The sequence below is a fragment of the Colossoma macropomum genome, unplaced genomic scaffold (genome assembly GCF_904425465.1).
Source record: "Colossoma macropomum unplaced genomic scaffold, Colossoma_macropomum, whole genome shotgun sequence".
NCBI lineage: Eukaryota > Metazoa > Chordata > Actinopteri > Characiformes > Serrasalmidae > Colossoma > Colossoma macropomum.
In genome coordinates this window covers 11,918,011-12,127,219 of record NW_023494802.1, presented here as the reverse complement: position 1 = coordinate 12,127,219, position 209,209 = coordinate 11,918,011, and the positions used below count along the sequence as shown (strand labels likewise).

At 38.3% G+C, this 209,209-nt stretch overlaps 2 protein-coding genes across 18 annotated transcripts; both read left to right on the top strand.

Moving 5' to 3' along the window:
* The first annotated feature begins 12,634 nt into the window (after positions 1-12,634).
* slc2a1a (solute carrier family 2 member 1a) lies at positions 12,635-40,643 on the top strand. 2 transcript variants are annotated; one of them, XM_036591813.1, is made up of 10 exons: positions 12,635-12,820; positions 32,051-32,146; positions 35,760-35,920; positions 36,012-36,252; positions 36,596-36,758; positions 36,894-37,081; positions 37,649-37,753; positions 38,043-38,144; positions 38,354-38,557; positions 38,659-40,643. In XM_036591813.1, the coding sequence occupies exons 1-10, from the start codon at positions 12,734-12,736 to the stop codon at positions 38,857-38,859; spliced, it is 1,548 nt and encodes a 515-aa protein (XP_036447706.1). In that variant the 5' UTR covers positions 12,635-12,733; the 3' UTR covers positions 38,860-40,643. The 2 variants fall into 2 exon arrangements, with proteins under 2 accessions (XP_036447706.1, XP_036447707.1); XM_036591814.1 differs by lacking the exon at positions 12,635-12,820 and adding an exon at positions 26,080-26,386 and having other exon boundaries at positions 38,659-38,859.
* Positions 40,644-52,237: 11,594 nt separating this feature from the next.
* LOC118822091 (RAP1 GTPase activating protein) lies at positions 52,238-181,250 on the top strand. Of its 16 annotated transcripts, XR_005008412.1 has the most exons (29): positions 52,238-52,311; positions 52,394-52,460; positions 96,382-96,417; positions 126,385-126,432; positions 127,625-127,715; positions 144,003-144,038; positions 148,693-148,740; positions 149,275-149,313; positions 149,700-149,885; positions 151,369-151,472; positions 152,907-152,985; positions 153,213-153,266; positions 153,552-153,635; positions 155,771-155,871; positions 156,464-156,593; positions 159,910-160,065; positions 160,770-160,841; positions 161,001-161,087; positions 162,342-162,482; positions 164,750-164,899; positions 168,399-168,476; positions 172,018-172,127; positions 174,188-174,283; positions 174,868-174,986; positions 175,188-175,323; positions 176,420-176,531; positions 177,498-177,601; positions 178,363-178,410; positions 178,811-181,250. XR_005008412.1 is itself a non-coding variant. In XM_036590928.1 (27 exons), the coding sequence occupies exons 1-26, from the start codon at positions 76,347-76,349 to the stop codon at positions 178,369-178,371; spliced, it is 2,355 nt and encodes a 784-aa protein (XP_036446821.1). In that variant the 5' UTR covers positions 76,169-76,346; the 3' UTR covers positions 178,372-178,410; positions 178,811-181,250. The 16 variants fall into 16 exon arrangements, 1 of the variants encoding a protein (XP_036446821.1); XR_005008413.1 differs by lacking the exon at positions 126,385-126,432; XR_005008400.1 differs by lacking the exons at positions 52,238-52,311; positions 52,394-52,460 and adding an exon at positions 76,170-76,390.
* Positions 181,251-209,209: the final 27,959 nt, after the last annotated feature.

Sequence of the window (209,209 nt, the reverse complement as noted above, 5' to 3'; positions counted from 1 at the left end):
AAAGACATTGATTTTCTAAATAAAAATATGTTAACACATTCTCTAGGGAAGAAGCTTCAATATGACATTTTCTACAAATTTTAGTGCACAATTTCTGTTTATTTGCTGAGTTATAAGATAATGCTATATAAATATATATATATATAAATGAAAAAATAAAGATAAAAAAAATGAACTGCATCCTTCACAAAAATCAACAATATAATAGTAATTGTGCATTAAAATGTGCAAATGTATGTTGGTTGTAGAAGACTTATTTTCATTCAGAAAATCAACAAAACCTTTACATATTTTTGTATAAACGTAACACACTAACATGCCACTAGCATGTCTGTCACTGCTGTGCTGAGAACAGTCACCAAGGTCCACTATTCTTTTTCGTAAGTCCCATGACGTGTTGCAATAAATGTGTTTTTTTGCTTCCTATTATTTATATGCATTTCCTCAGCCTTAGTGATAAACACACCCAATTCACATTCTGTTTGTTGTGACGGAAATATATGATTGTGAAAGCAGACAACTGTGGAAGGTAACTGCAGTCAGCTTAAAATAACTGCGATCGGGTGATTGTGTAATAATTGCGAAAGGCCTAGATGGACATGGTAGATAAACTGTAGCAACAGATGAGCTACAGTCAGTAACTGTAAACCTACAAAGTGCACCTATACGGTAGGAGTTTCTGATAAAATGATAAATGAATATGAGTAGTTCATGTGGTGTTACTGTGTGCACCTCTTGTAGAATATTATGGTAATCAAATAGGATATTATTATCATCAAATCAATCAAGTAATCAAACTATCAATGCAGTTCATCCAGCAATGCTGTACTATGCATTTCTGCACCCAAAATTCACAGCACAATAAGCAAAATATATATGTGTAAACAAAAATATAAATGGATGAATGAATGAATGCTCTCAGGTGCAGTTTCCAGCCAGGTTGCTGAAAGCTGAGTTATGTCTTCAGTCTGACACCTTAGCAAAGCAGTGCCTGCATGTGTGCACTAGCCTCCATCTTACTGAGGGCTCTGTGTCTCATTACTGGGGGTTAGCAGTCTACACCGGCTGACCCAGGCCGCCCTTCCTTTATGAGCCCTCAACGAACGTTAGAAAGCAATCATGCCTCAATGGTGGGCACTTAAAGGGGCATGATTCGTCTGGAAGTGCCTCTCCTCTCAGCCAGACTCAGATATGGCTGATTTGTTTGCCGCCGCAGCGTGGGGTAATAAAGGCTTTCGGAAATGAAGCGGGATGGTGCTGCGCTGAAGGCCGTTAAGCGATGGAGGGCGTAATGGCCTGGGACACACAGGTGCATAGGCAGCACTGAGCTAATTAGACAGGTCAGAGAACAGCGAGGGAAATGAAGGAGGTGATTGTGCTATTTTCTGCTCTGATAATAACTTCCTTATGCTCCCTTACGCTTCATTTAAATGCACCGGTAGAGAAAAAGAGAATCACTAGTTTCAGAACCAATAGTCTAAACCAGCAGCATAAACGCAATGGTTTATTTCAGAGGAGTAGAGAAAAGTAATAAATGGAAAGACTGAAAGAACGGCATCCTACACAAAGCAGATATGGTAACACAGTGTTTTTACATGCTTATACCAGAAGCCAGTGTGTAAGCAATACAGCACCTGCTCACTGGCATCTACTATAAATGCATCAGAGGTCAATGAGTTTTCTGTTCTTTTCCTAAAAACAGGGAAATGTGTCAAAATTATTGACTGTAGTAACTGCCCATATGATACAGATGTGACAGATTTAGATTAGTTGGACAATGCTGGAGCATTCCCTTAATCCTTTTTAATACAACTCCTTGTAAATAAATAAAGAAAGAAAGAAAAGGAAGAAAGAAAGAAAGAAAGAAAGAAAGTAAGAAAGAAAGAAAGAAAGAAAGAAAGTAAGAAAGAAAGAAAGAAAGAAAGAAAGAAAGAAAGAAAGAAAGCAATACAGTGAACACTTCTGATCAATGAACAATGCATCTCAATTAGCACAACATCATCCATAGACTTTGCTTTTAGACAGGCTTCAATTGGCCTCTAGCTTTCTTAAAGTGAACACATGTTGGAAATCATAACACAATCTCATTCCATACTGTGATGTATGTCAGCGTGAAACATGGTAGCTGAGTATTTTCACTCAATGATAGGTGTGGTTGGTGGGAGGTGGAAGTGAAACATCATATTAATGGTTAATATAATTTTTCCCTGCCGGCTGGTGCACAGTGACATCATCAAGAATCAAAAAACGTTTTAGAGACAGGCAAATGTCATTACATTTTGATAGGAGATTAAGGGAAAACATGAATTTATTGGTTTATTTAGTATAATTAATTAGGCTTAATATGACCGGTATGTGAACTAACAAGGTATAAAAGGTCTGTTTTGATTTAAACTGTATTGACCTCACCTCAAACACAGCAGCACTTTGAAGGAGCTAGAGGGTTTAATAAATGGAACCAGTAAATCTGTGCATACTTCACAGGAACTCTGGTCATTAAGGATGCACAATCACAATTGATCAAGATCAGAACTGACAGCCAATTTGTTATTTTTAATTTTGGCCAATCTGTGTTATAACAGGAGCCAATTCAGCACCTGCCCACTGGCTTCCACTAAAGGTGCATTTCAAGTCAATGGGCTTTCTGTTCTATTAATAAGTGCAGAGAAATGTGTTGAAAGCCAGTCTGAATGCTGTTGCTACAACTACACTAAAATAATTATACATGACTCATTGTGCTAAGTAACCAGTGGCCTCTTGCTTTTGATGTTGCACTTCATATGATTAATGTTATTTAAATAGGAAACAATTTTTTTCACTTATGAATTAAAATGCCTGTGTGGCTCATTGAAGCTACATTAAGTAATATTCAGGGATTTGGAGATGTCTTTGGTGGGAATGCGTAACTGCATACAAGTTGCTGAAGGACAGTTTGTAATGTGAGCTGTGCTTCCGACCCCTTCCCTGAGCGGGTGAATCTGATGATTGTGAGTGGGTTGAAAGAGAATTAAAAGAGAACTGAGTCAAAACCTGATGATCTTGGTGTCTTCAAAAGATGTAAGTGAATCATCTACTATTGTCATCATATCTTCATCAGTATAATGATGACTTTGCATTTGAGACCCGAACATCGAGCTAGACCTTGATGTATGATGTGTTCCAAAAAACTCCCACCAAAATCAACCTGACACCTCATTAAATTATTATTTCAGGCTTTACAGGGTGACTCCATGGAGATCATATTTTAGTGTGGCTTTGGCTAATAGAAAGTACTGGAAATGTGCTAGTGTGTTTCATGGGTTCATTTACCCCACACAGAGTGAGCTTCAAGTAAAAAAAAAAAGACTAGTTAAATTGGAAAATTTGGCTGTAAAAAAAACAAGATTTATGATCAGTGCATCCCTACTGATCCTACTGGACTTTAATTGCTTGAAGATGGTCAGTGATGTCCAGTATATGAAGCACAGTCAGTAAAGAAATAGAAAACGCATAACAAACACATTAATCAGCCATTTTCACTACATTTTGCTTTTGTTCAGCCATTAGCCATTAAGCCTAGATGGTTCTCGACTTGGACGTACAGTTCTAGGGAAGAAAAAAACATTTAAATGGAATAAAGTCTTCACTTAACATTATGTGGAGGTTCTATAAACTTTTCTTCACCTTTCTTTCAGAGTGGCTCTTTAAAGAATCATCCATTGACATGTTCTTTAGAAAATATAACAGCATTGCTCCAAAGAACCCTTTTCGGCACTGTTATTCTTAAGAGTGTACCTTCTGTCCCCTGATCAGAAACAGCAGTCTCCCTGGGCACTTTTAACAGCACCCCACCTCAGCTTCCTGCAGCCTAATTTACAACTTCCTGTTGTCAGCACTCCTGTTGATACTAATCTCCTGCCTGTTACAATACCAGAAGGGCTCTTAGAATCAGCCCTGCTTCCACGGAATAATAGGTACCTCAGGCTAAACACCTGAAGTGACAAACGTTGCATGCTTAAACAAACACATGCTTGTTGTAACACTCTCAGTTTAATGGATGTTAATTGTTGGAGCGCTGTGATGGCTGAGGGAAAGTAATGCTTCCACATAAATTCTGTAATGTTCTTGATTGGAAGAAAGTACCTCCTAAAAAATAAAGGTTCCTAAATTGTTCTTGGCTTGTACATATGGTTCTAGGAAAAAGTGGTACAGAAACTTTAGGTTATGTAGAGATTCTTTGAACTGAACACACTCATATAGCTCATTAACAAAAATGATTCCTTAAAGAGACGTTCATTTAAAGGTTCTTTAGGGCAGTGGGTCTCAAACCAGGAAAAATATGGACTATCTGGGGGTCTGCAGAACAGTCAGGGTGTCTGCAGAATGGTTTGAGGGTCTGCAGACCCCTGGACTCTTCTGCAGACCCCCAGATAGTCCACATGTTTTACCTCTATCACTATATAAGTTGGGTTGGAGCAAAAATGTGGACCGTCGGGGTTCCTGATGACTTTTTTGAGAACTACTGCTTTAGAGAAGAAAAAGTGGTTCTTCTGTGACATCACTCCAAAAAAAAGACACAATTTTGTATTTCTTTTACTTTTATTTGGCCATAACTGTGTTGATGTGTTATTTGAATCAAATAAATTTAATGCATCTTTTTTACTGTTATTACTGATGCAGCCAAATGCTCTCTAGACCAACTCATTCCAAACCACTGATGGAAGCCTGTTTGTTTTCAGGAATCCATTAGAGAAGTTCAGACTGCAGACTGTTAGTCTTCCTCAAAGTTGTGATAAAGTTGGACCCCCCTGGGAGAAAAGGAGGGGGCAGACAGGAGGAGCAGAGAGGATGAAAGAGGGAAGCCAAAGTGACAAAAGGGTGGGCATTTTCGCTGTCCACCCTAAGCTGCCCGTTTACGAGCACCTCTCTCAATGACAGCTTATTCCAGTGGGTGGGACTGAGTGGATTAGTGTGAGGGGCCTATGGCTGAGGATCCATCACCCTTTATGAGGCCGTTGTCACTAGCAGAAAAGGAGCTCGCTCCCACCCAGCTCTGTTTCTTTTCAGCCATAAACGCCTTGGTGTCACTGTAATTGCCCCCATATAAAAGAGTGGCCATCCCCTTCCCCACCCAGCTGCCCCGCTCCGGACAGTAAATCAGTCACACTGTGAGCAGTGTGACCAGGCCTCCGCCTGTCCACCTCCACACACACCACACTCACACATATACCATAAATATACCATGATATTTAGTTTTTGGACTTTAGGTTATGAACCTAAAGTCTTAGGTAACCATAAAAATGATTTAAAACTACTTATCAGAGCCCAGTTTCCCATAAACATCTTAGTGTTAAGTTCATTTTAAGTGGTAGAGAGAGTGTTCAGTGTGATGCTCGCTCTAAAATTCAAGAAATACCTTTCTACTAAGATGCTTTCTACCAAACTGGTTCAAAGTCAGAGCTAAAAAAAACACATTTTAACTGACTTCAGGCCAAAATCATTTTGCTTTGAATGATGTTATACCTTAATTATGTTTATTTGATTGATTATTAAATCACTGAACATTCAATTTTGTCACTACTAATCATAAAAATCATAACACTACCAAAACTTTACCAAATGTTTCTGTCATGATTGTTTCGGTAGTGACAATTTTAGCTAATGTTGAGCAGAACTCAAAAACACTAGCCAGTACATTATTAGCAAACAAAGCTTTGAACAGCTGTACACACAAAATATACATTATATTCACTTAAGCACAAAAAATGTACATAATTGTGTATTTAAAAATATGTTTTGTGTGACAATTCCTAAAGTGACACATTTATTTTCAGACTTTGAGACACATTTACTTCAAAACAATGGGATCTGCTCACCATGTGCCCATGAGGGACAGGAATGCAGTCTCACTTCCTGCCCTAAAATGCAGAGGTTATGAAAAAATTACGTTAAATCTAAATCTTTCAACTTCACTCAACTTCAAAAATCTTAAAAAATTAAAACACAAAAATGGAAGTATTATTTTCACAAGTTGAAATTTAGAGGAGAAGGTTTGGGACAGCCATCCACCAATAAAAAGTACCCTATAAATGATGATTTAGTACATATTTGGCTTAAGACTATCTCAAAGAATGCCTTGGGTTTAAATAGATCATAACATAATCCTTCTAAGTATCTAAGGCTTGAACACCTTTTTGCTGTGGGACTACAGTTTGAACTAATTTGTTTTTGAGAAACTTATTGATAACTTAGTTAGAAGAATAGAGAAAGAAAACAACACCTGATTTAACTTAACTCCTTAAATGGCCAGGACCTGCCAGCGGGAAAAACTATAGGTGCTGTTGGATTGGAAATTGTAAATACCAAGTTTGAGGAGAGGTTCGGTTAACACATTGGTGCTCATAAAACAATGATGCGCTCCTTATTAATTTGTATTTATTCTAATGTCAGTGCCTTTTCTCAGGTGCTTACTGCTTAGGTAAAAAGCTTTACATCTAATTTTATTTGATGGCCTAAGACTTTTCCACATGCAGTTTTTCTGTGCTCTACAAGTACAGAGGATATTCAGGAAATATACACAGAAAGGCGCATTGTGATGTAATTTTTCACATATCGTCACTTTTCCCACCCCAACTTGAAACACAGCTTTTACTTCACATAGCAAAACACCAGTAAAATGCTGCATTCCATTTATACATCTGCTTTACAGACCTTTTAAGCAGTAGTGCTGAATGAAGAGGAAACAGTCATGAACTACTTTTATAAACATCTCACAACCAGTAGGCATTTCTTAAAGCACATACAGAACCAAAACATAACAGCATAAACCTACCAAAGTGTGAAACACTTCCACAATCTTCAGAGACCAAGATCAATACAATGTGCAGTTATGATACACATAATGCATTATGTATGAGAAGGTCTGAAATATTAATGATAATAATGTTCAGCCTTGAGCTGCGAAATTACAGGAGGATTTCCCAGAGGTGTTTATTAGATTTACAGCCTGATCAGCTCTGAAATCGTTTCCTGTGTCACATCTGAACAATGTACAATACTGAACACAAATTAGGCATTTAACTGAAATCGAGCTGTAAAGTCAAGGTTTAATATGATAAATGAAATGTCAGTGTTATAATGTCAGAAACTGATTACTCAAAACAGACAGTTTAAAAAAATCATAAACAAGAATCTACATGGTGCTATAACACCTTCAAAGGGCAAAAATGCTTGTTTATTTGAACTGAGGAAGTAAGACAGCTTATTAACCAATTTGGCCACTTAAGGCTTGTACTTTAATATCTGCATACAACTAACAAAAAACTAGGAAACTGTTAATTGCAATTATTTATATGGCAGTTAATCATTAGCTAAAATGTCATGATCCTGACAGACCTATTCCAGGACTATTACAAGTCCAGCTGGTTCAAACGTCTTCCTTGAGGCCATGTTACAGACTGAAGATGCCTGATAAAATTCTAATAATACATTTTTCAAATTGTGACTCCACAAATTCAGGAGGCATGAAGTACTATGCTGTAACTACACTGTATTAGAGTACATTTCTCCCCTCTTTCTATTAGGCCTGTGTTTTTGCTTTGTGCATTACAACTCTGACTCATTAATGAGTCACTGGCTGAACTGAATGTATATGGATTAATCTACCTAATCTTCAAGGTCAGAGATTAAAAATAAAAAATGCTAGCCAGTATGTGACTAGCAAACACAGCTTTAAACAGCTGGACACACATAGAATCATAATGTTTTTCATTAAAACACAAAATTTTGCTTTTTTGACAATTAAAATTGTCAATTGGCCATTCTTAATGTTACACACTGATTACACACACAGAGTCTCAAACTTCAGGAAACATTTACTTCAAAACAATGGGATCTAACTGCTCACCATGTGGCCATAAGGGACAGGGATGTATTCTCACTTTCTGCGATAAAATGCAGGGGTGTGGCCAGTGTCCAAAATACCACGTGGCATTTGGGGGGGAGTACCATGTTGGCTGGCTACTTCAGTGTTGGCTGGTGGCCCACTCTCTTGCCGGCTCTGGTGCTAGCTTCAAAGGCAACAAAATGTTTGGTTTAACAATTCTTCTGCTGTTTTCTAGTTTGATCTTAACCACATTAACTGAGATCTTACACATCTCCTCTTTTGTCTTCAATTCAAGAAATGAGTAATAATTATCAACAGTTTCATGGAAAATTGGGCAAGTTTTCTGACTTACAAATATGCTACCGCAAATTGTAATTTTTTTCAGTGGTATCCCGACCATAGTTACACTTGCTAGGCTACAAAGAACCAACTGGGGGAGACATTTTGCTACAGCACCGGACTGAGGCAGAGCAGCGCTGCATCGCTAGTTACTTAAGAATACTAAAGACAGTCTGTGTCTCTGAGGTCGACTGAATGAAAGAATGAAGGATTTCCAGCGTGATGGGTCAGTCCTTAGTGATTTCCTGAGTGTCCATTGGTCAGTTTCACACAATATGTAGAAAGTCTCACAAATCCACCAGTTATACACAGTAAGAAGAAGATGATGTGTATCTCAACCCCTCCTCACTCCCTCATAACTCTGGATGTGAGTCATGTATGATCTCACGATAAGATGGAATTGAATGAATTTGAAGTGTATCATCAGAAAGATGGAGATACTTATACAGAAACATTGAATTTGATGTGTGGGTGAGTTGATGGACCCCAGAGGGTTAAAGATAAACTTGATTTGTGAATCAATGAGCCATTACATCAGACTTTGATTCACTGAAACAAATAGTTTAAAAGTATCATTTAAAAAAAATCTACTTTTCTTCTCTAACTAAGGGACTCCTTAACTAGTTCACTTCTCTGAACAGCTTTTCAGAAGCCTGACTTGTGAATGAATCAATTATATGAACTGGTTCTTCTCAGTAAACAGATTCATAAGTAGGCCTGTCACAATTATTACATAATCACCGCTTTGCAATTATTTGAGCTGACTGCAGTTACTTGTCAGAGCTGTTATCTTTCACAATTGTATGTTGACATCACAACAAACAGAACGTGAACTGTGTGCATTTTCATCAGTTGGGTTGAGGCAACGCATGTAAATGACAGAACGCCAAAAACACAAAACAAGACAGTTCTAACTTCTGACTGCTGCTAAAATAGGTTTAGAGGGCAGCAGTGCGTCATCTTCATCATCAGCTATGAAGGATCAACAGTTAAGAAACAAAATTATCCATTGATCAACCTCATATTTGTGCTTTCATAATTGCATGTGGTGAACAAAAAACACAAATTGTTCATTGCAATTATATGGCAGTTAATCATCAACTAAAATGTCATTATCTTGGCAGACTGAAGTCAAACTGAATCAAGCTTTTTGTTTACAGCCATGTTACAGGCAGGCAACTTCTGAAAAAATCTATTAATACTAATTCTAACAAAATCCAAGAAGCATAAATTGTAACATATTAAAAACATCCTCTTTGAATCAGTTTACACTGCCCCTCAGTGGACAGCATCCAGCTCCCTCTTCTATCTGACTGCATTAATGAGTAGAGCATCAGGCTTACTCACTGAACTGAATGTCATTAAAGGCCTATCGGGACGAGGTGAGGTGGAAGATGAACTAGGTTGTGAATCAGTGAATCATTAAATCACAATTAACTAAACAACATTTAAAAAGAATCATCTGTGTAGACTGACTCTTAAGTAAAATCTCACTGAAACTTCTCATTACTCGTCAACATGACTGGCAGACGTTTTGGTGTGAGGTTGCTTCTGTGCAACAGACAGCTATAAACAGAATACTTCACTGCTGCCATCTTCAGGTCTCTGTTGGTACACTTGCAAACCTTGATGCGTCTTAAAAGCTACGTTCTTGTTACATACGATGTATTTTAGCTTATAATATAAACTTAGATCAAATCATACATGCGGGTTTCTTATTTACTTTATCAGAAGTGGTTTAGTTAATGCTGAGTCTGTTAGAGATGTATATTTTATTGCTATTGTATGCCTATTTCTCATTTCAGCTTTTGTTTCTTATTTTGTCTCTGATTTTGATTTATAGTTGTTGATAAATTTCATTTTAATATATGTATTTTTCAATTCCTGTTTAACTTGCTTGGCTACGTTGTAAATGAGGGTCACTTAATAAAGGTTGATTGATTGATTTATCTAGACTGGTAAATTAATGGTTCTGGTCAAAAATTAACCATGTACAGATTTCAGAATTGTGGACAGATGCTAATATCTGATATTTTCTACATACATGACACACTGTTACCTATGAAAATGGACGAAAGCAACACATAAAAGCTACTACTTTAGTTTTTAGCTTTGTGATGTACTTTTGTCCATTTTAATAGACAACAGTAAGTCATACAGTCTTAGAAACCACATAAGCAAGTCTGTTTGAGATTAAATGTGTGCTGATTTAGGCAGGCAGTGACAAAGTACATGCACTTCATTACTGTACTTAAGTACTTGTACTTGTGTTTTTTTTTAAATATTTCTCTTTGTTGAGACTTTTATTTTTCACTCTATTACATTTCACAGTAAAATATTCTGCTTTGAGCTCCACTACTTTCTGAACAATATTGTGAAATGAAAAATCGATTTCCCATAATACACTAAAGATTACGAAACAAATCAAGCCAATAATAGCAATCTTTTTATGAAGTCCGCCAAATAACCCCCTAATATTCCCCTAAACCCCCTAAATATGTCCACATATACAGTTGCTTAGAACTCTAACTAGGCCCTGGCACTTCTGACACGCTTTTAGAGTGAAAGCAAATGCCACAACATTGTGCGAGATATTTCTATATCACATACCTGATATCACAGGAGTCTGGATGGTGAGTAAAATTGTACCAATTTCCTAAACCAAAGACACAAGAGAAGAAACGTTTAGTAATGTTTAATGAAGATGTTTTATAATACTTTTCTTCTGATACTAAAAACTGCACTTTGAAATAGCATTGAAAGAAGTAGCAAGAAAAAACATAGTAGCAGAAAAAAAATGTTAAAATATGACACACGTGCACTGCTGAGAGTCACCATGTAAAGCATGAAATAGTCATTTAAAATCAGAGGTGTCAGAATGGGGGGTTTTCAGACCATGTCATACATCTTTACATATTAACGGCACACGTACAGACTCCAAAAGAAGGTCTCGCCCGATATGTAGGTCACGCAAAATCAGCATTATGCTAATGAAGATGTGATGACAAGACAATAAAGGAAGGCACGTCCTTCACCAAGTTTCGACTGGGTTCTCTTTTAATACTCTTTCAACAATCATTAGATTTATCCGCTCTCGAGTGTCCAAAGCACAACCAACATTACAAAATGTTCTTCTGTTGTGTGCAATTACACATTTCCACCAGAGAGGTCTCCAAATCCCCAAAACGTACATAGTGCAGCTTTAAGTACATTTAACCCTCATATTATCTTTAGGGTCAATTTGAGCCCATTCAGTGTTTAACGTCTCTGAATAAATGATTGCTATCATTTCTATTTTCTTCATATTTAATGACTTTTCCTAATTTAATGGTGACAACTGGGTAAACATAACATTACCATGTTTAGATATTTTTTTGAATGTCCTGTAGACTTTTTGCATACTTCTGTGTTGTTTGGGGTCAGTTTGAGCCCCACGCTGTTTCAGCTGTATAAAACAAAAATATCAACATTTAACAGACATTTGTTTGGATTGTAGATGCTAAATTGCCCCTAGGTGTGATAGTGCATGTGAATGTATACTTCTGTGTGTCTGCCCTGTGATGGACTGGCGACCTGTCCAGGGTGTTTCCTGCCTTCCGCCCAATGAATGCTGTGATAGGCTCCAGCACCCCCCTCAGGACACAGAAGGATAAGTGGCTTAGATAGTGTGTGTGTGTGTGTGTGTGTGTGTGTTGTTTTGGATGATATTGAGGTCACCATAACATGTAAATTTTAAAATCTTCAAAACACTTCCCTCTGCTTTAGGGCCTTAACCTAACATAAGCACATCTGTAGCAGTGTGAGAACCACTGATAGTTCTCGCCACATGAGGCAGGGGAAAACAATTCCCACCAGGACTTTGATCTTTCCTGGAGGTTTAAAGTGCTGGGGTCAAATCAACCCCAAGGTTAAAAGATGTTAGTAAATTTGAAGATAACAGGAGGGTTCAAAGCAAGTACTTTTGTACTTGTCACTCAAGTAAAAGTACAGATGGAGCACTTATAATTTTACTTGCGTTATATTTTACTAAAAGTATATCTACTTTCACTCATATACTGGATTTGTGTACATTGTTCACCACTGCTGCTAAACGGGGTGGCTAAAGGCCTGAGCTACTTTAGTCTCAAAGCTCTACTTCAAAACTAAAAAAGCAAACTTCAGACAACAAACACGTCTCGGTTGATCAACTGCAGTTGGGGTAATGGGAAAATTATGTAATATGAATTTTGGCTGAGCCATCGATTTAAGTATTAGAGTAATATCTCAGTAACCAGTGGCAGTAACAGATGATGAGAGTTGTGTGGTTGTTTACATGTGATATGAATGGGAGATGATGGTGTGTTTGTGTGTCATGAAAGGGACAGAGGGTGATGATAGTGTGCATGTTATGAATAGGAGTGTGGTGATGGGGTGTGTCTCTGAACAGACAGCTGCTCCTACTCAGCCTTATCCTTTCCACCCATCTCTTCCTCTCTCTTTCTCTCTCTCTTGCTTTCTCTCCCCTCATCTCTTCTCTTTCCTCCCCACAGCATGAGCACCACGGACCGAGCCAAAAATGACCCCTCTTCCCACCCCAGCGAGACAACCAGCCTTGTTAAAGGGCACTGTGACCAAGAGGTAAGAGTTTGTGTCTTATTTACTGTCTTGAATAACATAGACAGCTGTTACCATATATGAAGGCTGTTTATTAACTTTATAAGAGGTTTAATTACATGCTAAGTACACAGGACAAATATGGATAAAATGGTATAATGTGATTCTATTGCTGCATATTGTAATTGCAGCATGACTTGCATTTTATTAAACCCTTAAAATCCTAAGCTTATTAAATTCCAAAGCTATTTTTTTCTGGTTAATTTATTCTTATGTTACAGAAGTGTGTAATAACAGTTTGGAGCTCCCAGTGGGTTCTTTTCATTTAAGGGGTTAAAACACATTGTTTAAAGACAAAATTACTTTTGTCCAAAACAATATTAGTTTATGAAACCACACACAGGATCTCTGGCTGTGATTTGGTTGAGGTCTGCTGTCATCACAAAGCCCTGTATCTCCAAAAAAGGTCAGTTTTCCAAGAGAAGAAAAAAATACTTACATTTAATTTAAGTTAATGGAACAATGTTTTATTATTTTAGACAGTTTCTATTGGTCATATTTCAAGAAATGTCCACTCACGGTAAGTGCCAGATAGTATTATTTAAAAAAAATGACCGAAATGAAACAAAAACAAACGAACAAAAGTGCTACATTGTGCAGCCCTTCACGTTTAGTTCAGTGTTACAATATGAAGCCTACTGCCGAGGGACAAAATCAGACATAAAGTGCAGGTCTCTCTGCTGAACGAGCCCTCTGGGGCACAGCTATCTGGACTGGATTCAAGGCATAATCTGATTACTATATGACACTGCAAGTGCATGCAACTCTTTAATCTCATTTAGATACATTTGTTTTTCCCGGTCTGTCCAGCCCAGTCTGGCTCACTCCTGCCACTGTGTCAGCCTTTTGATGTTTAGTCACGACAGCATCAGCATCAGACTACACTATTGAAAAAAAAGGTGGAAAAAGAACTGTTTGGAGTGAAGTCATAGAGGAGGCACTTTCGGTTTCACAAAGAACCTTTCAAAAGATGGTTCTTTAAAGAACTATTTTTGTAAATGAGCAGTGCGAATTTTTAAAGTTTAAAGAATCTCTACATAATGAAAATGTTCTATACCAATTAAAAGTAAGAACTACTCTCACTCTACTCTCTGCCCTAAAGAACCAGGTTTGTAAAAGAGATGTGTAACTGTTAGGAGACTTTTAATAATATAAACGTTCTTCATAGGGATGTACCAAATTGGGTATTTGTGGGCCATATTTTCATATACATAAACACAACCCCTGCTGTAAAGAGAGTGCTATAACTAAACTTTGAGGACATATTTCTTTAAGGTCACAAATGCAGTAAAATTAAAATGCAGTAAATGCAGTCACTTTAGCCCAGCAGTCCAGTGTCACCTAAAGATTCTGCTCTTCCAGCATAAAAATAATGCGGCATCAAATATCGGATTGGAATACCAGTCAAACGTAAGCATCTTTCCTATGTATGCAGATACGTTTTTTAAGCAAATATTGGACAACACCAATATGATACTGAGATCATTGTGTAAGCCTAGTTCTTTACCCTTGTATGGGTTCTTAAGAGTGTAGGTCTAGCAATGCTCTTTAGTTTGACCATTGCTTCTTTTGGCTACAAGCAGTTTGGTCTCACATGATCCAGACCTCTCAGTGCAGTGTCTCAGAGAGATATGAAGTGGGCCACTGGTGTTGTGGAAACAGGCTAATTGGAAACCCTTTGCTGTGTAATCCTGTCAAAGACACAAAAGGGCCATTCTGTGTGTGTCATTGCTGCTGGACTGTGCAGCACTGGACCATTCAGAACAAATGCTATGCTGAAGTTGTGTTTGGCCAGCTGCTACGCAGAATGCAATTAGACGCTTATCATAAGCGTCCACCTTTGACAAAATGTTGTTTTTGATTAAGAAAAATGATGCTTCCCTTGTGTCAGCAGTGTCTCCGTCTCGCCATCAGGTGATTAGTAATGAATATGTCACACATAAGCACAAAAAATCATGCGTGACAGCAAATTTCAAGCACAGATGCTGCAAGCAGCGACTTCTGATTTGTGACCCAGTTCTGCAGTTATGCAACTCGAGGCACGAGGAGGCTGGAGTGTGTTCTTTACTGTTTATGTTTGTAAGTGGCTCATTGAGTGTAAATTGATGAGAACGGATGGCCTCCACTAAGGATCAGAGAGGGACTGGAGTTACAGAGGCTCTTGAGACAGTACGCTGACTCTTTCTCTCCGGAGACACTAGCAAAGGCTTCTCACTGACCGCAGGCAGAAACAAGTCAATGGCCAGTGATAGAGAAGTGCTGAGCAGAGTGGATAATGGAACAGTCTGGTAGCGATTGTTGTCATTTGTTGATCTTGCTATATCATTTTAAGGGATTGGGCGAGAAGAGGCAGTGCTGAGTGGACACAGCATGATCCTCTACTAATGTCTTAGATAGAGGGGTTTACAACTCCCAGTGATCTACTGTGAATTCTGCGTTTTCTCCGGTCTGGTCCTGCCTAATTATCAGAGTTTAATCAGATATATTAGAGCAATCAAAACATAAATCTTGGTAATGAGGATTACTAGGACCAAAGATGACCACAACATTTCTCAGGGGGCGCATCAATTCATGATTTATTTGTAATGAGAGAGAGGGAGAGAGAGAGTGAGAAAGAGAGAGAGAAAGAGAGAGAGAGAGAGAGAGAGAGGGAGAGAGAAGGAAGGAGAGAGAAGGGGGGAAAGCGAGAGAGGGGGGTGGGAGACAGAGAGAGAGAGAGAAAAGAAAGGGGGAGAGAGAGACAGAGAGAGGGAGAGAGAGAGAGAGAAAGAGCGAGCAAGAGAGAGAGAGAGAAAAAGAGAGACGGGGAGAGAGAGAAGGGAGGGACAGAGAGAGACAGAGAAAGTTAACATTAATAAGGTCATATTTCCTTTACTGTTTAAATCTATTCTTCATAATTTACACCTTTTCAAAATGTTTGCGGTCCTTTACACTGAGTGAACATTTCCTGATATACAGTCATGTTCAAAAGTTTGGGCGCCCCTGGTCAAATTAGGTTTTGTTGAAAATATGTTGACATCCTCTACAGAGCACACACTTAAATCTGACATTTCTCTGCAAATTCTAGTGCACAACGTCTTTTTATTTGCTAGTTTAACATATTGGAAACAAAATAAAACAAAAAATATTAATTGTGCCACAACAGGGCATATTTTATGTTTTATTTTTTTTCCCAATGTGTTACATTCAGCAAACAAATAGTAACTGTGCATTAAAATGTGCAGAAGTGTGTTCTCTGTAGAGGATGTGTAACTTACTTTGACTTAGAAAGTCAATGAAACATGTAATTTGACAAGGGGCCCCCAAACTTTTGCATATGACTGTGTATAAGCAGTATAAGCAGCTGCAAGACACCAGGTTGTCCTGAGTACGCATTTTTAAAAATGTATTTAATATTAATTCTCAAAAGGCATAACAAGAGATTTTCTAACACAATTTCATTATCAAACTTAATTCTGTGTTAATTATTGGTCCATTCTTACATACAAAAGAATATGTTTGGGAGCGAGAGGAAACAGACCCTTGAAGGGGAATTCCAGTAATTTTCCAAATGGTTCACTTGCAGAGAAACTTATAGACTCAGATTTCTTCATAGTGGTGGTGATAGGAACCAGGGGTCCCAATGTGTACCAAGGAAATATAGGCGTTATTTACTAGTTTTAGACCAAAACTTTATCACAAAACTACTGTAAAACAGTGTCTCAGAAATCAGTCAGTGTATTCATAACCATCTCATGTAACAACTTTCTGGCAGGGAGCTTTTAGTGGCGGTAAACTCTTCAGACGTCTGTTTCCTATTATCACCACTGTAACCATTCCGACTTCGTAAGTTTCTCTAGGACAAAGCATTTCACAGCAAACCACTTTTGTTGACACTTAATCATGCAGACATTTTGAAAAATCTGTGGAGTTCCCCTTTAATAGCAATAAAAACCCCTACTCTCTCATGTGACCTCACATGTGACCACACAGTCTCTCCTTTTGTTAGGTCTTATAAATTGTGGTCTATATGAAATGGCCATGACATCTTTTGCATGGACGAACAGGATTTACAGTCGGTGGTATTAACTTCTGCAAACAAGTGATTACAGCATGTTTAACACGTGCTCAGTGAACCACATGGGCAGGCCAAAGGTCAATTGTTTGTCTCTGGGAAACAGACTAATTAGCTCTTGCCTGCTCAAGATTTAATATTGTGATAAAAACCTGGAGGCTTTGGCAACGGATAAATCACTGCACCTCTACCGCTTCCACACGAATGCAGGTGAAAGAGAAATAACTGGTAGTTTAGCCTGCAACTGTCTGTACTGCATCTCTCTTGCATGGCACCATATGTATGTTATTTTGTTATGTAGCTCTGTTTGGTGTGGCCTGTGACTCTGTGTGTGCAGCTAATCCACAATTCATTAACTTTTCAATACTTCATAGGCTTTCATCATGATAGTTGGGTTTTACATGTGAGAGTTAAATAAAACAAGAGAAAAACTACACTTTACTAATTATTAATGTATTTTCCTACCCCTCGTATTCTGCCCTGCTGCAATCAATATCCACATGTGGATAACACTGGCTTTCCTTCTCACTTGCCAAGCATCCGTATTCAGTCTATGAAAAAGACTAAATTGGAGCCTGCCTGCAAAAACATAAAAACATCTGTAAAAATGTTCCATTGTGTACAATATAAATAGTCAGCTTGTATTGTCCCTGCTAGAACAACCAGCATAGACCAGCATGGTTGGTCACAACCAGCATGTCACTGTTGTCGAAACAAAACCTTTTATCTCAAAATGGTAATTTTACACAAGACTGAAAAAACATTCTTTACTTTTAATCTAAGCCAATGGAAACAGACTTTTTTCCAAGTCATTTTGGGCCATTTCTTTTGGTCCACTCATCATGAAATTTACACACAATGTAAAGAGCAACAGGCATTTTCAAATTATGCCAAAAACTGAAAAACAACAAAAATGGAGGTACAAGGTTTTGTTCCGACAGCAGCGATAAGTTGTGTTTTGGATGCGGGTTAGATTAGATTAAGTGATCCTTATTAGTCCCACAACGGGAAATTTCACCTTCACATTTTGACCCATCTGTGCAATGAAACACCGCATACATGCTAGTGAACACACACACTAGCACACTTGCTCGGAGCAGTGGGCAGCCCTATCCGCAGTGCCTGGGAAGCAGTTGGGGGTTAGGTGCCTTGCTCAAGGACATTTCAGTCATGTACTGTTGGCTTAGCGGATCCAACCAGCAACTCTCCAATCACAACACTGGTTTCCTAACCTCTAGCCTGTAACTGCTATGCTGGTCAGCAGCCATGGAAGTTGAAATGCTGATCACCACCCAACACAGCAATATGCTGTGTTGTGGATGCTGATATACTGGTCAACCAACATGACCATGCTGGGGTGACCAGCTATACCAGAACCAGACCAGCACTAGACTAGCATACACAAGCTTACACCAGGATAAACCAGCACAGACCAGTTTAAAACCTCATGAAAAGCTTGCTGATCTGTGCTGCTTTTTTTCAGCAAGGATGAGTTCTATATAGAACCATGTCATGCTTTAAAGTTTCTTTGCATGGTAAAATGGTTCTTCAAACAAATGATGAATGTGTTGTATATGGTTCTATATAGAACCTTTTTAAAGATGGTTCTATACAGCACCAAAACGATTCTGCTATTGTCAGAATGTCAAGCTTGTAAGCATTCTCAAAAAGGTTAGAATATACAGCACATTCTCCATCAATCTGAAAAATAATTTCACCATGCAAAGAACCATTTAAGCATGAAATTGACAGTCAGTCTTCGCTCTGGGGCGTGACCTATTTATAAATGGATGCCTTAAGTACACTCTTAAAAAAATGATGGCTCTTCAAGGGTTAGTAATGGCAGTGGTTCTACATAGAACCACAAGTTCTATACCTGAAATTATACCTAACCCTGCTGTTGTGCTGAGCTTCTACTCGCTCCCTAAATCTCATCATAAGCCAGTGTGGTAGCAAAGTACTTAAATTTAAGTCAAATAAAACAGAAGTTTCTTTTACTGCTTTCATCCCTTTATTTTCATAAAGAAATGAAGAACATCGTCTGTAGAGGATGCACCCACTTGAGGTCAGGTCACCAAGTTTACATGCAATGAAGCACAGAACAACACCAACATGAGGCGCAGTGGGTACATACACTACACCAAAGGTATTTGCTAAAAATGATGCCTCTGTAGCTGAAATGTTGGCTCTGTTGACTTCACTTGAATGTGTTGTGAGTTCTCACTCATTCTAATTTGTCCACTAGGGGGCAACGTGACATAGTCATCCTCTGCACTGACGAGGACTGACACTGCTCAACATGGACATGTGTTGGGTCCTATTTCTATTTTTACTGAAATAATCTTTGCCCGTTTTTTAGCTGACCTCGTTGTCCACATGTAGACTTTTGCAGTCTTCCTTACCTGAGTTCTGTCTACATGCCAGCTCCCCAGCACAATACTGCCACGTGTGAACACAGCGTCCCTCAGGCCATGAGGATCAGGCCTGGTAGCTGTGTGTCCTGTTTGCTCTGCTTTGTGCTGCATCCTCTGTCCTCAGCAGGGTTCATAATAACAGCATTATTCTTCTAAATAAGGGCTCCTGCTGGGTGTGTGGACAGGAGAGAACCCACTCATTTACAATAGGGGAAGAGGGAAGGTGCTCCTCCCTTACTGCGTACTTCCACCAGTGGACAGTTTACTTGGTCTGAAGTCCTTTTATTTTCTTTGTTCCACTATCACACATTAAAAGGCTTTTTGACTAACGTTTCCATGGCGAGAGACAGAACTTATGTCACAACTCTCCTCTTATACGTCAGCTCGATACCCGATAAGCTCATGGCGGTGTCTCCTTATTTTTCCTTTAAAGTTCTTCTCAGTTGTAGGCCTACGTTGAAGAGGGAGAACCCGTTTGGAAAATAAATATAAAGGCATGTGTTACTTTATATGTAAGATATTCTTTAAATATATTCTTTTATTTCAAAATGTGTTTCAAACACTAAAGAACACTTTTAAAATTTGTGGTTTCTTTAGTTTTTTAGCAAAGAAAATGGTTCTATATAGAACCATGAATACTCAAAGAACCCTATGCATGAATAAAAGGTTCTTTGCATCCTAAATGGTTCTTCAGATTGATGGATAATGTGCTGTAGATGGTTCTATATAGAACCTTTTTGAAAAACGTTCTATATAGCACCAAGAAGGCTTCTTTTATTGTTATGATGTCAGGCCTGTAACAATAGAAGAACCCTTTTTGGGACCCTTTTCAAAAAGGCCCTATAAAGAACCATGTAAAACACTCTCCATCAATCTGAAGATCATTTTACCATGCAAAAAACCCTTTAGTCTGGCAAAAGGTTTTTTCTTTACGTAAGAACTCTTGACAAAACATCTTTTGCAGTGTATACAGTAAGAAAAACTGTATTTTATAAATACAGCTACTTATATTTACTTATATTTACTTTTCTGTTTAGGAAGACCGCTGACTGCAGCTGTTCTTTCACTATTTTATCCTCATTTTCACTTCAGTAACTTAGTCATTGAAGCCACTGATCTCAACCCTACTTTATTGTGTAATTAAGTGCAACACACTTTTCTCAAACATTATTGATGTCACGGCTTTGTGGTGTTATCATGTTGGACAGAATGTCTTGTGATGTAGGTCACGCACATTGATTGACAGCATTTCTAATCTTTTAATCTCTCAGGTTCCTCTGAGTGAAAAGTCAATAAGCAACAGATAGCCTACGGACCAGCAAAGGAAAAAACTTTTTACACGCGTTGGAGCCCCGGCAGAGTGATGAAATGTTTGAAATATTGTCAGCTGCTGAGGAAAAGTCTCCATAAATATCCCAGTAGTAATTTCAATCAGTGGAAAATCGCCACATTGCATCAGTTTGCAGTTTGAGCACAGTGCTGCCACTATGGATTTTAAATGGTGAATATATGAATGTGCAACATTCTTGGCCATCTAGACTGAATCTTACGTCATTGGACAATGGCTCACCATGCTGGCCCAGTACCTGGACAGAGCAGCAGTGTTCTGCTGTCCATGACAGCACTCTTGCCTACTGCACAGGCTCCTTCTGTGCTTTTGTTGCCTCTGTGCTCCAGCCTAATACTTTGTGATGGGCTCATTGTCTGTTTCACCCAGTTTGAGATGGACACTGGGGCTAAGTCTTGTTAATTGGACTGAATGAATGAGGGGGTACAGTATCGCCCATGAAGAAAGCACGAGGCCGGTCTCCGCATAGCTGAAGCAGGCCTCTCTGCCCACCAGTGCCCCGATTTCATTGAGGCTGCTGGCATGAAATTTTTTAGTAATCTGTGAGAATATGGTCTTTGATTGCCTGCCATGAGCCTAAGCGACAATGTCAGGGTAGATAATGGAGACGGAGGAGATGGGAGTGTTGAGGGATGATGATGTGGTTTTGTCAGATTGGTCACATTCTGCTGGTCCCATCCACTCCCCCACCAAGGCCCTGATGACTCTGTTTGAACTTTGCAAACCTGATGACCCAAAACCAAGGCTTTAGTAGTCTAGAACAACTTGAGCTCCAGTAAAGTCTACAGAGAAAGGTTTCTTTCATGAATTAGCAAAACTGAAAATTTTGATTTGCTTCAGTACAATAATTGTATCATATTTAGATCAATACATGGTCATTTTTTGTAAGACTGTCTACTAGAATTTGAAATCAAGGCTTTTTCTTAAAACTTACTGCATCAGTTTCCTGGACATTTAAGGTGGAACAGGAACAATTGAATAAGAAGCTGGCAAAAGAAAAGCTGTCTTCAGCCTCGTAAAAAGTCGAACACAGAGAGACATATTAAAAGAAACTGTTCTACTTTTGTTAAGTTTCCTGCTGGAGATGTGAGAAAAGTGGCTATAGCTGAGCTAAAGGTTAAAGCAGAGCAAAGTAAGTCTGTGTTTTCATTTTCAGCCTATGCTAGGACATCAGCACATACTGAGACATACTTACAGCCAAGATGGTAAAATTGACATGAAATGTTGTGGCTCCCAATGTGATTTGATTTTTGTTGAAAGGACAAAATGGCTCTTTTTAACCTTTGGCTTGCTGACCCCTGCCGTAGAAGAACCACTTCCCTAAAGCACTTTTAAGAAATATTTTTTTTAAGTAAACAAACTTTTTAAAAGACCTTCATATAATGTAAGCCCCTGTACTGATTAACAGTTTTTCCTAGAATTGGAAAGAAAATAGTGAAGAAAATGGTCAAGTCAGTGACTTCATTAGAACCTTTTTAGGCTTTTCAGATTTAAGATTTACTATAAATTATTCTGTAACTACTCTAAATATTCCTTTTCATGATTTAAGAAGTTAATTACTTATTGGTGTATTTTTAAAATGATTAGCTCTCGAAAGGTGTTATATAAGTGGTTTGAGGGATGCTAATTACCCTAAGCTCATATGTTGCATCCCATTACACCCCATTCAGCACACCTTCTCAATAGAGCTGATCTGAGACTGGGCTTTCAGTCATGCAAAGATGAGTCAGTGTGGGTGTGCAGGCAAGCACGTTCCAGTAGACGGTGGCTCAGGTCACATGACCAGGCAGACTAGCATGTCATATCCTTACAAATGCTCATCCTTCACCGGTGAAAGTCATGCCAGCCATGAGCTGTGTACTAATACGTGTGGTGCATTAGTAATGTGCATGTTTTTGTTTTTACAAAGACTGACTGTTTTGATTTGATGATGCTCCAGTGGACTTTATCATTGAAAACAATAAGGCATCCAGCAGCAACTCTGTTTGTGGTGCTAACTTGTAGTCTGACCTTTTCATTTCATGCCTGCTCAGTGTCGTTGACCCAGCGTCAGTGGTGTTACTATTGATAAGTTTAAAAATAGCGGATGCTTTCAGAAAGAGATGTTGCCGTAGATTAGAATGTTTATCTGCTCCACTATGAAGTGTTGCAACAATAGTAGATCTGGAAAACTGTAACTACATTATGTGACTAAAACAGCTTTTCTGATTTGAAGGTTTGTTACTTGGAGCTTTGCTGTCTAGAGTTGTTGAAAGGTTGTTACGTTCTCTTGAGATTACTTAGAGTTGGAGTTGAGACTAGCTCCTGTTTTCAGCTTTATCTTCTTCCTAGATCCTTCTCCACAATGATCTGAGATGGAAACTATCCACTAAGAGCTGTAGGCTAGTTAAACAGTGGCAAAAACCTGGGGCTTGGTTCTGTAGTTCATCAACTAACGGAGTTTTGTTTTAGTCAAAGATATATAACAGTGTGCAATATAATGATGCTAAACAATCCAAAAATATAAAGATTAATTAATAGTTTTGAATAAAAAATATAAAATTAGAAGTATAATAGCCATCATTATGTCACATATTCATTACATACTATGTATTTATTTGGTTCTAGCAAAAATATGTAATGTTTGCAGAGCTTTAACAACACAACAGTGAATGGCTCTGTTGATGATACCCCTTAGCGTTGCCATCACTTATTGTTCTCTAGGACTTTTGTGCCCTTGGCAAGACAATATACTTCATGAACATTTGAAATACTGCACCATGCCAGCTAAGCAATCATTGTAGGCTATGATCACACAACTCCTTGTTTTTTGACCTTGGCTGGGCTCTTCATATGATTTTAAAAATATTTTCATAAAAATCAACAAATGTGTTGAGTCCACGCATTGTTTATCCTAAGTTATTCATATTTTAGGAGATGTTTTTGAGAACATTAGATAGGAGATAATCCACTTGCATTAGGAAGGGGAAAGTCAAAGGAAAATGAGTAAAAATCTACTAATTAAGACATTAAGATGCACAAAAAACAGGACAGCAACTGTGCAAAACCTGGTAGACCACCAAAACTGTCTCCATCAGATAAACAAGTCTTAAAGTGTCCATCTTTGTAAGAGAGGAGAAATTCAAGCTCTACTCCTGATTCAGATCTGACAAATTAACTACCTTGCTGTCCTTAAAAGAGCTGAGCTGCTACTTGCTACTTCTTAAATTCTAACCCCAGTCTTACCATAACTAAAATCAAAATACAGCAGATCTGTAACTCTGTTGAACTGTTTGGCTCTGTGGACTTTAGCTGAAGATGTTTTGAGTTCTCATTATTGAGTTCTTAATGTGTCCATCCCTGCACTGTAAGAAAAAAACTCAACACTATGGGTCTGAAAGGATGTGCAGCTGACAAGAAGCTGTCACTGAGAAAAAGAAACAGACAAAAAGAAGAAAATTTGCAAATCAAACAAAGAAGCTGCTGCTCTTCTCAGATCAATGGACTGTCCACCCTAGAGTCCAGACCTCAACATCACTGAATGTGTTTGGAATTTCTAGGTTTGTAAGAAATAGAAAATGCTACCAATTTCTAAGACTGAACTTTGGAGGTGTGGAAAAAGATTTCTTTGAAATTTCTTTTGCAAATTTCTTTGAAAAACTCTTGGAAAGAATTAAAGCAGATATGTAAATGGTGGAGGCACTAAATACTGAAAAAGCTTAAATTATATTTAGTTGTTGAGGCTTCTGTGTACCTTTCTGTTTTCTGATTTTTTTTTTCCTGATGCCGAAAATGAATGGCTTTTTTGACATTTTGATTGGACATTAAATGGTATATTACAAATATAACAACAACAACACAAGACAAGAATGATTGAGAGCAATTTTCTGCTTCAGACTACATTTTATTGGTTTCAATATCAAAAGAAATAGATTAAATAAGTAAATTAGTATTTGAGTAGTTTTTGAAAATGCATGAGTTCTTTGAATCTTTGAACAATACCAACATGTTGACAACCACCTAACCCACCCAGTCTTTGATTTATAATAGTTTGTTATTGTTTATAATTACTTTCAAAGAACATCGATTTAATCGTAAGGAACCAAAGTCAACAAAATGGTTTTCCTTTCTTTTGTTTGATGAAGGCATGTACGTCTTTTCCTGGTCCAAACAAAAGATCCGTTTATTCCTTTATTTTTGCTTACAGTTTTGCCGGATTCTCCCCTGCTGCAGTGAACAAAGGCTGGGACAGAGTACTGGGATAATGTGACAATGACATCTTCTCACTGACCCACTTATCTTATTAGCAAATAATTACCTACTAATAAAGCTGTTTACATGAAACTGCAAGTATGCGGAAGGAGGTCCACATCAAACGTCCATCCGGGTGGCATTTTACATTTCTGTTAGAACATTGGTAGAACATTGGTTTCCAGGCTGACTAATTTCTATCATACGTATCGGATATGACACATTTTAGATAAATCATCGCAAACACATAGAATCTGAGTTAGAGTTTGTCTCATATGTTGTCTTAAGAGTTACAGTATGTCGTTATTTATTGCAGTTTCTTACATTTGCATTTAACCCCTTAATTCCAGGCTTACCCACATCCCAGTTATTACTGTTATTAGACTGAAAGCGGACTATTCAGTAAATACTATTAATTATTCTGTAACCACCATGAAACTCATGCAAAAGTCATGCAGTGATGATAGTTAGGAATGGGCCTGTCCACAAATCTTTGGAGGTGAAAGGGTTAATCTTTCTCAGGCTAGCTCAGTCTTTACTACTGCACTGATTAAGAATCCTTAGCGTGCTTTGTTTACCTGCTTTCAGGTTAATGCCATTATCATTTGCCCAGGCTGAACCTATTCCTGACAAAGTGAATCATTCTAACCAGCTTTTATTGACTGTCGCCTACACATTAATCAAGTTATATGGATCCACTATATGGATCAGGTCTGTATCAAACATTATAGATTTATTTATAGAGCACTTTTCAAAGTGCTTTACATACAAACAGGTGATAAAGCTTAACATTAATAGAAGAAACTATGAGTATTCATTTAAAGTCATATAAAACAATAACATCAATTTAACAGGATAAATAAAAGAGATACATAGAATTTATATTAAAGACTAAGATACAGAGATACATTTTAAATGTAAAGCGAAATTACAATCAAAGCAGTAAAACTGTAATAAGTCACCTCCAGCTCCAAAGAGTTACCTCATTCTTACTCTTCTTGGGTTTTTAAAGCATTTAAAGCAAATAAACAAACACAGTAATCTGCGTATGCATCGCGTGCAGTAGGGCTCATTGGCAGCAACACAACGTCACCTCCACGTTATCGCCGTATAGTACGTGCAGCTCTATCACAAGCGTGCCGCTTTCCACGTCCAGCCAATCAGAGCGCCACTGGGGATGTTATAATAACCGGCTTACAGCGCCGTGCGAGACTGTCAACACACTGGACACTGGTCACTCAGAGGATACATGAAGACCCACTCCAGCTTCACAGGAGGAAGATGAGCTGTGGATAAAGATTACTTCATTCATTCACCGTGAACTTACTTTTCTTAAGACTCTAGCGGCGGCTGTGATGCCCTTTTAGGTGATTTCATCTTAACGAAGGACTAAGAAGGCATTTTAATCGATTCTACGAGCAGAAAGAAAGGATCCTCTTCACCTCTTTACCTCCAACCTGCACACCATGGAGTCTAACAGACAGGTAATAACAGAGTAATAGCGCTGTGAGGAGTCTGCAGGTAATTTCCACGAGGCTTCTGCTGTGCTTTATACCGTCCATTCAGTGCTGCATGACACTTATGGTGGTAGATAGTAGATATTAGATACTGGATCCTTTAATAATAGGTATAAAACACACTGAAATAGACTTATATGCTTATTTTCTATTATGTTTGATTCATCAGATCATTTATAAGATCATCACTTTAGTTATTAGTCTACATTTGTACGCAAAATCATTAAAATGTTCTAAGTGAAAATGAAATCACTTTAGTGCACAGTTTCAATTTTTTTCAAGCAAATTGAAAAAAATGTAACAAAATATAAAATGTGCCATATTTATTTTTTTAATAAACATTAACTATGCATTAAAATGTGCAGAAGTGTGTTCTCCAGAGAGGCAATGTTAACTTACCTTCCCTTTTGAATAATATCTAATCTATACAATATTTATCAGCAGAAGAAAGGGAACCTAAGAAGTATCTTGATTTCGAGCTGTTTATATTATGTTTTACATAAACAACAGAAATGTGTCCTCTGATGAGGATAGCATATGAAAATCAAACTCTCCTATACGAACCCATTGATATTAAACAAATACTGATAAGCGGACTGAATCACCCAGCTGATACTATTGCCTATCATACATCAGTGTTCCTTTTAAACTGATCAGATTTAGAGCGTTTACTGGATCCAGACTGATCTGGGTAAATGTAAAGGGATTCAGACATTTATCAACATCTTTTATTATGTCACTAATCTTTCAATACTGTACCATTGATTTTAATGTTTTGAATTAATTCAGTACCTTAATATTTAATATAACTCTTTTGTTTACATCTTTATATAATCAAAAGCTTTAGAGTTGATCACACGTGACCGAAATCTTACACCACACCTTTGTACCAGAATCACTGAGCAGTGAACAATCTGGTTGTGTTCTGTAACAAAATAGCCTGTTTAATCAAGCAACTGCATAACCACTCCCCAATGGAGTGATTCAGCCACAGAGAAGCAAGCATAGAAAGAAAGGATCAAATCACAAATTGACAATAGCAGTAAAGCTGTGACTCTAACTGTAAAAAGTGTCATTACTTCAAAATGAAGGCACCAAAAAGGGTCTTTAGGGTGATAAAAGAACCGCTTTGGTCACCTAAAGAACTTTTCAATTAATGATTCATTAAAGAACCATTTTTTAAGAAAGATATGCAAGTCTGATTAATGTTTTTCATAGTTTAAAGAACCTCCACACCGTGCAAAGATTATGTACCAGTTAACCCCTTAAATGGCACAAGCAGGCCAAAAGTTTTATAACATACTTCTACCTTACATACAAGTCAGAAAACATGTAGGAACATTTATTTTTAAGAGTGTGACTTAACAGTTTTATGCTCACCAAATCTTTGCTAGCCTCTTAGCATCTGTGAGCTAATTATTATTACACATGATATTCAGTAACTACATGGAAAACAAGGCAAATCAATTGAGTTATTATTAAATTAGAAAAGGGCGTTCTATATAGTACTGAAAAATGGTTCTCAAACTTCTAACAACAGTCTAACCCTTTTTAGTGTTATATAGAATTATATAGCACCATTTACAACCAGTTTCCAGCATAAAGAATAACCATTTATGCATTCAAGTGGTGCTTTGAGTGTTCTCGGTTCTATAAGGTACCATTACCTTAATCGTTTTTTAAAGAGTGCTGGAGTCAAGAAATGTCCACTGTCCACTTGCATAAAACAAACAAGTATTTATTTAAAGTTACTGCAACTGCCAAAATTAAAAGTGCTGAAACTGAAACGTTAGTTTAAATTCAGGTTACAGTTCTGGATTTTTTGAGTTTCCACTTAAACATTTAATAAAGAGATTTTATGCAGCTCGAATAATATAAAGGGAAAATTTAAGGCCAGAATTCACTTCGGATATTTTCTAAGTAACCACAAGCCCTTGAGTGGTAAAGAGTTAAACAGGGAGCACTCGGAAGTGGGACATACTCTTCGTTTCCAGGCCTACGTGCAATTTTAAAGTGCTTCTTGCTTCCCATAGCCCTGAAATGCAATGTTTTTGGTCACTGTGTCCTTAAGAGATTTAGGAGAGGCTGCTGCTCTAGAGTGTTTAGGAAAGGGGTAAAGAAAAGTGCTGCTATGGATCATTTCAAGGCCACATACGTCTGTCAGAGAGGCAGGAGGGCCTTGGAGTCACAGAAGGTCTCTTGAGAATATCCAGCTATTCCAAAGATCCCAGCTCTCCGTATGACCTGTCCTGAAGAGTAGGGGCAGGACCATCAAATCTAGAAGGGTAGTTACAAGATTTACTGATTGAATTTAATTCGATTCAGTTGTACAGCAGACACTGTCTGCACCCATACAGTATTGTGGTGATGCACTCATTTGAGAAAAACCCATTGTGATCAAGTTGGCCATTGAAACAGGGTGAAAGGTGTGTTTGAAGGCAGTGAGGATATACTTGCATAATGATTCATTTATTATTTTCTGGCACTGAGCGTGATTGATTAAGTGTTGACAGGTCTCAACATGATTGCCATGGACAATAGCAAAGCCATAGTTAGCATGACGTAGCAGCTGCTATCTGTCAGACTCCGTGTCCTCGAGCAGCCTGGCTAAAGAAAGGCGTGTCTGCAAATAAGTAACAGCCCTACAATGGACAGAAACCGATTACAACCCTATTAAAAGGCTCATGATGTAACTTGCTCTAAGCTGGAGGATGCCAATGCCGTTTGCATCCTGGGAAGGGTTTATGTGCTATGTCTATATCTCTCTGTGGCTCCTGCCCATGCGTGCTTGGCCTCTTAATGAAAGGCTTCATCAATCAGGTTTATTGCAGAATGCCATTTGGAATGATTGCTTGAACAACGACCTTCTGGCCTTTGTGTAATTTAATTAAGGTGCTGTGAAATGTATTTTTAGGAACACCGTTTTTGAATGTTTACCTGTGTGTAAAGATCTAACAAAGATGATGGAGAGAATGCTGGTAGGATCTTGATTAAACATTAGACTACATTTAGGCGGCAAAGTGTGATGAACAACAATAGAAGTGGAATTGATTTAATTTCAGTTCTTCCAACTCAGGGTGTCAATATGTGATAACAGTGTCATGCTACCGGTTATTGCTGACATATGTCGTAGTGTTAGCATTTCATGTTAACATTTGACATCAAACATTATGACATCTGTCTTGACAGTTATGGTAACATAACACTGTTATATTACTAAACAAAATCTGTCATGATAACTTGTAACAGCTTATGACATCTGACTCACCAGTTAAAGTACTACAGTATATGCCAAAACCTGACAATAGTAAAACAAAATGTAAAAATATGCATATGGCATAAGCATATTATACACAACAGCTGTCATGGCAATAGTTGCTCATGATAACATGACATTGTTATATCTTTTAATATAAAATATCTTTAAAAGTATAACATTTGTCATAACATGTTTATGACACTTGTTTATGACGCTGCCATAAAGAAGCTGTCATGAAATCTGTCAAAAAAGATATGCCAATCTGTTTTATTAGCTCTACTTACTATATAGATGCACTTTGTAGTTCTACAATTACAGACTGTAGTCCATCTGTTTCTCTGCACACTTTATTAGCACCCTATACCCTGTTCTTCAATGGTCAGGACCCCCACAGGACCACCACAGAGCAGGTATGATTTGGGTGGTGGATCATTCTTAGCACTGCAGTAACACTGATGTGGCAGTGGTCTGTTAGTGTGTGTTGTGCTGGTATGAGTGGTCCACCAACCAAAACTACCTAGCCAACAGCTGATAAACTGATAAAATGACCAGCACAAACTGTGCAGCAATAGATGAGCTACTGTCTCTGACTTTTACACCAGCAAGGTAGGTGTGTCTAAAAAACGTGGACTGTGTCTGACCTCCCCATACCAGCACAACACACACTAACACGCCACCACCACGTCAGTGTCACTGCAGTGCTGAGAATGATCCACCACCCAAATCGTACCTGTTCTGTGGTGGTCCTCTGGGAGTCCTGACCATTGAAGAACAGGCTTAAAGGGGGCTAAGAAAATATGCAGAGAAACAGAACTACAAAGTGTTCCTATTAATAAGTGGAGCTGATAAAATGGGTAATGGCTGCTTGGTGTTGCTAACAACATTTTTAGTTCTTGGTTTCTTTAGAAAAGTTGGGTAATATTTTCATTAAAAATGATCAAAAATCCATTATGATGTTTTGGCAATCAAACCAGAATCTTTATATAGAGAATCCCCACCCAAGATTCCACCCCTACACAGCATGTCCAGGCCAGCGCATGTCCGTTAGGCCCTCCTCACCAAAACATGTACCTGTGAAGAAGCGCTGCATGCATTACGTAAAGGCTTAGTGTTGTGTGTGCGGACTGAGGTAAGAATAAGCAGTGCACGTGTGAGTTCAGCTACTCTCAGATCCCAATAATTAGATTACACTGAGAGAACGACAGGGCTTCCCCATTAACAGAAGCAGCCTTCCTCAAGCATCACTGAGGAATAATACGTAACCTTGTCTTACAGTAACAATGAACTCAGTGCCCTTTGTTTATCTTGTATTATCATAGCAGATGTTGGAACATTTTGAACACTAATGTAGTTGGCAGTTTTACTTCTACCGTCCACGCGCAACCTACTACACTCACATACACTGTGGATGCTGATTTGTTCAGTTCACTTTGATGGTTTATCCAAAAAGATGCCCTTACATAGGCATTCAAACAAGTGCCTATATATAGGCTTAGTCTCACAACTACATCACTTACTTATGAGTTTCATATACTGGCTAAGTAAGTTATAGAAGTTCATGAATTATAAGTTTACATGATCAATAACCCAATTATAAACCTGCAATTTGTGAAATTAGTTGAGTAGGAGTTGTGTAAGAGTCAGGGTGCATTTTATATTTAATGTTTTATTTTTTCCAATATGTTAAACTCCAAAAGCCAAAAAAAAATAAATAATAATTAGTACACTAAAATTTGTCATACTTAAGTGTGTTCTCTGTAGAGGATGTGTTAACTTATTTTCATGTAGAAAATCAAGAAAACGGCATTTTAGCAGGGGTGTTCAAACTTTTGACCATAACCTTATGATTGTATGTACAGCACATACAAATACATTAAGGCAGCATAACTCAAATGAGTGGAAAAATCATTTGATCTATAAATCTCTTGAATAACTGCTGCTCAAAGTGAACAACTCCATAGTCTAATTAAAGTGTTTCTATTTTATGAAAAGCTACAAAGAGTCAATATCTAGACAAACTGACTGTCTGAAAGTATATACATTTTTACAAATGACAAAAGAGACAACAAAAATAAATTCCGCAAACAATTTCTCTTTCTGAATTTATTTTTGGTTCATTGCTGTTTTCACACTCTTGCTAATCCACGGATTATGCATCATTGTTTTCAATGAAAATTGAGCCAGTAGATTAAACTGCACTTAATCCAGTACATATGTGTTCTGACACGTGTGTGTTCATGTGTACGGATGCAAAACAGGTACAATAATGAAGAAAGTCATATAAAATGATAGATTTGTATCACCAGTCTAGTCATGTTATTTGTCATAAAAACAGACTGAAGTGATTCCTTTTCTGTTTTGTGTCTACACAGCATGTGACGGTGCAGCTGATGGTGGCTGTTGGCGCAGCGGTCATCGGCTCCTTACAGTTCGGCTACAACACGGGTGTTATCAATGCACCTCAGAAAGTGAGTGCAGCACCTCAGACGTTACAGATTGGATTCATCCTACTGAGCTTAGAACTGTAGTTAAAATTTCTTTCAAAGACTTAGAGGTAGAAAGAGTCAAGATTATTAGTCCACATTTAGGTCTTGTCTTTGAAAGATTCTCTCTTTTTTCCATGCTACTTCAATGCCATTATGTGTGATCTCTATATACTTTATAACCCCATAATATCCCTGTAGTGTTTGCAAGACAAGCTTAATGTGCCCTTCCTGTTTTTCCTGTTAAGATTAATTTGTGAAGAGCACAACCTAATAATAGACAAACACTACCCCCACTAGAGGTCCTTATCAGGTTATGTTCAAAGTCTATTTTCCACCCCATATATGGAAATCCAGCTCCAATGCAGGACATAACAGAGTCTGATATTGTATAGACCGATTTATAACTTCCTGTTAAAATTATAGACTATCAGCTGGAATATGACTGAGACGGTAGTGTAGAAACAAATCACAGTGGCGTATTTGCTATTTAACAACATGTTTTACTTTAAACTGCAAGAGCCCACAACTAAACTCCTTACTCTCATAACTACATTCTATGGCACCCAAAAGTATTTGGATACTCATTCCATAATTAAAGATGTTAGTTTATTGTGTTAGGAAACAATATGTCAAGTGCCATTTATGCTAAACAGACCCTTCCAAGACTAATTTCTTTTTTGGCAAAGTATTCTTTCAAAAGGCAACTAGTGTATTTAAGATCATTATCGTTTAAGCAATTCTTCTGCAGAAATGCACTTCTGAGTTCATGATCCCACCAGTGAAGACAAGCTCACCATCACCACTGTAGGAAAGACAGCCTCCAATATTTGTTTTTTCCATTTATGTGCTTTACAGTAGTCTTAATGCAGTTTGGTTGGAAACCTCCTCCAAGATTTCTTCACTCAAACTGTCTACTGTCAGTCTGATGTTGTGCTAAAAATGTTTTTTTTTCTGAAACAAATATTTTATTAAACATTTTATGAAGTAATCAACATAACCTCAAACAAAGTTTACCAATGGTTAAAGGTGCAGTGTGTAAGATTTAGGGGGATCTATCAGTAGAAATGGAATATAGTATACAAAACCATATTTTCATTAGTGTATCATCTCCTGTAACTATGAGTACTTGTGCTTTTGTTGCCTTAGAATGAGCCCTTCATATTTACTTAGATCCTCTTCCAACAGAGGCGACAATGTTGTGCCTCCATGTTTTTACAGTAGCCCAGGATGGACAAACTGGCTCTAGAGAGCGCCTTCTGAGTTTTTATGCTGAAGTGGCAGTGAATCAGTGGTTGACGCCGGTGCTGACTAACCTTTTTTGTGTTGTGAGAAGTTTAAGAACCCAAATTTTGACAAATCGAGGATCATACTTCTTGTTTAGCACAAGAAAAAGCAAGGGAGGGTGAATTCTCATCATCAATAAATTGATTCTACTACATGCTTGGAAAGGGAGGGAGCTTCATTTGGTTGCAATCTTACACACCACACCTTTAAATTGTCCAAATATGTTTTGGAGCTACTGTAACTTAATTGTTTCATAGTAGTCACCAAATAATTCAATTCAAATCGTGTTGGTTGTGCCAGCTCACATTCATTTTAATCCTACACTAAAGTGACTTTTCAGTGGGGAATAACTGTTGAAAGTATAAATTAATTCAAGACTAAACAATGACCTGGCCTCTATAATTTAAAGAGTTAATTATTTTATTTTCACACAAATGACACTTTAAAGTCCACAGCCTGTATTACTTCACTGAATCTGAAAGGTGTGTATATTAGGCTCTTAAGGAGCAGAGATTTGGCTTCAGAGGTGCAAAGAGATAAAGAGTTGAGGTGATGGCGTAAATCAAGGAGCTACCGAAGAGACGTGCACAGATCCACGTTGTGAACATGTGCAGATTAAGATTAGGGTTGTTTTAGGGTGTCTAAGCACTCCCTGGTACAGGAACAGCTTGTTTAGGATAGGTGCTGGCAAGAGTGCTGTAGCTCAAGGCCTCTGATGCTACATTATCAGTACTGCAACTCTAGACAAACTCCCTAATGCCCTCTTGTGACCTGTGAACTATCTTTGAAGGTCGCAGTCAGGAAAGCTATAAGATACAGCTATACTAAATTATCTTACTGTGTTGATAAAGCTTTAGTGAGTAGATTGTTAAGGAAATTACAACCTTCAGGCCATATGGTGGCAGCATATTAGCTCTGTTTCGATTCTATGCAGTGGTACCATTGTGTAGTCTGATGTCACTTTTATTGTCTTATCCTTTTTGAATGAAAAAAATTGAATGAAAGTAGTCAATTTCTAATCTGACACTGATAAACACATATTAATGTCATATATATATATATATATATATATATATATACACATATATATATATATATATGTGTATATATATATATATATATATATATATATATATATATATATATATATATATATATTATCAACACTACAATAATACATTCCCTATAATGTGAAGTCTTGCTCCCTCTGCTGGTTCAACACAGTAATCTCAGCGCATGGTTGAAGTTTTGATGATATTGAAGGAGATATCAGGCTGTGCACCTGGAGTTTTGTCATGCAGATTTTGCTCTAGTCCTAATCTAACACAAATGATCCAGTTGCTCAAGGCCCTCAGAAGCATATGAATGACAATATGTTTCATTCTGCAGGACTGCTGGTCCAGTACAGATATAGATATAATTTCTTGGCTATAAAACAGCTAGAAAAATGTGAAATGCCTCTCTTACTGTGAGGTACTTACAGCATCCATAGTATTCCTCATGTGCTGACTTTACTAAAATATGGGGAAATGTGTGGAATTTAAACACGTTAAAGGCACACTCCATCCAAAAGGAAAAAAATTACCATCGCTATATATCTTCAGTTATATTTTCCTGTTGAAAAGCCAAGGAAGGAAGGCAGATAACTTATGTTCCTGCCAGGAAGCCAAATATCTTATAGTAACCATGTAACTGTAGTAGTAAGCCTTCAAATCATTATTACAATGGAGAGAATGGACTAGTCAAATGACAAAAAAATAATTAGTCAGATGACAGGGACAATAAGCTAAATGCTACAGTTAGCAAGGTAGCTGACTATTACGTTTTCTTACATCATTTTGGTGTCTCTTCTCTTTCCTTTGGTTTCATTTTTTGCTGAATAAAGATAGAATCAATGTTTCCTTTGTGATTGTGTTGGCGACTAAGGTAAGAGTTACACTATCTAGTCTGGTTGTATTTATTAGCCTATGAATCGGTGGCTTACTTAGCAGTCAGGACTGGTTGGCACCACAGGGATTACTAAAGTTTGCGTAGTGCCTGCTGAGAACTGTTGATAAAACATGAAAGATGAAACTCTCCTGTCAAATCCATGAGGCTGAGGGTAATAATGCTGTGCTACAGATTTTTACACAACACAGCAAATAACTTACTAAACTCTAGTTTTAACCCAGAATGTCCCTTTGTGTGAAAACTAACCAGCAAGTTAAGAAGTATTATACTTTAATAATACTTGTATATATTATTATCATTAGCTGATACACGATTGGTCTTCTCTTTTAAATGTTTTACAATTTATGTTTTTTTCTTATAGACCATTGAAGAGTTCATCAATAAGACATGGTATGAACGTTATAATGAAAAAATACATGAAAACACCCTCACCACACTCTGGGCTATATCGGTCTCCATCTTCTCTGTTGGAGGCATTTTCAGCTCCTTCTCTGTAGGGCTCTTTGTCAATCGCCTGGGCAGGTAATATTTCAGAGACTTCCTACAGGCCTAATGGATTCAATGTACATTCTGGTTTTCTGATGCTCAACGTTCAACTTTCTTCTCTCTGCAGGAGGAACTCAATGCTTATTGCTAATGTCCTTGCCTTCATAGCAGCTGCTTTAATGGGCTTCTCAAAGCTGGCCGCATCATGGGAGATGTTGATCATTGGTCGGCTGATTGTGGGCGTTTATTCAGGCCTGTCCACAGGCTTTGTGCCTATGTATGTTGGTGAAATTGCACCAACGTCTCTGCGCGGGGCACTGGGCACTCTGCATCAACTGGGCATTGTCATAGGCATCCTGATGGCACAGGTAATGAGGAGGGCTTATCATGAAACACTTCAGTGTTAGGAAATATTATTTGTGGTCATAACAAAACATTGTATCTCCAAATAAGTAATTTTGAAGGAAAAGCCACAAAAAAAAAAAATAAAATAATGAATGAATAAATAAACAGATAAAATTAAGATTTTAGAAGTAGTTTTGGATCATTTCTATTGATCCACTGGTCACATGTAAAGGCCAGCTGGTGTTTTCAAATGATATAAAAATACAAAACAAAAACAACAAAAACAACAACAAAAAACAATTGGAGTTACAAGATTTTAACATCAGAGCGATGATATTGGTTTATTGTATCTGCCTTGTCTTGCAGATCTTTGGCATTGACTCCATCATGGGCAACGCTACAATGTGGCCTTTCCTGCTTGGCTTCACCTTCATCCCAGCTTTGATTCAGTGTGCCATGCTGCCTTTCTGTCCTGAGAGCCCACGTTTCCTGCTCATTAATCAGAATGAAGAGAACAAAGCCAAGAGTGGTGAGAGGCCCTAAAGTAGCTACACATAAACATTCCAACATCATAGTATCAGCAACTCTGTTCTTAAAGATGTGCTCTGTGAGGTTTTACCCATGAACCTGCATGTTGTGTGTAACTGTGGAATTGTTCTTGTAGTTCTGAAGAAGCTGCGGGGCACAGATGATGTGGGAGCAGATATCCAGGAGATGAAGGAAGAAAGCCGGCAGATGATGAGAGAGAAGAAGGTGACCATCTGCGAGCTCTTCCGCTCTCCAATCTACCGTCAGCCCCTCATCATCGCCATCATGCTGCAGCTGTCCCAGCAGTTCTCCGGCATCAATGCTGTGAGTTTGCATGTCTGTCTGTAAGTTTGGTTTTGTGGGTGGCCTTAGAAAGGAGATGACTCTTATGGAATAATAAAGATCGTCCAAAATTCATATACACTGTAAAAAATAATGTCTTGATAAGTGAAATCATATTAAATCTAGTCAATCTACAGTATCTAATATTTCTCATTTTGAGATGTTGTAAGAGCTTTATAAGATTACTTAACTTATATCTAGACATTTTTACCTGTTTCAAATCCTCTGTCTTATTCTGTTGGCAGATATTTATACTTGTTTCAAGCATTATTTCTTGACACCAGCAAAATTACCTGCATTGTGTACTGAAATTATCTGCCAATACAATTAGACAGTCCCTCGAGACAAAATGACTTAAAGCAAATAAAAGAAATCTAGAAATAAGTTGAATAATCTTAATATATTCTTAGACCGATCTTATAATGAGAAATATTAGGTATATTGAATAAATCCAAGATGCTTTCTCTTGCCAAGATATTTTGCAGCATAACTTGCATGACCTTTGTAGTGTTCAGGAGCTCCTTTAATCCTCTTTTTACTGTGTTGCAGGTTTTCTACTATTCTACAAGTATATTCACAAAAGCAGGGGTGGCATATCCTGTGTATGCTACCATTGGTGCTGGGGTTGTGAACACAGTGTTTACTATAGTATCGGTAAGCTACATTACTTTATTTTTGCTGATGTTAACAGCAGCTGATAACTTCCAGTTCGGACATTTGCATAGAAAGTCCATATGTTGCTAAGAACTTTTGCTAAGAACTTTTCCTAAAGTGATTGCAGATGTTTAGTGGGCATCACTGATCACAACATGACATATTTTATGTAGTTTTTCTAAGTAGGTTTTTTAAGAGCATTTGGCTATGAAATTTTTTCCTTTCGTGTAATGTGCAACAACTTTACCCCTCTCTGGCTTAGCTCATGCAATATCTCACTCTTCTGCAGCTCTTTGTGGTTGAACGAGCAGGACGAAGATCTCTGCACCTTACTGGGCTGATGGGAATGGCTGTGTCTGCTGTGGTCATGACCATTGCCATGGCACTGACTGTGAGTGCATACAGAATTTTTTCCATCATTGCTTGTTATTCTGATTTTAAAATAAATCTTTAAAGTGTATAATAGAGAGGAAAATCCAAGTAAACAATCAAAATGTACATGAAATATATTAAAATGCGTATTGTTGTGATTTTTTTGCATAATGACTTGCATTGTTTAAATGTTTTACCTCTACTCCATGTTCATGCAATCCTTTCTAGGACAAATACCCAGACCTTTCATATGTCAGTATTGTGGCCATCTTCGTCTTTGTGGCGTTCTTTGAGATTGGGCCAGGTCCCATCCCGTGGTTCATCGTGGCTGAGCTCTTCAGTCAAGGTCCACGACCCTCTGCTTTCGCTGTGGCCGGTTTCTCCAACTGGACTGCTAACTTCATAGTAGGAATGTGCTTCCAGTATGTAGAGGTATGGAGACCAAGGCACTGTGTGCTTTTTATTTCACAGTTTTACATCAGTTGTTTTCAACGTTACAATCCTGTTTTTTCTCTTGTGTTTCTTCCTCTCAGCAACTGACAGGCCCATACGTCTTCATCATCTTCACTGTGTTGCTGCTCATTTTCTTCATCTTCACCTACTTCAAAGTGCCCGAGACCAAGGGCCGGACATTTGATGAGATCTCAGCAGGCTTCCGGCAGAACCCGAGCTCTGGAGCGGAGAAATACGCCCCAGATGAGCTCAATGCACTGGGTGCAGATTCTCAGCTCTGAGTCCAGCACGTTACTCTCACTCTGCTTGTATAGACTGACCCAGTGGGTGTCCATAAAGTCTCAGAGAAGATACTGTAGAATTTAGGGCAACGATAGATGCATTTCTCTCCAGCAGGGAGAGTCCATCAGCTGAGTCGGCAAGATAGGAAGCCTGTGACTGACTTCAAATTCAAGTTTTTATACCTACATACTTATTTGTGAAGTATTCTTTTAATTGTTTATCTTTTTAGAGAGGTATTTTAGCTCCTCTACTGGCCTCTTGTGTAGGGGTGCACAATCGGTTGGGCTGCATTGATGTGCTGGGGATACCCACCAGCCTATGTGCGTCATATCTGTGCTTTCATTTACCCTGCAGAATCGGAGCTTTGGGTAAAGTGCAAAAAACAATGTTACTGTCTTTGTTGCCTCTTGCTTTTTAGTGTTTTAAAGAACATTTGCTAATAAAAAGTAGCCAAAATATTTGACTGTTCAGAAGTCTGAATTGACTGTAAAGTGCACCCCTACTCTTCTTATGATCTTGGTTTTACAACTTTAATTAGCACTTCCCTGTTGAAAATAAGCATATCATGTAGGCTGTAGTCACACTGCTAGATCACACTCTCCTTTATTTATCTTTCCACTGAAATAAGGTCTGAAAGTCTCAGTTTTATTTATACTTTTATAAATAATAGTACTACTGTATATAAATAGCGCTGTGGATAATATAAATCTTTCTATTCAACCAACAGAACTGGCACACTTATTTATTTCTCTGAAGTGCAGCTCCAACCTCTAGAACACTGAGCTTGAATTTGTCATGCACCCAATCTTCAGGTTATTATGAATCCCATTATGTTTATTGATTTTAGCTTATGCATAGCTCATTGGAGGTGTATTGGATTTATTTTCTAAACAGGGTTTTACACTGATGCTTGAAAAAACAAAGCTTATGACAAGGTTAAATGACAGGTTATAAAAGCTACTAGTCTACAAAGGCTTTTTAAAGCCGTCCATATTTGCTGCAAGACCACTGGCATAATAAATGCAAACAAACGCTTATTTTGACTCATGATTAGGAAGAGTCAGAGACTGAGGAAGCTGTTTCCTGTTTTCCTTAACTGGACCAAGCTTATTTTGCCCCCTTTATATGATTTCACTGTGGTCTCAATCATTGTTTGTTGTATTCCAGATTTGTGTATTCAGAACCATGAACCCACCTAATTTATGTCATTTTTCATATCAATAGTTTCTTTCAAAGTTGCAGTGACAATCTTGTTAATTTATTGCACATCAATAGGCATTACCAGTGTGCGCAATATGTTTCCATACATGTTGAGCTCAACCATGTGTTTGATATGTTTGGTGTGAATGTGCATATGCTGGGTGTGAGTGTGTGTGAGAGTCAATGTGTATGCATGTATGTACATTTGACACCCTTGTTTTCACATTTGTAGCACAATTTATCTCAGAGACATTTATGTAACGACTGCTTTAACATAGTGAATGTTGAAGAAACTGCCCAGCCATGTGGTCAGAGTGTTAAAATGTACAAAACATCAAACATCTAGTACCGATAGAACACAATGCTTAGAGATAATGTTGTTATTACTGTGTTATTATTATCAAGTGGTTCCATCCAAAAAAGGCTATTACTATCTGTACATTATTTTAAAGGAACAGCAGCAGAGGTATTAAAGGTTAAGCAATGTGCCAAGATACACCCTTCTCCTGACAGCTCGTTATTTTTGTAACTGATCCTTTGGTAATCGAAAGCAAAGTTAATAAAACACAATGTACAAACAGGGGACAACTGAGTTGTGTTGTTTTGCTTTGGTTATGATCCTTTAGGTACTGCACATAAAATCAAGCTTTAGGCTTTATGCTGTTATAAGCCAAGAGGAACAGTATTTGCAGTCATTTTAATTTAAAAAAGAAACAAACACAACAGCCATATCTCTCACCAAAAGGAGGCAGCATTGCTCTCATCTATACCTGTGTCTAATCACAGCATATTTACATCAACACAGTGTACAGCCTCCCTACATTCACAGAAAGTGATTTTTTGTAAGTTACCCTGGATTGTTTTGTAAGTCACTCTGGATAGGAGTGTCTGCTAACTGACTAAATGAACAAAAATGGCCAAAAAGATGATATTAAGAAAAACATACAAATAAAAATACTAAAAATAATAAATGATAGTAAAACAAAACTGCCATACACAACAGGCCTACAACAACTGCGGATGACAAGAATTAAGAACCTAATCATCACAATGGGATGCTGTTACACGCTGTTAAATACAATATCACGTAGTTCATCTCTGACTTTCTCCAGCTCTTGTGGGGACTCTTGTTCCCCAGGGTAGACATGCCTGGCAGAAGGCAGTGAGTGCAGACTTATATATGCTGTTGTAACATGCTGTAATATGTTGCAAGACCGTATGTTGTTACATGTTTTTGTTTGAAATGTACCCATCTATGGAAAGAACATTCTTACTGAGGACAACAAAGTTTCTATCTATCTATCTATCTATCTATCTATCTATCTATCTATCTATCTATCTATCTATCTATCTATCTGTCTTTCTATCCTATCCATCTATCTATCTATCTATCTATCTATCTATCTATCTATCTATCTATCTATCTATCTATCTATCTATCTATCTGTCTGTCTGTCTGTCTATCTCTGTCTTTCTTTCTAACCCATCTGTCTAGCTATCTACCTATCTCCTCTGAGCTGCAATCAACAGAGAAACAGTAGTCATAATAAAATGCTAACAGTAAATTAAAACAGAAAAATTCCAGAAATCTCTTTCATTTTTTCTCTTCTCTGCCCCTCAGTTTAGCCCCATCAAACATCACTGACAGGACAAAGGGCCCAGAGTGAGAGTAATGATATACCCCTAACTAGTGCTTGTATGCTTTACTAGACGTCTGTGAACTTCATGTCTATTATAAAGGAGCACCAGTCTGAATCACACCAGCTGACGGTAAATTACTTTCTGGAGGACTGATCCCTCTGTAGCAGGAGTTCATCCAGATGAAAAGCCCCGGTGCTCTTGATCCCTGCTAGGCCTTGAAAGATCAAAGCCGGATTTGAAGTGGACAGACTAAAAAGAAGAAGAACGCAATGTCACTGTCCATGCCCCTTTTGTCCTTTCCTTTTTCATGTGACTAAATACAAGGAAGGAATACATTTAGAAGCTTGTCCTTTTTTCCAGAACATTCTTTACTCAGTTGCCTGCCTAATGTGGAAGTGCAGAAAGAGAGTTCTGTCCAGCGCCACTTCTGAGGGCCAGTTGGTTGCTACTGCCATCGTCCCAACATGACAGTCAGAGCCAGCTGTGTAATGACTATCATTATCAGAATGTCATCTGGTGTCTTGCGCTTTTGACAGAGAGTGACAAATTGCAAGTGATTAGAGAGGGCTGACGGGTTTTCACTTCAGCTGTCTGCACATTTATTCACATTGCACATAACCAGAATCTGAATGAATGCATGGAATATTGTTTGTTTTTCTTTTTAATTCCCTAGGAGATGGGGCAATGAATGCATGAGCGGACCATATGGTAGTTTTCATTGATATTCAGTGATATTTTCCTGATTGTATCAAAAAGTAATTTCGGTAGATGCTGTGCTCAGCATGCAAACAGCAACTGCTGAATCTGGGGTATTTGCATAGCATGTATAAGCTAAGCTGAAAAGAAAAAAGCTCAAACCCATTAGTTTACATGAGCGATCATGCAGAGATCCCTCCCAAAAAAGATTATTAATTGCTTTCTCTTGCATTCATACACCATCTTTCTTTTAATCGCACATGCTTTCATACTTGACAGTTGAGACTCCCAATACTTCATTTGCTTCATCAGCATAATAGTTGCATTGCATAAAATGTATATATTTTCCTAATTCTTTTAAGCAAAATATTGGCAAATAAAAAAAGCCTCTCATTATGTATGTGCCCTGGGCCAGAGCTGGCCATGAAATGAGTGGTGTTGTGTGTATAATGAGCCAAGCAGAGAGGTGTGGTGAGGCTTATCTTCCCAGGCCTCTAATTAAATTTGCTCCCTCTTTACTCACTTGTACTGAGAGTGGTTCATCTGGAGACAACTTGACCTAGATCACTGAGAGATGGCTCTCCCCATCCACTGGACTGCCCTTCACCACTCCATCCAGCACTTTCCCTGAGGCGTGAACTCCAGAGAGATCATCGCTCTTGAAGAGGGCTTCATCAGCATTATATCTCTGTAATTAAAGACTGTTGGAAGATAGACAGAAGAAGATGGGACTTAGAGCATTAAACATTCTGGAAAGATGATGTACAAAGCATCATAAAGTCATTTAACACTTAACGACCACTTTATTGGAAACATCACTTTGTTGGTACACTTTATAGGTGTACATCTTTTTCCATGCATTTTCCTGTGCAAAAGACAGAACACAGCATCAGGTTTAAAAAAAAAAAAATACACAAAATTACACACTGCTCCTCACAATCCAATCACAAATCACAAACATATTCAGTAAAGTTGAGGCCTGGGCTCTGGGGTGGAAAACATCAGCAGCCTCTTTGATTTCCACATTTTCTCCATTTTATCTATTTCCCGCACTGTTTTTTTTGACAGCAACACATCCTTTCAGACCCATAGCACTGAATAATCTTCTCACCGTGGAAGGATAGACAGAAAATCCTGTGGCATGCCTTTCTCCTATCTCTTGAAGATGAAAGCTTTTAGTACTGTTTATCTGACTTTCCCTTTCCTTATACAAGTTGATTATTTTATATATAATATCCTCAGAAATATCTCCTGATATATGATTAATTTGTACTTAGCGGTCACTTTGGAAATTACTGCACAGTACTGCACAGGTACAAGGCACTGTATATATATACCTAATAAACTGGCAACTCAGTGTAAGAATCAAGCAGTTATATCTGTTCAGTGTCACTCAAAAACAATGTGTATTAATGTTCTTTTTCCATATTAGCTCCTAATTAACACAACACTATATCATTTTATCACCTTCATTTTTGTTTTACACTCCTGTAAAAGGGATACAGCAAGGACAAGGTAATTAATAAAATAAAGTGGCGTTTGTGTGGCATTAGATTTGACAATATGTCTGTTAGCTACAGAAAAAAATCAACCTTTTCATAAGTAGTGAATTTTTTCAATGAGAAATGAGGTAATAAAACACTTTTAGTGTCACACTGACACTATTCATTAGCATTTTGACAGTCTTGGTTTGAGCAATTATAAAGGGTGATTTCACTTTGGTGACACTGACATATTCATTGCTGGGTTTAAATAGTCTAGATTATATAGTTAATTGTGAAACATTTTAAGTGAGTTAAGAATATTTGTGGTTAAAATATTATTATTGCGTTAAACAGTACTAAAGTGCTGTGGTGAGTTTTCTCAGTCGTTTTTCTGAGCGCTGTATTAGAGTGGCCGGGTCAGGGTCAATTCTTATGCACATTCAGCATGCAAGACAGTGACCAGGGACCTTCCTGCTTTGTTTATGAAAAAAGTGGTTGGTCACCTTTGTAAACGAATGATTCAAATATGGAGCTACTAGCTTATTTGGGTGCTGATTTGCTTTTGATGGGTCTCTTCTATATTCGGAAACTCAATTCAGAATCTACTGAGACATACTTGTGTGTCAGTGTGTTTGTGTGTGTGTGTGTGTGTGTGTGTGTGTGCATGCGTGCGCATGTGTGTTTAAATATTTTATGCTGTTTTAATATTCATGGCACAGAGAAGGAACAGACTGTCCTCCCTGCTCTGAATTCCAGCAGAAGAAATTCATGGTAATTCACACGGCTTTGTTTGAACAATCATGTCTTGCACAGATGTTCACGTCATTGAGTGCATGAATTGATGATGACTTCCCTGACTAATTGAATCACTTGAGGAGTGAGTTATTGTTCTTGAGGTAGCCCTGTAATAACCCAGGCAACATCCCAGTGTAATAGTGTAGTAAATTCAGCCTGGCAAAATGTTCTTAACATATAAATGTATGCACTTTAAATATCAGCATAAAAAAGTCATAATTGATATGTTGAGCAATGCCAATGCAGAAGACTACAGAAGAACTGCATGTGGCCTTTATAATAACCTGAACTTAGCTTAGACTTTGAAATCTTCTATTAACCACACATATATAAAATGATTTCAAGACTGATACTGCATTTTAAAAAAAGCACAATAATGCTCATGGTTTTATAGGAGCACCAACAAGCGAATATGGCTATTGCAAAAATGAAAACTTCCGCCCCTGTTTTCCTCCATCAACAATTCATGGTGCAAATGCTGTTTTCATAAAATATACATTGAAACGGGCTGGCCTCTCTTGGATTGCTTCATCTTCAGTGGCTCCCACTCGGAGATGAATGTGGTTTGAAGTCATGGGGCATAAGAGGATCTGACTCAAAGACATGAAAGAAGGAGGAGGGAGACTCATACTGTCTTTAGTTTCCCTATTCATGCTCTAGGGTCCCTGTACAATCTGCTGCGCCTGGTACACTGTTAGCATACTGGGAGAGGGCTCCGTGGCAGCCGGCCTGCCACTACTTGCCTGTCCCTGTTATTATTCGCTGATAATAACAGGATGGCCTGACAAAACAAGGTGACTTTCTGCTCGCTAGATGGCAACAATTATAAGAACAATCTATATCTGCCCCTCCTGTCTGTGCCACTTCCTTAGACAAATTGCCTTGTGTTTATTACCAACTACTTCCTTGTGCTCTGCAGCCCTTCGGAAGAAAAAAAAGGAGACCCATAAAGGAACTGTGTAGAGCCAGAGATAATATATGCACCCGAGAGCACCACAAAGGCCTGAGAGGTATGATTCACTCTCCTCTGTGAGAGCAGAGCTGGGGGATTGAATTGAAATAAATGAGGGGTGCATGTGTGTGTGCAGTGGGATGCTTGCTGGTGAGAACCAATCCTGGGGGGCCAGCCTTTGATGTGTATTCCGGACTCTGTGTCAGTCTGGACTGCTGTGGAGGGATTAACATTGGGTTAAAGGCATGGAAGGATCAATGGCTTTCATCATCTTACAAAAGCAGCCATTATGTCTGCATCTGGAGGAAGAGAAGGAGTCAGATTCTTTTGATGACTCTTATAATAGCTGTGAAATGATAAGACCAGCGACTCAGAAATATTGCAGAAAATTGCTTTCAGTAGCAATTTACGAGCTTATTTTTGTCAGAAGAAAACAAACATGTAAATTTAGCCTTTTAATAACTTAATATGTATTTTTTTGCAGGTAAAGTCTGTTTAATGAACAGTAGGGCTGCATGATATGATGGAAATACCACATTAATCCATAATGCTGTATAATATTGCAACTGTGACATCCCATAAAATATCATAAAAACACACTTGGTCAGGTTCAATCTCTGGCGATGCCCCAGCTGGGAGTTCAATTGGCAGAACTGGTCTCACTCTTTTTGGGTGGGTAGGAAGGCCCTCTTTCTTCCCCTCATCAACGCTGGTGCAATGACTGGCCTCAGCAGGCCTAGGCTCATCTACTTTTTTCACAGGCCCACCAAAAATGGCTCAGATTTACTTCAGTATTAAAAGTCTTATGAATAAATAACCAAAAAATGGGTATGCATTTAAAATTCACTAGCTAAATATATGACATATTAGAAATTCCATTTTTGACATTGATGATGAGACTAGTTTCTCATCATGCTGGTATGAAAATTATAGTTTATCGAATGCTACATTAGCATTGATGCTGTCAGCATTTTAGAGAAAACTATAAGGAGGACAGCAATGTGAATTTAAGGATAGGAAGCGTATGAACATGGCATGGTTTAGGCATGAAAGTACTTGTGCGCAATATAGTATTAGATCAGGGGTCGGCAACATGCAGCTCTTTTACTGCCCTTTTGTGGCTCCACAGCATAATTCATTTTTTAGTAAAATAATCCTTTGCTGATTGTACTAACACAGTTTTAACAGTAAACGGTCTCAAATGCTGTCAAACACTAAAAAGTCACAAAGCTGAAGTCGACCTCTCCTTCACCAGCTTCTCATTCAAATTTTACTGTTCCATCTTAAATGGTGCAGCAGTTATATTCATTTAAGATGGAACAGGACAATTCGAGTAAGAAACTGGTGAGGTGAGTAAAAATTGTCGAGAGACATTTTACAAGAAATTACTCCACTTTTGCGGGAGCGTTACCTGTTGGAGATGCGACAAAAGCGGCAATAGCTGAGCTAAAGGTAAAAGCAGAGCAAAGTAAGTCTGCATATTCATTTATATTACTTTTTATATATACTTCATTTATATATACTTCATTTATATTACTTTTTATAGTATATACTTTTTAGTCTATACTAGGACATTAGCTAGCACATATTAAGACATATTTTCAGCCAAGATGGTAAAACGTTACTGCAATAAAATGGACATAAAATGTTGTGGCTCCCAAGGTGGTCTGATTTTTATCTGTTTCTTGTATAATGCAAATGCCTTGATTCATCTGGAACACCTGTGAACCAGAAATGATCACACTGGCATATTTCAGCATTGCAAAGGGCAATATGGTGCTATCAACTGAGAAGCGGTATACAACACTGAGCGCCTTTTACTTTTTAGTCAAGAATGTACTCCACTACTTAGTTTTATTCATGGAAGCTATGGACATTTGCAGGGGAATTTTGCATGGTAATATGCATAATTAATGAGCTTAAAAAGACAATACAGCAATGTCTGCCTTAGATAGATCATATTACACATGTGGTTTTGCAACAGGAGAGAAAAGAGCATACCGTGGCATTTTAAGGGCTGGTGAGAAAGCACAGCTGACGGACATTATAGGCAATTAGCAGCTGCTCTGTCTGGCTACAGAGCCATATCCTTAGCCAGTATTCTGACCTCAACCATGGATGCCTGGAGCCAGAAAAGCCTACTACTGACATGCTTTGTTTCACAGTAATACTTTTATGCAAAAACATCCTACATTATTTATGCACAATTAGATTTCCCAATTTCTTCTGCATGCCTGTTTTATTGGATACTTCTGTATCATGAATAATTTAAAATGGTTTTCATGCAATGGTTTAAGGCTACCTGGCCAATTTTCCATGGGGAGAAACAATTAGTGGTGGTCTAATGTGTTTTTTGGCTGACTAGTGTTTTTAGGGTGACCAAGTTTAAATTAATGGGACTCTCTTGGGAGGTTTATATACAAACTCCCACCTTTATACTTTTGCCTCTGGTAAACTGTAATTGCAGTAAGACTTGGCTATACTGATTTAATATACTTTAACCACAGGTATTCCTGCATAATTAGAATTAATAAGTGTTCTATCAGAGTCCCCTGGGCCTGGTACGCTGTGCCCCCCTGTCCTGGGGCTAAATCATGCCTGCTCTTATAAGCTTTCACTATGTAATTGATGCTTAGTGCACTCTCGGTCTACATGATGGACAGAATAAGCTTAATGGACTGCTAGATCGCCCTCTCGCTCACATTGGCTTCTCTGCAGATTGTGCAGAACTGCTTCACTGTGTCCTCAGAGGCTTACAGCAGTGCCCAGTCAATCAAAGCCACGGCACCAGGGAGTGACTGTTGTTCTTTTTTATACAATATGCTTGGCTTAGGGAGATGAAGAAATGCTGTGTAAAAGTTTAGGCTACAGAAAAGCATTTTGCACATTGGAAGAGTGGCTTGAAAAGAGTTTGGGCTGACAGGAGGCGTACGCGCTCCGAAAACTGAAAGCGACCTACAGTGGCTGCTGGGTTGGCTTTAGTGTGACAACGGGACATTATCTGTGATGAACTGTGCCATGCTCACGTTTGATGGCCTGATGGCTTTTGACAGTGCTGGGTATTGGACTGTTGGTAAAATAGAATACATCCACGAACAGAATAGAGAGTGACTCTAAGGCAAGATGAAATACATGGTTTTGCAAATACATCCGGACAGAATTGATCAGCCGCCGGAAATATCAGCCAAGAGTGAAAATAGGGGGCAGCTGTCAGAATAAGGAGAGGAGACAATGTTTACAAAGGACTCGCAGGGGACAAAATATGTAGAAATCTGCAACAACTGTAAATTATAATGTTTATGCAAATTATGAAAAACCACACTCTCAGAAAAAAAAGGTACGAAACTGTCACTGGGGCAGTACTCCTCTTGTCACTGGGGTGGTACCCTCAATGGTACATCTCAGTACCCTTAGTCAGGGAACATAATTGTTCCATAATCCATTGAAATGATATTTTCTAAGTTGTATTGACTCCACACACCCTGTCTTATCTCCAGGCTTTTTATTTTATTGTTCTGTTTTAAAACATTAGGTTATGAAAAGGTACAAATACATACTTTTCCACTGGGAAAAAATAATTTAAGCCATACAATTGGATCTCAAAACCACTGTTGTACCTTTGCAATTTACATTGTTTTGATGAACGAAAAATGTACCTGCACAGTACCTTTATTTCTAACAGTGTATGAGCTGTTACTGAGCTCCCTGTTGCAGGAGAGCTATACTTCTCATTTGCTCTAGAAGATCTAAAGCTTTTTTATAGGATCTTGTGAGAGTCAAGGCTTTGTTACAGATCTGATGACCGTAAATGTTTCATGATTTTTCTCCAGAATGAGAGGCTCTGTCAGTCACCAGAATAGCTCTTTTTATCTATGAAAGAAAGGAGCTTTTAAAATCATTCCACAATGAAAAATGCATATAAGATCAACTCTGCTTTTTCATAATCAAGGAGTTGGCAGAGAACACAATAAACAGAGCTTTTGGAAAAGCCTTCTTCTCCAAAGTATTTTGCCTTACTGAACAAGGTTTGAAATTCATGGGAATTGCGGAATTGTTTTTTTGGCTTGTTTTCACAGATACGCGTGTTCCTCCAACAAAATGTCAAGATAACTAAAGGCTTTGTGGGTCCATTTGGGTCTTTTACTTAGATCTGTAGGAATTACAGCCTCTGAAAGCACCTTTAGCATTCTAAATGTCAGAGGAGGTGGGTGGGAAGGATTTAAATGAAGTGTACTGAAGATTTCAAAGTGGAAAGAGCAATTAGAGCTGCATGCACATGCATACAAATTAAAACAGGATGGCTTTTGGGAGAACAAAACAAAACAAGGTCAAAGGAGTCTCAAAATCCAAGTCCCAGAATGATTTGTAATTAAAACTATTATACAACACCTAGCATACAATACCATAAGGTCTGATTATAGTTTGAAATGTGCTTTGACATTTCTGAGTGGAACTTGGCTTGAATGAATTTCTGACTCCTCACTTTGTACGACTGCAAGATGCAATCCAGCCTAAAGAGGAATGTCCTGAGGATGCATCGTATGTCCATTTTAGGTGGCAGGAAGGTCATTTTGGACAACTGAAGTGAAGAAATAGAGGTTAGTAAAGATGTTCTGCTCTTAATGCAATCTGGCACAGATATAATTGACATTCCCTGTCCATTACTTTTTCAAATATGAGACTGAATATCATTTTCCCATCATTATGTTTTGTATCTGCTAGAGAAAATAAGCAGCTAATAGGTTGTGAAATGGGAAGCTTCCATTGGGCTGTAATTACAGAGCCATTATAACACAACAAACATTCTAATTGCAAATCCAGCAGGTTTGTTATGTTGGAAATTCATTTAAAAAGCAAAACGTATAAAAAACACCCAGAGATTGCCACAATAGAACAAATCAACTGTACATCTGTACACTCACTTGCATTCAAATAGTCCTTTCCTGTATCTTTTCTGTTTTCACCAAAACTCTTAAACAGTAGGTCTTATGTTAGTATCTCTAATATCATCGGATATTATATGTCATATTACAGCATTAAAAGCAATGTTTATAATCCAATATTTCATTAGACATTACACAGATCACCAGATCAGTCTGTAAGTTAGAAGGAGCAGCATGCTGTAGACTCAAAAAATGAATGGATCTAAACGGATTTTGTGTTAAAATAACAGCTTGAATAAAAGTTTGGTGACTCTTTTTTTGAAGACCACCTTCACAAGGACTACATGACATACACATTTGCAAACATATTTGCAATATGACATGAGATGTTCTATGAACAAAATTACATTGCACTGACATTTGGCTTTTATACTAAGTGAGAAACATATGTTCCATTTGTTACACTGTTATAAAGCATTGTTCTCAAGTAACAGAAGAAAATGCCTAGTTCTATAAAAGATGCCAGGCACTGACATTACATTGACAAGGACGCTTATATCAGTGTAATGTCACTTCATAAAACATGCCATCTTGTGAGCATTAACATAAAATGCTCATAAATTCTCAAGTAACTTCTTATGCATGTGTTATTAAATGAAAATTCCACCAAATGCTAAAAAATTCTAACTAATTAAATCGGTGAGATGTATACAAAGTCATTCAGAGAGGTCTGATGTGAAGTAGTGCATTGTAGAGAAACATATAGAGTCAGAATTGTTCAAAGTGGTGGTGATAGGAACCAGACGTCTAAAGTATTTAATGCTTCCAAAAGCTCCCTCACAGAAAGTTACTACATGAAATTAGGATGTAACACTATTTTCCCATCATAAATGTTTCATATAAAGACTCAGAAGACATGTGTGGGTTCACTGGTCATTTTGAGTGGTAAATTTTAATACTTTATTTTTAGATCTTAGACATTGTAGACATCATGACCCTTGGTTCCTATCTCAACCACTGTAAAGAAATCTGACTTGGTAAGTTTATCTACAATGCACCATTTCACATCAAACCACTCTGAATTGCTTTACATTTCAACAATTGAAGTACACATAAAATTTTAGAGAAATCGGTGGAATTCCCCTTTAAGCGTTACCCAAAGTCCATCCTTACTGCACTCTTAAAAAGGATGGGTTCTTTAGTAAGGGGTTCAAGGTTTCTTTAGTAAAGACAATGGTTCTATTTAGAACCATGAACACTCAAAGAACAATTTGCATGCTTAAATGGTTCTTTGCATGGTGAAATGGTTCTTTGGAGATTGATGGAGAATGTGTTGTATATGGTTCTGTGTGTTTGAAAATGGTTCTATATAGCACCAAAAAGGGAGGTCAGCGGTTGCAAAACCTTTTTGGTGCTATATAGAACCATTTTCAAATTATTGACAGCACATTCTCCATTAGTCTGAAGAACCATTTCACCAAGCAAAGAACCATTAAAGCATGAAATGGGTGATTTAATTGAAATGTGTGGCATAATCACATCAAGTTTAAGCAACATTTACTTGTTTATTTACGCCTTTCTTTTGGTTTCAAAGCAGATATAAAGTGTTTTCTTCCTCAGTTGCTCATTTTTATCAAAACTTTCCTACTCACAGTGGTAGCTCGCATCGGCGCCAGTGAGTCACGTGCGCCTCCTCCTCCGTTGCTGGCAGAGTGCAGTTAGACGTTAAAGAGGAGAGAGAGAGAGTGAGCGAGGAGAACAGCTCGGTGCACAGGGAGGCTGTGAGCAGATACACATTAGGTTGGCTTCACTCCTTTTGTGTTTTTAAATCGTTTTAGTCTCGTTTCTTTACCTTGTGAACTTGTACATCTGTCCTGGCCAGAGCGCAGACGTTGGTGTCCCTCAGCTTCGCGGAATATCGCCGTCGAGTCGTCGGTGACAACAACAAAGTAAGTGGCAGTGATGCTAAAACTGCTTAGCAGCTGTTTCTTCACTGTTTTGTTCTGCGTCTTGGCTTTTGTGCTGCACAAAAAAACCGTTTTTTATTCGTTTTTACTAAAGTGGCCGTTGAGGATGGAGTGACGGTTGGTCTGAGGTCCGAGTGGCTACTTGTCGCGCGCGCGCGGCTTTTCGCGCCTCGTTTGATGTGAGTGCGCGTGATCCAGTTTAAATCCAAACGGTTTTAAGCTCGTCGTTTAACTGAATTAAACTGATTTAGCTCAGTTACACAGCAGCTTTCGGGCATTTCTACAGGGCAGCACCCGATAACAAACAGAGCAGAACCGTCACTGACTGATTAATTCACTCTTAAAGTTGTTAACAGTACTAAAACGAACACGGTAGGTGTCAGTTAAACACTGTATGTGTTGATTGAGTGTCAGTTGAACACTGTATGTACTAATTCAGCGCTAAAATTATCAGGTCAGGATTTTCTGTATGCTGTAAACTGATGCACACCGAGTGTTTCACATTAAGAAGACACTTAAAGTCATATGCAAAGCGTTTGTTTCTGGTTTCATCGTGACTGCACAGGTTAGCAGCCTTGAAGGAAGCTAACAGAGCCTTCACAGAGAGTGCCTTTAGGATCACAGTGGGAGAATTACTGTAGCTGTCAATCATGTGTGGCTCTCAAAGCCCCCAGTTTAAAGTGTATGTGACAGTTTGCCTCATGAGTGACTTGAATTTTAGTTCAGTCTCTTGCTATTCAGGAGGCTTACGATATCATTTGATGGGCGCCTCCCTGAGCCCTCCTGTTTCTGAGGTGTGAGCGTGTGGTGAGCCCTTTGTGAGCCTGTCTGCTTGAAGCACTGATTGATATTCCCCTCATCTCAGCCACTGCACAAACATCAGAGCAGGTTCTTGCTTCTGTCAGCAGCGCTCAATGGAAAAAAAAAGGAGCCCACACACTCATTCATCTGCCCTTTCCATTCCCAAACCCATCTCAGCAGAAAGAGGGAGAGAAAATTAGAGGGGCGGTGTATTTTTTTCCCCCTGCTGCAGGAATGATCCTTTCTGTGGAGCCAGCAGGCTACAGCAGGATGTACAGTGTGCAGGAATATCTGTATTTTCTGCTCTCGGTTCTGCCCTTACACGTGGTAGACAGTCTCTTTTCATCTGCTTCTTAAACAAAGAGCACCTTTAAGAGGGTCATGAGCTATTTCAATAATGAATACTGTGTTTCTGCCATGGCATGGCTGAACATATTGAAATACATTGTGTCTTGGAATATCTCTTTGCTCTCTGAAACATGTGAAGCATTGTGTGCCAAACATGTAACCACTACAGTGAGCTCACGTAGAATAAAGCGTGCTTTTAGAATGAGTAACGACCTCTGTCCTGAAAGGAGGTAGAGTACGCTCTGGGATATAGGAAAACAGGCCTTAGTGCTTTGAAGGATATTTTAATGTGACAGCCAGGTCAACAGAGGTCTTTAGGAATGTGTTTTTTCCCATGAACAGAAATGTTTTCAGACAAGGGCAGACTCAGTGTGTTTTCGCATGCCTGGCTGAGGCTGGGGTTGCCTGTCCAAAGTGAATGCATTCAGGGTGAGTGGCTTGCCCTGTGCAAAGCTGAGGTTCTGGCTGTAGCCTGAGGGATGGCTGGTTTTTACTGACCTAAAGCTTGCCCCCATCCTCCACGGCTCCACCTGAGCTCCAGGCGCTTGCGCACAGCCCAGATGGTGCTAATATTCTGCTGTAAATAACCACACCTTGTGCTTCTTATGAAGGATACTAAGGGCACCTCTCCAAGTTGTGGTTTATTATATTCAATCATTTGGGGCAGTAGGGTTTTATTGCTGTTTGGAAAGTGCAGGTTTATTTGGCAGTTTGCCATTGCGATATGGATTGAGGGAAGAAGGGTTTAGGATTTTTTTAATACAAGAACATTCTGTTGATTTGTTACAGGCCCTTCTAGTTAAACCATCAGGCCTGTGAGTCCAGAGAGTCGTTTGCACATATTTGCTTGATCTTGTGCATAACATTCTGCACTGCATTAAATTCAATGCAGTGCATATAAAAGGTCTAGCATTGTTTTAACTGCATAAACTATAGTGCGAAGATAAATTGCAGCATGCATTGCATATACAGCATTATCTCTCTTAGGGATAGCAGCCACGCTTGTTCTGCAGTGGAAGAACCGGCTTGAAGAGAAGGCACAAACAGGAAAAAGAGCAGAAAGACCCTTCCTCGGGCTCTTTATGTTTCTCTTAATCCCTCTGCTGTGACACTTAAAGAAGCATAGCTGAGTTCTTCCTGGCTTTCTCTACGCTTGCAGGTCCCAACAGCAGCATTTTGTATTGTGGTATTAAACATTATAAGTTTCATTTGAAAATCTGAGCATCTTTTTATTTGATTTTTTCTTCTTAACTGAGTCAGAAAAGAAAGCACAACTTTATGGTATAATACAACTCAGTGCCTTGTACTATATAAAAATTTGTTGCACTGGTATAAATGTTATGGGCTTCATATAGGCAATGTCAATTGATGTGTCTTTACATTTTCTGCTGTGTGCATGTGCTTGTATATGTGTACACACACACTTTACAGCATTACAGCAGTCAACTGGGTCTTGATCCAGCCATTGCTTTCATTTTCCCCTCCAGTGCTTGCTTGTTGTGCTTTAGGAAAATGGAAGCAGTGGGGGGTCTTGTTGTGTCCTCAGGTTCACAGCCGGTGGACACCCCACTGAGCCTCAAGGTAAATGATAACAGTGTCCATGCTGACTCTTTCAGCTGCAGTCAGGCTTTCCAATATGGATTAAAGAGACCCGCCAGCATTAGGCCGCATTGAACTGAGGTTTATGTTTGTGCTGTGGCTTATTTTCCTCTTTTGCCTATTGTGCAGTGGTTCAGAAGGGTAATGCAGTATGGATCAGGGATATAAGTGCAAAATTTTTTCACTCGTCTTTGATGATTAGTTGATTCAGTTATCCTCCTGACAGGGGGTTGTTCAGTAAATAGTCCTCTAAGATATGCACTGCACACCAAGCACCGAACAGTCTCTTGAGTTATTTCAAATTAGTTACTCATAATGGACGAGCAAAAGAATAAAAGCAAAGCGTGCTTGTCGTTTATGGTTTAATCATGACACCGAAGTTGCACTGTGAAAAAAAAAATACTGTAAAAATGGCGAATGTCTGGCAGCTGGGGTTTCCAGCAGATTACTGTTAAATTACATTAATCTACTGCACATATTACTACATTAAAACACATACAAATGTGATAAATATCAGGTTTCATAGCATATATTGCTGTTATATTTAGATATGCATTACTGTGTTGTTAAGGTAATTTTACAATAAATAAAGTGAAATTTTCAAAGATTTTAATAAATGGAAAAACTCAAAGGCAGCTGTGATGTACAGTACACTAGTTAATTTAATGAACTGTTCAATTATTCCAAAGTTGTATAATTACAGTCACATTAAAGTACACTATAAAGCTACTGCCAAAAGTAGTTTATTACTGCTACAGGTACTGCTTTAGGTTTTAGCAACTAAAAATATCTCCCAGACAAAAAATAGAGCACCATGTTCTGGTCCGCAGTGTGACGCACTGTTATTACTGCAAGGCCATTAAGTACACCACAAAAATCTAACCCTATAATAGACATTGTTTTTGCTACAAAGAAAAAATATATATAATTAAATAATGTAAATATAATTGTATATTATAAATGAAAACAACAGCATGATCCAGTTGAAATGTTACATTTGTCTGGCAAGTTACTATTACAGCTAAATTTAAAAAGAGGTATGATTTATATGTATGAAACACTTGTGTTTACAACACAGACACTAGAAAGAGTCGTTTGCACGCAGTCATGAAATTATAACAGAACAGTAAATTGCAGTTATGTAGTTAGAGAATGCCTATGTTTTTATTTTGATTTAAATTGTTTATTCAAAATACAGCAAAACATAAACAGCAAAATATAGGGACTTGTAGTAGACCTTGAAATATTACATGAAAACTTCTATTAAAAGAAAATGTCCCCAGGAAGTAGGCCGTTTAAACCTACCTATTTGCTCGAACTAGACACCTGGCATCTGTTCTCTGCAGGTTCATTCATCCTTGGGATCGATTTCTGAGCTGCTGAGCTAAGTGTTTATATTGGTTGAACTACAGCTGAAATGCAGTTGGTGTATTTGGTGATATGACTGGTGTGGTAGAATTGAGGTGTAACCGCTGTCCCATAGATTATTGTTGGGGGGAGGGGGATGGGAATGTACATTACATTGCAATGCATGCTGGTGATTGTAGTGCAGGGCATTGTGAAACGGGCTAATATTGATAGAAAATTACAACAGTTGTGCGGGCCGGATAGGATTGTGTCTTGTGTTTGACATAAGGGGTTCTTACAGTAACTCAGTTGCACTGTTTTATAAGACCAGTATTTTTCACAAGGACATGCTATTTTTCAGTGATTTGTTTTGAAATAAATAAGCTTTTTCTTCTGAATCATGTCAATGTGTAGAATTTAATAGAACACAAACACAAAAAAATATCTGAAATGCATTGAATCTTGACCTTAGAAGCAAAAATTGTATAAAACTTTAAAGCCTCAGGAACCTAAAACCATGTTCTCTTTCTAAGTAGGTTAATCTTACTCTTGTGGTCCCACATTATACATGAACAGTATATGTCCTCTGGCCAGTAAATGGCTGAAGCATTTTGACAACATTCTCCTCTCTCGATGTAAACTAGGCAGTCTTAGTATTGGGTAGTGTGTACATAAGCAGTATCCTCACAAGGCTAATGTGGGTTGTCACGCCCACATATTGTTAACAGCAGTAAAGTGAACAAGAACATTATCTTCTTTAAGATATCACCATATAGAAGCGGGATAATGTTTTTAGTGAGCTGTGGACACAATGGCGATAGTCTAGCTTAAACACAGCCTGCATATGTAAAGCCTCTTTCTCTCATTTGTCTCTGCTTTGCTTGCACTGTTGTCTTTAGTTTTGCTTGAGTGGACCAGCAGGCTGGGTGTGTTCGACTGAGGGATGTGAATAAACACATGATCACATGATCATCAGAATAGTAGGACCTCAGATAGGTGTGATACGCAATTTTTATGTCACATTTTATTATGTTTCCATCTTGCTTATGTTTCTAAAATTCAATTTTAGTATAATACAGACATGTGTTCCCTGAGACTTTTTTATATTGTTACACTCCTAAGAGACCCACCCAAAAAGGTTGGACTGCAGAGTAAAACACCTAACTGTGATAGTTCAAGATGTCTCATTATTGTATGAAATAGGTCATGGTACTAGAATTACCAGTATTGCCAGCACAACAGCTTTAACACTACATGCACTGTGAAACTGTTAACACTGACTCGTAAAAAAGCAATGGTGCCGTCTTGGAAACAGAGTTATCTCTCTGTGGAAGTGTGTTAACAAGATACATGACATGAAGTCTGGGCTAATTTCTAAGCATATTGCCCTAATTTTGACTCTTGACCTTTTTTCTGATCTTTTTTCTGAGGCTGTTTTCAGGCTAATTCTTCTAATTCTTTAAAGCCTGTGTAGTTCATAATGCAAACTGTCCAAGCTTTTACAAACAAAAGACGTAGGTTTGATTAAACTTCTTGATTCTCCACATTAAACTTACCTCTTTTAGTGAAGTTGATCTTTGCATATTATCAGCCAAAGTCACTTCCATTGCACAGCGCAGAGAGTTCTGTATGGTGCACAGCTTAAAACAGCACTTCTTGGTATCAGCCTTTGTCCTGGTATCAAAAGTAACTAACCTTATCACAGTGAGAAAGTTTGCAAACAAAAGTGAACTTTTTCCATTACCTTTATGTTCACCAGAAACATTGGCAAGGGGAGACAAATGCTTTGAAAACAGAGATTACCTTGAACATACATCTCGGTATAAGGGACATTGTAGGATTTTGCTGACACATGATCAATAGCCCTCTCATTCATTTTAAAACAGTAGCATCTTAAGTATTGTTTATACTGTAAAAAAAGGATTTTGTGTTTTACCAAAAAATAAGTGACCTGCCTGCCTTAATTATTTTATTTTATTTTTGTATTTTAAACAAATATTATCGTAATCATATTGTTATTAATATTTTTTGTAGTGTAATAAGTCACAGTGTGGTTGTTAAAAAAGAACCATCACTGCAATTGTTCAATGTTTTGCTGCTCAGAACAGCCATAATTCTTCAAAGCTGTTTGTGGATATGAGCTCACCTTAGGACAGGTGGATGAATAGGGCTTGGTGAGGTGGGAGCCCTCAGTAGCCTGGCTATCCATTAGCAGGGGATACGATAAAGCCTGACCATATCCTTGAGTGGCTGTTTCGCGCTTAATCCTGGCTGCCATAGCTGGAGGGCTGCTACTAATTGGCTCCTGTATGTCTCCAGTGAGCCCTGAGCTGTCAGCTGGGACCTGGAGAGACCTTTTTAAATTAAAGAGCTGTGAATACTGGGACTCGTAGTTCTATTTATTATTCAAAAGGTTCTGATAGAGCAGGGAATCCTGGCACCTCTGCCTGCCTCCTGCATGCTTAGTTGTCACCTACATGCCTCATGCAGTAGGTTTCACACTGGTGCTAGTTGTTTTGAAGTATTATGTCTTAATATGTCTCTCCAGGTAGATCAATAACGATAAACCCCAGTTTTAGACATATATTCTTTTAAATCTCTTTTTTTAACATAATTTGATACTGACAGTTACCCTTTACTTTGGGTGAACATTTTGTAATGTGGTAAAATAGGAATGTTCCAAAATTTTATAAAATCTTGTTACATTTATGTATGAGTGTAATAATGCTAAGATTATTTTTCCTTTTTTTGTAAAGTAAAATTTTGGAGATACAAGATTTGGGAATAGTCTGGTCAAAATAGTCTGATGCGAAGGCAATAATTAATTTTACTCCCAAGCTCACACATATTAAATTACCATAATGGTTTTTGATTTTTGAAAAATATAAAACTAACTGTAGTCCTGTCCGAATTATTACATACTTGCCTGATCCCATTTGTTTAAATAATAGCAGATCGCAATTATTTTGCACAGCTATTACCTTTTTAGAGTCATATATTTATATTGCATGTAACATCTTTAGAGGGCAGCAGTGAGTATGTTTGGTTTTTGAGCTTTAGCTGTTTCTGTCGTCAGGTGGGAGACAGTCTGGGACGACTGGGAATCAACACAGCTACTCAGCCAATTTGGTCACTGCATGCTGGTACTTAGTTACATGCAATGAGAAATAAAAGACAATTATATTTTTAATGGCAGTTATTTGTTTGGCAAATAATCATCTGCTAAATTTTCAGATCTGACATGCCTAAATAATTGTAACATTTTGAGTGATGATATCGCTGTTGTTGGAAGAAAACCTCATATCTCCAAAATGATAACTTTACAGGAGAAGGAAAAAACCTACTTTGCTTTTAATGTAAGTCAACTGAACCAGACTTTTTGGGGTCGTTTCTTTTGGTCCATTCATCATGAAATTTACATACAGTGTAAAGGGTAACAGGCATTTTCAAATGATGTCAAAAACTGAAAAACAACAAAAATGGAGATACGAGGTTTTCTTCCGAGAGCAGCGATATACTTCTTTACTATAAATCTAACAGGTCATTGTTAACATAGCTGCCCTGATTTTGAGGGCACCCGAGGCCATGCTTCATGCTCTGTAGTTGAAGGAAGAGAGGGAGAGTTTTTTTCTCCCACTGGCCTGGCTACTCTTTGTACAGTGCTTACACTTGGGAAGTTGCCACTGAACCATTTTTTTACACACAAATTTCAGATCCAAATAAATTTGAGAAAAATCTGAATTACACCGTCAAAGTACTGGCTCTGCTTATATCACCAAGTGGTGCATTTTTCTGTTTTTCGTTGCTGATTCCTAGGTGTGCTGCCATTGTGGAGAGATGTTTAAAGATGACTGCTGTTGTAACATGTTGTTTACAGAAGCTGAGCTTAGCTTAGTTGGCTCCAACTGCATGTTTGAGGTCATGAATTAGTGATTAGAGCAGAAATGTGTGACAGTCGTGCTGCTGTGAGACAGCTAGAGAATAATAGAGGCATAGGCTCCTTCTTGATATAGTAAAATTAAAATAACCAAAATGACATCCAATGATTTATGTCCTCTGTAAATAAAGGAATTACAATATTCACACATAATCTTATATAAGGTTGTCAGAAACTTCCTCCCTTAATGTGTTGGTTTGAGTTTTAAATGGTCTCCCAACCAGATAACAGAGAGAATAGAATAGTTTTAGTTGTCGTTTTATCGAGTGGTCGAGTATCAGCAGAATCTTTTCAGTTGTCTTTTTCAAAACATTGGCATAGCTTCATCTGAAACCTACTGGAATGGAAAATGTGCTGTCAGAGGATAATATTGCAGCAAAACTAGTTTATGATGACATGGAGAAATGCTATAAGAACTTCCAAAATATCAGTTATTTTGTTGGATATGGTGAGCTAGTTTGTATGTGGCCAGTGTTAGTAGGACATGGGAAATTAGAGCCTGCAAGCCAAGTGAAGCATGAACCTCAAGGACAAACACAACCACTTTTTTCTCCTCTAAGGACAATTAGATATTGAGTGAGAGCGCTTGCTGTTTTTGATAAAGAATGGATTTTATGGAAGTGCACACTGTGTGCTGCTTCTGATATTTTCGCACATAATGGATTTTTCAAGCTTAGATTGGAATAACAGAGGCCTTTGCTTTTGTCAGTAATCTTGTTCTTGTGATTCTGCACCAGAGTTATGGTCACACTTAAGGCCTTAGGCTTATTTCAGAGATGCAGTGGTTACGTTTATGGCAATTTCAAACGCATCGGTTCTCTAATATTTAGTGTCATGTCTCATTTCCAGCCACATTCACTAAAGAGATGACTATTGCAATCGGAACTCATATGCTTAGAGAAAATATCTAATAACTGCTATTTTTCTGAGTGCTGTGATTGTGATTTGAAAAGAAAAAACAACATTTAATTTTCCTTTCTAGACTTAACCATGTTAGTGTAGATTCAGTGATGATATAAAATAATAGATACCAGTTGTGCATTCGACATCTAACAAATTGAAATAAACCACATTGTAATTCACTCGCTTCAGTGTAAAACTGACACTGGCATTGGTATATGCAACTAAAGCAGTGTAATCGGTAAACCCTCTCTGCAGTTTTTATTGCCCAAGCATTCATTGGGATTAGGCCTGGCTATTCTCGGCAACTTCACAATATGATGTGCATCATGAGACAGGCGTTGTGATATGACACAACACAACGACAATATACAACAGATGTACAACAGGCATTTTTGGTCAACATTTACCTCAAAATGTTGTTCTAATTATGTAGTAATAATGAGTGAATAAATAAATAAATAAATAAATAAATAAGGTCAGGGAGAATTAAAAAAAGGCGTTTTTTTTCTAATAATGCTTATCTAAAATTTCAAGGAAAGTTATAAAAAGGAGATGGGGAGCTGGCCCGAGCACAGAGAGACAGAGGAATGAACTTTCTACATATTTGTTCTAAGAAGCAGCAGCTGATTCAGCAGACTTCAGTATATCTTAAATAATTGGATTATTGCTAAAATATTCACCAGTGTTGTCACTAACAAAACACACAAAACTGATATGTGCTATTGCATTATTAAGTCTTTCCTTGCATGCCTCCGCAGTCTGCCCTAGCTTTTTAATCATTTATTAGGTCTGCCATGCTATATTGCTGCAGAAATGTTCTGCCAAATCCACTTAGTAAGTTAGCTGCATAAATGAGATCTTTCTCGTTATATTAGAGTATCTGGTATTTTTAGATAATTTCATCGGATTTACTTGACGTGAAATGCATTGATATTCATGTCACCTATGTCGGCAGCATTCTGTTTCCGCTTTGATTCTTAAGTTTTGTTCGTGTCCATGGTGCATAGGCTGTACATTGCATTTTAATTTACATGTTTTTATTTCATTCTATATTATTTATTGATTTATTTTCTATTTCTCCTACATGATAGCTGAGCTTGGGCCAGAAGTCATGCAAGTTAACATTACCTTGACTGAGCTGTGCCTTTCATGAAGTGCCATGCCAAGTCAAGCCATGCCAAGTCAAGCCACGGGCACAGCAGTATTGTTCCTCACCTCAAGTCTGGTCTCTGTCTGTCACATCTTGTCTTAGAGAACTGACTGCCACCTCTGTTTCAGTGGGAGATTCTTTGGAGTATACTGCAGTGGGAGTGCAGTCGTATTTGTTTTTTAGATGGCTGGCAGTAGGAGAAATGAAATTGACCTATTCATGCTTTGCTTATACATGTGTTCCATGGTAGTTACTGTGAAGTTCCAAAGGCTTTACAGAGAAAAATGTCAAAATATCAGCAATATATTATTTAGTGTAATGTTGGGTTTCCAGATTAAAATAAAATGTTCTGTTTCAGCTAATCAAAACTCGACTGGTTGGGAACTATGACAACGAATTTGCTATCATGTTGGCATCAGCTCATTTACACATTTGTTTACAGACCTCAAATGTCCTAACAGTGTAATGTTTCAAATATGTAGGGTGAATTCAGCCTCTTTAATTTCTCTCTTTTGTTTAGGCTGACTATTCTGGTTTAGGTGCCATTTTGGTAAAATTGATCAAATGTTAGCTTTAGGTTTATATGCGTCATTATTGTCCAAATAGTCCATTAATATGAAGTCTGTAGACCTAAAAAGAATGATCTGCACTTGTTTGGTATCAATGCCTGTGGACTTCCCATGTCACACAGACTAGAGGAATCAATAAGGTAGACTGCCATTGGTATAGTAATCTTGGTAGCAATATACATACATGATTAAGCCTGTTATGAAATATCCTGGCTTAAATGCATTGATAGCTGTTACATGCCACAGTGGTCATGGCATGTAGGCTCTTTAAAGTGTGATAAGTGGTGTAAATATGCTACAATGGCTTCAAAAGATGTCACCAGCATTGTCACTAACTAAAACATGCTGCTTATCAAATGTGGAACATTTTACACCAGACACATGCTGCAGCTTCCACAGCAATCCTTTTTCTCTTTTTTCCAACAAGATTACATCTCCATCAAATAATGTGACGCCTTAGAGGAAATAAAGTTAAATCAAATTAAATATGAGAATATTGTCCTTTGTGGTTCTCTGCTTTGCAGGGGATTGTTTTGTTTGGTATTAAAGAATGTTCAAATGAGGGTCAAAGATAAAGATGCTTCAGGCTCCTTAACCCATTACATGGCCAGGGCCCACTTACACACTTCTATAACCTGAGAATAGCTCAGCTAGTTTGCATTGAAGTCCCTGTAGTTACTGTATAATAAGCCTTAGTATGTATGCCTGGGATTTAAAGGGGTTAAAGGCAGTTTTAAGACCTTGTTTTAAACTGGGATCTTGTTTTCTCTAAGCATTATATCGTACTACTGATTCTGCAGAATGAACAGTGTAGAACAGCACCATATATGAAGTAAAAGTGTCTGTTTCACATCTGAATTGCTCACTGAGAAATACTGAAATCTCTAGAAGCATAACTATAGGACAACATGAGCAATATTTCCAAGAAAAAAAGAAAGCAGGAGAGAGAGAGAGAGAGAGAGAGAGAGAGAGAGCAAAGATGTTTTTCTTGTTCCTCTCAGCTAATTGCCCATATCCATTACCCAGATATTGTACACTATGCAAATAACACAGCTGCAGTGGAAAACAAGCTAAACCAGGGAATATAAAGAAGAACTTACCGAACCTATAACACTATGCACTATGCATTGTCAGCAGCTTCATGGTATGGTAGGTGTCACGATACAAAATTCACAACATGATACAATACCATGACAAAACACACCAGTACAGCACAAGTTGTTGACAAAATACACCAGTACAACAGATATTATACTGTATACGCATGTGTGTACAACAGTATCTGTGGCTATAAAAGTGTCAGTGCACAACAAGATGCTAATGTACTACATATTACACACAGCACATTAACATCATTCACTTTTTAACAGGGCTACACAAAGCAGCTCTGTGTGCATGTAACCAAAATGCTAATGGCTAAGTGCTAATCAAACAAGAATCATGCTTTAACATCTGTTAAGAAGGAATATTCATTCTATTCATGTGCATAACAGCAGACAATGAACTTATAAATAAATTCACTACATGCTCTGCATTTTCTTAACGTGCGATGGACAAAAGGGAATCTGGTGAATCTGGACCGGAGCTTTTTTCTCCAACACAACTTTTTATACAAATAATAATAAATAAAAGCAAACCTTAACTATTAGAGCACACGTTTGCCATGCACTCGATACTGTAAAATGTCACGCTGTCATATTTGAATGTAGTATCTGTTTTACTCATGCGTTAAAGTATGTATACGTGAAATTATTGATACACACACTGAAATGCGCTTATCCCTGATATATTGCTGGATTGATATTTTGTACACAGCCCAACTAGCAACTAACATGGTTTTGCGGTCGTAGACAAGTCTTGGAAATAGTGACTTTATAGAGAAAACATTCTAACATTAATGTATGTAATAATGTATGTTAATGTATTTATTTTTATTCAAAGTAATTTTGGGCCATTTCCATTGGTTCATTTATCATGAAATGTCCATACAATGTAAAGGGTAGCAGATGTTTTTAAATGGTGTTGAAAAAATAAAGCTGAAAACAAAGAGGTACGAGGTTTCAATATGACAGTATGTTAGTTACTAGGAGAAAAAACAGTACCTAAATTAACAGGTTGGATAAGTATGGTCCAATGCTTTAGAAACAGTAGATAAAAATACAATAATAAATAATACAATAATACAATAAATACGGAATAACAGAAATCTGTCCTAACAGTGAGCAGGAAGTTGAAAACAGCTATAGAATTTGATTGCGTTATCATTATTGCATTTTGGAGTAGTTCCCAGGCAAAGTAATCACAACTGGCAATAGAGCTGTAGCTGGATGGATTGGATGGTGTTGGAAAGTGACAGCCTCAATGAGGACAGAAGAGAAACAACATGTCTGCAGCTGACTGATAGCTTCCAGTCAAAGCCCTGTCCAGCGAGCAAAAGCCTGCTGTTGCTGAACAATTAATTAGGATGACATATAAAAGAGTGCCAAAGCCAACTGGCAGCTACAGTCCGGGCCTAAAGGCAGCAGAGTATGATGTGTCGTCTTCAATTTCCCTTGTTCCATATCTCCTGGCCAAACTCTCTCATTCTGCCTCCTTCTTCCTTCTCTCTGGCTCATTTCTTCAGATCAGTCCCTCCCTATTCCTTTAATTTCCTCCTGCTTGGTCATGATTGTGCAGTTTAAGAGTGAATGAGATTTCGTGATCTATTTGAGAAAGGAGAAAAGTGGCGATATTGAATTGCTTTCTCAAATACTTGATAGATGTCAGTGTCAACAATGATTCATTTCTTACAGTATTTTTTCCAATCCAATAGCTTTTGGGCTTGGGCTTTCTCTTAGTTTATGGGAAAAAAGAAAGGAAAAAAGGCAGTTTCATTATCTGTCTAATATTGGAATTGTAGCCAACAATTACAAGCAATACTTTCACAGTGGCTAAAACCACAGATCCACACATGGTAGACTAGAATTTGATTTCCTGCCCAGGTTGGTTTTGCCACTGTTTGGTGTGAGACTTCTAGCCTTATTTTCATCTGCCATGTCACTCTAGATAAGAATGTCTACTAAATGGTAGAAAATGTTTACATAAAATAACATAAATGTTTACAATAATTGACCTGTCTGTTTTACTTATATCATGCAAAATGATTGAGTCATAAGTTTTTATCTGTTATACTGTTTAGTGCACTTCCTGTATGGTCCATTATGTGATTTTACTGTAAAATGAGAAACAAAACATAAAGTGTTGGTCACTGGTATCAGTATGGCAGCGTGTTAATTATCGGTTATCTTTATTGGCCCACATTCTGTATTAGTGCATCCCAATAAATGAGTGTTTTTATTTCATTTTGGCATTGTTGTATTTATGTGAAACTGAATTTTGGCTGGTATTAACTTGCATCAGTCTTTCAGCTTGACTGCTTCCAAACTCTCAAATGTTTGTTTCTCAGTAGTCTGTTTGTGTGGCAGTAGAAACCCTGCACATGTTTTACATGTCAGTGCTGACTCCCCAGGGTAAAGCTCAAGCTCAAAAGTCCCATTCTAATGAATGTGTTAGAAGGAGCACAGGGATTTGCTGGAAACATCTTTAAACTAGGTAGACAGCCTGCATATGCTAACGTGGGTTTTTGCAGGAGAGATCAGTGAGAGGAAAAACGAAGAGGTGGCACTTTGATTGTGCTGTCAAGATGGGAAATCGGAGACAGACTGCTTTCCTGCAGAACACATTGCATATGAAAACATTCTATTCTATAATTTACATTTTTAGATAAGCCATGTATTAGTTTTTAACCTGAAATATTTTTCATTCTGCTACTGCTCAAGGGTGTCAGGGTCATATTTATACAGTGAGTTTTAGAAATATTGTATCTCAGTAGCTAGCTTATAAGCACCAAATAAATACTAAGTCTGTAGTTATTGCCAACTCTAAAACTGATGGCCTGCCGTGTGCTATTAATGTGTATCATTATGCATTCCAGGCCAGGCTCTAACTTGGGCATCATGCTTGCAGAGACATTGCTTCATGTGCGTTGGCTTCTTAGATGTATGCTCAACTCTGCATTCGTGTCTCGAAGCGTCCTGTCAATCTGTGTGATAGCTCAACTCTGGCAGCAGGAGTCTGAGATAAAGACATAAAATTGGTTCTAAAAGAGCTCCACTGTGCTGAATAATGGGTTGCGTCTGTGAATGTGCCCGAGTGTAGCGTTGCTGGAGTCTCTGATAAGGAGTCAAGAAGATAACAGGCGCTCTGATGGCTCGATCTCCCTCTCATCTGGATAGCCTGCGAGATACTACGGTACCCAGCTTGCTAAAGGGCACAGCTGAGCTTAATAGGAGGAGTTGATGATCCAGTAAGATACAGAGGAAATAAAAAGATATAACACATGCCACACAGTATATTTGGAAGTCCTTCATTGCAGCTGTTGCGAGGTGGTAGGAGTTAAATTACACTGGCGAAATTCCATTGAACATAATGAGAAATGCGGAGCACCTCTCAGCTTTTGCCAAAAGACCAATATCTAGATTGTGATACTAATTTCAAATTACATTTATAACATATACATGTGAAAAGTCATACTGTTAGTTAGGGGTGGGAATCTTTTGGCACCTCACGATTCGATTCGATTACGATTCAGAGGGCTGCGATGCGATTATAAAACGATTATCGATGCATCTCGATGCATCTTTTTTCTCTATACAGGATCTCTATCTTCCTACTGTCTGAGGACTTGGTAGTTTTAAAGCAATGTATTTGTAATGATCCATAATGTAAATGCACATTTTCTTTAGTGATCTTATAACTTCGGTTTTGGTCTCGTTGTAGAGAGTTGCGTTTTCGAGACTGGACGCTGAATCTCGGCTCCAAAGTGTGCAGCATAGCGCGAAAGCCCTGGTTCTCAACGACTGAGAACAGACAGCAGACAGCAGGTCACACAGCACCGAGGTCTGGCCTCGCTAGCAGCGAACGAAAAAAACAGAGATTAAGACGAACATTTGCATTTGGAGGACTTATTCGCATTTATAAGCAGCGCGGTTGGTTAAATCTGCAACGAGAGTTAAAAAAAGCTGCGAAAATGAACTCGCTTCTCTTTCGAATTTTCCCGTTCTACCTTAAATGGTGCAGCAGTTACATTCGGCGCCTAAGGCAGAATTTAAGGTGAAACAGGAAAATTAGAACGAGAAGCTGGTGAATGAGAAGCGACCTCAGCTTCGTAAAACAGCCGGATGCTGAGACATTTTACAAGAAACTCTTCTAGTTTTGAAGAAAGGTTTTCTGGCGGAGATGGGAGGAAAGCGGCTATAGCTGAAGCTTAAAGTAGAGCAAAGTAAATCTGCGCTCTCGTTTATATTTTTAGCCCATACTACGACATTAACACATACTGGACATTAAATGTTGCGGCTCCCAAGGTGGTTTGACTTTGTTGAAAGGACAAAACGGCTCTTATTAACATTTGTATTGTGACTCCTGATCTAACCTGGCTTTAATGCAGAGGGTCCTGGTCGGATTTCTCACTCATCCACTTGTGTTTTTGTTATGTGCCGCCACAGACTGTCCGGGCGCTGCACTTACCCACTTCCAAATTCCGCCTTTTGCGTAAATTAAATATTTAGAAAATCGATTTTTGACATTTGTGAATCGATTCAGAATCGTTCACGTCCGCATCGCGATGCATCTAAGAATCGTGTTTTTCCCGCACCCCTACTGTTAGTATAGAGTGAGTGGAGTGTTTATGTTGTGTGATCAGGCTAATGTTGCCTGGGATCAAATTCGCTGCCATTACCAGCTAGAATGCCTTCTTTTGAATGTCTACAACAGCATCCAACAGCATTTAAAAACGGAAAACATAAATTTATTAGGTTGCATGTGCTTCTTGCAAAAATTCTAAAGCTTATGCAACTTCGGTACAGTTGCTATGAAAGGAGAGGCTCTGTGCTGTATCATGTCCTGTTTCTGCTTAAGGTTCTGAAAACAATTTATTTTTACAAGTAAAACCTTGTTAATAATATATATATATTATTATTTATATATAATATATATATTTTTTATATTTTTTTTTCACACATATATATGTGTGTGTGTGTGTGTGTGTGTGTTTGTGTGTGTGTGTGTGTGTGTGTGTGTGTGAAAATGTATATGTACATATATACATATCTATATTATTAACAAGGTTTTACTTGTTACTTATGAAAGTATAGGCTCCAGCACCCCCACGACCCAGAAGGATAAGCGGTTTAGATGATGTGTGTGTATATATATATGAAAGTTATTATTAAGTTATTATTGTCACTTATGCTATTGTCACTGGTATGCTATTCAAATATAATTAAATAATCACATACTTATGTGCATAATAAGTTACACAACTCATTAATTACATTTACATTTATTTTGTATTGTGGTTCAAGTTCACGCTTTTAAAATTTTTTGCATTTGTTTTGATTCCAAGAAATGAAAAAAACATAATATAAAGGATGTTTTATTTTGCGTAAAGAAAAGCTTTCACAGGTGGGAACTGACTAAGGTTAACCTATTAAACTGGCCTGAGTGTGAGTCCACCCTTCAGTTCCTCACTTTCGTTAGTGTATAAATAATTAAATATTAATTTCAAAGTAGTTATTAAATAGTTGTCTGTAGTTATGTCTTAAAATTAAAAAATGAATAGTAGGCCTACAGCAGGGATGTCCATTTGTATCCGCAGAGAGGTGGAGTGGCTGCAGGTTTTCAGGCCACAGAAGCAGGAGCACACCTGATTCCACTCGTTTAATCAGCCGGTACCAGTCTTCGACTACCAATCATGTGTGCTTCTGCTTTGTTGAAATGGAAACGTGCAGCCATACTGGTCCTTTGCAGGTAAGATTTGACACCCCTGGCCTACAGGTTTATAATGTTAGTGAATTGAGAGCTTGCTTTATGTTTTCTATAGACTGAATTCAGTATGTACACAAGATAGGGCAAAGAGCTTACTCCTCCCTCACCTGTTCAGTGGCAGTTCCAGCCTGTACTCATACTGACCACAGGAGGTCAGTCAGAATGAATTTGTAAAATCCAGCTGTGACATTTTCTGCAGACTTTATGAAAGATTGAATGCTTGTGTCTCACTGATCATCCAGGCATGAAAGCAGTACCGACTGTACACTTTACCCGTATGACACATCTTGCTGACTTATGCCATTAAATGTGTAATTATCTTAATTATACGGTCCGACCTTTCATTACTGTCATTGGGTAGTTTTTGCTAGATATTTGTCTCTCTCTCGCTCGCTCTCTCTCCCCTGTGGTGGATAGGAACAGAGATTCAGGCAGTATTAATGTCAACTTCATGCTGTCAGGGAAGGTAACGCACAGTAAAGAAGATGCATGGCATAACACAGCAATCTCTCTCTCTCTATTTCTCTCTCTCTCGCTCTCTGTTTTTTTCCTCCCTCTTCCCCCCTCTCTTTTCTTGAGTGCAGTCTCATTAGTGGAAGTGTTAGAGTTCTCCCAGGACAGACTGGCAGGCCTGCTGTGTGGCGTGATCTAAGAGAGCTTTAAAGATGGAGAGATGCATGCAAGTTCTGGGGAAGCACATGCATAAAGATGGTCAGCTGTCTGTATTTTCATGTTTTTCAAGAAAACTGTTTATTCCACTCAAAAAAGGCAGATTTAAACACCAGGGTCAATGTCAATGCAGAGTTTTTTTTATCACCATCAGGTCAGCTTTGTGCTTTGCTTGGACACATTCCAGCATTTGATGGTTTTATTCATATTCTGCATAATCTGAATATTATGTGCTATATTGCTCAAATCATGATTACATTAATAGTCCCTGCAGTTTCACTCTTTCCCAGAGGGGGCCAGTATTGCCCGGAGTGATTATTGCATTAGTGATCTAACTGCAACTACAGTATATTGATTTGGGAGAATTAGTCCATCAGAATTGAAAATTGTTTTTTAAACCCATTAAACCCTAATGGTCTGTTTGTGGGACATTAAATTCCTCAAGCTCTTTACTACAAAACTTACATATTAGTTTCATAGTAGTTACAGGATGATTCATTTGTTAGTGAATAATAAGCCTTGGATTCAAGGGGTCAGGTGCTTGATTGTAATTGAATGAAAAGAAAATGGGAATAGCTTAATTGCCTCTTACTCACATCACAGTGTTTGTAGAGTTTGACCTATGCTTTCTTCACAGTATGGTATTGATTGTGTGGGAAGGAGGCTGGTCACTCAGAGCTGCGCTGTGGTCACAGGAGGGCATCCATCAGAGCAGGGCCTGAACCCTAAGCATGCCGGCAGTGGGGATATCACAGAGCTGAGGCTCCATTAGAACTGCAATAGATCTTTTCAGTCTGGCGCTGCAATCGATGGCTGTGAGAGACGTGGGCCCAGCGCGCATGACCATAAACCACTTGGCAAGTCAGTGCATTGATTCAGCTTAGACAAAAATTATTCATTACAGTAATATTGAAGGTTTGCTCAAACGTTAGAGACCCTGTTACTAGTAGGAAACCTAATTTGATGTGCTTGCCTTTCTATACTGTACTGTAATGAATATCGAACACAGAAATCCTTGGTGACATACTGCATGTCATTTAGACCATGAGTGTGGAGAAAAATGCTCAGTGAATTACAGGATCATAATGTATTAATGTAATGTAATTTGTGTATGAAATGTAGATGAAACGTTATGGTTCATAACTAATTTGACCATGTCAGTTTGTGCTTGTATATGATGAATGAAAACCTTTGTGCTGCGAACTATAAATTGATTCAAACTGAAGTGCTTTAAATTGGACTTGCCAGCTTGTTTTATGCCTAAGACATACTGATATTGAAACAGAGAGATAAAGAAACTTATTGAATTGCATTGTAATTGACTGATCCATGTACTGCCCACAAATGCGGTCCTTCATTTCAACTGTTGAACGGTGGCAAAATTCAGTGCACTTTCTTTAGAGCTACATAGTATCAAGTTTCCAGTTTAAAGTGCTATGCAATCAAGCTGGAGTATGTTGCTGTAGCTGTTCAGAACTTGGCAGGCTGAAAACAGCAATAACGAATTTGCCACCATCCTAACATTAGCTTGCTTACGCACTGAAAACTATGGCCAATCTGTCCTAACAGTGTGATCTTTTCCACACATAAATAAATTGATAATGAAGCATTTGAGATTAACAAAACACTCAATTTTGGGATTTTTACAAAAACTGAATTGGTGGTACAATGTCTTATTATTTTGAATGGGGTTTTTGCAAAGCTTGTTCAACTCTGCTGCAACAGATGCTAAGACAAAATGTTTTTGTGGGTGGAACACGGATAGATAAAATATATGTAAATCAGATAGAAAAAAAATTCTATGAACTTTGTGTGAACAGCCTTATGATTCTTCCCTTTGCGGTACTGTTCAGCCCCTTTAACTGGACCCCTATGAAAGGCCTCAGTGTTTATGGACCACAGGCACTCTCTCGCCTGCAGTGCTGTAGCCTATAAGGCAACTTTAAACACCTCCCATTCACACTGTATACTCTACATTAACACTAAATCCTAGTTGAACACCATAAAACTAAAGCTTCCCTTCAAAAAACTAGAGACAGTCCAGCATGAGTCACCATATGATCTGGCCCAGCTCTCTGCTCATTGATGCGATGGATGCAGATGCTCTGCTTTAGGATGGCTGCTGTTTTCTACAGCAGAGTGATGAAAATGGAACACTCAGTGCAGATAAGAACCAGCTTATTTCCTTCATATTTTCAGCACAATTACCCTTTGAACATTACCTCGCTCTGCTTATTTGAACCCCCTCTCCCTTTCTAAATATAGTCCAACTGACCCCAGCTCTCTTCAATCAAGCCTCTTTCATATGCTGCGCTTGGTCATAGGCAAGGTGTTCATGATGGTACGGTGTAAATATTTTTATGTAATTAACCCTTCTCTCCGAAGGGCAGGGGAGAGCCAAGCAGAGCCTTTATGTGCACTTGGATCGAAAGCACATAAACAGCTGCTTCACTGCCTGCATTCACACTTTTGCCCAGCGAAAGGCTTTGATAAACAGCTAAACATTTTGGTGGGTGTTTATTACAGCATCAGGGCTTTAGTTGTGAGTATAAACGATGGGTTTTAAATGTGACACTGCGCCAGCTGCGCCCTGTTAGTCTTCGTGTCTGGCCTTTGAAAACACAGTTTGCTCAAAAGGCCTTGTTGGACAGCAGTGTTTACTGGAGTGTAGATAGGACCTGCTCCATATGTTTGTTTAAGATTTAGCTAGATATATAGCACCCAATTTGTCTCTCAAACAAAAATCATTCTCTTACAGGCTTTTTTGTTTTTGTCAAGCTTTGAACTGATGAATAGTGGTGGAGTGAGACTAAACAAAGCTTCTTAAACAGAGCCTCTCGTTTCATCAGCGCCTGCTCCTCACAGTTTCAAGCCTGCTGGTAATTTATTGCTTAAGAGCAAATTTTCTTGTGACTGAAAGAAGCCACCTAAGTCAATGAGCATTGACTCTCAGCAACACCAGCAAATTGCCAGTCGCCTACATCACGCTTTCTTTTCTTGGTGTGAACATCCAGTTTTAACGGAGAGGTAAGCCAGCCACTTAGAATCAGAGATAATGCACTTTCATTTGTGCTAGCTGTCGTTATCTGCGTGTTACCTCCAGGGCGCTTCACAATCAAAGGATGCACATCTGTACAATGCTGAACATTCGCTCTCCCAAAAATCTTGAGCTCAGATGATTGTGCCCATGAGTCAGCTGTTTTGCAGATCCTGTGTGCATGTAGCCTCAGCCTTTGTTTGGGTGGAGGTAGCATGGTGTCAATAGTGTGAGTGAAGTGGGTTGGGCCGGAGAAGGCAGAAAGGAAAGCCTATCACCAAAAGATCTGACCGCTAGTGTTCTTGTGGAAGTCTGTCTGCCTGTTATCTCCCCTTGATAAAAGAACAAAAGGCCAGACAGTGAGAGGCAGGAAGGAAGGCCTATGTCTTAGAGTTTTTCTGGTGAGTATGAGTGAGTAATATGAAGATGTGTTATTATTATCAATATGCTTTTCTCAGTGTATCATGACCATTAGTACTTCTAGAACACTGAACAACTGCATGAAATAGACAAATGTAGACCAATTTTAAAGAGCCTGTAAACAGTAACAACCAGTGTTAACTGGTCAAACTGGATAGTAGCTGTAGCTAATTGGATGTCAGCCCGTTATGCTGATATTCTGTTAATCTATTTTTAACCTTTTTGATTGCAAACCTCAAAAACTAAATGTCATGCTACATATTGTGTATCATGTACACTGCTTTGAAAAAAGAGATTATATTATTATTATGTTATTCATTATTCATTGTCAGAGAAAAAAGCAGAAGACATTTAACAGAAAATTATGCAGAAGCCTTAACAACTAAATATAAAGTCAAAATTTTATTTTCAGTATTAAGTGTGTCTACCCCTTGCCTTTATTACAGCTTCCTTTTTTTAGGAAAACTTGCTTTCAGTTTTTCAAGGAACTCGTCAGGGGTATTTTTCCACACCTCCAAACTTCAAAACTACAAACGGTCCAAGTAATTCCAGTCACTTTGAATGTTGTTGATGTCTGGATTTTGGGGTGGCCAGTCCATTGTTCTGAGAACACCTGCAGCTTTTTTGATTCATTTTCTTAATTTCCTTATTTTTTTGTCTGTTTCATTTTCTCAAGGGCTTCTTGACATCGACACATCCTTTCAGACTGAAAGTATTGTCTTCTCACAATCGAAGGATGGACAGAATCACCTGTGGATTTTTTTCAGATCTGAAGATCTCACGTCTCTCAAAGTTGAATGTGCTGTTAATCTGATGGTAACAGTTTTGGTGACGTAACATGTCTTGCACGGTTGTTATGAGTCCATATAGTCGTTTTTTTGAACAACGGTTTTAGAAACTCCCTTTTTCCCCACTTAGTTTCATTTGACTTTCCTCCACTCTTTGCTAGTGGATTAATTTATAATTAAACTTCTCAGATATATCTCATCTAAAATGAATTACTTAATGATTATCTTGACTGTAAATAATTTTTTTAAAATGTACAGAACTCTATATTTATACTATATAATGCAAATAAAATTGCAAATATTTCTGCCATCCATCCTTGTGAGGGTGTTGGGTTGGCATTGTGAGAGAATCACATTTAGACAGAGAGATAAAGAGTGATAGAGAAAAAAAATCAGACTTTGTCACAACATTGAAAACCTGAAGGTTGTGCCAAACTCCTTGTTGTCAGTAATCCACTCTGTGCTGCTACTCAGACGTTACAGCTGGGCACTAACACCACATATCCCGTAGGTGCGCTACACTTAATATGGTTTTTCCTTTCTTTCTGTAGCTAAAATAAGACCCCCATTACAACTTAGTGCACAGAATCGCTTCCCCTTTCCTGTGTCCCTGGCTGATTTATCGTAAGTGCTCAGCAGTGAAGGAGAGTAACCACCTCTAGTGGTCTCGCAACTGTCGCCAGTGATTTGTGAAGTTTGGTTCACGGAGTAGTAAGTGTTCGAAATGAAGCAGTACTTTCTCACTATAATTGTCTCTCCCTTTGGTTTGGCCAGCTGTTTTTTAGCACAGACTACATTTAAAGTGATCTGCGAGTAAAGCTTTTTCACTCTTCCTTTCAGTTTAGCTTTGCTTTTGTGCCTCTATCTCCTCTGTCTTCACCTGATCCGGGTCAGGTTCTCCAAGGCTCCCCTGAATTTTTAGGGTGTTCCACAGGCAGTTCTCTTGCCTCTTGGCGTTGCTCATGATCACAATAGCCACCTGCATTATGGATTTCTCATTCAGTCAATTTCATAAAGATTTCAAAGGACACTGGGTGCTGTTTCTTTTTGGCTTGTTTACAGAGTATCTGAAAGAGAGGAAGCGTGTTAAGTGGGCACCTATTGGTTACCGGGGCGACTGGAAGTGGTCAGCCCACCCCATTATTTGCCAGTGGAGAGAGGAAGAGAGAGAGGGGAAAAAAGGAGAGAGAAAGAGACAGAGCCAGAGAAACGTAGAGAGACAGAGAAAAATAGAGAGGGAGAAAGAGAGAGAGAGAGAGAAGCAGAGAGGGAGGGAGAGAGTCAGGGGAGTGGAAGAGAAAGGACACACACATACACTCTCTCAGAGGCTTGGCCACTCTCTGTCAGCCCAGTGAGACGTAGGAAGTGCCTCTCTCTCTCAGTTCTTCTCTCTATCTCTCTGTCTGTCTAATGCTGAGTTCTACCCGTTCCACAAGATGCCACAGAGAAAAAGGAGTTTCACTTTTGGAGCATATGGAGGGTAAGAGAAAATAGCATTTGCCAATTTTGTTTTTCGCATTCACACTTTGTATGCTATGAAGTATGGTTACGGCTGTCACTGTACAGTAGTTATGGGCTTACTGAGAGGAATACCATGTTGACAGAGATGACTGTTGCCTGTGAGAGCGTGACACTAATACCAGTCTTATGACGTCATCAGCGTCAAACAAGTATGACAGGATACTGAACCCTTTTAGCATGTGCTGTTTAACACTGGCTGTGTTGATCAGTCCATTATGTAAGAAAGAACCTTATTAAAACCCATCAACGCTGAGAGGATAATTGAGTTTGGATTAAATTAGCCTATGCAGCTCTCTGCAGCAGATGTTCTTGTCCAGACAGAAAGCCCATGTCTGCTGATTGGTCGGGAAGCATAACACAATCAGAAGCTGCTTACTTTATCAATCAATCCATCTGGATTTGATTACGTCCACCTTGGGTTACTCATTACCCCTCCAGAAGGAGGTGCAGTAAATCGTGAATGTGATAAAGTGTACAGGTGGATAGAATATTGGCTTGACACATCTGCCGACAGCAATGTTGCCTCAGGCTCCAGAAGACCCTGAGGGGGGAAATTCTTCTGTCTGTTTGTCTGTGGAGGAGTACCCTCTTGAGTCAACAGGTGCAAGGCTACCAGCTCTGAATGCAGTCTTTTCAAGGACATGTGTTGGCTGTTCCTGTCACTGTGGGAGCTTAGTCAGCCCTTCAGCTGATCACAGAAGTACTGAGTAAAGTTTAGGAGCTGGCCAAAGAAATACTGTAGAGATTAAATCTGTGAAAGGGCAAAGTTGTTGTTTAGACATTTGGTTCACTGACTAGGCATTTGCATGTGAGGGGAAAATCACTGCATCGATTCTGTTGTTGATTTTTCGCAGTTAAGTGTTTCTGGCGGATCTTTGACATTTTCTCTGTGCTTGTGATTACGAGTCCTAATGGGTGACATCTAAATGTCATCTCTGAAAATCGGTTGCTGTTGTAGGTGAAGAGGAAATACAATTGGTGGCGGGCAGTTGGTGCTGATATGACCTTATGTGGTACACAACATCTTGACTTCTAAAGAGTTGCTACACTTCACTTGATGAAATGTTGGTGAGTCAGGTTTTGTCCATGGAGGATCCGTGAGATGTATTAGAGCAGACAGTTTGGTGTTAAGGCACTTCAGCAGCAGAAGTGAAGCTGTTCCTGTGTAGTGGCAGAGCTTAGCATAGCTGGTCAGCTTTCATTTCTGTCTGGATCTGTGCACGCAGCAATGGAAATGTGTTTAAGACTTTGTTTTGTTGTTTTGTTGCAATCCTGAGGGCAAAATTTGATTTTCGATATTTTATGTGCTAACAACGTCTTAACTCTGCAAAGCTTTACATACTACACAGATTGAATTTGCTCAGTTAAATAAAAGTTCTCAAATTGAACTTTTTATAGAAAAAAAAGCCCTCTAACAAAATATTTGTAAGCGACTTCAGAAAAAAAAGTCATTTGAGTATGGGTGTGTACACCCCTCCCCCCCCCTCTCCCTCCCACTTTACTCTGATAGGATGCACTCAGATTTCTAGTTTTAACCATTGACAGCAGTTCAGATTTTGTGATACTTTATCGACATTGATACAGCCTTAGTACATCGGGGTCAGTTCACCTGACTTCATACTGAAAGAGCCTCTCATATTCTAAATTAAGCTTAGTGCTGCTTTGTAAGCCAGCCCTCTGTGCAAATTGTACCAGGTCTCATGAACTGATGAATCATGAAATATACAGTGCACTTAGGCTCTGTCCCAGATCTTGAAACTCTCTCTCTCTTGCTGCTTTGTAGTAGGGCAGCACAGAGTATCTTTTGTTAAGCATTATCACAATATTAGCTTTTGCAATACTGATATCACAGAAGGCTGAAGAACACAAATTAGCCATCAATCTAATGTTTTTACTGTGCACTGACCAATCACAATTCCAAGTCTCTGTTTCTTGATGAATCGAGGTTATCATGTAAACCAGCAAAGCTAAATTATCTTTGTCAAAATGCCATCATTTAAAGACATAACTATTACTGATTCACAAATGTGTTTGTAATATATTGCAAGGCACCACACAATCACAATATGCAGCGATATATTTGCAGTAGTAGTATTTTGTTCATATTGTGTGGCCTTGCTTTGTAGCATGGCATCGAGGCTGGGTTTGGAGGGCCTGGACACTACGTGACTGGTTGCCCCATACCGAGTCTTTGTCTGCTGTCACTGCCACACTGCGCACCGTAAAAAGCTTGGCTCTATGTGGACCTTATTCAGGAACAGCCATGTGGAAAAAGACCCATGTTGTTGTGAATTGAGAGCAGCCAGCCACTTACTCATAGACATCAGCAGATTCTTTATTTATTTGCACATTTCAGATGTGTCTGTTTAGGCACATTTTTTAGGAGATACATAAGTACTAAATAACAAAGAATGGTGGGCCAATTAGGTCATGCTTATGGAGATGCAGGTCACTCTAATAGGAAATTCTCATTGGTTGTTTGTTGAATATCTTTGCTCCTCTGGATTGTTTACATGAAGCACCTTACACAGGAGCATGACTGTGCATAATAAGAACAATCCGGATTTTTGGACATGTTTATTTTACTTTATTTGTAACAAACAAAGTTTAACCTAAAATGAAGCAGTGCATCTGTAGACTCCGCATCTGTAGAATTTAATCTTCTTCCTGATGTTGAATATCTTTTTGTGCAGCTAAATGTACATTCTGAAAATTTGAGGACTGCACTTAATGGACTTAAAATGGACAGTCCTAAAACAAACTACACAGTCTTGTTTCCAATGTTTTCTAAAGACAAGAACTGAGATGCCATAATGTAGCGGATGACAGATCATTGAGATGGCGCCAAATCCAAACCCAGCATCGGAGCAAAACTAGCAGAAAATGCTGGATCAGATGATCAGAAGAAAAAAATGAATGAATCCGGTCAGATTTGTTAATAAATTTAGAACAAAATATCACAGACTTGCTTGTGCACTTTAAAACTGGTTTGTCAGTTAAACTTGAAAATACGAAACAAGCAATTTAACTGACAAAACAAAAATTTTTGTTTAGATGAACAAAATCAGTATCTTAGATCAATTTAGACATTAAAACACTTTAAACCAACTTCTGCTCTTTTACAGTGTAGCACAGAGAAACAGCATGTGGAGATTCTATGTTGTAGCACAGATTAAAACCCATGTGTCATAACAAGGCCCGTGGGCCAGATGAGGCCCGCGACACAATCCTATCCGGCCCGCAAAAGTATTTTAATTTTCTGTTGATGCTAGCTTGCTGCACAGTGCACTGCACTACAGTCCCCAAAATGTACTGCAACATAATGTGCGCTCCGACTTTCCTACCTCAACAGCAATCTATGGGACAGTGGTTACACCTCAGTTCTACACAATTCTACACAGTTCCACACCAGTCCTATCACCAAACACACTAACTGCAGTTCAGCCAATATAAACACTGAACGTTAGCTCAGCAGCTCAGAAATTGAGCCCAAGTACTAATGAGCTTGCAGCAAAGAATCGAAACCAGGTGTCTAATTTAAGCAAGTAGGTAGCTTTAGAAGACAGAACACCTGGCGAAATTTTAATTTTGAATATTTCAAGTATTCATGTAAAATTTCAAGGTCTACTACCAGTGCCTATATTTTACTGCTGAACGTATTTTGAATAAACAATGGTCAGTTCGGTTATAGCAAAATGCTAATTAAAAATGAAACTAAATAAAATAGGTGTTCTCTGGCCCACGAATTTGTTGAGATTTTTTAATATGGCCCTTTTAGAGGCTGAGTTTGACCCCCCTGGATTAAAATATTGTAGCATGGGGATAAAAAGTCCATAATAATACTTCAATAATGCTTCTTTTCTCATAGACAATTGTAAATGAACAATGTCATTTGAGCAAGGGTATCCCAACTTTCACACATGACAGTGGTTTGGTACAGTGTTTGGTGTGTATCATTGAAAGAGAAAAAGCTCGTTGCAGCAGGATCTCATGAATACATGTAAGTATGTTTGCAGTCTCAGCCTACTCAGACTGCACCTGCCATATCTGGGTGGAGATATGTACACGTGCATTTCTCCTGGCGTCTGTGATAATATTACTAGATATCTTTTTTTAGTTTAACTGCATTTTTAAAAAGCCCTGGTTCTGTATTTATTTATTTCTCCCTGTACAGAATTAGATTTTTGAGCAGTCTAAGCAAGGTGCTTTTAAATGGCCATCTTATGTGAGATGCTTCAATTATAAATATTTAATTTTTTAATTTCTAGTTTTTAAAGAAAAAAAAACAGCAGATCTCCACTGCAATTAACCAATACATCATTGTTGTTACTGAAAATGACAAAGTGATATTGTGTCATCTGTAACAGACCCACCACAACAAATTTGTACTTACAGACTGCTCTATATATCTTGTTGTCATGCAGGAGACACAGAGTGTTGACTATTTCTGATAACTAGCTGTAAAAAAAGCATGACTCAGGGTTATACAGGGTTCTTGTACAAACATAACTCAGTCTGACGACTGCATTTCAGCTATTTGAAAAATGAAATCAGACTCATCACTCAGCGTTATCTGGGCAGTGCCGGCAGAGACACATGGTATTCTTCTTGCCTTCTGTGTGACCTGACAGGTGCCAGAGTGTCTCAGGGTCCCTCGCATTGTTGCACAACTTGACGCTATGAGGTGTTAGAGGTCAGTGATGGGGTCAAACATTAGTTCAGGCTGTTTGGCCCATATGGTAGTGAGACATAAAGGCTGGTGTTGTCTTTACACTTCAATATTCATTCAAACTCTTGGCTGGTACCGCCTTATGTGTGCACTATTTGTGTTAATACAGTGCAGCATACTGTGCCCACTGTATTAAGGCATCAGTATGTGCATTCACTCTCCTCCTTCATATTCAGTGGCTGCATTCAGTGCATGTTGACAATGTGAACTCTCAGGTCACGCTGCATATTACAGCCCAAACATGGAATGAAAGGCTGTGTGCTTGACAGTGAGTTATATACACCACACTGCACTCTGGCTGTGCCTGCGCAAATCCTTAAACTGTTTTTATTACTGTGTTTACCTGTATCTCACACAAGGGAAATGTTATCTATATACCATTATTTATTCTCTGAAAAAACATCTTCCTTTACATGAGGAACCGCTGGCCTGTGCTGTGATCTTTATTACTTTAGATGCTAGACAAATAGCATTCATTATTAAATAAAGAAGTGGAACTCAGAGATGAGCACAATGTCTGAGTAGCTGCTTTCATTTTTTTATGTATTGCGTCAATGTGTCCTCATGTGTAGTTCTGAATTATGAAAAATTGATGGAGCGTATTTACGTAACATTCTCATTATGGCACACTCTGTACTGACGGTAAATACAGGCCATTCTCTAGGTAAATAATTCTCTCCAGACAGCAGACATGAACCCAGAAATGTGTAAACAGTTGTCTTGTGTTCTTTCTTTATTTTGAGCCACACCTTTATTTTTAGTTTATTTATGAGCACTCATTCATAGTTTTTACACCAGAAATCATGTTTTACAAAGATTAGAAAACCTGTTTGCTGGAATAGCATGTGAAGAATGTGTCACCTGTGTACGACACCATCTGATCCTATCTTGTGTAAGACACATCTGATAGGCACCTCACATTCTCAAGGTTTCAGATGGTCTATTATAACTACAGTACATTGTGAACAGAGAGAGATAGCTCTACTATATGTGCTACACATTTGGCTAAAGAGTGTTCACTGCAAGATCGTTGGTAGTTTATGCGTTTACTACATTTTTCCACAGCCCTGAGATTTTTAGACAATGTTGTGGCCACAGACGTGAGTAAATTAATGTATAAAATTCACCGACTACACTCTTAAAAGATGGTTCTTCAAGGGTTCTTTAGCAAAGACAGTGGGCCTCATTCAACAACGATTCATAAGAAGAATTTTCTTCTTAAAACTCACTTATGCAGTTTTCACAAAGATTCTGACACTCACTATTTTTTTTTTTATTTGGGATTTGTTTTTAGGTAAGAACAGCATCTATACACACTCAAGAGCACAAAGGCGCGAGCAGTTCTGCAGTTTGGGAACGCATCATGAATCTGACATAGACCTTTTCTTAGGACCTTTCTCAAGAACCAATTTAAGAAAAAACTTAATAAGGCCCAGTGATTCTATATAGAACCATAAATACTCAGAGAACCCTTTGTGTGATTAAAGTGTTCTTTGCATCATGTAAATGGTTCTTTAGACTGATGGAGAATGTGCTATAGATGATCCTATACAGAAGAAGTGTTCTTCTATTGTTACGATGTCTTGTAACAAGATAAGATCTCTTCTTGCTGCTATACGGAACATTCTCCATCAGTCTGAAGAACCATTTCACAATGCAAAGAACCATTTAAGCATTTTTACTAAAGAACTCTTGAAGAACTATCTTTTTAAAAGTGTAGGCATAAAATGCAATATCATTTGATTGGATTTCACATTTATGCAATGTTACAGCCTTTATTAAAATACTTAGCTAATCTATTTCATATACATTATACTAGAAAACAATACTACAATAGAACAATGAGAAATATGAATATTTTTAGAAGCAATGTTTTGCTCTTAAAAAGTAGGTTACACGTGACCAGTCTGAAGAGGCATACTCATTCGTGGAGTTGGGGAAACACAAAAAGTAGGAAACATGGAAAAGCACATTAAATTTACTCTCACATGTGATAGTTAGATGATGCTTATCAGTGAATTCCATCATCTTAATCAAAAAATTGGTTTCCTCTGTCAGGAAGCTAAAAAGATGGAAAGTCTGTGACCTCAGTACTTCAGAATATACCCCAAAATCAAGGCAAAAAGAAAAATATTGTTTTACCTCCATCATTTCTACTCTCCAGTCTTCCACACTTGTGTATCATTTTGATTGACTGAATCATTAAAAAGTACAATAATGTGCAGTCAAAAACAGTAGTATAAAGGTATTTTAATAATGGTTTTATCTTTGGTATTAGTCTCTTTTGTTAAGGGTGCCGGTAATTCTGGTTCCAGCTAATTTCACCTGTGTACTGTATGCGTGACATGTACCATAATCTCTTCATCTTCAAATCCCAAATGGACAAAATCCAGATCCCTCTTTGATATATTCCCCTGAGTGGTGATGAAGCTCACTATTTAATTAATTTAATTAATGTCAGTGCAGAAGCCCAAGTAGGGCACTCCTTTCCTAATGAATCCATTATGTAGACAGAGAGAGCTCAAGTCTGCTGGCCTGCAGAAACCAGGTTAAGGGTTCTCTAAAGGCTATACATCACTGCATCTTGCCTCTCCCAGACCAAGGCCAGCTCTGAGCACTAATGGCCATTTAATCTGTAGTCTCCACTAATGACAGAGATTTGGAGCAGAGTAAGTTGTAGGTCATGGTAGACTTTACCATTTATATAACTAAAGCTTAAGGGAAAGAACTGATTTAAAAAGCAACATTTGGAAACAAAACAAAGTTGCAAGGAAAAGTGCTTGTTTATATGGAAGTTTTTGGAATGAAGGCAGAGGTCTTACCCAGTTTCCTCTCTCTGAAAGAGCCATTCTTAACACTACCATGTAAAAATCCATAACATGCTTGTAAGAGGGCATCTCTAAATTATTGATCGAATGACTTTCATATGCGCAGAGGCCACAGTGCTCAGAGATAAATGATCTGGGGTAGGCATATGCCAGTACAAATAATAATTACCTAGCCTTTTATCACTTTTATGATATGTTTATGATATTATGACAATATTCCTTAAAAAAGACAATTTTAAAAATCTGTTTTTTAATGTCATAAAGATACAATTTGAATGTAATTTTTAACAGCGAACAAATTAAGAGAACAAATTAAGTTACTGGGACATGCTCCAATATAATATACAGCATGGAACATATGACCAGTACTTATACTGTACCAACATAAAAATGGCATGTACTGCACTGTGTCATATAATCATATGTATTCTGTACCAGTCATTGTATAACAGTGTTTAATGTGGATACCTTTACTTTATTAGTAGCTTCAGTTTATCAAAAAAATACTTGTGATGATAATGGTAATTTCTGCTGGCGGAAATATGAGATTTTCTATTATATTAGCATCAAGCAAACACCAGTGGAGTTTTTTCCCAAATTGTGTTCAATACTACACATAGACTTTGAGCAAACAAAGCGTGTTACAGACATTTAGGTTGATTTGTATATTTCAACCTAACTTTGAATATTACTGGATTCGCCTGTTAGCCCATTAGCAGTCTGCCAAACTGCTTGTTGAACAAAACTGTTTTCATAAGTAAGGTTAAGTTTGGGATGCTATATGCTTTCTACTTTTACACAGTTTATGATTGTAAATATACATATATTTGTAAGACTGCACATTTATTTCATGCTGGGCGAGATGTTAGTTTTCACCATTTGAGGGAGAAAAAGCTCTTTGACTGCAATTGCCATGATGGTGTGTCATAATCATTTTATCATGCATGTTTGATATTGCAGTGTACCAAATGACCAAATACTGGCAGATGTCTAGTCTGGGTATGTTTTTAATGGTGCAACTGCTTCTTGCTTCTTCACCAGAGAGACTGTAATTATTGATGCAGGTGTTGAAACAACATTGCAGTGCTCAAGCCATCTTCAGTATTTCAGAAGCATGATGCCGTTTGTAATGCCTTTCAAACAACTTGTCACTTTGAACATCAAATATTGCTTTCTCTGAGCCCATTTACACAAAGCCACTTGAGTGTCTTGGGCTGATGGGATAGCTAGCCGATTCTGAAAAAGCCAACTGTAAATGCAATCAACGTGCATTGAGGACAAATTGCGATCTCATCACTCAGACCACTTCAGGAGATGGTTTGAGATGCACTGGAGATGTAACTGAGCCAAGTGTAAATGTATCTTTTTCTTTAACCCACATACGTAATCTTTACTCCTCCCCAATGGAACTACAGTGCATGAAAGCTGCATAGAACAGCTCTCGATGCTTTTTACATCTTAGCATTGCACAAAAAAATGAAGCCTGTTCCTCCCTTTAGGTTTTAAAAAACATGCATAACGGCATAAAACAGAATCTTTGGCACTGCTTCATTTCAGGAGATTTGGAAAGAGAATTCTTTGGATTAGCATGTATCATTGGAAAAGCAGCCCTGGTGCAATTCTGATTTATTTGTGTATGATTTTCATGAAGTCTAAATAGGAAAAAATACAAAAACCACATTGAATCTGATTTGTACAAATTTGATCTGAACCACATTTGAACCACATATGATTCAGATTTCATGTGAAATCTGAATCATATGAATGCTGAGATCAGATTTGATGTGTTTTTTTCTGCTACTCATGACATGAAATGTAAATACTAGGCAGCACACGTACATCATTACTGTATCAACCAGCAGAGATATGCCATAAAACATGTAGCCCACTTGGAACACACAGATCTGATCTGATCACTTGCAAATAGCCTTGCAAACAGACTGTCCTAAATATTAGATTTGAAAGATAAATCTGAATTGTGAGCTTTGCAAAAATTTTGTTTTTTCTAAGAAAAGCCAGTCAAGAATCAAAACACTCAAAAAACAAAACAAGGAGACAAGATCATATACTAAAATACTGTAGAATGAGGAGCTGAGGAATATCTAAAAGTACTGCAAAAGATACAAGCTAGACATCATCAAGCTGCACAGAAAATCTGGATATGTATACAGATGTTCAGATGTTCATAATGCCACAAAGAAGCAGAGCATAACAACCGTACTGGTTGGTTAGTCAGCTGATGATGATGATGCTATCGTAGATTTTTTGGCATTACTGAAAAAAACTAAACACCAAAAAGTATTGACTTCTTTTGCATTAAACGGAGCAGCTCTGATATAAGAAAAACATTGTTTTTAAGAATTGTGTGGTTTCATGTTCATATGTCAGTCTTGAAAGAGACTACTAAGCATGTAGATCACCTGTTTACTTTTTACGCTTGCACTGGCTTACCTGGTAAATTTGAACACAAAAAGGCCCCCATGATTAAAATAGCAGACACATGTAAAATGTTTCCAAACCTAACCTTTATTATTATAACGGATATTATTATAATAAAAAAACTCTTTGTATGAAGAAAAACTGGATCTAATTAATATAAACCAAAAAAATCACCTACATTTTCTGGGAAGCTCCATCCCAAACAAAACATTATGTTTTCTTTAGGACTTTGAGTTTCATATTGAAAAAACAGTTGACAAATGACAATCAAGGAGATTAGATAAGAGAGATAAGATAACACTTTATTAATCCACAAAAGGGAAATTAGAGTGTTCCAGAAGCAAACAAGACAAACAGCAGTGGCCTTACTGTTAAGATGTGGACAATGCTATGGATCTGCGCAAACAAAAGGCCTATCAGACATAAAAAATGTAGGGCTGTCATTGTAAATAGTCATTAGTATAGCACTGTTTAATAAAACTGTTTGAGTTCGTTTGTTTTTTGTTTTACTTTGTTTTTACCATATGAAATTATATGACCGTATATACTTATTATTTGCTCCTCAAAATCACTGTCGGTAACAAAAGGTTCATATTGGTCACTTAGGTTAATAGGAGGATCCAGTGTGGAGCCGAGGAGGAACATACTGGTCTCGGCCAGCCAGAGACCTTGACCCAGTGTTCTAAAGCTTGAACCAACACGACGAAGACTGAGCACACTGTGTGTCCTCAGAGCAGTTTGAGTGGTGCTTTAGAGTAATAAACCCAGCTGGTCTTATGTAAGGGGGGTGTACAGGAGAGTGACCCCTCCCATGCCTAATCACTCCCTCTCATGAGTCATCTGATGAACACTAAGGCCTTTGTCCAGCCCAATAAACACACTCACACACCAGGAGAAAAGCGTGCACTGTTACAGTAAACTCAGAGACAGAAGAATTCATGTCATTTTAAGAATGCAAACCAAGAATTCAAGAAGATGGAATGGTGGAGTTTAATTTACTGTATCGTTTCATCATAATGTGGATATAATTGAAGTCTGTGTAGCCAATTAACCTGTGTAGAATAAATTAAGTACACGAGTGAAGATGGAGACCTTTTTTAATGCAAACACTGCTGAGGGGTGGCCTGTTTGAGAAATGAGCACATTAGCAATTTGTTTAAAACCTTTTGCATATGCAAATATTTAATATAATTTATTTTAAAATAGTTCATATGACAAATTGTGTTTATTCACACAAATTGCACTTAATTGATTTCTTTTCTTGGTCACATTCCTTTTAGCCTGCCCTTTTAAAAAGGTCAGGTGTCATGACTTGGCCTAGGCCCATAGCTAGCATGGTTTGGAACATTAAATTCCTGCAGGAGTTTTGGGCGGAACCCTTGTTTTGCTTGTCTCACCACACCCAGGCTCCATTTCACTGGATGTTCTTGGGAATGTGAGAAGGGACAGAAATGTTAAAAAAAACGGGAAATAATGTTTGTAATGTCTTTGAGGTCTGCTAATATCCTGACATTAAGCACCACAGAACAGAATGCTGACAGCATTTAATCATAGGGGTGGTCAGTATAACATATTATGATGTGATATAATGATATATTATCATTGTGACCATAAATAATGTCGCAGTATTTCTGAACAACCGCATGTATTGGCATTTACAAAAGGCCAATTATAGACAGTCTGTAAGCAACAGCAGTTGATATATTGTAACTGCGCTGGGTGTCATTACCTTGTTTTGTTAATGTATGTGAATGTTGAATAAAAATGCTATTATTATAGCATTTATTTTATATTTTTAAGTTTTTTGTAGCCTTTTATAGCACTAAATATGGCACAAAATATAGTGTTTTGCTGGTGCATTTTGTTCAAACTATATTATGATACATATTGTAAACATGTCTTGAACAACCACGGTGTCAAATATCCCCCCTTATTTCATTGATATACTGTCATATTAATAGTGCATGCTGTACAAAAACATACAAGAGCTTATATAGTGAGATGGTATTACTGAAACCTTCAAGTATGCCTTGATCTTCTCAGCCTGAATTGTTTTTCGCATTCAGGTTAGAATATTGAACGACGTCTTGAATGCTTCAGTGTCTTGGAATATTGTCCTGCACTCTGTTCTATTGAATATGTTTATGTGTTTGAACAGCAGTGGCCTTACTGTTGAGCTGTGGACATGCTATGGATGTGCTCCAACAGAAGGCCTTTCAGACATAAACACTATAGGGCTGTGATCGTTCTCCATAATCTGTACAAAGGAAGGCAATATCCTGTCACCAAATAATTTGTGTGGATACTTTATTCACAAGGCTAATGTGTGAACAGCTAATAAAACACAGATTTTCCTCCTGCTGTGAGTTTGTATTCACTGTGCCAAACCTGCAATTGTGAAAATTATGACAGTGAACAGCCGTGCACACATTGCCAGCCTTGCTGAAGCTGCTGGGAACTGATATCCCCCAACATAAACTAACATGGAAAGTTAGCGTAAGGACAAGAATGGTTTTAAAGCACATTTGCTCATAGTGTGCTAGCCTGATCTGGCATTGTAGATCTAGAGCCAACGAGACATGAGTTTTCAAATTTGATAAAATTTTCAGGTCTGCGATCAAGACTAGTTTAGATTTTCGATATTGGTCTTGACTCTACGGTGCTTTAAATACATACTGCCCATATGGTTTTGGCTCAGATAAATAAACTTTCTCAAATAGAACTTTTTCAGAATACCACGCTAGATCTCAAGAAAATAAGCCCCAAAAACATCCAGTCATTTGAGTTTAAGTATGTCTGTAGTGTTAGCCCCTCCCCTTTCCTTTGCACTTTCCTGATAGCTTGAATGCAGATCGCTCATTTTGAACACTGAATGTGAATGTTTCCACAGAAGACAGCAAATGAGAGACTAGAGCTGGGCGATATGGCCAAAAATGTTATCACGATAAACAAATTTCATATCAGTCAATACAGATACATATCACAATAAATGTCAAATCATTATGCATAAGTATGAAGGCTGATTTTTGCTCCTGAGTGGTTAATTGCTGGTTTAAACTATCCTTTATGGCCAGACCTTGACAAACATTTGCCAAACAGAGGAACAATTCACAAATCTGTCATGGTATAGTGGGAGAAAGTTTCTGGTTGGCTGTTTTTACCAGCTGGAAAAGCACAGCCACAATTTTTGTAATAGTCATAATTTCAGAAAGAAAACAGATGATCTTTTTAGCTGTCTGGTGACGAGTGCTAGGCTATCCGGTTACAAGTGCTAAACTGTTTAGTTTCTCAACAATGTCAGTTTAGTACAAGCAGCAAACATTAGCTGGCTCGGTAGATCAGTGATGGATCACACCACCTTACTGCCATCACTCCTACGACATCCATGTCAGAGCATATCACAGTATTCAAACACCAGCTAGCAGACGTCTTGATTTCTATAGTAGTTTTAGGGGTGGACCACAATATATCTGACGCTCGCTGTGTAAAAGCATTAACAGACAGTCCTACTTTTAGGTATGTTTAAACTGAAATCTGTGCTTTTTTGTCTTGTTTGATCTACAGTATCATCAATTCTCCGTGTTGTGGAGTGACAGAGCACTGCTTCATGTTAGTCAGCTGCTAAAAACAGCTAGCCTGGAAAGATATCGTTCTCTTGCCCTCTAATGCCACACAGCATACTCAGTTTACTTTCGTTTAAATCAGGGCTGTAACTTCATGAACCCACTTCTTTCTTTCACTTTCGTTGCTTGGGAATGCACTAATACTAAAACATGACTGAGCGCTGTAACGCACAGTGCAGTAGTTGGGAGGAGCGGACATGATTTAACACTGCTGAAGCTTGTTAGCATGTTAGAATAGAAGTGAATTCGCTCTAAGCCAGTGTAGTTACGCCACTGATCTCGTCACTCACACTTAGTCACAGGAGAACAGACCGCTCCACTCAGACAGGGAATATCTCCATGTTTCAGACGTTGACAAAGTATATTTCGCAAATCATTTCACTCCTTGACCCCCACCTCTCCAATCATGTCGAAAAACTCGGAAGTGCGCCCTCTCATGGCAGAGTAGCGCAGCTTTTCTTGCAGTAGAAAACGCCACCAGGGCTGTCGCTAGAATGTGGAAGTGTGAGAATGGTCTATTATATCGAACATTTCTTATATTTCTATTGAGGAAAGTTGTATCGTGATAATTATCATTATAATTTTATCGCCCAGCCTTATGAGAGCCCGTTGAAAATATTACATTTTGATGCGCTTGAAAGGTTCATTTTTTTCAGTTTTTCAATACTGTATTGAAATCATTTCACCCTTAAGAGTCAAGTACAGTTAGTTTCTGCTGCTCTATTCTCTAATATTCCTTTGTTTCTGTAAAAGCAATCAGGGGCCTGCTTCAGTGGTGCGTAAATGCCATAAATGGTCAGTGACTGTTTTTGTAGCTGAACTGCTAAGCTGTAAAATGCTGAGGAGCCTGGCCTTGCCCCTGTCTGTGAGACAAATAAAAAAAATCAAGACAAAAACAAGCAACGTGTCTTCATGAGGCAGAACAGTGAATGAAAATAGAATTTGCACTCTATTCTTTGTAAGGCTCTCTCCGTACTGAAGAGATGGGTTACTGAGAGGGCCCTTTTGTCTGTGACTGGCCACATTGTTTGGCAGAAATAGTAAGGCCTAAAGGTTGACAGACACCAATAGACAGCACGTTATCAGCTGTTTATGCACTCCTCAAGGGCCTCTGTGTTTTCAGATGCTGTATTCACAGAATGCCTTTGTATTTACAGTAGTAGCCTCTTTCCTATTGTGCTCTGGCCCCTGAAGGGTGTCCATTAATTTAATGGCAACCGACATGAGCAGACTTGAAAAGAGAACGTGTTATAAATACCCAGATGGAAAGCTGTGATCTTGGAGCTTTGGTGAAAGGTGAGATACTCTGCTCGAGTTTAAGTGGCACTAAAGACTTTAGTGTTGTGTGTCAGCAGTGTCAGATGTGAAACATGTTACTAGAGGAGGATTAACACCTGTTTCCTCTATGCTGAAAAGACTGAAGAACTGAGTTTACTTGATTCAAATGTGTACATGTCTACATTAAAACTGGATCACATCAGCACTATTTTGTCTTTCACTTTACATACTTCTGCTAATTATTGTGATGGTGTAATGTTTTATTCACATGGAAATGATTTACACATTTGAATCAATTCAATTCAGTGTATGACTTTTTTTAAGTGTATTGCCCATGTAGTCCATGTGCTGTTGGTACAGAATGATGAATTTTAGGATGGCCTCCAGTACATCACCTATGGTGTATTGTTCCTGTTATGGTTGCTGTTATGTCAAAATCTAATAACAAGGGAAGGGAACAAACAGTGTTTTTTATCACTATTTCTCATTGTCATTACCATTAAAATCATGTGTGACGTCTTCAAATTTGGCATTCAATTATATGCCTATTTAATCTTTTTTTTTATCTATTTTTTTTGTCAGCCAAAAGTACAATTTTTGCATATTTTAGACTGAGGATTTTTGGTGACCGAAATTTCCCTATTATGAACATTTCACGTCAAATGGACTGATAGAAATGATCCAAAATACTCTGAATAAAATCGTACATTAACTTGCATTATATTTTGTATGATTGGCACCCAAAGTAATAATACACACATACACTGACACATGTAGACAATGAAGTCCCCAGTGTTGAACTAGCTCTTACAGTGTTTATTTGCATCCAGCTACACCTAAATGAACACTGTAGGTGTCACTCAGGACTTTGTGAGTACACATGAATAACCCAAAAGCCAAAGAAAATCAAATAACCTGCACAATTCTGATTATGAGTTGCAGTTATATGTGCGTGACACATAGAAATCCCCTCTCTATTTCTGGCTCGGAAACAGGGATACCAGAGCTGTTGTCAGATGCTGGTGTGTGATTCCAGAGAATATGTAGCCTAATCCGGGACAGATATGTTCCTGGAAACATGAGTAAGGAGACTGGATTCCCAAAGCAGCACACTCGCCAGGGGACAGGGGCTGTGCACTTAAAGTAAAATACACTGGAAATATGAGAGCAGACTTTAAGAGAAAATGTTCAGAAGTAAAGTGTAGAGCAGCTCTGTCTCTCTGCCCAGAAGCCTACTGAATTACAGGTTTTACAAATCAGAATTAGGTGTACAAATCTGGATGAAAATTTTAGACAGCATTAGTTGCCCCAGGACATCCACTTTTGCCAAGTATAACATCTTAATTAAATTCAGTATCATTATAAATCACTCTCATACAACATTGTGCATCCTTCCAAATCTGGGTGGACAGTACAGAAAAAAATATAACATCATCATACTTGAAGTCTATTCTTGATACGTCATGATATTTTGTCTTTTCTAAATGCGATCAGCAAAACAGTAGAGCCACATTTTAAAAAGAGTTAAGAAAAAGTCTTTTCAGCCAGTCAACCCATTATACTATTGTTACTGTGCTGTTTGCAGTTGTATTTGGTCTTTTTATGATACATGCAGTTATTCAGTGTCTTAGAAGTACTGATGATATCCATGCTGTACTCAGAAATGCATATTTGAATGTAATTTATCGCAATAATGTAGTTTCATCAAAGTTTTTTTTTATTTGAGGAATCTGACAAATGCATCAAGACAAGTAGAGAAAGACAGGACAATAAATAATAGGCGAAACAAAGGACAGCATCCAATAACTCAATCCAGTAGCAACCTCAGGTTTTATAATTACATTCAACCTACAACACAGCACTCACACCCGCATACCAAGACTTCCCATACATTACAACAATAAAAACGACGTTATCGTTGAAGGGAGAAAAAAAAAAAACAATCAGCTGGCATAACCTGGAGTGAATCAAAATGCAAAAGAAAAAAGTTCCATTTAGAATAGAATGCAGGAGTATTACCTTTTATTGTGGATCTAATCTTTTTCAATTTAAGAAAAGGCATAACATCACTGAGCCATAATGAAATTGAAGCTCGACTAATTTTTTTTTTATGTTGTTAACAGATTTTTCTAGTTTGACCCTTTAAACCATATGTCTTACCCATCTGAAGCTGTATGTTACCTGAGTCAGCAATCATTGTGATGAGTCTCTTGTTAAATCACAGTTATTTCCAGCTTCTATAATGCTGTGAATGTTTATCTGAAGTCTGAAGTATTATTCACAAGAATCATACACTTCTGATACCAGCAATATCAGTAAAATCAGTATCATCAGCACTGGAGGACAATGCTCGAGGGAGAACTATAGATAAACAGCAAACTAACAAAACAACAACATCAGCAGTAAAGTGGAAAGCTCCATAGATGCAACATAGCAGTATGAGAGAGAGACTTCAGTTGCACAGGAGTTGGAATGTGCAGCCGCTGTGTCTCTCACTGGACAGTGGTGAAGAAAATTGTTCTCACATGATGAAAACAATGTTATTGAGTTATTGAAAGAATGTGATTATTCATAATTAATTGTTTTAATCATTTGACAACCCTACAATAATTACAACATACCATCATGTTGCCCACTACTACTTCAAACATATTAAATTCTCTATATCCTCATATTCATCTCCAATTTAAGTAAGCACACTTATTAATAGAAAAAGAACTGATGTCTGTAAATCTTCTCTTAGATGCTACTGAGAAGGTGATTGTTAGGGAGTTATTGTCTGCTTTTTGTGTCAGATTTATCTTAAATCATACTCCTACTTGTAACTACAGAATGTGAAGGAAAGCCCTTTTTGGCACTTATGGTTCCACTATATGAAATTAATCTTTTTTTCATTCATTTTGTCCCTGAACAGATGGCTTAAACCTCCAGTCACAGAGCCCCACCCTGCACTGTTTTGTGTTTTCTCTGCTCTAACACACCTTATTCAGCTCAAGATGTGGTTGATAATTAAATGCTATGACTCAGAAATGTTCGAGCAAGAAAAACAAATGCATACAGCGCAGGACTCGAGTTGGGAAACTGGCTTAAACTAACATTAACCACCACCTGTTGTGTACGCTTCCATTTAGGTCCTTCCTCTTATATATAAGAGGCATGAATACTATAAGTCTGGAATAACTGGATAAGTTAATGAACAGTTACCTTGAACTTCTCAAGGTAATCGGACTTCTGTGTATCTCTAAATACCTCACCATTCTTGAACAGTTCATCTTTTCCAGTATTCGTGCGTTGTAGTTTGAACAGTAACAACAGGCAACATAAAAAATGAGTTAAATGACATTTGACAACAGTTCTGGTGCTGCCAGTTCTCCTGTGCTGTGACTGTTGAGTCGCTTAGGGCATTTTCATCTTTACATTTACAAGCGAGGGTTGCGTCACAGCTCCATCTACTGGCTTAAGTGAAGGATTATGGCAGAAGCAGCATCTCCCACAAGTGCTTGGCAAGCTGGATCACGGCATACGGTAGAAAGCGATCTGTTTGCAGCGTTAACATCTGTTCGGTCTGTGCATGCTTTGCCTTACGTGATGTGCTTATGCTATTGAGACGTTTATGTAACACATGCGTTCACGTAGGATTTGCTCAGCTTATGAAATGGGATGTTTTAAATCCATTCAAAATATGTATTCATGAAATATACGAATGCATACATATTACAGACATGAATATATAACGGTGGGACATAAAAATGCAAATTTTAAGCACTGCTGTTTCTCCATGGTTTACTCCCACTAGGTATTTTTTATTAGATCAGTGTGTTTTTTCTTTTAGTGCTCTGCTGTTTAAAGAGCATCAGCTCAATGCTTTGTGTATGCCTCTTTGCTCTCTTCTTTTAAAAGGGCCATACTTTTTCCATGAGGTCTATTTATTTCAGCGGGTTGATGTACCAAAAAAAGGTCATAATTCATTTTTACATAAGCATGTCCCATAGAAACAGGTGAATATATATAAATAACTTTGGTTTTGATCGGCTGCTTCATTCAAAAAACAGTCAAGTTGAAACACTCACTTAAACTTAAATGTGAATGGGTAGATATATGTGAATGCATTGGTTTTCATGACACCACATTGCAAAACAGTGGATTTAATATGGGCTAATTTTGCACCATAGTTTCCATATATGGAGTGCATGGACTGGGGATTAAATGATAGGTTTGAAATCGTAACAGTGTTTACATACTGGACAAAATTCCTTTTTCCATTATATGGACCCATTAAAGTTGATAAGATGAAGGATCAGTTATCATCTTTGTTTGTCTCTCAGTGATTCCTATCAGCCTTCAACTGTGCTACCAGCAACATCACAGCCCATAAAGATCTATAATGCTGTATTGGTGTAAATAAGGATAGATTTCTATATGGAGCGTATTTATTATGAGCCTGGCCACTTCAAAGAAAGAGCAAGAAATTTGTGGGTGGACAAGTCTATCAGACAGGAGAGGCTGGTGTAGATTGCCGTGCACGTCTCTAAGGGGACACTAAGTGAATTCTGACTTCTTTTTTGGCCGTTCAGGTGGGTGCCATGGAAACCTGCTCCCCGCTCAGGGACTGAGGGAGCAGGTAGTTGATGAGTCGTGGTCGGCACTGGCAGGCTGAACCCCGCTGGGTCTACACAACATGGTTTATACACATTGCTTACTTCATATGCTTTACAGAACACCTGTAACTCCAGCACTAAGTCATTTATCCAGGTTTTGAGTTGCCAGATACTTTCCTGACCTTGCATTTGTCCTTAAAGTCCATCATTTGTTAAAATGTTTTCGCAGGTGTTGCAGAACTGAGTATAAGAGGACTCTGCTCAGTCCTTATAGCATTTAGAGTTGGATTTTACTCATAGTTTAAAATTGAAATGCATTATTTTATCCACAAATTGAAAAGACTTGCCATGAAATCTGTGTTTGAATGGATTAGGTAAATTTTATTTGGCCAAATGGAAAGAACAGTGAATGTGAAAAGTGCTGTTCATAACAAGAAGTTCTTCTTGTCTTTCAGAGTTGACAAGACATTCTCCAAAGCTAGAAGCTTATGGTGAGTATTGTTTTCTGTATGGCTACTTTGTTTGCAGTTAATTAGCTTTCACACATTGGGTTTAAATATAATTGAGTATCTATGGATTAGTCCAGGATTTCTCGACTTGTGGGCCGTAAAGCACCCTCTAGTGGTCCGCGCCTGTACTCAGGGGAAGGCAGTAGTTCGCAGTGGGCCGGCAGAGACGTGTAGATAAAAACACTGCAGTCGCAGGCTAATTAAACGTCATCAGTTTGAGACAACACAGCCGCGGGGAGCAGTGCAGACAGTTAGCCAGAGATAGAGAGGTTCCTTAGGGTACTTTCTCCTACCTAGCTCGGTGCGGACCTATCTAAACTTTTTTCTTTAGTTTGCTCCATTTTGATGTGTGTGAACACTCCACCCATATTCGGGTCTACATCGAACAGCTGAACTGATATGGCAAAACCTGCAGGTCTCAGTCCGCTTCCAACCAAACCCTGTTCAGTTCAGTGCTGGTGGGAACGTGTTTTATGATCAAACGAGGGAATTCGTCAATAGAGCTGGCTTTCCTCTTCTTCTCGCAGCACATCAGTGCTGTATACTGTCTGTCTTTTTTAACTTCTGACTCTTTGCAGACTCTCATTGCTCTTCTGTTGTTCCTGAAGCTGATAAAAACAACAGCCTTAAAATATTAGTGAAGATCTGTGTTTGATTTTTGGGCCGTGCACCAGCGACCAGAGTAGTTAAACTCAAACTGACTACTTTGAAAACTAATCACAAAGAAGCAGATATCAAGTAAGGTTTATTATTATTATTGATTGTGATGACGCTGATCCAAAAGCCCAGTGAGTGGAGTGTGGTTTATTTCAAATGAGGCGCTAAAACCCACAAAACTAAAGAGACATCTCCAGACCAAACAGTTACTCCTGTGGGAAAGACACAAGAGTATTTTCAGTGAAATCGCGATGGACTGCAGCACCAAATTCACAGTCTACATCTACCTTTTTTCATTTTCCCCCACTTTGCCATCTCTGCAAACATGCATTTTAACATGTGATGTTTGTTAACATAACTGCAAATTTTCAAGGAAGCCTTCAAGAGTTGTTTTAACGTTTAAATGTATTAATGTTCAGTTGTTTGTGCATAAGGTCATTAGCAATATCTAACAAAAAATGGAAAGTACTAAAGTTGGCAAGGGGACTGTGCCTGAAGCCTCTCCTATCTAATGTCCTGTAAATTTCCATCTCTTTGTTCTGTTTCCTTATAGCAAAGTTTTGCACCCTACTACCACCACATCTCCTCCTTGTTTCTCAGTCCTATGTCTCAGTCCTACCTCTGTTCATCAAGGGGGGTCCGGCCTTCTACCCTAGAGCAGAAGCCACCCAGAACTTCTGCACAAGTTCTCAGAGTTTTCTCTCCTCCTAAAATCATACAATTGTCCTCATTCTGTGAACATTTGTTGAAGCCGTTGTCCAAGCTCGATAGTGTATAACTGTCAAAACATTTGATTGAACATAACAAAATATATTTGGAATCACTTCATATTAAGGAGCATATGTTCGGAGTTTATTTAGATTAAGTTCTTTGTTCATTAAAGCCCAAATTAGACAGTTCTTAATGGTTTATTCACTCTGCATTAAGCTTTTTTCATTATGACCTGTATTGGTACATAATTGGTACATAAAATAATCATTTTAAAATTAATTGTAATTAAACAAAATTCAAATCATATTACTGTAGAATTTGAAACACGTGATTCCTATTGGTCGTAAATAGCATCGAGTGGCTTCTGGAACAAGCTTTAGAGCTAATAAGAGTGTAATGAGACACTAATACTTTAAGATGTGCTCTGTATTCTAAAATAGAGTTTTAGTCATCACTAGTTTTCAAAAAGTCAACTTTCATCCTATATTTTTTCATCCTATATTCTAAAGATTTTCAATCTTTTTTTGCTTTTTTGCATTCAAAATATCATAAATAGATGTAGATTTTTGGTGCAAATTGGCTTACTTAGAATCCCCTATTGATGCTGCCTGGAATCTATTTTGTTATATTTTTGTTATATTTTATATTTTATCATAATTTCATTTGTCACTTATCTGACAAAATGGACATTTGGTACATTTAAAATTATGGACAAATGTTTTTTTTTAGGGAAAGATGCTTTGTCTGACCATTTCATCTCTATTCCATACTACTGATCATGACTAGCAGAGTTCAGCCTAAAACTACTTTTCAGATCATTTCATTTCTGTCCCACACTTCTGGTCATGACTAGTGGACTCAGTCTAAATCCCTTCTCCCCTTTTCCTCTCACATTTGGTTACTTCCCAAATTTATTCCCTACTAGTATGAAAGCAGAGGCACTGATGTTTGTTTACTGAGCTAGTTGGCATGGACTGGTGTGTGCTCTAGCCTGGCAGTAGCTCTGGGAAAGGCAGACAAGAAGTCAGAAAACGGTCCCAAGCCGGGAGGACACGCCGCAGCCCTGCTGTCCGGTTGCCACAGTAACCGCCGACAGATCTGCAGCATTGGCAGGGCAGAGCGGCTGAGGTGCAGAAGCGACACTCCCTCCTCTACGCGCGCATACCGAGAGAAAGTGTGTGCCTGTGATAACAGGAAGTGTGTGAAGGCCTTGCTCTAGAGCCCAGCAGCAGATGGACAGCAGGCTCGTCCAGCCCTGAAGGTCAGCCGGTCGGAGCCTCTCTCTCTCTCAGGTTTCCCCTGCACTGACCGCTGGCGTCCCTCAGCTGCCTCCTGCTGCTGCAGCAGCACTCTGTGCCCGGCATCCAGGGAGAGGGGAGCCTACTGAGCGTCTGCTCTGCAGAGGAGACAAGAAGTGCTATCTAGCATATTTATTTTACGGCTGTAGATGTTGTCGTTTATCTGTATTTTGCGTTAAGAGCTGGCAGCATTTTTCTACAACTGTGCATGCAGGACAGTGTTGATAGAGCAGTGGCATGATTAGAATGTGTCTCACTTTTTATTGCAAGAAATTTCTGACTATTCACTAATGAAATTAAGAATGTGGTCTGAAATGATCTATGCTAGAATTGAAGGCATTTCTTGGGACAGTTAAGGACAAACAAGATGGCATGCAGATTTCATTCTGAAGGGTGTTAATTTTAACTCCTGACTCAGACCATATGGAGCATGAAGCGTTAGCGAGCTGTCATTAGCTTGTCAAAGTGAAGTAGCATCCCAGTAGTACATGATCAAGCACCAATCTGTACCCAAGGCCTTCTTGCATCTCTTTGTGTGCGTGACGTACCAGTGGACTTTGATAACAGTGCTAACTGTGGAAAACTGAAAAAGTTTTAAGAACCAAAAAATCTAAAGACAACAAGAGACAACAGAGGACCCAACATGCCTTGCTCTCCGTTCAGAATTGGGAAGCCCAAGAAGTTCTGGTGAGTTTTGCATGCTGCAGCTTTGTGTTAGTATTAATAGACTTGAAATTGGAAGGAAAGTAATGTGTTCCTCAATGAAGGGCATCTATTTCTGTGTTTGTTTGCTGGTCATAACGTGTGGATTCTGCTCACAGAGAGTACATGCATCAACTTGATGTGAAATCGATGCAGCTGGGTGTCCTTAATGAGGGCACACTGTTTAATATCTCAAAGCAATAGGAATGTAGAACAGATATGTATACTTCTAACTCCTGTAATAAGGGTACTCTGGTGGACTAGCAGGTAGGACGTAGAGATCTGTAATATTTGTGTAGCTGTCAATCTCTTTCTTTCTGTAGGTGCACATTATTGTCTTCTTAGCTCTCTGCACATCCTGCATTCTATGTTCTCTGCATTCTTCCAAAGATAAGGGTGATCACTAGGGGCGCGGGAAAAAATTGATTCTTAGATGCATCGCGATGCAGACGTGAACGATTCTGAATCGATTCACAAATGTCAAAAATCGATTTTCTAAATATTTCATTTATAACGTAATGTTGGCGGAACACAAAAGGCGGAACTTGGAAGTGGGTAAGTGCAGCGCCCGGACAGTCTGTGACGTGCACATAACAAAAACACACATGGACGAGTGAGAAATTCGACCGGCTCCCTCTGCATTAAAGCCAGGTTAGATCAGGAGTCACAACCCAAATGATAAGAAGAGCCATTTTGTCCTTTCAACAAAAATCAAACCACCTTGGGAGCCACAACATTTAATGTCCAGTATGTGATAATGTACTAGTATAGGCTAAACAATATAAACGAAAACGCGGACTTACTCTACTCTGCTTTAAGCTTTAGCTTTAGCCACTTTCCTCCCCTTTCCACCAGAAAACTTTTCCTCAAAACTAGAGCAGTTTCTTGTAAAATGTCTCTCAACATTCGGCTGTCTTACGAGGCTAAAGTCGCTTCTTATTCTCCAGCTTCTTGTTTGAATTTTCCCGTTCCACCTTAAATTCTGACTGAGGCGCCGAATGTAAATGCGGCACCATTTAAGGTGGAACGAGAAAATTCGGAAGAGAAGCGACTTCATCTTCGCAACTTTTTACTGTGTGACAGTCTCTCGTTGCAGATTTAACTTGCCAGGAAACCAACTACGCTGCTTATAAATGCAAATAACGCATCGTTGCTAGGTGACCTGCAGTCTGCACGGCAATTCTCAGTCGTTGCGAAACAGGGCTTTCGCGCACCAGTCCCATCTCAAAGATATTTTACTGACACAGCGACCCCCCCCCACCCCACACAGTGAGAAGATAGAAATGATGTATAGAAAAAAAAAAAATCATTTTAATCGAATCGTGAGGTGCCTAGAGATTCCCACCCCTAGTGATCACATCACAATGACCACTTTGACCCCTGCCCCACTACATCAACATTAGCATCCATCTTATGAAGCATTTGCAGAGAGGCTGGATTTCAGATTTTCATGTTCTCTGCATTTAAAATTAGTAACGGAATTTGAATACAAGCTATTTTATCATCCACAGGTGTGAGGAATTAAGTTAAAGCCAGTTCGACTTGAATAATTATCACTTAATCTGTGCCCTCTAAATCACTGCCTACGTTTTGAACATGTTTTGACGCTTGAACAATATTTGTTTCAGCCGGGAGGCCACATTCGTGCAGTCCTAAATTGCTTCTCATTGTCAAGTTTGAATCCAAAAACAGTTCCATGACAATAGTGAGGATGAATTAATGGGGGCAGTAATTACACTTCGCAAGAACAGAATTAGACAGGATAATAAATGCAGTTGTTCAAACACAGAGGAATAAGTGCAGCTTTTTTTGATGGTAGAAACCTAATACATTGCTCCGTACTGTGAATTTCATTTATTTTTCATTGTGAATTCACAGTATGGGTTTATGTTAAATGACTTTCTGTAGTGAATATCATTTGGCAAACATTTTGACAGTTAGAGTCATAATGAATTTCCAGTTCAGTCTCTTGGCCTTTTTTTCCTAAGTTCAAACATCTCTATATTTAGCCTCTTCTCAGTGTGGTATCAGACAGAAAGTGAGAGTAAGGGTTTAATTAATGGAGTCTGGAGGGCGCTGCCGGACAGAGACAGTATGTCACGGACAGTCATTAGCATGAGACTTGTCACTCTCTAGGTTAAAGCTTGACAGCAGACGAGTCTGGCGGTAATCCAGTGCTCTCTCTCCACTATAAGCATTTGTACTCATGTTATAGCCGTGTGTATTGTTGTGTTATTCCACGAAGAGTGGATCCCTTAGTATATCAGTCTGATGTCATAGCTAGCGCTAAGACCGGAAGCATGCAGATTACAGGCTGCTGGTTTTGCACTCTGTTTTAACCTCGTCTCTCAGAAGTTCCTGAAGAACAGATGATGACAGCCTTAGAAGCAAGAGATTCTACATCCTGCTTTTTTGTCCTACACCTTTTCCATCAACTTGGCGGTCTTCAGCAGTGGGGACTCTCATTAATCTTTGAACTAACCTGTGACCATGAAAAGACAGCCATGACATTCGGAAGTGATATTTGCAAGCAATCAAGTGTCTCTCCTGTTGCTTTATTGCTTCCCCAACATCAAAGAGACATTCCCTGCTTTGATACGGCGGCTATGAACGCCACCAAATACACTTGGCAAGGGCTGCGCGGAGTGATACTGGTTGTTCATTACCACTTAAAAAGAAATTGGCTCATGACAAAATGCAGGTGATACTTTGAAGTGCAGCGTTGTTTCTTTTATTTATTTATTAAGCCTTTATTCCTACAAGGGAATCAACTGAGACTTATGCTGGTTTACACCTCAAAAAGAACATAATTACATATCATGAATGCAGTATACAGGCATAAGACAGTTGGAATATAACACAACAGAGGTGGTCTTTTATAAATGGGCTTTTTAATAATAAGATGTTGTTTGAAGACCAGATAGCAACACCAAACGCAACAGTACTGCCTCACTCTGAGTAGCAATATGAACGCTTTCATATTGTCAGGTTGATAATGTTTGGAATTTACATTAATCCTTTGAAGGACCTTCTTTAAAAAGGCAGTTTGTGTCACAAACTAAACAGAAATATATGAATTTCTGGTTTTGTTAGATCGCTTTCTTTGCATATCAAATAAATGCAACAGTAGTTTTGACAAATTATGTTAGGAGGGTAGATTAAATGGCAGAAATAGCCATGAATAGCCACGCAATGAAGGTTCTTTACATTTTAAAAACACTCTTCACTTATTTCAGACCTTGTTTAGAAAAAACAGTTCTTTGAGCAGTTCTTTCTATCTGTTGACAGATTCTTTAGGAACCCAATAGTGGTTCCCCTGTGGCATCACTCCAAAGTATCTTTATTGGTTCCATTTTGCACTTTTGGCCATATGGCAGTGTTTAGAGCTCAGTTGTACAGTACAGTAGTGTTAGAAGGGGCTGATGATGATGTTACTTAATGTTTTCATGAAAAGAAGGGACTCTTACTCTAGCACACCAACAAATAACAGCACAACAGCTAAGGACAGGCCGAAGTCCCAAAACTAGACTGTGATGAATGAGAAAACCTCTAAATAAGACAGAGTGAGCCATTAAGGAGCAAACCTGCTCTCCCAGATGGCCATTTGAGGAGTCAGTGGAGTCTGACAGGACTGGCTGAGGTGAAAGGTGCTTACTAGTGTATACACAAAGACATTTTTCAAGCTAAAATGACAACATGCACTCTTGGTCATGCCATGGTTAGGCTCAAAGAGGTTAACTTTGGTTTGTTAGGGAGTTGGAGAACATGCTTTCCATAGAGCAGATGTCACAAATATGTTATTGAGTTTCAGGAAGAGCTGGAGACGAAGACGTTTGTCGCGAATCAGTTAGTGAGCTTTGGATGGAGCTGGAAATGTCTGAGATTGTGTGCCCTCTAGTGGTGATGGAGTTTGTTATTTGCCAAGAAGAGGACACTTAAGAACCAGTAATGTAAAAATACTTTAGAAAAACTTGTTCCTAAAGCTCTTAAAACTTTTAAGCATAAGTCTTCTTCTTTCTTCTTCTACAGCATCAGTCACCACTTCAGAGATACTACACAGGATATCAGCTACTCATGATTGTATTGGCATGTTGCAGTTGGTAGCAGAGCAATGCAGGAAGAGAGTTTATAACATCCTATTAAAGATTTTGTAATAGCATATTAAATGACTTTGCACTAATACACTAAAGACAACTGGTTTTATTTTGAGCAATACATTGTCAGCTATGTAAATATTTGTGACAGTACTTACGGCAGTATTTCCTTGTTGTGATGTGAGAGCTCATCAGCAACTCAAACCTTTCAGCCGTTTAAACCTGCGATCAACATATTCAGTGTGCTTTTAACAAAACTAAGTGTTAACAAATAATAAAAAATACTACAAAATGAACTGCATAGTTCTAAATGGTCGTGTTTGTGAGAGGACGATAGGACGACTACAACAATGTACTGAAAGCAAACTTCCAATAAGATGCACAACTGTTTTGTCTACACTTTCACATCTCAGTGCCTTTAGTCAGGGAACATAATTGTACCATAATCCACTGAAATTATGTTTTCTAAGTTGCACTGACTCCATACACCCCGTGTTGTCTCCAGGCTTTATATTTTATTGTTCTTTTTGCAAATATGTACTTTTCACCTTGCAAAAACGTATTTAAGGTACACAATCGGACCTTAAAACCACCTGTTGTACCTTTGAGGGTGCATTTACATTGTTTGTACCTTGATGAATGAAAAATGTACATGCACAGTGCCTTTATTTCTAACAGTGTTTGTTCTTCAAGAGAAAGTGTGACATACAGAGGAGAAGGATGTGACAAACTAGTGTGTAAAATTATAGAGTTGGCTTTTTGGAGCTACTAAGTTACGCTAAGCCAAACGTTTAGTTGCCCACCATTGTATATTACAGCAGTTGATCAACCTCTTTTTTGTTCATACAATCATTTACATTTATGGCAGATGCTTTTATCCAGAGCAACGTACAATTTGATCTTTTTTTTTTTACACAGGTAGGCAAAAGTAATGTTGGGAGTCTTGCCCAAGGACTCTTATTGGTATAGTGTAGGGTGCCTGCCCAGGCAGGGGATTGAACTCCAGTCTACAGCATAGAGGGCAGTGGTGCTACCCACTACACTACACCAACTGCAAAACTAATGGACATTATAGTTGTTAGCCCCTTGGTTTAAATTAAAAAAGGGTTCTACAGCCGTTTACTTGTCTTGGTGCACTAACACAGAATTCAGAATTCAGTGTGTGAATTTTAGGCTTGCTTGTTTATTGTTAGCTAGCTAGATTAATCGCTGACTAATGATAGTAGGTTATTGCCTAAAAGAATTTGGCAAAATTTGCATCCCTAATTGTAATCATATTGCCATATATTAACATTACTGTACTATTTATCTATATCTGTGAAAATCTCACTGATAAAGCACTGATAATTGTGGTCAGTAGAATGGTCAGTAGTCAAAGAATTGCTGATTTTTGAGGATTTTATTGGGTTCCTAATTTTATGCTAGCTGTTAGAGAGACTTAATCAGTCACTCTAACGCCTAGCATAAAAGTAGGAACCCAATAAAATGTGTGAAGAAATCTGTAAATCTGATTTCGCAGCTAACAACAGTGACAATTCATTGGGACAAAATCATTGTATCAGTTATATTAATATCAATTATAATGGGCCAAATATGATGTTGAACTAAACCTGTGGCACTATAGAATTTTGGCCATATTAAATTATATTCACCGATACTATCAGCTCTCAGAATTTTTAGCTTCTCTCCTTACCGGTGACAAAATGTTGATGTCAGTCAGGCCCGGGTGTGTGTGCGGGTGCTTGTGAGAGCATGTGTATGTGTAGCTGTGTTCAGTTGGAAGAGTTTAACGGAGGGAGCAGAGAGCTGTCATAGTTAATCAGCCCAGACTGACTGTGTGTGTCTCCTGCATGCCACTGTCTGACTAAATATAGCACTAAAGTGACAAGCTAGTGCCTAACGCTCGGAAACTGCACTTCCAAACATGAACCCATCTACATCACACACAGCCATAAGCGCATGCGGGACAACATGACGCTAAAGCAACAAGTCAAGCCTTACAGGAAATAATTGTTAAAACACCATGGAAAGATTGTTTCGTTTTTTAGATCTGTGACACCATTTTAAATTGGGCAAAAAATGACATTAAACACTTTTCATCCCTTTATTTCCATGGGGGTGTGAAAGTGCTCTTTTTTCAGAGGGATTAGACTGTCTGCGTAATTCAGCTTCATCTGCCTGGTCATGATTATTATCTGCTTCAGTGAGTGGAGTCAGTAATAGAGCTCTGCAGTGTAGAGTACTGCTCTAATAAGTCATCACTACACACAAACACAGACCCACACACACTAGAGATCCGCTAACTGACCTGACCTGACAAAATATTGGGTTTTGGGATGGGTTTTTTTTACTAATGAGTTTCTAATGATACTTTATGTAGTAGATTTTGTGCACTCTCAAGCCTTCTGTCTTGGGCTCTCTGTCTTTCTGTCTGCTTCTCTCTCATAATGTTAGCTGCATTCGGAATAGCTCTGGAGTTGGTGAACATGTCCCTGAATGACACAGTGGGTGAAGAGAAGGATATATTGGGTTGGTAAAAAGGTCACTGCGGATCTTCCCCCTTTCTTATTGAAGGGGCACTGATTTTTCTACATTTCTGAATAATTCAATTGTTGATGCTTAAACGAAGCCAATCAGAGTGGTTTGATGTAAAATGGTCCACTGTAGAGAAACTTATCTAGATATAGCCATTTTGTTCACTATCCAAAACAACCAGTGAACCTACACAACTGAGTTTAATATATAATGTTGATAATGATAAAATAGTAGTAAATCTGAAAAAGTAAGTTTTCGTTTGCGACTATTTTGCCATTCAACACACTACATGTACCTCTCCACCATGAATGTATTTCACTGTTATGTTTTAGGCCAAATGCTTATCTCAAAACTATGGTAAAACATCTAAAACACCGTCTCAGTCATCTGGCAGTGTGTTCTTGACAGTTTCATGTAATAACTTCCTGTGATGTAACTTTAAGAGGCATTAAACAGTACGCTTCAAATGTCTTGTTCCTATCACCACTACTGTGAACAATTCCTACACGGTATGTTTTTCTAGAACAGAGCATTTCACATCAAACCCCTCTGAATCTGTAGGTTTACATCTTAACCATAAAACCCCAAAGTGCGTTAGGCATTTCTGCAAGCAGAGTGGAACTTTAGAGCAGTGTTGCTAACAGTTGATCAGAGCAGGGTGGATGCTGATCTCTGCCATGCAATTCCAAAATACCAGTTTATCCCAGCATCTGTCGATCAACTCAAGCGCTTAGTAACAAAGCACAGCACTGTAAAACTGTGTCTGCGATAATCCATCTCTGTTAGCGCATGCAAGCAGGTTTGGGTCGGGTCCAGGTTTCAAATTTAGCAGTTGGGCATGGTCAGGACAGGTTTTAAAATGTGGGTTCGGGCTTTAATTTCATGCCCATGCAGATTTCTCACACACACACTCATACATACACACAGCCACACATGCACAAACTCATACACATGCCGATACATGCATATCCACATTCACATACATCTCCGCCATCCACACTCATGCAGTGATTTCCCAAGATAGTCACACAGTAACAAGTGGGCCATCTCCAGGAGGAGCAGTGTGTAATGAGAGCGAGCGGGTGTGTTACAAACCAGATGTTACTTTATTCAGGAGGAGTGTCTGCATTTGGTATTGCATAATGAAAACTAATGGGAGCTGGTGCACATAGCAGTGTGAGGAAAAGAGCGGTAAGGCTGATTCAGTCATGGTGTCAAAATATTTAACAGAAGGTTTGTAAAGTCATAAAAACATCACTTTAATTAGTAGAAAATATCATAGGGAGTCTGTTTGAGGTAGTTTATTCAGGCATCATTTTGAAGATTTTAAAGATTTTAGGATTACAGCAACTGACATGATGAAGCATCTTTCTGGAGGCCCACTAATGGCCTGGTGGAGTGGAAATCAACTCAGATATTTTTAAATTAATGCTCCCCATAACTGTGTTATCAGGTAAACTAGGACACTTTTGGCTCTGTGTATGTGAAATGTTGTGACTCTAGTGAGCTGCTAGCGAGCAGTGAGAGGTGAAAGGGGAAGGTGAAGGGTGAGAGAAGTGAAAACAGTTCACAGCTCTCCACAAAGACAGCCATGCCAAGATAAACTACAGCTTTCTTGACAAAACGTGTGCAACTGCTACAATGAAAACACTTTTAATGTGTATCATACATTTATATTTCCTTCAAAATACAGTGTTATGTGAAAGCTTAAGGCACCTGAGAAAAATAGAATGAAAAAGCTGTTTATACAGGCAGTAAGTGTTTCTTTGCTCAGAAAATGTATATTAAAATACATACAAATAATATTAATACAATAACTGGTGTTTTTACATATATCAATGTGTTTGTTTAACTATTTTCTTCTCTTCATGGCAGCCTGGTATTATTTGTAGTCATCTAATACCTAGTTTGGAATACTTCATTATGTTAAATCACATGTGCTGATGATTGAATTTAACAAATCCATGTAATGGCAGGTGGCGCCCTGAAGAAATCTGGAACCAAACTTTTGTTATTCCAACCAGCAAGATAACTAGATAACAAAATAACAAATACTTTTTTCAAAATAAGAAATTCTTGTTCATTTTTACTGAATTAATTTAATTTACAATTATTTGCAATTCCAATGATATTTGCAATTCCAGTGCTCTTTTCCAGTGATATATAGTGTTTTTACAAGCAAAACACACCTACTACCAAGATAAATGGTTTTAAATAATGTGCTTAGATGCCTAGGACTTTTGCAGAGTACTGTATTTTCCATCAACCTTATTGAAGTAGAAATATTTGCATAATTTATCTAAGGGACCACCTCTGAAGCAGGCGGAAATTGCATTTTATTGCTACTTTAAAAAGGGCTTAAGCTATTACAGGTACTGTGATTTCATGAGGTCTGCTAGCCGTTTATTCCTGAAAAGATTGAAAAATCCATTAAAGCAGCTTTACTGCAGTTGCTCTCTTTCCAGGGTTTTGTGTTGTTTTATTGTGCATTGTCATGAGTGGGCAAAGCTCAAGGTGGTTTTTAGTGTTGAAGCGGAATGCAGAGTGCAGAAAGTGCAGACAGTTCTCAAGTGCTCATGGCAGAGGACACAGTGCTTTAAATGATACTCTCTGAGTCTAATGTACAGCATCCATCATCTCTGCCCCCAAGCTTAGCTATGCCATTCAGTTAGCAATAGATGAGAGAGAGATGCTTTGTGTATATGTCTGTGTGTGTATGTTTGTGTGTGTGTGTGTGTGCGCATATGAGCTTAATGCATGTTCTATAGGACAGGCCTCCAATCTCAGTGGGCATGTGCACGTGCCGAGACAGCTGTAAGTGGGAATTGTTGCAATATGTGGCAAACAAGTGATATGCAGTGACGACAGCCTGGGGAAACACAGCAAGTGACCCAGTGCCAGACACCCTCCAAACATGACAAAGCAATCAATCAGCCTTAACTATCCTTTTGCACAGAGCCACAGCATTTGATAATGGTCAATATCAAGCTCATCTGAGATTGCCCATTTGGGTTTATTCTATCAGAACACCTTCAGGCCCAAAAGTAGCATGGGGTTTTGCATCCCCACGAACATGGGGAGATTACGCTGTCTCCCAGCTTTATTGATCGTGTAATGCATCCTGGGTGGGGAAGTGGTAAAGGCTTATGATCATGGTGTTCGAAACATACACTCATGCAAAATAAAGGTAAATAAATGGTTGTCGACTTGGATGTATGGTGCTAGGAATAACCTTTAAGTGGTCGGTAACCATTACATTATATAGAGCAGGGGTGTCAAACTCAACCAGTAAAAGGGCCATAATAAAAAATCTCATCAAATCTGTGGGCCAGAGAATTTTTTTATTTATTCAGTTTTAAATTAATGTTGTGCTGTAACCTGAACTGGCCATTGTTTATTTAAAATATGCAAAAACTTCAACAGTAAAAGACAGACACTTGTATTAGTACCTTGAAATATTAAAACATTTAGATGTCCCAGGTGCTCAATCTTTTAACCTTTTCAACTCCTTGGGACCACCGGTGGTTCCAAAATGCACTTCGTCAGATTCTTCATAACTTTCATATTTCATCAGCTACATTCAAAAGGTGGGTGTCATATGAGAGCTGTAACTGTCTTCTTTTCAGTCAAATAGATGGGTGATGTAATTTTAAACCCTTATAATAAAAGAAGCTGAACTCACAATTTTTTTTTTCTACTGAAAGTCGACTCATTTTCCACAAATCTGGGCTATAAACTGGATCCCAGATGGCATCTCTTCAGTGATCTACTCTGTTAAAAGAGCGTCTAAGATTTTTGGCTTTCAGCAGTGAATTGTAAGCATATAGCGATATGTGTATGATCATAAAACAAATTTTCTGTTAATTTGAGGGGAACTTTTACAAAAAGTTAAATAAATAAAATAAAAAATTACATTTATTTTATGCAGTTACTGAATAATTTGCCTTACGATTTGGTCATGTTAATTCAGATTGAAAAACCAAAATATACCTATGTGCTTAGAACTAGACGTCCTTTCTTTGCTGCAAGTTCAATAAGACTTGGGCTCAATTTCCGAGCTGCTGAGCTAATGATAAGTGTTTATATTGGTTGACCTGCAGCTGAAATGCATTTTGGTGATATGACTGGTGTTGAATTGAGCAGAATTGTGTAGAATTGAGGTGTAACCACTGTTTTATAGACTGCTGTTGGGGTAGGAGAGTCGGAGCACATTACGTTGCAGTGCTTGCTGGGGACTGTAGTGCAGCACATTGCAAAACGGGCTAATATTAATAGAAAACTACAAAACCGGATAGGATTGTGTGGCGGGCCTGATCTGGCCCGCGGGCCTTGTGTTGGACGCATGGGATGTAGAGGTTCTTCAGACGTTAGAAAGGTTCGTCAGATTTACATCTCATTTACAAAAACGGTTCTTCATTTTACTGTGACTTGACTTAAGTAGGACTGCAGCTTATGATGCATAATGTTTCATTTTTGAATATACTGCTGAATATTATCTTGAATATTTGAATATTCTAAAAGAATAAGAAAAGTTCTAGACATGTTTCTATTAACAACTGAATGTAAAAAACATTACTGTTGCTTTTATTTTTGTTGTTATTACGGTCACACCATATTTGGATGATCCCCTATAGATGATCTAGAGATACTTATATTATTGACAAAATTTCTGTTGATACTCAGTTGATTATCAACAATATGAAGGTTAGGGTTAGGATTAGGAGCAGGTGTAGGTTTTGCCTTGAGGTTAAGGTTAGAGTTAGGTTTAGAGTTAGGGCTAGATTTAATAGAACTTTGCACACGCAACCTCAAGTTCAGTTGCATTTAACAGAAATTTAGTTGAATGTTAGTTAAAGACTGACTGAACATCTACAAAACATCTACAGTGGACCATCCAAATAAAGTGTTAGCATTATTACTGTCATCAGTTATTATTACAGACGTAATTATTATTATTCTGGTTGTTTTGCACGTGCAAAACAACCAGAATAATAATAATGCAAATATATTTAATGCAAATATATTTATGCAAAATAGATATTACAAGGTAATGAAAAATGACTGAAAAATAATTATTTTCTTAGCGAACTGCATTAAAATGCTAAGCAGGGGATCCTGCTCACTCTGGCAACATTGAACAGGTAGCTGGCTCTGTTTGAACAGCAGTGAGTGGTGTTATCTTTTATCAAAAAAAAAAAAATTGTTGCAGAGCCAAAGATGACAGTGATCATCATTCTAAAGCACACACATTACAGCATCTTTGAAATGCCGTCTATCCTGGCCACAAAAGGAACTGAAGGAATTAGACTTAAGCTTGTGTAATTTCGCAGCTCATAGGCAACTCAGTTCGACTGGGGACTTGTAATACACCATCCCTGTCCATCTGTGTCTGCCTTCTCTCGCTCTCTCTTCACTCTGGGGTGGGTCATTTGGGTTCTCACTTTCTCGGAGAGTGGGCGGTCAGCTCAGAGCGCGAGATAGATGAGCTCCAGCTCCAGCCGTGCTGTAAGTGTTGGTTTGGACTGGATCTCACTGGAGGCTTCTCTGCTGGAGATCAGCTCTTGCCCTTGCTCATTAGGCCACAGCTGATAATGAGTAGCACTTTGCTTTGAATGGACAAACAAGCAGGAATGTCTTGGGTGTTCACTTCTTTGGTCCTTGCTGTAGGAGCAAGTCTTATCTTTTTATGTTATGTCCACCCCATGTAAGTTGATCTTAATTATGCCTGCGTACTTGATTTTTTAACATTAAAATTAGTACTGTGCAATATAATGCTTGGAGACATCGATTGTATAGGCTTTTTGATACTGATATCACAGAAAGCTGCAGTTTTGTTCATATTGCACAGCCCTAATTTGAACATATAACTACTTCTTTAAGTATTCTTCGCCTTAGCTGTTCGCAGAGTGATGTGGCACAGTGATGTCTCCTCACAGTGATCGACCTTCAGTAGATCGATATGTTCTTGCTGCTCAGTTGAGTAAAAATTGACAGGTAGATTGCTTGCACCTGAATATTTGGCAAGTGAAGAATCACATACACGCAGTACTGTGTTTTCCCCTTAGGACCTGCATGTTCTGAGGTTACTGCCCAGTCACATACCATCAGCCGACACATTACAGTTCCTTATTACGGTCTGACCAGTGTATTGTCTGGTTCATTAAAACTGACCAGTATGAAGGTTCTGTAGATTTATCAATATCAATGAAAAGCCTGTCAATAAAGCACTGATAACTGTTGTTTTATATGGTAATGAATAGATTATTTCATTCTGTTCTTGCTAAAATCTGACAATTTTAATAGGTTTATGTGTCATATATATCAGCCTTTAGAGAGACTGCTAATGAATTTGTAATTACATCAGTCAGTATGCTATTTGAGTCTGGATAAAGGGACATGTTCACCACTGGTGACTTCACATCCAGTAGTGCATTCGCAAGCCAAAAATAAGGCACTAAATTATCGTGTGTAATTATCAGCTGTAGTTATAAATCCAGTCAGATGATAATAAATAATAATAAGAAGAATTAATGATAATAAAATCTTCCTGTTGTTTCGTTTCACTGTGTACTTGCATATAGTTGGAATGACAATAAAGCCTGACTTGACCTTTAGTCAGCTAATAATATATCAACCACATTTATATCATGCACCTTAAATTGTTATTAGGATTTTTAGGTCCTTAAAGGAAGGATATGACTTTTCTACCTGCTTTTCTGTTTGCTTTTCTTTTTTTTCTACATACCATAGATGCAGTCAAACAACAAAGTTTTGATTGGTGTCCAAAATTTGCCTCTTTAGTTGCTCGCAAACATTAGACGTCGGTAGTCACCCATATCTTTTCTGTAAATATGTCAACAAAACTTCTCTCAACCTGCTCAAACCGTATCTTGCTCTTCATTAAGGTTGTGAGGACTTGTTGGCATATTTAAGACTACAGCAGCGTTAAAAATGAACAAAACTTCACCAGCTGAATGCATTAGGCAGCCGTTTTAGAGACAGATGTTGTGCCAAATTCCACTTCACATTTTCGCATACGGACATATGGACTCTAGAATGTGTTTGCATTTCTGTTGTTCTGTTTTTAAACATATATCTTTAGTTTGAGAATTCAAGATGTGCAGTCATTTATAAAAAGAAAGAACAGAAATTGTAAATGTAATGTTTAGATTCCTATGTGATGTGTATGCACACAAAAAGGAGTAAAAATGTAATTGCTGTAGCTCCCTCCAGTTAAATCACGAACACAAGGCGTTCCTTGAGTTACAAGCATTTAATTTGCACATCCAGCATTTAATTTGCACAAATTATAAAACTTAATATACAGCAACACAACATCTTCCTAAAACTGTGCTTTGCTTGTCATCGTAATGCATAGAGCGCACCAACATAAAGAGTCCAACCTATATCCATGATACAGGATTGTTGGTTCCGCTATAGACTATACAGGTTCCTTTTAGACATACGTTATATCATACGTAATTATATTTATGTCAACCAACAATACTAGATTATGAACTTAAACTGCACATCTGACCTTGACAGTAGTTACAAAGAATTTGTTGTTTAAAATGGCTGCTCACTGCATTCAGCTACATGGTGAAGCTGTGTTTATTTTTATAGTTCACAGTCACACTCTCATATTGTGCCCTAAACCACTTTGATGTGATGTCTATGTGATGTTAATGAAGACCTGGATGCAGTTTGAGTGGGTTGAGAGAAGTTTTGGGGACATATCACAAAATATTTGGGTGACTATTGACTTCTAGTGTTTGTCAATAGCATTAGCCTCATAGCTTCAGCAACTAAAGAAACAAAATGTGAATAACAAGCATTCCGTGGCAGATCGACTACATCTAGGGGTAGTGCAACATTGTGTAAATTAGATATTTTGCTGAACCATTGTTTTAAAATCTGTATCAGTGCCAGTGACAGAATTTTCCTATCAGTTGGACCCAAGTTCCCATGCTCTTTACAAGGTGGAAGATGACCCACCACGCTGCAGAGTGGGATACCAGTGCTCTATCGCTATTAATATATGCTGTCAGACTTGTGTATGAATAAAGTTGATGGAGTTTGTCACTTCTTTGCAGACACTTGTGTAGCTCACCCCCACAGGAGAGGAGGTCAGAGGGATCGTTTTTCGCCGGGATCCAGTTGGCTCAATGTTTTAAGCATGACTCAGAGTGGGGCAGAGAGGGTTAGTGCTGGACTGACTAATGCCCTGTTTAGGGCTACATGACACGAACCTTGGGAGGAGGTGATAGAGGATGATGGCGAGAGAGAGAGACAACGAGAGAAGGCAAGGGAGGAAAGAGATAGAGAGATAAGTTGGGGCTGAATCAGGTGGAATTTCTCAGACCACGAGGGGGCTGTTAAGGTTATATATCTAAGGACAAGCACAGGCAGTGCTGCTCTGCTGCTGAGTGGTTTAACAGAAAGAAGAGAGAACGTAATCACCGAACTACTTTCAGATTAGCTGTCTCTCCTGCTATGCTGGTGCTGTGCTTAACTTTGACTTGTCACATTATTATTCATGTATTCTGAGCCTGTTGGACTTATAATTTGAATCCAGTAATACACCTGGATCTGTGCTGAAGCCCTCAGCGTGGGGGATGGGATCTCGGCAAGGCTACAAACTGCTGCATTGTGAGAGGAAAAAAATCATTCTGAAGATGGCCTTTCCATTCAAAGCCCATCTAGCGAAAAGAGGTAAAAGCCTGTTGGAACAGAGGTCTTTGGATTAGACTGAAGACATGCATGATATGTATTTATGGCCCATACAATATTCACAGGTAAAAGGGATAGTAGTTATCATTATCAGCTTGATATTGGAATGTCAGCCAAAAATTATAGCTGATAATTATAATTGCAGGAACATTTTAGCTCACGTACACACTGATGCTGGTACCATCAAGTTTTGATGCTCACGGTAAAAACAAGAAATGAGGCTTTACAAGTTTTGACACTGCTCATAGTTGGTAAACAGGCGTAGGTCAAATCCAAAAATAACAAAATACAGAAAAGGACAAACATAACAAAGATGTGATCAGGCACCCAACATCCAAAAAAGGAAAAAGGCAAAATGCAAAGTCAGAATGTACAAAAATACGGTCAAGTTCACAATACGACAAAATAACACGCAGGAACTGCACAGTAGCTCTCCAAAGAGAAGAAGTGCCTCGCAAAGATTCTAGTCTAAAGTTCGGGCTTATAAACTAAACTAGGACTAGTCACATGACAAACAGAGCAGGTGAAGCAGATCAGTGTTCAAGTGATTGAGATTGGTGATTGGTGGATTGCGGAGGTTCTATGGTCACTTAATCTCTGGGAAAAGGAGTCTGCGGGTGAGTCGGAGCCAGAGGGATGCGTGACAACAGTTAACAAAAAAAAACGTTCATAATTTTTTTTCCCTCTTTTTTTCTGGCAGCAGTATGTCCATATTTGAAGTTATTATATCAAAACAATACTTATGTTAAAATAATTCCTGATTTTCTCGAGATAAGTTGTTACTCTTTGAGAAAGTGTAATTATTTCAAGCCATTATTTTGGGAAAAATTACAAATATTTTGACATAATAATTTAATCTTTTTAGGATAAACATAAGCCAAAACCTGACGTAACGCCACCAAGGGGAAACAAGGTGATTTTTTTTTACTTGCTAGAAACTGGCTTTCATTTTGTTGAACGGGCGTTAGCAGCCATGTTAGCACCAAAAATTACACAAACTTTTCACAAGCCTTTAATAGCATGCGTAATCAAGCCAGTATTTATTGTCAGCAAATTGGAGTGGTTCATTAAAATAATCTCCTCTTAGTATTTTAAGAGGGAAATATAAATATTATAAGTGCATAAATGCATGCATTTGCAGTGGTGCAGAAGAGTTAATTAGCAGTGACCGCCCTTTCATCTTATTATGGGTGCCAAAGAACTGTTATGCCTGTGTCATAAATCATGACAGTCACTTTGTGATGCCAAAATAAGATGTGTAGCGGTGAAAAACCTGGGTAGATCCTCTCTTATGCTCGCTGCACTTAATTTATAAATTATAGTCTGAAGCTGTTTAAAATTGCAAAAAAGTAAGATCCATCGTTAGTTATGAGTACTGGCCACATCAAATTGTTTTTAATCAGTTTTCATTATTGGTCCAGAAATTCCATGTTGGTGCATTTCTTTCTATAACAACAGAACATTTTACAGTTACAGCTTACATTTCTATTTGGCTGCTTGAGTTTAGGTCTGGGCCATTTGATTTTTGGGCTGTATGCTTGTTCTCTAAAGATGTTAGTAACTGTCTGTTCAGTAAGACAAAAAAACAGCTCCTCTGAGGCTGTGCTCCTGACTTAGCTAGTAGACTTTGGGCCTTGTGTACTTTTCTCATTTTGGCAAATGACAGAGTCGCTGAACTGGTCTCAGGCCCTACAGCCTCCTTCACAACAAATTTCGTTGGCATCAAGAGTGTAATACATCAGACACTTTCAAACTGTGTCTTCGATCCTTCTGGCTAGTGAGAAAGATGACACTCAAATGGCACATTTTCTCCGGCTTCAGTGCCTGTTCTGTCCAGTTGGAATGGTCAAGTTTATCATTTGATACAGATTTGAAGTACTTTATATAAGTTATGACGGATGACCTTAGTGAGAGATCACTGCAGTCTGCTGAAGTTGTGTAACACTTGTTTTAGCACCTGTCAAAGGAATACTTGGGGTAAATATTCAGATCAAATCTTACTGACTGGGCACTTTTTCCAAGAAACTTTACAGACACTTTACTGAACTTTCCGAACTTGCTGAGTTCTCTGAAGTATATTTGGACAGCCATAAGGCAGAATTTCTAAGAAAGTTTTTTTTTTTTTTCTGTCTTTTTATGCAAAATGAGAACAGCTTGTGTTTGGGAATTAGAAGTTAAACTACTGTACTCGAAATCTCCCTGACATCTTCATCAATTGTTCTGTAAGACTAAAGCATTTCTCAGTTGTTTGTGGCTCCTACTTTTTTAAGACAGTATGACTCTTTCATCCGCATGTCTCTTTATCCGATTGCATAAACTTTTCTTACAACCGTAGCTTTGGGCAGTAATTTCTGAATGAGAGTGAAGATGAATGTGGGACATTCGTCACCAGCTTTAAAGACACTGGGATTAGTCTAGTGCTTACTACAATACATGCCTGTCACTTGGTCTGGAGATTGCCTAGTAATCCTGTGTTATCTCAGTGAATGTGCCGTTTGCAGCTCTACCTAACTCCCGTACGTTTGTTCATTGCTCTGGCTTTGTTTTGCCTTGAAAAGGCCAACAGTGGTTGGTTACATGAGTTTTTTCCACTCTCATGGCTTGATGTGTGCTTGAGGGGCAGAACACGATTTGCAAGCCAAAAAACCTCTTTGTGTAGTTTATTGACCCAGGCCTTCCATTTGTCTGAGCTCAAGAAAGAGAATGAGTAAATGCATTGTATTTAAGTTACATGAAGACATTGATAGCCTCTAGTTCACACACGTGTAAACTTGTTGTGCCCTCATGCTGTTGTACACACATTGAGTTTCGAGTTGAACAATATTGAGCCAATGTGCTCGCTTGGAAAGAGAATGACTGCACTGCTTCCAATATACTAGATCAGAGGGATGGTATTGGCAGCGATACTAACCTTATTAAAACAGAGTGGATATTGCTCAGGCAATATCCAAGTCACATTCTGTACTATTTCTTAGTCATGGTTAATATAAAATTCTAACAGAGCAGTTATAACAACACAAAGGGTCTAAAGATTTCAATACAGTGTTGAAAACTAAAAAATAAATGGAAAAAAGAAGACTGAAAACAGTTTATTATAGTTTATGGTAGTGTAACTAAATTGCCAGTATTCCCCTTTCAGTGGTCTCTCACTTGCAGCAGTTTAGTGGAATTAGCAGTCAGTGATCAAAACTAGGCGTCTGGTTGCATGCTACCAGAGTATAGTGGGAAATTATTGCTCTTTAAATTCTATGCATTGCAATTTTTGGGGCTTATTTTGTAATTTAAAATTTGTATCTTAACTTTAGAATTGGAAATTATATCGAACCTCAATAAATGTGCATTGTTACACCCCTTTACAATATAATTTAAACGTTTGCACAATCCTGAGATGAATGTTGATGCATAGCCAGCTTTTCATATATATTTGAAGAGCATTTTTATTCCTACGGAGCCCCGCTTGTGACATCCAGTATAAATGAAGATAATGCATGGCCACGACTTAGTAAGTCATGGCCACGGCTTAGAAAGGCGTGGAAACGAGATCCTACTGCGTGGCCACAACTTAGTAAGGCATGATCTCGTTTCCACGCCTTACTAGGTGGTGGCCACGACTTAATTATCTCATTCCCACACCTTACTAAGTCGTGGCCACGCATTAGGATATCGTTCTCACGCGTTAATAAGGCACGGCCATGCATTATTTTTATTTTTATTATAAATACATGTTTATTTCCATTATAACAGTGATATTAATCATAACATAGCACTGATATTTCTTCCACTCCCAACAACGCATTTTATAAAAATGGGCTATGATGCATTCTTTTATGTTTCTGTTCTTTGCTACTGTGAAACATGATTATCTTAGCAGAGCACTGGTATCACATCAGCGCTTGATTCTGGAAGCTGTTGGATCGGGCATTCCTAGTGTTCATGCTTTGTAGGGATGTACTGAATATAACACTTATTTCTATGGGGTTACAAATACAGTAAAATGAATAAAATGCAGAGATTTCAACACAGCAGCCCAGAATCGCCTGAACATTCTGCTTCTCCAGAGTACAGAAAATATGTCGTCAAATATCAGTTTGAAGTATCTGGTAAATCTAAACATCCGTCTGATATTTTTAGCAAAAATGTATTGATGTGGATGTGGTTCAGATAGCGTCTAATGCTTTCTCATTTTTTCAGCAAGCTAGAACCTACAGGGAGAACATTTATGGGTGTGGTTTCTCCCTGCTGTATTGGGTCTAATCCACTCCGATGTGCTAGTACAGCCATATGAGTGAACAGCGAAGAGAGATGCACTTGGACCAAGAAGAGAAGGCATTTAGAGATTTGTAGCTTATTTTAAAAAGGCGGGGGCTTAGTTTTCATGAGTGATTTTGGTTGCCTAAGCAACCGTCCCTGATAGGGAGACGTGTTTAATTAAGGCGGCGCATAATGAATGCAAAATACGGCTCCATCAAACGACTCGGATGGGCAGCCCTCAGTCTCTCGGCGGCATTTGGAGAGGAGGAGGGGCGGACTGTCAGAGAGAGAGAGTTGGGTGGGGGGGGGGCTGGCTGGAGGAGGGGCTGGGAGGGGGGTAAGTAGTGACTGGAGGATGAGCGCAGAGCAGCTAGCAGGTGTGTGGCAGAGTTGAGAGCTGTAGTGATGAGAGAAGAGAGCTGAGCGTCGCTCATCAGTGCCAGAGCCTTGCACTGCTTTCGCTGGGGGAAGACACGACTACGGCTGCTGCCGCTGTTGCTTCTGCTGCACGGTGAGTAACTTCACCCTGTCTGCTTTCGTATGCTTTTGCAGCTGGATGGAATATGATGATGTTCAGCTTACACTCAGAAAAGTAAATGGATTGATCGTTGTATGAACTTCATTTAAATATGCAAATATTTCTGCTCGGACAAAAAGACTAGAATCAGCATGGACTTTGTTACATCAACAGAAAATGCAATTGCTGATTCATACATTTAATGTGGACATTCAGTTTGCACGTCAAACAACCCCCCATAGTTCATTTTTTCTGTGTAGCTGTATGATCTTTACAGCTGTATACTATAAGTAGCACATGGACTGGTGCTTGTGGCTGGTGGTATGAACAGATTGTCAGAAATACTGTTGTTATTCTGGTTGTTTATGTGTTACTGACAGATTCAGAGGGCTTTTACTCAGCATGGACACAAACAAGTCTTATCTGGCGCCTGATATGTAACCAGATAGCCGGTACTCTCCTAACACTGTGTTGTGCTCAGTGACCCAGCACAATTCAGTTCAGTTCTCTGTTATTTTTTTATAGACTCCCCACTGATGCTGCTTGCACACATACACATGCACTTCTCTATATAGAAGAAGCTGGAAGATTTTCCAAAGCAGCAATACTGCTCGTCTCCAGTGGGACAAAGTAGGGCTGGTTTGTGAGCAATAACAAGCTTCCTGTTCATGCCTCATTGGCTGTAATTAAGTGCTTGGGTGATATCTCGTAGTTTCCTATAAACTTCAGCTTAGAGAAGTATATTTTTTAGAACGTTCTCAGTGGTCTGAGCTGATAAGTTCCTCATTTTGAAATGTAGCAGCACAAGCGAGCTGCTGTTTATAATGCTTCCTCCCATGACTTATTTTTAAATCCTATTCTGCATTTCTGTCTGCATCAAGTGCACCGGCAGACAGCTTTGCCACGTGTGACACTGAGGGAGATGCAGGTTGTTTGGCTGCAGCTAAATAGAAAGGCACTTTGGAAGGAGAAGCTCAGGAGCTATTGGTGCACAGTGTTCCAAATATGACTCACTCTGTCTCCCCTTATTTCTCCCTCTGCCGTGAAGAGCTTTTAATGTCTCATTTACTCTCGACTCAACTTTCTTCTGTACAAGGAGCTTTTCAAACTCAGAGAGAGAGAGATAGAGAGAGAGAGAGAGAGAGAGAGAGAGCGCTTATTTGGCTATACAGACAGAGCAGCACCAAGAATGCTCTCTTGCACTCTCCAAGCCAGGTAAATAGCTCATTAGGATGCCCTCTGAAGCCATTTAACTGAAAATTGATCACAGATGAAGAGGACAGCCATTTGGCTTCAACAGGCTGCTGTCACTCTCACTTTCGGACAGCGTCTGCATATGTAGCACTTTAGCAATCATAGCGGCGTCCCAGGAGCGAATAAGTGTTAAGGTAATTTAGTCAAGCCATAATTATTAGGTGTAGTTTTTAAAACTGAGGGCTGTGTAAAGTAGATTACATACAGAGTTTCCCCTAGACTTTTTTATTTCCAGGCTGGGTGGTAACTACCAGAGTTGATATGCATACATTGTGTTATCAAATGCATGCTGGGCCAGAGTACAATGATCACTTCATCAATTTTGAAAAGTGCAGTGAATACACTGTACATGTTAAAACATTAAGTTTTACATTTTATATACATTTATTCTCAAAAAGTACAGTTGTTTGATTAAGATTGTGTTTATAGTCAGTCAGTTTATATCGGAAGAATTCCCATGAGACTGGATGCTGTACAGTTCATACTGGACCAAAAATACTTTGTACATATTTCTATATAAAACTATGAGAAATGTGTTAATTGTTCCTTAAGCCAAAGCCAATACAGGTTAGATTGTGAAGCCTATAAAAACAAATTGATTTGATTGTGATTATTAGTGTGATTATTAATGCTTCAGGAAGTTTATTTGTTATGTCCTCAAATATCTAGAGGGGGGAGCTCTCATTAGTTGGTCTAGACGCTCTTCATTAGCACTTTTATTGCCGATTGTGTGAGTTGAATTGGTGTCTTTCGTCGGCTGTGACTACACTAGTGTAAGTAGCAACGTTTTAGCACTATAATTGGCACTTTGTACGCTGCAGTTTTTCAGAGTTAGACTATTGCCTAACTTCTGATACATAGAATTGCTCTCTTTTGCACAGGTGCATAAATCTCTTAAATGGCCAGGGACCACCAGCAGGCCCAGAGTTTTATTACACACTTCTATAGCTCAGCCAGTTTGCATTGAAGTCCTCGTGGTTACCAAATAACAGGCCTTAATATGTAATAAGCCTGGCATTTTAAAGGGTTACGTACTTTTTTGTAATGTGTTGCTGTGCAAAGGCGACACAGACAATGAGAGGCGACTGTGAGCTGATGGAAGGCGACCATCAGTTGAACACAGTTGGCACTAGTTGGAGCTGGTTGCTGCTAGGACTAGGAGTAGGTCTAGGGCTGCTAACTATTCTAGTCTAGGGCGCCTTGGAATTGAATTTAGTGCGTCTTTACATTTAAAAGTAGATAATTTAATGGATAGTAGAGGATTTTATCTTGGCCATGAAATGAGCACATAAAAACAAAAGCTGTGAAGCATTAACCTAAACATTAGCCTACCAGTTACATCCTGTCATCCAAGCTGGGTAGAGTAGGGCCTCTCAGTCTATTTTATTGTAGGGGAAAACACCGAAGTATTAATTAATCAAAACAAAGCAGATGTTAAAAATCAAAAAAGAAAATCATCATCATCATCATCATCATCAAGAAAACATTTTAATCTAGAGCAAGTGCTTAAAATATTCTCAAAAGCAAAAAAGGTCATTGTGAAATTTCTCAGTCAGATCACAGGCTTGATGGAAAGCTGCATCATTTTTCTACCATCGGGGGCACATTTTCCCCATTAGCTGGGAGTAATGTAATGTAAATGTAATTTATATTTGAAGCAAATGTAGTAATGTGCTTCTGTTCACTCTAACAGCATTATTAGGCCTGTTAATCGGAATGAAGTTTATATTGATCTGTACATGTCAAATGTGGTCAGAAGGAGTCATTCTGTTGAACTTCTACTGCCTGTTTAAGAATTACAGTGTTTCAGTAAGACTTTTCTTTTGAAATTACTGTCAGTTTGCTGAAATACTTTAAGCATGTTTGTTGCATGATGCTGAAATGTCAGCCAAGAGGGAATTTCCTAACACTTGAGCACTAACATATGCACACCCTCTGTTAATGAGGTGTAGCAGAGGGGAGGGACATCTTCAGTTACTTTACTGGCTGTATAAACCATACAATATAAAATACCTTTGAGTGTGTTTATAACACTGAGGTGTAGGTCTAGAGGGCCCATGTCAGAATGCACCTTTAACACTCCAGTTCATTGGGTTCATATATGGAAACTTTTGTGATGTCACTAAAACCACTGAGTTTACATATATTCACCTTTTCAGCCTATAGCAGTTTAGCCCATCTGTTCACATTAAAATATTAAGGAGTACATTAGCCTGGACTCTTTAGTGAGGCACAATATGGGGCAGATGATTTACATGTATTTGTCTTAAAGGCACAGTAAACAAAAAAACAGCCTGTTTAAAGAGAGGTTGGAAAGCAAGTGAACCTCAAAGAAACAGAACATACAAGACAAGTGTAGAATATAGGTGCTGGAATGTGTCCTCAGTGTAGATCATTATGTCGATCATCTAAAGAGTTACTCTCTGTGAAGGAGCATATAATAAAGCATCCTGTGTTTAGTGCCTTCAAAAAGCCTCATTTGTATGCGTGATGTACGACTGCAGTTGAAAAATAATGAGTTTTCATAGTAGATCAATCTGATAATAGTGAATACTGGAAAGGAATTATTGAGAACAGTAAAGCATAACAAAAGTCAGGCTTTAACCTACAGGGAGAAGAGCAGCTGATGTCAGTGTTCAGTAATTACATTGCCTTCGGACTGTGTGATACAGTGACACCTTTCTTGCTCCTATGGCAGGGTGTTATGTGGCTGTAGGGAAGCAGCCACTAAGGATAGGTTTTAAATGCACTGTACTCTCTCAGGAGTCTAATGGGAATTTCTACCACATTTGAGAGCAAGGAGGAACAGGAAGGAAACACTAATGTGTCTCTACTGTAGTGAAGGCAGCATCCCAAGAGTGCGTTTGACATATATTAGATATGGTACAATGACTCACAGGTTAAGTGCCCTTGTGATGGAAAACAAGTTTTCTTCTTTCTCCTTTTTTGAAATAAAAGAGTGTATATAAGATTCACAACATATCATTCGCATTCATAATGTCGCAAAACCAAAGCATTTGCAAACATCCGCCTGTTCAACCTACAGTTGAGTTTAGCCTCACCCATGTTGACGATGTTGTTCGTAATATTCATACTCACCAGCATGGCTTCTGTAGCAGTCCTGTGGTGCAGTTTATCCAGTCACCTGCGTTCACAGAAACACAAGGAAAGACAGATCCTTGAAACAGAGACAGCAGGCTTAGATGTATCAGCTCAGAAAATGAATCCAGTTCTGAGGACAAATAAAATAAACCCAGAGCTCACCGTGAAAGGTCTCCCAGAGTGCTTGTCCATTCCCTGACAGCAAGAGTGTGAAATGCTCATTAAGAATAGCCTTTATTGTTGTTTAATTTCATTTTAATTCATTTATTTCCAGTGGATATTTTTTGAAGATAATTTATTTAAAGAATTTTTCTAGTAAAAATATTTTCTGCTTATTTATTTATTTATTTATTTTTTTTATTTATTTATTTAACAAATAATATCCGATGGCCACACAACTTTAAAATGCTATTCACTTATGCTAGTCTGTTATAAGTAAGCAAGAAATTTGATAGAACTGGACCCTTCCAAGTTTTAGCCTGGATTTTTGAATGAGCCACAATATAAGGTAGCTAATTACAGCAGAAGTCGTTTACATGTGTTGGTAAACACAATAACAAAACAAGTTGTTTAATTGTAGGGTATAAAGAAAGGTTGGAAAACATCATGTAAATATTAAATACAGATGTTTTGGTACATGAACTCACACAATTTTTGATGGGGGGAGTAAATACAAGAAAAATGTAGGATAAGTCTTCTTTAAATGCTTCGTATTTACTGTTTTAATCTGTTTTTGGGTTCAGTTGTAAATAAAACCTCAGTGTACCTCTGTGTTGCTGTTATCATTACTCATGTAGGAGAAGATCAATGGTTAGTAAATGAGGATGGTCCATTTGGCAGCCACTGTTCTATGATTAAGACACTCAGCATTTACTGAGGAAAACTCCCAGACCTGGTGTTGTGCTCGCCAAGTATACAGACAGTCTGGAGAGCTTTTATTTTACAGTTTGTTTTGGCTCCTGAATAGGTTCACCCGAGGTCTGTGCTTCACACCGAATGTGTTCTAGCTTTTTCTTTCTCACAGATATATAGTTATGCAAGTCCACCACCACTGTGGATTGTCAGACCAATAGATACTCTAATAACCTTCTCCATGAAAAGTTTATTTAAAGTCTCTGGCCACAGAGGACCAGAGTCATTATTATTTTACAGAAACTCTCCTCCCCAGATTAGGAGGATAGTTGAAGGTTAATGAAACCTGCATGTACTCAGCTTGGCATTTTCACTGCAATTTATGATAATTCATTCATGAGGGTAAAAGCCAAAGGGGCATATCTGGAGAATAATCGCATTTCACTTTAAAGTGGCTGTCTGCTCCGTGATGAATGGTGTTTGCAGGAAGAAGCATGACACAGAAGATCTCATGAAGCAGATGCAGAAAGAGGAGTGCAGCCCGTAGCAAGGTCTTGTTCCTCAGAGATGGCTCCTTAATGAGCGTAGATGCAGTGCAATGGACTTGAGCATTCTCTGTGAAGTTTCTACAGGAGTGTGTGCAGCAGCATTCCTGATGTTCTTAAACAGAGCATTATCACTCCTAGCAGGATTTGGATTTTGTCTCATGAGCCTTATTCCTGAAAATACTACACAGGGATCATATTTATTTAAAAGGCCCATTTAATGGAAAACCTTTTTTTAATCTTTTTTTAAATAAATTTGATGTACTCTGTCTATTATGAACTATTCGAAAACATTTAAAACTACCATTCACTCTCTAATCTCACTATAGAAATTAAACTGGAAAAACAGCCAGTTTTGAATTCTTAATGGTTGTGATGTCACGCATATGTACATACGACTGTTCATTCGACTACACTATTTTTGCCCAATAATAGCAATAATAATACTGAATTGTCAATAATGTTAATAATAATGTTGTTACTGAAGCAGAAAATGTATTGTTGCTTAGCCTTCCGAAGGATCCGAATGGAAGTTCATGTTTTTCGATGATTTCGATGATTTTTCGATGGTTGAGTTCAAACTTGAGAGTTTAAACCTAAACTGCTTTTTGAACAGTACTGGACAACCAATCAGAACAGAGGTCATTTGCATGTATTAGTCTTTGAGGTACAATAATTTGAAATCATTGTTTCTAATGAAGGTACGCACACCAATGGCGGCGTTCTGCGACATTGCTCAGCAACTCCAGGTACTGTTCAGTTTCTTAATGCATCACAGTGTGCAGCTCAGCATTTTGCCATTACTGCATTTAAAGCCATATCAAGACCACAGAAAGCCATAGTAGATGACATAGCTTAGAATTACACCGTGAAAGGCAGCGTATTTAGATAAAGAGACAAATGCTAATAGTCTCTTACCTCAGCTAATGTTACTATCCTAGTTTTTTTCAGCTCATATCTTTCAGTTTAAAGTTGAAAGTTTTATTTCATTACATTTATATGAGTAGACTGTATAAATGAACTCAAACTTAACATTTATTGGCACTCCCACTGTTCAGTAGTAGAGCGGTGCTTTGTACTGTGTCTGCTACATGATGCTGTGTGGCATGGCGTGACGCATCTTGTAGCCTTATGAGAGGTCTTGTAAATATGAGTGACTGTTTTTGTACATGAAACATTAAAAGTGGGCTTAAGTACAATAAAAATGTAGGCTGTTTTAGGTGAAATTTGAAAGGATGCACTTCAGTGAATTTTATGTATCCTTACTACATTTATATTACATTTATTTTTTTATACAGATAGAAAAGTGACTATATCCATACTGCATGATATGCCACAGCTTGGTCACTCTGGGACAGTTTCAGTGCATTCCCTTCCTGTTTTTTTGGTGAAAGCTTGTGTCTGAGCCTGGCTTATGGCTTCTCGGCTTCAGCTATACATCTTTCAGATTATTGCAAAGCATCTGTGGTATAGAGCCTCAGCTGTTTTATCAGGGAGACGTGAAGGTCATACTTCAACTCACTCACATTGCTCTGAATCATGTTTAGCTTGCAATGTAATACAATCTGTTTTTCCTCAGTCACAGAATAATGGTAAATCTAATTATAGCGTGCTGTCAAAAAGTCAGAAAAGGCAGGAATGGAATTGAATTACTCATTCCCCCCCTCTGTAGACATATATTGCTCATCTCACCCCATGCCTGAGGACCCATGCAAGGCTCTGCACAGACCCAGGAAACCTGCTAATCAAAGTACAAAGACTGCTGGGAGGTGCTTCCTACACAGCTGTGCGGAGTGGTACAAATGTCAGCCTCCAGGCTGCCGCATTGATAATACCTCCTCTCCTGTGACCTCACGGCCTCTTTGTGCGTGTTAGTGTGTGAGTGTATGTCAGAAATGATGCAGCACTGACTTCTGTATGTGAATCTGTCTCGGCTTGCAGGAAACAGGATGGAGGAGAGCGTATCTCTAGCACTCTAGAGGCCTCACTGTTCCAGGCTCCGCTGCCCTACACTGCCCCTGCGTTCCTCAAGGTACGCTCCTCTCTCACACACATGCACAGCTGCCTCTAACCCTGTGCCTTCTCCTGTCTCTGCTTTTCCTCCCTTCACCTTCGCTATTTTGTGCTCCAATCTATTGCTTACTAGTAGGGGTGTAAAGCTCTGACCTTATAATGATTCAAACTGATTATGATCCCTACAAAACGATTCAGTGCATTATGAGATCTTTTTTTAAAAATTCAAATCTCAATTCCAAAAAGTCGGGATAGTATGTGATAAGCAGTGATTTGACTTGTATTTAAATATTTAATGTTTTGCCTTATCAACTCATCAACTTATCAACTAAATATACACTGAATGTAAAATTGATGCCTGCAAGGTGTTCCAAAGCATTGGGACAAAGGCAAAGTAAGACTGGGAACGTTGTGAATTGTTAAAAAACACAGATGATGCAGTCATCCCTGGGTATAAAAGGAACATCCAGGAAAGGCCTACTCAATTATGATCAAGGATCGGTTAAGGTGCGGCAAATGCGTTAGCGAATAATCCAACAGTTTAAGAACAAGGTTCTTCAACAAGTGATTGCAAGGATTTTAGGTATTTAACCCGCCCTCATAATCACCATTAAAAGATGCGAGAAATCCAGATAAATCTCTGTGTATAAAGGGCAAGGCCGAAAACCACTACTGAATGGCCCCGTCCTTTGGTCACTCAGACGACGCTGCATTAAAACCGGCATGCTTCTGTGATGGATATCCCCACATGGGTTTGGGAATAAAGAAACTGTTGTCAGTAAACACTGTTTATCGCTGCATCCACAGACCCACAAGTTAAGACTGTGCTATGCACAGTGGAATCCATATGTCACCGTCCAGAAATGCCGTTGACTTCACTCGAGCAACTGAAATAGACTGACGCATAGTGGAAACATGTATTATGGTCTGATGAGTCCACTTTTGTTCACAGATGGAAATAACAAATCTAAAAGAGCCATCCAGATTGTTACCAGCATAAAGTTCAAAGGCCAGTATTAGCAGGCAACTTACCTATTTGTGAAGGCACCAGTAACACCATTAACATTTTGGAACAACATATACTGCCTTCCAGATGACATTCAGGGACATCCATGCATATTATTGCAGCAGGCCACATTCTATTGGTGTTATAACAGCATGGCTGAGAGGTGCTAGATTGACCTGCCTATAAACAGTCTCACATATGATGCATGATGAAGAATAAAATGAAGATATTATAAATATTGGAATGTATTGCAGGCATCAGATTTGGAATAAGCATATATTTAGAAAAAGTAAAAAACAACAACAACAAAAAAAAAGTTAATGAGGTAAAACCTATATAGAAATATATATTATATATAAAATATTGTGTTTTTGTACTTTTTTAAAGGCCAAGCAGAATGTACTAATCACTGTTTTCTGTCCCAACAAGTTTGGAATTGAGGTTTGTACACTAAATACACAAATGTCACTGGAAGAGCTGTTGATACACTGATGGAATAAAGACAATAATACAACAAGCTTTTTTGGATTTTTATGTTTGAAAATAATCAAAGGCTAAAAGGAACATACTCTTAAATATTATTAGCTCTTATAATCAATTCTTACATTTCAAAATGGATGCGGTTGGATTTCCACCTTCAGTTTTTTGCATGCCTACTTACTAAATTACTAAGAATCATCCAGCTAATTCTGGCAGCAAGCATACTGTGACAGTTTTACCCTTGGATTGAATATTATTGGACAGCTTTTGTTTGTGCGGTGGATATTAATATGGGACAACTGACACGGCATACAATTAACAGAGAGCGGTTTAATTAAAAGCTGGATGATTTTAATTAATAAATGTCTGATCCAGTATTATTGTTTCTCAGTCACAATATTTATTCCAGAAAATAAACAAAAGCTTATCAAAATAATGGACATTATAAAGCTTACTTTTTTCCACTGAGTGCCGGCCAACTGCTTAGAGCTCTAGGGATCCAGCTCTCAAATGAAACACAATTTGGCTGCTCACAGCTCTAACCGCATCCAAACACATGGCCTTTGGAGATATGCAGTAATTATTTCACTTCATACTGTGCAGTGTATACGTGTCAGAAGCTTGTTTAAACATGAAGTAAAGGAAACAGAGGCAAAAGGAGTTTTGCACTGTCATATGTCTATACATATACTTTGTATTAGGGATGCAGCAATACCATACTTTTCTTTTCGATATCGATACCTGATGTATCTACAGATACCAGGCATTGATTCTATATACCTCTATCTAGCCTAACTAAATAGGTATATATAAATTTTATAAAACATACTAAGCTTGAATGGTTTCAGAGCTATGAAATGTTGCTGTGCTCTTTGGCATGCTTTATCTTTAAAAACTTCTAATTATAATATAATTTGATGTGTTGAAGTCCTTGCTGATTGAATTGCTTACATTACAGATTTTTGCAGTTTTGAGTGTTTTTACTTCTGATGGCCTCAAGTGTAAAATAATCCCACAATGCCAGTGTGTTGCATGCTTCAGTTAAGCTCCATCTACTGGTGTGCATGCAAAAAGCATATATGTCTGTCATAGGGATGCAGCAGTACAGTGGGCCTACGGTTTGGTATGTATCACAGTTTCTGGACCTTGGTAAAGAGCACGTTTTCAATATCTTTATATTTAAGAAAAAAAAAAATAAACACATCACTCTTTAAACAATGAATTCTTAATTTTCCATTGAGAAAAATGGCAACAAAAAGGCCTGGTTTCTGTCTCTACTGTATGAAATGAAGGGGAGAAAAACATTAAAAGTGCTACTTTGCTTTGACAACCCGTAGGTGTGTTGCCTTCTCTATTTTAAATAGATAAAGAGAGCTAGATAGGGTGTCTGTGTCAATTCGTATTCAGTTTCTCTTTGTGATATTTCAGAGAGTTTGGGAATTAGTTTGCTGCTAAAATATATGTGGAAGGAGACATTGTAAAGGCCACGGCACGCCGGATGTGCCATGTCATGTAGTGCGACACCACATAGCAGAAACTACAAATTTCAAATTTTCGGAAACTGCTCGGTGTGACGCAGCACGTCCAGTGTGTGGTGGCCTTAACTTCTCTCTGTCTTGCTATTGTCATGTTATTGTCACCAAACAGTCTGACGACATACCATGTACTGTTGCATCCCTAGTGTGTCAGAAATTGCAGTTCAATTCCAATATCAGAGCCAAAATTTTCACCGACATACAAATAGAGTGATCATGTCCTCAGTTATCAGCATCAGTGCTTTAGAAAACATTTTTACAAAGTATTAGATTAAAGGGCCTATATTCTACATTTTTCTTATATTTCATTTTATTTTCCCTCTTGCAGGATTTGTGTGGTTTTGTGTATCAAAAACAGTCATTATTAATTTTTACATGACCATTTTTTAAGTTCTGTTTAACCCCTATGATTAAACAGGCTGTTTTTGTTACTGTGCCTTTAAGACGGAAATATGAAAATGAAAATGTTCTGCTTGGATGCCTGATTGTCTGCCACATTCAAAAGGTGTTCCACACTCTTTCTGCACTCCTTCTAACTAAAGCATGAAAATGCTAGGCTAAACTGCTGCAGGTTGAGTGGGTGAAAATTTGTTGGTTTTTGTGACATCAGGAAAGCAATGAATTTAAACAGGTTGTTTTTGCAGCTTAGTTTCCATGGATTTTATGGACTGAGTGGTGAGTGGTATGTTTTGAAACAGTGTTTACATACTACACCAAACTCTTTTATCTGGAAAAAGAAAGTAAATTTTGATTTTCCATGATATGGGCCTCTTTACACAATTGTTTCTTTTAGTTTACTTACTTCATTTGAATTAAATAAATCCAGTGTATCACTTTTTTCCCCCAGTATATATGTACGTGTCTCTTTATTTCCAAATAATGTTGGGTGTTAAAGGTAACTGAAGGATTTATGTGGCCCTGCATTGTGACTGTGTGCAGTGTGTATCCATATGTAGTCTGAGAGAGAAGACTCCTGTGCTGGAGGAGTTCAGTGAGCGCTAAGATTAAAGGGATAGAATACGGGTGATGTCAGAGAGCTTTAATAGGGTTCATGAAACAACAGAGCTTATACCGGTAATCTGACTCTGGGAGAGAGCGAGATGGAAGGAGGGAGGGAGAGGGAGGAAGGTGTCAAGTCTTTTATGTAACAAGCAATTTGCATTAGCTCTAAATCTTCCATCTTCTTCCATAGACAGTAAAGCTTTCTGTCACTGTTCATACAAAACAGTGCCTTTATGTTTGTTCTCTTTTGTTGCTTATTCTGTTTTGTATCACTCTAAAGTTGCAGAAGAGAAGTCCGCCAAGCCTCTGATTGTAATTTAAGTCAGTCAGTTAAATGTGATTCGCATAAGGACAGCTGCCATTAAGCTTTCTCGCCAAAGAGGATTTGAGAGTCCTGCTCGCTTTCTAATTCTGGCCCGGATGTGAGATGTAAGTGTGCTTTCCTCCCTCTGTGGTACAGGCTGCATGGCTGAGATGCCTGTCTGGGAGCTGCTGCTGTTGTTCTAAAGCTGAAGGGAATATCTCGCTTATTCTTTTAGTTCCGCTCTGGAAGGATAGCAGGAATTGCATGGGCTGCAAAGGACAGCAGCATTACCCTAGAGCAATAGCCTGGTGTCCAGACAGAGTGTAGCTGGGGTTCCCTGACTCTACAGTTATAGGCGGTCTGCTGTAGGGCCCAACCGATATAAAAAATTAGTGACCAATACAGATGCTAATTTTAAAGAGCTAAAAACTCAGATAGACAGTAATATCAGTGATATAATTTAATATGGTCACTTAAACAGAGTCCAGTAGTTTTAGCCAAATTGTATTTCAATGACTGATATAATTGTCAGTTCTCAGTGCTCACATCACTTAAACTAAAATAAACAGCAAAAAGTAACATCAAAAAGTAACAGGTACACTATGCACGATATGGGGATTTGGAGGCGTCTCTTGTGGAAATGCGTAAATGCATGCAACACGCAGAAGAACATTTCATAACGCGTGTTGTGCTTCGGACCCCTTCCCCAAGTGGATGAATCTGATGATTGCATGTGTGTTAAAAGAATATTCAAAGAGAACTCAATCAGCTCAGACAAAACAGAATTATATAGAATTATCTACTATTGTCATCGTATCTTCATAAGTATAATACATATTTTGCATTCGAGACCTAAATATAGAGCCAGATCTTTTTTTTTGTTAATACATAAAGATGTATGACATTTTTATGAAAAATGTTCTCAGCTTTTTAAATTTGAGTAAAGTCCGACCTTTGACTTTTGATTAATTATTTCAGGCATTACAGCGTGACTCTCAGCAGCGCACAGATGTTTTAACATGTGTTTTTCCCATTCTTTCTCAGTAATTCTCTAGTTCTTCTAATTTTACAAGAAAAATCACAAATAGGGCAGCTTTAAAAATAATGAGTGGTTTGTGTACTGCAGTGAGTTACACCACTGCCCTCTGCAAAGCAGACTGGGGTTTGATTTCCCCACTTGGGCAAGCGCACTACACTATACCAGTAAGAGTCCTTGGGCAAGACTCCTAATGCTGCATTCACTCAGAGTAAGAGTGTTTGCCAAATCTATAAATATAGCATGGGGATGGATTCTTGGCGGTTTTACATGTTTTTGTTATAGTAACAATGATTGTGAATTGTACCAGTTCAGCCTGTGCTAGGACTGGGTGAAATGGCAAACATAAGAAAAAGGAATTAAAAAATATTAGCAAAAACTAAGAATACAGTGATTTTTAGTCAACATTTCACATAATGCTCTAAATCCAATTAAACAGGTCTGAATATGCTGTCTTTGTAACTCTGTAATGAAACATACAGTTGGTCAGTTTTCATTAACTATTGATGATAACAACAGAATGCTCAGAAAAGCATGTAGATGTAGTGGAATTTGGTTCTTGATAGTGATAAATATCGTTATATTGCCTGCCTGTATTTTGATGAAAGAATTGAGCAGATGGTGACTGTTAGCTTAGTGGTTACTATAAAACTGAAGTATCAGTATGAAACGACTACTGCTAATAGTGAAATGTTTTTGTCGGTTTGATATGGTATAAAACAAGCCACTAATTACTTTTCTTGGCAAAATATATAGAAGCCTATGCTGCTTCTATGTGGGACTTATCAGATATTATCTATTCACTTGATAGAAAAGTTGGACTGTAGCCTGCTGCCAGCAGCGCATGAGGAGTAATATTGTCTCACATTAATAAATAAGCAGCAAACACAGCCTGTAAACACTTTAATTAAGGGAAAGAGCACTTGGACCCTGGTTCTAGGGCACAGTGCCCATAGGCTTGTGTGTGGTTAAGAGTGAAACGAACTTTAGCAAACTGTAGTTTGAACCCTGACTCAGCTCTCAGGCCCTCACACTCCACCACACACTTTAGCTGTGATGAGGAAAGAGCAGCTTCGAAGCATAGCCCTCCGTTATCACTGTCTGCTAATGTTGATTTAATTAGTGCCGAGCCGGGGATGGCCATGGACGAGAGAGATAGAGAGAGAGGGAGGGTGAGTGGGTGACTGGCAGTTAGAGAGGGCACTGATGAGCTTATTGGAGTGTATAGGGATGAGAGAAGCATAATCTCTAGCGTGAAATCAGGTCAATCCTTAATTAATGATTCTCTGCATGTGATTCCTCAGTCCCAGGCCTTCGTCTCTTTCTCTTTATACATGAGAGGGTTGCTCCTTTTCACCCTCTCTCAATCATACACACACACACACACACACACACACTCATTTTGACTTCTGTTCCCTTTTATATCAGCAACTGACAGAATCAGTATCAAAACACTGCAAACCTTCCAAATATCAAAATGCTAACATCAGTGAGATTTGATATTTGAAAGAGATAGAAGGCATATCAATTTTTCTCTGTGTTTTCATTAAGCTTTTCAACATCTATAGTTAGGCTGTCACGATTACTTGATTAAACCTTGATTTACCTTCTCAATGAGTCATCATTAATTAGTCAGCAGTTTGCGTGTTGACAGTATATCTTTTCAATTCTAATTGGTCTCTTTTACAGACCTCTTTTTATGTTGCTCCTATGACGTATTTTGGAATCTTTTACATTCTTTTTGTGAGTACAGATCACACCCCAAACTGAGCTTGTTGCAGTCATTGGAGACTCTGAAAGGCTTGAGCTGGAGTTTTGGGCAGCTAGAGTTCTGGGAGGAGATGAGATGGTGGTGGGGTTTGAAATTTCGTCAAGGGAAACTGAAGGAGGAGAGCAGGATTTATAGGGCATAAGATAGAGAGAAGGAGTTGTGGGAGTGGTTCGGGTAAGTCCATTTTTTATTGTAGGAATGCAGTTTTTGGCAAATTCTATCACCTGGTAAAAAAACGTCATTAGTTGCAGATTAATTGTTAATTATTAACAAGGAGGCAACCCTTCAAAATATCAGTTATAAGACAGAAACTTTCAGATCTAAAAGCTGACTGACTGAGCTATGTTCACAGTCATTGTAAAATACTGATGCATGAATTGAATTCTTTATTAGGGCACAAAGATATGGACCAAATGAACCTCTGGTGAGTGTTGGACATAAGCATGTATATGAAATAAATGGCCCAAAACCATATTAAACATGCCCTGTGTAAGAACCCGGTGAAAAAAGTTGACACAATGACTAGAATATACAATGATGGGATACTGAAAGTTCTGTATACGCAAGTATACAGTAAGCAGACAGTAAGTTAGTGTTTTTTAACCAGTTGCATTGGTTGAACAGTTTTTTTGTCAGTTAATCATTTACATCCATAGTTTGGCTTTTTTAAATAGCCTAATTACTCAATTCATTGTCAAAGTAATCTGTAGCTTACATGAATACTAATGTATTCAATGGTGACAGCCCAATTCTACACTCTGATTTTCCTTTTAAATAACCTTCCTTCATGCGTAGTGTAAATGGACGGCTCTGACATTGCAGTCAGGCGAGATATTTCACGGCACAGAGTCATGAATATGGAGTAGGGTATAAGTTTGGCTGCCAGAGAAACTGCAGAATGAGTGCTTCATCATTTTGCTGGAAAGTTTGAAAGTTTCTGTGACTAGCTAAATAGATTTACTGCGTTAGACCCAGATACCCAGCCCTGAGGATACTTCATTTATCAAGGAACTCGGCAGTTTTAAGCTTTGTTATAACAAAGTGCTTCCAAGCTTCAAATGCATCATGTTGATGTTGGTATGCATTTAGTATGCTTTAAAATGCTGCTCAGAACACAGGGGGATGTAAAACTTTGGAAGACTTTAGGAAGTTGTGATAGCACATTACGAAATGTTTGCACAGTTCTCCTGGCTTTGAGCGCTACTATTTATCACAGCAGTCTCTCGGGATGATCTCTTTTTTCTTTCTCTAGCTGAGCACCACCAGCCAGGTTCATTATCACTAATAGCGTTCTCAGCTGTCTTGTTCATTGATTTGTACTACTGATACTCAAAGCTGAGTTGTGTCTGGGCTACTAAGCATGGCAGCAATCAGATAATAGCATCTGCAGATGGCACCAGGATACTAGGGTTCATTATTAACAATAAAGAGTTTAATTACAGGCAGGAGATGCAATGTTAGAAAAGGAGACACAGTGGACATGATTTTTAGGAAAGATTTAAGGAAAACACAGCGTAATAACATAGCAGTTAGCATCATAGAGGCAGAGGTGGAGATCTTTCTTGAAGAATGGTACGGAGATATTGGCCAGACCCCTGTCACTATGTGACTTGATGACACACAACATCTCTCAGCAACTGTCTTCCCTCTCTGTGGACCAGTGGTGTCCAGTTTCTTTCCTGCTTTAACATACCTGCTAAACCTGATAACTGCTTAGTATCATTGAGCAGGGAAATACTATACTATTCTGGATTAAGGCCCAGCTGGGACTAGACACTCTGGCTTAAGACTGTCTGGACAGTCCTGAAAGATCCTGTGCTGTAGTCTACAGTACTCCTGGAACATCGGTTTTATTCCTGAAGGTCCAAAATCACCAAACTGTGCTAAACTCTAGCCCTCCAGGACCAGAATGGATGAGCCCTGATCTACAAGATCTTTACAGACTCTGGTCATACTGCCGGCCCACTGGTTAATAAGCTCACACCAGGACAGCACTGAGCGCTGACACATCTTTAGAAGATGAGCTTAGATGACTCATGGCTTAGAGGGCAGGTATAGACTCAGGTTACTGCACACAGTTTTGCTTCTTTTCCTCAAAGCAGTTAAATATGAATTAGCAAGGAAATGGAGATGTTTCAGTGCGCAGTTATCGCAGTTATCATGCACTCTCAGAAAAACAGGTATGAAACTGTCTCTGGGGCAGTACCCCTCTTGTCACTGGGGTGGTACCCTCAAAGGTACATCTCAGTACCTATAGTCAGAGAACATAATTGTACAATAATCCATTGAAATTACATTTTCTAAGTTGTACTGTCTCGTTTCCAGGCTTTTTATTTTACTGTTTTGTTTTAAAACATTAGGTTATGAAAATGTACAAATATGTACTTTTCACCTGGGAAAAACTTATTTAAGGCACACGTTTGGACCTTAAAACCACTCTCTTTGACATGCAAATCTGCTAGTTCATTCATTGACCTTAGTGTGCAGCCATCATTTAAATTACTATGTATAAACATTGACTTTTTGTACAGAAATGCACAAATGTCAGAGACCCCCATTCATTTGTTTAATTCCCAGTTGAAATGGCCATTAAGTACAAGTTATTCATTTTTCAGGAGATATTTCTGAGGAGATTAGATAAAACATAATCCACTTGCATGAGGAAAGGGAAAGTCAAAGTTTCCAAAACTGGAATTTAACAACTTATTGAAAGTTATAGAAAAAAATGGGACTGCTAACAACTGTTCAAGACCTGGTAGACCACCAAAACTGTCACCATCAAACAAACCATACTTAAAGCTTTTGAATAGGCTTAAAATTATTTGCTCCATGAGAAGCAGAAATTGCAACCAAGATCTGAGACTGAACTTTGAAAATATGAAAAAAAAACCCTGCAGATTTCTTTGAAAAGCTGAAAGCAAGTCTCCTGAAAAGTATGGATGCTGTAAAAAACTGAAAACTTCTGCCTTCTGCATAATTCCCTGTTAAATATATGTTTTCTATTTTTTTCCTGATGCTGAAAAATGTAATAACTTGTACTTAGCAATGGCAATTTTGACTGGAAATTAATCGAATAAAGTATAGTGTGGGACTTCTGCTCAGTACTGTGTGCACATACATTTTTAGTCGACCTGCGTACTCTCATTTATTGCGTGTGCAACTTTATTCACCATAATCAATAAAGGAAGGAGTTTGCTATTTACTGCAATGATCGATTTTGGGTGCATTTATTTTGCTTGTTATCAACTAAATGTGGCTTAGATGACTGCAGTATACCAGTTATGAGGCTGATATTGAGCTGTGACGAGTCATCGCTGTTTAGACAGTGTGTACGTGTGTGTACTCGTGAACCATATCTTCAAGCACCGGATACTTTGCCACTGACATCCTTTCATGAGTTGATTGCAGTTCCTTGTTTCCACGGAACCGGGTGGCCTGCAGGAGCCATCAACATTATGTTTATTAGAGTCTTATCAAAAAAGAGTCGTATGACCAAAATGTTGAGCTGCAGATGGAACATGTGGTGAATCAGTGAGCAGGTGGCAGGTTCTGTTTCGTTCTCTACTTGTTTTGCTGCAGTGTTTGTTTTCGCTCTGCATTTTATTTGCATTTCAGTTTGAAAAGAAAAGGATATGAGAGCTTGGCACACGCAGGGCTGTAACCACGGAAAGGCATTGTAGTGATCATTTATTTATTTATTTTCATTATTATTTCACATATATGCTGCAAGTCAGAATCTTGCATGAACCAAAAAAACGCCAAAACTATCATTGTAACTAACAATGTAATTGAAAAAGACAGTTTCCTGTGCGATAGCAGGCAACGCAAGTGCAGACGCGAGTACAGGAGAGAATATATAGTACATTCACGGCAGAAGGCATGGTGAGATTTTTAAAAACTTAATCAAGAAGAGTGAGCTCATCGAAGAAACTCATTCTCAAATCAGTTTGAGAACTTGTGCTCATTTCGTAAATATAATGTTTCCGCCAAGGCTTCAAGGAAGAATATGTTCCATTAGTGCAATTACATCGCTCTAGCACTGCAGAGAATTTGATCTGTTCTGTCATCACAGCCTTTCAGTAAGTGTTTATTTATATTATTTAAAAAATTTACAATTACATTAATTTTTCTGTTGTTTTGGTAAAATTTTGTTAAAATTCAAATTTTTTTAAGCCGTATGATTTGATTGATTTCTTGGACATAAATGAGGTAATTCTAAAGCAAAGTGTAAAATCACATACATGTACATTATGAGAAGCTATAGAAAATTACAGAATGCACAAGATGCCTACAAGACACTACAACATACACAAATGTGTATTTGAATGACACTGAATACGTATATATAAAATAACTCGAGATAGTCATTAATGTGATGTTTAAAAATGTGCAAGTAAAAGTTTATTGTAGAAGAATACTGTATGCAGGTATGTATTGTTATGAGTAAGATCATGGGAATAATAACACTATGTGTTATTAAAGATTAACCCCTTATATGGCCAGAGCCTGCTGGTGGGCCCAAAGTTTTATTACACAATATAACTTAAGAATGGCAAAGCCAAATTCGCACTGAAGTCCCTGTAGTTACTAATTAATAAGTACTAGTATGTAATAAGCCTCTGATTTTAAGGGATTAAGAGTATTGCAGACTACTGTTAATACACAGGCTTTCCTCTGTCAGCTTCTGATCTTACTGATGTTGTTATTGAAGGTAACATCTCACTGAGAACTAGTCAAGAACCAGGTTTATTTAGCCCAACTCCCAAGTAAAACACCCTGTATAAAATGACCAGCACCTTTTGTAAGACTGGCATAGGGCTTTACCCGCTCTGCATCAGAGCTTCTTTGGGTGTGCTGTGCTCAGGCTTGTCTGGCTGAGGGAGTACATAACTTGTGCTTCAGCTCCACCTCTACACCTCTACCAAACAGAGAGAGAGAGAGAGAGAGAACATGTGGGAGAAGAGCTGCTAACACAGTGCGAGAGGAATGCAAGACTTTTCTTGCCAGTTCCCACAACATCAGTCCAGAGAGAGGGAAAGATATTGAGATATTGATTGTCTCCAACACAGACTCTGGAGACCTTTATGCTTATAAAGACAAACACACACATACAGTGCAGATTCACATCTCGCAGAGCATACACACACTTAAGTTTACTCATCAGAGGCATTCTCGCACTGCTGTGATGGAACACTCTCCTACACTCCAGGGTGGACGGTTTGGACTTTTCTTCTCACTCTCATGGAAAGCAGAAAGTATTCTTGGAAATCCTTGAAAAGCTCTTCTGGATAGTACCCTGAACCAATCTGGATTGGAGGTAAAGGATTATTAATACGCTGGACTTCGCTTCAGAATGGCCACAAAAGATCACAGCGTTTATCCAAGTCCACTCCATGTGACAGTGAAGCACTGGAAAAGGCCTGGAACTGTAAGTAGATGTTTGAAGCTTAAGAAAAGTCATAGAGGGCTGAAGCTGAAAGTGTGGAATGAGAATCGATCCTGTGCATCTGAGCACGGATGTTGAATTGAAGTGCATCAGTAGCTAGTAGTGAAGCAGTTTCACAGCTCTTGGAGACAGATCAATCACTCTGACCACTGCAGACTAAAGATCAATTCTAAAATGTTAAAGATCAGTCACATGAAAATGCATTTTACACCATAGTATCCTTACTGGTCAGTGGTGCAGTTTCCTGTTCTGCTTTGTATTGCGTGTTGAAGGCAGTATAAAAACATACAGCAGGTTACAGAATGTGCTACTCATAAGGGTGCGTGATACGACAACATTATATTGTTATATTAAATTAAATTATTAAGTTAAATTATGTGATGATAAGCTTTCCCAGGCATGTTGTGGATATCGTCAGTACTTAAAGAATTCTGACCAGCTGCGTAACTTAACAGTGATTCCATGTCTGCATAAGTGGTGCTGCGTAACTGGATGTGATGCACAACACATGAAATATTAGATGAAAAATATCACTGTACTAAGTCATTGAGCATTTTTTAAATGTAGCAGCACTGTTTTTGTTCTGATCGATGAATCTTCATAAAAATAAAATATTGTGACATGCATTGTGTATAAAAATGTCTTCAAGCATCCAAGTGGTATTACATTTTTGCCATATTGCCCCACCCTTGCTACTAAGCGTGTAACAAAGTATCATGACATTGTCATATTGCAGTGTACAACTGTGCCATAATGGAAATGGACTTTTGGAAATTTATTCAAAATATTGCAAGAATATTAGGCTTGAGCAGATTAATTATAATATTGCGAGTCACCAGTAGTTTTCATCTATTCCAAAAGTCAGTCTTGTAAGATTTAAATGTCTGAAAATGCCCATGGCTTTAAAATTCACAAAAGTAATTATATTCTTCTCACAATCTGTTTTCTATAATGTAGCTTTCTTTCAATGTTATTTAATGTCTAAAATAAGTCTAAAATGTCCTGATATATTATCAGACTTTAGATCATTCTGCACTACCAAACTGTACCAAGAACCAAGTTAGTTTCTGTCAAAGAACGACATGTTTATTTTGTCCAGTTTAAGCAGTGCTGAAACAGGTTATTATGGAATCGTCACTCGGTCACTTGTCCAATCACCATGGACCATCGTCCACGGTGATTGGACGATGGTACATTGCACACAAATTCACAAGCCCAAAGAATACCAAATCGTAAACTAAATTTTCCGGAAATTAATTGTGGACTGAGTATATTGTTACACCCCTACTATCTACTTAGAAATTTTTCTAGGTTTATAACTACAACAACTTTGTAGTTTTACTGAAACTTTTTGGCTAGAAAAAGGAGCATGGTGCAGTGTTTAGCTTTGCATTTGGTCATTTGAAAGCAGTGTGCATTTATGACTGTAGCAATGTTTGCTGAAGGAGGATGTGCTGAGTTGGGATCATGAGCAGCACGTGGTGTAGAGTTTTGGCTATTATGTTTTGACAAAGCTTTTCTGCCTGCTGTTTAATTCTGTTGTCCAATAAATGAGAGGTGTGTGAAAGCTCTGTAGTGAAGTACAGTAAGTGGGTCATCAGCTACAGACTCACACACACACACACACACACACACACACACACATTCTCTCCAAGTGAGATTGTGCTATTGGTATTTTGCTTGGCATTGCTAATTTTCTTCTAATGTTTGTTTTCAAGGCAGAAATAGAGTCTGTTTGCATATGGCGGAGGACTAACACAATGTACTCAAACAATGTGCTACAGTACACAATCTGTTTGCTCAAGTCTGTGAGAAGAAAGTCATTCAGGCTCCATTCTACACACACAAGATCGGTGGCCCTGCTCTTTTGTGTTATGTTTGGGTCTCTCCCAGGTCCTGGACTGATCTCTCTCGCATGGAAGTAAATTGAGTTCCTCCTGCTTCTAGTAATTAGAAATGTACTGGTGCTATGCAACAGTATGTATGTTGATGCGTTTCCATCTCTACTTGAAAAAGATAAGTTTGGTTGTAGTTAGTAAAGGAGCACAGGATAAGTGTTGTGCACAGTTGTACACTGCTGTGAATACAGGAACGGCAAAGATATCTAGTAAGTCTGATGCTGAAAGATATGGACGATTTAGTTCAAAGGAGCTTACAGAAGTAATTCCCTTCATAATTTGGCATAAGGAAATAAATTCCACCCAAAGCCACTAATCCAGATTGAAATGTCAGTATAAAAGATCTGACCTTACAACACACAATCTTGTAGGGCAATGGTAATGCTACACAACCGATTTAATCCTTAGAAATTGCAGTTATCGCGCACAATAATGAAAGCATGATGTAATTTCTCACTCAGTTCACTGAATCAGGTAGCAGAATTTTGTCATAAGAGCATATTCTGTACATTCTTTCAATTGATACCACATTAATGCTCCCAAGAGTAGAAGACATACTTAATTTGAATTTGATGAAAAGTTATTTTTGTGTACAGTACTGTGTAAAAGTTAGAGACCACCTTTCATTTATTTAATTTTTATTTTAAACAGCCAAATAGTACTAGTTATGCATTTTTCAGGAGATATTTCTGAGGAAATGAGATAATGTAGTCGCATAAGGGGGAAAGTCAAAGGAAAATAAGTGAGAAAACAGAGGTTTCTAAACTCAAGTGAGAAATGGGGACTCACAAGAACTGTGCAAGACCTGATAGACCACCAAAACTGTCACTATGAGATAAGATCCACTCTTGCTTCAAATCTAAAAAACTACACTTGTTTCTGTCCATCCTTCCACTCTGGGAAGACAGCTCAACACTTTGAGTTTGAAAGGATGTGTCGCTGTCAAAGAGCAGTTAAAAAGGAATAGACAAGAAAAAAAGTCTTCAAATCAAACTAAGAAGCTGCTGGTGTTCTCAGAACAATGGACTGACCACCACAGAGTCCAGACCTCACATTATTGAATGTGTTTGGGATTATTTGGATCGTGAGAAGCAGTAAATGCAGCCAGCTTCCAAGACTGAACTTTGGAGTCCCTGTGGATTTCTTGGAAAAACTGAAAGCTAGTCTCCTGAAAAATAATGAAAAAGAAAGAAAAAACTTGTATTGCGTAAAGTAAAAAAAAAATTCATCAAATGGAAAAAATATGGTATGGAAGTGCACACTCATCTATGAAGTCTATGAAAGTATAAGGGAAAATGTAATATACAGCAGTTGTCATCATCTCATCACCTCATAGAGATATCAGCAGTGGGATCTTGCTGACATATAATACCTGATTCCTGCTGCTAGAAATGCCAGTGTACTTGGCTCCACTAACATTGTGCTTTACTAAATGACCTCAACACTAGTTTCTGCACCAGTTTAAGGTCACTGTGCAACCCAGGATTTGAGTTGATTACCCATTAACCTCATTGGTTACTTTTTATTCTGAACAGAAGAGGCGTTTTGAAATAGGCCTGCCAAGTTAGATTCAAAGATATGGCAATCAAATTCAAAGGAATGAGGGTCAGAAAAGTTGAAACATAGATATAGTGGCATAATAAAGTGAAACAGATGAATTCTGTGGAGATATTGAATAAATCCAAGAGCTGCAATGTGTTCCCTGTCCTCAGCTTTGCCCTACTTAGATCATGTAACATAATCTAGGGCTCAGCTCTCACATCTCAATTTTAATCATTTGTCACCTCACTCATCTCATCTCATCTCATCTCCTCTCCCCCTTTTTCAGACTACTGATTTGTTTGAAATGATTGAGAGAATGCAGGTAAAGTATTTCTTTTATCTTTTCTGTTCTTCCCCTTCTGTTTCTGAGCTCAGATGTCTTCCACTAACCCCGGAACCAGCTCTCAAGGCTGGTTACCTAGTTGCATTTGTTTGCTTTTTGCATTCTTCTGAAGGTCAGTGATGTAGATATAATGAGAACACTGTTGCATTATTCAGTCCTGTGCTTTCAAATGTACAGTACATCACTGTGCTGCAAAGTTCATCTGTTAACTCTGAGGAATGCAGAATTAGTCGTCATCAGTGCCAAAGTCATCTTCATTTAGCATCCCTATGTAATTGAAATGTAGATTAAAGCAGGTTCTTTCTCAACCACTTGCTGTCATTATTCTTCTCTGACTAATAGGTGACTGGAACCCTTAGAGAAAAATTACCATTCTGTAAACTTTGCTTTGCACATGACACAGCTTGGAACACTGTGGCGTTGATTTTTGATCCTGATTGACAGCACACTTATAAAAATAAAGGTGCCGTAAAAGAACCACTCACTTTTGGTTCACTAAAGAACCTTTCAGTGAATGGATCATTAAAGAAGCATTTTTGAAGTGAGATGTGAGTTTAAAGAACTCCTCATGATGTATAGGTTCTGAACCAATTAAAGCTCCAGGGAACCTTAATCTGTGTTTTCTTTTGTAGTAGGTTAATTTTGCTCTTGTGGGCACAATGTACAAAGTACTGTGTGTCCTATGAATAACGTTCCAGTGCCCTAAATGGCCGATGTACTTAACCAACATTTCCTCTTTAGATGTAAACAATTTTAAGTAGCCGAGAAACATACAAAGCTATGGCCGTGCAAAACCTAACCTACACTATTAAAAAAGAAAATTCTTCAAGGGTTCTTCAGTAAAGACAGTGGTTCTATATAGAACCATGAACACTCAAAGAACCATTTATATGCTTAAAGGGTGCTTTGCTTGGTGAAATCGTTCTTCAGATTGATGGAGAATGTGTTATTCAATTTACCATGAACTTTACTAAAAAACCCTTGACGAACCTTCTTTTTTAAGAGTGTATCAAGCATAACTGAGCTATCAAGCCAGCTGAACTATCTATCTGTTCATTCATGGGTCCGTCTGTCCATCTGTTTTTCTTCGTTTATTTGCTTGTTCATCCGGCTATCCCAGCATTCCTTGGATGCACATCTATAAGTAAAGTAAAGAAGAACTTATAAACACTAGATATTGTTTTTTTAGTGAGCTGTGTACACAGCAGAGATGGCCTACAACACAACCTGCATATCGTCTAGAATCTCTAACTTTCAAAATAGAAAAACTCCATAGCCGTTTCCTTGAGATACTTTTGACCACTGAACACTAAAATCCAAAGATATTATGGAAGGGACCAAACGCAGATATGCAGAACCTTTTAGTTCTGATAGCTCTCTTTAAGTTTAGAATTATAAGGTTCCAGCTGTGAATAAATCCACATTGGAGTAAACACCTCACTGCACTGTTCAAGATCCAGCCTCTCTTATCATAAACACTTATAATACATGACACTGTAGATAAATATGAAGGCAGCTGTTTCAGGGTGATACAGTGTAGTAGCTATGCTATTTTAAATTCCTTTTTTTTCAGATATTTGCACAGGTTTCATTAGCCACATCTGTATCAGAAGCATGTTGATTAAAATAGTTCTGTTTGAGAATTATGATGAAATGTAAAGAAATGAGCACCATAACAGGTTAATTTCATAGTATAGATCTATTGTACTGAATGAGAATTTGATATTATTGAGAAATGTATTGTACTATGGACACTAAATGCATATCAGAGAAGCAATATGATGTTAAGATACATGTATTGTGCCACATTATTGTTTTAAAAAAGATTCCAATATGTTAATTTCTTAATATGTAATAAATGTAGTACATATCAGAAATATTCTCTCTTTAACGCTGGGTGTGTGTTTCTTGGTGCTCTTCTCTACTCTCATTGCTGTTATCTAGTATTTCTCAGTATTTCTGAAATTAAACATTTAAAATGTACTTTTATGACATTGTTTCAGCTAGCTAGCTAATTTAATGTGCTACTCTGGTAGCTAGCTTGCAGCTTTGCAGATAAGGTAATTTAGCTAAATAAACTGGATGTTAAATAGCTTACTGGCTAACTAACACCAGCTAAATAAGGAAGGTAAGGTAGCTAACTTTCATGTTTAATTTCCTAAAAACTAATAACCTTCAGAGATGTCCATATTAGCAATCAATGTTTGATCCTTGAACTTAGCTTTCAGTTAAATAGATAGTTCTCTGCTTTGTAGAGATAATAATTTAGCCAGCTGGCTACCAACCTACCAGATTGAATCAGTTGCTAGCTAAGTAATAGATTCTAACTTTAAAAAGTCTGTACTTTAAATTAGCTGATCAGTTGGCATTGATACTACACATTCAACTTTTATCATTATAGTTTCTTACTTAGTTGAGTGAAAAAATCTGCAGGCTCATTTGAATAGGCCCCTTTACGTGGATGGACACATGGATAAGACTTGAATTTTGAGTGGTTATCTTAGATTCATTGGCTGTGCCATTTTCAAGAAGGAACCTTTTACTTTTTAAAATACAGACTCTACAGTGCTTGCTTTAAAAAAGACATCAACAATAATCAGCACTAAATTATTAACTATATTTACATACCTAAATGTAAATTCCAAGCCATGATATGCATTTTCATCAACTGATGGTTTTTAAGCCATGTTTTTTTATATTTTATCTTGTTTTTTCTTTAAAACTTTGCTGGATATTTAATACAATATACTCAGTTTTAAGATCATCCAATCATCTTTATTATTTTACACTGTATTCCCTGGGACTTTAAAGGTTTCTACTAAAACCGTGCATCCAAGCCTAGAACCATTTAGGAACATTTGCCTTTAATAGTCTGCCATTACAGCTTGAGGATCTAGAACAGAATGTACTTTAGAAAAAAGCAAGAAACAGGACATAATTAGTGTCATGTAAGGAATGAAAGGTGACTGGTACCGTGATGTCATTCAGAAAATCTTCTGGAGATAGTGTTCCTTCATTTCAGACACAAAGTCACAACTGGCATCAGAGCCCATATGATTCATAACACAGTCAGGGTCACTCACAGCCTGTGGGCTTTCTCTGAACTCTGAGACCTTTGTGAGGCTGCAATCTGTGTCAGTGACCCAGGGTCTCCTCCTGTCAGACTGCTGAACTGTCATGTGAGAGATTTCATTTTTGCACTCTGACATTCAATCAAAATATAATATTAGCACTTAACATGCTGGCCTCACTATCCGATATTGACATATATAGCATTTGACATTCACTGAGTTTGAGTGGAACAGAAAGCTCAAATATCTTCGCTCTGCTTGCTGACATTGCCCTATCCTTCTTGCATTACTCTGCATTTATTTTTATGAAATGTACTTTTCTTACTTCTTTTTAAGTATATTGCTGCTATAAATTCTTTATACATTTTTAATATGTTTGATTAAGTATAGTGTTCCCCAAAAATGTGAATAAGATACTATTTCTGCATAATTCTCTCTTTCTAAGCCTCTTTCTGACCGTGAACACTTTCCCCGCAGTATGCCTCTGGCAAATGCTGTGTAACACTAAGTGCTTTGTTCTGTGTGTAATATTCAGTCTCATTATTTTCCTCATTTCATTAAACATTTACACTGTTTTTCACTGTCTGAATATTGTTCCTCAGCTAGTGCACCTGGCATTTAATGCTACCAGTGAAAGACACATGAAGAATATAATACTTTTTATATGCAATTTTTCCATTGATTTTTGGAGCGACAAATGTTGTGATATGCTGTACTTTGCAAAGTCAGAGACCACCCTTCTTTTACTTCATTTCCAGTCAAAACGGCCATTAAGTACAAGATTATGTATAAGTAAGTGATTTGTAGAAGATATTTCTGAGGATATTACGTATGAGATAATTCACTTACATTAGGTGCAAGTGCAGAGTGCAAAAGAGGAGGGAAAACAAGGTAACCGTGCAAGATGTGGTAGACCACCAAAACTACCACAACAGTACTTAAAACTTTAATGTTTAAGAGAGAGGAGAAAATCAAGTTCCACTCGTGCCTCAGATACGTGAAAGCAAGAGTGAAAAAATCTACACGTTTCTGTCCATCCTTCCATCTGTCTATGAGAGGACATAGACAAAAAGGACAAAAAGAGAAGAAAATTTGTAAAACAAAGATGCTGCAGGTGTTCTCAGAACAATGGACTGTCAACTCTAGAGACCAAACTTCAATTTATTGAATGTGTTTGGGATTACTTGGATCGTGAGAAGCAGAAAATGCAACTGACTTACGAAACTCAAAGCAAGTCACCTGAAAAAAGTGGAAGTTGTAATGAAGGCAAAGAGAAGACGCCAAATACTGCAAAATTTGATGTGGTTGAAGCTTCTGTGTAATCTTCCATTAAATGTCTTCTGCTTTTTTCGTTATGCTGAAAAACCAAATGCCCTTTTTGACTCTAAATTAAAATAAAAGAAAGTTGGTCCTGACTTTTACCCAGTACTGTATTTCCGTTTGATTAATGAGATTTAAACTACTTAATTCTCATTAAATGCAGCATAACGTTGGATAAATGCCCTGTTAGCTAAAGAGCATGCTGACAGGCTCATTACTTCTTCTTTATCTTTATGTTTCAGAGCAACAGAATGGATGAACAGCGGAGTACCCTTCCACCCCCTCTCAAAGTAGGTCCACCTCTTCCATCTTCGTGCCCTTATACACAAACACTCCCACCAAAACTCACACACAGCCCCAATTGTCTCAAGCTGGTGTTCTTATCTGCCGGCAGACAGCTTCAAATGGAAGGGCCAGTTATCAGGCAGGCAAAGAAGTCCCGTGTTCAGAGACAGCAATAACCCTTCTTTCAGACACCAACTAATAGAGATCCAATCAAATGAGATGAATTGTTGCTGAGCAATATTCTCTGCCCAAGGCCATTTTGTGTGTAATGAATCAAAATGAGCAGCGGAGAATTAGGGCTTCTGAATGCACTAAGATTGGAACAAAGAGAATGGTTCAATTGTTGGCCCGATGGACAGCACATGCTTAGCTTGACATCATTTTCCAAAATGCATCTAAGCACTTAACATAAAATATTTAACAGTTTGTAAATTTAAATGCAGTTCTGAATATTGTGTCTTGCAGTATGTTTCTCAAGACATTTAATGTCAAGTGAGAAAAATACAGGAAATAATATGTGTATTTGGTTTTCTTTATAGACCGAGGAAGACTACATCCCATATCCCAGTGTCCATGAGGTAGGATAGAATACATGTATCAACTTTTCTTCCTTTGCCTAGCTTCAAGGTCTGCACAATACAAATAAATTGTGTGTAAAATGTGATTATATTGCTAGATACTAGTTACAAAATACCTTCTGACATAATGCGTAAGTGAACTCATGACATAACTTGTTTAGTGATCAGCGCGCATCGTTTTCACCAAAATTATTTACATTGGTTGGATTATGTAAAGCATCTGATTGATCGAAGCACCCCAGGAACTGTTTCATCCTGTTAAAGAGACTCATTTGCATATTACAGCATTCTATAACGTCAGTAATGATAAGGCCTATATTGTGATTACGATTAACAAACAATATATTTTGTAGCCTGGCAGGCTTAATTGGTGTGTTGTCTGTCAGGTGCTGGGCAGGAAGAGCCCTTTCCCCTTGATTCTGCTGCCCCAGTTTGGGGGCTACTGGATTGAAGGCACCAATCATGAGTTGAGCAACGGAAATGACCCAGAGCTGCTCCTGTCCCCCACATCTCGCATCAAGCTGGAGTGCAACACCACCGCCAAGATATACAGGAAACATTTTCTGGGCAAGGTGAGATAAGCCTCTGCCTTTCAGTCCACATTACAGCAAAAGACTCAAAAAGAGGAATATGTTTCTAAACACTCTAGGCCAGATGTACAATACTTTATTTAATTTCCATTAAAAATGGCCTTTAAGTACAAGTTATTCATTTTTCAGCGTCTGGAAAAAACTTCACAAAAGCCTCAACAACTAAATTATGTACATATATTTGGTGTGTCCACCCTTTGCTTTTGTTACTGCTTCCAAACTTTTCAGGAGTCTTGCCTGTAGTTTTTTTTCCGAAATCCGCCGTCTTAGAAGTTGGTTGCATTTTCTGCTTTTCTCGAACCAAGTAGTCCCAATCACATTTGATGATGTTGATGTTTGGACTCTAGGGTGACCAGTCCTTTGTTCTGAGAACAATAACAGTGATTTGCAAATTTTGAATCCTTTCAGACCCATAGAGTTGAGCTGTCTTCTCACAGTGGACAGAAACATCTGTGGATCTTTTCAGATCTTAAGCAACAGAGAAGATTGATTTTCTCCGTCTTTGAAAGATGAAAGCTTTAAATACTGTTTATCTGATAGTGACAGTTTTGATGGTCTTCCAGGTCTTGCACAGCTGTTAGGAGTCACATTTTCTTTATATCTTTTCGTTTTTTTTCTCCAGTCAGGAGGAAACTTTTTCATTTGTATCATTTATTTTCCTTTGACTACCTTATTCTTTTTCAAGTGAAGCTTCTTATATTTAATCTCCTCACAAATATTTCCTGAAAAATGAATAACTTGTACTTTTGACTGGAAATTAAATAAATGAAAGGTGGTCTCTGACTTTAACAAAATACTGTACATACAAATGTATGCTTATGCCCAGATGCCAGTTTTGTACATAGCAAATGCTTTTTGAGCTGTATGTGTCCTATTTGTACATGAAACTTGGCGCAAAAAAACAGTACATCTGGCTTTGTGTGCTTTATCCCTTAGTGTGGTATGGCCAGCTTTTATATTGACTGGCTTTTCAGTTGCATGCACTTAGATTTGAGCAGAAATTTGCATTTGAAGAAAAAACCTTTCTCTTGAGAATAGGAAAATGCATTTTACTAAAGAAAGACAGATGTCTGTACCCTCCCACCAAAAAGGATTACACATGGCCCTGTACTGTGTGGACCATTTCTCCTACTTAACTTCACAAAAGAGAAGCGAGCAAATGTGACCCAGTCACGTGTACCTCAGAGTGGAGTTCTAATGGAGATATATTAGATTTGCCTTTAGATTAGCGTAATATTCTGAAACCTAATAAAATTTCCATAATGGATGAGCCCTATGTGTGAATAGAAGCAGTGGTCTATACAATTCCCAGGGGGAATCTTAATAAAGTGCACGCATGTGTTGAAGGTCTGTGTGTGTGTGTGTATGTGTGTGTGTGTGTGTGTGTGTGCACCATGAAGGGTATTTGTGTGTGTCTTAGAAGATGAGTGTATTCTCACACTTCTCCCTTCTGTTCTGTCATTAGGAGCACTTTAATTACTACACAGTGGACAGCGCTCTGGGCCACCTGGTCTTCTCTGTTAAATATGAAGTTATTGGGGACCAGGAACACCTCCGTTTGATGCTGAGGTACGCTTTATTGCTCCTTTGTAACTCACCTATTCCCTCAAAGCTCCAAGTCTCCCTTTCTCTCAAGCCAGAGGTGTCAAACTTGAACACTAAAAGAGACGTGTTAAAAAATATCAACAAATCCACGGGCCAGAGAGCAATTACATTTTAATATGCCAAAACATCGACAGCAAAATATAGTCCCTTGTAGTAAACCTTCAGGTATTACGTCTGAATACTTTATATATTTGAGCCACATTAGAGACTGAAAACTGTTAGATCTCTTTAAATGTCCCCAGGATGTAGGTCTTTTCAACCTACCTGTGCGCTTAATCTAGACACCTGGCATCTTTTCTTTGCTGCAAGTTCATTAACTCTTTCAGTTTCTGAGTCTTTAAAGTGTTTATGTTGGTTGAACTGCAGCTGAAATGCAGCTAGTGTGTTTGGTGATATGAGATGTAGAATTGAGTAGAAAACTGCTGTCTCACAGATTGTTGTTGGGAGGGACTGTTGATTTGTCAGCGCAAGTTACGTTGCAAGGCATGCTGGGGATTGAAGTGCAGCTCATGATGAAACAGGCTAATATTAAAGAACAATCAAAATAATTTTGCGGGCCGAATAGGATTGTGCCATGGGCCTTGTGTTTGACACATGGGTCTTAAGCCATCAGTATACTTCAAATGACAAAAGAATGAAATGAAACAGAGCCACCATTGAACATTCTGTTGTAAACATACTTAAAAGAACTTAGTTATGTCTCAGCACCACTAGAAATCCCCTTTGTGCAGGGGGAGGTCTCAGAACGACTGGTGCTGCAGTTAAGACCATTCGCAGGCAAGAAGAGGACTCAGAATAAATTAGTAGTTCTTCAGCAAGCATTTGATGAAAAAGACGTTGTTTTGAAACATCTTTTCATTTGAGGGACACTGCCGGCTTTATATCTGCCCATTATTCTTCTTTCTGCAGAGAAAGATAACCAGTGAGAACATTGACAAATAATCTCCTCCCCCACTGGTTTGTGTACATTTTAAATGGAGATTGTTCTGGACGTGGCAGCAACTATTTTGAAACCATGAGTCATTACCGGACACAATAATACCCCCCACGATCACACACTTTTCCCTTGAGATTACACGGACAGCATGTCCACAGCACCCTCATTTCCGAATTAGACACCAGATGGACAATATAGGACAGTGTGTGGGTGGAGTGAAAACTGCAGGACATTGCTGTCATCTTACCCATGTGACATAGCTGCAGCAGCTGACAGCACACTGACACCAAATATAACTGAGTGATGAAAAAATCCATTACAGCTCTATAATTACATCCATCAGTTGTTAGTTTCATTTCCATTTTTGTTCCTTTAAAGCATGTCAAGACAAAATGCAAATGAAGCCCCTGGGCTGCAGTCTTATTTTGTGTGTACAGTTATCTGTTCTTTTTTGATTCCAGATCCAAATTGAAAACGTATCACGACGTGATCCCGATATCTTGTCTGACTGAATTTCCCAACATTGTCCAGATGGCCAAGGTGAGAATGCAGCACTGGGCAGGGTGCAGTGGTCAGCGCTATTATTTTCTGCCCTTGTAATTAATCATGATTCACTCTGAAAGACATGACTGATAGATTTGCTCCCTGGGAGCCCCATCTCAGCAGCTTGGACAAAAGAGCCCCTCGCACTGTTTTCGCTTTCACTACAAACAGTTTGAACAAAAGAGAAAAATCAATCAGGGTTTGTTCTTTTTTCTTATTCCCAGCTGGTGTGTGAGGAGGTGAACGTGGACCGCTTTTTCCCTGTGCTTTACCCAAAGGTACGCAAGGGTTCACCACACTTTTTATTCTTGCAATCAATATTCTGTCTTTGCATCATTTTGCTACAATGAAATGACATGCATAACTGAGAAATTGCTAATCCAAGGCTCAATGAGATCTTGTCCTTATTAATTAAGCTATGACATTGGAGTCATTCAGCGGGGGGGCAGAAGGGGAGATGGATGTGCATCTCTCTTTCTCTCTCTCTCTCAGCATGCTGCATTTTTGCACTGACAGTGTACCTCTGAAGGCTGAATTAAAGTTCTTTCTGTTTTTTCCCGCAGGCTTCAAGGCTCATTGTCACTTTTGACGAGCATGTCATCAGCAACAACTTCAAGTTTGGAGTAATATATCAGAAGTTCGGACAGGTTGGTCCCACATGAGGGTCTTTATGATTAACTACACAATACAGTACAAAAGTATGTGGACACGTGGCCATCATACCTATATGAGCTTGTTGGACAACTCATTCTAAAACCATCGCCATTAACGTGGACTTGGCCTCCCCTTTGCGGCCAAACTTCTAGGAAGGCTTTTAACAGGATTTTGAACTTTGTCTGTGAATTTGTGCCCATTTAATCAAAAGAGCTTTTGTGAGGTCAGGCACTGATTATTCATGAGAAGGACTGGTTAGCAGTTGATGGTCCAGTTTATCCCAGAGGTGTTCACTGGAGTTCCCAACTCTCCTAACAAACCTCCACACAAAACTCATTAAACAATTTGTTAAGGGCCAAACTGTTGCCACAAATTGGAAAGATATAACTGTCTAAAATGTCTTTGTGTGCTGTAGCATCAACATTACACCTCAATGAAAGTAAAAAGCCCAGCCCTCTACCATCAAACCCATTTCATGAAGCACGCAACGCACAGTGCTTGTGCTGAAGTTGCTGTCAGAGGCAGTTTGGAACTCTGTAATGGCTATGTGTTTGATTTTCTACAGCTGTTAGCAATGGGTGTGGCTGAAACAACTGAACGCAATAATTAGGAGGGCTGTCCACATACTTTTGGCCATATAGTGTACATTTACATACACATCAGTAGTTTGACATTTGTATGACTAGCACTCAAAGTGTAACTAAGTGTTTACATGTAAACAGTATGGTTTGATTGTCATGACTAAGGTCTTAGTCAAGCTGTGCTTAGCCCAAGTAAAACAGGCTGTTTTTAGCAAATAGATTCAAAATAGATTTGAACACGTAAACACTAAGATTGCAACACTGACTCGCATATGGAGCTTTTCAGACATTTTGTGGCTTTTTTGTTATAGTAACATGCAATGTTTTGACACAAAAGGCGAAAGGGCTCAGACTGTTGTGGAAAGGAAGACACCTCATTTCAAACACTTTATCTGAAATAGACAAGATTACTTGTTTAAGTAGAAAGAGAAAAAAAGGAACAACAGTGGGAAACTCATATATGGATGAACACGAAGGGGGCGTTTGACATTATACAGTAAGAATATGCTAGATCTCCTTTATAACGTCTCTGGTAAACCAAGTTATTGAGGTCTATCGTTGACCTCATTTGACTCAGTATTCCAAGTTTTTTGTAGTCCATATCAAATCCTTTAGGAATCTATATTCAAATAAAGCCTTTTTTAAATACCACCCATGTATTTCATCCTCTGACAAACAGGCTTTCAGAGTGAACAAAGGCACTGCCTGCTGAAAAGCTCCCTCCATCTTTGTAATACCTCCTGTGAGTGAACAGTAGCGAGGCCATGAACATCACGTCTGCTCTTCTTTCATTAAAATCATAACACTATTGTTCGCTGAGGGCCTGATTGAGTGGCTTGATGGCATAGGCCCAGCCGCTTGACCTTTAAGGTGGGGGGCAAGAGTAGCAGTGGGCAGAGGAAGAGAGTGCTTGTGAGGGCTCTCAAGACCACCGCTAGCAGCATTAGCATGGCAGAGGAGGTGAGGTGGAAACAGCAGAAAAGATCTCTTCCTCTCATGTCTACGCTTGACAACACACACACACAAAAGGGGCTTCTGAAGCCTTAAAAAGACAAACAAAGATGTCTGTCCAACACTTCATCATGCCTAAAACATCCCGTTCTATCTTTGTCCATCTCCCCTTTCCACCCCCTTCAGCGTTTCTAAATGAGAGACTATGTTTATTCAGGAAAGCAATTAGCATTTTCATCAAGCTAATTGGCTCATAGGGAATCATAATGAACCAGCCCTGTAGGTCTGTTTATATCAGAGCGGGTCAGGCTTTTGTCTTACTCAAGTTGTTTGCTGATGCTCTTTGGAAAGGTTCACTTCGTTTAGCATTTGTTGAATATTCGGCTTTGCGCTCCCTAACAAAAGCCGTGTCATTGTGCTCTCATGTTATTGTAATTCACCATCCTAAAAAAGCAGGAAAATACCTATATTTGTTCACTGATTCACATAATGTTGTAGCGACTTCCTGTGAAATTTCCCAGGTGCTGTAGGAGCTGTAGTGCTTGTAGCCAAGGACACTTAAATGCAAATCTTGTGGTGTATTTTTGTCCATGTAGACTTCAGAGGAGGAGGTGTTCGGGAATAATGAAGAGAGTCTTGCTTTTGTAGAGTTTTTAGAGTTTCTGGGACAGAAGATCGAGCTCCATGACTTCAAAGGGTAAGATGCTGACCACAGTAAGACATCCATTCAGTGCTAAAACGTTTTGACTTTTCAAAACCATAAAAATTGTGTTTTCTTGGTTTAGTTGCAATTACATAAAGTGTTAAAGATCAACTAGATTATTAAAAAAAAACTATTTTAACTGTGACTATATTTGTGGCAGTATTACTTTGGGAATAATCTAAATGTCATACATTTTATCTCACTGTTGTGATGTCTGCACTAATAAACCCTCAAACCTTTCTGTTTCTGTTAAGCTGTTTCAACCACCTTTGGGCCAATATATTTTTAAAATGTGTTTTAACAATAATTTGGATAACTTTTAAATAGTTGATTGTTATTTATGCCACTCTTTATACCAAGAAAGACACTTTTCTGAACATGAAGACCGCATTCAACCCTGTCTGTCATGTTATCTTCAATATCAAATGCTGCAGAATACTGCAAGTTCAGATGGGAGACTATATTTAGACCAACCTTCAGATCAGTCTTGCTGTTGCAATCTGCACTTTAACTTCAGGAACATGTATTTTTAGTAACTGTACATGATTTTTATTACGCTTGGGTATAACTGATCTCTCTTTTCTAGTTTTCGAGGGGGCTTAGATGTGACACACGGACAGACAGGCACAGAATCGGTCTACCACAACTTCCATAATAAGGAGGTGATGTTCCATGTGTCCACCAAACTTCCCTACACAGAAGGAGACATGCAACAGGTGAACTCAGTCTTAAAACCCTTCATCAAACCTTCAGTAAGGAACAGCACAGCAGTTGGCAGTAGATGTTGTTGTTATAGCTTTTGTTTATCTGTACTTCTAGAACATCGAACAACCAGTTTTACCAGTTGTCTTTTCCCTCCAGTTCTTTTTTAATTTGATACTTACTCTTTTGTGTTGTTGTTGATGCATTTTGTCTGTTCCAGTTTGTTTGCAAGCTCCAGAAAAAGTATCATTATATATTTTTGCTATGTTGGCAACTCTTGGATCAGCATTTTTCGTTGCCTCTCTATTAGCAGACAGACCTGCGTGTCAGTTAGTCTTTTTAGGAGCAGTACAGTTTAATGGAAATCAGTTGGCAGTGCAGGCCCATTTTTTGCACCATTCTTATTTAAGCTGTGGGATAAGCCATTAGTTGGAGTGTGCCAGATGAGGCAAACTTGAGCGATGGTATTCTCAGCCGGATGTCCTGCCTCCAGACACACTGCTGCTGTGCTGGCAGATGATTGTTGACACGCTGCACAAAGTGACCTTTATCCTGCTCCTTGTCTCTCAGTGCCAAAAAGCTGTCTCTGAGGAGCAGTGTTTTTTCAGAACACTCCTCAGGGAATCAGCCTTTTTTATATATGCACACACCCACACGCACAGTAGAAGTTGAAAGTTGACAAACGTTGCAGGGTGCTCTTCAGGGCCTGACTAATATGAAAATTTTGTGATCAATACCAGTACTGTTTTTAAGGGGCTTAATTTTCCAATATCTTTTAGTCTAGGCCAATAATTTAATAATAAAAAAATAATAATAATAATAATGAAATGTTCATAAAATCAGGTTTCGTTAGGTAGTGCTTTACTCACTGATATGACAGATTTTTTGGCAAATATGGTTATCAGTTTGAAATTGTCAGGTTTTAGAAAATCAGTCTGAAACTATATAAACATTGCCATGACAAATGTGATAAACATTGCCGAATATGCATGTGCCGATCTAAATTTAATAACCTAAATTTAATAACGTAATCTTTTGTCACGGTTTACAAAATCATCACAATGCATATATTAAAAAACACCACGTTTAAAGATGTTTTGAATGCCGTAAAGGTATGTTTTTAGGTGTACATTTATGAATTCATCTGGTAGTCCATAAGCAGTTTGCAGTTTGCAAAACCGAGTTCTTTCATGACCTTTGCTTTATACACACACAGTTCTTGTCTGCAAATATACATGTATTTGTGAGAAAAGTATATTTTTATATTATGTTACTCTCATGCTAAAGTGTAGGTTTGGATGCATTGACATGTTTTTGTTTTTTAACTATGATCGTTCTTGTGTTGTTTGTGTTGTGAACGGTTTTCGGAATATCTGAAGTGTCTGCACTAAAGCAAGTCACTGATTATCAGTAAATTACTGGCATTACTGAACAGGCATTCTTATTGAATTGTGGTCCAGGTTTGTTTGGAGAGCTATTTTTTCCACTCACCCAGTCCAAACTTCACAGTAGGCATTAGCCTTGCCAACCATCTGCTCAATTACTGGGAAAGAGTGCCACAATATCAGTGGTCTCACAGCTGCATGAACACACACACTCACAGACTTGTGCCATACTTAAGTTCTGCTGCCTTCCATCAAAACCTGACACACTAGGCTAATCTGGGCCTAGATCATATGATTAAATGCATTACTTGTGAATTCATACCAATGAATTACTTGTGGATTTTTAGTGATGCTTATTGGTTTGGTTTTATGCATGCAAAGGAAAGAATTGATTAATAAATTCTGTTTCAAATTAAACTGAAAACAATACAAAAATGCAATATTAAGTGTTGTACATTATAGAAAACTAAAGCTCTGTAACTGCATTGGAACTTTGCATTGTCATGTTAAAATAAACATGGACGTCCCTGAAAAAGATGGCATCTAGAAGGCTATTGCTTTGCATTGTTTCAATGAAAGTATTTGTTTTAGCTGAATAAAAGCAGTTACATTGTTTGTTACCACACAAAGTATTTTTTTAGGTTGATTTAGCAAATATTGTTTTACAGTGAATGAAAAAGACTCATTGCATCAGAAAATACACAACAAAACAAAATGGTATATGAACAAATGAAGAACCAATGAAGTAAAAAAACTAAGAAAATCCAGTACTTTACATTATCTAGCTAAGAAAAAATCATAGATTCTGTAAATGCTTACTGTACCTGATCTGCCTCATCCACATCACAACTAATGTCCCCTCTTGTTTATAAACATACAAATAAGCACTTCCTTATTATATGCTGGGCCCATAATGCACTGTCCAGTGTGAACACTATCAGAGTGTTGTTGCACTGTGTGAAGACCTTTATTAAGGAGAACACAGTACTGAAAATGCTCGTTAGCAGTTGTAAAAAGCTGTAGTGGTACTTTCACAGATGTGTGAGTTACCATATGGTGTAGTGTGTCAGTTTTAATGCGGTGCCATCTGAGAAATAGAAGGTCACGGGCATTCAGTTGCGGTTTTCAGCCTTGCCCTTTACGCACAAGGATTTCTTCTGATTCCTTGAATCTTTTAATAATATTATGCACTGTAATGAGTGAAATACCTAAAATCCTAGCAACTGCTCTTTAAGGAACACTGTGCTTTAACTATTGGATTATTCGCTGCCATATTCTTTCTTTTCTGAAACATTTTCATTGTTTTAAATGTTTGATATTTTCAAGATGATCTTTGCGCACTGAAAAAGTCTTGCATTGAATTTATTATACATCATTTTCACATAAATGAAACATTACAGTTTTGTCTGAAGGTTTACTTACTTTTGGCAATAATTGTATTGATGTATATTTCTACAATGTATATACTTTTAAATCTAGTTTAAAGCATTACATTTTTCTGTATAGTGTATAATCTTTGCAGATGCAATAGAATACTCAGTGGTTTGCAATTGTAATGGTACTTCCTTCTTTGCGTGTATTTGCTTTGACTAATTTTGCAGCCTGGAAATGTTTGTTTAGTCTCATATAAAAATGATAAGTAGTAATTGTATATGATACACTTTACAACATTGTTAGCAATATCTTTCTAACCTCCAGCTGTTTTATTGAAAATGTGAACATCTGGTGAGTGAGTTAATCCACATAAATGTTAAACAGAATGTTGGACATGTCATTTTGTGGGTCATGAATTAAATTATATGAGTAAATTATATAAGCAAACATAGCTAGAATGGCTAGGGGGATAAAAACGTAGAGAAATGTGACTGATGTTTGTCTCTTTTTTCTAACCTTTTTTCTGTTCTTCCTTGTCCTTTCTCCCTTCCTTCTTCTCTCCATACCGTAGCTGCAGAGAAAGAGGCATATAGGAAATGACATTGTGGCCATCGTGTTTCAAGAAGAGAACACTCCCTTTGTGCCAGACATGATTGCATCTAACTTCCTGCATGCCTACATTGTCGTGCAAGTGGAGAATTCCTGTTCTGACAATGTCCTGTACAAGGTAGAACATTGGAAAACAAACAGCCTTTCACTGTATTACTTTAATGTGAATGCTTATTGAGTGCCTAGCTTTAATACACATTTCACCTCCTGCATCGTTCCATGGGGTTCTTTCCAGCTGAAGTACAATGCCAACATAGCAGTGGTGGGTAGTAATACTTTAAGAAAGTGGTGGAAGCTGTGATATGAGTTGTGACAGCAGTAGTGCATTAAAATTCATAACCAAAAGGTTGTAGGTTAAATTCCCATGATGGAACAGCAGAGAAATAAGATCAAATATTAAAGACATTTCATTTCACCTTATTCTGTCATTCTGTCCTGTAATAAAACATGGCTCCAAGTTGAAGCTAATTTGTGCTTAGAACTTCAAAACCCTTTAGTGGACTTCTTTGAAGGTCAAGCCTAGCATTTTTGTGAAAGAGCTCTACTTGATACCAAAAACAGCTCTACCTGGAGTTTGTTATATATTGTTGCTGCCACAATAAAACATTATCTGCAAAATGGTAACTTTACAGGAGAAGGTAAAAACATTTATAACTTTAATGTATGTAAATGCAGAACATTTTATTCAAGGGCATTATGGGCTATTTTCTGTTGGTCCCTTTGTCATAAAATGTTCATACAATGAAAGAACAGCTGTAAGTTTCAATTGTTGTAACAAGGTAAATTATGGCAGTGAGGATACATGTAACTGTCATTGTGCAGGTGTCAGTGACCGCAAGAGATGATGTCCCATTCTTTGGACCAGCCCTACCTGACCCTGCCATATTCAAGAAAGTAAGTTGACTACATTCATACTAACTTCAGGCAGTATTTTTAGTCCCAAATAAATGCAAATGAGCGCATTGTGGGTTTTTTCCATTCTTCTTGTTGCATTTCCCAGCTCAGCATTAAAATAAAGTTCACTCTCTGCTTATTTCTCTGTCTCTCCCTTAGGGACCAGAATTCCATGAATTTCTTTTCACCAAGCTGATCAATGCTGAGTATGCTTGCTACAAAGCTGAGAAATTTGCCAAACTGGAAGTAAGTTATGAAAAACTGTGTTTAAAGCCTGATTTAACCCCTGACTGTAGAGACTAAAAATGGACTGCTTCTGACATTTAATCTACTGTTCTCCCTAAATATTGTGTATTTTCAGTGATCACATTTCTTTTGATATGTAAACTAACAAATCAGAGAATTTGCAGCTTATTTACCAAGAAGAAATAAATAGAAATATACTTCACACTTCAGTCACCTTTTATTATTGCTCTTATAAGAAATACTACTACTACTACCACTAATAATAATAATTATAATCATCATCATCATCATAACTTTATTTATAGAGCACTTTTCATATCAGTGACAGCTCAAAGTGCTTTACAGACTAGTGATGAGGTGTAACAGTAGTATAAGATTTTTTTTTCTATTATAGCTTCCCATAATATAAGGGAAAAAATTAAATAAATAAAAATTAGGAGTATTAGTTTAAAATCATATGAAGCAATGACATAGATCACATTAAAAAATAAATACAAAAATAGAGGTAGAATTTTAATTAAAAGCTAAATTAAAGATACATTTTCAAATGTTTCAAGTGTGCACAGAGCTTGTCTTTCTAATAAAAGGAGTAACTGGGATCCACAGTTCAGAAGCATAATGACAGAAAGAGGCCTTATTATTATTTATGGTATTTGCCGAAGGCCAGTATCTGCATGGAAATGTCTAGTTGTGTCATCAACATGGCTGTGAAATTTCTTATCATGTTTCCTAATGACATTACCTAAAAGTAACAATACAGGCCTCATGATTGAACCTTGTGGGACTCCACAAGAAACGATGAAATTTTTGACAAATAATTTCGCAGTATAGCAAAGAACTGTCTGTTCATTAAATAAATCAGAAATAGGCCTTAAGCAATCTGAGTTCAGTTTTGAATGTATGTGCACACTCACTCTGAAACTGTTGCAGTGCACCCAACAATAAAGGCAGCATAAAGCTTCTTTTATGCAGAGATTGAAAACGTTGTACCATACAGAAAGCTCAAATTGCACATGGTGTTGCATTTTACTATGCCCCAACATGAAAATGCACACCCCCTCTTAACTCTGAGGGCAGATTTTAATGAGTTAAAGGGAACAAAGCCAAAGTGTCTAGATGTATTGCCAATGATATGTTATGTAAGTTAGTAACAGCGAGATATGTATGAGTCAGGAAGACATAATTTCTCCATGATTTATTAATCTCTCTGTCTAATGGCCTGTTCATTGTGCATCTGTGTGTGTGTGGGGTTAGGAGCGCACTCGGGCGGCGCTGCTGGAAACCCTGTATGAAGAGTTGCACATAAACAGTCAGGCCATGATGGGGCTCGGTGGAGATGAGGACAAGCTGGAGAACGGAGGAGGAGGGAGTGGGGGCTTCTTCGAGTCATTTAAGGTAAACTCGGCACAGCCAGGGGCAAGGCCACACAACCGTCCATCTCCCTGAGTGCTCCTAATAATGATCTGGCATATAGGCACTGATTTATGGGTGGCTGGGTCTTTCTAAGTGCTCCTAATAATAATAATATGGTCACTGTATTGTGCTGCTTTTGTGTGGGCTCCCTGTGGAACACATTACCGTAGCGGGTGTGCTTGCTGGAGTGTGTACTTGCTGTGCTGGGTTTTATATGTGGTCTATTTTTAAACACTACGTCTTTGAGATTAGACTCTTTTTTGTCAGGCTGACTCGTACTTTATTCATTACACAATTCTGCTGTCATATAGCTTAGCAAGTCAGTCTTTTCTCGTTTAATGTGTGAATGGCGTCGTTGTTCTCCTTGTTATTAGCACATCCTCCTCCAGGATGGAGATGCCAAGTCAGCATCCTTATTACACCAACTGTTCAGCAATATATCAGCACTCAACAGATCTTACAGTGCCATAATGAAATCACTCGTCACCTTAATTAGCGCTAATTACTCCTGTTGGCACATTGGGAAATCAGCTGGTGATTACGGTTGTACATCTTTATGAATGAATCCTTTGCTCAGGTAAGAGTTCAGTTCAGATATCAGTTAGATTAGACTGCAGGTCTGAAATAGCCATGGATGCTTAACTGAGAGTAATGGAATTGATTCTGTGAAGCATGGATCAGTGGCAGCGTTCTTATACATATGCTGTAATTGCTTAAGCCTATAATTAGTTGGGTCGTTTTTTTTATGTATAGAAGAGTTACATAATGTAAGCATTTCTAATTTTCAAACTGATCTTTTATCTCCCTGATTAGTTTCATAACAGACCATATCTTGCTAATTAAACACCCATGTAAGTTTCTATACATAGTTTTATATCATCGCTGCCATATATAAACCTCGCCAGCTTCCCTTTTACATAAAAAAGGGCTGCATAATATGAACACAAAATGCGATGTTTGTTAAAGCTGTTGGAAATCACAAAGACAATATGATGAAGTGATGAACTATGATTAGCAGTATGTACAGAACCTGAAATAAAAACAAAATTACAAATCACAAAAGCACTTTTCACTGCAAAAAAATATTAAAATCATGCAGTATTCAGTATTCACAGAATGTGAAGTGTGAAATTTGAAGTGATGAATGAAATGCTAATAGCTACTTTTATTTTTTGTGCTTTGTAAAGCTGTCAGTCAGCATTCTCTACACAGCTTTTTCTGTATGGGCTACAAATATTAAATAATGTTTTAAAAAGCTCCTTATAGTGATGCAGATTTGTTGTGACAGTTTAACCTTTGAACACAGCTTTGGGACTAAGAATAGTCATCATGTTTGAAGCATTTTTACAAGCTAGTAGTTCAGGATATCATACTTTTTGAGCTGTGTATATGTTTCTGTTGTATTTGTCTCACCCTACACATGGGAGAGCAGAGTACAAGCCCAGGAAGTGGCAGGGAACCATTTGTTGACATTTTAACACCATGTTCCACCAATGTAATCAGTCTGGCGTTGTGCATGTGAGATAATTAGATCTTTTTATCTCAGCCCTTATCGATGTGTTTATCATGGAAACTTATATCGCGACCATGATAAAAAAAAAAAAAGATTTATTGTGCAGCCTTAGTGTAAACATTTCTTGACAGATGGTCCAAAATTACTTGGAAAAGTGACGGAAAGTGACTATTTTGGAGATACAAGGTTTTGTTTGGACAGCAACAACATGAACCAAGATAAAATAGGGGATTGTATGATTATAAAGAGAAGATGTGGATGTTTCCTTGAATACATCTCCTTCTTTGATATCACTGGTGCTGTTTGGTGGTAATAGGATTCTGAGTGTCCTTGTAACTGGACATGACTTAGGAGTGAAGTGATTAATCAGTATCCCTTAGGGTTTTGGAGAGGCTGTCCTACTCTGTCTTGTCCTAAAGCTAGCTTCAGTGCCTAACACACCTCTGAGTGGCTTCCTAGCCAGCCTTCCTGCTTATTTATACTGTATGCACCTTTACCTTCAGTTTCTCTACAGTCATGGAGCTTTCCCTCTGCTCATCTCTTCAACACTGCATTTTTTCCTGACCTTATCCTTGTCTGTACCAGCTCCAGGTGTCCTCACTCAGGGTCTGCCTTTCTAATGAGCATTCAGAACAGGGTTTTTCCCCCCATGCCTCATTATCCGTGGCCCCGTGTTTTCCCCTGCGGCCCCGCCCCTGGCTCACAGTATCTCCTTCCCGTCTCTTTCTGACCTTAGCGGGTGATCCGCAGCAGGAGCCAGTCTCTGGATGCCATGGGCTTCAATATCAGGAAGCACACAGTCTCCTCTAGTCACAGCGGCAGTTTTACCCACAACAACAACAACCATCACCTGCACTCACCAGAGACCCCCAAAATGCCCGGGATAGTAAGTAACCCCCAAAGGCAAATGATGCCCCTCACCTCCACCCTAAGCACCCTCACTCCCAATTTGCTGCCCCCTGCCCGTCCCACCCTTTAACACAATCAGCCTCACAAAGTCCTGTTTACACTGCCTTAGCAGCCCACACAAACAGACTTATTCACTCTAAACATAGTCCAACACAGTCAACAGGTGATATGAACAGACAAAATAAGACAGAAGCTAACCCTTAGAAGTCAAGAGTTATTACTTTCTTTTTGCTATTTTATTCAAATGTAATCACATAATTACATATTTAATTGCATAATGAGTTAGACAACAAATCAGTTTTACATTCTGTTTGCGTTCTGTGTAAAAAAAAAAGGCTGTACACAAAACAACAACTTTTCTCACTCAAATGCAATTCATAATAACGTCTCCCTCTTTTATGAACACAGCTGTGGTGTCAAAATTTCAAATTCGTTCTTTCGACAGAATGTCTGCTTCTTTCAGTGAGCTACAAGTGTGAAATAGCTGTCTAATTACAACATGCCTTTGTTGTTGCTGGCAATAACTGCAGCTTCTAAGGGTTAACGATTAATCTACAAATGAAGCCAGTAAAATTAATGTTTTTAGATACACATTATTTACATTATTTGTGCATCTTACCATGCTTTTTGTGGTATTCGTAATCTGATACTTCCCTTGTCTTACTAATGACACACTGCCACAAGCAGTTTCTTGAAACTCACTTACTAGAGCACACTCTCTGGCCTTGCTCACGTCATCTAACAGTAATCTAGTTTAACTGCCCAGCTACTATATTATAAACATGTCTAATGAGTCAGGGAACCAGTCTAATGTCCAGCCAGAGAGAAGTGTTTTTCTTTCAGGTGCTCTGATATGAACTGCCTGTTTTATGAAATGTGTTCAGAGCTCTTAGCAAGCATGTGGTGTCCACTGCTGCAGTGTACAGCAGTCTGCAGTGAGTTGCTTATTGCTTTGGGATCATATGAATTTATGGATTTTAAAGGTGTAACATTTTGGGTCTTTACAGGCAGTTACTTTATTGAACTATCCATGCTCTGCCCACAAATAATTTCTTTTATAGCAACAGTTGCTAGATTGGGCAGGTTTGGTCAGAGTGTTGGCAAAAAATACGTACATCCTAATGAGAAATAGGGCACAACAACGTTTTTGCAAAAGTTCAAATAGATTACGTATAGACTAGATGTATTTTCATATCACAAATAATAAAGGAGTCCCCCAAAGAGGAGAGTGTGGTGGTGAAGCCAAAAGGCATGACATTTATAAAACTGTGCAAGAAATAAGTTTTTTACCTGCTGCAGGCAATTGAGCAGTCATTAATGTTAACCTTTTAAAATCTCCGGCTTGTTACATACTAAGCCTTATTATTCAGTAACTACGGGGACTTCAGTGCAAACTGGCTGATCTTAGGTTAAAGAAGTGTGTAAACAGTGGGCCCTGGCCATTTAAGGGGTTAAACCATAAACCATGCAAATTGTAATGCACAATTCAGTTTAAACATAAATTACTCACGTTGGAACTGAGCTAATGAGTAGGACTGTGGTTCTATAGCTAATTGAATCAGAATGAAATGAACAATGACATACAAATTGATACAATGCTAACATTACTTATATACTTATATCCTAACAGTGTGACCTTTCATACACATGCAAAATACATAATTTATATGAATAATATGCTCTGAATTTACATATTTTGACCAAAAATTCAGCATTGCGTTATAATTTCTAATTAAGTTAAAAGGTATTTTGTCAATGTTCTGTAAAGCTTGTCAAACGTGCAACAGTTGCTATGAAAGAAAGCATTTAAGAGTGAAGAATTCAAGGTTCAGTTGTTAATTTTTTTAGCAGGTTACCTCATTAAAAATGTTTATATCTTGTTTTATTCTGTAGTGTTTCTTCTAAGCGGTTGTGAGGCAGCAGGGTTCAACATTAACATTTTCCCAACTTGCCCAGTCAGAGCTTACACTGTCCCTAACAAATTTTTGCTGTAAAAAAGATTTTTGAAATATAAGTACACATACACACATCTCTCTAGGACTATTATAATATTTTTGAACTAAATGTCGGATGGAGCAAAATTGACCTACGGGAACCTATTTTTACTTTTAAGGAATAGTTTCTCACTTGCTCTGTCACTACAAACACCACCAACAAGCAGTACGATTGGCTGGATATAACTCAACATACAACTGGATTAGACCATCACAGCAAGGTATATTTGCATGTGAAAGTCAATATCACGTACATTGTTCAGTGTCAAAAGAACCCTATGGCTGAATGCTGCTGTCCCGACTTAGTATTTTACTTGCCCCAGGCAATCAGGCAGTTGTTAATGTTGAACCTTGAGTGGATTTGAAGGTCTATCAAAATGAAGATGGATGTGAATGTGTTTGCCTCACTTCATTCCCTGAAGCACCAGCCTTGTGTGTGTGCGCAGACTGCATCACAACGTGCTGAGTGAGCTGTAAATGTTTTTGTCTGAGTGAGCACTGGACAGTTTTTGCTGCTCCGCTGTTTTGTCCACAGGCATGAGGTGCTGATGAGCTGTGCTTTGCTGTGTATGGTGAGTATATACAGGTCAGGGTTTTTTTCCACAAAGCACAGCTGGTCTAATGGAGCTCCTGCCAGCCATAAGGACTGTTACAGCTGTCACAAACAGTGTCCTTTCTGACCAGGTCCCCCATGTGCTTGGAAACGTCCACGCATCAGCTTTATCCGCGGGGAGACATATGAGATCAAATTGCTGTGTTTGTGTTGTTTTTGTCACTGGCTCCACTATGTCTTTTGACCAACACATTCTGTGTTTTCAAATGCCATGTCAGTCATATGGATGCTCTGACCTTGGTAAAGGTTGAAGATTCCAATGGGGTTTCTTTGCCCGAAGCTTTATGTCACAGTCATCTTTGCCATGCATTGCGTAAGCCTATGTAGTCAAATGAGTGCTTGGAATTCTGGGAAATCCTAATTCTATAAATATCTTCCCAAGAAAAAAGAAAAACAGCTGTTACATAGTGAGTGCAGGATATACCAGAGCTTAACAGCATGTGAATTATAAACATGGTTAAACCCAAATGTTTCTTTGTGTAAAACTAACCTGTGTTGGTTCTCTTAACCAATCACTAATTGTGCTAAAGTATATGTAAGTGTGCTCACATATCCTTTATATGTTGCATATAAAACCTTGTCTTCACTGTCCTGGTGTCTCTAACAGTGTGCTATGTCTGCTCCTCTCCTCAGCTTTACTCTCTGCTCTCTTGTCCCTCACAGGCTTCTGTACCCAACATGGCTCCTCAGGCTCCTCTCTCTTCATCTATTTGCTGTGTTGTGCTCATGATGGCCATTGAACTGTTTAACCGTGCTTTAGAGTTATCAAACCCTCCAGCTGGCCTGTGTGATTTAATAACATAACCTGCTGCATGACAACTCATGTTCTCTCCCTTCTCCCTCTCTCTCTTTGTGTGGCCCCTCTGCAGTCATTGCTTGTCCCAGGGAAAAGTCCCAGTAAATATGGACGTCGCGGCAGTGCCATAGGGATAGGAACGATAGAAGAGGTTCATGTATAACTCTCACTCTCTGTTCTCTCACTGCATCTCTCACTCTCACCGCATGACCTACACTCATTAGCAGAGCAGCACATACACTACCACAACTCTGTAAAGGCAGATAAGACATCATACTCCTCATTGAATTACCCAATTTCACACCATAACAATGGAGTACTTTAGTTTGGCTTTGTTTAAATTATTTGTAGTCTAGCATTTGTAATTTATCATCAACTAGGGATGGGATGGTTACTAGTTTTAATGACATGGTGTGGTATAAAATTCAGCGATATCCATGCTGCTTTCAGATGTAAATAATAACTGTAGTGTCTGTACAGTTACCATCTGTTGAAAAGTTATGGTTAAAGTAAACTCTCTACTCCTACCCTGCAAAGCACACATAAATATAGTTACGGACAGTGAACAGTAATAGTGAAGGTGATCATTTCATATTTATTTAACCTCTTAAGATCGACAGAAAAACATGGCTTTTTGTGCTGTTAATCTGCTGATCTGTGTTAATAGTGTTATTTCTCAAAGCTGTTGTTGCGTTTAAAGAACATGATCTAACAAACTGAAAATTTCGAAAGATATATATTTAGTTTTTTCTCACAAACTACCTTTCTGAATAAGAAAGCACATGTGAAGGAATAAAAGTCATACACCAGCATTTTAACATTACTCTGATAAAACCAGGGGTCGGCAACTTGCAGCTCCGGAGTTTTTTAGGTAAATAAAATTATCCTACTTTGCAGTAAAATAAAGCTCTGCTAATCATTCTAACACAGTTTTAAGAATAAATGGTCTTAAACACTGGAGTTAATGTAGCCCATAACAGCTAATTCATCCTTTAACCCTGAAGGTTGGCACACACACTGCTGGTCACCATAGCAATGACAACAATCTTGCCTAGCTAGTAGCTAAAGAAAAGGCAAAGAGAAACATTTAAGATGAATATTGATGATTTAGAGATGAATGGACTTATTTGCATTTATAAACACTCCAGCTGGTTTCCTGATACATTTAATCTGCAAAAGAACTGTCAAACTCTAAAAAGTTGCAAAGCTGAAGTCAGCTTCTCATTCTCCAGCTTCTTGTTTGAATTTTCTCGTTCCACCTTAAATGTTGGAGCAGTTACATTCTGGCTCCTCAGGCAAAGCTGTCAAATGAGAAGTTGACTTCAGCCTTGTAAAAAATCAAACGCTGAGAGACATTTTACAAAAACTATTCTATTTTTGTTGAAACATATCTTGCTGGAAATGTGAGAGAAGCAGCTATAGCTGAGCTAAAGCGTAAAGCAGAGCAAAATAAGGGGTTTTGTTCATATCATTTTTTCTTTAGCCTATACTGGTACATCAGCACATACTGAGACATACTTACAGCCAAGATGGTAAAACGTTACTTCAATAAAATGGACATAAAATGTTGTGGCCCCCAGTGTGATTTGATTTATGTTGAAAGTACAAAATGGCTCTTAAAATTTGGGTTGCAGACCCCTGGATCAAACAAAATAATAAGAAGCGCTTGCCGTTTGCAAGTGAGCTCTGAAAAATCATAATGCATCCAGCAATAAAGGAAGCCTTGTACATCTTTTATGCAGTGATATAAACATGCTCAGATTCTACATGCTAATATGTTTCACTTTCTCCTGCATGGATTTGCATGTGGCGTAACTCCTCTGGCGGCAGATTTAAACAAGTTTAAGAGGTCATCGGCAAATTCTCAGAATGGATCGCCGAGGCTTTCAGTTCGAAAGGCTCCAATTGTGGTTGATTTTTTTGTGTTATAAAGAAATGAGAGGTTCAATAAAGGTTAATACCTAAAGCATATCAATTCTATTAAGTAATATTAACATAGGAATCATCCCATCCCTACCCAATATCAAGGTTACTCTTTTGCTCTTCACAGCAATATTTTGCCGATAGACACCATCTGTGGCCTGCGGCTCATGTTGGATTCTCTCACTAATCATGCATGACCCATTACAAGTGGCAACTCTGTGGCATGCCTTCAAAGCCTTACTACACTCGCTCTACCATTAACTCTTTGCACTCATACATTACATCCATACAAGATGATTATACTTTCTTCAGAATATGTCATCATTCAGAGGAAATACCATTGAGTTGCATTTCACAATATTAGCGCTCGTCTTTAATGCATCACCCTGTTTTTAAAACATCACTGTGTTGCTTTTCAAATCCTTCCACTCAATGTCCCACATTCATTTGCTGCATACCTAATGTCTGTGCTGTGGTATGTATAGTTCAGTGTATTTCTTTGCTCTTGTCTGCTAATTGTATTGTATTTTTAGTCTGATAGCATAGAAACGTGACGGGTGGGGTAAACCCGAATTCTGACTTAGTTCTCCCCAAAGCTTTTGAAGCCTTTTGAGATAAAAGGCTTTTTCAAGTCATATTTTAGAAGCTGTAAAGTGGGAGCGCTAAAGCCCCTGGTGCACAGACAGAGAGAACAAAGCGCCCACAGTGAAAGCTCAGCTCACTGAAGCCCACGAGTCTGGCCTCTATCTTTCATCTCATAGTCATACATGAGACCTGCCGCTGTAGTTTGAGCCTGTAGCCCCGGAGAGCACAATTTAGTGATGCCCTTGCTGGTCCAGACACAGATCAATGGCTTTTATTCTCCCAGAGATGTCAGAGTGCATGCCATTTTGATAACAGTTTGAGATCGAAGACAAATCAGCACAAAAAAGTTCCATTTGTTCTAAAAAGCCATAGTTTTATGTTCGCGAAGAAACTGACATAATACTGACAGTCTGATTTAAAATAGCAATCGTTCTCTGACATATAGACAAAGTACGTAATAGAACAATGAATAAACTATGATACAGTGGTTTTCAGCTCTGGTCCTGGAGTACGCCTGCTCTGCATAATTTAATGTTTTCCTTGTGCTAAAACACCCATTTCCCATCAGGAAAGGCTTATTAATTAGCTAATGCTGAAGCAAAAAAACAGCTGTTTCAGCCGTTTGATCTACTTTTGTCTAATAATGCGACTTCTCAGTGCTGTTGTTGTTTTATATGTAAAGAACATAATGATCGACAGTTTATTTTATCTTGTTTTCTTTCAACCAAACATATAAATGGGAATATAATTCACATTGCAGTCACCTTTTATTGCTGTCAGTAATCAATAATAAGCGCTTCGTGATCTGAATTCTGGTCTGAATATGAGCTCACACTAGCTCAGAGACTATCGCAGTGCATCCCACAGTAACATTATTATTGTACCTCTTCTATACAGTGATTACAGTGACAAAAAACACTATGGCACACACGCTGACACATTTTACTGCCTAATGTGGACATAGCAGATTGTAACTACTATGGAGGCAGATTTCAAATGAGTTAAATGTGAAATCAGCAAATAATTATTATTGTAGTTATACTGGAATGAGGAAAGTATTGAAAGTGTTCAGGGCAGAGTTCTTTTAGGGCCACTACTGCTTTAATATCATGAGATGTGGGAGCTTGACAAATGAGATGACAGCTTGTCATTTGAAGCTCACAAATGATGTCTTTCTTCTGCAGTCTCTGATAATTCCTGGGAAAAGCCCGACCAGGAAAAAGTCTGGCCCATTCAGCTCTCGCAGGAGCAGTGCCATTGGCATTGAGAACATCCAGGAGGTGCAGGAAAAAAGGTGAGGAACTGTGTGGCCCCTCAGGAAGCTGAGTCACAGAAGCAGTACAGTCTGAAATGTTACAGGTCATGGCATTAATGAGGACTTACCAGCTCAAAGACTAATGTTTTAGCACGCTATCTGTGGAATCATGTCATTGTGTGAATGTTTTCAGGTGTGTCTGTGTGGGTCTGTGTATCTTTGTATTTTAACATTTTGAAGACAAAAATATCCTGACAGACAAAAACATGGCTAACTGACAGTATCAAAATCAAAAAAGCTAGAAAATTCGGTAATATTTTTCTATGAATGTCACCTTTGTAAACATCTATAAACACATTTATAACATATTATAATGCCTTCATACAGCATTATAAACATGATTATAAACATTTATAAAAATGAATTACACTGGATTACACTTTATAGCCATGTTTATTATACATTATAAATTGTTAATATAATGCATTATAAGTAGTGTTGATAACATGTTATACTGTCAGTGCCAAAGAAGTCAGTCCTAGCTTGGAGAGTGTAAAGTAAAGACAAATACTAAGATAACGGTGGTGTACACTGCCTTTCCCATGTTGGGTAAAGCACTGATGGCAGCACTAGTTTAAACTCTGACATTTGAAGCCTGTAATGTGCTTTATTGTGTATGTTTTAGTGTTTCAGTTAATTCTTCAGTAAATACTTCAACTTGAAGCCTCCCTCTTAACACTGGAGGAGGCTTTAGTACAGTACGCTTCACTTTACTTAGAGAGGACTAATACAACTTATGAGCGCTTATAATGATCAGTACTTTTAATGTATTATGTTAACAATTCGTAATGCATAATAAGAATGGCTATAACATGTAATACATTTTTATAAATATTTATAGCCATGTTTATAATGCCTTATGAATGCATTATAACATGTTATGAATGTGTTTATAGATGCTTACAAAGGTGACATTCATAGAAAGTGTTACCGAAAATTCTTTTTACATATAAGTTAGAAAAAAATACATATTGAACATATCATTATTACATGTAGGTACTTGCAATACTGTGCAAAAATCGCAAACCAGTCAAAATGGTTATGAAGTACAAGCTGTCATGAGATATATCTGAGGAGATTTGATGGAAGATGAAAATCAAAGGAAAATAAGTGAAAAAAACAGGAGTTTTTTTATTTAATTATTAAAGAATATAGAGAAAAGGGGATTAATAACTTAGTACTTTTATCTTTATAAAACAGCAGAAAATCAAGCTCCAGTCTTGCTTCAGATCTTAAAAAAATCCACAGGTATTTCTGTCCATCCTTTCACTATGAGAAAACAACATAACGCTATGGGCCTGAAAGGATCTGTCAAAAAGTTGTTAATGAAAAAAGAGAAGACAAAAAAGAAGAAAATATTTAGACCACTCCAGAGTCCAGACCTCAACATCATTGAATGTGTTTGGCACTGCTTGGATTGTGAGAAGCAGAAAATGCAACCAACTTCTAAGGCTGAACTGTGGAGGTGTGGAAAAATATCCATTTGAAAAAGCTGAAAGCTGTTCTCCAAAAAAAGGTTGGAAGCTGTAATAAAAGCAGGTTGGACACACTAAATCGGGGTGTCCTTTTTGTCTACAAAGGGCCGGTGTGGCTGCAGGTCTTCATTTCAAACAGTTGATCAGGTGAGCTCCTGCTTTGTTAAAATGAAAACTGCAGCCACACCAGTCCTCTAGAGATAAGATTGGACAAGATCTGCCCTAAAGTTATCTTGTTGAGGCTTCTGTGTAATTGTCTGTTAAATATATATTTCCTGGGTTTTTCTGATGCTGAAACAATTAATAACTTGTACTTGCTGGCCAGTTAACTGGAAATTAAATAAATGACGGTGGTCTCTGACCTTTGCACAGTACTGTATATAATACACATGGGACACATGTATAAGCCCACGTCCTGTCATTGTATAAAAACAAACCTAAGTATGTATGTGGATGTGGATGTGCGTGTTTGCATTTGTATTTGTTCTTTGTACCAGCAGGACAAAGAAGGAGAAATATCTCATTGTGTGTCATTTCATTTGTGTGTGATTGTGGTTGGTGAAGGATTGCATCGCTGTTGTCAGAGGACAGAACAGTGCTGTGTGTGTCTCTGCCCAGCGTCAGTCTCAGGAATGGCAGGCTCACCATGGATTCCTCCAAGTACAGATGCCACCATAGAAAGTCTCCTCCCTAACCTCAGAAAAGCCTGGCCCATTAGATAACACAGAGATGCATCCATAGACAAAAGCTAGTAATGCTCAGTCACTGGGCACATGATGAAATCAGCCAGATACATAAAATTGGTATACCACTGAATTTTGAATGATTTTACGTAACTGGCTGCTCTAATGTGTTAAAAGCTTCAGTAACTCATTTACTTAGTGCACTGCTAAAGTAGCATGACTTAAACAGCAGAAGAAATGTTGCTTGAATAGGCAATACTTCTAATAATAAGAATTCCAAGAATGAAATATATATTTATGTAAACTGTGTATCTTTTAGATTTATGTTAAACATAAATCTCTGTTTTCACCAAACTCTTCTGGAATTCCTATCATTAGAGGTCTAGCATATCATAGCTTATTGTAGAGATTCAGCACGCTAGTTGCAAACAGATGGGTATTTTCCCACACTACTAACCAGCTGTAGTTGGCAGCTTGTTCTGAGCCTAATTGGAGTGGTATGGTGGAATATGAATGAGAATGCTTGTGCTGCCCTCTAATGGTCAGTGTGTTCATGTGCAGCAGCAGGGAGTGCTCTCCCAGCACACAGAAAACCCCAGACAGTGGCCACGCTTCGCAGGACCCCAAGTCAGAAAACTCTTCTAATCAGAGCTCACCTGAGGTCCTCGTTACTAAAACAAGTAAGAAACCTGCTCATTACTTCAGGAATTAAAATTTTTTATAAGGATTCTTTTTACACTAATAAAGCAGTAAGAGTTTGAATGTTTTATTGCTTAGGGTTAAACTGAAGTGTGGATTTGGTAGTTTTTAGCCCAGTAAAACATGGCTCTATTGTATATTGCAAAGATGCCGTGAAAACTGAGAAATGTGTGTTTGTTTAGCTCAGCCATGTGCTGCAGGGCTCCCTCCATCCCTGAAGCTCATGACTTATCACGCTCCTCCTCGAATGCCAGTAGCTTTGCCAGTGTGGTGGAGGAGAATGAGACTGAGGCCACAGAGGACTATGACACGGGCATGGTAAGAGCCACACAGCTAACTACAAAATAGCACAGCCCTGTAATGCAAGGGTGATCGACTCCAGTCCAGTCTAACACTTTGGATTTACTTTCAACCACAGACATATTAGAGACCTAGATACCCATCAGAGGGCCTCAGCAGAGTTCCCTATAGACTCACCAGAAATCATGTCCAGTTCTTTATTGTAAGTGACAGAATTTAGGGTTTGTTTTCTTCCAAGAGCAAAAGAGCATCATCTTTTTTTATTAATATGATCATTGTTTTGTAAATTAGCATCAATAAAAAAACAAATTATGTCCATCATGTAGACCCTATCATGCACGCAAGCTGTCAAGAGTCAACAATGCTATTTAAAAATTGTACTCTATTCTCCTCAGCTAGTCAAAGATGTAATTGACTACAAAATGTTTTCTGGAGTTTCATTACGATCCAACATATCCAATATCTTTTACAAAGTAATCTTGCATTCAGCCTAAATTTTTTAAAGCAGTGAAAAGATTTCTTTACAGGTTTGTACACATGAACTGCTTTGCTAGAATCCTATAATTAGGCTCTTAATACAGCATCTTTCAGCATTTTCATTACAGCTGCAATTTCTGAAAATATGTTGATGTTATGTGCATAAATAACCACTCAGTTTACAGCACACAGAGTACCAGCATGGCAGCCAAGAGGCCTCATGTAGCTGTGTATAGAATGACATTATCCACTATCTTGGTCTCTAATATGTATATCTTTCCAACAGACCTGGCTTAAATATTCAGATAGCCCTGAAAGCCTTGATTAACTGGATCAAGTGTATTGGGTTATGGTCAGGACTAAACTCTGCAGGACATCCAGTTCAGGACTAAAACATACTCTTTCCTGGACAAGGATTAGGCTTAGTCTTGGAGTAAACTGCATTGCCAGTGATGAATTACCAGTGGTCTTTTTCTGTCTAGGCTTAGGCTTTATCTATCAGCCCTAAATCTTAATCAGCCCTAAATATCTGGATTATGAGGTTTTGTTAGTTTTTTGTGACTGTATACACAGCATGTCTCCAATTTTTGAGCACAATTCTTCATAAGACATTGAATGTGTGTACTTCTTTCTTTAGGAAAGTTTGTCCTCAGCAGGGACGCCACACAAGCGAGACTCTTTCACCTACAGCACTTGGCTGGAGGACAATATGAGCAGTGTCAGCACCAGCAGCAGGGGGAACTCTCCTGGTAAGTAAGAAATAAAACAGCAAGGAATGTGTCAATACCATTGTTTCATATTGAGTTGAGTAGTTAGTGTAAATGAGTACAATGTTCCTCGACAGTTCAATCACTAAAATCTAGCTCATTTGCATTAGTGCATTAGCTAGCTATGCTACATTAGTTAGCTTGGATTGAGTAGCGCTGCAGTGTATAAGAACGGGTTTTGTTCCACTTCAGGAAAGTGCTACTGCTCAGCTGTAAGTAAAGTACGATTCAAAGTTTTTAAGTTCATCTGACTCTTTAAACAACTGTCTCTGTAGCACAGTGACTGCAGGTGTCACATCTGAGGCTAATGCATCCACAGGGGCTCACTTGAGGAGTTTTACATCTTCTCCGAGTCTTTCTGTTTAGCTGGTTGACTGTGCAATTTTAGAAATTTTAGAAATTTAGTAAAGCTGTTTCATTCTAAACAACAAACTGCGCATCAAGAACTGAGCAGACATGTTGAGAAAGTGAGCTGCATTTATACCATTCAAAACAGTGAAGTCAGTACATACAGACATTCTGCTTTTTTTTTACCTCTGTTTAGCTAGCTATCTCTAACTGCATTGGAAGTGGTTGTGACTGCGTGTGTTTAAAAACTGACTAAAATCACAGTGTATGTCTAACACTTCGCTGTGTGAGCAGAGATTCCTTCACTGTGTTTGTTCATTAACGCAGCAGCATACACTTGGCTTATGTCACACGGCATTGGGCTGGTATCGGAATGTTGATATCGATGAATTTTTTTTTGAGTACATGTAAAGACCATAGTATTGGACCAATACCAGTTTTGGTATCGATGCATCCCTAAAAACAGCAGCTTGAATTATTTTAAACTAGTAAGAGTGTGAGCCAGAGTACATCCATGTCTTTAAAAGTGACCATTACTGTAGCTGTAACTAAAATAAGGGATATGATGTGATGGCTCATTGTGGACCGTTCATTCTTCAGGTACAGGCAGGCCTCTGCAGCCAGAATGTGGAAAGAGCCATGAACAGAACCGGACAGACATCCGCATCAAACTGGAGCGATCTCATGACCACAAATCCACATCGGTAAGACAGACCCCGCACTGCTTATTCATCTAGATAATAGTTTTGTGGTCAAGACAGCTAGAGCTGAGTCCGAGTCGAGGCAGGGATCAGGACACAACATGTCTGAGTTTAGACTTTTATGATATTGAAAGAAAGAAAAAGATCAAGAAACAGTACCTATTTAAGCCATCATGGAAAGATCAATTAGATTCTTGACCTGCAGCGAATATGTTTTATTTAAACATGCAGCAGAGGTTTTCAGCTTTGTGTGCTGTGGCCCCCCTAGTGGGCTGTGGTGGAACTGCTAGGCCATCTTTTTTTTTTTAACTGCATAAGAACATTACACTATAGACATTTAACTAAACATAATTCTTAATATGGCAAATACTGTTGATTATTAACATTATATCGAGCTCATTGATTTTTCTGGGAAAATGCTGGTTAGTAATATATATATATATATATATATTATATATATATATATATATTATAATATGTAATAGGAATATAAAACAGTACAGTATTTAAAATCTACATAGCATACATTGTGTGGTAAAGATTTGCCGGATATTTGTAGGCTGTGATTTGTGTATGTTGTTTGAATTGTATGCAGCGAGACGGTACAGGAACGTATCTCTTTTAAGAAAATGGTCCTTAAAGATTCAAAGGTGTAAAAGTTGTCTTCTACAAAATGTATGGTCACAAACACAGAGGTGTTGCATTGCATGTTGTGTGTTGCGTGAGTGAGAGGCTGGTTTTAGTAACCTTTTGTTTCATTGCAGAACTGCTAGCCTCTCCCATCTGGTCGCTTCATGGATTTCCATCAACAGGTCAGCTTTCCCTCAACACAGCCTCACTAAAACTGAATTAAAGCATTCTTTAAAAGTAAAAAGAGTGTAACGATATCAATACAGTATTTTCAATAAAATCTTAGAATGGACTGAAAAAAAGTTCTACTTGAGAATATATGTAGCATGACTAAAACTTTGTAAACATTTTACACATAAAATATTGAAAAAATGATCCAATTCTGTGTACAGTGAGATCAATAGAAGGTAGCTACAAAAGAGGTCTCTGCCTTAAAGACATGCTTAGGATTCCAAAACATTTTTAGCTTTAGATGTTAAGAATAAAAAGGCAGTTGTTTAGTAACGTTTGTGTCATTTTCTTATTTTGAATTCGTATCAGTGCCATTCTGCTCAAGTGTCTTTTTTTTTCTTATCTAAACAGCATTCCCATAAGAAAAACACCCCCCTCAAAGAGATGAGGCGAGCTTGGGTTTAGGACATGACTGCTGATGACAATGATGATGAAGGTGAAGATAACTCCAGCCTGCCACAGCGTGACGGATGACAGGACCATGATCATGTGACCATGACCTCTCAGGTGGTCCAGTGCAGTAGACAGAGAGAGAGAGACAGACAGAGAGAGAGAGGGGGGTACAGGCTGCATGAAGAAACCTAAGTTACATTGCACCAATTTCTTTTCATTGTCATTTCTCTCTCTTGGTCCCCACTCAGCCTCAGTGTAGGATCTTTTCTGTTCTGATGTCTGAAATGCTTTTAGTCCCTGCAGTAAATCAGTGTGGGCTTTGTGTCCATGTAGAAAAGATTGCTACCTGTTTATCGTCTTGGTGAATGGCTTCGTTAATGGATTGTGCAGGGTCCTAAAGTTGCACCATGTTGAATTCCCTGGACTCCAAGTAAAGAAACATCTCCACTGCGTTGAGCAGAAGCTTTTTCAGTTCTCCCACAAGGACCAAACAGACAGAGCTGACTGAAATGTTTCTGAAGCTTTTGACATGGGCATGTTTCTTTTTGTCGTCTGGTCTTTGCTTGTGGTAATCACTGTTGATAATGTTTAAATTGTTTGTGCTGCTTACAGCTTACAGTGATTTTTTTGTTAATGATGTCACATTAACAATGTTCCAGGATAACAAGTCCTAGTACAGAGATGGAGCTTTCAGATGAAGGAAATTACATGAAATGAAACCTATCATTCCTGTGGAAACAGCCTGCATTACCAACAGTAAAAGAAAAGAACACAGACAACACCTGATAGATGTCCAACTACAGCTAATTAGGGATATGGAGTGAATATTCTTTAAAATCGCTACTCAGACTTCACTTGCAAATGCCTTGCCTTAACCATCAAACGGGTGATTTATGCCATGTTTATATTGCACGAAAATCGAATTCAGTGAGTGCATCCAGCTAGCACCGAGTGACTAACTGTAGCATATGTTATGAGCTTTGATGTTGCAGTACGTATTTTTGCCTTGAACTCTTGATTTTTTTTTTAACAAGATCACAGCTTGCTCCCAACATGCCAGGGTCTTGGTTTCAGTCTATAGTTAAAAATGTCCTTTATTTAAGTCCCTGTTCTTCTTGAGCAAAAGAATTATTTTATTCTTTTTAATTATGTACAGCAGACACAACATATTGTCAGTTCTTTTGTAGACTTGGCGTCGTGTGTCATGCTCACTAGAGTATGAGCTGTTGTCTTGGTTACTTTCTGTTCTGTGTTCGGACGTATGTCCAGTAGATCTGTGAAGATTGTAATTTTAAAGAAGATTTGGAGGTTGAATGTGTGCCTAATTTCTTTATCTCTAGACTCTCCTTGCCAGACCTCCAGCAGAAATGGTCATAAATGACAAAAACATTTACTGTTGCAGCTTGAGATAAGATATTGTAAAATATATTTATGTGGGATGGTAAAGCTCAGCCTCTGTAATCTGCATAAGCGTAAGGCTGGTCTCAGATTTACATTGTAAATAGGGATTTTTCCATTCAGAATATTTTAAAATGGTTTTGTAGCCAAGGACTCTGCTTATTCTGAGTCCAGAGAACCGGCCCTAGCTTTTAAACCTCAGTAATGCCAAAATCAGTCGTCTTGTGCCCTTATTGACGTGAAGATGAGTAGATCACTGAAAATAACCAGCACAAAGCGGTCCAGTGTATGTGGTTTGGAGTTGCCTTACTGTCAGAAATGTCAACGGTTAATGAAGGTGTGAATTAGTTGTAGGTACGAATGTTAACTTTGAGTCCATGTTGGAATACATGTGTTCATTGGTGAAAAATGATGGCTTAAATCAACTGCCTTTGCATTGTCTTTGGTTGTTTCCATGGCCACTACATGGCCTAAATAATCCTTACTGTTCACTGTTTATGTTCTAAAAATGAAGGTGCAAATACACAGGTAACAGGTAAATGACAGGACCTCAACTCTATCTTGCTTCATCATATAAGTCAGTTCCATCTGTGTGACACAATGGAATGGAGGACAACACAGGATTTGTATTTTCACTATCCATGCAAATAGCAACCTCAGATCAAATGTACAAAGGAACAAACCTGAATTAGATTGCTGTTGTTGGCCCTGCTTAGCGCTTTTGTGCCCCTCTGTGGTGAGTTGTGGTCCTTCTACTCCTTCAAGCGTCCATATTGTAGTTTGAGCTCAAGTCGAATTTGATGCCAAAAAAAAAAAGGCACGAAATGTGTGCTGCTCTAAACAGGGTATGAATCAAGCATTGCTACATGCTCCTATCAAACGACTGTACATGTGACCTGTCCATGCTTTTGTGAGGTCATTCTTGTAAATACAGCTATTTTGTACATAGGCCTACTGTCCAGAAAAAAAGATTAAATAAAGAGACTTGGGTGTAATGTTTCTTTGGGTTATGGCTGTCTGATTCCTATACGTGTCCCTAAATTTGTCTTAAAGGGTTTTTGATAAGAAACATCTGAAGGGTTTCATTCCAAATTACTGTATATCCATAGAGTTAATTTTGTGCCCAAGGTTTCAAATAAATAATCAAATCCACAAGCAAAATGTTGAGTACCAAAATGTTCAAAATATGTTGCCATTGTCAAACACTTTTTTTCCTAAAAGATTACTACTCATTTTCTCTTATTCTGACATAAATGTATATAACAAGTCCTAGTACAGAGACGGAGCTGTCAGATGAAGGAAATAACATGAAATGAAACCTGTCATTCCTGTGGAAACAGCCTGCATTACCAACAGTAAAAGAAAAAACACAGACAACACCTGATAGATGTCCGACTACAGCTAATTAGGGTGACACAATGTAATGGAGGACACCACAGGATTTGCATTTTCACTATCCATGCAAATAGCAAACTCAGATCAAATGTACAAAGGGACAAACCTGAATTAGATTGCTGTTGTTGGCCCTACTTAGCGCGTTTGTGCCCCTTCCTTCTTAGTGTCCATATTGTAGTTTGAGTGCAAGTCGAATTTGATGCCAAAAAAAAAATCTATTTATTTTGCCAGCTTTTTCTTTAATCTGCAGATTTTGCTGATATATATATATTTTTTTATGAAACCGCTCTTTTGCTTCTGACTTTTGGCACATTTTAATAGGGGAAGGGTCTTAGTATAGGGCGTTCATCTGCACTTTCTATTGGTCAACAGATTTGGAGTGACAGGTCTTCTGAAGACATAGCCATGCCCCCTCCGTGAGTAGTGATCTGCCTCAAACATGGCTTAGCACCTTGTACTGAGTGTAGCATTGCAAGAGAGGATGGCGCTGACGTTCACCATTATGAGCAATGTTTGTCATATTTATTAATGTAACATGTCAGTCATTGAAACAGGCTTCCTAGTGCAGCATGTCAGTGTACAAAATGTGCTGCTCCAAATCACTGTCTACACATTAATACAGTGACGTAACTTTAGATATTTAAACCACTATGGCTCGCCTAGTTAGCCCTAGAGGACACTGCTAGGCTAGTTAGCGCTAGGATCCGCAAACCTGAAAGGTGGTACAGTTTTGTTCATTCATAAACGGCTAAGTTTATGTTCACCAGTGCCCAAAATAATAGGTATATTGTTTTACACAGGTCAACATAGGACCCATAAACATGTGTTGTATTAATAGTTTAAAAGGAACATGACAAACATTGCTCATGTCAGATATGCCAGTATCTGCATGTTGGAGTGGTTAATGCTGAGTGGTTACATGTTCATAAGACCTGTCACTCCAAATCAGTTGACTAATAGAAAATACAGGTGAACACCCTCTTCTAAGACCCGCCCCATGTTAAAAAGCGCCAAAAAGTCGGAAGCAAAAGAGAAATTTCTGAAGCAAAAAATCAGCAAATAGAAAAAGAATAAAGCAAAAACTGGCAAAATGAGTAAAAAAATATCAGAATGAGAGAAAATTTGTAGTAATCTTTAAAAAACTAAGATTTTACTTTCGTGTGTATTTGCAACATATTTTGGACATTTTGATACTTGATATTTTGTTTGTGGATTGTAGTATTTTGAAAATTGATCAAAGAATAACAGCTGCCGAATAATTCAAAGCACATTCTATTTCTCTAATAAAGAAAAGATGGTATTAATTATTATATAGCATTGCTATTTCTTGTATGTGTAACAAAGTATTATTTGAAAAAAGGTGTTAATGAAAGTGGCCTTTAAAGAGCTCTGGAATGAAATCCTTCATTTATTTATGACAATATGATTGCATTTGATATTTGCATCTGGCATTAACATGTTAATTGTCACATTATTTAATAGTCTATAGTGCAGCACTGCATTCCTTAAGCTCAGTGATTTGACGGAATTCACAAATATGTATTCTTTTTGTGTTTTCATCCATCACTGTTCACTCACTACAATACCCAGCATACAAATACATCAAATTATTGGGAAAACCTAAAAATACATTAAAAATCCTGACTGCTAGCACAGCCACTAATGTAGAGGCTAATAAGTACTGATGTGGTATACTAGCAGTAACACATGGAGATTAATGAAAAACCCAGATAGAGATTTGTTTCCCTTTAAGATTAGATTTTTTCCTTAGGCTCTCATTCTGCACACAGACAGAGCAACCTTATGAAGTTAGATCATGCAACACAAGCTACGCACTGTCCTCAAAATTCTGTGTGCATGTTAACTGATTTAACACTAGAGGGAGCTAAACTGTATGATGTCAAGTTCTCCTCGAAAAATAATACACTACCCTCACCTTCTTCTCTGAGCTTTGTTTCCTAACAAGTAGTTGCTTTTGAGGGTAAAAACATTGAACTGGTGACACTGAACATATAATATGAGGAAGTAGATAAACTGGCAGACAGATATTGGACAAACAAGGGCCCAGCATGCATCAAATGTGGACCAGTGTTAGATGCTGAGTTCAAGTAAAGGTTGTGACAATCAGCAATGTAGGGCAATTTGAGAGCACACTAAAGTTCTCAGAAAGCAGAAAGGAGATTACTTAGTAAACAATAGCACTGTATAGAGTTAAACACAGAGTGTCTCTTACTGTAGAGTCATGTGTGCTGGGGAGATGTAGGTCAGCGTTGTGCCATGTGACAGCTCCCCTATCTGTTTACCCAGTATACAGCAGTGCTGCCATTTGAGTTCAAGCCAGAGTTCAACACTGGGTTTGAACATGAAATACAGCAGCAGAAGGGCAACATATGTGTATCTGGGGACTCATCATAATAATAAAAGAAAGCTGATCAACAGAAAAAGTGCATATAATTCCACTGAAACACTCACAGGCCTGGCTGGCCTCCTGTACAGCACACTGTCCTAGTGCAGGTTTCTCTGTGATGAATACTAAAGGTGTGAATCTCACAGCAATTCTGTTTAATTACAACTCTTTAAAAAATGATTCATGGAATCATGAATGATCTAATTTTGTCATGAGTCAACTTGATTTTGACTTTTCAGGAAGGAATTTAGTGCATCATGAAATCTCACAGTTTCACAATTTGATTTGATTATGATTCATGGGGAAATGATTCACTGCATCATGATATCTTGAAGTTCACAGTTTGATTTGATTACACTTTATTAGGAAACGATGAATCGCACCAGAAAATCTCAAAGCTCACAATTTGTTTTGATTAGGATCCTTTAAAAATGATTCAATGCATCATGAAATCTCAAACTTCACAATTTGATTTGATTGTAACTCTTTAGGACATGAATCAATTCATCATGAAATCTTAAAGTTCACAAATTGATCTGATAATGATCCTTCATGAAACGATTCAATGCATCATGAATTCTCAAAGTTCACAGTTTGATTTGATTGCGATTCTTTAGAAGATGATTTAATGCATAATGAAATCCCAAACTTCAAAATTTGATTTGAATATTTTAAAGTTCACAAACCAATTTCATCATAATTGCTCATGAAATGATTCAGTGCATCATGAAATCTTGAAGTCCACAATTAAATTCTATTACGGTTCTTTAAGAAACAGTTCAGTGCATCATGAAATCTCAAATTCTATTATGATACTTTTGGAAACAATTAATTGCATCAAATTTCTCCATGATCCGACTTGATTCATTTATTTTGGTATGACTGAAAATGATTTGTAACAGTACCCTGAATATACCAATGTGACTGGAGGAATATTTACACAGTAGTAGAATTTACAACGTTTATTTTCAACATACAAAGCTTAAAAATGTGCATAATTTTATTAAATGTCACAATTGATTATAGTCAGAGCGTTCGAATCGGCATCTTCAGATATACGCATCATGACACACTGATGCATTTTTGCAGGCCTGTTGAATGCAGAGTTTTCAGATAACCCTCTCCTACATCCTCTGGTTTAATGAGAGCCGATTAATGTCATCAGTGGGCTGTGAGACAGAGCTGGGGGAGTATATGAGGACAGGCTGCTTTGCTGTAAGGCACAGCTGGACAGGTGTGAGGGTGGCTATGAATCAGCTTTGGAGCACAGTCTGTCCCAACAGCTCTTTGTAAATGGAGTCTGAGCTCCAATTCCTGTCTTTAAAAGCAGTGCCCAGTGCCCAGGCCCGGAGTTACAAGCCCAAGCTGTCGACACTACACTGGTGACAAGAGCTGACGACAGTTCAATGCACGAAAGAGAGAAAATGAAACTGCGAGTGTGAGTTTTATTGCGCTCCTCAGGGTTTGCATGCACAGCATTGTTGCAGAAAGAAGCGTAAAGGGCTTTGAAGTGCAACAATTACAGTCAACTCAAGTGCAAACTTTTGTCTTATTGTGAAAGTTGTGTAAAAGTGGTTTCCGTGACAACGGCAGAGATAATTCAAAGTGCAGTTTGGGGACTTTATTTGGATGGTGCTCAAAGTCTATTGTTAGGCAACTGTTAGGTGAAAAGTTGACGCATGCAGATTCTCACTACACCATAGCTAGTAACAGTGTTGCAGTGTTACTGGATGAGAGGCGTTCTATGAGGGCCAATATGTGACAGTGATGTCAGAGTCATCAAAAAATCATTCTTTCGAATGAATCGGGTGAACAGATTAAAGCGCAGCTGAATCAAAATTTTACGTAGCATCTTCTCAACATTTATGCCCATATTATAAACTTAAATATGAAGCTGATTTAAATAATCTTTCATAATTGAACCTCATAAAATCCTAACACTGAATACCACATACACATATTAGGACAGCTTCTTTAAATTAATCCGTATTTCTTCAAATAGTCACTGTCAGAACAAAAACCCTTTTTTGTATCTCCAAAATGGTAACTATAATAGGTACTACATAAATAAACTTATTGTTATTATTATATTGGGAGGTTCAATGCAAAAACTTTTTAATTCACTTCATAAGTAACTTGTGTTCATCCAAATACCACTGCTAAAATAATGCTTATTCCTGCTATGGGATCTCCTCTTCTATGTTAGCTGTGTTTCCTTTCTTTCATGTTGATATTCAGATTTTATGTGACCATTATTGTCATCAAAAGCTAATAACAATTAAGCAGTAGCCATGATATTATTTGCAATGACACACAGACTTGATTGTTCTATTGTTTAATACAACAGTTTTGCAAATTAATGAAAAAAGTAAAGCAAAGGTGGGTTACAGCTAGAGCCATAAAACTGTTACAATATAAGGTTCAGCTCAGTTTTTCAGTACTTGCTAGATAAACCTGAATGGCGCCTTGTTCCAGCCAGTCCGTAACACTACAAACCCCATCTTGTTAATTCCAGTATTTGTAATTACAGCTGCCAACTGAAAAGTCTGCTTAGGTGCAACAACAGGTTCATTTACTCTTATTCAGAAGTTATCGAATATATGCATGTTCTGTTTTTGTATGTGCTAAAGGAAAAACCTTGTTCACACTTTATTTGGATGGTCCCCTACAGATGCTCTACAGATACTTAAATCGTTAACAAACTTTCTGGTGATGTTCAGTTGATTATCAACAACATTAGGGTTAGGGTTAGAAGTAGGTGTAGGTTTTGCCTTGAGCATAAGGTTAGGGTTAGGTTTAGGGTTAGGAGTAGATTTAATAAACTCTTTCACACTGAACTTTAATTTAGTTGAATGTTACTTAAAGGCTGACTGAACATTTACAAAACACCTACAGTGGACCATCCAAGTAACATTCAACTTTACAATCAGTTGCATTTAATGTATATTTAGTTGAATGTTACTTAAAGATGTACTAAACATTTACAAAGAATCTACAGTGGACCATCCAAATAAAGTGTTACCAGAAACTTTATAATGGTTAGCTGTAGCATAAAGATAGCCGTTTCTTAGCAACCAGTGCTCAGCAAAACAGCACTGTTTTTATGAAATAAAGTGATTTTGTCACAAATAACAGCATGTTTCTCGACCAGACTGTGTTGTTTAAATATCAATAAATTAAACTGTAGTGTTGTAATAATAACAACAAGTGCTGCATATGCAATGTTGCCACTTTCTCCAGACTCTGCACCAGCTTCTTCCCTGAGGCGGTCAGATTTTTTAATACACTGATGCCCCCCAACATCCACCTGGACTTATCTAGACCCTTTCCAACATCTACCATAGACTGATCACACACCCATTCAGCACCTCTGCATGCCTGCACTTTAAACTCTTTAATTATTTGAAAGCTGCTATGGGACCTCAGTCGTTCTGTACAGTATACAGTTGACAGTGATTGGACTGGTTCCTTCATCACTCACATGCTGTTTTGATGTGGTGTAAATATGTGTATATACATATGTATGATGCCCATTCGTATATATTGTGGTGTTGTCTTGTCTAGGATGTATTGTCAAGTGTACTTATTGCATGTTCTGCACTCGTCTCACACTGTCTTGTATCTTCTCTCTGTGTAGTCCTGTTTAATGTGCTGCACCATGAGGCTAGAAAAATGACATTTCATTATAATGTATACAAGTTATCCTGAGGAATGACAGCAAAGAACACTTGACTTGACTCGATACTCTCAAGTCCCAGCACACCAGTTCTGCACGTCTGATGTTATGGTTAAAGGCAGGATCAGGGTCTACTGACTACCACTGAGATGACCAATACAGTAACACAAAATAATTCTGAGTGTCATGGGATACGTTATTTGTGCATACCATCCATTCCAGTATTACACAACATCATTCCACTGTATGTTCCTGAACTCACCGCTGCTCTAATGTGCTGCTATGATGTGGCTTTATGTCACATATGGAAGCAATAAGCCTTCAGTGGTTTCCATCAAGTGTGTCTGCCTTAAGCAGAGCTGTCACCATCAAGTACCCATTATTTTGACAATTAATTGAGTAATCAGTGTGTAAAAAAGGCTAAACAATAAAAATGGGCTCAACAGTAAAGAAACCAAGCAAGATTCCAAATTATTTTGTTGGGAAAAGATGAACTAGAAAGCCTTTCAGAAGATTCAGAAAAGGTAGACGTTGTTTTGGCCGCATCTGAATAATGGGTGTCTCATTTCTACAGAGAGTAATTTGTTGGAGGGTCCAGATGAGCGTATATGTTGTGAGTGTGTGCAGGTGGGGGTGAGTGTAAAGGGACTTTCAGATTGAGCTGCTGATTTCACACTACTTCCCATAATGTGATGAATAATTCACACTCCTCTCATCAACTCCCATTTAGCACCTCATTTATCGCTTCCCACCCACCTAACACATTCCTCATCACCTCAGCCGGCCTGGGGGCTATCTGAGATAATTAAGCAGCGTTACACATCCATTTTCATGTTTCTAAATGATACTTCTTTTTATCTTTGCGTTTTTGTTTAAAAGAGGTCAGTTGGAACAGATGAATAACTTCTGTCTGCACAGCGTCTACTTTCAGGCATGGACAGGGAAGTGTGCAAAATGATTGTGTCTTCATTTATTTATACTGCTTGAAGAAATATTCCAGCAATTTTCAACCTAATCTCCATCTCCATCTGCTGCCTTTGTGTATACGGCCAATTAACATGGAAAATCATTTTGGTGTGTTTACTTGAAAAGAAAATAACAGAAAACATGTTGGCTCAAAACATGCTTATGGTGGATGATATTGGACAGCTCAATAACTCATTATTGCAATATTGTATCTCAAAATCTCAGAAGAATAAGTCATTATTTCAAGATACTCTGTTAGAAATAAAAGGTTCTGTTCAGGTACATTTTTCATTCATCAAGGTACAAACAATGTAAATGTTCCCTTAAAGGTACAGCAGCGGTTTTAAGTTTCAGTTGTGCACATTAAATACATTTTTCCAGGTGAAAAGTACACCTGTACCTTTTAATAACTTAATGTTTTAAAACAGACCAGTAAAATAAAAAAGCCTGGAGACGAGACGGGGTGTGTGGAGTCAACACAACTTAGAAAATATCATTTCAATAGATTATGTTACAAATATCCTCCCTGATGTAGAGATGTACACTTGAGGGTATCACCTCAGTGATAAGAGTGACAGTGACGGTTTATTACCTTTATTTCTGAGAGTGTACTAAGTCAATATCTTGAGAGAATAAGTGACTTTGAGATATTAGTTCAATATTTTGAGAAAATATATTATTTTTTTTAAGATATTAAATCAATTGTCATAATTTTGAGATACTGAATCAATATTTCAAGACAATATTCTCAAGTCAATATTTTGATAAACTGCTCCCAGAAACAGACGACAAGAAAAAACACAGTTTTGTTTCTTTACTGGGCTTCCATATTTTACGTATATAAAAATGTGTCAAAATAATTGACTAGATAGAGAAAAAGGCTGAAAATACTGGAGTATTCCTTTCATACATGATAACATGTATGAAGCCAGCAGATGAATTTGATCTTTCACATGAGAGGCTTCAGAAGGTCTGCTCTGACCTAGTTACAGATACAGCATTAGTGCGATGAATTGATTTAGAATGGGAATGTCAAAAGGCCAGGTGACTGTCTTTTAAAGGCTCTGTGTAAAATGTATCTTATTCTAATAAAATTACAAATAAAATAGCTTAAAATGTAATCAGAAGATAACAGATAATGGATGAAGGAAGAATGAAGAAGAAGTCACAGCAAAAAAAAATCCACAAAAAAAAACAGCTTCCAGACAAGGCTAAACGTGTGACGTCATGGGGACTTTTACGTTAGTAACAGAACATCCTGATAATGCATGTGTCGGACCGCTGGCCTTGTGGAGACGGCCTCGTCCTGACCCAGATTGATGTTGTGATGCACTAGAGAGACGGCTGGGGTTCAGGCAGATAAACCTCAGAGCAAAAGTTTACTGTGTCATTGTGATTTGCTGTGCCTTGTGAGAACTTAATGAGTCCAGATAACGCCGAATTAAATTTGTGACTGGTCAAATATCTAAGAATAACAAGCTCACAGCCCACCCAGCCTGACGCTTCATCTGTCAGAAGAGTTGCTTCTCGTAAAAGTCCTACTCAGACACTGGTACAAGAGTCAAAAGATCAGGCACACCCACATGGTCTGAGACATTAAATCAGCGTGCTATTGTATCCTTCTAATATTCGCGCGCCACCTCGCTCACAAAAGGCACTTTTATGACATCTGACTGTGCTTTTGGCCTTGTTCCTTCCATTTGGGCGGCAATGAGCAACGTCTGCTCGGGTTGAGCCCGGCCCCAGTTTTCCCTCTCCAACACGTGTTCTTACTGGAGAGCGTCTAGACTCTGTCCATACTGAAAGCATGACAGGCAGGAAAAGTGGGCCGTTTACAGAATGGAGAGTGAATGATGCAGTCAGAGAGAGTGGCGACGTGGTTTGTGTGCCACTGAGGGCACTGCGAGCGTCTGGCAGGCTGGAGGTTACACAAGGCTCTCTGTGCACTCAGAGGCAGGCTGGGCTTACAACACTACATCCCCTCTCAGACCTCCATGGTTCACACCAGAGGTGTAAAAATGCATCAGTGTACCGCGATGCATTTAAAGGCAAGCAATTCAAATGCATTGATTTTGGAATGTTGGACTAAAGCTATAAGGGACTATAACCAAGGGGATATTGGTTGTAGCGATTTTACCACAGTTAAGGGGTGTTGTTGAGCAAATGTAGACATGGGAGCAAAAAAGTGAGACCTGAAGCTTAATCTATCTGCAGAATAAAAGAGCACAATAACAGTACCGTTCAGTAAAGGTTGTGGTTGTAGTTTCATTATTGTCTTTAATTTGGTCATGAAACTGTAATCCAGAAAGAAAGAACAGAATTGTGAATGTCATGCAAACTTCACTGTCCAATGCCACGGTGTCTGTAGCTGCTTAGCTTAGCCTCACTGTGACATGAGCGTACTTTCTCCCAAACTCTCTTGTCTGATGTCTGAAATCTAAAATCTGTGGATATCCAAAAACATACACGTATCATAGCTTTTTTAAGGCATGACATCTTCCTGCTGCACTAAGCGCATTTAACCAGCGCAGCTCAACAGCCGGATTTTTAGACCAATCTCATCTATGTTAAATACAATAAATGTGGCACTAATGTAGGATATCACCTAATATGGTTAACACAGTTATGCTCCTGTGTGGGAAGACTACCATCTTGCTAGCGTTTGCATAAAATAAATAATGAATGACGTTTTTTAAACCGGCAGTGAACGAGTTACTGTCACTGGAGGCTGTTACCCCAGCAAAGGCCTTCGCTGGATCTACTTCTTCTTGCACTGTCTGAGAATTCCCCGTCCTCTCTGCGCCCTTCACGTGTTCCTCTTTCTCTAGGAATATCAGGTTAGCTGTTGGAGAGCGAGGAGCTGCTGTGGAATATGAAAAACATGCCCCTCAACATCATACAGCGAACTATGCAGACTAGAGTCGCTGCCAAAGTCCCGACCCCTAACAGGAAAATACATCATATTTTTATAACGGCTGAGGTCTCTTTGAAGTAAACGAACCTTGTGTTACTGGGGAAGAGGAGACGGCTTCAGTTCACTTGTTAAACATAAACATCTTGCATTTGTTATGAATCTTCATAGAGAGAAATATTATACCAGTCTTTAAGATGTAGGTTCTAACTGTGAAAACATATCATGTCATTTATAATGTGTTGATAAACTGTTATAAACTGTTTTTTTAAAAGCCATATTACAAGTCAACATCATGACCTAGTTATTACTGTTATTTTGGATCATTTCTATTGGCTCAGTCATCGTTTGTTTACACAATGTGAAGAGCATCTGTTGTTCTTGGTTGTTGGTGCTTTTTTTATGACAATGACGACATACACAATGCTGCTAGACTGAACTAGAACAATGTGTCTAAAGCTGTAGAGCTCAAGACTTGTTCTTTAGGTGTGTCACAATAATTGCATAACTGCCTGAGCGCAATTTCAGCTAATCACAATTATTTAATTATTTTCTGTAGTTAGCTTTCAGAGTCCTAATCATGTTGCAACAAAATTGGTGCATTTTCGTCCATTGGGTTGAGGCAAATGCATGCAGAAAATGCATTTATTAAGGCACATCTTAACTTCTGACCAGTGCTACAACACATTTAGAGGTCAGCAGTGAGCAATGTTTGTGTTTTTTTGTGTCCATCATCAGTTTGGAGCTAATAAGCATTGACGTCTACAAAGCGAGATGGCCAATTTTGCCAAATTAGGTATGTATCTTCATAGTTCTACATAATGAACAATAAAATTATTATAGCAATTAATTGTCAGCCAGACCTTCCTGACTGTGACTGGCCTATTTCATACAAATAATGTCTGCCCTGGATTATCAATCAGCCTGAATAGACATAGACATATATCGGCACTCATGTATCTTAAAAATCAGCAGTGTGGCCTAGAAGCTGCGTGTTCACTCCAGGGCTGATTTATTTGCTGTAAAGACTGCCAGGCTAGCGGTGCTGCTAGCATAACTCACACTTGACAATAGGTTGGAGATGTGTGCCTGCCTCGTCTACTCTGCTCCTCTAGGCCCTGATTTATCACACTGCATTCCCCAGTCTCTGCACTGAATTCCAATGAGGGGCTTCGCTTTGGCCCCCACGCTGTGCCATACTCTCAGGGGGGGGGTGCATAGCATACTGTAAATTGTTTATGAATGTAACTGATTCAATCATGGCTGCGTAAAAAGGGCAAATTCCAAATGGCGAAACCCTAAATGTCTTTCAATAGTTTGTTCACTGCTTTCTATGTAAGCTTAGAACTGAGAAAGGTTAAATTCTCATAGTCAACCTCTTCACATTGACTTATGCAAAGAAATAAGTCAGAATGAAAGAGAGAGCGAAAGAGACGGAGAGTATGAAAGTGCTTTGAGGAAATGTCTGTGGTCACCCTTCAAACACAGCAGCAAGTGAACTCCGTCTGCAAGCTCCAAGTATTAGATCATGAGAACCTGGAGAGTCGGCCTCATTATAGTGAGAGAAAACAAGAGCGAGCAGCTGCTGAGAGAGAGAGAGAGAAAGAAAGAGAGAGACCGTAGCCAGACAGCAGTGGGTTTTTGTCCGCTAATTACCCTCCTCAGCCTGGATTGCGACCCCACAACCTCTTGTACTTTGGATGGACCCGCACACTCTTAGCTTCTCCTACCAGACTGGAGCGTGGCCCAAACGGCAGCCTGGTGATTTTGGCGCGTGTGATACGCTTCATTTTGGTCTCTGGTCTGTGAGAAAGACCCCTGAGCTTCACTTTCACAGCTGTACCATGCAGCCATGGATTATGAACTACAGATTGCTAATTTGGTTCTGGAGAAGCTCATGTTTATTAGCACTCTGTCTGGGCAGTTCTTACCTCAGGCTAACCCTCACAAGTACTCAGGACTCAATAAGCCAAAGCCAGCTGTTGACGTTCCATTGAACTTACAATGTAAATGACATGCTTATCACCTCAAACGTTCTGCTTACTTTGACATCTGTATAAGGCAGATCAGATTAGCAGTGGACCGATTTACGACTGGATTAAAGGAGTGGCTAAAACTGCTAATGCTGCTAATAACAAATGAGTTAGCTATGTTAGCATGCTTGGCCAGTGATAGTAAAAGCTAATTACATATTAAAAGTCCCTAAGTTTTTCTTATGCTTTTCATCTCTAGGTCCACTCATGATGTTTGTGTATGTATGTCATAATTCATTGTTACAACACTATTTTGCATTCAAAGTTGCTAACATTTTTATTTCTCCTGTAAAGTTATCATTTTGGAGATACAAGGTTTTTATTGGACAGTAACAACATGTAAATGATCTCTGTTCTCATTGGCTGTCATGTATTGTGCCTGATTGCAAAAGCAGGTCAGGTGGAAACACTGCTTATAACTTCAGCATGAGTGGGCAGGGATAAACTGTAGTGGGCTGAAAAGAGTTCATATATGTAATTTTGACTAATTTCTTTATTTGTTTGTTTATTTTTTGTGACATCACAGAAACAGCAAATTCAAAACGGGCTGTTTTCGCAGCTTAGTTTCCTCATATATGGAACGTCTGGAGTGGAGAGAGAATGACATGTTTTGAAACTTTAGCAATGTCTCCCTCTTGTTTCTTTGAAACAAAGTCTTTCATTTAAAAATTCTGATTTCTTGATATGAGCCAATTAACTAATCATAGCTCATGGAAAACAGCACAAAAAATCAGTTTAAAGTGCAGATTCTAAACTTTGAATGTATACATTGTTTGGGAAGGTAAGTACATAATGTTATAATGATCAGAATTTGATGAAACATTATAGTTCTTATTTCTAATCTTATTTTACTAAAAGAAGAAATATCTTTCATATTTTTTACATATTTTTTTAATTCATTGCCTGACATCAAAACAAAGAGAAAGTCAGACTTGAATCTGTTGGTACAGAATGTAAATTGAATGTAAATGTAAGTCAAACTCCACTGTGTGCCACACGATGACTTCATACAGCACACTTCATGAACCACTAGAAGTCGTACAGGCCTTTATTGACATCAACATGCTTTTAACATGTTATCAAAACACACATTTTAATGCACAATTACTGTTTATTTGCTGAATTTAACACATTGGGGAAAAATAAAACAAAAAATATGGACTGTGCAAAAGTCATGGCACATTTTATATTTTATGTTTGTTCCTTTAATGTTAAACGAATGTTAAATAAATACAATTATGCTGTAAAATTAGCAGAAAAATGTCATATTTAAGTGTGTTTCCTGTAGAGAACGTGAACTTATTTTCACCTTTAAAATCAGCAAGATCTGTCAATTGCCCAGGGGTATGTGACAGTATGCTTTGGCAATGAGCACATTCGCATACTAAAATGGGTACAAATTAAGGTAGAAACACATAAAGACTTGTCTTGTTTACCTCCCTTCAATATCAGCCCTCGTAATGCCTAAATGATGGTGATCTAATTAAAGGCTTCAGGAAAGCACCTTGGGAATTACCCTGCAATCAAATGGACTTGAGGAGATGACTCAGTATTATTTGCTGGGTAAAACGGGCATGAAATAACTAGACGAGTCACAGAAAACTCCTTAGTGCACTTACAGAGCGACCCGACCACTTTTCCAAGTATATTTATAGGCCCTTATAAAAATGTATTTATTTATTCAAGAATGAAGCACTAGATGTTTGGTGGCTGTTCTGCCAGGTTGCCAGGAAACGGCTACAAGGAAGAGTCAAACATAGAGAGGGGGCTACAGGGTTTTTGGACAGTGGGACCCCAGCACCTGCTTGTTAAACACAGCCAGTTCGACAGCCCTCTAGAGCTCGCTCTTCGGACAGACTAACGTTTTCCAGCCAGCAATGAAGCATGGCATGACGATGATGACCACAGGCCAGAGAGCGATCTCCCATGGAAAGACCAGCTGCATGGCACTCAGCACTCTGAGGACAATACTGCTCACCCTGTGCATGAGCCCATATTCATAACAGTATTACTCATATCATGTTGCAATACCATAAGAGCTGCATGTATGAGTAAATAATATCACTATTATTTAGCAGTTATTTTGACGGTTAATCAAATATTCAGTTGCAATTTGTAACAGCAAACATTTACATTTTACTTTATAAACATGAAAGTTGTAAGAACAAAGTGGATTTCCTCTTTGTCAGTGATGCAATTTGAGTGTTAATAGCACCCCCTTGTGGATGATTTTCAGACTGCTGAACATGACTTTAAAATGACTTGTGGATTCCTTGTTATCAATCAAAATGAAAAGTAATCACTGAGCCAATTCATTAAGAACATAAACTGAAATGAATAATCAAGTCATTTTTAATTGTCATCTATTTGAATTGAGGAATAGTGACAACCCTAGAAGAAATAAATAGCTATGAAAATTTTGTGACCAGTGCTGATACCAATGGAGGTAAACATTCTGAAAAATATTGGCCAACATAATTTAAAGTTACCAAAATTCCAATAGTTAAACAGTTCTTTACAGACTGATACAATAAACAGCAGAAACATATGCTGTGTTTACATTCTGGCATTTAAAACCATCATTCTGCACCTTGTGCAGCAGAATTGGCCTAGCCGTGCATTGAAGCCATGTGAACATTGCCATGTTTATAGCATTATTGGTTTCTTCCCATGTGCAGGTTGATGTGTTTACCACTATTTTATCATGAAGTGTTCTGAACACACACTAGTGCTGTGTGTATTCGTTACCGTTCAAGAGTTCATGTATATGAACGCTATTGCCTGGACTTTAAATATGGCCATGCGGCGTCCACATTTCCAAAAAAATCTATATCCAGTTTCTTCCACCACCATGGTCAGCGGCAAAAGTTGAGAAAATGTAGCTACTGATGGAATGTTTCACCTACCACTGCGGTCAGTGGAACACTGCCACCAGCAGCGGCAGAATTTTCTGTCACTGCTCGACTAAAAACAATGGAATATCTAGTTTATTTGTGTCCATTTGCTGCTGAAACATACTTTACTTTACTCTTCAGTAATATAAATCCTGTGGTGGATGACTCAGATGTCAAAACTGACCAACAGCCAATCTGCCAGCCCCTGAAACAGATATATTCCTATTGTCTTTGTATTACTAAAGTATCCAAAGGGATGCTCATATTTCCGAGATGGCAACTTAATTTTAGTGTACATTTAATATAATTAAATTTTATTCCAAGTCATTTTGGACCATTTCTATTGATTTATTCATCATGAAATGTTCACATAATGTAAAAGGCACCTGGTATTTTCAAATTATGTAAAAAAAAAACGTTGAGGAGTTGTAGATGAGGAGTTAAGAGGTAATGATAAAAGCATATAGAAGCATATGAACAAACGTATCTGAGTTATTTCAGTGTTCAGTGTTCAGTGTATTTCTAAGTAAAGCAACAAAAGTAGAACTGGAGCACATAAGAACGTAAGAGGCGCTCTGGATAAAAAAGAGCAGGCGAAGAACCAGATAGACAAAAAGAGAGAGGGAAGTCCAGCTGTTTCTCACAGCTAGCCGCCAACCCACAGCAGGCGTGCAGGGAAAAGACGCTCCCAGAAGAAACCTCTCACTCCTCATAAATATTCTCGTAACATCCGAAGAATTAGTCTACCATTTTTACAGAGAAAATATACCGTCTTTATCAACATATGTTTTATTAGACTGGAGATAATTACAAGAACACAGTGCACTGCAGAAATCAGGTACGTGTTTTAGGAGTATGCATTAGCACTGCAACTTCTGAAAACCTGTCATGGATTAATGAACATGGGAAAAGGAAGGAGAGAGACCCAAACAGCTGTCAAACTGCTCTGTGGGTCAAAGTGCGTTCATATATTTTTGAATTATTTGTCCCATCTAAAGCAGGGCAGACTCCACTCTATATTCCATACAGTAAATTGTGCAGTCATAATTGTTGCCTCCAGGACAGCCTGACTGCTCGCCCTTCCTCAGCCTAGGAGAATTATTCTACAGTACAGCCTGCTTCCCTGTGAGTTTTATGTCTACCGGAGACACTTTCTGAGGTAAATCTCTATTACTTGACGTACAGAGGGGAACCCAGCTGTGTGATGGCTTTACCATTCTTTCTCACTCATACTTCAACCCTGACACAAGGAACACAGTGGAGGACACATTTGTAAAAGCCCACTCAGGAGTCCAGTGACCCTGTATGCAGAGGGCGACTACTTGCTGTTAATGTGACTGACTTACTGCAAATTAACACTTTGTGTTGGTTTTGTCATTTCATTAAAGGGGAATTCCACCAAAAAACAACCTCCATTCGAAAAACATTCAAAAACAATCTGTATAATTAAACGGTGGAGATAAAGTCTTTCAGAGTGGTTTGATGTGAAAATTATAGAGAAACTTAATGACTTAGACTTCTTTACAGTGGTGGTGGTAGGAACCAGGTTGCAATGCAGGTGCAATGTTTATTACAGATATATATCCATTTTATTTGCTACCCATTATAACCAGTGAACCTACACATGTTTTCTGAGCTATAATATGTAATGATGATAATGGTAAAATAGTGGTAAATGTGAAAAGTTCACTTTGGGCACTATTTTGCTTTAACACCCTGCCAAAATCTTTAAACAATATCTTGTGTAATGTAATGATGTAATACCTTCAGATGAGGTAGCTTTTAGGGTTTTTAGAGCTTTGTAGAGCTTTCAGAGTTCTAGTTCCTATTCCCACCACTGGGAAAATATCTGACTTGGCAAAGTTTTTAGACTTGCACATTTCAGGTCAAACCACTCTGAATGATTTTTTTTATATATATCTTAACCATTTAATCAATTGAATACTCCTTCAGATTGCAGCTACACTCACCTAGCCAATTTATGTAAACCCCAACCTTGTAAGTCCACCTCAGTGGTGTATTGTTAGAAACTATAGTCTCCTACAGTTAGAGAGTGTAGCACATCTGTTTCCATGCACAATTTGTGTTAACCACTCTCCAGCTTTTCATCAATGGTCAGTTTCTGACCACAGAGGCACTCTTGGTTGGATATTTTTGGCTGTGTGACCACTCTCAACCTAGAAGTAACTCTGATGTGTGTAAAACCTAAGTGCCTGATACACTCACACCAGCACTGCACACTCTATCATGCCACTAGCATGTGTTGAGAAAGGTCTACCACACAAAAAATATCTTGTGGTCAGAAACTGACCACTGATGAATGGGGTAGAAGGTGGCTGATAGACTGTGCTGGCCTACAGTCTGTAATTGTACACCTGTATAGTGGACCTATAAGGTAGGTGGACCTCGTAAAGTGACCAGTAAGTGGTAAAGGGTGTTTATTATAGTGAGTGAACATTGAAGGCAGCATCACTCGTTGCACAGCTGGCTAACCTTAAGTTGGCGACTCCTGTGGTAGTTATTATGTGTGATAAATGATATCTATTGAGTTCATTCTAAATTGTAAGTTGAATCAACTGAATCATCTGCCCTTTTTGCCATAATCTGGAGGCATCATGTCTTTAAGTTTGAATTTTGCGTGGTGGCCAACAATCTTCATGTGGAGGACTAAGGTTTCATTCTCTGCTTGGGTAATCTCACCATGCTGTATCAATAAGATGCCTTGATTCTAGGTAAACAAGTAAAATAAACAAGTCCGTCTAGATATTGAAGATATTTTCATTGTGCAAGCACAAAATTTCTTTACAGTATATACTTAAATATTAACCAAAAATAGGCCAATCTTCACAAGTTGATGGTTCACATTTTCGACACTGACCGAACCACCAGAACATAAAATATCAACAGCACAAACAGCACTGCCAGCAAAGCAGAGCATTTCCACAACGCTTTCTTTTTAACACTGGTTGTGACTGAAAAGCACTCGTAGGAGCGTTTTCATATATGCTTGCAGCAAAAGACAAAAAATAGACTCAAAGCATAAAAGGAAGCTTTGTGATGAGGCCATATCAGGCATAGAATACTGGAAGGGTTGCTTTGTATTGGCTGGGTGGACTCAATATGCAAATTACCCCATAGTTTTTGGGGTGTCCCACGTTGCCTCACTTCTCCAGCGTTGGCGTGCTGCTAACTCACTTGCCATAGCAGTGCCGATGCTAGCCTCAATGACAACAAAAGGTTTGGTTGAACAGTTCTTTTTTTTAAGTGCTCTTTTCTAGTTCCGTAATGTGGTGTTCCACACATTAATTACACATCTCCTCTTTTGACCTTCATTTGAGAAATAAGTAACAGTTCATTCTTTCTTCCAATCTCTTGGGAAACTGAACACGTTTTCAGATTTAAAAAACCCTGAGGCAGACCAGCACTGCATCTCTAGTTAGTTAATGATACCAAAGACAGACGCTCAACTGTGGGTGAAGCAGCTACACAATGATCTTTCCTTGAATTTGTATTTGAGCATGTATTTTTCCCGTAAAGGACAGCATGACGTCATAAGTTTATTTTCAGGGACCCCCCCTAGAATTTTGATTTTGAAACATTGAGGGGTTCCAAGAGGCTAATTAGAGTGCCCTGAACCCCTCAGGACCCCCTGTATTTCTCAGCTTGGGTACAGTATATATTGTGCAAAGACAAAGTAACATAGAGATTTGCTAAATGAATGCTGTGAATGTGGCTTTTCTCTCTTGATTCTCTCCTGAATGTGTGGCTCCTTTGAAAAAAAACATAAGGACGGCTGATGCAACGTCCCTGGGAACAAATAACTCTTAACTTGGTTGTTGTTTGAAAGAATGCACATATCTTAAAGCTGGTCGATGTTGAGCTCTGAAATATGGCCTCTCCACCACAGAAAAGGCGATCTCAGCCACATATGCGCTCTTGAATCACTGTCACAATAGCCTCTATTCACAAATGTTTTGCCTCTTCCTGTAAATAATATACTGATCTATATTTCTTTCCGCCTTTCAATAAAGCAGCTTTTGTCCATTCAGTGTATGAACCCATGGCCCTGCAGACAGATCCATGTGGCTATAACCACAAACAAATGCCTATTGTCTGTGAGGATAGTGCACTACTTCACCAGGAGAGGAACGTAAAAGTGCCCTGTACTCTCACCGTATCCAAAACTTTAACTGCTCCTAGTAAAACATCTCCAAATTGTTCAGAGGAAAATGCTTCTGCAGAGACGGCATGTTTGTCTGAATGTGCTCATATGTGTTTTCCTGTCTCTTGCTAATAATTGCTGATTGGGTTAAGTTGTTTACTCTGTTGTTATCAGGCCTGACACAGAGAAACTCTTCTTCTCGGTTCCTTCATCCTGTGAGCAGTGCTAGCAAGAGAACTTGTTTACCATCACTCTGCCATCACAACAGATCAACTCCTTGTTTCTCTTGACCATATGATACCACTTGTTTTCGGCTGAACCATCAGAGACAGGGGAAAATCAATTACAGACCAGAAGCTGCATCACTGATTTGAATCAGTGCGGTCATGGTTAATGCATCTGAACTCCTGAGCTGCGTTAATATAATTAGGTCAAAAGGTCTGTAAACAAAAGAGGTTATAAAACAACATGGCAGTCCTTAATTAAGATGTACTGAATAACTAAGTAGTAATACATAAGAAATGTACACATAGGTTATATAGTACTGTGCAAAAGAGAGAGAACACACACACACATTTTCTAAACCTATTATCCTCCTGGGTCGCAGGGGGAGCTGGAGTCTATCCCAGCGGTCATTAGGCGCAAGGCAGGAAACACCCTGGACAGGTCGCCAGTCCATCACAGGGCAGACACACAGACATACACAGTCCTAGGGGGTGTGTCCAATTGACCTGACTGTATGTCTTTGTGTGGGAGGAAACCCACGCAGACACGAGAACATGCAAACTCCACACAGTAAGGACCCTGGTCGCCTGGCCAGGAATCAAACCCAGGCCCTTTTTGCTGTGAGGTGACGGCGCTGCCCACTGGGCCACCATGCTAAAACATGCATAAGAAAAGGGAATTTCCAAAACCGGAGAAAATTATTCAAAGAGAAAATGGAACTCCAGACAACTGTGTAAGACATGGTAGACCGCCTTTAGATAAACAACCTGGGTAAGCACCATACACTATACCAATAAGAGTCCTTGGCCAAGACTCCTAACACTACCTTCACCTACCTGTGTAAAAAATGATCAAATTGTAAGTCATTCTGGATAAGAGAGTCTGCCAAATGCCATTAATGTAAATGTAAATGTACACTAACTTCAGATCTAAAAAAATCCACAGTCTATCTTTCCAAAGTGAGAAGACGCAATGCTATGGGTCTGAAAGGATGCCCAGCTATCATGTAGCTGTTACTAAGAAAAGGAAATAGACAAAATCTGCAAATCAAATAAGAAAGCTGCTGGTGTTGTCAGAGCAATGGACTGATCACCCCAGAGTCCAGTCCTCAACATTGGACAGTGTTGGGATTAGTTGGATCGTGACATGCAGAAAATGCAACTTGTAAGGACTGAACTTTGGAGGTGTGGAAAAATCTCCCTGCAGATCTTCAAACAAAAAGAAAGTCTCCTAAAAACAATGGAAGCTATAACAAAGGCAAAGAGTGGACATGATTGTGTATGGATGTTGGGGCTTTCAGTTTCTTTTTAAATGATGTTTTCTGCTTTTTTCATGATGGTTGGAAATGAATAACTTATCTTCTAAATCTAGTATTCATTTTAAGATACCAAGAACCAAGATAGAGTTCTGCAGAAGTGCACACTCATGAGATATCCTGTAAAACACTGACTTAAAACTCTGGTAACTGTATAGATTAGACTTTACGTAAGGACAATAGTGGAAAAACATTTGTGACCCAGGATGGACGTATCCTGTCTGTTGGAGGGCAGGTTACTGTAGGGCAGTCATAAAGATGACAGACAGCAGCTATCTGGTGGTGAACACAGCTCTGTAATTTTACACAGCTTGCCTTTCCCTTGATGCTGCATATTAACTTGATTGAATTAGACTGAAATTGCTCAAGACTGTTGCTTGGTGTTTGTTCCTTTGTGCTCTTTGATCACAGGGCCCTGCATTTTACTGTATGTCACTGGACAGTCATTTTTCTCCTGACTGATTGATCCCAAACAAAGTGGCCTGAAGTTCATATCCAAGAACTTCCAGTAAGTGTTATTCCATGAAGTGCACATTTCTGCTAAATACGTGCCTTTAAACATTATTCACAGTCCAGGCCACTTCCATGTATTCCTTGGAAAGGAACGACAAAGGGGAGCTTTCAGATTGATAAAGTTAGTGGATGGATGAAGTAGTTATAAGAGGGAAAAGATTCCTTGGTGCAGATTCCTAGAAAAGATGAGGGGCCTGTATGTGACTCAGTTAGACATGTTGGGCAATCCCCTTGGTTATTATATTGTCTGTGTACCACAAAAAATCTACATATTTCAAATAATCCCTGTGCACATTTGTGCATATCAGGTTCCTATAGTTCTCCAAGACATTGTCTCACATCCTGTCACACCCGGCATGTATGCAGCTGATTATCAGTTCTAACTTTCCACTGGGAAGACTTTCTCTTAAAGGCAGCGAGAGAATATTTTTGGGTTCAACGAACAGGAAAAGCCTCAGACGGCCAGAGTTACGTAATATCTCAGGGCTTTATGGCTGCGAGCACAGCCTGACACGGCTGCCATATTTTATAAGCAGCCGTATCGGAAATTTTATGAACAGGAACCCGAGAAAATGCCATTTTTAAAGGGAATGACCGTATGATTACATTCAAATGTGTGACATTATGAGCCACAGGGCCACAACCTGCTGAGATTCAGAGCCCTAGCTGTAAAACTGTATCTTTATTGACCGCCTTCATGTAACGAACAGCCCATTTTGTGTGTCTGAGTGATGAGAATAGCTTTATGGTGGGTGAGTCTCAGGGTTCATCTGCGGTTCATGGGTAACATTCTTCTATGATGTGTGAATTTAGAGCTACTTCCGTACATCAGCCCACACCATCACACATACATCCGAACATAGCAAAATGATTTATATTTCATATGGGTAGAATAGCCTGAACCCAATCTCAAGTACAAATGTTGCTTCTTTATTGAAATATTTACTCAAGTGCAAGTACCTTTTCTAAAATGAACTTTTGTCAAGTATCATGTTTTCAAAGAAGTACAAAAGTATCAAGTCAAAAGCTACTTAATTAATGAGTTAAGCTGGAAATAACCTACATGACGTTTAATGCTTACATAACCTTTAATCCCAGGCTTGTTACATACTAAGGCTCATTATTTAGTAACTACACTGTTAGAAATAAAGGTTCTGTGCAGGTACATTTTTTGGTCATCAAGGTACAAACAACGTAAATAAACCCTCAGAGGTACAACAGTGGTTTTAAGGTCCGACTGTGCACCATAAATAAGTTTTTAACAGGTTAAAAATATGTATTTGTACCTTTTCATAATCTGATGCTTTAAAACAGAACAGTAAAAAAAAGCCTGGAGATGAGACGGGGTGTGTGGTGTACCCTTGAGGGAACCACCCCAGTGACAAGGGGGGCACAGCCCCAGTGACAGTTTAGTACCTTTTTTCTGAGAGTATAAAGGGACTCCAATGCAAACTGGTTGAGCTATTCTGAGGTCATAGAAGTGTGTAATAAAACTTTGGGCCCACCTGGCAAGCCCTGGCCTTTTAAGCGGTCACTATCCTTACATTGAAAACGGAGAGCATCACACACTTAACGCCCATCTTTAACAGAAATACTGTTATTTTGTCATGAGAGTGTGCACACTGGACGACAAGGCAAAACAAATTTTGTCTACAAAAAGCACTCAAACTGCCAAATCTTCTCCAATATCACACAACACAAAGTTCAAGTGGCCCATTAAACTGTTTGTGCTTATTATGCACATCTACATTTACATTTACAACATTTAGCAGACGTTCTTATCCAGAGCGACTTACACACAACAAGTAAAGTGAAATGTGAACTGGGAATGAATGAGGTTGAAACGCCAAAATCATGGTCAAAGCTTGAGAAGTATTTCACTACAAATTGGCTACTTATTTGAAACTGTAAAGAGAGTGATTATTAGCCTGGACTGAACAAGCACCTCTTGCATGCACATCTCTTCACCTTTTTTATATTTCTCTTGGCTCTCTTACTGGCTGTTGCTTGAATTACTCATTGAGTTACATCACTGCACTCAAAAAACTGAAATGCTGGATTTACTTAAAAATACTATGTCAAGTGGTTCCATGCAACTGGGTTAAGTAGCCTTTAATATGTTTAATTAAGTAACATACTGAATAAATTCAAGTAAACCACAATAGAAAGAGAACATAAAGATAACAGGTTTAAGTTAGATCAAATTATTTCATGAAGTTGTTACTGTATTACTGAGTTATAGTAGAATCAGCAGTAAGTTACATGGTAGCCTGCAGTTAAAAACCAACAGAGTGGTACAGCTGACTGTGGAGTTTAAGAAAGATGCACACCAAATGAAAGGTAGAGCAAGAGGAGAGAAAATATAAAGAGAGTGAATAAAACAAGTGAAAGATATACAATGCCAGGAGCCAAAAGGAAAGTTGTTGAGTTTTACTTGACCAAACACTTAAGAAGTAAATTTAACAACTCACTTCATTTCATTGAAAGAACACAACTCAGATGAGAGAAAACTGATTAAAACCTGCAACAGAGTGATTTCATTTTTTTAAATGCATCTCACATTACAGGACTTGTGAATGTTTTGAGCCATAAAAATCAAACTGTATGAAAATATCAGAGTTGGATCTGAAGCCTTAAAAATATTAGATATAAAAATTTAACATTTCTTGTGGAGTCCCACAAGTGTTAGTTTTAGGGCTTTTGCTTTTCCCTTTTGTACATGTTACCTTTTGGTGAAGGCATTAAGAAACATAAAATCAATTTTCATAGTTGGTCTGTTGACATCCAAGTATACATTTCCATTCCATCTGAAAATCAAGCATCTGTAGACAGGCTTATCAGCTGTTTGTGAAAAATGTCTGCCTTGATATCTCAAAATTTTCCACAACTCAATCACAAAAAAGCTGAAATATTGATCCTTAGTACTAAAACTCAGAGAAAGCTGTTTTATTAGAAGCTTGGCTCTTTAGCTTCATATACTAAACCTGAAGTACAAAGTAATCTTAGACTCTGAGCTCTGTTTTATCCTTCATGTAAACACAGTCACTAAAGTAGCTTTCAATTGAGAAATATCCCTAAAGTTTGACCTTTTCTATCTGAGAGGGACTCAGAGAAACTTGTTCAAACATTTGCTGCAAGCAGAGTTGATTACTGTCATGTTTTTCTTAATGCGCTTCCTAAGAAAACAATATCTTCTCAACAACTTGTGCAAAGCACGGCAGCACGGATCCTAACAAAACCAAGAAAGAGAGATCATATCACTCCCGTTTTTAACTGGCTACCTGTGTCTTTCAGGATAGTTTTTAAAGTTCTGCTACTAGTTTTTAAAGCTCTAAATGACCTTATAGCTCCCGCTTACATCACTGAATGTCTGTCTATGTTCCAGCAAGTGATTTTAAAAGCGTATCTCTTTAACTTAGCCTTTCATTAAAATTCTATGTCTCTTTAGTATTTATCTTTTTAATTTGATGTGTTATTGTCTTATATGGTTTTAAATCATATATATATATATATATATATATATATATATATATATATATATAGTATATATATAATTATTATGTTTTAAAGTTTTGTTGATTTTGTTGATTTGTTAACACAGATTTTTCTTTTTCTGTGTTTTATTGATCTTCAAAGTGAAAATAAGAACACGTCCTTTTCACAAAACCCAGGGTCAGGAGCCAAACCTGTGCCCTTCCGACTGTATTCTCATATAGATAATAGATATCAGTAACTTTCTTTGAAAACAAGAAGTCCATACTTCACTTTCTTGTTAATGTTCCACCTTTTAAAACCAACATTCTCTCTTTGTTACTCTGTAAACATTAAAGGGTGATTGCCAGTTTTAACATCAGGTAACCCCTTTTACAGCTCGTTTAAAGATACTGGATACCTGATTGAGCATTATCTTTTTACTGATATGTAGATGTTATTATAAAACTTGTTAATGACACAGCGCTGCTCATTCAGCAGCTTCAGGTCCCACCTTCTCACCAGCAGCCCTTCACGCCACTGACAGTTTAATTTCACATCAGTTCAAGAAGTATTTACTCCCTGACCGCTGCTTTGAGACTGTCGCTTTCATTTGCTGCAAGTTCCTGTGATTTTTCGTAAGTGATGTCAAGGTTCATGCCACACGTGTGCTCGAAGCTGCTGAGGTGTGACCCAAGAGTTCAAAAATACCACTGAGCCACTGAGCCAGCCTGAGCTGGTGTGAATGAGGATTGTGACTGTAAAGGCAGGTACAGCTGGTCTACTCCCCACAGCTTACAGTCACTGCAGCCTGCAATCATCATTCTTCTCCTCTTATTCCCTCTCTGTCTCTCCTTTTCTCTCCAAACGAGTTCCTCCACTGCATTCCGGGAGGATTTTGCAGGATTTACAACACGGCCATTTTTCTTAGGCTCAGCAGATTCTCCTGTGTGTAACACACATAACTGCACACTGAATTGGTGGTTCAGGTGCAGCCTGCACTCTGAAGAAGAAAGCTTTGAGGGGGAATTATACTCACTTAATAATGTCTACATAATTAAATGGTCAAAATGCAAACAAAGTCATTCAGAGTGGTTTGGTGTGAAATGCTCCATTCTAGAAAATCTTATCAAGTCAGAGCTGTTTACAGTGGTGGTGATAGGAACCAGACGTCTGAAGAGTTTAATGGCTCTAAAAGCTGCATTACAGAAAGTTATTGCATGAGATCATTGCCAATACATTGTATGATGCCTGAGACATTGTTTTATGGCATTGTTTAGGCATAAAACATAATTTTTTTATGTCCTGAAATTTGATCAGGGTGAAGAGGTACATGCATGGCACTGTAAGGCAAAACAGTCCCCAAAAGCAATGTTTTAAAACATATCAGGAAATTACATGCAAAACTCAGAAGACGTGCAGGTTCACTGGTTGTTTTGCATAAGTAAAAACACAGCTATGTTTGTGTTGTAGACCCCGGTACCCATAACAACCAAGTGTGATGAAATATGAGTTAGTTAATGTCTCTACAATAAGCCATTTCACGTCAACCCACTCTGAAAGACTTTGTGGTTTAAAAATTATTTTAAATTCTTTCATTCGTTAATTTAAACAATGTGTTTAAAATGGTTTAAATTAATGATTAAAATATATATATTTTTAAATATATTTTTATATGCATTCAATTTTTATAGTGATTATTATTATATTTTTCATTATTATTATTATTACAATTATTTAAATTCTTATTATTTTGTGTAGTTCATCAAGATTAAACAGAAAAAATTTAAGTGTATTAAATGCATTCTGAGAACATCCTAAGGGCATAATTTCCTTAGCTGGTAAGACAGTATTGTACAGGTAATATGATGTAAAAGAGCATAGGTAGTGCAAAAGATGACAGATGAGTAAATGAACTCAAATATGTAAACCATATCAGCAGTGTAGCATATTACAACTTATATGTAGGCCATTACAAAACACAGCATACTAACAGATTATATTGGCAAACTAATGAACTGTCCTTGAGTGGTAAATGTGGTCAGTCCAGAGAAAGAGGTTGTTGCAGCACAGAGGCTTGACCACACATTTATCTAATGTGGTGCAAAGGTTCTGTGCAGGCATCTGTCAGCTGCCGTAACAGATCTGCGGTTGGTGCTTTCCTGCGAGCACGTTTGGCTGTCAGTTGACGTTGCATGAGCAAAAGTTCAAAAAAATGCGGTGGTGCTTCACAGGTCTCAGAGGAAGCCTGTGCTAGCCTCGCCCTTCTAGCACTGATGGTATCGTGTGACTGGGGGAATCTTAACTAGTGGGTGGAATTGGATATGATTAAATTGCGGGGGGGGGAAAGGTCCTGTTGTTCAATATCGTGTCTTTGCTAGTTGCTGTATTATGTTTTAGGTAAACCATCCATCACCCTTACAATGTTGTCTATCAATTTAAGAAATGTAAAGAAAATTGTGGTCATTCACAATTAATAGCAAATTTACATACTTAATTACAATTAACGACAAATATTAATAATTAATTTACTCAAATTTGACCAGTACATTTTGTTGTTAGCTGTATGAGTGGACAAAATAAGCTTCAGAATGTATTTATTACTTTCAGTGATTCAAGTCTCCTGCAAGCACTGTCCAGCATGGTCCCCCAAAGGCATCCTTCACTGCTAATGTTACTGATATTACTGTTATTGCCGGCATCAGTGATGTGTTTCGCTTAGTTTACACTCAGTGTCCTTCAGTGATAAACAAATTCACAGCATAGTAGTAGCTGGACTACTACAACTTTGTTATCGTAAGAGTCTTCAATGGAACTCTTTGGCATTTAAAAGCTGTCTATGAATGAGAGGGCGAGAATCACAGTCATAGCAACTGGGCTTCAGACTGGAGCTGCAGATGGTTCGAACTGTCAAACTAGGTAAATACTGTGGCGTCAGCGTAGAATAAGGTGTAGACAACATAGCACATACAGGTGAAAGCTATTTTATTT

Excerpts from the sequence above, each read along its gene's own strand:
- slc2a1a (XM_036591813.1), top strand. The coding sequence starts at position 12,734 with ATGAGCACCACGGACCGAGCCAAAAATGACCCCTCTTCCCACCCCAGC. Across the intron at positions 12,821-32,050 it reads AAGGGCACTGTGACCAAGAG|CATGTGACGGTGCAGCTGAT; the intron begins GTAAGAGTTTGT and ends GTGTCTACACAG. Across the intron at positions 32,147-35,759 it reads TTATCAATGCACCTCAGAAA|ACCATTGAAGAGTTCATCAA; the intron begins GTGAGTGCAGCA and ends TTTTTCTTATAG.
- LOC118822091 (XM_036590928.1), top strand. The coding sequence starts at position 76,347 with ATGCCACAGAGAAAAAGGAGTTTCACTTTTGGAGCATATGGAGG. Across the intron at positions 152,986-153,212 it reads ACATTGTCCAGATGGCCAAG|CTGGTGTGTGAGGAGGTGAA; the intron begins GTGAGAATGCAG and ends TCTTATTCCCAG. Across the intron at positions 172,128-174,867 it reads CAGGAGGTGCAGGAAAAAAG|CAGCAGGGAGTGCTCTCCCA; the intron begins GTGAGGAACTGT and ends GTTCATGTGCAG.